This window comes from Amphiura filiformis, chromosome 6, assembly GCF_039555335.1.
Source record: "Amphiura filiformis chromosome 6, Afil_fr2py, whole genome shotgun sequence".
In the NCBI taxonomy this organism is placed as follows: domain Eukaryota; kingdom Metazoa; phylum Echinodermata; class Ophiuroidea; order Amphilepidida; family Amphiuridae; genus Amphiura; species Amphiura filiformis.
Window position 1 is genome coordinate 33,912,469 of NC_092633.1, and position 288,358 is coordinate 34,200,826.

Below are 288,358 nucleotides of genomic sequence, written 5' to 3' on the forward strand. Positions count from 1 at the left end.
CAAATTTGTGTCTCAACCCCATTAGCTCAGTTGGTAAAGTGCCGGACTTTGGTACACTTTCATGTTTTCACAAGCGCTTGATAGCAAGCACATATGCTGATTATTGAGTTTTTACGGTAGCATAATATGGAAGAAATTTAGCATCTTGAAGTGAACCTTTACCCACCGAAGATTGGCATTAAATAGACAATTATGTGATGCTGCATGGGTATAAGAGAAAAGATTGCTGAAACCATACTCATTGCTGGTTTTTGTTTTTGAGTAAATGCTGTATCAAATCAGTCAGCAGTTCTTAAGTTACTGACATTTTCCCATATGGGAAATCAATGCTTTTCTTTAAAAATTGTATTTATTTTTATTTATTGATCCATCCATAGACAAACTTTGATGATTGCAATATGATACTACTATTTATTTATGATATGTATGAGTAGTGCACGGTGTGTGAAAAACTTCATAAGTTAAGATAATTCATTAAGGACTGGTATATAATTTGTCCCCTGCACATGTTAATGGACACTACATTCTATTGGAGTGTACATATTTAGAAGGAATGTTGGATGCATTGCAACACACTCCTAATCTGTGAGGTTTGTCCTTAGTTGGTGTGTATAGATGATTTAAGTGTAATAATATGTATAATTCATTATTTCCTGAGAAAATACACTGGGGTGTGTGTATCTTGTGTGTTTGACAAAAGAGACCCTACATGTGACATAGATAGCTGCAATCATGACCAAATTTTAAACTCTGAATCAGATCAATAGAATCCAGGCATTACCGTTTGAGGAGAGCTAGAGTGATTGCTCCCCATCACTCCCCTCAAATAAAGCTGAGGAGAGCTTTTTTATTGCTCGCCTACCTTTGGTGGAACAAAAATAACTACATATAGGTCTATATACAGTACAGTAAAAATGCTCTCCTAGTGCGCTCCTGTAGCACTCAATGAGCGATTAAAGCTCCCTGCAAATTTCAAATGGCAAAGCCTGAGAATCATACCAATATCTCTAAACATACACACCAATTTATTCCACAAACAATATAAACCATGATCCCAGCAGCTTATTAAATAAACTGCATTATGTCCCAGGATGCTAGTTCAAATCTTTTTTAATCCTTTTCAATTAATATAAACATGCAGGGCCTCTATGTGGTCAAAGCGATATATAAGTGCAATCCCTGTCTGAATCAAAATTGTTTTGGTATAGGCATAATAGATGAGCAAACAGTGCAATATGAAGCAAGTGCAATAAGAAATAGGCATTATTTTATTTTATGCTGTATGTATTGAAATGTCGAAGCCAAAGTGAATACTTTTATGTTGTGATGTTATTTATCTTAGATTTATGATGTAATGAAATAAATTGTTGAGCAACTAATGTAATCAATGTGTGTGTATTATTATTTCATAACAATGTTTATCTGCCATTTACCTTTACTCCACTATAGATCGACTATTTAGAACCTTTTTAAGAGTTATAAATGTTTGTCAAGGGTAGCATTAACTGAAGAAAGATATGTCTGCCACACAAGTTCAAATAAGGAAATGTGTTTAGCATCTTGAATTTGAGAATAAAGCTAGTACCATCAGCCATATTTAATTCATATGTAACCGCTACATGTACGGAGATGGCTCTGTCTCCAGGCTCTGTCACCATTAGACACAATGTTTGTGTGTGCGGTCCTGGTTTGAGAAGAGTGTTGATAAGATCTAAGAGAGATCAGAGATTATTGCTAGGAACAGATTATGAATTAAAATGATGTATATTTGGGAGCAAGTCCTGTTTGACTTTGAAAATAAACAGCATCGGAGATCTTAAACGATGCTTCGGACATTTGTATAAATCTTCCTAATTGTTCTGTTGCTCTGTATATATTTTGCTTGTGTTTATATTTTGGCCTTTTGCCACCTTCAATATTGTGTGTAGCGCTACGCTCTTTAACGTAGCAGCGCTTTATAAATGCTAAATATGTATGTATGTATGTATGTATGTATGACTGGTGTAATGTGATCATGACACTTGGTGAGAGTCAGAAGGCTATCCTTACAGCAAAGCGGAAAGATATGAATGCATAAAAAAACAAGGCACTCACCTAATTAAAGATTTTGAATAATTGGGCATTGAGTAAATGAGATATTATTATGCAATGTTATCAATGCACATAATAATATGCTAGATCTTAATGTGCGCATTGATAACATCACTTAAAGGGCCGGTGTATAACACAAAGGTCCTCTGGAAGACCCTTGCGGAACTCCCCATATCAGTGAAAACTCACTTGAAATAACATTTTCAACAATGACTGCTGAGACATGATTTTCCAGGTAAAAACGTTCTGGGGAGGCACTTAACACATATGACCATACGGGTATGCTCACCTGGAAAGACCCCTATGCAGCTCCAAAAGACGCTTGAATTGAGCACTGAAAGACCCTTGATTTTGATAATTTCAGCTCTACAAAGACCCTAAATTGCTCATTCCTTTTTTAAAGTGATTTTCAGCCATGCAGAAAGCCAAGAAAGAACCTTGATTTTGACTGTCCGAAGCTCCAAAAGACACCCTTAAGACCCCATTTTGATCAACTTAAAATTAATATCAATAGGCTTATACGAAAACATGTAAAAAATCTGAAGATGTTTATGTTTTTTAACACAAGAAAACGTTAAAAAGCACACTTTTAACACTATTTTGTGTTAAAAACATTTTTTAACTCAAGATGGTGTTAAAAGGCACACTTGTAACACTATCTTGTGTTAAAAACATAAACATCTACATATTTTTCATGTGTTTTAGTGTTTATAGATTAACACCCATATATCTTCACTGTAGAAATCTTAGCTATTAAAGTGTTCAAGTGTTTATTAAGTGTTACTCTGCTGTTTTTGTAGTGTAATGTCTGTATGTACAAAACAAGTTAGACCATGTCTAACATTAGACCTGGTGTAACCATGGAGGTTAGAATTAATTTTCCGCCTTTACTCTAGCAAAGCCTTAAAGTTGCTTTCGTCTAATATTAAGCTACATGCATTTGCCCTTAAGGGGTGGGGTATGAACGTTTGGACAGTATTATTTGTGGGACATGAGAGCACATCAGACATATCGAATCGCATTCTGAGTAACGAAGAATGTCCTTCTGATATCAAATAATTTTTATTTTTTGAAATTCGCGATATATTAATACACATTTTATGGCAAATGATTAAAAATTGATATTTTTGATATTTAACAGTGCTCGAAGTAAACTTTAAAAATCCAATGATATGTATTTAAAGTGTATGTAGCTGGAATGAAAAGCCGACGATCAATTGAAAATGTTGACCTTTCGTAAGGGTTCAAATCCATGTATAGGCCTATATTTGTGTATGTTGTTTGCAAGTCAAATCAAATCAAAAACTACATCTTCTGACAGTTTCCCCTCCCACCACGCATACGTTTAGACCATGGGCATTTATCTTTCACTTTCGTAGTCCCCGCTTAGGTATAACATGATAACACAACAAATCAAGAGTAACGATATGTCTGAATTAATATCCAAAAAGTTCCAGCATTTTACGTTGCACATTTAGGGGTTATTTAGGGTTCAAAATGTGTTTTTTGTTAATTTTCTCAATTTTTACCCCAAAATGTCAAATATTAAAATAGCTGTAACTTTAACAATAAATTGAGTAGAACTTTCATTTCTATCTTTACTCTTGATTTGTTGTGTTTTCATGTTATTGATAGGCACTATATAGATCTGGAGTAGAAGCTATCGTATCATGTAAACATTAAGTAATATATAAAACGGAACTACATAATAAGATTCCAGGGTATTTCCTGATATTTTTCTCTGTATAGATTTGCACTCTAACACAACCTGCACTATCGTTTAAGGTGCAAGCATATCATGTTAAAGGTCCGTAACCCGATCGACAGCATCATCCCCCGATTTTTTTCATTGTTGATGAGGTTTTGGTATCACATAATAGATACTATTTTTCTCATTACTATCCTGAAATTTGACGCTCCAAGTCGATGTATTTCCGGAGAAATCATGAATCACAGCGGTTTTTACAGGTATACCAGTTTGTAAACAATGGTAAATACTTTGGAATTCTGGGAGGGATTATGAACGAAATATCAGTCACCGCAACAGCTACTTTGGTTTCGCGTCATACACATTCTGTGAAAAAAGCGAACCACACTAACTGCTGAGGAGACGGTTTGCCGTATATAGTTATTAAGAGGAACTATCTGTTATTTTGGAGAATAGAGTTGCCACGGTCAAAAATGGATTTTCTTTATACTTTCATATTTGATGGACCTTGACCTCAAACTAACACACAAGGGATAAATTTCAAAAAAATATCCCCGTTGCCATGGTAACAGGCAAATTTCAATTTTATGCCTATTTTCACAATTTTGCATTTTCAGCAGTCAAATTGTCAAGTTTTGAAGCCAGTGTTACTAATATACACAATATATATATAATTTTTTTCTTTATAAGGTATGAATAGGTCAAACCTTAGATGCCGCATTGAAAGTATAAAAATAATCACCAGATGTCAGGGTGGGTTATACCATTTATTTGAAATAGGGGTGTTTTTCATTTTTTTCAAAGTATGAAAATATACCAACTTTGTATAGCTCATAAACCATATGGTAGTGCTCCGATTTCAACATCGACCACAGCATGTTGAGATGATACATTGGTCTTATGAAAAAATTACATTTGAGCTTGGGGAAAACACATCTGTTTATACAGTGTTGCCAGACATTTTCCTATTTTTCGAAATTCAACACAAATCTCACCTTAAGTTAAATGATGTGAAAATGAAACATCATCCTTTCAAGGAACATTTATTAGAAAGAGAGTTTTTATTCATATCAAATTTGATCAGTTATAATGGTCAGTGTTGTTCTAAACCACATGGGTGTTGCCATATTTGGGGTTTAATTGTGATTTGTGGATATTTTCAACTTTTTACAAGTCATAAAAATACCAAAATGCATTTCTATAATAAAGAAAGAAACATCGACCTCGTCATGTTGAGATGATATATTGGCCTTATGAAAAAGTTATTTTGATCTGGAGGGGGCGGGGTAAGACATCAGATTATACAGTGTTGCCAGATAAACCACATCGGTGTTGCCATAATTGGGGTTTAATTGTGAGGTGTGGTCATTTTCAACTTTTTACAAGTCATAAAAATACCAAAATGCATTTCTATAATAAAGAAAGGAGCACCAACCTCGTCATGTTGAGATGATACATTGGCCTTATGAAAAAGTTATTTTGATCGGGGGGGTTAAAACATCAGTTTATACAGTGTTGCCAGATATTTTCCTATTTGTTCAAAATTCAACACAAGTCTCGCCATAAGTTAAAAGATATGAAAATGAAACTTCACCTTCATACGGAACATATCTTTTTAGAAAACAAATTAATTTCATATTCAATTTGATCATCTGGGATGGTCAGTGTTATTCTAAGCCAAATGGGTGTTGCCATAGATGGCGTCTAATATGACGATTTAGATATTTCCAGCTTTTTACAAGACTTAAAAATACAGGGTGTCCCAAAAAAAGAGGCCCCTCATTGCGCCCTCTTTTTCTCCTATTTCTGAAAAGTTGATTAAATATATTTTGAGATGTAAAGAAACCTTTAATCGTTAGCTTTAATAAACCAAAACAATTATTTCAATCGGTTCACAACTTTTGAAGATATGCCCTTTTGAATAAAAGTACCCGTTTCACTCTGGCCACGGATAGCAAACAGAGTGGTTGGGATGGCTTATGCGGTGGAGTGGCCTGCACGATCACCAGACCTCACACCACTTGATTTCTTTCCTTTGTGGCAAAATCCAAGATCTTCGCAAACGTATTACTGAATGCATTCGCAAGTATCCTCCGCACAAGGATGGTATGCAACGCAATTGATGCAATGAGGACCAGGGCTGAAACCTGTATTCGCCAAGGAGGCAACCAGGTAGAGGACAGAGCAGCACAGTAAACGCACTTTAGAAGAACCAAAGACAAACCAAACAGCCTTTTAGGGCTACCTTTTATCCTAAAAAGAGAAATGAATTTTGTTGTAAATAAAAAAAGAAAGCAAGAAACAACAAAGTAAGAAACATAATAAAACAAAAAGGCATAAATAAATAACCAAGAAAAAAAAATTGCAAGTAAAGCAAAAGAAGTCCCATTCGGCATCCATTTTACCCACAAATTAATGACACTATTAACAAAATCCATTGCCCATAAACCCACGGTAAAGCCCATTCCATAAATAAAGTTATTTTATAAAGTTATCATTGAGGAATGTTTGATATTCATGCATGGTATGTGTACTCCTTTTCAATCTTTGAAGTAGCCTAACCTTCTCCGTGGACAGAGTGAAAAATTGATACATTTCTTTAAAAGAGCATATCTTCAAAAGTTGTGAGCCGATTGATATAATTGTTTTGGTTTATCAAAGCTAACAACTCAAGGTTTCTTTACATTTCAAAATATATTTGATCAACTTTTCAGAAATAGGAGAAAAAGAGGGCTCAATGAGGGGCCTCGTTTTTGGGGTACACCCTGTAGTACACATCCTTAACATTATTGTGGAATGAACGCAATATTAAGGTTAAAAATTAAAAGTAACTGGACATATTAATTTATCTGGCTGTGAAAAGGTTCTGTGCATTATTGTCTTTGACTATTCTCATATCTTTCGAGACATTTGCTGGATCTAGTTTGTTGCCCATTTCTTCTCCAGATCTGTGTTGCAAGAATAGTTGGGATGTGTGCTTTAATAATATGGGGTAGGCGTAATTTAAATATTATCTTACTCTTATATGCATCATTTTGTAATGTAACAATCTTATGTTATTTTGATTTATTTTAGCCTAGCTAGTATGTGTATATTGGTAAAAAATAGGGCTTTTATGTATATTTTAAACTATACATGTTTGATGTTTTCTGTGTTGTATTTTAAGGGGTTGGTCACCCACATTTGCACAGTATTTTTTGTCGGACCTGAGAGCACATCAGACATACCAAATTGCATTTTGAATACGAGGAATGTCCTTTTGATATAAAATAATTTTGATTTTTTTTTAAAATTCGCGATACAATAAAAATATTTAGGGTAAATTATGTATATTGAATTTTTTTATTTTTTGACATATTACAGTCCTCAAAGTTAACTTAATAAATCTAATGATGTGTACTTAAAGTGTATGTAGCTGGGATGAAAAGCCGACCACTAATCAATTAATTAATGTTAATTGAAAAATGTGACCTTTCATAGTGAAGATATAGATTTTTTCCCAAAAGACCTACATTTTTAGGTGTTTTGGTGAAAAAATCTATATCTTCAATACGAAAGGTCAAATTTTCATATGATGGACGGCTTATCATTCTAGCTACATACACTTTAAGTACATATCACTAGATTTATACAATTTACTTATGAGATCTGTTAAATTTCAAAAATATCAATTTTTAATCATTTGCCATAAAATTTGTATTATATTGCAAATTTCAATATATGTCTGATGTGCTCTCAGGTCCACAAAAAATATGTGAAAACGTCGCTATTTGAACCCTTAAGACTTATAAAAATATGAAACTAGCCACATCTCACTATTAAACCCTAATTATGGCAACACCCATGTGGTTTGGAACAACACTGACCATTTATATACAACTGATCAAATTTAATATGAAAGTAAATTTAATTCTAATAAACTTTCCTTGTGAAGGTGAAGTTTCATTTTCGCATCATTTAACTTAAGGTGAGACTTGTGTTAAATTTCGAAAAAATAGGAAAATATCTGGCAACACTGTATAAACATATGTTTTCCCCAAGCTTAATAAGTTTAAGTTTTTCATAAGACCAAATATGTATCTTTTCAACATGGTGAAGTTGATGTTTCACTTTCACATATTTTTTAAGGAATGCATGCCATGGTATTTTGGTATTTTTGAAACTTGTAAAAAGCTGAAAATAACCACATCTCGCTATTGAACCCTACTTATGGCAACACCCATGTGGTTTGAAACAACACTGACCATTTATACAACTGATCAAATTTAATATGAAAGTAAATATCTTTCTAATAAACTTTCATTTTCAACTTAAGGTGAGACTAGTGCTGAATTTCGAAAAAATAGGAAAATATCTGGCAACACTGTATAAACAGATGTTTTTCCCCAAGCTCAAATGTACATTTTTCATAAGACCGATGTATCATCTCAAGATGATGAGGTCGATGTTTCATTTTCACATCTTTATTTTAGGAATGCATGCCATTGTATTTTAGTATTTTTAAGACTGAAAATAGCTGAAAAAGCTGAAAAATATTCATATCTTACAATTAAACCCCGATTTTGGCAACACCCATGTGGTTTGGAACAACACTGACCTAATAACTGATCAAATTTGATATGAAATTAACTTTCTTTCTAAAAAATGTTCCTTGAAAGGGTGAGGTTTCATTTTCACATCACTTAACTTAAGGTGAGACTTGTGTTTAATTTCGAAAAAATAGGAAAATGTCTGGCAACACTGTATAAACAGATGTTTTTTCCCCAAGCTCAAATGTAAATTTTTCATAAGACCGATGTATCATCTCAACATGATGAGGTCGATGTTTCATTTTCACATCTTTATTTTAGTAATGCATGCCATTGTATTTTGGTATTTTTAAGACTGAAAAATAGCTGAAAAAGCCGAAAAATGTTCATATCTTACAATTAAACCCCGATTTTGGCAACACCCATGTGGTTTGGAACAACACTGACCTAATAACTGATCAAATTTGATATGAAATTAACTTTCTTTCTAAAAAATGTTCCTTGAAAGGGTGAGGTTTCATTTTCACATCATTGAACTTAAGGTAAGGCTTGTGCTGAATTTCGAAAAAATAGGAAAATGTCTGGCAACACTGTATAAACAGATGTTTTTTCCCCAAGCTCAAATGTAAATTTTTCATAAGACAAATGTATCATCTCAACATGCTGTGGTCGTTGTTGAAATCGGAGCACTACCATATGGTTTATGAGCTATACAAAGTTGGTATATTTTCATACTTTGAAAAATTGAAAAACACCCTATTTCAAATAAATGGTATAACCCACCCTGACATCTGGTGATTATTTTTATACTTTCAATGCGGCATCTAAGGTTTGACCTATTCATACCTTATAAAGAAAACAGTATATATATATTGTGTATATTAGTAGCACTGGCTTCAAAACTTGACAAATTGACTGCTGAAAAATGCAAAAATTGTGAAAATAGGCCTAAAATGAAAAGTTGGCTGTTACCATGGCAACGAGGATATTTTTCCCAAATTTATTTCATGTGTGTTTGTTTCAGGTCAAGGTGCATCAAATATGAAAGTATAAAGGAAATCCATTTTTTGACCGTGGCAAACATTTTACAAAAATTCTCCAAAATAACAGATAATGCCTCTTAAAACGGCAAGAGTAAGCGTGGTGTGCTGAATAGCTCAATTGACTTGCGCGTTTGTTTTTTACCCGAGAGTTACCCTGTTCAAAACCCGGTCTCGGAAGGTTTTTTTTCCTCTCCATTTTACCCAAACTTTTTTATATTCATTTGAAATGTACATATTGCAAGGGAAATATATTTTGTTTCCTTTTTTTTTCTGAAACGGTACGAAAAAAAAAACATTTTCCGTTCAATACGGGCCGGGCATTGTACAGCATGTCAGCATTCGTCATTGCCTGCCCAGAATGCAATTCACGTATACCAAGGTATTGGATTGCAAATTTGGCTATTTATTCACATTTACGCTGAAAATGCTCTCGTTTTTTCACAAAGCAGCATAAAGGAGGCGATATTTGATATTATTATGTAATTTTAAAGACAATCCATATCCAAAACCAATAGGGTTACCCCCCTTTAAGAGTGGACTTTGAGTCTGGTGAATATACTCGCGACGCACTGGTGAATGAAACGGTGAACTATTTATAGACAAATAGGAATTCCCCCAAGCAAGAACAGATCGATATGTTGGACCCCACCATAAAAAACCAAAAACCAGTTCATCGGTTAAAAAGTAATTAAATGTGAAACTATCGGCATTATAGTGTAGGATGGTCATGTCCAGATGTGTTTGGTCAGCTCCAGCCTCTCAGTGCAGCAACCGTCATAGGACTGTTGACCCGTCACCATGTTCTGAGTGATACACGCAATAACACGGAAGTGCAATCGTTTATTCAGTGAGGTAATGTAATCATTAAAACACCTTTGTAAAATGAAATGATGTATTGAATTTAAAAGCAAGTTTTGGTTAAAGAGAAACGTCATATTCCACAAAGTTGCGATTTTTTTATATCAAAGCCTAGGACTACACAATGTTTGTCTTCTTGTATATCCGTTTTTGCGATCATATATATATCATATGCAATTATCATTAGGCCTAGGCGTGACTCGCAAATGCAATGCCCGGTTCAATACATATTGGAAATAAACGTTTCAAAGATATCTATTTAACCCTACTATAGAATCACAAAATAGGCATATCCATCTAACCAAAACTTCTAAAGAATGTATTAATTGAAGACTAAAAAGCTGCCAACACGGGGTTGCAAATACCGTACAGAGGATGAGGTTGATAACTCAGTGGCTCCTGAACCGGGTGGAGGCGGGGGGCCAGCCCCTGACGATTTTGGTGGCTCTGGAAAAGTACCATTTCCCCCCAATAATTTTGACCAGGTGCCATTGCCCACCCCCCCCCCCTAAAATCTTCCGGAGCCTTTGCAACTTATTATGTATAGGCAGGGTGTTTTTTAAAATATTTCATGAAGTCATGAAAGAAAAGTAGATAACTTAGGCTTATGCTCAATCACTTTGCAAAAAGAGGAACAAAAAAAACAGAAACCGAAAACATTCTAGTTATTAATACGGATACGAAAAACTAATTCAAACGTCCCATTTGTTTCCTGTCAGTCAGTCTCGTTCATTCTGGTGTCATATCAAGTAGACTCCACATAATAATCATATCTTTTAATTTAATTAATTAGGCTACTTAATTAAAAGTTACTAACTAGGCCTACTTAATTACGCATTAAGTTGCTTCTATGGCACGAAAACATATGAGGAATTAATCAATCAATTAATCAATCAATCAATCAATCAATCAATCAATCAATCAATCAATCAATCAATCAATCAATCAATCAATCAAGCGATCGATCAATCAATCAATCAACCAACCAGTCAATCAATCATTTAATTGATTAATATAAGTAAGTATAATAGGCATAATATACTAAGTGAGGGAAAGGAAAATTCAGAACCAGATGGGTTTCGAACCAAGGCTCTTTAGATTTCCGGTCTTTGAGATTTAACCAACATTTCACTGACTCTTGATTCATACCTCAAAGAATTAAACTTATGTGTCTCAGTGCCCATGTTTGTATAAATTTATATTATTTATATTATATTATTTATTTCTCGGGCTCGCATACTTTGTGAAGATTATCACCACATCGCCACAATCATGACAATCCACCATGTTTCGTTACCATGCATGGTAACACAGCAAAGCAGTTAGACCTACTGCCCTTTGAGTCCCTTTGATGCATGATGTTGACGTACATTTCCTTGCGTTACCTATTAGGAACGAAATGCAGTGAAAGCTTTTCTTTTTCTGATTTATTTATAACGAGACAAACATTTTGAGACCATTTATATCAAAATCTGATATATCTGAATTCTTGTGACCTGAGGAATATGTTGGTATAGTTGGTATAGTTTTTAATTAATTGAGTTATAAACTAAATAGTTCAACACCTATAATATCAAGCTGATTAAGAAAACTACTTCATCGACGCCGTAAAACCTCGTCTACAAGCATATAGAGTGATTTGGATGAAAGCTAAATTAATCCATGCGCCCCCAGAATTATAACATTATGGAACTTGAGCAAATAAATTACTAATACAAGCGTATACAAACAAGAACTATTGAAAGACCGATCTATTGTATTGGCATATTTTACGCTGCTTCGTATTAAATTAGCTTTCATCAAAAACACTCTATATGCTTGTAGACGAAGTTTTATGGTAGTTCATCAAAAACACTCTATAGGGGCCTATGCTTGTATAGACGAGGTTTTATGGTAGTTCGTCAATACCGACATCAGCCTAACTGATTTATCAAATGAAACTATTTCATCAACGCCGATATCAGCAGTAGATATACTTATAATCATTCAAATAGTTCTTCAACAAAAATATCAACTGAAAAAACTTCATCAACGCTGAAATCAGCAGTAGATTGCTTAACTTATAACGAACCAAATAGTTCAATACCGACATCAGCCCACTGATTTATCAAATGAAAACTATTTCATAACGTTAATATCAGTAGCTTACTTATAATCAATCAAATAGTTCTCCAACCGATATCAGCCTAGCTGATTTATGAACTGAAAACTACTTCATCAACGCTGAAATCAGCCCACTGGTTTATCAAATGAAACTATCTCATCAACGTTAATATCAGCAGTAGGCATAACTTACTGATAATTGGCGAAATAGTGCAACATCAACATCAGCGTAGCTGATTTATCAAATAAAACTACTTCATCAACGCCGATATCAGCAGTGATATCAGCAGGAGATAGCTTACATAATCAATCAAATAGTTCTTCAACATCTATATCAGCCTAGCTGATTTATCAAATGAAACTACTTCATCAACGCCGACATCAGCAGTAGGCATGACACCGACGTCAGCCTAGCTGATTTATCAACTGAAACCTATTTCATCAACATTGATATCAGCAGTAGATAGCTTACTCATATTTCTGACACTATATCAAATTTTTACTGCAGTAGGCCTATAGCTTACTTATAATCAACCGAATAGTTCTTCAACACCAACATCAGCTTAGCTGATCTATCAAATGAAACTACTTCATCAACGACGATATCAGCAGTAGCACGACTCCAGCTCTATATACGACGATATCAGCAGTAGGCATATAGCTTACTTTTAATCAACCAAATAGTTTATCAACACCGGCATCAACCTATAGCTGATTTGTTGTCAAATGGAACTATTATATTTCATCAACGCCGATATCAACAGTAGATAGTAATAAATCAAATAGTTCTTCAACACCAATATCAGCCCAGGCACCTGTATCAGCCTAGCTGATTTATCAACTGAAAACTACTTCATCAACGCCGATATCAGTGGTAGATAGCTTACTTATAATTAATCAAATAGTTATTCATCACCGATATCAGCCTAGCTGATTTATCAAATGAAAACTACCGTACTTCGTCAACGCTGAAATCAGTAGTAGATAACTTAAATAATAACGAACCAAATAATTCATGAATACCGACATCAGCCTAGCTGATTAATCAAATGAAAACTACTTCATCAACGCCGATATCAGCATAGGTTACTTTTCTTAACAAATGGTTTTTCTCAACATCAGCCTTACTAGCTGTTAACGCTGATATCTGCATTAGACCTATAGTTTACTTATAATCAACAAAATAGTTTTTCAACACCGATATCAGCCTAGCTGATTTATCAACTGCAAACTACTTCATCAACGCCGATATCAGTGGTAGATAGCTTACTTATAATCAAGTAGTTCTTCAACACCGATATCAGCCTAGCTGAATGAAAACTACTTCGTCAACGCTGAAATCAGAAGTAGATAACTTAAATAATAACGAACCAAATAGTTCATGAATACCGACATAAGCCTAGCTGATTAATCAAATGAAAACTACTTCGTCAACTTTGATATCAGCATAGGTTACTTTTCTTACCAAATGGTTTTTCTCGACATCAGCCTTACTAGCTGTTAACGCGGATATCTGCATTAGACCTATAGGTACTTATAATCAACCAAATATTTTTCAACACCAACATCAGCTTAGCTGATCTATCAAATGAAACTACTTCATCAACGCCGATATCAGCAGTAGCACGACTCCAGCTCTACTCCCCACTCCAGAATAATACAGCACTAATTTTGGGGATTGCATTTTCGGCATGTTTTCTGACAACCGAGTCACAAAAATCACAGACTTGGAACAAATCTAAGCATTCAAAACTTGAGTATAGGCCCTATGCCGAAATATTGCTCTAATTTTCACTTTTTTTTAGTTACTTTAATTAAACGGTTGGTTATAAGAATGAAACATGTCTTTTCCAAAGTTTAGAATGCATAAATGAATGAATGAATGAATTGTTGAATGAATGAATGATTGAATGAATCATTTTACATGTTTTGAGTCGTCTCATTTTGAAATGAAAATTGAAAGCATCGGAGCTTGTAGTTGCATTAAATATTATTATGATGTCGACTTTTCAGCTTACAGTGCTCCGCTCCGCGCACTTGAAAATGATCATATAAACGAAATCAAAGCTCAGTGAGTTTTATGTTCTATGCACAGACTCTGTGTTTATAAAATTAACTTCTTGACCGTCTACACCTCTCGTTTTCTCTTTTCTCTCACATGAAATAAAATTGGTTAGTTAGCGAGAATAAATGAGTAAGCCCTCTCACTTCTATTACTTTATAAATTAAAGGCCCATTCAGTGATTTGCTCATCCGGACGATCGTAAAAATCATCAAAATTCAGATTTTGGTACCTTTGTCATTGTCATCGATGTGCTAACATAGCCTGCGAGTGGTTCAGCCGAAAGCCGTGTATTTAAGACAAAATAAGATATTTTACACGAATCTGTATAATTTAGATACTGACAGTATAGTATCTAAATTAGCTACATGTATTTGAATGGGGCTTCAACTTCGTCAGTACTGCTGTTTTTCTTCGTTTTTTGCCAAATTTTTCATTTCAAAAATACCAAATGACAATTTGAATTACTTATCCTTCACTTTTAAGCAATTTATAAACAATTTTAATTTTTTTACACTTGCGCTGAGATCACTGAATGGGTCTTTAAGTAACCGATTAGTAACCGATTAACAAAGTACTGATTGATTAAGTAGGGCCACTCCTGATGAGAATATTAATTAAATAAAATGCTTTGTCTTTATTTTAACCAGAAAAATCAACCATGTCGGATGTGATAAGTATCAGTCGCCAACACCTGGTCTTCAAAGAGAAGATAGGGGAAGGTGGTTTCAGCACAGTCTATCGTATGATATGGAAGACGGAAGATGGCGATAAGCAAGTTGCAGCCAAAAGACTGAACAAAATCGACAGACGCGAACTGACTATTTTAGCAGCTCTCAATCACAAACATATTGTACAGTTATTAGGCGTTGTTGATGAGCAGATCGATTTCATGTTAGTTTTGGAACTCTGTGAAGGCGGTTCACTTCGGTCGTACCTTGATAGACAAAACAATAAGAAACTCCCTCTGGCGAAGCTACTTGATTGGGCGGAACAGGCCGCTCTACCTATACAATATCTGAAAGAGAAAGGTGTCATTCACAAAGACATCAAAGCTGCTAACTACCTGATTGCAAAGGAGAATGTCTTGAAATTGGCCGATTTTGGATTGGCTAAGAATACCGATAAAACGCAGAGCAACGCGACTGGAAGAGGAACGTGGGGATGGATGGCACCAGAGTTGTTGATAGAGAGTATACTGTCAACGACATTCGATATCTATGCCTACGCTGTCACGTTATGGGAACTGACAACTACCGAGGTCCCATTTAAAGATATGGAATACCAAATGATAGTCTTCCATGTATGTCAGAATGGGATGAGACCAACAATTCCCAATGATTGTCCAAAAGAGCTGCAGGACTTAATGAAGAGATGTTGGCATTCGGATCGTCGTCAAAGACCAAGTATTGACGATGTGCTTGCTGTCATACGGAAAGCAAAACAAGCTGAAATCAGACGGTCACTTGATCATTCATCTCACGAATCTGCTAATACCACCAGAGGTAAAGTGCTAATTTAGCTCTACAAATGTCTTAAATCATGATTCATTTTATAAAGAAGGACACCAATCAAAAAACAAACAAACACAATATCCATTGCTCGCTCCTTAGTCCTTTTGCCTACAATAATCATGATAATATTATTTTCTAAGATGATGTTGTTGGTTCCAATGCATTAGGCTTAAAATGAATAGCAATGCTGTTGTCCATCACAACAAAAATCACCGTGTCCGATGGAGGTAAAACAACATATTGATATAATTCGATCGGTGGCTGAAAACGCGGAAGCATTTTATTAACGTTACTTTCAGTTAGAAGTATTTTCTTCCTCATATCTACCTTTAAAAAGAACATAACTTTTTTTAAACATCTTCGGCGTGATGTTTACTATGAAAACAGATTGCGCATTCTACTTAACTCGTTAGAGAGCTTTCGGGGATATAGTAAACATGGTAAATTAACACAGAGTGGTTCTGGAATTAAAAGACATTGTATATTAAAGAAAGTGTGTGGGAATCTGCAAACACCAAATAGACGATTGAAAGTGTTTTTCTGATCGTTTGAAACATTGAAGCTATCAAAGAATGGGGCCAGATGGTTACCTGTCCAGGACCCCAGGAATTCTAGTTGTAGGTAATGTTAATAAGTCTATGTTATTGTCAAAGAAATTGTGGATTTGAGCTCGTGCTGATTTTGTATTTTTTGCGTGTGTTTGTTCCTGCAGTCGAATTATCCCGCCAACCAAGTATGGGTGTTTGGATTTATGAGTCGCAGTTTGTCAAATGTAGAGACAACAAGCTGTCTGATCCACGCGGTATTGCTGTAGATATCATCCACGCTCGTGTTATCATAGCTGATGGCGGTGCATCCAAAGTCAACGTATACAACATGGAAGGGCATCTCCAGTTTCCAATGAGCACAAAGAATGGGAATAAACCAGGAGAAAGGTCTAAGCCACATCAAGTCGCTGTCAGCTCTGCGGGCGTCCGTTCTGGTGAAGGCAGGTACTTCGTGACAGACGGTACAAGTGTCGTCAAAGAGTTCCATAAGAATGGTAGCTTTAAGGGAACGTTTCCAACCGTTGACCCGTCTACCAGATCAGTTTCCGATAGTACCAACGAGTCAAAGCTAGAAGGTTTGGCCATAGATATGGAAGGTCATCTCTTGGTCGGCGATGTCAGTAAGTTGTGCATCAGCAAGTATGCCACTAATGAGACTCACACTCATGAAGGTCATATCCAAGTCAGTATTCAACCATATGATTTGGCTGTTACGCACCAGAATGACATCGTTGTAAGCTCATACAAGAATCATACAGTACAGGTGGTAAACCAACAGGGTGTTCTGCTTCGATCGATCAAACCTCCAATGGCAGAAGTTCCACAGTGGTGCCCCTACGGAGTAGCCTGCGACCACGCCTTGTTGTTTGTATGCAATTGGGCCACAGATAAGGGCAGAGGGGTCCATTGTTACACCTTATCCAAGTTTGACTATTTGGGTTGCATCATACCTTCCGATGGGTGTCCAAGAGGACTGGCTCTCATAGAGAATGAGAGTAAACTTTTGGTGACACAGCTTGATGCTGGGCTTAGGGTGATAGTGAACGTTTACCGTCGCAGATAACTTGAGTTGATATTGCTTTCAAATTGTTACGCATATTGCTCCTTGCGTTGATATAGTACATTCGTCATCACTAACGTCATCGGCATCTCCGTTACCGTCACAGTGGCGCCGACTTTTGCATTCGCGGGGTTAGCCTGGGTTAAGTCTAACATCTCGGAGGTCGAAATGCTGACCCGTCCTTCATTGAAACATGTACAAACGGTCAACTTATTGTTTTTTGGGGAGGGGCACCCCTCCGCTGCACTGTCATGTCATCATCGTCCGTCGTTTCATCAACATCAAACAACTGCAGGCCTACTAAGGGAACAACCCAAAAGTTCGATGAAGCCCTATAAACGAAAGTCCTTTCGTTAGGGAGGGAGGGAGGGGGTCAAAAAGTACGATTATACATTGGTAAAGAAGTAGTTAAAACATCGGTCAAAGTTGATCTTTTTTTAAGGATTTAATATATAATTGTAAAATTTTCTGAGGTACGATATTTTACAGTGGTTGCTTCAAAATGATTTCAAGTAGGCCTAAATATAGAGTGCAGTACTAGCAACCTGCAACTTGTAAGTTCATTTTTGCTGAACCATGAAATGGTATCAGCCTATATTAGTGTATGTTACTTACTTGCTTACTTACTTACTTCCTTACCAACCATTTGGTCTGAAATGGACATATCTTTAAATGCCACGAAGGTATGAACCCCCAAGTGGTGTCAAATGAAAGAGGAAGGAGTAAAGAATGTAATAAAAATATTTTCTAACGTCTGAGGTCATCCAAGGGGTCACAGGGGTCAAAAAAGGTCATTTTAACCGAAATGCTCCAATTGAGCTGAAATTTATATGCAATGATCCTTATGACATTCTAAACATGTTTAAAATATTTTAAAATTCAGTTAAGGTCATTAAGGGGTCAATAAAGGGGTCAAAGGTCAAGTTTTCAAAATGGTCCAATTAAGCTGAAATTTAAATGCAATGATCCTTATGACATTCTAAACATGTTTAAAATAATTTAATATTCATTTAAGGTCATTAAGGGGTCATAAAGGTCAAAGTTTCCAAAAATGCTCCAATTGAACTGATATTTAAATGCAATGATCCTTATGACATTCTAAACATGTTTAAATATCAAGGTCATTGAGGGTGATCCATGTACCACAATATACTGCCAAAGCCCATGGTTCAGCTATGGTGCGGTAACCGCTCTAGTTTAAAGCAGCTGTACCGCCAGTGGCGTAGCCAGCTGTTTTGGTCGGGGGGGGGGCAAAATAAAATTTTTGGGGCACAGACGAAAAAAATACAGTTTATTTATTTTCTGTACCATATTTCACCAGTTTAGCTTCAATATGGCAAACATTTTCGCGCGCATTTGTAACATTAACTGATTTTGTCGCCAAAAGGTGCCCCCTTAAAATTGGTCTTGCCCCCCCCTCTGAAAAAGTGCTGGCTATGCCACTGCTTGTAGATAGTATGTGTATATGGTAATAATTTAATGCCTTTTAGGCCTATGTGTAAATATACGTTTGTTGTTTTTCTGTGTTGTATCCTGGGCAGCAAAGAAGAACAGTACTGTTCACTGATTGCATTTTCCGGGATAAAGAAGAAATAAACATACATAATTATGTGGGTGAGCAGGTCGAGGTAGGATCCGTGTTTTTTTGAAGAGGTATGTCCTCTCCTGAAACGTTTTCCAGCCTATTGCGCCCAGAATTTACGGCAAAAACAACTCTAGCGATTGTGGAGCAGGGGAGGGTACACTCCCCAAATGTTTCCAAAATGGGGTTCAAAATCAAATTTCACCCTTTTTAAGGGAGCGTACCTGGACCCCATGTGTGTAAGGTGGGTGGGGGTGTGTGTGTGGGGAGTGTGGCATATGCATGCATGCTTGAGCGTGCGTTGTGTCCAAAAGTACGGGCATCGAAAGTATTGAAAAACAATACAACGGTATTGTAAAAACTGGTAAAACTACATTGTTCGGGACGTGAGTGTGTGCGGGGGGTGAACACACGGGGGCCATCGGGCCTCCCCCTGTACGCGTATCATTGGACACCCACACATTGAAACCTTATATATGCGCTCGAACTTGGGAAGGGCTATGTATCCAAACACACACCCACACTTATGATAGCAATACCGTAAAGATTCGCCTAATGGCGCACATGAGCTCCCTTGACAAAACTGGAAAGTGCCCCCTCCTCTACCTCGTAAATGTCCCATCCGCAGATAAGGGCGCGGACCATTGATTCTTGTTGTGATTTTCAAAGAATTTACCTTAAGGCAAAGGAGCCCATGTGCGCCGTTAGGCGAATTTTTACAGTAGTATGCTATGTTAAAGGGGCATTTCGTGATCCACAGCCTCATCCCCCGCTTTTCTAACTAAAAATGTAAGATTTTTAACAGTCGAAACCTGTACATGTTTGTGTGCACAAGTATCTTACAGATTCATTTGTTTGGCAAAAAGTCAAATTTGTATTTCGTCAGCCTGCTACGATAATTGCACATATCATTTTTGTTGTTGTAATTTTGAGAACAAAGTACAAAACATGGTTCAACCATGCATTTAAACATATTTATTCACCAATCTTTGCACAAGAACAAATGATGAGACAAATTAAAGGGAATAACCAGAAATAATTAGGGTGATTACGTAACCGATTCATTTTTGAACCATGTTCTCAAAATGACCAAAAAAATGACTCCATTATCTTAGCAGGGTGACGATTTGTTATAAGGGATCGGATAGCAATGTTTGCACAGGTGAAACCTGAGAGCACATCAGACACACCAAATTGCATTCTGATTACGAGGAATGTCCTTCTGATCAAATAATTTAGATTTGAAATTAGCGATATAATGCAAATTTTATGGCAAATGATTAATAAAATATTTTTAACTAAACCATATTTGGGTAATTTGCACTATCACATCCTAAATTGAATCTAATGAGACCTCTAGAAGCAAAGTAAAAAGCATTTGAATGGGTAAAGGTCCAATTTTAAAAATGACACTTTGGCCTATACAAGGAGAAAAGATTCTAATCGAGAACAAGCGACAGGGGCTGATCCAGGAATTTTCAATAGAGGGGGCGCTGAGCCACCGCTGCTGCACCCACACAAAGTCAGGCGCCGTTCTGCAAAAATACAGTCAGGCGCCGCTCTGCAAAAATTAGAGGGGGCGCGCCCCCCTCTAAATCCGCCCCTGAGCGAGGACGTTGCACAGCTGTTGTAGACAATAACGGTGGTCACACAAAATAGTGATGAAAGCAAAAGAACTGAAACAAAAGGAACATCTAAATGAAACATATTTCAGGTGTCAAATGTTACTGGTGTAATGAGAAAAATATGAGCTTTCTTCCAATGCCAAAATCTTTTGATGCTGAAAAATGGGTCTTTCCTTATACGAAAAATATGTTGTTAGCCTTGGATCTTAAGCTAGTTGAAACTTTGCTTCTCTATTTTAGTAACGGCATTAAGGTCCGATTTCTTGAAGCTTGGCTAGTTGCCAGGCTTCCTAAGTCAGCAGGTTATATATAGCCCACTAATGTGGATTCATTTTATTGATATATCTTTCTAGGTGACGTATGGTATGAAACTGTAAGCACTGGTATATAGGACTAACTGGGCTTAAACCAGATGGCTTAAAAGAAGCCTGGCCACTAGCCATGCTTTGAGAAACCAGCCCTAAGAATTCACACAGATGAAAAAAACAAGTTGTAATTGAAATAACCATTTTATTTGATTTTCACCCTCTCTCTTTTTAAAAAAGGTTTAATTACTTGTATTATTGTAGTCTCTTCAGCCTCTGCACTTATTTAATTGATGCAACTTTTTAATACATATCAAATAAAAGAGAAAACATGTTATATATAGCATAGTTGAATGCACATGTCTTGGCTGTAAGCCTATACAAGTTTGAATATGCTCAAATCTTAATTATTTTGCAATGTAGTTACATTGTGTGTGGGCATCCTTTAAACCAAATACTACTCATTATTTGTCTGCAAAATTGCTCACTAGTATGTACAATATATTGTACATAACTCTAAATTATATTAAAGTAGTTCAGATGGTGTTTACTCTTAAGCTTCGATTTATAAAAATGACAAATTCTGACTTGAAATTCAAACAGTATGTTAATTTAACAGCTAGATGCCATATTTTTGATGTTTAATTCAAAAGTACACCAGCTTATGCATGCTGTTCAAAATGTTATGAAACAAACTTTTGATTTGCATTACATTTACATGATTTGACAAAACTTGCACAGATGCACAAATGTTCATTCATATACCACCTAAAACAGGAATTACATCTAAACGGGTGTCTCTAATGTAAGTGTCAAGTGTTGCTACTTGGAATAAAAAATAATCTAAAATGTGTGGCTAAGATGTAGTGAATCCTTCTTTTAACAATTATTCTACAAACATGATACAATATACACAATGAATTGGACACATGACACGATTCCTGAAACATATTATTATTATAATTTATTTTTGTCATGATTCGGAATTGATTTTAAAAGGGGACATTCTGAACTGAAAAGCTAAATAAGACATGGACTGCTAAACTAAAAATATGTCTAAAATATTTAATTGTCTTAATAAAACATTTATTCACAAGCAGAAAAAAATAAAGCATTATTGTAAAAACCATTACTATCTGCTTTTAAAACACTTCTATGTGTCTTATTATGACTAATTCCTATGAAATCATCAAGCCTATGATTCAAATAAAAACCCCATCTACCATTTTGGCATGAATCGCATGATATTGTGATTCTACTCAGGGAATTCTGAAGCTACAACATAAAAACATTATTTTCTTAACCTTTAAATAATCGCTCTTGTATACACTTATGTACATAACACAATTCTCACTCAGTAATGTGCATACCTACCTATTGGAATTGGAGGGTTGTGTAGTCAATAAGGGATACTGATAATATAGCACACATAAAAATAAGGCAAGAATTCAAATTAAAGGTCTACTTATGCACGGAGCCTACAAGTAGGCATAATTGGCACAAAGTTGCAGCATTATTGTTACAGAGAACATATAATTACATAATACAAATGATAATTAAAAAAAACAGTGCACTATGACATGATTATATAATACTAACCAGATGATGTATAATTATACTACATGATTATCTCTTTCTAATTCCTCTGGTGAAAATTCTTGTATATTTAGAGAGTGCACGCCAGCTAAAAACAGCTTCAGAATGTTTGCAACTTTAGTGACTGGCCTGTAATAAATAAAGACTAAGTATTCAAGTCCTTTTTAAAGAACATGGCATGTATTTATATAGATGGACCAAAAAGCCGATAAACACTGAATTACTGCTGCTGTGATCATGCAACTTACAACAATCTTTAATATCTCCATCAAAATCCACTACAACTGTTATATTAAGATGGTCGAGTTTTATCTCACAACAGCAGCTATCAGAAACAAGATCTCAGAGGCTGCATCAAACTATGAACAGGTCTTAAAATCTCACTGGCCAATTAAATGAATGTATAGAAGTGATTCTATACTGTGGTTCACCTCAAGTTCGGTAGTGACGTCAATGCTTTTTCGCAGTTGCACCGCAAACATGCAGACAAACTACCATTGTACTTGTACGCTCTGCTCGTTTAACTTTATGCGCGCAGTTCACATCGAAATACGCACCAACATCACTACCAGACTTGAGGCGAACCACAGCAGAATAAATATATGCCATCTTCTTTCAAAAAGGCTTGAATGGACTAGCACACATTTAAGCTGAAAATGGATCACAAAGCACCATTGATTTCCAGACATCAATAAAAAATAGAAATGTTCCCTTAATAATTACAACTGTAATCATTAAATGCAGCACCATATTGAAAGTTAGTTTACACTTTTGTAAGTATACATGCTACTTAACTTACAACTAAATGTACAAAATGTATAGGTCGTTTTTTGAGGTTCATGATTGGGTCCCTTCTGTACTTGCTACACACAGATGATATTAATGGCGACTAGTGTTTGTTAAGTGCTTTTACCTTCCTCGAGTTAATGAGATCTGCAAAATTCAGTGGTCGCAGAATTAAATAGCGCACACTGAATCAAAGCCCTGTCGTACAGACACTTATAATGGCAGTGTGCAGATACACATGCGAAACAACCAGACTCAAGAAAGGCAAATACACTATAGAATACTATTTTAATGTTTGCTTATAGATGGTCCATAAACATAGTCTGTGCCACAAACCAAATTAGGAACCTCAAACGTTCAATATTAGAAAAAAATTCCAAATACACTTTAAGCACAGAAAAATACACCCAATATATTTAAAAAAAAATGCTTTAAAAAATGAAAGTAATCAGTAGCAAGTATGAATATGAAGAACCTATAGGTAATAAAAAGCCAGAACAAATAATTGCCATTATGTACATCTTTACATTTATATTAATATGCATTCATTAAACCAGTCCCATTTGGTAAATTATTGTCTTCCTTGAGTTGTATCCCCTCTAAATCTATTAGGTTGTACACTGGTTACTTTTTGACACACCGACATCTACTGACTCGTTCCGTAGACTACCTGCTTTGAGTGTTTGTGCTTGGTACGTCAAATTGGCTAAATTCATTGAGGGTTGTCAGCCAGAAGCTGTATTTATTCCTGAAGAAGAAACAGTTGCCGCGACCATTGCACTCGATGAAAGGTGTTGCACGGAAATCTTCTAGACAAGAACCGGGGCTGGCAAGAGGGGAACCGCCACCATCAGCACCTGCAGCTGTGTACTGTTTTGGAGAGGGAGAGAAAGAGAGTGATGAAATTGATACCGTTGTATTCATGGCACTACTAATACCTATATAGGTTGTTAATTTAGGGATTCAATCATGTTCATCACGGATTCACAACGATGCGTCTGCATGGTTTACTTCGCAAGGGCAGAAGCTGTGTGAGCGAAGTAAACCACGCAGATGCGCCGGATGCCTACCTTTCGTTTTCATTTCAATCATCAATTTATGATAATTGGACTATTTTATCTATTGCTTTCTTTTTAACATTTGTTGGTAAGTCTTATTGGCAGATATAAATAAATAAAGCAGATGATAATGATAATTTTAAAATACTACAAACATGTTAACTGATATTGAAGAATCATCCAAACTATCAACAAGGATAGCTGAGTGTAATCAATATCATAATTATTCTTTCTCGTTTAAGTCAAGCTAAGATGTGGCCTAACATCCACTGATTTATGATCAACTGGATGAGCAGAATCCGTTCCTCAACAATGTGAACTCATTTAAAAAGAGAAAAGATGTTTACCTTTGGTGAAAAGTGTGTTTCTTGTAGTGAAATGTGAGTTTTGACTTTGAACAGCTTGTTACATTAAAAAGTGTCCTTTTATATTTCATACACATAAATAGATTTACTATGTTCTTTGGATTACCAATGAGAAAAAACCCCAATGTGTGTGTAATTTCATTCTAGCCTGTTGGAAATGTTTTCTTACATTATTATGTTGGTGCTGCTTATTATGAAATTTGCATTAGCAAACACACAACACCCTTTTTAGAAACTTAACTAACATATCTTGATTTCAATCAATTTGTTTCAGGTAAATAAATTTCTGAAAAAGAACTAGTATTACCGTAAACGGTCGCCTAATGGCGCTGTGGACTCCCTTGACATAACTGGAATTTTAGACACAAACTAAAAGTGCCCTCACCAAACAATCCCACCAGCAAATAAGGGCACATACCCTTAATTCTTGTTGGGATTTTTAGAGGTGGGAGCTCTCTATCTGAAGAGCTTTGTTTCAAAAACCCGTTACATCCACTTGCCCATTTTTGAGAACACATCAAAATATTATCAAAAAAATCACTGATATATGGGGGTTTGCAACAAAAGCAGTTTTTGGCAGGATGCTTGGGTAGGATGAGCATCCTGCCAAAAACTGCTTTTGTTGAAAAACACCTTATATCAGTGATTATTTTGATTATTTTTTGATGTGGTCTCAAAATTGGGCAAGTGGATGTAAGGGGTTTGAAACAAAGCTCTTCATTTGTACATCAAATTTACCCCAAGGCAAAGGAGCCCAGGTGCACCATTAGGCGAACATTTACGGTATATCACTTTCAACTTACCATTGCAAAACTGTAGCCTATCCAAAGACTCTCCCACCTTGCTGGGCAGTCAGGTAAGCTTGAATCCTGACTATGTACTGCTAATACAACTGATGGCGATTCACACACAGTGCATCGACTGATAAATGGTCTGATGGCTGTACCTTGTACAGGCATCATAGGTATAGCTTCTGTAGTGGACAACCAATATGATTTGTCATTGCGATTGGCATAGTTACACACACTGTTGAAGTTGCAGAATATGTATGGCATAGTGCTGAACCTGGGTAGACAAGAGCCGGCAGCACCTGTTGAAAGAAGTGAAATATCTGTTTCATTTTCTGTTCCTTAAAACAAGTATAAAACCAATGGTTAAGGGCCATGGAGCTACACCATACATTTTGTGATTGATTTTGTAATTGTTTTGAAGTACACTTGCACCACATCTGAGTAACATTAACATTTATATTTGAAGGTGAGCATTACATGAAATTCTTTTTACATGGAAGGATGCCCAATGAGGATGGGTTCAACTGTTTCAACACTCAACAACATTTAGGCTAGATACACTTGCTTCCAATATTGCAAATTAAAGTACATTTACAACAATCCATGAAAAAGGTGGTTTTTTTTTAAACGAAAGAGCGTTTTTACAATACATTTTCCCACTTTAACCAATCAATCCTTTGCGCGGCGAAGAACATAAAAAAAATACTATTACATACATAGAGCAGATTAACTTTGCCATTTGGGGTTTGGGTAGAGATGATTACTGGGATCGTAATTACCATTAATTACTTGTCAAACTTTGGTGCAAAATATATTTGCTTTTACAAACTGACAAGGAAAACAAAGACGATGTCAACATTACTTGTCTAAGGGCCAGTACATAGGTCGATGCTTTGCATGTTTTGTAGTTGCAACAGCAGCAATAGTGCTGCCGCATTTTCTCGCAGCAGCACAATTGCTGCAGCCACAAAAACTTTGCGAGGAAAAACAAATCCCAAAACGAGTTTAGAGGAATATCTCCAATATGAAAAATGCACGTAGCCTTTATGACTTTATACTTGCACTTACACATCACTAAAATATGTGAAAGGTAAAAAAAGTTAACCAGGAGGGTGAGCAGGGGCAGGGTAGAGCCCAAAGGAGGGGCTCAACTTGTGATTTTCCTGCATATTTGTGTGTGGGTGGACTGTATATTCTACTTACCTAAATCTTGATGGTGTGCCCTTTCATTGCCCTCTGTGTACAAAAGACTGTAGCCCTCCCATAATAAATTAGTATTAGCTGGACAGCGTGGTACCCTTGTGCTTTGACTATGGCGTACAATATGGAAACCACGAGGTCTGTAGATGCCTGGACCACCTCCTTGTCCTGGTCCACCATCAAAACCTCTTGGACCTGCACAGAAATAATAAATATTATGTCATTAATGGTCACTTCCCAAATATAAAACACATCAAAAGAACATTTGTGAGCCATCACATCAAAACCGACCACTTTGTGGCTGGCTTCATTAGCGGATAACAATGAAATTTGAGACTGTTTTTCCTCATAAAACATTTTTACTGTAGCTGATTTCAACAAGTAAGGTGTCATTTTAAAGCTAAAAAACAGTAGTGTTTCCTAGTGTTTAAATCTCACATTTTCATTTCTGCCACAAAGTGGTCAGTTTTGATATGATGGGTCACATTTAAACAATGATAATCCAAGGCCCCTGATGTGATCCCAATTGTAATTACAATTGGGATCACATCAGGGGTTTTTGGAAGTTCTAAATTACAAGATGATCTACATAATTCCAATAAAAGTTGTAAAAAAGCTCAAAAATCACAGAACGTCCATTGATAGCAATAAAATATATTTATCATAACATGTCAGCATGATGGAAAAAAGCAACTGACTGTGACATTCTCAGCTCTGTTTCTGGTGAACATATATAATGCAGGCATGAAAACTGGTCTTGGGGAAAAAACCACTGAAAACCATGTTTTTTACCATTTTCTGTGAATTTGATTCAAAAATAGGCTTAAAAACGCTGAAAACAATAACAAAAAATGCTGAAATCAGCTAAAACGCTGAAAATTTTTATGCTTGATAATGGAGAAATAAGGGTCAAATTCTGGCTGGTAAAAATTGACGCTCAATGCAATATTGTATTATCTCCGTTTTATCTTTTTGGCTTCATGTCCTACTTGAGTCACACTGTCAACTTTAATAGACCTGCAATGTTTCACTGGTCTGTGACCTTATAATTGTTTGTTATCACTGAAAAGCCCATTTTTTCTCCTGAAATTTTTGGTACCAAAATCTCATTTCTGTCAAAAAATAGCGATGAAACAGTATTACAAAATCATACAAACGTCCACCCTCCCCTTTAAAATATAATGGTGCATCTAGAAAACAAGGAATATTTCTTACCAGCTAACCCTGGCTCTCCTGTTACACCTCTGAAACCTTTGCCGCCTTCATCTCCTGGTCTTCCTGGACCACCTGGTCTGCCCAAATCCCCAGGATTACCTGGCTCACCATCCCTACCTGTGAAGACATCAAACAAACCCACAATATAAACTAAATGCAAATCACACTCACTTACGAGTCCAAAGCTGTAACCAGGGAGGGTCATTTTTTTCTGTAAAAATGTTGAAAATCAGCCCTTTTTTGAAAGAAAGGTTCACAAAAAGTCCGCTGTTTTTCCTTGAAATTTTGATACTGGCCCCTTTCTAAAGGAAAAATTCACAAAATGTCCGCTGTTTTTGTTTAAAAAAATTTGAAATTAAAGGAAAAATTCACAAAAAATCAGCTGTTTTCCTTTAAATTTGTTTTGAAATCAGCCCTTTCTTAAAGGAAAAATTTACGAAATATCCACTTTTGAGCCTGCCTCACCCCAATAAATCCTGCCTATGGGCCTGCACTTATCAAATCATGTATTTAAGGATTTACCCATTTATTATCACTTTATTTGTACCTAAATAAAAAAGTTCACATAACTGCAATTTGAATATTTGACATTTGTCCTGAAATACAAATTGCCCCAACCATGAGTTACAGTAGTCAATGTGCAGAAATTTAAAATTTCATGCAATAAAATAAAATCCAGCAAATTGTTTCACAATATAAAAAAGCAACAAATTTGCCTTATAATTTACCTTTTTTTTGGAAGTGTAAAATTCCAAAATAAAATGCATAAATGTGAAACAGTGGAAAATGCAGCGAATTGATCTTTTCTGCATTATATTGAACAATTTCAAAGTTTGAAAAAATACAGTGGTTCATACTGCAATACCTCTGGTTTAAAATATACCATTGATGTGTACATTTGGGTAAATTGGTCCATGGAATTGGTAGCATGAAATTAAAAAGAAAAAACTCACAAATGGTATTTCTGTTAATGATATAGAAAGCGCCATTTAATTTCTTCACACCATATTTAACTCTACTATACCTGGTCTTCCTGATGGCCCAGCTCTTCCTTGTGGACCTGGTCTTCCTGGTTCTCCTGGTATACCTATATTGCCTGGTTCTCCTTTGGCTCCTGGGAACATATCTGGCGTTTCTCCCCTTTCTCCCTTGAGTCCATTGTATCCAGGGACACCTACAAACAAAACATGTGCACATCTTTTAAGTCAATTCTGATTGACAAAGAGTCTGCGGTATTGAGATATATTTACAACAATTATATTGAAATACAAAAATAACATTTCCCATTGTAAAGATTTATACCGATCAAAAGAGTGTCCCTTTTAGGAGCTAGTCAATACATTCAGTCTGATGCTCACTGTCCAGTATAAAAACATGCCAATGAAATACATATTACCACTTTAAGTACAGCGTGTTAATACTGAAATTAATTTTAGGCACAATGTTGAGATAATTAAGTCATTAGTCTGTTGTCTTATCATTCACTTTTGTTAGGCCTAAAAAATTGCTTGATTGGTGTAACCCGACCTACCCTAAAAGTAGGCCCGACAGAAATAAATAAATAAATAAATAAAATTTAAAAAAAAGGAAAAAAAACCCAAAGCCTTTATCAAACGCAATTTACAGTTAAAAAAATCCCTACCTACCTACCCTATTGTTTTATCTTACACCAATCAAACAATATTTTTAGGCCTTATACTGTTTTGATCAAGTTTGGTTGTTCATATTTGCAATACTCTTATCAAGAAACCGTAAGTGTGAAACTCATTTTGTAGAAGTTAAATCCAAGGAGTTTCCAAATTAAATAACCTCACCAGACTTCCAACTGTGTGACAATTACTTGCAAATCACAAGTCTGTCATCTTTGCCTTTATAGCAGATGACTGTACATGCGGTTGCAGTCCTAAGCCTGTACATGCGGTTGCAGTCCTAAGACTGTACATGCGTTTGCAGTCGTAATACAATGGTACACCTCTTAACTTAATTACTCCCAGCTTCGCCTGTCAGCATTTTACACTTATAGTAATATTATTCTTCAACAAGCCCTACTAAACACCTGGTAAAATGTTAGTCAAACTTCATGAATGGTTATTAGATTATTAAATAAAAAAAATTAAATATTGTCAAATAAATCACTACGAAGCCAAGTTTAACTTACCCACACGTCCTTTAGGACCTAGAAGACCTTTAAGACCTATGCCACCATCACGGCCTGGTGGTCCTGGGCGACCATTTTCTCCAAAGTCACCTGGTGGACCCTGTTCTCCTGTAATCAAGTAATACATGGAACTATTTAGTGTTTAACTTTCTGTCGTAAGTGAATATATAAGATGATTTCAGAATTTAACCCTATGAGAACTACCTGCCGATTGGCCAAAAAGAAGTTTTCATTATCAATTGGACCACCCGGTTGGACCAATCAGCAACATTGTTAGAATAATTTCACCACACAAAAACATTGGGGTGAATTATTTGCAAAGCTCCATTCTGATTGGTGATTAAAGATCACACAATTGACCAATCAGAAGCAATGTTAGAATGGCAGGTAGTGCTCAGGGGGTTAAAATTGTGTGCAGTGTATACATGCAAAATGTACATTTGTGGGTGGATTATGGCTGAAAGAGAATACGATAAATGGAAATGTAGATGTATGTATGTATACCGTATAGCTATACAGATTTCAACAACACAGAATCCAAAGCAATCTTTGGCCACCAAGTTCTCATTTTAATACATGATGTGTAACTATTGATTATAGTGTATCTCGTCTCAAGGTGAGAGCAACACCATGTCGGGTTTAGCAGAGGCAGATTCGAATATGTGCGTTTACGTGGTTGCATCGCCAGCGTACCGACAAATCGTTCTTCTACATGTGCGTATATGCCTCACAGGATTAGGTTAACATATCTAATATGAATCTGCCACTGTGAAATCCAACATGGCGTTATTCTCAACTTGAGATGAGACACACTATATATGTCCCTTGCTCAGATGGTCATTCAGGTGACTGTTTAAATGATCCACCCATGGATTGTCCACTGCTTTCCTTCTCCTGAATCAAACCCATAAAGCTTCTCTAACAAATTTGGGATATTTTCTCTCTTCTCTGTTGAGGATCGTTTAACCTCAATCACCTTTGTGAACATTTGATTCTGCAACTCTTGAAACGCCACTATAGAGCAACTCTAGAAACATCACTAGAGCAACTCTAAAAACACCACTAGAGCAACTCTAGAAAAACCACTAGAGCAACTCTAGAAATACCACTAGAGTAACTCTAGAAATACCACTAGAGCAACTCTAGAAATACCACTAGAGCAAGAGCAACTCTAGATATACCACCAGTGCATCAGAATCAAGACATCACTCATGATTAAGAGACAGGACCTATTTAAAAATGTTGAGACTCTAACATCTGGATGTTTTTGTAAATTTAACTACGAAAATGAGTCGATTCCAGACTTGTAAAAAGAAGCAGTCAAAGAACCTAATCTGATGATGGTTTCTAATTATGTGATGTAAGGCTTGTTCAGACAATTGCAAATGAAGTTGAGCGCAACTACATTCAAAAATAAACTTATCAGTATAGTGCACATGAAGACATCACAAGTAGCTACTTGCGAGTACTTTCGACAATTTTACATGTAAGATATCTTACATATAACATGCTCAAGGCCCTAGTGAAGACTCACAAGTAACTTGTAAGCATCATGACCTCACGTTTACCAAAACATGAATGAAAGTATAATAGAAGAAAAAAGTAATTAGTAATTCGTAGAGTTGATGTGAGTTTGTTTATTTGTTGGTATGGAAGATAATAATTAAAAGTTTATACCTTGTATTAAACGTTTTCACATTCAACTTAACCGTACATAATTTACATTGGCTCCAACTTCAACTAGTAGGATTTATTTGGGTATGGAATTTTTTGTTATGTTCACCGTATCAGCCTTGAATTTACCAATGAAGGACATCCTTAGTTGTGAGTGAACTTACAAGTAAGCCATGTGTGGACACACACTCGCTAGTAGTGAAATTTATTAATCAATTGCTGGATCGCAAGTTACTTTCAAAAGCATAGGCTACCGTCTAAACACATTCAGATGGCATGCATGCTCTCTTGATTGCTATATGATTGTTGGCCATACTTGTGATAACTAACTTAACAAATTTTTTATATCCTAATGGTTAAGAATGTCACCTATGCAATTAAATACCAAGTCACCCAAGTACTTTTAATACTAAGGCACATGCCAATATACAAACTTAACAATATCCTAATGGTTTAAACCATTAGGATATTATTAAGTTGGTCTATTAAAACAATGTCACCCACACTTTGAATACCAAGTTACGCACCAATATTGTTTAATGTATTCTTACATACCTCTGAAAAATTGTTTTGTTTCGACTGATTTGAAAATAAAACAAATATTCATTTACCAAGACTATCACATGTACCATATTCATTCCATTAACCGCCTATCAACATCATTTTGGTTGGGTGCTTATTTTTGACATTGTTTACATATTGCAAACGTAAACAATTGCCCAAAATATTGATTTTAATTGTATAGATGGTTCCATGTTTAAAATGTAGGTTCCTGCACATAATAATAGGGGATCATGTGTAATAAAGTCGCTTCGTGGCCGCTTATAGGGGCATGGGCGGTTAATGAAACAAATACGGTAGTACAAGCATACATAATTTATGTCAAACAAAATGCCAAGATACATGGTGTGTAGAAATAAAAAAACATGCTACAACATACAATGATCGATATTTGGAGTTCACATGCTACCCACAAAGACAATTTACATGGATAAGTTGTTGAAAAAAATGACTTGTGCAGAAGATGTTTGAATTTGACCATCTTCATTTTATTGTTTATCTCAAAGCCCCAGTGTGCATTAGTAAAATTGCCCGCTTTTTGTGTTATCTCACCTGTATTGAGTAAATTTCACCTTTTCCACTGTTTTTTATTTATTTCTTCTAAATCCTTAACATTTCACTTCTAACATCGTCAGACGTAAAAATAGCATAAGTCGTATATCTCAATACAATTCTTCATCTGAACACAGGGAAACTATATACATACATTTTTGTCAAAAAGCCCCTCCCACATTTTTGAATAAAAAAATTTAAGTAAAAAGAGAAATAAAAAAAATGCATTCTGCATTATGGTTTCAACTTTGAAATGGCTTTGAAACAAACTAATAAATTAAGATGGTCTTATAGAATTGGATAAAATTTTACATTGGTCGATCAATTTCCAGATATCACCTTAACTTAACTGTTGGGCCTACTTTGAACCAAAAATGATGTGTTTGTGAAATGGAATATTGTGCAATGTGTACAATACAAAACATTCAGTGTACAATTTGTGAAATAATGAGTGAATATTCCATCACCTGTGTTGCCCCATGATACAAACGTAATCAAACCACAACCAGACCTTGCAGTTAGGTTTCATTACACTGGTCTGGACATTAATTCTGATGCATGGCAGTCCACGATGCCTCTTCTACATACAGTCATAGTGGGGGTTGATCCTTCATGTAATTATTTCGTGTAATCTAATCCTAACCCTAAGCCTAATCATAACCCTGATCATAATCCTAATGCTAACCCTAACCTTAACTTCATGTAAAATTACATGAAGGAATATCCATAGTGGCACCAATTGGTAAATTCCAAAAGATTTGTTTTACCTCTATTGTTTCACTCAAAGGCTATATAGTATACTTCATTGTGACATTCAATTTTGCTCAATCAATATTTTACAGCTTTTTGCACTGCAATCTGTTTTCCCATCTCTCTTCTTTTAGACATTTCAATCACAATCGGCACCACAGACCCCTACATTTTTAAATGTATTTCAAAATACCTGCAATAGTATTTTTGCTTTCGGTGAGTCGGTGACATCAGTAAGTTGAGGCAGATATTTTGTGCGCGCATTTAAGCGTTGTCGGCAAATGTGTGCATGTGTACCTCAGCACTTTGAGTTGAGCCCAATGAAATGTGCACTGATGTGTCCGACTCGCCAAGAGGATAAATACTACAGAAATATGCGCAACTGTTACTGAAAAAGTAACTAAACCCGATATTTATGAACCATGGCCAGTTCTTAGTTTACTTCTGTATGTATAAATGTGGTGATATACATCCCAGATTTTCTTGGCACAGGATAATCAAGACACAGGTTCAACTCATTTAGTGTCGGATATTATCTTGGATATGACAAATTGTAGTTATGGTCTAGCAGGTACTTCTCAGGATAGCTCTACAATATCTATATAGAATTGAGACCCAGTTGATAATCCCATGCTCAAAGAATATATGTGACAAGATCTGGTCCTCCATAGAGGCCGCCAAAGCGTCAAATTTGAAATTAAGATAAAGGCAAAAATAATGAGTAAAAAACCCTCAAAATACATAAGAAAATAGTCTAAAATAGACATCTCAAAACTTTAGAACCAAGTATGCTAGACATTTGGTGTTTTCAGTATATGGTATCATAATGATTTTATAAGGTAATATTAGTAACTCAATTTTCAAAAAGGCCTTCTTTGGCCTCCATGGACCAGATCATGTCACATATGGACATATTGACATATAATGAAATAAAATGATCCAGTAATATGTGAAAAATACACTTGTCACTTATTGAGGACACCATTATGTTGATGAGATTTGATTGCTAACATGAACATGTAGAGTGATCTGGTGAATGTTGATTTCAGGGTTCCCGCACCTTGAAGCCTTTAAAATTGAAGGACTTTTTGAGGACTTTTGAGAAATTATACTTTAGGTAAAATTCCAATTTTCAAGAACTTTCAAAGACCTTGTGCACATTTCCAGGACTTTCAAGGCCTTGAAAATGTCAAAATCAAGGACTTTCAAGGACAGGAACCCTGTGATTTGTGTGCTATGAATGAAGTAGAATAAGGTTATTTTCTCACCAGTAGGATCACCTACACACAGGAAACAAGATCATAAATAAAACATGTAATGTCAGTTCTTATTTGAACAACAAATATATGCCAAGTACACAGCATGCTCTCAAGCACATAATAACTGCAATAATTTTTATTTAGTTACCCTTTTGTTAATATTATTTGTATGTATAACATTAAGCACAGAAATGAAAATACAGATCAATATTTTGAAACGGCAGACTCTGTTTGTGTTGGTGTGCGTCGGTATTTGCCTGCAAAGCGAGGACACACGCAAGTTTTTTTACTCCAAACTGCTGTCTTACCTGCAACTGAGGACAGTCCTCTGTCTCAAACTGCTGCAATAGATTTGAGCGATACATGCTCAAAAACGCGGACCACGTGTGTAAATAATACAGCCAGCAGTTGGTGGCTAAAATTCCGTTTCATATCATATATACCCCCAAAAAATCTGCCATTTTAGTACACGGTGCGTAGGGGTGTGTGGGGGTACATTAAAATGTGTCAGACTTGATTTTTTTTCATTTACTTTACAGAAACACAAAAGCTGGTAAGGTTGGTATCTCAGGAAGATGCCAAAAAGCCTAAATGTGTTTTGATTGAGTCCCTCATAGATAAGCATAGGACATGTGTACTGTGTGTGAGTGTGAAACCCAATTTTCTTTTGTGGTTTTTAATTGTGTGTCCATGATATGGTTGGTGAATCTTAAAAATAAACTAGAACTTGAACTAAATTCTTATCTCAGTGCACCTGAATCTCAGATTTCTTGAAGAAACTGGTGGAAGTATGTTATCTGTGTTGTCTTGCAGTATGCCTCGACTTGTTTTGGCACTAGCAAGTTGGGGAAAAATAATATATTAACCAGCCTGATAGGGGCTTTCCCTCTCCCTGATACTGGAGTCTTTTAACTGCGCACTAAATTGCGAGCAGCCAGTTAGGCTGCTGATGTTTCAGTTTTACCAGCAGCAAAGTTACTTGCAATTGGCCATCTGACTGGTATGTGTTAAAGCCCCGGGGTTAAAGCACTTTGGTTCACCATAGGTTCGGTAGTGACTTGACGCTCCTCAAGTAACTAATCACACATAAAGTTAATCACACAGAGTATACATGCATACTACAAGAGCGGTTAATTGGAGCCCTTACAGCGGAACAGTAAAAATATCACTGACATCACTATCAAACTTGAGGTGAATCTGACATTTAGCATATATCAGCATATTATGTCGATATGAATTTAAGCTACCTGGCACACCTACCTGGAATTCCTGGCTGACCATTTGCGCCTTTACCACCTTTAGGGCCTGGGAAAATAAATGGAGTTCGACCTGGCCGACCAATGTCACCACGCTCTCCATCGTTACCAGGCTGTCCTATGAATCCTGCTGGACCTGGCTGTCCAGGACGACCTAAAGACAAAACAAGTTGTACAGGGTTACAAAATTAAGGTCAATTATTATAAATTATAATAGTTATATAAAATCATTTGGCTGAATAGTAGGACTTGGCATAGTGTAGAACTATGTGTGATCCATGCATGCAATAATTATAACACATAAATTCGCTATAGAAGTAATGACGTAACAGGAGTAATTACCATAGCAATAGGTTAAAACAATTTTTCAATATATCGCTGCACTACAAGCAGGTTGCACTCATCCGGGGGCACTTGTATTTTAAGGTGGACACCACTCGCTCGTGTAAAAAAACAAGTAAAAAGGGTTGTTTTTCAGCATTGGGCAAGTACAGTGCTGTACCTGTTTAGGGTGTCAAAAACACCACAAATCAGGAAAAAGGGTATAATTTTCCAAGTAAAATACTTACTTAGGGTACCAAAGTTTAATGGCAAAAAAAAAAAAAAAAAAAAAAGGGTGAAATAGGCTTTGTTTGGCTTCTATCAGAACACATCGTAGGGTAAAATATTAAGAAACATCAAACTACTAATATCAAACAAGATCCTGAACATGAATTTTTAATTTCTTAGTGTTAAAAAAATGGCAAAATACTTGTTTAGGGTATGTTTTGCACGCGCTGAGTAATACTCGTTTAGGGTGCGTTTCAAGAGTCCATGTACATGAGCATGGTGTCCATCACATAATGTAAGTGGCCCCCCGGGCACTCATCACCTGTGTATGTCTGCAATTATAGATTGAATACAATATGTGTCTTTTTAAGATACTTATCTTACAGATGCAAGTGATCAGCATGATATGGTCCAATACAGAGGTACTGTGTGAACGTACTAGTGCAGTGCGATATATTCGAAAATTGTTTTAACCTATTGCTATGGTATTTAATCATATTACACCATTGAGCAAGAGATGCCCCATTCCATAGCATGTGGTGTAGTATAGATTTTCACTATGATTTCTCTAGCTTGTCTACTTTAATATTCCATTTGCCTTTTGTGTTAGTTCTATTTTGAACTTAGTATTTCAACATTACACTTTGATGTATTTGTACGATCCCTCAGCTTAACTGGATACGAGTGTTCATACCAAGTTTGGGCATCTGGGAAAAAGACATAAATAAATCTGAAGACTTACCATCCAAGCCTGGAGCTCCTGGGAAACCTGCTTCTCCACGGTCACCTTGTTCTCCTGAACCACTACGGCCTGGATCACCACGTCTACCACGGCCTCCAGTTATACCAGCATTGCCTGAAAAAAGGATGCAAGTTTTTATTTACTTGAGTCGGCAAGGCTAAGATTGTACAGTCCAGTTATCACTTATTGAAAAGAAAATATATATTATTGAAATACATGTTATTAGAAATATCACATTATAGTTTGATGTGATCAAAGAGATTATAACCAGAGAATACTGACTCTAAATCGCTATGTATGTTATGAATTGTGGGATAGGCTTTTTACGACAGGAATTCATAACAATTAGTGGGTTTTTAGCAGGTTTGCCGTCTGTCAAGCTTTCGTCAGGAGTAGCTCTTACTTCTTCGGGACAAAGCACCTAAGAATGAGACATGTAGCCATTTTGGTTTGTCATTCATGGAGGGCAAATCTCCTGCATTTATTTTGACAAGAGCCCAAACTCTTAACAATAATTTGCATAGTGTTACAAAGACTTGAGCATTCAGTGCGCAGTTTTCGCACATCACGTTACATGCATGATGCTAACAACAATACACTTTATATCATAAGTTTGCTCTGCACATAGTAAATTATCCGGATGTACACTAATTGACTTCCATGAGCACCACGCAACCATGGCGGAGTCGGTTCTTGTTGGTTCTATCACATTGGCTGTGATAGAACACATGATATTTAAATCATAAAATTGATTCAAGGTTTAAAATGCATTAAAAAACAATTGACACACATTACGTACCTCTGTCACCCTTTTGACCAGGGCTTCCTGGTCGTCCATCTAAGCCAGGGAATCCTGCATCACCACGTTCACCAAATGGACCGGGAGGACCTGGGAAACCTTGGCGACCTTTGAAACCATCGGTACCTGCAACAAAGAAATGATGTTACAATTGCTATCTCATCTCATATTATATCAGTTCCTTGTGTGATGACATTAAAGCATGACAACTGGGGGAAGGGAAGTAGGAAAAATTATTACATAATCTCTAGTGCTGATAGCGCTTTAGTATGTCATAAGTTTATATCCAGGATCACTATGGACCACAATTGCCTCACCCCAATGCCATAGTTCAATAACCTCAATTTAACAATCACAGAGCAAAATTTGACCTCAAGTTGCGGAGTATGAGTTTGTGTACCCAAATTTTCAAAGGTCATTCAATGAATGTGCAACTGTATTGGGGTTAAAGAAATGTGCCCTGATAGATGAACATGTTGTGGATCCTAGTGGATAATCAGTAGAATTTCATTCCCATATTATCACCACGTTATGACAAAATTGGTTTGATCGTACTGAAAATGTGTACGTCACTTGTTATTACTTAGTTTTTACATTGGGGAACCATGTATAACATAATAGAAAAGTAGGAGTCACTTTTAACTGTGATCCAATGTATTTGAAAAGCAGATAATTCTTGTTTGTTTTGTACATTTCTGGATATTTAAGAGAATAGCCAAGTTTACATCACTTAGCCTTTTACCGTCCCATAGTGTTTCACAAGTTGGTCTGATAATTTATTTTCATTCTATGTGCTCTTCATGCGATGGCAACATTAATATGGTAAATTACTTGTCTGAAACATGTTAATGATAAAGAATGGGGGAGACACATATTTTTTGGGTTTAACCCCATGTGAACTACCTGCCGATTGGACAAAAAGAAGTTTTCATTATCAATTGGTCCAATCAGCAACATTGTTAGAATAATTTCACCATACAAAAAAATTCTGATTGGTGATAAAAGTGCAAATATCATGTAATTGACCAATCAGACGAAATGTTAGATCGGCAGGTAGTTCTGACGGGTTAAACCATGGTCATTCAGAGCTGCTTCCATTCTTGTTCTTCCTTTATTTGATGTGAGTAGTGTTGTTATAACAAGCCCAGGATCTTCTTCCCTATCTATATAATACTACCAGTCTCTGTAGCCACCATCAACTTGAGGAATGAGTGGTGCTAGTGTGTTAAAGCACTTGGGCCCCGGGGACCCATAAGTTATAGCTGCATTGCTGTCAGCATTTCGGGTCTCCTACACATCTTGTTAAGGAAAATATATTACTCAAAGCTTTAAATTTAATTAGAATTAAACTCAGGGGGTGTAAAAGGGTAAATTTTTGAAAATAAATCTGGCCCTTGACCAAGTGTTTGAGGGCTTGTGTGCAGCACTGCACATTTATTAGAGCTCATCTGCGGAATAGGCAACGGAAGGGATTAAAAAATATTATTTTTCCCCCTAAAATAACATCATCCAATTCTGGGAATGTAAAAACAAAACAAAACAAAAAACATTACCAGAATTTCATTTTTCATAACTTTATTACCGGTATTCTGGAAGATATCAAAGCAAACTAACCTCTTCCTCCCTTGCTTCCAGGAGAACCTGGGAATCCATTAACACCTGGTAATCCTCTGTCACCTACTTGACCTGGTGATAAACAAAAAGAAATCTTGATTATTACTGATACAACAAACCTTAAACCACATGTACTATCATTGTGATATCTGACCATGTTAACAGACTATTTTAACTATACACTGTATTGTATAATTAGTACTCTCATTTTCCAAGTGGTATGTATACACAGGAATCTGTATGCAATTACCCATCCTGTTTCAACTGACAGTGGAAAAGCAGAGTACAAATCATACAGCCCACATTTTACTGGGTAAACCAGATATACTGGATGATAATGTGATATAATTAATCAACATACCCTTCAGATTAAGATTTTTTTTCCCCTTTTGACCCAGACAGTAAAATTATTCACCTTTTTTGTTGGGTGTGGCCTTCTTTTCCCTGATCTTTATCTTCAAATATATGTTTCTGCCATACTGGGCAGCATGCTTTTATTTATAGGCTTTTTAACCTGGATTATGTATTTTATTTGAACCTGGTCCCATCAGGACCCAATTGTGTCTTAACAATGGAGCGTCCATTTAAACAAGCTTGCTATATTACACGATTAGTATTGTCATTGCAAAGTTTTTAAACTTACATAAAATACATTGATTTTGCAATTGAGAAAGCAATCTATTGGTAAAAATTAAATCATGCTGTTGTTTTCAAAATCCTACAACCACATGCAATGACCTCCTTGTGACATATCAATGATGATCATGCCAATGTATTACCTGGTAATCCGGGGAATCCAGCTGGACCTGGGAATCCTGGATCTCCATCTATTCCAGGGAAACCTGGTTCTCCTGGCTGTCCATCATCACCAAATGGTCCTCGTAGACCTGTGGAAGGAATAAAACACCACAATTAAAAACACATCATTGGAATGTTTAAACTGATACTGGTTGTTATTGGTATTTAATAGGTTTATATAAAATTGTTGACCACTTTCAGTTGCTTTTTTCTTATTTGTCTGCAGTTCATTTTTAAACAGAAATTGAATCAATAAATTTTTAAACAGAAATTGAATTGAATATGTCAGAAAACTACTCATTTTGTTTCAATTGGCAGCGAAAGGAACATATGGAAAAACATCTTTTAAATCACTAGTTACTCCATACCCTTGTGGTACTGTCAAAATTGAACTTTTTATGCCATTCTTAGGTTTCCTCAAAATTTAAATGCATGAAAATATTTGTGTTATTGTTTAAGTTTCTTTAGATATTAACTTGAAATTAAAAAAAAAATCAGCTGAACAGTGATTTTAGTATTATGCATTACAAAACATATGGATAGCTACATAATTCATGAGCAAATTTAAGTGATATAACTGCACCATCAGGTTAACCCTACATCAATTAATATAACTCTTAACATTTTAGGATGACCATGAGTGCACACTTGGATCATTTTGTTGCATAGAGTGTGTTCATCTGTATTCAGAGGTGTGAGTCACCACATATAAAAAGAGCTGAAAACAGCAAACCAAAATCTGGTAAGATCCTCTACTTTTGTACAGAGCAAGTGTGCAAGAAAAGCTGAAAATCCCCCCAATAAAAAATTGAATATGGACTTAAAATTTTGAGCACGACTCCTGGGAACTTCGTCCCTAACACATCATCATCAGTCGGCTGCGGAGCAGGCGACTACAAGCTTTCTCCAACCATGGAAGAAAGAGATAAGAAGGAACCACAACGAACGCATTCACTTTGTCCACTCCCTTTACCGACATTTAGTTGACATTGTTATTCATGAGGATTTACTTTGATCAATACCCGCGTTAAATAGGTGATTGGTATTGTATTCCATGTATTTGCATGTCTTCTGGAGCGTGTGTGAAGGATGATTTGAACTAATGACCTTCCGTGCAAGCACCCTATAGGATTTTCTTTGGTGGCGTGATCATCGGTCATTGATGGCCTACATCCTTTTCTTCCATTTTGCCCAATTTTTCCGAACTTTGATGACTTTTTTCTCAGAGTTGGCAGTCTTTGGCACTGAAACGAGTTAGCTAGTTACGATTATACACATATAAACTATTAAATTAAACAGGTTTTATGTACCGGACTCAACCGGAACATTGTGCATTATTTAAGAACATTTTACATCTATTTTTCATCGAAAAAGTCACCAAAATCTTACCTTATTTGCTAAAGATGAAACTCAGCAAAAAACGGCCGATTTTGATTACCTTTTCGATGTTTTATAGGACATTTTCTACACAACACGATCAAGAAAACAGTTTGACTGTAGATCCCAAAACAAAGCTACTATACATGTTCAGAGCATCAGTGAAATTCCATAATCTTACTTCTGGGTAGCGTTTGTTTGTTCGTGGATGGGTTTGTTATAAATTTTTGCCAGTAATGATTTTGCCAAGCATCGATCGCGGTAAATGGATCATACATGAAAGTAAGTACCATTGATAGCTTTTCTTTTCATGCGTCAATAGATAAGCGGATTAAAACTTGGCCGATCGAAGTCGTTGTGGTTCCTTCTCATCTCTTTCTTCCATGCTCCAACTAATGCGATCTTGGGCAAGCGAAACAATTTTGTTTGGCTGCAGCATCCCTTCAGTATCTCCCAGGAGGTGCTGGACATACTGTAAGTACAGTGTGCTTGTGGCCGTCCGGTTTCCTCTTCCCATGTGGTGGAATATAAAGCGCATATTCTTTCACAGGCTCGCCATCTCACATGCTCGTCCCTAACACACACTCTCAATAATACTCGCCATGTATTTGCATACATACTTCCATGCCAACACAAAGCACCGCTAATTCCACAGATAGTCGTGCATGCTGTTGTAAGTGGTAATGGCACTTAAATTGAGGATTTGAATCATTACAAGATCTGGGCGACCAATCAAAAGCGAAATCCATTTAAAGATGCATTACATTATTTTAGTAGGCCAGAAAACAGGCCGGGCTTTCCGTAGACGCCTGTGTTAAGCCTTTTAACAGCAATCCAAAGTCAGTAGTCCACTTAGGGAGCTAGCAAACAGGGAGTATGGTCATTGAAAAGATCCGATGTGGAAAATCTATCAAATAAATACAATCAGGTGTTTTATTTATAACTGTAATAGCTCGAGTATATATGTGATGGGCAAGTGGACTATGGGGAAGTCTACCACGTGTCTCGTCTGCTTTTGCGACCGCATTCTCCCACCCCTTACTACTTATTCATTTCACAAACCTGCAAAACCTGGGTCTCCAGGTGCTCCATCAGATCCATCAGGTCCATAAACAGGTTCAGTGACATTTTCTGGTACGAAGATATGTTTTATGCCTTGTGGTCCCTTAGGTCCAGGATTACCCTGTTCACCTTTAGCACCAGGTACACCTGGAACTCCTGGTCGTCCATTCGAACCTTGTATCAAAACAAATTTACAACACTTGGGTTAAGATATGCATGATTTAATGGCACATGTAATGTCACCTTTTATCTGTAGATAAAAGGTGACAAGCGATATGTTACACCAAACAGTTGGTTGGCACTTGTCATGGTTCTTTACCCAGCAGTGTGTGTGTTCATCATGTGTTATTGAGGACCCATACTATGAGCATCAAGCAAACTCATATACTGAGAATATTGAACACCAAGATTTTCATATGTGACACGATCTGGTCCATGGAGGCCAAAGGCAGCAAATTTGAAATTGAGATAAAGGCAAAAATATGGAGTCAAAAAACAAAATAAATAAGAAAAGAGACTTCACAACTCTAGAAGTATGATAGACCTTTGGTGTTTTCAGCATATGATAGGCTTATGTTAGTATATGGTAATAATTATAGTAACTCAATTTTCAAAAATGCCTCCTTTTGGCCTCCATGGAGCAGATTGTGTCACATGTGTTGTTACCTCAAGTACATCAAAAGACACTTGTGACCTTTGTGTGTATTGTTGTAATCTCATCTTTATGGAAAATGTTTGGTAAGAATTCAGAATAAAGCTTTAACGCGTATAAGTCTAGAATTGGGATTAGAGATGGGAGTAGCAGAAATTTATAATCTCATTTAGAGATATTGGAGTTGAAATACGCATTATGGTTAGAGTTCAAATTTGGAATAGATGTGGTCTAATATGTTCAGTAGTGCAACAAGAATACAAGAACAATTTTTCTCTTAAATCATTCAAAGCCGAGGAGGTAGAAAGAGGAAAGTTACTATTATGAATTATGCATCATACCTGGAGTTCCTTGGAAACCTTTAGGACCTGGTTCACCTGGAATACCAATTAGACCTGGTTCACCCTGTAAGAAAGGACAAATATAACAATAAAAACTTGAATTTTGCTGTTCTCCGCTTGTGATGTTGACCACCACGCTTCAACCTTGATGCGTGTTGTAAAAACACCCCCCCCCAAAAAAAAAATTTTAAAGAAAACTTTAGACATTTTTTTTGGTTGAAAATAATTTTTTTAGAAACAATATATACAAATTAGCTCATCATAATAACAAATATTCAAAGTAGACCCAACAAATTGCAGCTGGGGTTTCTGACCATGGCCTCCCTATCCATGAATATCAGAAGTTAATCTGTCTATCCATTCAAAGAGCTACAGCATCAGGACAGACGAACCGAGGTGCAGATAGACAGACAGATGGACATTGCAAAAAACAGTATGCCTCATGGCGGAGGCATAATAATGGAGGTATTGACAGTAGTGAAACTTAAATCTTGCCCCTTGGTCATTAAGAAAGTTACCTTATGAAATTATATATTTTGATTTTAATCATCTCATTATGTAAAACATTACAAAACACAATATTTGACCCATGCCATGCCAGAGAGATGTATCATTGCAAGAGATTGCACAGCGGAGTACTTGGGCATCCCTCTGTGGGATATCATAATTCACATGTGTTGTCCAAGTGCCATACCTATTGGTAGCACGCATTGGGCTATTCAGTTGATATCCACTGTGGAAGAGTTTGGAAATATCTTCCATCTAGAGGGAGTATGTTTTTCAAATGTAATTGGTCAGAGTTAATCATTTTGAAACCCATACTTCCCCTGTATTATGGCTTTACCTATATCTTCCACAACTGGAATGAGTATTTCAAATAGAAGTTACCCAACTGTCTATTCTATTTGAAACTCATACTCCCTCTGTGGAAGACTTTAGCTAAATCTTCCACAGGGGTAGTGTGGATTTAAATGGAATAGCCCATCAGTGAATACAGCTTATCCTCACATGGAATATCCGATCTCTCATTTAGCATGTGTGTGTTTTGTAGTTGAATTGTGTTCTACATTGAGTAGCTGGCACTATCTGTAGAAACCTATTTTTCTACTGATGAGCTGACAGGCAAAACAAAATGATATCAGATGAGTTTACTAATAGAAATAGAAACAGAAATAGAAACATAAATAGAAATAGGAAGAGGAAGAGAAGAAGTGAAATAAAAAGGGAAGGAGAGAGAAAGATAAAAAATAAAGAAAGAAAGAAAGAAAGAGAACAAGAGAAGTGAGAAAGAAAGATAGAGGACTAAGGAAGAGAGAAAGAAGACAAGACAACTTACTGGAATACCAGATTCACCCGGGAAACCAACAACGCCTCGGTCTCCTGGTAATCCATCAAACCCATCAGGCCCTCTAGGTCCAGGTAAACCATTGTCACCTCTTTCGCCTTTGAAGCCAGAACGTCCTGGAAAACCTCTTCTGCCTGCATCACCTGGGTCTCCTTTGTTGCCAGACAGACCTGTAGGGAAAGTAGAGTAAAAATATCAGTCAAGATTAACAAGTTTGTATCCAAAGCTGTACATGCCTAGTTGCTATATAGGGTGGTGCCTTCAAACATGGCCCACCATATTTTATTTTGTGTATTGTAAACAATAATCTATATAATAATACGCTATTCTCTGTTTGTCTGTTTGTCTATTTGTCTATTTGTCTGTTTGTCTGTCTGTGACTGCTAATGTGAGGCCGTCGTAAGTCGTACGGGGCTCAAACTTGGGGAGTGGGTGTAGTTCTGTCCTGGCAAGAAGAAGTTTATGTTCGTTAAGTCATCCGACCTTGGGGCCCCCTCCCAGGGGTCATCTGAGGTCAAATGACTAAAACTGTCGTGTGAGGCCGTCGTAGATCGTACAGGGCCCAAACTCGGTGGGTGGGTGTAGTTCTGTCCTGGCAAGAAGAAGTTTATGTTAGTTAAGTCATCTAACCCAGGGGCCCCCTCCCAGGGGTCATCTGAGGTCAAATTACTAAAAACTGTCGTATGGGCATGAAACTTGGGTAGGTACAGGCAACATAAAGAGCCAAAATTTTGGAAGGTCATTTGGGGTCATCAGAGGTCACCCACAGGTCATCTGAGGTCAAATTGGTAAAAACTGTCGTATGGGCATGCAACTTGGTACGTACAGACAACATTTAAAGCCAAAATTTTGGAAGGTCATTTTGGGGTCATCCGAGGTCACTCACAGGTCATCTGAGGTCAAATTAGTAAAAACTGTCGTATGGGCATGAAACTTGGTGAGTACAGTCAACATTTAGAGCCAAATTTTTGGAAGGTCATTTTGGGGTCACCAGGGGTCATCTGAGGTCAAATGAGTAAAAACTTTCATATGGGCATCAAACTTGGTGGGTACAGTCACCATCAGCCAGGTAATCGTGCCCAGCCGAGAACCGCCAAATATGGGTAACCGCCTAGTAAATAATAATAACCATCAAAACATAATAGTTTCATTTAGTTTTATTTACCTACTTATAAACCTATAAAATTGCTGTGAAATCTGAAAAACTTCACCAATTTTCATGATTCAACTTGCACTGTGGAGGCTGTCATGAATGTTAAAAATCTTGATTTTTTCTTGCGTTTTTATTCTTGAAGTTGGCCAATGTCGCCGTCCAAATGTTCTTTACCCACGATGTTGAGCGATTTTTAGCTCTTGCCACTTCAGTAATACTGTAGCCTTTCATACGTAACTTAATTACCCGATTACGCTCAGCTTGCCAGCCATTGTTTACATAAAATCCTATCCCTATAAAACCCTACAACATGCAGTAGTTACTTCCAGTATCACAATTCACTAAAATTGCTGTAAAATCTGAAAAACTTAACCAATATTCATGATTCAACTTGCACTGTAGAGGCTGTCACTTTGTCTATGCACAAAGTAATTGCCCATAGTCTGTTGCCTTCACGTACCACTCTATATATACTAATGTGACAGAAACCTTGTTCGATATATGACATATCCTTATAATATAAAAACTTTAACATGTCAATTGACTATGCTTGATAATCCTCAAACAACATTATGCTTCCAGCAATATATGCATACATACCTGGATCGCCTCTGAATCCAATACCACCAGGGCGCCACCATCTCCTTCTTCACCTTGCAGGCCAGGGAAGCCAGGCCCACCAACATCACCTGGTGCACCATCATCGCCAGGCAAGCCATCTAATCCTCTATCACCTAAACAAAAGCAAAGTAATGTCATTTATACTATACTTAACATAATATATTAATTGTTTCTCAAAGCAGGAAATTTCCTCGCTAAGGTTATGTTTTCTATTTTTAGATTAGCAAGCAATAGGTGATGTTTTGAAATCAATTAGTGCCCACTATCAGCATGTTTCTACCAAGGGCCGGTTGCCATATACTGTGCCGTGCATTGGCGGGTAACAAACCCATTAGAAGCAGTAGTGGGTAATCGGTTACCGTGTCATGCGGGTCATGTACACTCTTTTCATGATCCAAGTCTTCTAATGGACCATGCCGTGTCAAAGCGTGTGATCCACTCAGTAGAAGATAGTAAAGGGTGGCTTAATCTTAGTGTATGTCATTCTTTATATCAATACAATATGTGAAGTGAGCATGGTGGCTTTACAACAGCTAGAGTGGTTTACTCATGATCCTGAGGTTGTGCATTCGAACCATGTCAAAGCCAACCCATTGTGTCCTTGGGCAAGACGGAAAAATGGAAAGCTATAAAAGCGAGTCATACTTGCACCATTATTGTTGGCTGCCAAATGGTGTGAAATATCCTTCAGGCAGTGGAATAAATGTAAACCACCTTGATTACAGTGCTTTATAAATACCTACATTTATTTATTTTAAAAGTCTCACCCAGTGTTTAGCCATCCACCCACCTGTCATTTTAGACATGCAAATTACTCATGTGACAGGCAACATTAATGTCTTAACCTCAGAAGTTGGTTAAATTCCCTAAGGATTCAGCAAGAAACACCATTTTGAACTCATTGAACCCCAGTAGACTGCAGAAGCATGAGTAATTTCTTAAAGTCAAATTTAGGATTGGCAACTTGATTCAAATGATGGCTAAACCTCAATTTTAAGCTATGACTTGATCTCATCTATTGCATGCCAAAACAATGAGCTTACCAGGTAGTCCTTTGGTGCCATCCAATCCAGGTAGACCGAGTGGCCCACGATCTCCTTTCAAGCCTCTCGTCCTGTAAAACCAGCTGGTCCTGGTTCTCCTATTGGACCAGGAAATCCTGACACACCTGAATCGCCTGGTATACCTGTTGGTAAGAAGAAAATGTACTATTTAGAAATGGTGATTTTAAAAGGGAGAAATCTGCTTATTTTGCATTCAATTATTTTTAGGTGTCTACAGTGAGAATTTAAAATGAATGAACATAATGTACCATTTTTTGACACACGCCTGATTACATGTGTTCCAGTACACATCTTTGTAAAGCTAAGTGTGGGTCTATCGGCATGGTTGAGTGGCGTGAATGCAGTGTTAATTTCTTTTGAAATTATCACTATAGTAGAATGTTTTCAGAAAGCAACAAGCTGACCTAAGGAAAAATTACAGGATTTCAATGTAAATATCCTACACATATGACCTCTTCCAGATTGGTAGTCCTGTCTGGAAAGGAGCAAGCTTATTGGGCTATTTTCCATTTAAAATCCACTACCCCTGTGGAAGATTTTGGAAATATCTTCCACAAGGGGGAGTATGAATTTCAAATGGAATTAACACATTAGCAGCTCCATTTGAAACTCACTCACCCTCACGTTGTGGCAAATACTTGTCCCCACAACTTTATGCAATTAAACAAAAGGTTCATAAATACAAACACTGATGTTTCATCCTTTTTGCCAATTTATTATTGACTTATCCTTCACTTTTCAGCTATTCCAACAAATATAACAATTTTTGAAATCATACGCTGGGATCACTGATAGAGCCTTTTTAAATTCAGTTTTTGGCAGTAAGAGTTGTACTCTTACTGCCAATGGATAAGCACAGTGCCGCACCCACATCTCTTACCTTTAGCTCCAGGGAATCCATTAAACCCTGGACGTCCATCATTTCCTGAGTTGCCATCTTGACCTTGTTCACCTCTCAATCCTTGAATACCAGGTAAACCATTTTCACCTGGTACTCCCTTAGGGCCATTGTCTCCAGGGAAACCTCGTGGTCCATCATCACCTAGTGGTCCTGTTTAAAAAAAACCCATCGGAATACATGTTACAACTTTTTTTTCAAAATTGATGGTCACTAGATGGTGAAAAGTGCCACTTCATTTTCTGTGCTGTACATATTTGGCCTTGTATAGAGTGTCCAAATAAAGTTACATGTGGATTTAAAAAAAATCTATGTTAATGTTAACAAATATGAATGTTCTTATCATGACATAATATACAAACCTTCTACAAGTAACCCTGTGAATGTCAAGTTCAGAACTTGCTTATTAGCCTGCATTCCACACATTCCTGAGCAAGCTGTTTACAAAGTGTAATTTATGCGGGCATTTGAGTAAGCCCAACCATAGCACTATTTATTCAAAGAATAAAACTTACTCCATTTTATTCCATCTTGGGACAGTGCTCTACCAAATATGCCCCTCCCCAAAAAAAATCAAATGAATTATACATTTTAAACATACAAACCAATTTTTAAAATGTACAAAAAATCAACTGATTTTCCAACTTGCAGGAAATGGCATTATGAAAATTATTGCCACAATCATGTCGTCTCAATTCAGAATATATCAAAAAGTTCATCAACTGTGATTGAAAGATGTCTGTGCATATGAAATGGACCTGAAATCAAATACTTATGATGAAGTGCAAAATGAATGACTGTTAATGCTTGTTTTGACCTCTCTGTGCATGTATACATACCACATTCCATGAGTGTATTGCATACTGCTTTTCCAAATCCCCTTAGTTCACCGGCAACCACCATTTTTCTCATTAATAAATCGCATTTACGGAAGCATCAGTTTCCCATTAGGAGATATATATTTTCTTTTTGAAGTGCATAAATATTCCATATTCCACAATTTATTAGGTGAAAAAATAGTGCTTTGTTACCTTGTGATGTAACATAAAAGAATAACATGGGGCTGAGGACTGTCTTTTGGAAAAGCATTAACAGAAAAGCGATTAATTACCCAGTAATTTCTTATAAATTCTGTTTTATAATTTTTATACACTTTAGTTTAATCTTTATAAATGTAATGAAAATAAAATGCAATCTTGGTCTTCCACACAATATGTACATTTCCACCAAAATCATAATAAAATGCCAAGAACAAAAAAAAAAGCTGTAATTAGAATGTCACAGTTAACATTCTCTATACCTTTATGCTCAATCCGATGGTCGCAACACATAGTGGCGTAGAGTGATTTTTCAAAATTTTCCATTTCACATAGTGATGTAGAGGTATAGAGCTAGTGAAATCATATCATATAGGTATGTCTTTTTAACTACTAATGATATCGTTTAATAGTTTGAACCTTCAATTTCAAATGAAATAGGGCCACTGAGGGATAACAGTGGAGGAGTATCGACTCTGTTATTAGTAACATATCCTTAAAGCATGTTTTTCTTGGAATCTTATTTTGTCCTTCACATACGTATACACGCCACTATGTGTTGCGACCGACAAATCAAAGCATGCATAATAAATATAAAGGAAAATCATATCATCGCTGTTCTGTCAATACAAAATTGTATTGTACATATTTAACACCTATAATCAAATTAAGTAATTCTTGGCCAAACTGGAACATGCGCGTTGCGTCCATGTAGTGTACTAAGCGTGTACGCAGTGTAAGGCGCCTGTATACTTTCTTCTGTACAGCGCTATATTCGTGTGTGTTTATCGGCGGAGCCACTAAGCGTTCACAGTGTTCCAGTTTGGCCAAGAATTACTTAATTTGATTATAGCAGCTATTGGAGTTGCGAGGTTTTGACAGAAAATGAGGTGCAAAATGACGTAAGTATGTTTGCAATATAAAATAATACCCTGTGAGACCAATGATGCCATGTTGATTTTGGGCATTCACTGAAAATGAGGTGCAATAACAAATAACGTAAGTATCTTTGCAATATATAATAACACTGTGTGAGACCAATGAGCTGTGCATCTGAAATGGACTGTGCTGTTGATTTCTGATACAGAGAGATATTTAAGGATGATATACTGAGAATTGACACATCAAATGGCCATGTTTACATGAGGAAAAAGTCACAATTCAATTTTGATGTAATTCGCTATCAAATTCAGTTGAATTCACAGCCAAGTAAAGGTACAGTCAAGCTTTGAGTGTAACTTGTATGGGATCATCGTTTGGTCAATTGCTAACAAATTGCGTCCTTTGCTAATGTAAACAGTCAAATTAATTTGTATTTTTTTCATGCGTGTCTGCTGAATAAATGGCGATTCCCTAAAGATGACTTTACTGACTTGAATTTATCTCTGAGATAATCCTGTCTCAATTGTATTCAAAAGGTGGAATGAAATTACAGGGTGTAAGCCAGGTCTTATTCTTATAGTTTAAAGGGCTTCATGATGTTGAAAGTCATGGTATAAACTCAGGTAAATCAAACAGTTATATAAATGTCACTGATAACACAAATTTCACAATACCTGGGATCATATGCTTAAGCACAAGAATGCTTATCTACTAATTATAAAACCCATCTACTTACAGGAAGCCTATCTACATTTTTATTTCAAAAGTTTACAATATTTACTCATTACTATCGAGTCTTGTTCTGAAACATAATCTTAAAGCCACCAAACAAATACACACAAGACAATATGCATTATAGTAACTCAATAAAAAAGGCAAAAAAAAAAGTAAAAAAAAAAAAAAAAAAAACCAAAAAAAAAAAAAGTGAGAGAGAGAGACAAAGAAGGGCAATTGTACTTCCTCATTTAGAATAGAAAACAAATTAAACAGGCAGGCAGGCAGGCACATGCATCTCAGCATAAGTAAAGTTAAATATCATCACATAATCACATTGAAAAAGTAAACTTTAAGCAAAGGTAGGACTTGAATCTAGTTCCAGCATCTGATAAACAAGCAGCGGGTGTTTCATTAAATTTGTTTCCCAATACAGTTTAGTGTGCATTTTTAAAACATTATGGAGGTGTGTGATAATGGAGATGTATCATCATTTTCCATCAGACATGAAATGTGAATTCATCTTGTACATAAAAAAGGGTATATACACCTTTCCTTTTACCTCTATGAGAACTACCTGCCTATTGGTCAAAAAGAAGTTTTCATTATCAATTGGACCAATTAGCAACATTATTAGAATTACACCACCCAAAAAAATTGGGGTGAATTATTTGCAAAGCTCCATTCTGATTGGTGATTAAAATGAAGATATCATGTAATTGACCAATCAGAGGCAATGTTAGATTGGCAGGTAGTGCTCAGGGGGTTAAATAATGAAAATGTCCCACTCTCCTATACGAGTCATAAGGTGCAATGAATTTGGTGATGTGCCCTTTTACAAAATAACATTTCTTAAGTTAAAAATGACAGCAAATGTTTGGTTCCAAATTGGAACATTTTTCAGTGCACAAATGATCAGATGAAAAGAGTGCAACCGTAGTCCAATCACCATGTGGTACACATTCATTATGAAATAGTAACTGGTTTACAGTGAAGGTAGGGTTGCCAAAAAATTCAGCCTAAATTGCGGGTCAGATAATCAAAAAAGTTGCGCAATTTTTCTCTTTAACCATTGGTTTCTATGGGACAGGAAACTACTGAAAGTCGCGGAGCCTATGTTGAAAAGTTGCCCAATTTTGTATTAACCATTGTTTCTATGGGACAGGAAATTGTTAAAAGTCACAGGGAAAATCTTCATAAGTTGCCCAATTGGGCTACCAAATTGTGGAATTGGCAACCCTGAGTGCAGGTGATAAATGACTTGATCCCAAATGATTGACAAGTGGATTGGTTATGATCATGGTTACAGTATCCATACAAATTGTAACCATGGTTATTCATTAATATCTCACCTTGTGGGCCTTGATCACCTTGGTCGCCTAGATACATACACACACAGCATACACACAAGCAAAGCGGGGGTTAAGCACAAGTAGAAAATAATGCGAGGAGCAAGCAAAGAAGCAGAACATAATCAAAAGCAAAGCAGGTTAGACAAAATATAACCACTACACTTCATTTAAAGTTAATTTAGAGAGAAAAAAGGTACATGATAACAATCCAAACCACTACTAAACATGAGTTACAACAAATAACTGGGTATGCTATGAGATAAGATATACCCATTTTACTTGGTACTCAACATAAAATTGACGTCAAAAATAATTATCCTAAGAGTAACTACAATTCAGTCAATAATTTAAAGTAAACTTAGAGAGAAAAAAGGAACATGACAATAATTCAAACCACTACTGAACATGACATACCCATTTTACTTGGTACTCAACATAAAATTGAAGTCAAGAATAATTAGCCTGAAAAGAAATGTGTTGCAATAACATTTTCTCCTGTCCCTAAATATAATAATATCGCTGAATAGAATCGGCGGTAGCTGGAATCAATTGTTATACACCTTCAGCAATGGGCTATTCCAGTTGAAATCCATACACCCACTATAATACTATCACCTTAATCTCCCACAATGGAGTGAAGATTTCAAAATGGAGTCACTCATTCAAGTAACCCCATTTGAAATTCACCCCCTTTGTGGGCAATAAAGGTCATGTCTTCCACAGGGGGTGTATGGATTTCAACTTGAATAGACCAAATAGTTTTGTATTAGTTTGAAAGAATCAGTATTTTATCCAAATAGGTTTATTTTTCCTGATTTTAACATTATATGATGATGATACATCAAGATATATCAACCACAGAAAGTTGAAGCTGTCATTTATTCATCAAGTGGTATATTTGCCAAATGCACCACATATGATCCATTTTGTCTGCCATTTGAACAAACAAACAATACTTGAATTAAAAAACATGAGGTTATTAGAAAACTCTTTAGAACATAGCAAATCAAAGCAAAATACATTAGAAATTGAGCAGTTTTGTCACAGAAATACGTATGCTGTATCACATAATTAATACATTACAAGTACAGATCACCTCACAACAAATTATCTTGCAACATCTTTTTAGCAAAACTGTTGTATTTGTTTTAAATTTTCGGGTGTTCCATATTTTTGACACAAAACACACATAAATTTTAAGAACTAACCTTGTCTTCCATCAAAGCCATTTCTGCCTGGTTCTCCATTTAATCCTGGCTCACCAATCACCATTTCTCCTTTAGCTCCTGGTCTCCCAGGGAAACCAAGTATTCCCATATCACCTGTTTCTCCCTTAGCACCTCCGAATCCATCTCTACCGTTGGTACCTGCATGAGAGTCATTACAGTTTGTGTTTATATAGAATTTTTGGTAAAATCAGAGATTTTAAGAATTAAAATATGCAAGTACTTAACTGCCAATGTTTGCCATTTGCATGCCCTTTATTACCCAATGAATACCTGTTCCAAAACTGCAAAATCTGAATTTGATAATTGTAGGCATTGTGATTAAGCAAATCACTTATTGTAACTTCAAGGAATCGGATAGCAACGTTTCTACCAGTGTTCGAAATATGCCTCAAAAAGTTACAGGCCAGCCGGGCCGGCAACTAGATGCCAGTCAGAAAAGTTACCGGCCAGGCCAAAAAGTTACAGGCCAATGGCCGGCTGACCGGCCTTATTTCGAACGCTTGTTTCTACAGTATTTATTGCGGACATGAGAGTACATCAGACACACCAAATTGCATATGAGGAATGTCCTTCTGATATCAAATAATTTTGATTTTTTGAAATTTGCGATATAAATTGTGAGAGACCAGATATTTATCTGTTTTCAGATATATTTTTTTCCCAACTTCCAGATATTTTTCTACACTTGTTGTGTACAAAATATATAAGGTTTAAATAATTTCAGATTTTTTAAAGCTAAAAACAGATATTATTTCAAAGACACAATCTCAGGCCTGAATAATACAAATTTTATGGCAAATTATTAACAATTTATATTTTTGATTTTTAACAGTCCTCCAAGTAAACTTTATAAATCTAATGATATGTTTGACCCTGCATAAACACCTGATCCTACTGAAGACTACTGTGTGTTCTTTTCTGGAAGCATGAATGGATGCCATAAATATCTCACAAACCTGTCAGTCCTGGTAGACCAGTTTCTCCTTTCGCTCCTGCGGATCCTTGAAATCCTGAGTAACCAATTGGACCTTGTCCACCAGGTCTTCCACCTTCGCCTTGGTCACCAACCATACCTTTAGGACCTGGGTTGCCTCTTGGGCCAGCTTCACCTTGACCACCTTGTCGACCTTTATCTCCTGGAAATCCTGATAAACCTCTGTCTCCTCGTGGACCGGGGAAACCTGTATACAAAGCAATTTAACAAGTAATGTAACAAAATAAATTCAAAATACTTGTTTATGTCTGTTTTTATTACAGAAATTGGTCAACAGAGGTCAGAGGTGGACTAAACACATTATGTTCCTCAGTGCTCCCTCCGTTCTTCTTCTGAAAAACTTCTCAGGACCCCGTGTGTTAATTTATCATCTGCTGGTCAGCGTTCTTTCATTATGCTGCCCCTGTAGCTTGGAATTCCCTTCCCAACACCATCCACAATATCACTTCTCTCGCTCAATTAAAATGTAGTCTGAAAACTCATTTTTTCCAACTTGCTTTCCCTGAATCTTAAGGTTTTTTGTGTTTCACTGTGTCCTTTGCTTTTTTTGTTTTCACGTCCTGAAATCTTTTTGATAATTTTTGCGTGGTATAAATACGCTCCATTATTATTATTATTAAAGATGTGATGGAAGGATCAGAGTTTGAGAGAGCAATCAGTGGGTGGAATTTAGAGATGGTTCAACCAGAGACCTGTGTATTGTTTGTGAAGTATTGCAAAGTCTGACGTTTCAGGGACATGTAGTTGGAAGTGGTTTGTACATGTATTGATCATCTACGCAGAAAGGGTAGCATACACAAATAAATATATCTGTATTGTAATTAATTAGCACTGGGTTAGATCTTATATTTCCCTTATTGCTTTGATAGTGTGGTTAAAATTTATAACCTGAATACATATATCAAAGATAATAATAGGATAAATACTGCATGCTTAAGGGATCTGGAATGAGCGTTTAGACAGTATTTTTTGTGGGACATGAGAGCACATCAGAAATTGCATTCTGAATACGAAGAATATCTATCTGATATCAAATAATTTTCATTTTTTGAAATTCACGATATAATACAAATTTTATGACAAATTATTAAAATTTGATATTTTTCACATTTTTCATATATAACAGTCCTTGAAGTAAATTTTATAAATCTAATGATACATTCTTAAAGTGTATGTAGCTGGGAGAAAAAGCCGACGATCAATTGAAAATTTTGACCTTTCATATTGAAGATATGGATTTTTTTCCCAAAAAGACCTAATTTTTTTGGTGTTTTGGAAAAAAATCCATATCTTCAATATGCAAGGTCAAAATTTTCAATTGATCATCGGCTTTTCATTCCACCTACATACACTTTAAGTATAAATCATCAAATTTATAAAGTTTACGTCAAGTACTGTTAAATATCAAAAATATCAATTTTTAATGATTTGCCATAAAATGTGTATTACATTGCAATTTCAAAAATCAAAATTATTTGATATCAGAAGGACATTCTTCGTATTCAGAATGCAATTCGATATGTCTGATGTGCTCTAATGTCCCACAATAAATACTGTGCAAACGTTCATACCCCACCCCTTAAATGCATTACAAATTTATTACAAGTTAAATATTAAAACTACATTTCCCTGAAATGACAAATAACTTGAAATAAAATTCATGTTTGTATATCATAAATCCCAAGAGTTCAGCAAAATCTTAACTTCCATGTTAGTCACACAAATACAATTTAGATAACATTTCATTTCACCTGCATCTTCCAATTCAGTATCAAAGTTACGTAATGTTACTATGTCAACAGGATCACACCCTTGAGTAATGAACCACGATCGAAACAATCACCACACAAAGTATATGGCACTAGAAGGTATACCAAAATAACGTGATCCGGTAATCAAGAGAATAACGTAACCACTTTGATGCTAAATTCATTTTGCTGATCATATTATGAACAACCCAAACATTAGAACTAACCTTTCAACTCAAGGGGACCAGGTGGGCCATCAAAACCTTGATCTCCTGGTGTTCCTTTTGGTCCAGGCCTTCCAAATCTTCCTGGTGATCCATCTGGTCCTGGTACTCCAGGTGGACCTGGTAATCCTCTTGGACCCCCTGGACCATCATCTCCCTCTGGCCCTATGATAGGTTCTGGACCAACTACAGGTGTTGCTGTAAATAGAAAGGAATGGCATTAATTGTTTAAATGAAGGCTTAGTTAGTTTATTTTTATTGATATTCACATCAATTTGTTTTATTTGTAGAGTGAAAAATTAGGATATGATATCAGGGATTAATTAAATTGGGATATGACAGCTAGTCAAATAATATGTACAGGTATGTAAACAACCATTACCCTGCCATTGCGTATCCTGGAACACTGCCGCGATTTCAACCGGTTGTATCGCGAACGAGCTCCTTGTTTAAGCAATAAAATTGCCTTTAAAGCAAGTTTAGCGCAGCCATGTACTTAATTTATTAAATACAAAAAATCAAACAACAATCCCAGCCAAGAATACAAGAAATTACTCTTTCAGTAGTCAGGATGCTGGGCACGTTCGGGGGTGCTGGCGACCGTCAATCGACAGTCACCAGCACCCCATAACCCCAAGATGGCAGGCTCCATGCATGTACCGGAGGTGCTGGAGTGGAGCCAAAACAAGAGCGGGAATCTCTGGTTAAATCGATCTGGAAAAGTGGGCACGCATAACAGCGAAATTTCCTGTCAGGGGCTTGATGGTATGGGCTGAATATTGGAAATAGTATCCATTGTGAATGTGACAAAGACACAAGGTGTAACAGAGGTGTTGGTAAATTTCCTTAAAATTGAACTGGAAACATTTTGGTCTGAAAGTGCAACTTTCATTTCATTTTAATACTTTTTTATCCCAACACCGTACCCTTAACCACATCCTAAAAAATTCCGTGTAACACCCTAACCTTTTTAAACCTTTGATAAACCCACGAAAGTTGTCATGATATAAGATCAAACCTAGAGAAGAAAGATATTTGTTTCAACAAAGTCAAAATTTTGCAAGGAGCCATGGGAAGGTTGACATGGAAGGAAATGTACATTTTGGGACTAATGATGTGAAGGAATGCATGGTACAACACACTTGGCATCAGATATTATACAAATATTAACTGTCTATGATTCCATTCCACGAGCCGGAACGGCGAGTGGAATGGAACAATCCATCTTTCACCGAGTGATTATATTTCGACCATTACACAAATTTAAGACAGTTAATATTTGTTTTATATTACTCATGCATAAATTCTATTACTAAAATACTATTTAAGGTAGGAAATACATTTTTTCATCAACATAACATGTGATATACTTCACATTTTGGGGTCCACCCATAACTAAATCGGCGAGTCAAGAGTCAGCGCTTACGGCTTGGCATAGGCGCTTTTCGGCAGAAACACTATGATAGTAAAGGCGGAGAGGGTGATGGTAAAAATGGCAAATGGTAATCAACCAATGAACTGTCTAGAATTTATGTATGAGTGATATAAAGCAAGATGGCATACTCTTGTGAAGACCACAGCAGTATAGTGCCACTTGACAGAGAGAAAGATTGAGAGAGGGGGGGAGAGAGAGAGAGAGAGGCGAGAGACAGACAGACAACAAGGGGAAAACATGAACAAAAGTAAGATTACAACTAATATTAGACTGAATTAAAGGTTCTTACCTCGTTCTCCCTTTGACCCTGGTGATCCAAAGAATCCTGGATATCCTTTAGTGCCTTTACCTCCTTTAAAGCCCCTGAATCCTGGCCTGCCATCGCCTGGAAAACCCTGGTCACCATATGGCCCACGGGGACCTTCTGATCCTTGTGGACCTCGCATCCCTTTATCTCCTTGTGCACCCTAAATAATCACAACATAAAATAAACTGCATGAAGCAATAATGGCAAAACTTTTGAAAACTTAATTCTGTCACAGTGAAAAGACTGGTGAAAATAAATGACTTCAATATTGCAGCAAGAAACCAAACTAACAATTGATATATGATGGGGTTCTTGAATCTAGTCCTGTCTGTACATTAAGGTGGTACTACACCGCCTGATAAATTTTGTGACTAATTTTGCATTTTTCTCAAAAAATAACCACACACTAGTAACAAAAGTTATGTATAATAGGACAAGGAATCCAATTACTTCACTGAAATTTCAGTGATTCAAGACAAGTGGTTCATTATAGAAATGAGGTACATTCTAGTGGTACCTCTTTTCTTATCATAAATAATGTACCGCTTGTCTTGAGTTAGTGAAATTCCAGTGTAGTAAATGGATTCCTTGCCCCTATAATAAACATAACTTTTGTTACCAGTGTGATATTATTTTTTTGAGAGAAATGCAAAAAGAGTCACAAATTTATCAAGGGGTGTAGTACCACCTTAAATAGTCAATAATTCCTTATTTATTGACTCGGTATCTTTTCTCAAATTGTTATGATTACAATTCAGTTTTTAAAATATTTTTGTTGTTGTTGTTATTTTTGATCAACCACTTCTTCATATTTCCAGAGGATGATTTAAGCACTTCCCAGCAAGTCTTGCGGTTAGCACAGCTGTGTGCGTAAACATGACACCACTGCCCGCCCACTGCATACACACGTGCATGGTTAAATTTGAATTTGGACAGATATATTTACAATAAAAACACCTTCTAAAAGTTGGTCGATTTCACATTTTATGTTATCTACAGAAGGCGTGAATTATCCTTCATGCATACATCACTTTAGATCTGAAATCGACCAAGTAATAATGACACACGGGCAATTCTAAAACAACATCTTTTGCACAGAGTTCAATGGGATTTGAAAAGTAAAGTGGCAGTTGAAACACTAGTGATAACACTTTTACAGTGCATGATGGGGCTTCCTTAAATCATCCTCTGTCATATTTCTGACAAGTAAAAGAAATATACACAAGGCGGTTCTCGAACCACTAGTCTCTATTGCTTTCGTGATTAGCTTTGGTAACAGCAGTAAAATAATAGGGACAGTGGTCCCAAATAGATTGTCCGAAGCTATGAGTGATCACCGTGCATAGTAAATATTCATTTGAGACATTTATTTTTCATTTTCAGCCTATTTTACAAGTTGACCTTTTGTCCTCAGTGTGTGACCTTGAACACCACCATTACAGGAAAGTTCCCATAGTGCAGCAATGACTCAAGCTTGGTTACAATTGGATTTAAACGGTTCACATGAGACCAGATTTTTCACGTTTGACTGAGAGCATTTAATCAAAAGACATGGGTTTTTTTTGTAAGAAGACACTTCATGTTGGAGGGTTTTTTTGACCTACCCCCCTCTAGGAGTCAAAAATCGCCATTCAAAAGCAACATATGTTAAGTCTACTTCATGGACGAAAGAGATAACACACCGCGTACAAGCAGTCAAAATCTCAGCATCACCCGATAATAAATGGCCTATAATTCCATGAAATGCAACAGGCAAAACTGCTACACACTTACCGCATATTTTTACGGTCTATCCCTATTAGCACGCAAAGCTCTACCACGTATATGCGAAGGCAGGCAGCGCTTGCATGATTGTTAGACTCATCACGATCGAATGATGGGTCCTCATGAATATGCAAGAACTCACAGCATACAATGCACAGGGACTTTGACTGTTGATAAGTCCTCTGTAGTACAGTGTATTCTGTGGTCTACTTAACGTCGAAAAGGACCATAACAACATTTTGTATGTGAATGTAGGCCCTTATCGTCATTTTGGTAAGTGCATCCATACATATAGCCACACGGAAAAGTGATTATATAGTCTCCTGCCTTTCCGGCAAGACAAAAATAGGTTGTTCAAAGATATGGGTAGTGAACACCACAAATAGTGCAGCTTCTGACCAAGTTTGATTGCGATTTGGATTTGAATTGTTCATATTAAGGTTACGGAGGGTGAAAATTCCACTCAACTTGTCTTTTGTTTTTTAATTTTTATTTATGAAGTATATGTATATATTAAACATCTCAGAGATGTAGATTGAAAAAATTGTATCAACAAAGTATTTTTTAAATTATTTTTGTGTATCAATATTTGCTCTAGATATCCCACAGCACTAATTCTTTTTAAAGACAGTTCTTGTTTTAAGGGACACTACACTAAATCCTTCCGCATTTGGTGTAACTCATGGAAGAAAGAGAAGGTGTGAGGGCTATCATTTTTTCTTTGGAAGGGGAATCCCAAATATACATGGGGGCCCGTGGGTTAGATTTTAAAAGGTATGCCAACATTTCCTGTCATCCTCCCCTGGCCCTGCTCTCGGCCAGCCTAACTTTGCCAATGTGGAACCTTTAAATGGCCTAGATATTATGATGCAGATTTGAATGTTTCTGTAGTGTTTCCTAAGCCTTATAAAGATGCACTGTAAATGTTTGCCAAAACCTGCTCCCCCCTCCCCCATTCTACCCTCCCCCAGGACTCATAATTATTATGCACCTAGTTACTTTATTGCATTTTCACATGTATTTCAATGGGACATTTATTTAGTGATGTGCCCCCTTATAGTGATTATTATTCCAGTGCATGAACTGGCAACCCTATCATTTTCATTTGATTGCTAAAATCACTGAAGCATATGCACAGTGGAGCATGAGCATTCAACCAGCACTATACTAGACAAAATCAATAAAATAAGTACTATCACCTTGGCCCTGGCAACACTAACTAGCATTGTAAACAAGTTAGCACATGGTTTGAACATGATAATAGATAGTGTGGAAGTTTTGGCAGAAATTTGTCAATTTCTGCAAGTTTTGTGAAAATCAATTGATACTTCCCATGCAGTAAGGATTATCAGTAGTAATACAGGAGCACTGCACCTGGAATATTATGGGATTGTGAATTGATACTGTGAAATAGCAGAAAATGTGAGTACTTGAAACTAAATGTGTGGATATCTCAGAACTCCATTTTGGACCATTTGGCCTGATATGCTGAGATGAAATAAATTATTTTTAATGATTCCCGTAGCTGATTCATAAAATTTTGATATGCATGTGTTAGCTGATACTTCAAAGAAATAATGTAGGGAATAATTGTGTCAATATATTGACACACTAAATTAATATTGTTGTTGCAAAAAAGACGACATTTACCCCATCATTTTCATTGACATTCTGTGAACATGTAAGCTTACTGTTTTAAATCAGGAGGACCTATCGAAAGAATAAATAGGTACATTATTTCATTGGTTTGTTTGTAACACATATGCTTGAAATCGCAATGAAATCGGACCCTCTCCCCATATTTTCCTGGCCTCTTTCCCAAAAAACCTCATGCTCATGAAATTGAACACAAATTGAAACACTTACAAAGTACATTTGTGTATGAGCTATGACGTTAAAAGTATTACAATAATAATCATTAGAGTGTCAACTTTAAGATGAAGTATGATTTTTAAGCCTGCCATGTTTATTTTTTGAAAAACAAAATATTTTAGGTGGCTACGTGCAGCCAATTTGCCTACACAAAAGTTCAAAATCCTGTATAACCTTAACCTAATTTTTAATCCAAGTCTTACATAATGGTATTTTACAAGTTTACCTCATATGACCTTTCACCTATGTATGTGACCATCAACACCAATAATGCACAAGGGTCCACATATGCAGCTACAACCAAAGTTTAATTGCAATAGGATTGGGACCCCCATCTGGACACACACTGCCATTATAATTTTAAAAAACCCCAAAAAACCAGTAAAATATGAATTTTTTAAACATATGCATACAGGATACATAGACAAACCTTTTTCCCCTTTGGTGTAAGGCACCACTATGCAACTGTTAATTATTATGTTAATACAATTTATTATATCTCCAGGGAGTGATGTTAATTAAGAGTTATTGGTACCTAACCGGGCACCAATAGTTCTATAGGACCAAATTGAACATGGTGCCTAAGTTACCTTTTGATAGAATTCGCTTGGTGGTGGTGGTCCTGGAGGACCAACTATTCCTGGTTCTCCAACATCCCCCTTTCCACCTTGCCGACCTGGTGGACCAGATTCACCTGAAACAAATTGATCAAAAATAGTAATTCAATCTGGCCTTAAAATACTTCACATACCTAGCAAACACAAAATGTTTACAGAAGCGTTCAAATGTCAGGTTATATAATTAAGGGTAGACACGGTATTGTTGGTCGAAACAGCCAAAATATTGATTTTCATTATTTTAATCAATTTATATTGAAAAATTGCGTTGATGCTTTGCAAAAGTTCATTCTACAAATCATATACTTTCAAAATTTGCTTGATTTATTGTTGTTAATGAGTTATGTACGTTTAAAAAAGTGTTGTTGTTTCAGCCCTCTTTACAACATAACTCAAGAATCACAGGACCTACAAAAGTATATCTGTGATATTTGAATCCGTCTACACACTTGCTATGAAATGATCATTGCAATTTTTCCCAAAACTCACTACCATTCGCAAGATGCTGTGAACAACAAAATCACAACAGTTTTAAAATAATTGCTAACCTTAAGGGTTATAAAGTGTTTTAATAACATTTAGGAAACATTTTGAAATATTAATGAAGGGCTTCAACCCAGCCATGGTAAAAATATAGGAATAAAGCCAAGAAAAATGTATGTCTCAGACACCCGCACGCATTGCTATGTGAAATCCAATTTAGCGCTTAGCGCTCTGTGGTGGACATTTTTCTTTCTTTTTTCCCCTATTTTTAATTTTTCAGTATCGTATATAGCGATCTAATTTTGTCTTTTTTGCAGTTTGGTTGTTTTTGTACACATTTCACCATGATTGTAAAAGATATAGCTCATATTCTTAAAAAAATAAAAAAAACGCATAGCACTTAGCTTTTTTACTAAATGAGTCTGAGACATACTTATACTTATTATTTGGCCAAATATGGGAACATTTTGAATTTCAATATATGACAATTATAGGACACATCATTGATTAATAATGAACTAACAGAAGTAAGCAACTGATTAAAGCAGGGATGTATTTTAACAACTGCCCAAAGCCAGGGGCAGGTCACTTTGCTGTCGGGCAGGTAAATTTTCAAAAGTACCTGCCTGCCTGGCGGGTAAGAAATTGAGGATGATAAACTGGCAATATCCCAACCCTGAGCTCAACCACCCAAGCTACTTCTTTATTGCTTAAAATATCGTTGCTGCATGTGGTTCCTTGGCCAGGCCAGCTGGTATATAATGATGGGTAAGAATCGCTCTCAAGCTTTATCTTGGGCCAAATCTTGTACAACAGCATATATAGAAGAACATTTTACAATTGGTTCGAGTATTGTGTTTCTTACCTGGTGTTCCTGGTCTTCTAAATGATTGCTCTCCTTGTTCTCCCTTTATACCCTGGCCACCTGGAGGACCTCTAGGCCCCTGTTGAAGTAACAGAAATGTTTAGTCATATACAAATAATTATAACAACAAAATGTCACTATTCAAGTTTAAGAAATAAAGTACAGTATAACGTATATGGGCGAGGTACTGCAGCCAAACCCATTATTTTAGACTGGTTCTAATTTGAAAATATGCTTATTTAAGCTGCTATCAGCAAGTTTGCATAGATGCTGGCAATCAAGTTTTATTTGTTAATTTGGGTGTCATGAATTCAAATCTGTTGTCTGTTAAGCTGTATTATCTTGAACTCTAATACCCTCAGAAAGGACACAGAAAATACTCCTGTAAGATCATACAGGGGTTAAAAATTTTACACGCTCCAAAATACTTAGTCTGGTTCTAAGGATCACAAAAAAGTATCAGTCATGTGTGCAGGATGCAAGATTCAAGGCCAATTTGCTCTAGTCAAATAGACTAGCCAATAGGCAAAAATAGTAAAAACCCTAGCCAATAGGCAAAACTAGTACAAACATTAGCCAATAGGCAAAATAATTAGTAAAAACCCTAGCTAATAGGTAAAAATAGTAAAAACCCTAGCCAATAGGCAAAATAGTAAAAATCCTAGCCAATAGGCAAAAATAATTAAAACCCTAGCACTTACCTCTCTACCTGCAACACCTGGATCACCATTAAAACCTGGAAATCCTTTAGAACCAGGTGAACCGGACAAGCCAGCGTCACCAGATGGACCAGGTTCTCCTGATAGGCCTCTAAATCCAGGTTCTCCAGGTTCTCCTTTTAGACCACCTGCACACTGGCGACATTGACCACCATCAAAACCTAAAAAGACAATAAATTAAAAATAAGTGTAATTACCTAGATTAGTGCTATTATTATTATTAGCTAATTTTATACAATAATATGTACTTACATGCAAGGGGATAAAATGTACAACACCCACTGGCAAATTGCACATTCCAAATATGGATTTGTAAGTAGTAATTCCCAACAAATGGGAATTTTAGATTTCTTGACAGTCAAATATATTATATACACTACTCCAAAAATCAAAGGATTCAGACTATTTATTAGGATTTTTGAAAAACAGCATTAATATTGCAAATATTTTGGATGAATGCCATTTAATTCCGCACTCAGGCAACAGTACACTTGCACTACCAGGTACTGAAATCGTATGGCATTGAAGAACACTTTGGTCAGCACATGAGAACAGACAAGAAATAATGCAAATCGGGATTGTTATGTTCTGATCCTTTAAATATTTTGATAAGTGTATAACATAAACTATAGGCCTAATTGAAACAAATAATTTTTATGTCAAAGTTTCCTCAAATTTAGCTAGACAAATTGTCATCACAATGCCGTATAAATCAGCTTAATGCCTTTCTCCATTCTATTATTACAGGAAAAATGTACTAAAAATACAATTAAACAAGTATGAAATCAATACAGCACTATGCTTTTAAACTCATAGGTTACACTGGAAAAATGCATTCAATGGTGAATATTGACCTGTAAACATATACAAGTAGCGACATTTTATCTTGCCTCCCCCACACATATTGGTATTCTCCTACTTACCTTTCGTCCATCAAAGCCTGGGTTTCCTGATACACCCTTCAAACCAGGGTATCCCTTGAAACCTTTGGGTCCTGCTGGTCCTGGTGCACCAACCACTTCCTCTCCTTTTACAGATCTACCAGGAAGACCTGTGAAGTGAAAGAAAAAAAAGAAAGAAAGGAAAAATGAGAAGTGAGCAATGAAAAAGGCCAAAGAGAGATTCATTCATCTAATCTAAGAGACTTGCGACCTGGTATGGTTATACAATATCACTGTTTTTGTAATTAAAAATGTCAAAGAACATGCACGTATGTATGCATACATGAGAACATTTAAATGTACCAATCATTACAGGTACATATACTTACTTCTTTTTTTTCTATTTGATAAAATGGGATAAATAGAAGTAAAACAAGGGCAGTTCTCAAACCACAATGCTGGGCTCTTACGGTTTGTAAAAAAACTATTTATGAAAAAATACACCCTTGACCAAACATGACACCACTTGACCTACCCTCACACCACTTCACCCAACATGACACTATTTGACCCACACTGACACCACTTGATCCACCCTGATACCAACTGATCCACCATAACACCACTTGACAGTCCACACCCCTTGACCCACATTGACAACCCTTGACCCACCCCGACACCACTTGACCCAATATGACACAACTTGATCCACCCTGAGCTATTACCATTATACAGTACTACATGTGGACATGGCAGCCTTGATGTGTAATCATTCAGCAATTGTGCTTACGGCTACATCAAGATACCACTTCACTCAGCATAACACCACTTGACCCACCCTGACCCTGTGGCCCACCCGGGCCAGCCTGACACCACTTGACCCACCCTGACACCTCTTGACAAACCCTGACACCACTTGACCCACCCTGACACCATTTGATCCAACATGACACCACTTGATCCACCATGACACCACTTGACTCACCATGAGACCACTTGATCCATCAAGATACCACTTGACCCAGCATAGCACCACTTTACCCCACCCTGACCCTGTAACCCACCCAGTCCACCATGACACCGACACCCCTTGACCCACCCTGACACCACTTGACCCCTGACACCACTTGACCTATGGCGACTCATCCTGACACACCATGACCCACCCTAACAAATACACCAAGACCCATCCTGACACACCTCCACCAGGTTTCATCACCATACGCCTCACAGATCGTCAGATATCTCATCCACAAGTTTTTGTGGAACAACCGCATCAAATTACATTATTTAGTATGCTTGTTCTGAGCCACAAATCTAATCAGCAAGAAAACACAGAGACATGAGCTCCTTCCTTCCACCAAGTTTGACCACTATATACGCCTTACGGATCATAAGATATCTTGTCCGTAAGTTTTTTTGGAACTGCACAAATTATGCAATTAATTATGCTAATTACATATTTAGTATGCATGTTCTGTGCCACAAATTTTAATAAGCAAGAAAACAACCAGGTTTCATCACCATACACCTTTTCAGACAAAAAAGTTTCTTCCTGAACATAGTTCAGTTAAGACAAGAACTCCTGCTCACAAATCACTATAGTAATTCATCTTACCAGGTAATCCTCTTGGTCCAACTTCTCCTTTAACTCCTCTAAACCCGTTTGCTCCAGGGCCACCATCCATTGCTTGGTAGACCGGGTAGACCTCTGCCAGGTTACACATCATCACCACGCTGGCCTTTGCGACCAAAAAAACCTCTGTCACCATCACCACCAGGTTGGCCAGGGAAACCTAAAACATGTCCACAAAGAAAGGATGCATATGAAATAACTTTATAAATAATAAAAATAACTTAAATAATAGCTCATACTATTACAAAATATTTAATTTATTTATTTGCCAGTTCTTGGTCTTTTATTGAAGAATTGAATCACTTGAGTATTTTAAACCCCAATCTGACTTTTCAGCCCTGAATTACTTTACCACACATTTACATCATGTTTGTACCTAAAGAACTTATCTCAAAGTGCACACAAAAAATTGCAAACAATTTGTAAATTAATGTAAATTACTATAAATTTATACACAATGTTATTGCAAACAAATATGAGCCGGGTGGCTATCCAATTACAGCAGAATATGATGATCACAAAAAAAAACCTTACCAGGAAGACCAGGGGCACCACGAGCTCCATCTCTTGAATAGCCTTTAAGGCCAGGTTCACCGACTTCTCCTGGAGATCCTCTTCTACCCCGAAATCCCACTGGACCATCATTACCAGTCATTCCTTGCGTACCCGGAAAACCTTCAGGACCAGGGTTTCCAGGCAGTCCTGGATAACCTTTAGGACCATCGCCACCCTAAAACATAAACATGAGTGACATTCAAAGAGTGTATTTATAACCTTTGACCTCTGTAATCAGTGATGGTGCAGTTCAGGCTGATTGACCTTTTCGGTAAATCCCATAAGCCTTTTCGAGTCCACCTGAGAACTCGTCATTTTACGTCACGCCGCTCTGCGCCGATGCGCACATCGTTTATACATCGTTACTGCGCATAGCAAGTCGGCGTGACATAAAATGACGAGTTCTCAGGTGTACTCGCTAAAGGGTTATGGGATTTACCAAAAAAAGGTCAATTGCATATTCTCAACAATCCCATTAATTGGTGAGAAAATTTAAAAAAAAGTACATGGTACTTAAATATTATCCACCCTATCCCTCTGCTCAACTTAGTTGAATTGAATTAATGGCATAAGCAGCTTTTACAAGGCAAAAAAATAAACATTGTCCTATTTCATACATCTATCTTTGCTAATTACAGCCAAAAAACATTTGAAAAAATCATTTTGTGAATAACAGTATTGAAGAGATATAGGGTGGGCATGGGGAGTTGCACGGTGGGCTGGGTTGGGGTGGGCTAGGGTAAATTCACAAGAGGTCATTGAGCAGTTCTTCATCTGATATTGTGTTCCAGGCTAGCTCATTGGGCCTATTTTCTTTGTTTCCTTTTGTATGTATTGTGAAATTTTGCTTTGCTTTTTGATGTATTTTAGCCGAATTTGTAAAATATATAATGAAGACTACGGTGGTTAATTAGATCATGTTATTGTTAGAAGAGTGGACCAGAATGAGTGAACACCAATAAAGATGATTTTCTGCTCTATGCCTGGCTCATACCCAAAGGGAAGACCAAAAAACATAATCACTATGGACCAAAATAGCCTCATCCCATTGACATCCAGTTGCAGAATATGAGTTTTTGTATCCAAATTTTCAGAGGTCATTCAATGAATGTACGAATGTATTGGGTGTTAAAGAAGTGTGCCACGATAGATGAGCATTTTGATGATCCTAGTGAGTACTAAAGGACTGGAAATTTGCCAAGACTGGTTGAGAAAGAGCAAGAATGGTGATGAATGGAGGAACATCCTATCTTTAAACAGGAAGCCCCGCTTGCCCAGTTCTCCACAGAAGAACTGACAATACACATGTTACTTTGATGACAGACAGAACAGAATTTACTTGGATAAATTTAAACCTTGACTAATTCCCCAAGGAACTTGAACCAAAAGTGGGGCTTTCCCTTTAACTGGAACAAGTCTAGGATTGGACATCCATAAGTTGTACAGAAGCAATAGAAATACTTACCTTGTTGCAGGTAAACCTTTAATACCGGTATCACCATCCATACCTATATTTCCTCTCTCACCCTGTTGGATAAAATAACAGTTCAAATTTTGGGTGAAAATCATATATAAGGGTGCGTTTTTCTTCTTTCTTTTCTCTTCTGTCATAATCAATAGCCTATATATAATCAAATATAAGTCTGAAATACAGCGTGAAAATGATCAAAATGGCTCGAAAACAGGCTGAAAATAAAAGAAATGGTGTAAATCTAGACTACAAAAAAGCCTGAATTAAAACTTACATCCCTGACACAGTAACAAGATTACTACTGTTGGGTTTCTTCACTCTTGGAAGACATTCAAGTTATATATATTATTATTATAGGTTTTCATTTATTTATACAGTCACATTCAAATCATGGTGTTTCTCGCATAAATTAATACCATTTAGAACAAGGGGTCATTTGCAAATTAATGGTGATGGTGATCTTGGGGATTTCACACAATCTATAGACCATTTTGTCACATTCACTTCCTGGGGGATTCCCAAAATGATGTTATATTCACTTTACAATCTTGGGGATTTCACACAATCTATAGACCATTTTGTCACATTCACTTCCTGGGGGATTCCCAAAATGATGTTATATTCACTTTACAATCTTGGGGATTTCACACAATCTATAGACCATTTTGTCACATTCACTTCCTGGGGGATTCCCAAAATGATGTTATATTCACTTTACAATCTTGGGGATTTCTAACAAATTGTAAAAGAGTTCAGTCAAATTTTGAAAATATTTTATTATTTTTTTAACACTTACCTTGATACCCTTTCGTCCTGGGATGCCCGGGTTGCCATTTCTGCCTGTGTCACCACGGAAACCAGGTACACCTTGGGTTCCTGGGAAACCATACTCGCCCTAAAAATTTAACATGAAACAAACATGTCAATATAATACATTGGGCTATTCCAGTTAAAATCCACACTACCCCTGTGGAAGATTTTAGAAATATCTTCCACGTACAGGGGGAGTATATATTTCAAATGTAATTGATCAGGATTAATCATTTTGAAACCCATGCTACCCATGTATTATGGCTTTACCTATTGCACCTAGATAAAGAGCCATCATAGATGGTGCAAACTAATATTAATCAGAATTTTTATGAAGTCCGAGCATTTTTAGGGTTTGCCCCTGTGGAACCCCCAAATGTGACCTTCTTGCCTATACCTTGAGAACCATACATCGCACCTAGGTCAAACTATATTTTTTCTGAGTCGTTATGACCAGAGAAATAAACTGAGCTCAAAAAGAAACTTATAATTTTTCACAAAGTCATATCTTGAAATCCTGTCCATCAAATTGAACCAAAATTACACACATATTTACTTCAATACTCTACTCTTAACACATGTCAGTAACCAAGCAGTTATCCAACTGACACAACAACAAAATGCACTGACATGGGACAGCTTCTTGGACCACATTCACAGCCCAGCCCTGTTTCATGAAAAAAGTGTATGAAAAGCAGAAAGCAGCACCGTTTTATCATATGTGCAAGGATCTTGTGTGCATTCTCACAGAATTTTTGTCCTGGGTGCCAAATGTTGGGCTGTGAAAGTGAAGGAAGTCCAGGAAGCTGTCCCATGACAGTGCATTTTGCTGTTGTGTCAGTTGGACAACTGCTTGGTTACTGACATGTGTTTTGAGTAGAGTATTAAGGTAATCATGTGTGTAATTTTGGTTCATTTTGATTGACAGTATTTTAAGATATGACCTTGTGATTCACAAGTTGTAAAAAATTATAAGTTTCTTTTTGAGCTCAGTTTACTTTGGCACGGTTTTTAACATAATCTGAGCAATTTTGAACACTGTATGAAATTTGACCCCTGTTGACCATGACAATTTTTGAAACTTGTTTTGATAAAACCTATTCGTGGGAGAAATTATTGAAAGCGCAGAGTTTTTTGCACAGACACATCCCGTTACACAAACAGACAATGCAGCTAATGTTATATTCCCTCCTTTTGAACTTGCTCAACAGGGATATATGGGATAATAACAAAATAATATGTTGCTTACCCTTGGTCCAGCATGTCCAGGAACTCCTTTTTCTCCACCCATGCCCCTGTCTCCAACATATCCCTGTATCAAACAAATGTATTGTTGGAACATAAAATATTCTTGGTTTGAAAAATTATTACAAAGCTATTACTTTAAAATAAAAAAATACTTTAAATCATATTTAAAAAGCTGTCGACAATTCTTAATAGTGGAGATGTATATGGAAACTGCAACACACCTATTTGATACATGTATGATATCTTTTTGTCAATTATGAAGACTTAATCAAGGCTACTCCTTGAGATGTATATGGAAACATTAGCAACACACTATGTGATACATGTATGATATCTCATCGATTATCAAGACTTAATCAAGGCTACTCCTTGAGATGTATATGGAAACATTAGCAACACACTATGTGATACATGTATGATATCTCATCGATTACGAAGACTTAATCAAGGCTACTCCTTGAGATGTATATGGAAACATTAGCAATACACCTATGTGATACATGTATGATATCTCATCGATTATGAAGACTTAATCAAGGCTACTCCTTGAGACGTATATGGAAACAGTAGCAACACACCTATACGTCATGTATGATATCAATGCTATGACGCTCAATGCAGTAACATACCTTTGTTCCAGGTTCACCATAGTTTCCTTGCATACCCTTTCTCCCACTTTCTCCCTTAAAAAAAAAAAAAAATATACACAATAAGAGACATTTATTTGATATGCATCAAATGAATGATAAGCAGTGTTCTATTACTATTCTAGTCTACTAATTTGTATTAGTTATTAGGCGAGGTTGGGTGTGATACAAATTATATCTAGTTGAGGAGCCTGATACAAACTCCAAGACTAGATACAATTTGTATCACACCCTAAACCGAACCTAGTAACAATTTTATCATACCAATGAGGTACAAAATAAACACAGATATACCTACTAATGAAACGATTTATAAATTTAAAACTATGAATTCACAAAATGAAAGAACCATCCTGTTGGTAGCAGTCAGTGAATTGAAAATCGCTGTGTAAAAAAGACTACAGGGGTGACAAATTGACAAGAAAAAATCTTGCGATGTCCAATTTAGATAAACTCTAAGGTCCGTATGCACAAAAGAGTTAGACTGGGTCTAAAGTTAGACCTGGTCTAAGTGGAATTTAATACCAGGAGAAAGGACATTTTCCTTTACATTTTCTTTTGTTCTTTTGTATTATTTTTGAACTTTGCATTTAAAATTTGCTAGCTACTTTAGGAAGGAAATAAGAGTCAAGGTCCATTCCTGGTGGAACTAAATTCTGCTTAGACCAGGTCTAACTTTAGACCCGGTCTAACTCTTTTGTGCATATGGACCTTAGTGGAATTTTGTCAGAACTCACTTGAATCTGCACTGTGATTATGTGAAATCATAGACTGATTCTGGGTTTTGTCACTGACCTGATACGAGAAGTGAGACGTGCTCAACTGACATGATACGAAATTGATCTAGTCAGTAAAATACGGTGTCTATCCAATGGTATAATAAAACAATATATTGCACTCAATACAAAAAATCTTGTATCACACTCAAAGCCATACAATATTATATGTGACCATCCACCACAACTGAGCCCGGATGTCTCCAGTGCCACTATTGAGATATGCTCCATTGAACTTAACAATAAAAAAGGATTTATTGACTGTTTTATTATAAATTGATTTTTCACTACTTAAATGTCAAGTACTATAGACATGATATACATCATTTTAAAGCTAATTTCAAGCAGAATATTTTGGTTGAATATCTCAAAAATGATCATTGGTGACTTCAGGGCTCAGTTGTGCTGGATGGTCACATATAATTATGACAAACAATTGGCTTGACAAATGGCTAATTTGCAATGCCATGTCACAATATTAAGTGATTCTATTTGTATTTTCATACTTTACCTTATAGCCTTTAGGACCTGGTTCTCCCTTCAAGAGATCAGTCCCTTTTGACCCAGTTGATTCCTTTCCTGGAGTACCCCTACGACCCGCTGGGCCCTTAGCAAAAGAAGAAAAACATATTGTTAGTATCCAAAAGAAATGCTGGCTACATTTACATACATGGTACTTAGATACAAAATTGAATGCCTGAGCGATCAATGGTAAAAAATCTAGCACAATGTCAAATTTGGACTCTTCCATTTCATGAGGCAAAGCCGGGCGAAATGGAATAGTGTAAATTTTACAGAATTTTTAAATTTTACCATTACACAAACATAGGTAGGCGATATTTGTTTTATATAATGATACGAAACCAATTCTGTGAATAGTAAACAAATACCGTACAACCTCGTCTACAAGCATATAGACTGCTTCTGATGAAAGCAAAATGAATCCAGGCGCTATTATGGAGTTTGAGCAAATAAATTACAGCTCCAAGCATATACAAACAAGTATTATTGTAAGACCAATCTATTGTATTTGTATATTTACACATGTATCATGTTAATGTACCTTTCATCAAAAACACTATATATGCTTGCAGACGAGGTTTGCACAAACACTGCTTAATTATTTGTTTGCTTTAATTTGTATTTTTATAACCTAAGATGGGTTCTTTGTATGTTTTTATGTTTTTTGTGTATAATTAATGTTTTGATTATTTAATATACAATTATTATAATTATATGTTACAAGGTGGTACATCGTTTTCAGGCCTCTTGGCCTTGTGATGTACCTGCCTTCATCAATTCTTGTTAATGTGCAATAATTTAATTTACCTCTGCTGTTATATTGTATGCTTTATGAGATTGATGAAAAATAAAAGATTGATTGATTTACAGAATAAACAATAGGAATTTTTATTTTGCCTATCCTCTACCGTGTGATAGACGACAGGCAGGTCCAATATTTTGAGTAGTGATTGGACCTGCCTGTAATCTATCATAGGTAGAGGATAAACAAAATAAAAAATTCCTATCGCTTATTCTCATTCTTAGTCAGTTAAATATTATTTTAATAACTGTAAACAATTTTTTTAAAAGCAAAAACTAAGTTACCGTCATAAAAACTCCCCTCATTATAAAATGAACGAAACTTGTTTACAACTTTACGTATTCTGCAGTTGCGCGTACTGCTAGCGCGTTCGCGTATTCCGCACTAGTCTACGCATCCAGCGCGATACATACGCGCACCTCTACACGAAAGTGTTACGGATTATCAAGGCGCATGATGGCGTGGGGTGCGTCACGGCCTGATAGACGGCACCCAAAATCATGCGATTGTCCAATCAGAAATGTGTCTACGAACTAGACCACTCCCACTGACTAAGAATGATTGATTGTTTGACGGCATAATAGTAAACAAATATTAACTGTCTATGAGTGTGATGGTCGAAATATAATTAATAATTATGAGGTGAAAGCAAGACTGTTTCATTCCACAAGCCAGAATAGCGAGTGGAATGGAACAACACATCTTTCACCAAAGAATATATTTCGACCATTACACAAATTTAAGCCAGTTAATACTTGTTTTATATCACTCATACATAAATTCTATTATTTCAAAATACTTTTTGCAGTAGGAAATATATTTTTTTATCAACATAACACCACAGGGCCGTAGCAAGCGGGGCGGCCGGGGATGCCCTGGCCGCCCCACATTTTGAGAAATTTGTTATGTTTTTCTTTATATATTTACTTCAATTTGGGCATATATTTGTAATTTGGCCGCCCCATATTTGTGATGGCCGCCCCACATTTTTCAACCTTGCTACGGCCTTGTAACACCATATCATGTTTTGCCATATGACATACTTCACATTTTGATGTCCACCTGGTAACTAAATTGGGGAGTCTAAGAGTCCGATACTGTGCCTAGTGATATACAAACCTACGTCACTACTGAACTTGAGGCAAACCCATGTGTAGAGCATTAATATTGATTCAAAGACAATTGGCTAATTTGTTTCCTTATTTGTGAAGATAACACACATATTCCAAATATGGGCTGCCCTAAGGTATGGTTACTTTGTGCAACAGTCTTCTCAATTGCTACATACGGGTGCGAATCCTGGGCAATGACAAAGAATGACAGGAAGATAGATGCATTTGAGATGTGGTGCTATAGGAGGCTGTTGGGAGTATCTTGAAAAGACAAGAAGACAAATATCTGAATAAGATTCGCACAGACTTAAACATCAGAAAGTCCATCATTGACACAAAATTGCGCTACTTTGGCCACATTGTAAGAAAGGATGGTGGAGTTGAGAAGCAGATTCTTCAGGGAGCCGTGGAAGGCCATCGTGGAAGGGGACGTCCATCAACATCTTGGATAAATGATGTGAAGAACGTTTCATCACACAGAATGTATGGTGCAACACGTTTGGTTTTTGATAGAAGTAGATGGCGTACTCTTTGTGAAAACCGAGAGAGAGAGAGAAATGCATGTAATGTACCAGAATTCAAATTATATTTTGGAACAATCAATGTAGTTGATGTTTGATTTCCGGTGACTTGACTCCCGGCGAAAAAATTAATTGCATCTGCTGGCAATACAGTCCTTAGTAATGTCCTTAGTTTGTTTTGAAAATTTTACATATAAAAAGGTCACTTCTTTTTTTTACTTACCTCATCTCCTTTGACTCCTTTGGGTCCCTGTCCTTTAACTCCTTGGTTACCTGGTGGACCAGAGTTACCTGGAAGACCCTGATAGTAAACAAACAAGTCAAAATATACAGAAGCATTAAAGTCTCTTGGATTCAAATGAAACAAAATGAGCATAAATTTGTGTAAACTTGTAAAGTGTTAAAAATTAGGCATGTGACTGTGTTTAAGCTTAAACTTATTATAACACTGATAACATTTTCCCAAACTTTTCTGAATGTTATTCCTAAACTTTTCTGAAGTAGAACTTGGTGTAGGAACTAGAAACTGAATCTGGTATAAACGCCACACAAAACTGCCATATTGGAATTTTCCTCATAGGATTAAAGGCTAAAATATAGCAAAATGTAATGTTAAAATACGAGCTGTTCTTTGAGCAGTATAAAAATGTTTTTTATGTTTGCGATGTTTAAATGTTTTGCTATTGGAATGTACATGAAAATGACATAAAAAACATCTGTAGCTTATACTTAAGTATAAATTGGTCAGAAAATGGATGATTTCATCCTTTCATTATCATTTGTACCCCTTTAACTCTAATACAATGCGACACAAATTTAAAATAGTTAGACAACTTTAAAATGTTTTTTATGTCAAACTTTAAGCCTGGTAATTCATTCAGCATGAAAAAAAAAAATGCCTTCAAGCTGTGCAGGATCAATATGTTAAGCAAATCTAAAACCGTAGGGTCAGGTACACAAAATATCAGGTCAGTGATTTGAGGTTCTCCATTTCCAAACTCCATTTTATGGTAGACTGGAGTTTATGGTAACAATTTGGAGTGATGGTCTCTGATGATATCATGTAAATGTAAATGTGTGTTCCCTCTATTTCCCCTGGTGTAAAAAGATATCTTTATATGAAGAGCTGAGTTGCAAAAGGGCGTACATCCAATAGCTGCCTTTAATTTATTAGTTGCTATTAGCTGCATTGAGTTGAAATTTGCTATAAAGTGAACTTTAGGATAATTTATTGATAACAGCATCAACATTGTTTGAGGGTGATTCTGTTATCAACAAATTATCCTAAAGTACGCTTTCAACTCAAGGCAGCTAATAGTAACTAATAAATTCAACTCAAGGCAGCTATTGGATGTAAGCCCTTTGCAACTCAGCTCTTCATATAATCCTTCAAGACCTACAAACTAAATTCAAGCGTTGTGAATGCACTTTGAATGAAGTAGTTCATTAAATGTCATGGAAATCATGTCCCTGCCTAGCCTTTGCACTATAAGTCCTCTGGCATGCCTAATGCTGGTTTCATACTTTCTGCCGCTTACTGCTGAGTGGCATGACACTTCATCATGCCGCTTGTACTTTCCTAGAAGCGGAGCAGCAGCAGCATGACCAGGCCCGTCACGCAGGATTTTTTTTTTGGGGGTGCTGATTTTGAAAAAGTGGACTTTTTTCCCAAAGGGGGGGGGGCGATTTTGTGAAAAGTGGACTTTTCCCTCAAAATTTGGACCTTTTTTGACCAAAAAACCGTAAAAAACCTGATTTTTTTGCTCGCTAAGCTCGCAAATTCTTACATTTTGGGACTTTTTGTATACTTTTGCAAATTTGGGGAGGTGCGGTCGCACCCCCCCCTGCGTACGGGCCTGAGCATGACTATGAAAGCCAATGTTGCCGCTTGACACCACCAAAAATTGTTTCCTGTTCTTTTTCATCAGAGCAGCTCCGCTCCAGAGTTGACTTGAATCCTAGCGATCTGCTGGGTTCGGGCAAAGTGGTGGAGTGATCGATATATCGACTTGCTGCTGGTCACGGTAGCTTTTCTGGTGTGACTGCGCAGTGAAGCAATACAGAGTGGCAGGAAAGTATGAAACCAGCATAAATCCTTAGATGGATCGAAACATTTACTGATTTAAAGTTCACTTTAAAAATTGCATAATTTTGGTCAAACCAAGCCTTTTCTCTATAACCAAAGGGTGCAGTAAATAAAACATGTAATGCTATTGGAAGACCACAAAACAAAGATAATAGGCATTTGCATGTATATATCAGACAATATGTTCTATCTCTTAATATTAAATGAACTCACCGCTTCACCTGGTGGACCTATGTAGCCTGTGTATCCTTTTGAGCCATGTCGACCTGGGGTACCCTGCAAAATATCAAAAAGCAGACAGAGACTCCATCACAATGTAAATCAAATACTTAAATTATTTTCATTCTACTGCCTATGAATATATTTTGATTTATTAGTAAATAAACTCAAACTAAATGTTCACATTAATATGATTTCCTTTTAGTGCAGAGTTTGTGCATGGTACATGCATTCCACCCGACACCCCAACTCAACAAAAAAGTTGCCAACCATGAGAGTTACCAAATCTTTCAAAGACCCCCTTTGCAATGATTTTTCATCAAATTTACCCCCCTTTTTCATACAAAATCGAGGACAAAACTTGGCCAAAAACAACCCCTTTTTTGTGGTTTTCTATGACTAGAATTTCAAACACCCCTTTTTTTTTAATTTAATTTCAAACACCCCTTTTCAATGACACTAATTATTGCCATAAAATTACCGCATTTCCTCAAGTACCCCTTTTATCCAAATTTCGCGGACAGTGAAAATTAAATACCCCCTATTTTGCTGATTTCACAGTCAAATTTCGCGGACAGTCCAACTTAAATACCCCTATTTTGCCAATTTAGCGGTCCTTGCTACTGGTAAAAAAAACCCTTTTCTGTGCTATTTGGTAACTCTCATGGTTGCCAATTTGGGGTTGAGTAGGGGGGCCAGGACATTCCATAATCAACTTGTACATCTTTTAAAACTAATGCACTGTAGCAATAAAGTAACTCTAAGACTAAGACTTGGAGAATAAAAGTGTTGTTTTTAGCCGCTGTCGTGCATCTATCGTCTCATATAACATGGGTGACATCATTATTTTAAGTGTTTTAAACCAAAAATAATGATGTCGCCTTTATATTCTCATTCTTAATCATTTCAATTCAAATGAAAAATATTAATCATAAGTAAGTGTTCCAAATTTAATCAAATTAAATCCTACATTTTACAAGGTATGTGTCAAATCTTCAAATGGGCATATCCACTTGCAAGTAACACATTTAGATATTCACTGATCTCCAACTAACACTGCCATTATTACTCTATAAATAATATTGGCTGGAACCAATTTCAGAGGCTCGCCTCACTTACCCGATCTCCATTAAGTCCTGGTAGGCCTGGATCACCTCGATCACCATACTCGCCCCAACAAAAGGAGCAGGTTCACCTTTCTGACCAACTCTGCCAGGTTGACCCTGTGATAAGAAATATAAACAAGTGTGTGATTATTTGGTGACAAAAAAACAGACCATATAAACAGAGTTCTTCCTGACTCGTGACTACTGCTGAACTGGCCATTACATAATATTGGGTATTATTTCTATGATGGCACTTAACTAGGTGAAAACAGCAGGATGAAGGGTAGCCGCAGTCTGTGGCCCTCACGGACTTGGCGAGCGCATAGCGCGAGGTGTTCAAACGAGCGTGTGGCGCTAACGCAACTTCTCTGGATAGTGTACTAATAGCAACAGAGCCAGAACGCAACCTCTCTGGAAAGTATACTAATAGCAACAGAGCCCGAAAGTAGTGCTAGATGAAGGGCAAAAATACTAGCAGCAAAATATCACTTTTGATTATACATTGAGCGTGTTTATACTGAGCATACAGCTTCTTTTACCCATTATTTTCTGGGTACAAAATACCGATCATAATTTGATCCACCATTACCCAGCATGTTCCTACTGATACATGTACCAGAAAGCAGTGTCTCACACGACACACAGCATTTTTTTTGTAAACAAGGTATCCTGGTTCTATCCTAAATTTAAATGTCCAAGCATGGAAGCTCATGGTGAAAGCACAATTTAGTGTTTTCGTCAATCCACGGTCCACATGCACCAATATTGCATTAATTTACCAGTGGATCTAGTAATTGGTTATTTATATGATAATTTACAACCAAAATTCATCAACTACAAGGAAGTACAAAAGTAAAGTAATATCCATTTTATATACTTGCAGTCACACATGCTGCCAGTGTAGTGCAGGATCGACTTTATAATATCAGAAAGAAGGAACCTACTATATTAAGCCTAACTGCTATACAAGTAGAATACACTTTGCATTCTTTAGCCATCACGCATGACCTCTGATCCTAACCCAGTAACAGATCACACCACTTGTTTCTACTGCACGGCATGATCCACCTCAGGAGGTGGATCACAATAAGGCGTGTATGACCCGGCAACAGATTACCCACTCATGTTTCTACTGAGCTTGTTACCCGCCAAGACACAGCACGGCAACCGACCCTCAGTAGAAACATGCAGATTGAGCGAGTGGATATAATTCCTTCTTGTGTTGAGCAAAGATTTATTTATAGAGTCATACTACATACATAATAGTTTGTACAATGTTAAAGGATTCAGCTTCAGATTTTACAAGCGATAAAATAGTATAATGAATGTTATTTATCCCATACCTGTGGTCCGGGATCACCGGGTCTGCCATATCCTGGTTGTCCAGCCTCTCCCTGTCAAAGCGGAATGAAAAAGTGGTGAGATCAATATATAAAATGCAAAAATTGTTTATGTGAAGGTGAATGGCTTGGTTTCACCACTGAATGGTTTCTGTGGCATGAGACAGTAACACTGTCACCAAAATTTATAAAATCACCATGATTTGTAAGGTGCTTTGAGGCCTCAGCATAAGGCGTCAAATAAAAGTTAAAATAGTAACTTCATGCTATGTGAAACATCAGTTTTGTGGATAGGTGTGCACCCATGCATGCATGTTGTATCAAACTATAATTTATCATGAAATAAAATATGGTTTCTATAACTTTACTGTTGTGGTACACACAACACAAATATCCTGCATTTTGTAAAACACAAATATCCTGCATTTTGTAAATATTGTCAAATACAAAATTCATGCCATATTCACTGGTTGTCTTGTCAATATTCTCAGTTATTGCACCAACATGTATGTACATGCCTCTGTGGCAAGGTTCAAAGTTAACTCGCTTGGTTGCAGATTTTACTACCTACCATGCTCCCATTGCATCCTGCAATTCCTGCTGGACCAACGGGTCCAGGTCTTCCCAATAATCCTGGATATCCATCAATACCAGCAAAACCAGGAGCACCATCCATACCCTAGAAAAAATAAGAGAGGAAATTTTGTAATAAGAGATGGTACATTGCTTAATCAGAAAAATAATCTTTGTGTTTGAAGATAAGTACTATGTAGGCTATAATAATTTTTTTTCTCTCCTCCTTCAACCATGAATAGCTGGACATCTTTTTAAATGCTTTTCAATTTCCTACAAAATCAGTGATCTTTGTCAGTGCCTAGGGTCTTGTGTTAAGGCTTGTTGTCTTTAAGATTCTTTGAATATCAGAAAACAGCACAAAGGTGACCAAGTGATGATCTTCTTAAGGGTAAGAGATCCAGGTATTTCCACTGAAGATGACTCATAATTTCAGTGATTAATATATATGTCTATCACCTATACCAATTATGGATGACACTTGTCTTAGTCCTCATTCTAAGTGTATAGGAAGTGTGGACCTGATTCTGTCAGCTAGTATCAATTTTGTGCATGAAGATTCTGGAACCCCTGGAATACCTAAAATTGAAAACACTTGCACCTGAGATGTCCTGTGTTGTGACTATCCCATCTTTGGTGTTTGGTTCTTTATTCAATATCAATGCTTTTTGTACCAGCACACTTGTCATTAGTGGTTAAGTCAGCAGGTATTTTGACCTTTGGATGATCTTCAAGAATGCTCATTCCATCCTTAAACTTGAACGATCCTTTCAATGCTGTTGAATATCAAAGACTTCATCACCATTCACAGCAATTTCATTTTGAGTTTTCACATACGTCAGGAACAAATTCCATGACCCCGTGTTCACTTCTGGTAGTACCTCTGAATTGAAGGAAATAGGCTTACTGTGCAGGGTGTCCTGCCCATAAAATTGACCATTTTTGCAGTAATGTTGTGAAGGAACACACTTTCGAATGAGACTAAATTCATGTCCCTGCGACAAAGTAACATACCATGTTCTACAAATTTCTTGACCGCCCCTCAAACTTAGACCCCCAATAGGATTTGTACACAGACCAAACTGCTTTGAATACATTGCACTTTGCTTACCTGATCTCCTTTCTGTCCTCTTTGCCCAGGATCACCCAGATTACCCCTTTCCCCTGGAAAGCCTTGTACACCTGGCCCTCCTCGAACACCACCCTCTCCCTGTGTCCCGTCTGGTCCATTAACACCTGGTAGGCCCTGTGTGCAACAAAAGATATTGAAAATACAAACAATATATTAGATAAGTTGTGTTGTCAGTCTTGTTGATGTCAAAATATACATCTGACACTGAAGTTAGACACATCTGACGTTGAAGTCAGACACATCTGACGTTGAAGTCAGACACATTTGACGAAAATCTCAACCACTCACAAGGACTGGCTGCTCTTGTAGAAATAAAATATTATAAGTTATTGTGAATTCCTGTTGAGAAAACCTATACTTATTTGTGTTGTGTTCAATCTGCCTACTTTCAGTGGTACTGTTATAGTAGTACATTGACATGTTTGCTGCATTTAAAAGTGAACACAAAATACTGTAATAGAAAATATGGAGTATTCATTCAAGGGGTGTACGTCGTCAACATAACAAAATTTCATCAAAAGGAATGCTAATCTTGACTACAAGTTTTGGGGCAAAATATAATTATTGTGGATTTTTGTCTCAAATGAAATAATTAATATCAATTTGTAAAAGTCGTACCTTTTACCTAGGTAAAGATAATGAATACACTGAAAAAAATTTGTGCTAACTCCCAAGCTAATTCTGAAATATAGCCTGTTGAATCACTTTATTTCTTACATTTTGTGAGGCTCATATCTTGACTTTGAAAAATTATATGAATAGTGCTACCTAGGGTGAATTCAACACAATAAGCAGAATCTGGCCTCTGAAACACAAGTATCTCATCTACTTAGATAATATGGCTCTCCTAAAAGACAACTTTACTTTTGTCAATTTAATTTGATGTTATGTGTCTCAAATTGAGAGCAACACTATGTTGATTTTTGAAGTGTCAGTTCTGAATTGTGCGCACTGACCTAATCCCATGGGGCATACACACATGTATGGGGCAATTTTGACCATACCCTGGGGATGCAACCATGTAAATGCACTAATTGCACTCTTAACAGCTCTCAACTTGAGACTACATGTAGTCAAGACTTCATTAAATAACTTAACATCCAAGGGATTTGAAATGTAAAAATGTATACCTCATCTTATGTTCAGACAATTGTTTCAACACCACAGACACCTACTGTCATATGTAATCATGCTAATTGTCAAAAATTCCAGCCACGGTTGGCATTTTACTGATTTCATTTTACTGATTTCATATTGTCTAACCAGCAGTCTATACGTCTGTCTATGTAACATTATTTCTTCATCCAAGAGTGATTCCTCTATTCTAGCCCAGACTTCTTTGTCCTGTCACACTTGTCTGCAATTGTGACGAGACAATAGGAAGTGCTCAAATACCCCAGCTACGTCACTCATAAAACTAACTTTTAATTCATATTTGTATGAATTTGCAGCCAGTTTTGACTTTTTTGAGATGTCTACTCAGCCATATCCATTACTTGTTGCAACAAAACCATAGACTAAGGGGCTGGATGGGATGTGGAGTAAAATAATATCTTAGATACTCCAAATTGGAATAATGTCCATCATTTTGTTATGCACTTTGCAATATATTCAGATATTTATCAATGAAAATAAAGTTATTTGAAAACTTTCTCAAGAATATGAGACTTCTGTAAACTAAAACTGCCAAGCACTTGGTTGCAGATATGTCTTAAAACTTAAATTTCTATGAGGATGAAAAGGAGGGGGGGGTGGGGGGCACAATATCCCATAGATGAAACCCTTTAGCAAAGGTTTTAACAATTACCTTTTGGGGAACAGTTCCCTAGTCCGAAAAGGTTTAAAGATAGGATTAATGGCATTTGATGTTAAAATTAGGGATAAGGTTAGACTTAACAATATAAGGGATATGTTAGGTTACGGCAAGTGTTAGCATTAGCGTTATGGTTAGAATTTGGGATATAATTAGGGTTAGGACTTAACCAGGGTTAGGGTGAAGTTTAGGGGCAAGATTAGGGTAAGGGTTAGGGTTTATAACTAAGTTATTGGGTTTTGTGACTAATGACCCTTTGTACTATCGACCTGTAACCATCATTTCGCACCTGTCCTGTGGCAGTATTCTTCTCACATGTCATTTGTCTGGAGTGTGAATCATCCTTTCAGGATACCAAACAGGTCTAAAATAAACACAGACTGCAGCTGCATAATGACTGTTTCTCATGATCATGTACAAATCAGATCAATAAATGTTGAAAAATCATGTGGTTTTCTAATATTCAGCACAATATATCCAAATCTCAAGATTTATCATTGGCAATTTGGCATGAAATATCTGTCATTAAAATCAAGTATAGATTTTTCATCATTCTGCTGGTCTTCACAGTTGAATTTCATATACTACCCCCTCTATTGTTTATCCTGGTTGAATGCAACAAGGATTTTAAGATCTTCATCATGTTCATGTAGTCTCATGCAAACTTGTTTCATTTTAATGTGGGCTATATCTTCTTAATCAGTGCATTTATTTATTATCAATCAGTTCATAATACAAGAAAACAAATAAACTAACATTTTAACCAACAAGAATCACATGGCACAAAGTATAAAGCAACACCATTTAAAAGTAGAAAATTAATCAAACAATCCTAAAGTCTGTTGTTACAAGCTTTTCTGTACAAGTCAGAGTTTCCAAAAAAAAAATCAGCCGGATCACTGGTCGAATAAGCGAAAAGTCACCCAATTGTTCTGTTAAACATTGGTTCCTATGGGAGATGAAACTACCTAAGTCACCCAATTTTTTTTCTTAACCATTTGTTTCTATGGGACAGGAAATTGTCACAGCCACAGGGAAAATCTTCAAAAATTGCCCAATTGGGCTTCTGAATCCCGGGTTTTGTAACCCTGTTTCTGCATCTTGCATAGCATACACCCTGGGTATACACCCATGGTTTATCACAATAACCTGAAGGCTGCCCCCAATCTGCTACATTAAGTTTACAACCTATTGTACAGATTGCTTATCTGGTTTCCTGTTAGTATTAGGACTTTGTTAATATAATTAAACTAATTATTCAAGGGTTGGCTAACAGGAAATGGCTCCCTGTCAAGTTTATTTCGCTTGTGTGAACTTCTAAAATCTTAGAAAATGTTGACTTTGCTACTTGGTGTCCCGCTATAAACTGGCATACATGTTTCAACTTTCATGCCCAAGGTTTCATGCTTCAGGGATATATCTTGGTGTTTTTAGGAACTTTGAAACTAAAACAGGGATATGATAAAATAATTTTGAGTTGATTGAGGTCCCGGGGGAGTCACTCGCAAACCCAAGTGGTATGCGTGCTCGTCCCAGCACCTCAAAAATGGACCCTAAATGGCGTAATCTGTGTAGAAAAATTTCACCCCTTATTGGCGTAAGGCTCTGTAAATCTTTCCACTAAAATGTGGCGTAATTCGGCGTAAGAAACTAAAATGGACCCCTAAATGGCGTAAACTCTAAAACAAATCCATTGAAGTTGAAAAAAGATACCCTAAACGTCGAAACTCAACCTGAAAAGCACCCTTTTTTCTAAAAACGTCGACGCTGCCACAAGCCCCAAAATCGACCCTTTTTAGACGTTTTTGGGGTCGAGCATGCATACCACTTTGGTATGCGAGTGACCCCCCCCGGGATTGAGGTATAGCTATGACCGAAGTTTACGATTTGAACTGTTCATATGACACCAAATTTTGTTTTAACCTAGAGTCTGACAATTTTGTTGACACACAGATACAGTTACAATGGCACCCCGAGTTGTGCTACCATATTCGCTGGCGTAGTGCATGTTAGTCTGTTAGGGACGCACCATTAGATTCTCAGGGTGGGGGTAGGAAGTTTTTCAAAAAAAAAAAACTTCACCCACTACATGACCAAAAAAAAAACTTTCCCCACCAACACTAAAAAAAAAAAAAAAACCTTTCCCCACCTAACTGTGTATAATGCATGAAATTAAAAAAAAAAAAAAAATTTGCGCCTTGGTGCAAAAAAAAAAAAAAAATTCGCCGCCTTTGGCGGCGAAAAAAATTTCTTCCCCGACCCTAACTTCCTACCCCCCCCTGAGTATCAAATGGTGCGTCCCTTATAGTCTATACTGGTTCAAACCTGGGCTCATACACCTGTTCCGAATTATGATATGCCAAAATAATGCCATAGGCTTTGTGTTGTGATAATTTTGATCAGTGGGTTCGTAACAAAGAAAGTGTGACCCAGTTGACCTAGCAACGGTTATATTCTAACATGCACTACATGTACTACACCAGCGAATAAAGGTCTCTCCTTCAGACGACCTAAAAATGTTTTAAGGTTAGGAAAACTGAAGAGGGCACTTTTCACTTTTCTTCACCTTTCTTTCACCTGACCTCAATGAATTAAGGTCAACTTTATCTGGGCACAGGAACTCCTGCTTAATACATTACTAATGTATCCTATAATGTGTACCTGCTGTAACCTGCATATGGGGAGCATTGAAAGCAACCCCGTCCTTCCAGGATCTGTGACAAAACACATCTTTACAAACATGATTTATATTAAAGTGGGGGTACGCAACCTTTTAGACCTGTGGGCCACATTGCAAGTTTCAGACAGTATGATGGACCACATACAAGGTTCAGAGATGCTTGTTGAAAAAAATCAGGAAGTTGCAAAGCATAGCCACTCATTTATTGCCAAAAAAATCCTGAATTTATGTCTAAAAATTGCAAAAATCAGGAATTGCTGATAAATCAGGAAAAGTGGCATCTCTGAAGGTTTATTTCTAACATTTGTTTTATAATATCCAATGTCACAATTTTATTTTTTTATATAAACTGCTTTGGGACCTGCATTCGACATCATTGAGGGATTCTGCCTGAATAATGAATCATGAAGCCTTCAGCATGCATTCACATGTAACATCCAAATGACAGCATTATGCTTGGCGTATTTATGGGCCATTTCTGGTGAGTCCAATTTTACATTTGAAGCACTTGCATAGCCTACCCCTATACATGCCCTACATCCATGGGGAGGGGTCACAGATGCTTGATATCGCCATATTTACGGCACCATTTAGGTAACAGGTAATCATGAAATCCTCACAAATAATTCTAAATGTGTAATATGTGTTGTCAAAGCAAAATTCTAAAACCATTTGAGTTCAACAACAAAATCCAATGTTAGTATGTTGTTTTACCATTGCCATCCTTGCCCTTGTGTGTGATCATAGATGCATGTCCTGTACCCCTGTACATTTAGGGATGCACCATTAGACTTCAAGGGGAGGGTTATAATAAGGAAGTTGGGGTCGGGGAAAAAACTTCCTAACTCCCCCTCCCCTTGAAGTCTAATGGTCCGTCCCTTATGTAGGCCTATACACTTCATGGACAAATTTATGTGATAAATTGAAACTCATGCTACATTTTCAAAAAAACCTTGTCTCCAAGGATCACAGGTATTTTGTTGACAAATGTTCGATAAAACATGAAAGTACACATGAGTGAGCAAGCAAGCAACCACCCACCTGGTAATGATGCAGGAATAAGTACCATTGCACTTTACCCAATTTTGCACAACTTATACAGGTGGTACTGTAATCTTTTCACTGAAGGAAGTCAACTTTTATTCATGCATGTTCCATCATAGACCCTGGTAAAACGTTCTAGATGGTTCCACCAGAAACATACCAAGAAATTTGCTTCCCACCTTCACCTTCAAATGACCAAAGACATTGGAATGACCTTCAATCTCCATGATACTCATTTTGTTTTGGATTTAAATGGCTTTATTTTTGGGATTTATAGGCCTATTTTGTCATTGTCAGTGATTATGTGAATGCAATAATTTATTACATTCACATAATCATGACAATGACAAAATAGGCCTACCCATACAACTTGAAATCCCAATAAAGCCATTTAACTTGAAATAGGTCTGCTAACTGCTTCCTGTATTTCCATTATAGTAACAGATACATGTGCAACTATTTTTTCTCCATATAAATTCTTGAGGGTTATAAGCTAATGATATTAAACTTAAAGCATAATAAAAATAAAACCAGATCAAAAATCCATTACAATTTCCATTCAATTTAGAACTACACACCATGGTATTAAAATAAATCTATAGGCAAATAGACAATTAGTTGGATCTGCAATAAGATACTAAGGTCTACAGGCATATGGGGAATGATTTAATGGGATATTTAAAACAATAGGTATTTAATATAAACCCTTCATTTGACCTATTTCTTAGGAAGAGCTAGCCTATTCTTTCAGAATTCAAAGGGAACTGCATTTCTTTTTACACAAAACTGATAAAAACACCTGTCATCCCTAGCCCCAGGTCACATACCTTTGAACTTGCAAATCCTGGCAACCTGCATGACCTTCAAATCTTTCAAAGAGATCATTCAGCCATTGATCTTCAAAGGCCTAGATGAGCAATATCAGGTACCTATAAAACCCCAGGTATACTATAAGGCCCTTTGCACTTGATTCTGAGTTTCCTGTACCCACTGTCCTTTGAAATTCATGCCCTCATTCAAATTAATTACTGCGATTTTTCACAAATTCAAAATAAAAAGTGTGTTTTGGGGTAAAAACAACATGAATTTGCGCAATTTTTACAACTCGGATCCGAATTCGCTTCATATAGGCATACTGCACCTACTGGAGGGTGCCTTTCTTTATTGTATAAATAGGCGTGTATATATAGGGTTACATGTAAAAGACTGCCTTAACTTAAGTCCGATTTTGACTGATTGATAATGAAACTTGGGAAAATACTGAATAATGAAAAAATTACCTTGCTTGATTTCTGAAATTGTGTGATGGGATTATATTCTTTGCTCTTCCTACAACATGTAGGCCTAATGTTGTAAAATAGAGGACCTTTTATTGCTGAGATTCATCTTTCATCTTTTCTATGGTTGAAACACCTTCTGTGAAATCCAACATGGCGTTTCCATGGCAGCAAAGTTGTAAACCAAACTTTTGAAATAATAGATATAGGGCCAACTGGTATGGTTGTAGCAACCTGATGATGACATCCTATCAGTTTTGCGTTACCAGGCGGTCAAAGGTCGAGTAATGTCCCACTTTGTCACCACAGAACACCTGCTGATCTTTACCCAGCACACCTGAAAGTTGACACCAGCCAAATTGCTATCTATGGTTTTTCTTTTGAAGGGCTGCCAGATCATGGCCCATTACCTGGTCTGGGTATCATGTGGTTTTGCTTGGGGAGACTCCCATGTTCAAAATTAGCTAGTGACCTCATACATCAGGACCACAAATTCTCAAATTTCTGTGAGCATTTCGCTGCAGGGGTGCGAAATGCAACGTCATTTCAGTATCATACTATCAGTTCCATGTAGACTGCTTGCTTGCTTCCCCCTTCTCGCTTCGTTTAGATCCAATTACAGATCCAATAGCAATGCATTTTTGCTGAACCATGAGTCTCAGTCTAAAATCTAACTTGCTAATATACTCGCTTAAAAACCTTTTGGTCTTAAAATGTCTAGCTGCTGCATAATTGCATAATTAATGAGCTAATTTGCATAAAGACTAATTATTTATGCAAATAAGAGAGCAGCTTGGCTATATACTACACTATAATATAATTATTAGAAACACTTTGACCAAGTTTCAAGGCAGAAGTATGCAAAATAAAAGTACCCTGAACATGTATGCATGGATTTTTAAGCAAAATATTTGCAAAACTTACATATTAATGGGCTTTTCCAGTCCTTTTAGCTCATTAACTTGATTATTGATAAAAACAAAATGATTCAAAGAAAATGTACTGTAACCACTGGTATAAGCCCACCTTGGTTATAAGCCCACCCCTATTTTTCAAACCATTCTGGGAACAATTCTGGGAAACCATTTCCACTGATCTTCCTGAGTTGTTTAAAAAATTCTCTGCACCCTCCTTATATTCTATCCAATATTTTCATGATTATCCCCTGCCTTTTATCTGTTGATGAAGATACTTCCAATTCTAACATGGGGCTGAATTACATCTGATATGCAAGTCACAAGCAACCACCCACCTGGTAATGATGCAGGAATAAGTACCATTGCACTTTACCCAATTTTGCACAACTTATACAGGTGGTACTGTAATCTTTTCACTGAAGGAAGTCAACTTTTATTCATGCATGTTCCATCATAGACCCTGGTAAAACGTTCTAGATGGTTCCACCAGAAACATACCAAGAAATTTGCTTCCCACCTTCACCTTCAAATGACCAAAGACATTGGAATGACCTTCAATCTCCATGATACTCATTTTGTTTTGGATTTAAATGGCTTTATTTTTGGGATTTATAGGCCTATTTTGTCATTGTCAGTGATTATGTGAATGCAATAATTTATTACATTCACATAATCATGACAATGACAAAATAGGCCTACCCATACAACTTGAAATCCCAATAAAGCCATTTAACTTGAAATAGGTCTGCTAACTGCTTCCTGTATTTCCATTATAGTAACAGATACATGTGCAACTATTTTTTCTCCATATAAATTCTTGAGGGTTATAAGCTAATGATATTAAACTTAAAGCATAATAAAAATAAAACCAGATCAAAAATCCATTACAATTTCCATTCAATTTAGAACTACACACCATGGTATTAAAATAAATCTATAGGCAAATAGACAATTAGTTGGATCTGCAATAAGATACTAAGGTCTACAGGCATATGGGGGAATGATTTAATGGGATATTTAAAACAATAGGTATTTAATATAAACCCTTCATTTGACCTATTTCTTAGGAAGAGCTAGCCTATTCTTTCAGAATTCAAAGGGAACTGCATTTCTTTTTACACAAAACTGATAAAACACCTGTCATCCCTAGCCCCAGGTCACATACCTTTGAACTTGCAAATCCTGGCAACCTGCATGACCTTCAAATCTTTCAAAGAGATCATTCAGCCATTGATCTTCAAAGGCCTAGATGAGCAATATCAGGTACCTATAAAACCCCAGGTATACTATAAGGCCCTTTGCACTTGATTCTGAGTTTCCTGTACCCACTGTCCTTTGAAATTCATGCCCTCATTCAAATTAATTACTGCGATTTTTCACAAATTCAAAATAAAAAGTGTGTTTTGGGGTAAAAACAACATGAATTTGCGCAATTTTTACAACTCGGATCCGAATTCGCTTCATATAGGCATACTGCACCTACTGGAGGGTGCCTTTCTTTATTGTATAAATAGGCGTGTATATATAGGGTTACATGTAAAAGACTGCCTTAACTTAAGTCCGCATTTTGACTGATTGATAATGAAACTTGGGAAAATACTGAATAATGAAAAAATTACCTTGCTTGATTTCTGAAATTGTGTGATGGGATTATATTCTTTGCTCTTCCTACAACATGTAGGCCTAATGTTGTAAAATAGAGGACCTTTTATTGCTGAGATTCATCTTTCATCTTTTCTATGGTTGAAACACCTTCTGTGAAATCCAACATGGCGTTTCCATGGCAGCAAAGTTGTAAACCAAACTTTTGAAATAATAGATATAGGGCCAACTGGTATGGTTGTAGCAACCTGATGATGACATCCTATCAGTTTTGCGTTACCAGGCGGTCAAAGGTCGAGTAATGTCCCACTTTGTCACCACAGAACACCTGCTGATCTTTACCCAGCACACCTGAAAGTTGACACCAGCCAAATTGCTATCTATGGTTTATCTTTTGAAGGGCTGCCAGATCATGGCCCATTACCTGGTCTGGGTATCATGTGGTTTTGCTTGGGGAGACTCCCATGTTCAAAATTAGCTAGTGACCTCATACATCAGGACCACAAATTCTCAAATTTCTGTGAGCATTTCGCTGCAGGGGTGCGAAATGCAACGTCATTTCAGTATCATACTATCAGTTCCATGTAGACTGCTTGCTTGCTTCCCCCTTCTCGCTTCGTTTAGATCCAATTACAGATCCAATAGCAATGCATTTTTGCTGAACCATGAGTCTCAGTCTAAAATCTAACTTGCTAATATACTCGCTTAAAAACCTTTTGGTCTTAAAATGTCTAGCTGCTGCATAATTGCATAATTAATGAGCTAATTTGCATAAAGACTAATTATTTATGCAAATAAGAGAGCAGCTTGGCTATATACTACACTATAATATAATTATTAGAAACACTTTGACCAAGTTTCAAGGCAGAAGTATGCAAAATAAAAGTACCCTGAACATGTATGCATGGATTTTTAAGCAAAATATTTGCAAAACTTACATATTAATGGGCTTTTCCAGTCCTTTTAGCTCATTAACTTGATTATTGATAAAAACAAAATGATTCAAAGAAAATGTACTGTAACCACTCGGGTATAAGCCCACCTTCGGTTATAATATAAGCCCACCCCCTATTTTTCAAACCATTCTGGGAACAATTCTGGGAAACCATTTCCACTGATCTTCCTGAGTTGTTTAAATAATTCTCTGCACCCTCCTTATATTCTATCCAATATTTTCATGATTATCCCCTGCCTTTTATCTGTTGATGAAGATACTTCCAATTCTAACATGGGGCTGAATTACATCTGATATGCAAGTCACAATTTGTATAAACATCATGCAGAATATCTCAGGAGAGTCTTGATTTACAGCTCACTATTACTAAAAACAATGCTCAAAATTGCATTTATGTAAAACAACATGTATGTGAATAATGTGATTCATGTGTTGGAGAACCCATGTGGGAGTGTAAGGTATGTTTAGGATCAATGCTAGTATTATGCTACCAACAGGTGACAAATAGTGCAAGCTGCCTGAATACATTCCATCATGATCAATGAAATATAGTATTGAACTTAGTATTGAACTTGGTTGCACATCAAAATGTTCCACCAAGACAATGCAGTTCTCTTACTATACATGCAAGATTGCTGGGCCATGGGTTTAGTTTGCTATTAGCATAGTAGCTCTGGACTAGCGCCATTCGCAAACCGCAACCGTGACGTACCTTGAATAGCGAGGGAAGCGTGCAGCAAGCTGTTGTTGGAATAGCTCAGATCATCATACAGGTATCAGAATCCCAGCATAGAGCCTGTGCTGAAGTAGCTCTTTTGGGAATCAATCCCCTAGTTCATTCACCTATTGGCCTGATTTCATTCTGTTTACGAAATATTGTAACCAAAATGTTAGCGAGTTATAGGTAGGCCTATATTATTATCCTCTTTTAAATGAGCTGGTCGCCCAGCTAAAAACAAGTGATGCTAAATGATCTTTTTGATATTTAGGCCTACCTAATTAATGCCCCCATCCTCAAGAAAAAGAAAGCTCTGGATTGAGAATGTATACTATCAAAACAGGGATGCGAGCGTAGGACATTCCATCTTCATGGACATCTGCTCTATCTAACATGCCTTTGGTCTTGTCAAAAGCCCACCTCCACAAAGCCACATACATAGGCCCTACACTTTATTGCCAATCCCGTGTGAAAAACATCAATTTTTAGACAGACTCTGGGAAGTATGTGGTTGAGAGTAAAAGTTTTCCATGGTACCACAACCATCACACTACTTCACAGCATTCACAGACTGATGCCTAACCAAACCAACCACACATGCTAAAAGCAGATGTGGTTTATGAATGGTATTCTTTTGGATGCTGTCATAGACTGGAGGGAAAAAATGCCATTTGGGTGTGGGTTGAGATGGTTGAGATCACCTTACTGGAACTCAACGGGACCTTGCAAGTTGTGACGTTGACATCACAGTAGCCAACTCCTGCAAGCCATTCTGACTCATTCATCAAAAAATTCAAAATTTACCAACCAAGTTATGAAACATGATTCAATTATAAATATTTACTTTGTTTATTTTGGTTATTAGTGGGATAAAATTAGAACTTTGTTTACATCACCTAATCGAATAATCTGAAACCACAAAGTTTTGTTTCGATGAATCATACTTTTTTTTAAAACACAGGTAGTTTCTAATATCTACTCAAACACAACTTGAAAGTGAATACACAAGTTTTCATGGTTAGAAAAGTAAGACCCTGGTCAGATGTACATGTTTTTACCAAGTAAAGATGATTGGAATATAGTCGGACCATGGTACGGGTAGCTTATGACTGCAAGTGACCATGGTCTGATTATAGTTGTACCATCTCAAGTTACTAATCACCTGTGTGACCCGCACAATGCGTCATCCGTTTATGCATTTTAGCGCGAAAACAAGCTCTTGGTAACCATTATCTGACTATAATAGTACACTGCCATGTGACAGTACATTGCTTTAGTCAACTCAAAGTATGGTCAACTAGACTCAGGTACCATGATGGATGTAGGCTGTGGATGCATACAAAATAATGATTTCACGCCCTGATTAACCCTTGTCATTATGAGCCACTTTTTGTGACACAAACTACAAGGGCTTGAAATCCCTGAAATTTTCTATAATTATATAAAACGTTATTATACTGTTACATATGGTGGTACCAATGTAACCAATGGGTCTCCTCTATCCAGTGAATGTAATAACAGATCAAAAGGACTAACATCACGCGTCAGTCACATTTAATGGAGTAGCTTGCATTTGTGACACATTCATAACCTCATAATATACGCGAAGCCTGCGATCCAATCAAAAGTAATTGATTGCCTAACCGCACAATGAGTGCGCAGTCATTAAAAACTCACAATGACTCCGGACGCGCAACAATGACTTCTGCGTGCGTGCGTGTATAAGCTAAGCGTTATGGCTTAACGCACACGCCTACGCGATGCTGTCGCGCTTCTGTGATTGGTAGCTCTTGTTGTCAGCGCGAATGTTATATTCGCCTGGTCGATTTTTTGTTGGGTAGGTTACAACAATAATTAAAACTCGTTATATTTAACAGTGTTTTATGGCATAAACTAACATAAAATGCCATTTTGATTTGTTCACAATAAGATACGACGGTAATGAATGACAATAATAACTTTGCACCATCTATTTTGAGGTTATTGTGTGAAATTGTCGGGTTTTGTTTTGGGCCTCGGTATTTTCCGCTCCCTCGAAAAATACCTCAGCCCAAAACAAAACCCTCCGATTTCACACAATGACCTCAAAATAGATGGTGCGCAGTTATTATTGTCTAATCATCACCCTGCTATGATAATTTTTGTAATGAGAACAAATGACAAAATAGGGTCACCTTAAGGGCTGGGGTATGAACGTTTGGACAGTATTTATTTTGGGACATTAGAGCACATCAGACATATCGAATCGCATTCTGAATACGAAGAATGTCATTCTGATATCAAATAATTTTGATTTTCTGAAATTCGCAATTTAATACACATTTTATGGCAAATCATTAAAATTGATATTTTTGATATTTAACAGTACTCGAAAGTAAACTTTATAAATCTGATGATTTATACTTAAAGTGTATGTAGGTGGGATGAAAAGCCGACGATCAATTGAAAATTTTGACCTTCGTATTGAAGATATGGATTTTTTTCCAAGAACATAAAAAAAAAATCGGTCTTTTTGGGAAAAAATCCATATCTTCAATATGAAAGGTCAAAATTTTCAATTGACCGTCGGCTTTTCCTTCCTGCTACATACACTTTAAGAATATATCATTAGATTTATATAATTTACTTCGAGGACTGTTATATATCAAAAATTTGAAAAATATCAAATTTGTATAATTTGTCATAAAATTGTATTATATTGTGATTTTCAAAAAATGAAAATTATTTGATATCAGAAAGACATGCTTCGTATTCATAATGCAATTCGATAGGTCTGAGGTGCTCTCATGTGCCATAAAAAATACTGTCGAAACGCAATAAACGCTCATTTTAGATCCCTTAATTATTTCTGATTATTAATTTGTCTCATTATCATTTGTTCAATTGTGCAAAGATTGGTGAATAAATATGTTTAAAAGCGTGCTTGAACCATATTTTGTACTTTGTTCTCAAAATTGCAAAAAATGACTAGGCAATTATCGTAGCAGGCTGATAATATGTGCTTTTATAAAAATTTGGATTATTTTTCTTTGTATTGCATTTCTGTTCGGGCCAAAATTAAACGGGGACATTTCTGTGGAAAAGAATAATACAAATCTGTTTTTTATGAGCATTTTACAACATGGCTTTAATCATTTGCTGGAATGCTCATGACGATCATCAGCTTAAGATGACTATCAGATACATACCAGAATACCAACATTACAGAGACATAGGTGTCATATCACTGACCCTCTTTCAATGAACTTCTTCAGTCTTGACGTCTGTCAGACCTTTATACTTGAAGACTTTCCTATGTGCATCAAGTCAATACTGTTCAAATGACTAAAGACTAAATAAATAATTTATTTAGCGACAGGAAAAAACTGAATTCTATGGCCAGATGGACTTGCCCGATTTCAAAAACATTTTTATAACAGGCTAAAAAATCACAGGCTTAAAAAATCTGAAATATTTTTGTTTTTGCAAATACCCCTTTGTTTGTATTAAATGCCCCCTCTCCAATTTTTCAATGAAAAATGAACATGAAAATGTCCATGGATACTGTGTAGCTTTCTGTGTTTTGTCCGGCCGTTTTACCATGTTTTGTCTGTTTTACAAGAAGTTTAATCAAACTTAACCACACTTTTTACAAGTTTACTTTATTGAAAACAAAAACAGACACACATTTTTTGAATTTTTCTTTGTATTTAATTTTTATAACTACATGAAATCCTGTTTTCCGTTTTATACCACCAATTCCGTATAATTCATCTGTTTTCCGCATCAGGAAACTTATAGCTCTAATTTCATACATCTAAAAAAACCAAAACTCGAAACATAAAATCTGGGTCAGTCTGGCTCATAGAACAGGGTTTTTTTTTCCTGACTTACATCTATCAAATGCAGACAGATCAGATCTGCAAAGATTGTCATTCAAACCACATTCCCCAGGATAGCATCTTCAACTAAACTATTTTCACAGATCTACCAAACCAGTATCCATCAGCAATGACAAAATGTGCTATTTTTGTACATGGATGACTTCTATGGTCTTCCAACTATGCAATTAAGATGCTTGCACATTGGATGATGTCTTCAATAAGGCCTATCATGATGATCAGACCATACAGAAAACATAGGCCTACATGTACACGAAACTAATATGTTCCATATTTTCTTTCATCTTTGTAGAAATATCATCAAAACTAATAGGCCTAGCCCAACATGCATAAAACTCCTGGGTTCAAATGAACTATGACATGAGCGTCTTTATACTGAGCACCTTGCATTACCGCGCTTCCACCTTCAACCGCATTTTAATCCTCTCACCTTGACCTTCATCGGTCTTTCTACTACCCTGTAAATGCAGGTATAGATAGTGAAGGAGACAATTCACTACCCACATGATATTTAGTGGGGAGGGCGGAAGTCCACAAAAGTTTTTGTGACTTTCAAGGTCAGATTTTGAATGCTCGCACTGTATTGTAGTAGGCCAACTTCCGGTGTCATCCGCAAAATCATCACCCGCACTGTTTCTACTGTGAATGTTACCACAGATTCACTTGCATCACCGCGCATTCACCTTCACCCGCTCTGTTTCTGCTGGGGCAGTTACCACATATTCCTTTCATTACCCCAAATCCACCCGCAACCGTTTGCTCAGTAGAAACACGCTGTATACCTTCAACTTTTTAGTTGTAAAGCCTATCCTTTGCTAAGTAGTGTACTATTATTGAAATTGGCAAAATTATTCATATTTATGCCCCTTCACTACAAGCATCCCATCATCCAAGTTTTGCTTACATGTAGGATTGACCAATTTTAAATTACCAATACTTTTGTTGGTTGAAACTAAAATTCTGGAAAAAATCTGGATTTAATTGAACTCCTGTACGAATGTTCAAAACAAGAAGAAAGAAATTTTACCAGTAGTAATTTCAAAATTCATAACAACTTTTGAAGACTCTGCATTTTAAAGAATACCTTCACGCAAAAAATTGTAATGCCTTGGTGGCAAAATATGTAGAAAATTTGAAGTTAGGCCTAAATTGTATTAGTTTTACAATTATTTATTATTCATGATCCGGATGTTTACAAATCCCATTTATTGCTTTGGAGTGGCAGAAACTCCTATCAGATGTCCTAACTAAATTCCTGAAAGTACCACTTAAAAATTGGCTCTTAATCAGAGCCCTCATGATTTGATTCAATTGCAAGTACAGTAGTTTACAAACCCCTTAGCCCTAACACCCCAGACCTATTTTGGCAAGGGGAAGGAAAGGAAGAAAGAAAGAAGAAGAGAAAAAGGTGCGGTTTTGAACCAGGGGGGTTTCATCGGGTGCCAAACACACGCACAGCAACACCTTTTAATGTATACCTGTATACAGAGTTGGGTGGGAGAAATTTTTTTTTACTCGAATAGCGAGGCAAAATATTTTTTCCTTCTCACTAGTGGGCAAATTTTTTAAAATTTTGGTCTCACTAGCAGGCAAAGGTTTTTTTTCCAAATCAAATGGTGCGCCCCTAATAGACGGGAATTGTCAGGCTTTTACCAATACACGGAAAAGTAGATCCATGTTAAGAGTGATATAGTTGACCTGTCTGGTCACATTGTGCATGTTAAATAAAGTAGGCAAAGTATAGACCACTTGACATCGCTGTTTATCAACAAAGGCGAGGGACTCGTCTATCGATATGCTCGAACGAGCCGCTACACTGTTCAATGGCTTTCCTGTACTATATGAAATGTATAGGCGATTTAAATGCACGTGCCCTTGGCAGACTACGATGCGTACGCACACTGCAGGGCAAAGAACAATTGAAATTGCCATAATGCGCGCGCATACTGCCGGGCAATGACGTCAGATGCTAAGTGGTCTATAGGACTTCAAATTAGTAATTTGCAATGCTTCTGGCGAGATGTCACTAGGCAATTCTCAAAATAAAATATATTGATATTAATCCGCGATGTTATAAGGCCCGCCGAATACGAGCTGACCAAACTATAGGTGGAAAACGTACATGGTCATGTGCCATCTTATACTGAATAGACTATAGCATATAGCAGCAAATCTTTACAATGCCAGAAGTTCAGTGTCACAATAATTGTTCAATATTTGGGTAATAAAATAAATCTTTCAATGCAATGATTCCTCTTATAATTCAATACTAAATTTGGCATGCCCTAAAAGGTCATAGAGCAAAAATAGTTATTTCAGCAGATGTAATAAATTAGTTTTTCTACCTCTGCCTTTTGCTTTGTTTAAATACAGAAGAGTTTCATTTGGGTTCCAAGTGCAAATTGAAATGTCAAAACAACAGCACTGGCTACATTTGACCTACAAATGAACTTCTGATGATTTTCCAGTATTAAAAATTTGAACTTTTTCTCCAAGACAGTATCTAGCCAATAATAAGAGCCTCTGCACCATCCACAAGCAATCTACTACAGTCTATGAGGAGGTGACGATTTTCGGCATGCCCAGTATTGGCACTATGCGTCTCTGCTCGCACTAACACACTTGCTGTTGGACATCCCGATCTGAGGGAACGGATCAAGTTCTCTGCTTCCCTCCCCCCACTAGAAGTGGATAGGGTAAATTGTGCTGTCCCCTTCACACAGGGCTTCACATCCCACCCATGATACGTTAAAGATGGGAAACCACTTAATTTTGACCGGAAGGGCAATGAACTGGAGAACGTTCACATTTCCATTTGACCTTTGACATTTAAAAGCCCCACCAAAAACTTGCAATTTTGTGGCTAAAATTGCCATTGAACAACCCCCTACCGATATCATTACCAAGCTCAAGGAGCTTGGGAAATCCTCCAGATATTAATCAAAGCAATCCAAACTCAGTTGCTGAACCAGCTTTGCTTATTTTCATTCCCATTTTCTCTGCAGGGCTTCTGGGTGGTCAGGTCAAAAGAGAGAAATTCAAATATGCGCGAAATATCTGTTGAATAGTCTATGATATCTGCGATATCATAATATAATAATAAGGCCAAAAAAATAAAATGTTGCGTTGCCGTCAAGTAGGAAAATGAAAAGTTGGGTTGGTTGGTCGATTTATGTTTTTGATTTTTTGATTTTTTTTTTTTACACCTTCAGTTTTTAAAAAATCCCCACAAATATTAAATATTAAATGCCTCCATTATATTAGGGACATTTGTCAACTACTGGATACTTGTTAGATAATCAACTTAAGACTAGTCTTTTAATAAAATAATAATTTCAACTGAAAACCATTGATTTTTTGAACATATCTGTAAAAATGGTCACGAAATAAAAAATTGCGATCCTGATTTTTCAGGATTTAGGGTTGAGTGCTGAGGGCAACACAACTAATTTCTTTTTTGGCCTAATACAAGACCAGACAGACAGTAGGGGTGCATCCAATTTGATTTACAGTTATCGTTTAGACCAGTGAATCTAAATTCACAATAAATTCATTTACCGTTTGATTGAAATCATGCAGATATGTCAACCTTCGTATTAAAGTCCAAAAATCTTTCTCAATTTAAAAGCCAGCTTTTTTGCCAAGATTTTCAAGATTCACAGCTTATTGCTTTTTTTTTATTAGTCATTTTCATATTTGTGCGCACTCTTTCCTCATACGATTTTGCGCCTTATAAGAACCATTCATTTAATATTATTCTGCCTAATTATTATATTTTTTTAAACTTAAAACTATGATACACACTGAGAAAATGTGAATTTCGCAGAAATATAAACTCAAAATTTGATTTGTCTATTTTCAAACCAAACACCAAATTTCCTGGAGTGAGGATTTTAAAGTCCCTACTTTTTCCAGACCTCTTAATGTATAATTATATGTTTCATCATAGCTTGATTTAATATCTCCCGAATAGAATCCATAGCGATAGAGAATAAAGTCTGATTCAGACTCCGCATCCTGGCTGCAATATCCCAGCCGCAATGAAATATGTGCTAGGTTCTTTACAAGCTCGGTGGTAAACACTCACTCTCATCGTGCAGTGGAATTTTCATTGATGATGAGAGTTGAATTTTGATGAATTTTTTCCGCTCTCTCTCTCTCTCTCTCTTGCGATATTGCGCTTGTGATTGACTGCTGGAAAATAAAGGCTGGCATTTTATTCATTATGTAAGAATGAAACGGAAGGGTAACACTTTTATTGTGATCGCAAGATATCATTGCAGTACATTCCTATTTCATTGACTGCTGTGGTGTAAAAAGGCATCACACACTGTTACGATGATGAGTCTGAATTGGACTTCAGTGCAGCTTTCTCAGATTTGCTCTATATTTTCAGCAGGACAGACGGGACTGATTTACGCTACCTCTTCCTGAGAGGCACGACAGACTCTTGATCCCAAAAAGCACACAATTATTTTTATCCAACCTAAAGCATTGCAGGGTATTAATACAGTCTGATGTATACCTTACCACATCATAACCACAAGAAACAAAGCCAGAGATGAAAATTCTCATCACTGGATGGATTTCTCGATGTCACCAAGAGTTGAATTTTGTTCAACTTTTTTCGCCAGCCCATCGGGCTGGTACCTATTTCTGGGATGGTGTTTGTATGCTCAAGAGATTATTTTTTATTGGTATTGGAATGACTTTTGTTTAAAACTTTTTGTGGTTGAATTTTTTTAAAAATATTTTAATTCGATTTGTAAGGAAAAGTAAGTATGTTTTGCCGTTTCAACGAACAAAAACGAGTGAGTATTACCAAAGTTATGTTTGAACTAATTATGACTTTAAAAGTTCTAGGTATAGGCCTAAATGTAACAATATCTATATAAATAAAAGGAAGTCGCTAAATCTTGTCCAGAAGCAGTCTCCGAGATGCTTTCACTTTCAGCTCTGATTTATTCGTACATTGATCGGGTACATATTGCCATTAAACCATCTGACGTTCATTTTTGCAAAACTATTCAGTAACTATGGAAATAACAAAAAAAATGTTCGGTTGCTAGGCCGTTGAGGTCAATAACCTTATGGGTCAGGTCATGATAGCAAACGCGTCAAAATGCATGCGGTGTCCAACACGCAGCGGTAAGTGGCGAGTCACGCACCTGCGCGCATATCGCACCATGGTTTCACGCGCATTGCGGCGCATGGTATGGGACGCATTTAATGTTGGCTTACCGCGCGTAGGGCTCACGATGTTTGTCTGGGTGTGTATGCGTGACTGACTGCTTCTCTGAGACAGTGGCGGATCCAGGAATTTGGAAGGGGGGCACACTCGGAAGTTTTTGTCGCCACCTTTTGAATGGCCACGGCACCATTGTGTCGCGCCGTGCAGCCGGCTGTGTCCCTTCAGAATTGGAAACTGGGTCAAAGCAAAGGCCTTGAAGCCATTTCGGGGATCATTGGGTGTAAGCTGATGAAAGGGGGGGGGGTTATTGAGTGACAGATTTGCAAAAAAGTCCACTTTTCAGATGGAATGTTAAAATATAGCCAACAGAGTCGTTTAACTGTTCAGTATAGCCCGAAAGGATTAAATGATTGGGGGTGGGTGAAAGTCCACATTTTGGAAATTCTGCGACCGCAAATAAATCCTGGCTATAATGTAGGCCTAGCTTTTAACACGGGCTCGCTAAAATGTTTTGCATCAACTTTTAAACATGATGCTTACATGTTTTATACCATTAATAACCCGAAATTGAAACGCGTTTTCTAGCAACCTCTTTAACATTATTGTTTTATGTTTGTTGGGATAAAGTTAAAATCAACCATTTTGTCACGAGCTGTTTCAAAAGAAATATGAGGGATTGAGTGAGTAACAACATTATCACAGGTCTGGATATTCACTTAAAGTTATTTTAGCTTCTTTAATATGACAGGAGCTAACATAATGATTATCAAGCTAACATGGTCATTACTATACATGCTATACTGGATGAATAATCTACACCAAGACACCATGATTATCATCATCACCGTTTACCATGTTTACTAACCACTCCCGTGTACTAACCGCTCCCGTTTACTCAACTAGCGGGGACCCGCGCGAAGCACGGGTCTCCCGCTAGTAGTTAATATAGCATCATATGGTCAGCAGAAGAAAATCTGACATCACCTATGATGTCATATCAGTGTCCTTGACCGGGGTCCTTACTCCTTGACCACTGAACAGCGTGATATCATGTTGATAACAGATCTATAGAATCAAAATCTTCATCATATCCTCGGATCATATCACAGATTCTCAACAATCTGTGATCATATGGACCATATTGATGTGAAAGTAGTTATCTATCATATCCTGTGTCGTTTTATGGATAAAAATGACTCAAAATGTTATTGATGAAATGGTTGCTATCATAAACATCAGTTTTGTCTTTTCAACGGGAAAAATCCGATGCAAAATAAAGTTTTTAGGGCCTAGCTATAATATGGGCATAATTTATGCATGTAGGCCTATAGTATTGAACAATGTACCCCATTTGACATGCACTTATAGATAAATAAATTGTCTTACTTTATTAATTTAATAACTTCTTTATTATAAATAAAATGACACATAACTATTTGATTCATAAAATTACATTCAACAAAATGATTGAAGAGAAAACACACAAGGCACTCGAGGCAGACTGTTATAGAATGGAGTATGTAAGATGCCATGTCCATAGCTTCGCAGGAGTTTCCGACTAGCAATCAACATGATCAGCACATTCAGAAAAACACAGTTTAAGAGTGAAGATTGTAGTGAGTAACCAGTCCTTTATAAATGTGCTGGCCACTATCTATTATAATATAGTAGGCTTAAACTATACATTGCGAATTAATTAAGTTATTTTAAAATAAAATAAACTCAAACCGCAGTGTATATATCGAAAGCAGTGAAATCGGACATTCCTAAGCGAAGATATTGAGTTCGTAAGTTCTGGTATTACAAAATTGGAAATTGAGATATCGTGGGTAAAAAGCTGAAAAGACAAAAAAAACAAAAAACAACAACAACAACAACAAAACAAACAGACCAGAACAATTTGGAGTAATGAATTAAAAGAGTTGACATGAGATTAGGAATTAATGTTTTCTGCTGTTTCAGTGTGCATGTTCTCATCGTTGATGGTTTGGTGGACTGTCATGTAGATGCAAGCGTGATCCTAAAAATGCCTTTCACATTGACCAAAACTAATTACAAGACCTCTTCTACATTGAGGCTGGCTTTCCCTTTTAAAGGGAATTTTTATATAGATTTAGCTCCCTGACATTGCAGACTATCACTGTATGCTTCCGACTGGCTGTCACTTAGGAAATCAAATTCGGGTTATCGGTGTCCTCCCAGATGCATGATGATGCTGTAGGGCCTACAGGAACACCTTCCCACTACTCCTACAGAATTGTATTGCATGAATATCTCAATTTCATCGCACAATGCTGCAATGGAAAGAAGCATTGTGCGATGCTGAGAAAATAGGAGTATACAATGGTCTCTATTTATATGTGACCGGACACATCGAATCAGCCGTAAAGTCAGTCCAGTAAATTTTGTTTTATTTTGTGTTCAGAAAATATATATCATAAGCTTTAAAATGGTATATCATTTGATTTCAAATGATATCCAGAAGCAGGGTTATGGTTTGTTGAACTCTTCTCCTTCAACAAAATGGTACCTTTTTTCGGTTCTACATGTGTCTCTTTTTCCACATTGCTTGTAATAAAGTCATAATTGGAGGTAATTTCAAATCATCCCCAAGTCAACGAGGTTCAGGAATCCTCTCATTGTTAATTGTTGGTTATAATATACATACCTAGACAAAATACAATGCAATTGTATTTGTAACCCACCTCTTGAACAGCATTTAGCCAAAGCAAACAAAGACTAGAGCTATTTTAAAAATGATTCTATAGAAATAGGTAGATTATTATCCTCTTCAGCAATATGATTATTGATTGGTTTAAGGTTATACAGGATTTTGAACTTTTGTGTAGGCAAATTGGCTGCACGTAGCCACCTAAAATATTTTGTTTTTCAAAAAATAAACATGGCAGGCCTAAAAATCATACTTCATCTTAAAGTTGACACTCTAATGATTATTATTGTAATACTTTTAACGTCATAGCTCATACACAAATGTACTTTGTAAGTGTTTCAATTTGTGTTCAATTTCATGAGCATGAGGTTTTTTGGGAAAGAGGCCAGGAAAATATGGGGAGAGGGTCCGATTTCATTGCGATTTAGCATATGTGTTACAAACAAACCAATGAAATAATGTACCTATTTATTCTTTCGATAGGTCCTCCTGATTTAAAACAGTAAGCTTACATGTTCACAGAATGTCAATGAAAATGATGGGGTTAATGTCGTCTTTTTTGCAACAACAATATTAATTTAGTGTGCCAATATATTGACACAATTATTCCCTACATTATTTCTTTGAAGTATCAGCTAACACATGCATATCAAAATTTTATGAATCAGCTACGGAAACATTAAAATAATTTATTTCATCTCAGCATATCAGGCCAAATGGTCCAAAATGGAGTTCTGAGATATCCACACATTTAGTTTCAAGTACTCACATTTTCTGCTATTTCACAGTATCAATTCACAATCCCATAATATTCCAGGTGCAGTGCTCCTGTATTACTACTGATAATCCTTACTGCATGGGAAGTATCAATTGATTTTCACAAAACTTGCAGAAATTGACAAATTTCTGCCAAAACTTCCACACTATCTATTATCATGTTCAAACCATGTGCTAACTTGTTTACAATTCTAGTTAGTGTTGCCAGGGCCAAGGTGATAGTACTTATTTGATTGATTTTGTCTAGTATAGTGCTGGTTGAATACTCATGCTCCACTGTGCATATGCTTCAGTGATTTAAGCAATCAAATGAAAATGATAGGGTTGCCAGTTCATGCACTGGAATAATAATCACTATAAGGGGGCACATCACTAAATAAATGTCCCATTGAAATACATGTGAAAATACAATAAAGTAACTAGGTGCATAATAATTATGAGTCCTGGGGAGGGTAGAATGGGGGAGGGGGAGCAGTTTTTGGCAAACATTTACAGTGCATCTTTATAAGGCTTAGGAAACACTACAGAAACATTCAAATCTGCATCATAATATCTAGGCCATTTAAAGTTTCCACATTGGCAAAGTTAGGCTGGCCGAGAGCAGGGCCAGGGGAGGATGACAGGAAATGTTGGCATACCTTTTAAAATCTAACCCACATGCCCCCCATGTATATTTGGTATTCTCCCTTCCAAAGAAAATGATTGCCCCTCACACCTTCTCTTTCTTCCATGAGTTACACCAAATGCGGAAGGATTTAGTGTAGTGTCCCCTTAAAACAAGAACTGTCTTTTAAAAAGAATTAGTGCTGTGGGATATCTAGAGCAAATATTGATACACAAAAATAATTTAAAAAATACTTTGTTGATACAATTTTTTCAATCTACATCTCTGAGATGTTTAATATATACATATACTTCATAAATAAAAATTAAAAAACAAAAGACAAGTTGAGTGGAATTTTCACCCTCCGTAACCTTAAACGCTATCAAATGAGAAAAATGTCGCGGCTAATTGAAATGCATATGAATACGACCTTCACGCACATTTTACACTGTATCTCAGAATACAATTTGCCAAGTTTATGGCTCTTTCGTAGTGTACGCTCACATATTAACATAACATTAACATAACAGGGCCTCTAGATCTATTTCAATTGAAGTGAAAATATTGGCAATTATCTGATCATTTTCCCCAAAGTTTGAGGATCATATTTACATGTACAGAAAGTTCAGATCATTAATATTACAGGCCTTGTATTTAAATTGATGTGAGAATATTGGCAATCTGATTACACCCAATCTTAGATTATATTCCACCATATAGTAGTAACTTGGCTTTGACATCATATTTACGTAGAGAGAGTACAGACAATTAATATTACAGGCCCTGTATTTCAGATGTGAGAATATTACCAATCATCTAATTATGATACACCCACTGAATCTTTTTTCTCAAATAGCAGTAAGTTCTAACATTAATACAGGTCCTCTATTTAAATTGATGCGAGAATGTTTTCAGTTTCAGTATTCTATTCCTAGATATTTGTTCATATTATTCACTGCGCATCACAGTGATCAATCACAGCCAGATACGCCTTCTTTGCCTATGTGACAGTTACATGTTTGGTCAAGGACCAACCGCAACTGGTTGGGGGCCAGATCTAGTCATCTGCCCCTCCTTGAGAACCCCTGATCATTTTAAACTCACCGTATTTCTCAAAATGACAAAACATTAAAAGCAACTTTTGAATTGTTTTTAAAATGAGAATCAAAATGGTTCTTTCTATTGGGAATAAGAGAAATTAGCAAAGAACATGCAAGTATGCTTAATCTCTGTTCTATGTAATTCTTCTATCACTCAACACTGTATTTTCTAAAGGGTAAATAAGAACAACTTAAGAAAGTGCAATTCACTCAAAAAGACAAAAACATGTTTTTATGGGGGATTGGGGGTGTAAATTGGACAAATGATATCCAATAATAGCTCCACTGCAAAGGCAATAATTAGATGGGTTCATCTTTTAAAAGTGATGACTAAAAGGCTGCCATCATAGACTCTGAACAGAGTCTATGCTGCCATCTTTAAGAAAATTGCAAATTGTGCTTTGTAATGATGAGCACAGGACCACAGGTTGATACCTTTCAGTTTTATTGGAATAGTTGATCCTTCTCAATTATACACCTTACAAAAGTCTGTTTTTAATTAAGAGTCATGTTTAATCATAGACTCTATGGTTTAATTAATTTAAAAGTAATTGTAAGCAATTTAGTCCAGTCAAAGTGGGTTTTGACTCGCCACTAATTGCAACAGAATTTTGTTCACTGCTATGCATTTCAGAGATGTCCCCTGAACAGCATACAAAAATACTAAGTTATGGTGGGAAGGTTTTATCTTTGGGGGGTGGAGGGTGGGGGGTCAAATGATAACCTTATTTCATCACTGAACATCAATCAAAGACACAGATATGGTGGGTATGGTATGGGATATTCTCCAGTACCCAAAAACAACAGAAACATGGTGAGGGGGAAGAAAGATTTTCCATATCGTTCTGTAACTATGATTTTCCATATCGTTCTGTAACTATGAAGTTCATACAATATCAGTATCTTCCACCAGCAGCAATTGACATCAAAATATGAGCAAACGGCAGCTTTCTCAATGAATATTTGGTAGTGACACCTGATGATTAGTTATCCTATAAACAGTCAGCTGTGGGAGAACTGACAAGGAGATCAGACAATGCCTACTTACCCGCATTCCTTTTTGCCCTTTGCAGCCACATTCTGCACACTGTCGCCTACATTCTGGATCTCGATTTTCGTATCTCTGTAAAGACACATAAAAACATACCACAAATATTAGTCATGACGATAAAATGCATCAAACTACGATGCGTCCGCTGTTGAAAACATTTCTAAATAAAAGCACTGGTCTATAGGATGAATTAGTTTTTGTTTTGGACAACAGGACAGCTAAATCAATTCAGTAATGTTTTGTACATTGTAGGCCCTAAATACTCTCTACATCAGGCCTTCTCAACTGGCGGCGCGCGCCACTTGTGGCGCTTGGAGTTAGTCGAAGTGGCGCATGAAGTGATGCACGGTAAATTTACTAGTTTTTTCCTCATAAATTGTTTACAAAAAAGGGGTAAAAATACCACATCTGAGCCTTTAGATAGCCTTAAAATCTCAGAGCTTCCGGGGGCGCTGCCCCCTGGACCCCCCGCGGCTGGGGCTCTCACACTGAAACCCTACAGGGGCCATAAGGCGTGGGCCTCCTGGACCCCATCCGCTATGCGTTCGATCGCGCACACGCTCCCTCACAAAATGCTCCCTAAACATGTTGGCACTTCATTATCACTAAAATTTCCCAGTTGGCACTTCAAATAAACTAGTTGAGAAGGCCTGCTCTACATCATGTTCCTCAATCACAAAGTGCTGAAAAACATTTTCCCCCAAGTCCACTTTGTTACAGGAATTTGCCTGATTAATGTTTTAACTTGCATTTTTACCTAAGGGGCACATCCCCCTCAGTACCAACAGGGATATGATACATACCAATTGACTTATCAACCCCAGGCCTCCCTTGCCAAATTTCCTGCATTTTCTGGGGCTCATAATATTGCACATTTTATAAAAGGAAGGGGTGAATTCCAAGAGTTTCTCTGGACAGACAATTCTTGAGAAAAAATATGAAAACCAATTATTTGCAGCTTATTGTAATTGTTGTACAATCTGGAAGGGGAAAATGAGTTATGGTGTCAAGGCTGAGAATTTATGAGTAGTAAATAACACATTCCTGTCATTGAACTTGAACACAAGCAAGTGTTGACAAACATCAATATTCTGATACTTCCAAGGTCTTCAAATTATTATCAAATGATTATTCCACATGGTAGGCTTTAATAATAATAAAGTGCAACCATGGTGCAAACAGACACCAACTTGTTGATTTGTGAGGTTCATTGGGCTACCCTCTAAAATTGCCCTTTGTAGCTCAAAGTCTATAGATGAAGAGAATAGTAGCCTATACATGTAAATCCAGGGATACAAGAGAAACCTAGCTATGCCTTCAGTATAGCTTTAGCAAAGTAGAAGCATGGTACTACAAAGTTTTGTGCAAATTCAACAATTTTTGTCAATAATTTGACCTAAGACAACGACCCCTGATGACCTTGGGATGATCAACTCTACTCCTTCTCTTACCACACCACAGCCATACCCTTCCCACACCCAGTCCTACCTGACCCTACTCCTATACCAACATACATGCCCCATAAACCCTACCCATACCCAGGGCTGGGAAAAATGAAAATTTCCCTGGAAGATGATCAAAAGTTCCCTTCAAAAAGACAAATTTCCTTCAAATTCTTATGTACATATTTCTTTGTTTAAGGACCTTAATTTCCCTCCAAAGTTCCAAATTTCCCGGGAAGGAGCTTCCCACTTTCCACATTTTTCCAGGCCTGCCCATACCCCACCCCAGGCCTGTAGCCAGGAGGTGCAGCACACACCCCCCCCAAAATGCCAAAAGGCCCAAAAGTCCCCTTTTTTTACCAAAAAAAAACAAAAAAGATCCAAAATAAATCCTGGCTACGGGCCTGTCTACCCCTACCCTACACCACAGAAAGAGAGAGTACATGCCTTTTCTCTAAGATCTAGGTGTGAACCTTTGAGTTCTGATAAGTGCACTCCTATTTAGACCTACTTTCTATATCATGGTAAGCATATTCAGCTGAAGTAAGTTGGTTGGAGTAGCGAGCAGTTGGAGTAGTGCAGTTTGGACACAATTGTCCGAGTAAGGACAAAATATGGGTAATTTCTTATTGCATTAAGTTTAGGTATACATAAACTGAGCTCAAAAAGAAATTTTTCACAACTTGTGAATCACAGGGTCATATCTTAAAATCGTGTCCATCAAAATGTACCAAAATTACACACAGGATTACTTCAATACTCCACTCAAAACACATGTCAGTAACCAAGCAGTTGTCCAACTGACACAACAGCAAAATGCACCGACACGGAACAGCTTCCTGGACCACGGAACAGCTTCCTTTCACAACCTTATATTTGCCACCCAGCACAAGAAATCTGTAAGAATGCATACAAGATCCTTGCATAGATGATAAAATGGTGCTGCGTTCTGCTTTTCACACACTTTCTCCAAGAAACAGGTCTTGTTCCTTACTATTCCCCTTTTCCTTACAATTCTTTGGGAATTATCACCTGTGCAAGGATCTTGTAATCATTCTCACAGATTTCTTGTGCTGGGTGCCAATTATTGGGCTGTGAATGTGTTCTAGGAAGCTATTCCATGTCAGTGCATTTTGCTGTTGTGTCAGTTGGATAACTGCTTGGTTACTGACATGTGTTGAGAGTAGAGTATTGAAGTAAACCTGTGCATAATTTTGGTTCATTTTGATGGACAGGATTGGAAGATATGACCTTGTGAAAAATTATAAGTTCCTTTTTGAGCTCAGTTTTAACAAAAACTTGTAAAATTTCAAAACTACTGTGAGAACACAACTCCTTTCATAACCCTATATGATAGCTGTGGTTTGACCTTCCAGTGTTCATTGGCCTAATTACATAATTACATGTAATTTGGAATATATTTACATTCATTAGAACAATAGGTAGGAGGTTGATTAAATGCAATTTTGACACTACGGCCCGACACAACAGGACATTAGTGGGAGCGAATAACTTTATCAAAGCGATACTAGAGGAAGATTTTAAGCAATTGTTGTCTGAGCCGATAGTTCTTTAGACTGCTTTGCATTCCCTTTTTGATAAGCAATTCATACAAGCTATGCCATTCCATCAAACACAAGACATCTCCAATGACCGCTCTGCCCTGGCCGGGCGCTCTGCCCAGAGAAAAAGGTTTTCTTGGTGTTGCGGTTTTCGGACGGGAGCTGTTCTCGTTCTAAACTTGCAATCATTGTGAGATGAGTTGATATTGAATTTCCAAAAAGGGGCTATGAAGTAGACTAATAGTTATTTTGAAATCAGACAAGAAGTAGTTTGACAGTACACATTTCCTGAATCAAAAGATACCTTCAGTGTTATCAATACTGACCCATTTTTTATGTAAGCTTTATGATCCTAATTAGGTCTAGACTTGATTTCTGAACTTATAGGCCTATAGTGTCGGTTTGGCCAATTAAAAAAATAATGTTTCTTGTTCATGAGGCAGGCCCTTATTATTTGTTATTGGTATGAGGCCTATTTATTTAGAACTTCCTTTCCATAATTTTTACAGTATTTTTGAAAATAACAAATTAACAAAAAAATTGGTGTTGTGTCAAAAATTGGTGCAGGCGAGGATAAGAAACACATTATTTTTTTATTTGCACATTTGTATAATTAGCTAATTAGCATAAATGCCCAGTAATATACAAATTAGAGGGTGGGTAGACAATATATTAAAATACCGGTACATTAGAACACAATCAACACATTAAAAAAAACTTTGACCAAGTTTCATGGAAAAATTCTGTAAAAACATCTAAAAGTACCCTGAACATTTACACATTGATATATTAGATTTACATACATATTCATGAGCACTTCAAGTCATATTAGCTCATTAACAGTGCATTGATTATCAGTTGAAACAAAATTAAAATGCATCATGTAAATTGTAAAACCGCTTTAACTTGTTTTAAACAAAAGGCATGTTGATCATGTACTTTACTTTGCTTTTAAAAATAATCTGTATAAAACTTGTGTGAGAATATTCAAAATGCCTCATGATGACCCACCACAAAAAACCCGGTTTCTGACGTATTAAAACCAAACCACTTTAAGTGCTGCAGAGCCCATCAGACTCATTGGGCAGGTTTCAAAACCTAAACACCAGCTACACAGGTAGTGAACTAAATAAAGGAGTATGGCACGTAAATTACTCAGCAAGGGGTATGACGAGAAATGGCATCGGGCCAGAACATGCTTATATAACATGCAGTGAATGACATAGTTGTCGTCATCGATCCTTAAAACCGATTTGGCAGTGGTCGTGCCGGTTGGGAGTGTACTACACACGTAATATCAATATCATAATGGGCTTTAAAAGATCGCCCACACTACAAGAACTTTGAGCCAATCCAGGAGTTTTTAGATGTTTAATATATTGAGGACATCTTAATTTTAATAGTTCATATCAAAGCCCTTCCCAAGTTGAAAACCTAATGCGGAATGCATTTTTGTTAAGGGTTTTTTTAAAACTTTTTCTGTGGGATGAGCTTTTTGACAACAATTGACCACCTTTTCATCTGTCAAGGAGGTTTCACTGTGGTCCGATTTCCTTAATTTGTTAATTTGTTTGCTGAAATGAATAAAAATTATAAACATTGAAATACAAAAAAAGGTTTCACTGTGGTCAACAATGGTCAAGATGTAGAATTTGATAGAGGTTAACGATTTAGGCTATTTTGATGTCTGACACGATGTCAGACGTGATATTTTTGTGGATGGTGGATTTTTGGGAAAAATAAAAAATAAAACAAGAAAAAAAAACCCTGAAATTTACTCAATCCAGTGGGAATAATGTGCAAAAAGCGGGTGATTTTACTAATGCGTCCAGGGGCTTTGAGACGAACCATTAAATTAAGATGGCCTGACTAATAACTAAAAATGAGCATTATTTGCTTGACTTTGTCCAATCATGGAGGTAGTACCAATAAGTCTGTAACAAAGCAAGTGAAATATAGTGGATGTTTAATTAGTGATAAGCACATCCTAAGAGGAAGTTATTATGTGCATGTAGGCCTATAACTTTTCAAAGTTCAAACAACTCTAAGGCCTAAACTTTTTAGTGGATGTAGAATATTTGATTTAACATGCCTTCGTTATTAAATCTATTCCCATTCTATTACCATGACGGCCCAATTGAAGCCATTTGTGGTAAAGTTTTCACTATTATTGTATACTAGGCGGTTACCCGTATTTGGTGGTTCTCGGCTGTCGCGATTACCTGGCTGATGGTGACTGTACTCACCAAGTTTTATGCCCATAGGACAGTTTTTACTAATTTGACCTCAGATGACCTCGAAATGACCTTCCAAAATTTGGCTCTAAATGTTGACTGTACCCACCACGTTTCATGCCCATACGACAGTTTTAAGTAATTTGACCTTGGATGACCCCAAAATGACCGTCCAAACATTTGACTCTAAAAGTTGACTGTACCCACCAAGTTTCATGCCCATACGACATTTTTTACTAATTTGACCTCAGATGACCCCTAGGTGAGTGACCCGGATGACCCCAAAATGACAGTCCAAACATTTGACTCTAAAAGTTGACTGTACCCACCAAGTTTCATGCCCATACGACAGTTTTTACTAATTTGACCTCAGATGACCCCTGGATGACCTCGAGTGATCTTGGCCCACTTACCGAAACAAACTTGTTCTGTCTGAGGTCCAGATGCACCCACCCACCAAGTTTGAGGAACGTGCGACCCCTAGTCTCCGAGAAAATAGGCGGAAAACAGTTGTTACTAATTTGACCTCAGATGACCCCTGGGTGACCTTGAACCACTAACCAATACAAACTTGTTCCGTCTTAGGTCAAGATGCACCTACCCACCAAGTTGCATGCCCGTATGACAGTTTTTACTAATTTGACCCCTAGATGACCTCTGGTGACCTTGACCCACTAACCAATACAAACTTGTTCTGTCCCGGGTCAAGACGCACCCACTCGTCAAGTTTGAGGAACGTGCGACCCCCAGTCTCCGAGAAAAACAGTTTTTACTAATTTGACCCCTGGATGACCTCGGGTGACCTTGACCCACTAATCAATACAAACTTGTTCTGTGTGGGGTCAAGCTGCACCCACCCACCAAGTTTGAGGAACGTATGCGACCCCTAGTCTCCGAGAAAATAGGCGGTAGGAGACAGACAGACACATAGACACACAGATAGACGATGCGTATTATTATATAGATAAATTACTGCTTTAGTGCCAGGTGTACAAAAAGAAGCAAAAAGGGCAACTTTTTTATGCATACGTAAGGGGGGGGGTATGAGGGAGAGTGTTCCTCTCTAAGAAGTTATTGAGGAATTTTTTCGGGGTGGGTGTGGGGTGGGGGAGGTGGGTGGTGCATTGTGGGGCAAAGTGAATTTGGGGGGCAAAACCAACACATTTTGCGCAAAATTACTGCAAACAGTGAAATTGTTTGTAATTTTGGCTTTTTACTGGGGGAGGCAACAGGGTTTGAAACCAATATTATTGAAATAAGAATGAACATTATTTTCATAACTGGGGAACCCTGCAAATCTGTGGGTTTTGAGTCATAAGCATAACCCCATCTATCACTAAGACAATTAATAACAGAATTGGCTTCTCTTGACTTCATCAGGGACGTAACAGAGAGGCCCATCCATGATCCAGGGAAAGCTACTGGGGAAATGATCTAGTCCTCACACCAATCCAGGATTTGTATAGCAAGCTACAAATGGTTACAGACCAAAATACCAACTAGGGGAAGTCAGTCGAGGATCCATATCTTTATGTATTGTCTAGACTTGTCATATTTGAAAACTGTTCCTTCAGGGTGTGTACAAGTAGAATAAAGAACAAGGCAGTTCTCGAACCACGAGTATCGCCTGCTTTCGCGATCACTTTTGGTAGAAGTAAATGAACCTGCAACAATTTTTGGTGAGTTGACTCTGAATGACCCCAAAATGACCTTGACTTTTTTGTCTCGAAAATTTCATGAACCTGCAACAATCTATGGCCTGCTTTCGCGATCACTTTTGGTAGAAGTAAATGAACCTGCAACAATTTTTGGTGAGTTGACTCCGAATGACCCCAAAATGACCTTGACTTTTTTTGTCTCGAAAATTTCATGAACCTGCAACAATCTATGGCGATTTGACCCCAGATGACCCCGAAATGACCCTAAAATGACCTTAACATTTGTTTGAATTTGAGCTTGATTGGACCAATTTTGAAATTTGATCTGTGACCCCTAAACTTTGACCTTTGGGGTCATAAATATTTTAAACATGTTTAGAATGTTGTAAGGATCATTCCTGTTGAATTTGAGCTCGATTGGACCAATTTTAAAATGGAAGACCACTTTTTAGAATTTATTATACCATTATTACCGTACATACTTTAATCAGGGATACGAGACAAATATCCCTACTTTAATACACATGTATTTAACCACCACTATCAGTGGTCCCCAAGAATGGCTTTGACTTGAAGGAAGGATGTTCATATGAAAAAAAAATTGGCAAAAACTACAAATAGAGTGGGGGGCAGGCACGCTGTGTAAATTTTGACGAAAATAACAATAAATATATACAAATACATTCTTTACATAGGTCAATGGAAGAAAGCTTAGAATCGCAACAAGTTTTAAAATTTGTGATTAGATTGTGATTGGCCTCCGTTCAAGGTAGAAAATAACAGACAAATCGTGCTACTTTTATGGTGTATTCTGGACTTACCGAGTATGCTTTCTCACCCCAGTTTTGAAGCCACTACAACATTTATTTATTTATGAAAATACAGAAACACCTACCTGTGAATTACTTGATTCAAGTACGGCTAGGACTAACACTAATACAGCAAGCCTGAAACAAAATGAGATGAAAGCAAAAAGCAGTTAATACCTATCTTTAAACTAGAATCATGTCGTGCATGCAGTGGTCCATAAATTCTGATGGACACACATAGGCCTATATAGCCATGCGTCTTGAACTCACAGACTTGTAGTCACACCTTGATTTTTCTGTCATGAAATACCAATTTTCGTATAATGGTCATATTGAGGGGTCAGTGATACAATTTTGGCCAATCTGAGAACAAGACGGTTCTCGAACCACGAGTCTCGCCTGCTTTCGCGACCGCCTGCTTTTCGCGATTACTTTTGGTAGAAGTAAGCGAACCTGCAACAACCCACAGTGATTTGCCTGTTCAATTTGAGCTTGATTGGACCAATATTGAAATTTGACCTTTGACCTCTAAATTTTGGTGGTTCACGGCTGGGCACGATTACCTGGCTGATTTCATGCCCATCCAACAGTTTTTACTAATTTGACCTCAGATGACCCCTGGTGACCCCGAAATGACCTTCCAAAAATTTGGCTCTAAATGTTAACTGTACCCACCAAGTTTCATACCCATACGACAGTTTCTAGTAACTTGACCTCAGATGACCCCTGAGTGACCTGATGACCTTGAAATGACCATCCAAAAATTTGGCTCTAAATGATGACTGCACCCATCAAGTTTCATGCCAATTCGATAGTTTTTAGTAATTTGACCTCAGTTGATCCCTGGGTGACCTCGGATGACCCTAAAATGACCTACCAAAAATGTGACTCTAAATGTTGACTTGACCCTCCAAGTTTCATGCCCATATGACAGTTTTTAGTAATTTGACCTCAGATGAGCCCTGGGTGACCTTGGATGACTCCAAAATGACCTTCCAAAAATTTGGCTCTAAATGTTGACTGTACCCACCAAGTTTCATGCCGGTACGACAGTTTTTAGTAATTTGACCTCATATGACCCCTGGGTGGCCTCAGATGACCTCAAAATGACCTTCTGAAAACTTGACTCTAAATGTTGACTGCACCCACCAAGTTTCATGCCCATACGACAGTTATTACTAATTTGACCTCAAATGCCCCTGGGTGACCTTGGATGACCCCGAAATGACCTTCCAAAAATTTGACTTTAAATGTTGACTATACCCACCAAGTTTCATGCCCATATGACAGTTTTTAGTAATTTGACCTCTGATGACCCCTGGGTGACCTTGGATAACCCTGAAATGACCTTCCAAAAATTTGTCTCTAAATGTTGATTGCACCCACCAAGTTTCATGCCCATACGACAGTTTTTAGTAATTTGACCTCAGATGACCCCTGGGTGACCTTGGATGACCCCGAAATGACCTTCTGAAAATTTGACTCTAAATATGGACTATACCTTGATCAGCTCCTAATAGGCGGGAATTGTTTGGTTTTTGTTACTGCGCGAGTCAATAAAGTCCCAACTTACGCCTGCGTAAATTCACAAAAGTGCGCGTCACTTGCGCGTCGTTCATGAGCTGCTCAAGAGTATATACCCACAAAGTTTCATGCCCATATGACAGTTTTTAGTAATTTGACCTCAGATGACCCCTGGGTGACCTCGGATGACACCAAAATGACCTTCCAAAAATTTGACTCTAAATGTTGACTTGACCTGAGTTTCATGCCCATACAAGTTTTTAGTAATTTGACCTCAGATGACCCCTGGGTAACCTTGGATGACCCCAAAATGACCTTCCAAAAATTTGGCTCTAAATGTTGACTGTACCTCATGCCCGTATGACAGTTTTTAGTAATTTGACCTCAGATGACCCCTGGGTGACCTTGGATGACCCTAAAATGACCTTTCACAAATTTGGCTCTAAATGTTGACTGTGCCCACCAAGTTTCATGCCCGTACGATAATTTTGTTCGGAAGTCCCAAATTTACGAAAAGTCCGTGTCAATAAAATTGCAACTCCCCTATTTCGGCAACAAAAATTTTATAACCCCCTGCTACCGATACACCTTACCCCCTAAACAGGCTAAAATTGTATTAAAATCAGTCTTTTTGAATAAAACAAACACTATCTGTGGTCATCTTCCCTACATTTTTTTGGTCATCAAAAATTTTATGACCCCCGTATATTAGGGACCCCACTTCCGAAGAAAATGCATTTAATGCATCAATTAAAAAACAAAACAGCATAGTGTCATATATAAAATTAGATTCGTTAAAACTATTCAACTGTACCAACAGACGGCCTGAAGATGCACCTAGGATAAGGTGTGAAACCATTGCTTCTCAAAACCATGAGTCCAGTTGAATAGTTTTAACGAATCTAATTTTATATTTGATTATACCTGGATGAATGCAACCTTCACAAAAGCATGGTGTCATGATAGTGCAGATTTTCTATGTGGAACTGCTGTCAAAATCCCTCTAAAATTCCATGTGCGATTGTCTCATCACCAAAAAAAATCATATATTTGGGTCAAGTGAAGTATCTACATATTTATGTAGGTTTCCTTGACCAATCTTTTCTTTTAAATTTCTATGTATATGTATTGTGTTTGGGCCCCGGTTTAGGCCAATTTGGCTGACTAGCAATTCAAAATGTGTTAAGGGGGTACTATACCCATTGATTTTTTTTTTTTGCATTTTTTGCATTTTGTGAAGAAATTACAAAAAAAATTGGACAAAGTGGTATGCAAAATGAAGGGCAAATCTTCTCGTTTTATTGGTGGCATCGGTATCAACGTAAAGCTTACATGCTTTTTAAAAGTAGAAGCCAAAGGTGGTACATCACTGATGATTTAAATTCACTTCATTTTGGAAAGCTTACTATCAACGGATGTCGTTAAAATTTTGGATATGTGTTGCTAACACGTTAGGAAATAAAGTTGATATGTAAAATGGGAATAAGTGGTTCCTGATTTCTTTTATGACTTCATGAACTTGGTGCTCACAACTATCAAAAAGGAACTGGTTAAAATGCTTCTATTTTCAATGTTGAGCTATATTTTGTATTTTTAACTTGCGACATTATTTCACTGAAACTTAATTAAGCCATAGGTAACAGGTTACCACAACCATACTACAGCAATGTTGAAAAAATTGTATTTCTTGTCACCTATACCACCATATTGGGTAGTTTTCCGTAAGCGTAACTTTTGTGATTTTGGTAACTATTTTATATTTATTTGTGAAATCCATCTCAACTAGGCATTCTAAATTGTACTCACCATTTACATCCCAAGGTATATTAGTATATCCACCTTACTTCTCGAGATATATCAGTTAAAGACAGAATATCAAAATTATTCCTCAGTATGATACATTTTGTATCACAGACTCTCACATGTGTATTCAAAATTGATGCTTAAATTTGACCTGAACCAATTGACCTATAACCTGACATACGGTGACCTAATAGCCTTTTCTTCTCCTAACAACACATCAATAACAACATCAATATCAAATTGACTAATGACTATGCATCTATTGTGTAAGTGTTTATTTAATTTATTCAGTGTTATATATTTTGCAAGCACCACTAGATTTTCTATAGAAGTATAACAAAGATTTAATGTATTCTATTCATGTACCCTACTTGAACATGTTGAAAAGAATGAATTATGGTTTGTTATGAAACACGCATCTGAGTTACCAGGATACGGTAAACAAAAAATATATAGGGCTAAAATGACTTGCTATACAATGGTTTAAAAGCACCTTTTTATTTATTTTTTAAATTTTTTTATCTCACATGATCCGTGCATATATAAATGCTAAAAATATTTTTTCATTTATAGCGATATAGCAGATCATTTAAATCATCAATGTCCAATTTTTATTTTTTGTAATTTTTCACTGATAAAAAATAAAAAGAAATTTTGCATACCACTTTGTCAATGGTGTAATTTCTTCACAAAATGCAAAAAAATGCAAAAAATCAATGGGTGTAGTACTATAAGGGCTCATATTGAAATACCCTCCCACGTTTTCACACCGAAAGAAGGCAGGCTTCCCCTCGCTAAGCGTGCGCCTTAGGAAAGCTCGGTCAGGAAAGCGCGCTCCTAATTTAAGTCAGTGAAGTGGCTAATTGCAGTGTTATATTATCACACAGGATTTTAACAAAAGGAACGCTGCAGGATGGCGCACACCTTCCTGTGTAAGACATGGTCTCAGATTTGAAGCAGGTTTCACTGCCAAAGTGTGTAAAAATTCACCCCAGAGTGAAAATAGCTATGTTTAATTTCTAAGGTGTCTTTTCTGGGGTAAAATTGTTTGTAGAACATGATTTTTTGGCCAAAACGTGTGTATCGTACATCGTTTTGCTACAAAATGTTGATTTGTGGCCAATTTTGCCTGAAAAACACACTTTTTGGGTGACAAAAATTTTCACATGCCAACTTTGTATACTCATAGAGTCTACAATATACATAGATATGGCCCTTTAAAATGTTAACATATCAGCTGAGGGTACTATTTGATGGATTCAGGTATTTGTTTTGTGATTGACTTAATCATTTATGCGCCAGAATCATTCAAATATGACATGCCTCGTGACAATTGACATGCCAAAATACGCCGTTTTCGGCAAAAAAATTGATTTGAAAAATCGTAACTCGTGATAGGAAGGTGCTACAGTGATGGTTGACCTACCAGTCTATGCAGTATTGAATGGGCTTTCATTTGATACCTAACTCTGTTCATTTTAACTAAGGGAAAGACTTGCAAAATGTAAAAATGTTTTCCCTACCCCTTAAAATTTTGATGTGTGTAAAAATTCCTGCCATTTATAAAAATTGGGATTACAAGAAAACTACAAGAGCTATAGGCTTGAAAAACTAATCAGTTATGCACAGTATAAGTTCCTACTTGGGTATAACATTAATATCTTTTCATTCCTTCTCAATTTTCTTTTCTAATTTTTTTATCAATTTGTGACATCTGTAAATTACGTAAAATTTGGCATTTCGAAAAATCGCAAAAAAAAAATATGAGGGCGACATGTTTAAAAAACTAATCAGTTATTCCCATGATACAGTACTACAGGGATATAGTACCAAACTTGTGCTAAAATGCATATTTTTTGAGTTCTAATTTTTTATCAAATTGATTTCGCCACCCCATTTTGGAGCAAAATCGGGAACAATTAGTACCTGTAATATTGCGCAATCATGTGACCTATATTCAATGTGTGTGCACCAATCAGATGTCAGACTTGCACTACAACATGATGTGAGCCTTGCAGAGCCTTTATAAGTGTGCCAATAGAGTTCAAATATGTTGTGATGATGTTGTCACTTATGGATCTCATATTTTCATTTCCGTCAAAAGCATATGCCTCTACTGTAATGCTCATATCAGGAAAACAATGACAGATTTTGCATTTCTGACTTCAGAAAAACTAATCAGTTATTCCCATGATACAGTACTACAGGGATATAGTATCAAACTTGTGCTAAAATGCATATTTTTTAGTTCTAATTTTTTTATCAAATTGACTCGCCACCCCATTTTTGAGCAAAATCGGGAACAATTAGTACCTGTAATATTGCGCAATCATGTGACCTATATTCAATGTGTGTGCACCAATCAGATGTCAGACTTGCACTACAACATGATGTGAGCCTTGCAGAGCCTTTATAAGTGTGCCAATAGAGTTCAAATATGTTGTGATGATGTTGTCACTTATGGATCTCATATTTTTATTTCCATCAAAAGCATATGCCTCTACTGTAATGCTCATATCAGGAAAACAATGACAGATTGTGCATTTCTGACTTCAGAAATGAATTCTGCACAAAATTTCAGTCTAGAAAACATATTTAAAACAATATTTTTTGAAACTTTATATTTTGCCATTTTTGGCAGTCAAACCTGCTTCAAATCTGAAACCGTGTCGTAAGGAATGTCAAAAAGAGCCCTTAGAGGATTTCGTGATCCTAGCATCCTCTTTTATGACATTTTTCAGTAGATAGCCACGAAAAAAGCTTATTTCCAAAATTTCAGTTGATTCCGATTTTGCGTTTGCGAGTTATGCATGATTATGTGTATTACACTGCTCCATAGACAATGTGTTGTAATTTCGTTCTGGTGCACCAGAACGAAATTCAAATTAGCGATATTTTTTCTAAGCAATTAATCTGCAAGAAATAATTGGTACATAAACATTATGTAGCCAGAGGTATCCAGTGGTGTAAAAATCTCAAAAGTGGGGGATGAGGCTGTGGATCACGAAATGCCCCTTTAACTAAGGTTTGCCTCTCATACCTAGAAATTGAATGAAATATCAAAATGTGCGGACATAAACCACCTGTCTTTCTATGTTTAAAATATTGTAAAATACATAGTTCTGAAGCTAAATAAACGTATTTGTAGTGGCTATGTTACTTTTTGTGAGCCTTTAGGCCTATATTATAATATTATTAGAACATAATTATTTTAAGTACACACCCAAAATGACTTTACTGACCACCCTGGGTGGTTAATAGAATGAATAAAGTGCTACTAGTACAAGTAGTGCATTAAATTAGGTCAGTAGGGCCTGCGCCTGGAAAACCCTGACCAACAAGAGAAAAAATGATAGAAAAAAAAAAAAAAAAAAAAAAAAAAAAAAAAAAAAAAAAGAAAGGAAGAAAGAAAGAATGAATTAGTAGAAAAGAAAGCAAACAAAACCTAAACATTCTCAAACAAATATGTAAATATGAAAATCAAGAACATTTATTCATAATTGACAAACTAACCTCGCATTCAAAAGTAAACACAAATGTAGGCCTATTCATAAGAATCATTGTATAAATGCAGACCACTGTCGTTTTTGTTGTCAATTACCATTTGGGCGCTTTTCACCGAGTTGCCAGTAACCAAAACCGAATATTTACATTTCTGAGACGATCCCTTCTTGAATGACTTGGTTGGCGAACCTCGGAATTGTTAGTACAATTTTACCATTTTATATGCTTTTCAACTTTCTTAAATCACATTAGAAAAATGTTCCTAATAGATCGGCCCTTTCAAAAACATATCGTGTTGTTCTTTTAGATTAGGAACATGCCAAAAAAGCTTTTTAACAGGTTTACGAAGACGCTTTCAACTTTGAAACCGATGTTTCAGTTTCATTGGAGCTGATTTTAACGAGACCGTGAAGTTCAGATATTAGTGTTTATATTTCACTTTCCCGTGCCTAATAAAACTTTTGCAGACATGCCGAGTTAGATTTGATTAAAATATAAAAGTGCTACTTACCTCCTCCACATATTTGGTTTTAATCGTTTAACTGCATTATTTAGATATAAAAATTGTTCCATGATGTTTCTGCCGGCGAGTCTAAATCACTCGCTGGTCGATTTGTATGTACACACACTATCCAAAACTACGTGTCTTGTCCTACCTCGCCATAGGTACCATTTATTCAGCAGTCAAAATTCAGTTTTTTGTTATTCCACAGGCCAAAAATGGCCGCTTCAGTATCCAGACGACAAGTATGTATATTTTGTAGCTCTTTCTAGTGATTATTATGGCGAATACTGAAGGTTTTTCGTTCTGGGCTGGCAAATTCGGCCAGTGGTGTAGTCAAAGTTTGATGGTTTGGTGGCTAGCTCACAAGACACCGTGCAGCCGACGAAATTGCTCTCGCCAAAAAGTGGGCGGAGCCTTGTAAGGAGAATTAAGTTATGAATCAGACTCTTAAAACTTTATGAAACTTTGAGAAAAACTTGAGAATTCGATTAATCAATAAAACAGCAACAATTGATCAATCTTGAGACATGACAATGTTATAAGAGTTATATCCCATTGAACGTAAACAAATCATGCCGGCCACCCGCCGAGTAATAAAATAATAGGCTACACATTTCATTCATAACTCAAAAACATATAACAATTCAAAGTTTTATTCGGGATTTTGAACATGTTCATATAATCAAAGGCCTCATCCCCGGGGTTTCATCCCATACAAGTAGGCCTTCGTTTATAATGGGTTCTTTATAACAATGACATGAAACATTTATAAGCAGTCCATAAATGATGATGTTAATGATGAGTATGATGTGTAGGAAATGCCAAGATGTAAATAAAGGTTTTATTTATCTTATATGGGGCCGGGGTGATGATGAGAATTGTAAGTGTGATGACTGAGGGTGATGAGTTTTGTACGAATGAACCCTTGCTGTCAGACAAATTTGTTTCTACCTTCATATCATCTTTTATATTAAACAATTTTATCATTTTTATGACGTTATTTCACTTTCAGTCGGCTAGTCAATTTCCTACGCAATTTGTGATTCATGTTGTAAAATAAACATTGATTGCAAACATAATTCTCCCAACATACATCTTCTTCACTCATTCACTGGCTTTACGCACAGTCTTCAGCTCTTGAGTCCAATTAATTATGATAATGACCCCCAGAATTGTGAGTAGGCTTCCAAACTTCTCCAGCTGCGTTCGCATTCAATGTAGTGCGGTACTCAATTCATCCACAACTTCGTCTCAGCCACGTATTTTTCCTTCTCTAAAATTATTTTAGCCATTATATATTCAAAGGAATATTCCGAGTAGTTTGGAAATTATTTCATTGAAGTTGCAAAGTTAACCCAAAACTTTTGTGTATAGTTCCGGAAGAAAGTACGGCGTACTGTTTGAGGAGTTCCCGTGATTCGGTCAGAGGAGGATTGCTGAACTGCAAGTATACGGTGTGTGCGAAAAAGCAGCAGAACTGGACAGGAATGGGTGTCAGAACTTCATTTTCATCGTGAACTTCATCAACAATTTTCTTACTTTTTGATCTAAATATTGCCTCCCAGCCTGTCAGATATTGACGGGCGAAGGGTCTTCTCTTCTGCCTTCCGCGAAGGATTTGTATAAACTGTTAAATATGAAATATTGGGAAGAAATGCAGAGGCATGTCCTCGTCTATGTGGTGGTGTTAATGTTAGGATGTGCAGATTTTGCAAGAGCAGCGGTAAGTGTTGTATATTTTATAATTTTCTTGTAGTAAAACAGTAAAATCACTTATGTTAAAGACGGAGAAAACTTTATAAAGTGCATAAAAATGTTGTTTTATATGTTTGCATTGTATTTCATTAACTTGCCTGGGTTCAAGTATGCAGTACACATAAATTAGTGTATTTTAAAAGTGGCACTGGCAGTGGTGGTATTACCTACCAAGAACTTTTGTAGACGAAGTTGCAGCTCACTGGAGCCGGTTGGTCCGGCCCAATAGGCACAGAGAAAGGCACCTAAATTTGATTTCTTGGGATGTAGAGGTTTTAATGCTCACCCATATTTTGTTCTGTATGGTTTATTATCAATTCACCCATTTTTATCATGCAATCACGAAGATTTAAGACCATTTATTATATTTATGGTGAACGTTTTAATGCCGGTACAATTTTTGGGCGCCTTAGTTCATGCAGTGTTGCCGGATAAATTAAGATTTAGTGCAAACTTTTGAGACGGTCCCTGAACGGTATGAGCTGCTCTTGGTGAGTGAAACTTTTTTGTTGAGATCGTATTGGGAGGCTGAACTTTGGTTGGAGAAAGTCTTTTTGACTTAATATTTTGCAACTTTCAAACCATTTTCATCTTATGATCACCAGTTCTTTGTGGATATTTTCAACATTGTAGATACCGGTAGTTATATTTTCAAAATTGTTTCTAATTTTTCCTCATCATTTCAGCCTGATGAAAAAATGAAATATTTTAAAAGGAATTTGTATTGGGGTGGCTAAACTTTTAAACAAAATTTGGCTTCCCACTTAAATTGGGATTTTTGCTACGGAATCAGAACATTTTGCAAATACAGGGTTCAAATTGCTAATTTTACAGTATCTGAACATGTTTTTTTTTTTTAATTTTCAACTTCAAAGCAAGCTCTCCTTTTAATTTTTTTTTTTGGGGGGCTGCGTCCCTGGATGTAGGATCAGTCCGCACTTGAATGTCCACAAAACAACAACAAAAATTTAAATTTTTTTTTAGTTATTTCAAAAAATTTTATAGGGAGGACCTACAGCGTATATGTTTGTTTGGGATTTGGGATCTTATCTGCAGATTATTTCTAAAGTTAATTATTTTGGACTCAAACTCAAAATTACATTTATAGGCCTAAATATTTTAATACTAGTATATTAAAACACCTTCTCTTACTGATTTTCTATTTCTTAATAGCTTGTCACATTTGAGACCTTTTTCTTATTAGCTTGTCACATTTGGGTCAGATTGCAACAAACAATTTTTTGGAATCACCCCCCCCCCCAAAGAATAATTTGACCTTGTTTAAACCCTCCCTATACTCCTGCACTAAAATGTTTTGGCTGAATATTTGGACAATTTATATCTTCAATCTAGCCCATTTTTGTAACCCCAACAAGTAGTATGACATGAATTGTAAAGTTAAGAAATGTGGCCAATTTTGACCCCAGTTGACCCCTCAAATGAAGGGGGTCAAATCGGCCAAAATTTTGAAAACGGTTCCCAAAGACTTATAAACTGCCAACAAGTGAGCCATCTCAAAAATTCTTCCACTGTAGTCAGCAATCTCACAAATTTCTTCCACTTGGGTCTTCAATGTGACAAATGATTTCAAACAAATGACTAGTACATGTAGAGGGCTCAAAATAGACTAGGGTTAAGGGTGATTTGCCCTGCCAACCTCCCCCCCCCCAAACAAAACCAAACCAAACCAGTCCTTGAAAATTTAAAAGAATGTACTGGGGGAGTCTTGGAACGTGTTCATGCGAAAATGTTAAACAAAGTTAACTGCCAGTGCCACATACTAGTCTGGCTGTAATGTTTACGTACATGAGTATGTTTCATTACAGCATAGACATAATAATGTTCACTTAAAATGTAATGGTTGATTGCTTTCTGCTACATTTATAGGCAGTCTGTTTTCCTGTCGTCTGTCCCAAAGATAGCAAGAAAACTAAAACCCTGGTGGCATATGGTTCGTCACCAGCTATGTCTGCCCAACCAAGATGTTGTATTGTGCATCTCTTTTCCTGTATTCATTTCCTGTATAGGCCTACATCTTCCAAGTCTGCTTTGTACGGCCATCAAGTTATTTGAAGAGAATCTAAAAATTGATTATTCGTAAGATCTGTCAGATTTACAGACTTAATTTTCTTTAGACATGACCAGAGGGTGGGTTCACAACCGAGTCTAGACTTCTGACCAGGAATATCGTGATAAATGTCATCTTTGCTTACATCATGAATAGGCTTCTTTATGCCTTGAATCGCTTGATGTTTATGTTTGCTTTTATCATAGAGGTTCATGGGTAACCAAGGCAGCTTGTGTTCCAGTCAGTGGTGTAGGCCCCCCCCTCCCTCGATAAGTCTTCCCTCTCTCTCTCCTTTATAAAATATCTGGGCCTTTTTTGTGCTTTTCACCCATTTTTGACCATTTTCGTCAAATTTTGGCCCCTTCCCGTGAAAGTTGCATTCCCCCCTGTATTTTCCAGCTCCATAATCTCTGATCAGACCTATTTTGGGAAATGATCCGGGGAGGTGGGGGGGGGAAGATTTAAAATATCCATGTAGGCTGCCATTGCAGGTATTGTCCAGCTTTTGTTTGGCCCAATATGGCACTGGATTGTCATATTTAGGGAGTGTTCATAAATGCTTTGGTGGGAGGCCGGGCTGGGCACTCAAATTTTTGGAGGCACCCCCCCCCCCCCCCGAGAATCTGAAACTTTTTTTACCCCCAACAGCTACTTAGACCTACAGTCCTGATTTAGGTATTCCTTGGAAAACGGTATACTATAGTCCAGCAAATTGTAAATTCCACCAGAGCTTGTCATGTATCTAGGCCTTTGTTGTGAAGCAAATAGATATCATCCATGAAATTGAAATTATAGATGTGTCCTGATGTAGCAAAGTGAAATCCCAAATAACCGGTCACCTACTGGGGCTTCATTTGAGATTCATAATATGTGGTTCTATTGTTTTGCAAAGTATAATAGTTTTACTGAAACTGAAAGTAATTTATGTATCTCAAAAAACATCAAAGATGACTACTCTTTTTCAAGAACGTAGGACTAGATCCTGAGTTGCAGAGGGGAAACAGAAATTTTTGTAATTTTGGGTTTTTTACTGGGGGGGGCAAGGAAATATTTGGGAAAATTTAATGCCTCCTCCTCTCCCCCAATGTAGGGTCACAAAACCAAATTTATATGGGAAAAAATAATTTAAAACTCAAAATCTGTTAATGTCCCTTTAAAGCTGATAATAAGATTGAAATCCAGGAGCTTTTAAAGATTCTAAAATCATCAAGAAAAACTAGGTCAATGTTTGCAATCTTGTTTATCTAACTGTCTGAAAATGTCTTTGTAAGCTGAAAAATACCGAAATGACTTTGCAAAGGAAATGACAAGCTACTGCCATCACCTTGTCCCAAATAGTCTTTGATAAAATGATGTGAATTTGCCTTCATGGAGTCCTACTTCCTGATATTTAGGATGCTGCTGATGTACAGGTCAACTCAAATCAACAAGAGCAGTCAGAGAGAAGGACATTTAAAGTCTTCTTTAGTATTGTATTAGATCACAAGTTGGCTGCCATACTGTTTTACATTTTTTCGTGTCGGGCTAGAAACCAGGGGGGCACCTCAATATATAGGTGTAGGGCTGGCACTTTCACAGGAAGAGGCATTCGGTGAGAGTGTGATTTTTGGCATTCCGCAAGGGGGCATTGGGCCCGGCATTGGGTGAGAATATGACCTTTTTTTAATATGACCTTTTTTTAATATGGGGTCTGTGGGTGAGAGTCGAGCCAAAAGAAGCTTCAAAAATTGGCTTCAAATTGCTTTGTTTTTGCAAAAGAAGTAACAAAATCAGTGATAAATGAAATTTGCTGTTAAAATCAAAAAATAATTGTCTTTTACAGATCGAATGGTAAAATAAAGGGTCTTTGGTTGGGTAATACAGCATGTGATCGGGAAAAATTGGAACTTTGGAATGACAGCGATGCTGAAAAGGGGGTCTATATAACTGGCCTAGTATAGCCTACATATGTGTCGCCTCAAAATTGGGAGTGCCCCCCCCCACCAACTAGAAACAATATTAAATCATATAAAGCAGTACAAATTTGACCATCAAGTGAAATGGCTAAAGAATTGACACTACTTTGTTGCAGACCTCACACCAGTAATACAGTTACAAGATACTACAGCCAGACATTCATTTGAGGAAAGAATCTTTACCTCAGTCCATTTACCTGTGTATCTGCTACATATCTGAATCCATATGTGGTTAATGGTAGTCCAACTTACATTGCAAGTCAAAAGGACATTACACAGCAGTAGTAAAATGCAAAATGTTAAGTGAAGGTTATGAACTGGAATCGTTGTAGCAAGTTAGTCAATTATTACAGGGTATGATGCTATTTGACAGGGCAAATTAACCATTGGACCCATGCCCAGACAAGACTTCCAGTACCGGTACATGTTTAATACATTGTGCATGTACGAATGTTAATGTAGGAGCATCTGGAAGAGGTGGCTGTACAGCTACATGTACAGCTACATGTTGAAGATAATACATTTCGTACAAAAATTCCAGACATTTTCACTAAAATGCTTCAAATCTTTTTTCACGCTGCCATAGTGTACCTCAGAGTGAAAATGGATCTAAATTATTAAATTTCACAAAGCTGAATTTATATGGTGGGGGATGAGACTATGCAATTAATTAAGCAAGTTAATTGATCATGACTTATGTTCCGGAAGGGGGGGGGGCAATAATTTGGGTTCAGGGGGGCTCGCTTACCCTTCAGGCCCCGCCTCTCAAAGATTGCATGTGACCAGATGCTGGAAAAATTGCCATTTTTGCCCATTTTTCTGAATCTCAAGCACCCCCAGTGTTGGAAATTTTGCGAATCCACTGCATATTTTTATGTCTCCGTCGCGAGGCATACTGTTTTTTGCACTGTCCGTCCGTCCTTCCGTACGTACCTCCGGATGCTGTATCTTGTGAATGGATAGGCGGATTGACTTAGGTGTGCCATATAGTCAGAAACTCTTTTTTTGGGGTGGTGTTCAAAGGTCATTTGAAGTCAACTCATAAAATTTGAACAGTTTAAATCCTATTGCAACCATACTTGGGTCATAGAGCTGCACTTTGAGAACCCTGGCTCATCTGTTGGTGGTGTTCAATGTCATATACTGAGGTTAGGTCATTTGAGGTCCATTATTTACAACTTTTGGTTAAAATTTGGTTTCATATGAACAATGCAACCAAACTTGGGTCATAGCTGCAGCAGCACTGGAACCCACAGCTATTGGTGCTGCTCAAGGTCATATGCTGAGGTCAAAGGTCATTTGAGGTCAATTTGTAAAATACCAGTATTTTCAACTTCTGGTTAAAATTTGATCTCATTTTAAAAATTCTAATGCATCCATTATTATGTTTTGATGAATCCAAGTGTGAGAAAATGTAGTCATGGTAATGGTAAAATTGGATGCTTTACGCCCAATATTTAGCATATTGGTCTTGCTATGAGTTTTAAAATATTGAACGAGACGTAGTTATGTACTGGCACCCCAATTCTTGCATTTGCACTTGCAAATGTTTATCAAGACTCAGTACACCGGTCGATCTTACCGTTTCCGATGTTGATTAAGATACTTCTTGCATCGATCCCGAGATGCGGAAAAAACCAATAGTCATTTTGTCCCACATAAATGAATAAATAACAAAAAACCCCGATCCCCGAGTGGACTCACCCATTCGGTGACGTCACACGATAATCATCCCTTATCCTCCTTGGTTTCTAGATGAGATAGGCGTGTGGATTTTTCTTTACCAACGCTAAGTATCATTACGAACCAAAGGGCCGAGATATACAGTTTGTTTGTTACACCTGAGGTAAAAACCAACCAGTATAGTGCGCTAGGGAGATAGTTTTGACGACATTTTTCGGCTAGAAAAGGGACAAAAACGATCCAAAGACTTAGCTTGTATGAGTGTTTCCGTTCGTATACGGAACACACGTTTTCAAAATGGCCGCCCTTAGGACGCCATTTTATTTTTTGTTCTCACGTAAAACAACTATAGCAGACTAGTAAGTTACAATAGATGTTTGTACAGTACTGTGTATACATGTATGGTGAGTGATTATCGCTATGTTTATGGTGTGCTCTATCGTTATATCTTTCAGTATGCTGCGTCTGATGACGAGTTACTGCTAAGAGTTCGGTGGGTTTCCGAAGGGACCAGCCTGACAAATCTATACCAAAAGGTTTTCAGTTTTTCATCCCTTTGTACATATATTTTTATATCATACCACTACATCAGCGTCAGCCACTGTGCGTGTGGGTCTGTTTATTGGGCTTGAGCTTGTGTTCGGGGGTAGTGCTATACGCTCCCGATTACTACAATGTCCAGGCCTTGTCAATCATGCCCTTCCCTTGTGGCAGAGTGGGACCCGCATCCACTCTGCTACACCCACAGGGATTGCTCTAAATCAAATAAGTGTGCTTCCTTTTGCATAGGCTTATCGGACATCCACTTCGCGGATTTAGAAAGTAGCGCTCGTTTGGGTCTTCGACACAGACAGAAGGCGAAGACTAAGAAACAGAAGCCTACAGGTAAGATTGATATGGTAGGTACTAGCGCGGCGGCAAGGGCCACGCTAAGGTAACCTCTGGGGCTCCGGTCCCGGGCAAGCAGGCGGACCCTCCGGGACTGCTAGCGAGCCCGAAGGCCTAGCAGCCAGCGAAAGCACTGACTTAACGTCTAAGCTAGTAGCAGGCAGCAGGGCGGTACTTGCCCTAACAGGCGAGTACCAGTCTACCAGTGAGATCTCTAGCGGGGTTGTTGCAGGTGGACACCCGTCTATTGCTGGCGAACAGCGGGTCTAGCACCCATGAAGTAGCGGGCGACGGACAGTATGCCAAGGTACCCGGGCTTGCCTGGGTTGAATCTCAGCATACAGCGTGCGAACGGACCTCCGGGCTTGCCTCGGCCGGTCTGTAGCACGCAGCGTGCCAGTGGAACCCCGGGCTTGCCTGGGTTGATCCACGGCACGCAGCACGCTTTCGTTCCCGCAAGGGTCGAATGGCGTGCATGGGTTTAGCAGAGACGATACCGGGGCTAACGCTTCGGGTGTAGTTTTAGCAGAACCAACTGGGGTTGTCACACGGCAGCGTTCCATGGCGGGACCGCCGAGTGATGCCCTGGGCCTTGGAATGGCTGCCGGCTGTCCTCCGGGACTGGCTAGCGGCTATACCGGGGTTGGGCTCGCGCAGTCTCTCACGGGACAGCGACCCAAGTGCAAACGGTGGCAGCTACCGAGGCGAGCTACGGCTCGACTTCAGTGGTAGCCACTATGCACGCGCCCATAGCTGCCGTGAGTGGTCCGCCACACACAGCGACCTTGGGCGAGGCTCAAGAGGTTAGGGTAGGTAGTTTGAACAGCCTGGCTGATCAACAACCCACTTATGTCCTCGAGAGCCAGCAGAGCGTGGGTGATCCATTACAGTCAATGGGTCGATTACCCTCTTATGATCGATCACTATCTATTCAGCGGAGCATGGCTCCATTGATTGATACTACCTATTCAGGTAGCGAGGTGACTGATCGGGGGTATACACGCTCAGCTACCCGTGATACTAGGCAAGCTCCTTTTAGCCAAGGGACAGCCAGTATAGCGGGGTACCCATACACACGGCTTGATCCTCTAGCGGGGAACGCTGTGAGGCATGGGTACAGTGGTACGCAGCCGGGAGCCCTACCGGGCACCTACGCTACAACCACGCAGGTACCGCAGTACTCGTCCTGGTTACCACAGTCTCTGTGGCAACAGGGGGGGGGAGGCGGTACTGGTACTGCCGTTCCATGGGGTTTCCCTGGTGGCGGATCCTTTCAGGGTCAGCTACCGACAGGGTATACCCCGTGGTATCCGCCGCAGGGTGGTTTCTTCCACGGTCTAGCACCGTGGCAAGTGCCGCCTAGCGATGGGCAAGCAGTACCACCAGCTGTTACCCAGGCTGGGCGGCGAGTGGCTAACCCTGATACAGCTCAGGGTAGGCCGCGCGCTGCTATGGCTAGGGCGACAGCAGCGAGAGCGTGCGGAGAGCGGGGTGCGATAGCTAGCATCTCGGGGTCGAGCGGGAGTACTCCCTCTGCTGCTGGTGTTCAGTTGGCTAGCCACACGGTGGCGACACCTCCTGTCCACCTTCAGATGCCCGTCGTCAGATCTCTTCCTCATCAGAGAGTGAGTCAGAGTCTGAAGGCGAGGGAAAGGAGTCGGAAGATGAAACCAGTAGCGACTCACAGTCTGATGAGGCTGTGCAGGTAGCTTCAGGTATCCTTCCCCGCTGCCCGTGAGGAACTCGCTAGCAATGGTCTGCCTGCGGACACCGCTGAGGTGATGAGCCGTGTGGCCCAAGGTTTGGGCCTGGCTTTCTCTCAGGAGGAGTCCGTTCAGGAGGACCAGGGCATCTTTTTCAGTAGGATGCCCAGCTAGCTGGCGTCCACACAAGGGTCGCCCGCACTTGCATTCCCGGCGGACCTCAAGGGTAGGTTTCGTGGGGCTGTCAGGCTCGCTGGAGCTTCGGCGCGCTGCGTGCTTGCGCTTCCACTGCGTGTTTCGCAGGAGGACTACTGAAACCTACCTCAGGGTCCCTGACATGGATCCAGAGCGTTGCAGCGCCTGCCGCTAGCGGCCAAGGCGCACGGGTCGTTCTCCCCAGTGGGAGGAGGAGCTAAAGCTCATCGATAAGCGAGCACGCCGCTTATCAGAGTCTCTAAGCGTCGCTACCACGCTTGCCGAGCACCTCGGTAGGGAGGTAGCGGACGAGCACGGGGCAGCGTCGGAACTCTTCCGCGAGGTTAATCTGTTAGCGGTGCTAACAGCTAACCTCAACGAGAGTTCTATGGGCCTAGCCCATAGGATGTCATCTCGCCGCCGGGAGAATGCCTGTCTGTCCCTCCAGTCAACTTACGGCTCCGACTTTGCTGAAGCAATGAAGAAGTCAGACTCGGTGGGACAGGGGCTACTCTTTGGACAGGCCTTTTGCGCTACGGTAGAGGACGACCGGGCAAAGAAGGCCACCAATGAGAGCACTCTGAAGAAGTCAGAGGCTGCCCTGACCAAGGGAAGGGCAGTAAAGCGAAGAAGAAGCACAAGAAGAAGAAGTCTTCTAAGCGTTCTTCAGCGCCAGCTCCGGCTTCAGCAGGGCCGCACCACAGACTACACCGAGGCCGAGGCTACTCCAGCACCTCCCAAGAAAACTGGGAAGCGCAAGAGTAGTGCTGGATCGTATGGCAAGCCCCCTAAGAAGAGCCGTTCTTCTAAGGGTGGCAAACCAGATCGGTCCTGAGGGCACGGCGGTCGACAGTCCATGCCGGCAGGCCCTGGACTTCCACAGGGGATTCCCCTGTGGGCGGCCGCTGTGCATTACGCCCAGAGATGGCATGCCATCTCACCGGGCGCCTGGGTATTGTCAGTGGTCAGTGGGGGTTACAGGCTGGAATTTACCAGCCACCCTCGTGCGCCTGCACGATTCAGAGGTCCACGGTAGTGCCGCCAGACGGCCCCCAGCGTCGGGCACTACTGTCAGAGGTCACTCAGCTTCTCACGAAGCAAGCGATTGTCGGTCTACCCCCCTTTCACCAAGGGGTTTTGGAGCACGTTTTTCTGGCTCCAAAGAAGACCGGCGACTGAGGCCCATTCTGAACCTCAAGCCGTTGAGCGAGTTCATCAGGCCCAAGAGGTTCAGAATGGAGACTCTCGCCGGTGCTAGCCTGCCCCATCAAGGGTATGTGGGCGGCATCGCTAGATCTCTCGGACGCATATCTGCATGTTCGATCGCACCTCAAGATCAGAGGTTTCTACGCTTCAAGGTACAGGGTCAAACTTACCAGTTTCGATGCCTGCCATTCGGCTTGTCCACCGCCCCCAGAGTGTTTACACTCCTGGTCAGGGCGGTGGCAGCGTACCTGAAGCGCAGGGGAGTCAACATGTGTTGCTACCTGGACGATTGGTTCATTTACGGACGCACCCCGCTGGGCACACAGTGTCTCGTGGAGTTAGTAGTCCGTGCGGTGCGGGCCCTGGGATTTCTGATCAACGTCAAGAAATCCAATTTGGTCCCGACGCAGACACCACTATTCTTAGGGGCCCAGATCAACCTCAAGGAGGGGATCGCGGCGGCCTCACCCGAGAGGGTGACGAACATGGCGAGGTGTGCCCGACTCTTGGCGAGTCAGAGGGGCACCCGCTGTGGCATGGATGAAGGTTTTGGGCCTTATGGCCAGTATGGTAGACCTCGCACCGTACTGCCGCTTTCACATGGGGCCTATACAACTACACCTTCTAGCCTTTTACAGGCCCAGTCGTCACCCAATATCCCTCGCGGTTCCGATGTCGGAGATCGCGCGAGAGGAACTCTGGTGGTGGACCCATCAGCCCAATTTGACTCAAGGTGTCAGGTTTCCTGCACCAGCGGTGCGTCACGTAGTGACGACCGGCGCGCATCAAAGCTGGGCTGGGGGGCTACATCCACGGGACTCAGTCTCGGGCCTATGGTCGGCCCGCGAGCGGAGTTCCATATCAACCTTCTCGAACTTTGGGCAGTGGAGAGAACTCTCCAGCATTTCGAGAAGGTGATCGTGGATCTCATATCGTTGTCCAAACAGACAACACAACCGTGGTGGCCTACCTCAACAGACAAGGGGGCACCAGGTCACCACGGTTATGCCTGCACGCACTTTACGCCTGATAGGGTGGTGCAAGGCCAGGCAGATTACGTTGAGAGCGATGCACATAGCGGAGTCACCAACATCCTCGCGGACGATCTGTCACGAGGAAAGGTGTCGGGACCTACAGAATGGTCCCTTGCTCCGCAGGTCGCCCAGACGATCTTCGAGGTGATGTACCACCCCTCGATAGATTTGTTCGCATCTCATCGAAATCATCAGCTGCCGTGTACTGCTCAAGGGTCGCAGACCCACAGGCATTCGCCGTGGGCGCTCTGTCCGTGAGACTGGGAGGAATGACTGCTTACGCTTTCCCCGATCTCACTGCTCGCAAGGGTAGTGACCAAGATCGGGAGGGAGGATTGCAACGTCATTCTGATAGCACCGTTCTGGCGAAACACCTGTGGTTTCGACCGATGGTGGATCTACTAGCGGCACAGCCGCGAGTACTCCAGTTACCAAATCTACTCCGGATGCCCGGAGGAGAGGTACCAAGTCTACCACTAGAGCACCTGCAGTTAGCTGCATGGCCCTTATCAGGAAGCGTCTTGGCGGAGGAGGCTTTTCATCAGAAGCTGCTTCTCTCATCGCCGGGGTAGCGAGAGTCTACCCTCCGTCACGTATAGTCAGCGTTTGGCTCCCTACTACGCATGGTGCGATGAGAGAAATACATCTCCCACTAGAGCCCCTGTGCCTCTAGTGGCAGATTTTCTGACAGAAAAGTTCAGGTCAGGACTTCAGCAGCCCACGATAGCCAACTACAAGTCAGCCATCCTCTCGATTCATCGGGGATTTGAGGACGGGTCGACTATCAATTCAGATGGGTCCCTAAGTCTTCTTCTCGACGGTATGTTCAACGAAGCGCCCGCCCGAAAGGAAGGTGGTCCCTCCATGGGACCTCAACACAGTCTTGGAGTATATTAAGGGTACCCCTGTTGAGCCCCTGTCAAAAGCGACCCTTAAATACGTCACTCTTAAGGCGGCCTTTCTTCTGGCGTTGGCTTCGGGACGGCGCTGCTCGGAGTTGCACGCAGTCTCGAAGTCAGCCTCCGTATTTACTAACAACGGAGCGACGCTGTTTCTTCGCCCGGATTTCCTTGCAAAAAATGAGCGAAGTACATTCCGACACTCGCCCTCTTCCTACCCAGTATTGGGCAGGGTTAGTCAATAGCCGAAGACAGGTTGTGGTGCCCGGTGAGGGCGCTACAGCACTACCTTGGCCGAACACAAACCTTAAGAGGGCTCATGACCGCTTATTTATCACCCACGCAGAACCGCACGGTCCAGCCGCTAAACAGACTCTGGCACGGTGGCTGGTCCAGGTGTTGAGTGGACTCGGGCGACAAAAGACGCCGCCCCAAGGCCCACTCAACCAGATCTATCTCATCTTCGTGGGCCTACCATAGGGGGTCCCCATTGAAGAGATTTGTCAGGCTGTGTCCTGGAAGAACCCGTCGTCCTTTTCCACGGTTTACTACAAAAGCGTAAACCAACGACCAGGCGATAAGTTCACCAGGGCTGTTCTGGGGAGATAACATGGTGGTTGGGTATCAGGTGTTTTTGCGGACAATCAGAATTCCAACATGGTAAGAACCAGTGTTTCTATTCTGAACCACTGTACTTTCAGTTCAGGGGTTTTTGTCTGTTCCCGTAGGCTTTCTGTTTCCCGGCCGGCAGGGGGGGGAAATAGTTTGACCTCGCGTTTACCATGCTACCCACTCTCCCGATCCTTATCAGATGCTGGCCAATCTTGTACCTCCATCCGTCGGTTACTTGCTAGATCGATCTTTCAGATGTTGATGCAAGAAGTATCGTAATAAACATCGGAAACGGTAAAATCGACCGGTGTACTGAGTCTAGTCCCAAACAAAAATGTTTGGTAGACTCATAACCGGTGCGATCTTACCTTTCCGATGTTGATTATCTCGGACCCCGCCGCCCCTACAAGTTTGGCGAGTAGGGCTGCCCAAGTCGGATAAGGGATGATTATCGTGTGTGACGTCACCGAATGGGTGAGTCCACTCGGGGGATCGGGGGTTTTTTGTTATTTATTCATTTATGTGGGACAAAATGACTATTGGTTTTTTCCGCATCTCGGGATCGATGCAAGAAGTATCTTAATCAACATCGGAAAGGTAAGATCGCACCGGTTATGAGTCTACCAAACATTTTTGTTTGGGACTATTATTGCTTAGGACATGCAAAGAAGGTTATCTATGTATTAATACCAAGAGTTCATTAGGTACTGTTCCGACCTAGTCTTTGTCAAAGAAGACACGCAATCCTTACCGAAGGGGGGGCAGTGAAGCCGGGACAGCGAGCTGTGGACACTCGCGGCTCCCTGTTGCAGCGCAGTAGCGTAGCCCTGACAAAAAAATGAAAGAAAAAGTGCCCCTCTGACAAAAAATGAAAGAGAAAATCAGGAGGGCAAAGTAAAAGAAAAAGGGCAAGGAGCCCCTTTTCTAGCAAAATTCAGGGCCAAAATAGTGTAAAATACAAATTTTTTCCGCGCTACACGCGCACATTGTAACAATAAAGCCCTTTTTTAGCCGGATAATGGCCGAATATAGTGTAAAATACAATTTTTCTCACGCTACGTGCGCACATCATCACAATAAGGCCCTTTTCGGGAAGCTCGAAGACATACAGTCTCTATGTATTGTATGATGCAACTGCAATTTTTTTCGTCTGTGCCCCAAAATTTTATTTTGCCCCCCCCCTGACCAAGAAAGCTGGCTACGCCCCTGTTGCAGCGGCGCTCTTTAAACTACTGTTTATTTTACTGAAAGTGATACAATATTTTTGGTGGGAAAATAATTAACAGGCCTTTTAGAAAGGCTAGTTCTGACCCCATTAAATAACAAAAATCAAACTTGACCCAATAATACTTTTTTTTAAACCAGAGACTGACCCAAAGGGCATTGAGCGCTGGTCAGCATGCCCCAGAGACCTTATTATTATTTAATTTAGAGGGCCTAAATATTTTAGTTGTTGCAAACTTTATCACAAAAAAATTCTTTAATTTTGGACCTGACTGCCCACATCCAAAGTAGCTGAAGTGGACCTGAAAGCCAAGTTTGTTTGAAAATGAACTGGGCCGGGCTGATAGTCTGATCCAGGAAAGTTGGGGCATTTGGATCGGACTGTCAGGGCCCATTATTCAATGTTGCCAAGCCTACCCAGTGCAAAATAAATGTTCCAATCATTTTTCTGTATGTTTAAAACCAGCAGTATGCCTACCTGTGTGTAAGCAAAGATTCTAAAAATAAAAAGTTCCAACCTGATATGTTTTATGTGTGTTTGTCATTTGACCATGTGAGCATTCAGTCCACCTAGACAAAGTTTATAGGCCTATATCAATTCAAGTTTTATTTCATATGTATTGACAGAAATAGTCTGTAGAAACTAGAAAATCTTTCACAATTTGAGAACAGCCATTTTGCGTAGGAGTCGTGTTTTAGTATAACACCATGCATACCCAAGCCTGTTTATTGGACAAATATTGGGAAACAGCGTGAGCCAATACTGAGCAATGGCTTGGTGAAGAAGACAGGTTATCTGAGCAAGTCAATGGAATTTGAAATATAAACCCCTGGGAATAGAAAAATATTCTGATTGAGGTGATGTTATGTAGCCGGATAAAATATGGTTTGATTGTTGCATTTATTTGTCTGAGTACATCCTATCTGCTTATCCTATTGTCCACCCACATATGTGACCTGCAACAAGTCTTCAAGTGTTCTAGCCCTTTAAAGATGACATTCCCATGATAAAAAATGAAATTTTGGAATTTTTAATTTCATGGTATTTGATTGTGGGACTAAGTACTTATTAAAAAGAGGTTTATTTAATCAATTGTAACAGTTGAACTATGAAATCCCTATTCAATTCTGTGTAAACTAATTGGCCGTTCCCTGCTCAGAATAGCAATTTGGCAGAAATATCAAGGTATCATTTATAAAATTATCCATATCTTGAAAAGTATTTCAGATGCTATTTATATAATTTTGGTATAATTTTGTTAAAAGCCTAAATTGTCTAGTGCTTACATTTTGATTCAAATCATGAAATGTCAAAATGCAACTTGTTCCTAGTTTTGTCGGAGAATTGATTCTCGGTTTCTCCACAAAATTCTAACCCGACCAGATAAGATCCAAAAGATTTGGCAGGTTTCAAAATGATGATTTTCTTTCCAAGGGTCAATGACCTTGTAAGAAATGAAAAATAAGGATATTGATCTTGTTTCACTGGAAATATTTTTTTTGAGGGAACCCATACTTCCTGTGAGTGTGATATGTTAATTCCCATTAATATGTCTACATAGCCAGAGTGCCTAGAGACCCACCCATGTTGTCCAAAATATAGAGCAGTACAGAAGCCACAAAGAACTACATCAAATGTTCAAAGCATGTGTTGCATTTGACAGACTTTACAAAGTTCCAAATGGTACATGTAGGAGTGGAGGAAAATTCATAATTTATGTACAAAAATCGGGACAAAAATGCAAAACTGAAACTGCCTTCAGAATCACATTGTATCTGCACAGGATTTATTTCTATACATTTGGAGATAATAAACTTCAGGTGAACTTTGTGTGTTTGAATAAGAGCCAAGAATCAATTGGCATTCCAACCTAACCTTCTACCATGTACACCATGCCTGGCTTGTTGGTAATTCTAATCAATTGGTGTTTGCTACAATTGGGTGTGGCTTACAGACAAATGATCATTTTATTTCTAGAAGTGTGAAAATGGCGAGTCAAGAAGTCAAATATATCTTGTTTCAGTTAAATTTACCATAGCTTTTGGCATGACTGAATCGAGCGTGTTGTGCATTTGCAAAGTCTGGTTTTCTTAGCTCAACAAATTGGCACTGCATTAATTGAGAAATAAGAGCTGAATTTGCGAAGCAGTAAGAGCGCATGCCATCTCTAACAGGGTCAGGCATTCCTCAAGTATCTGATTTCTCTGAGCATGGCGCTAGGTCTGGTAGACTGTTCAGCTAGCAGTGGCTGTCCTGACTTGTGTTTCTGACTAAACTTGACAGGAACTTTAGGCCCTGCAGATGGGGAATACATTGGGATTGTCCAGATTTGAACTTGGTCATGTTGATGGGCAATTTGATCCAAGTGTGATGGCCATTCAATATTATTAGCTTTAATACTAGAACTTGTTGAAAGACTGCCTTACAGGCAAGCTCATGCCGCCTAGGCCTGCATGGAGGGATCTACTTCGGTTTTTCATCCGATATATTTGTTGACAAAATAGCCTGTATTCCTCATTATTTTTGTTTGTGTGTGTTTTTGTTTTGTTTGTTTTTTGTTAAGGATTTACCCATAAAATTCACAATAGTTATCTGAAGGAATGGCAGCATGTTGGTATACACATGAACAAACATTTAAGTATAGGGCCTGCAGCACTTTATGTACTGGTAGACATATTTAAATAAGGCTTTTGGTTTAAATTTGGCTTCATATGAATAGTTCAAATGCACCACAACCAAACTTGGGTCATAGCACTATGGGAACCTAACTGATGTGAGCGTTGTCCCGATTTTGTTATTAATCCACTTATTTTATCTATGGCAGAGCTGACAGTATGTGTATCACTAGGCCTGTTTTACTGATATTAAAGGCGAAGCCAAAAGTTTTGTCAACTAGCCATGATTTTCTGCACGTAGTATCCCGGAGGTTTTGATCCTGTCTCATTTCTTGGGTTCAAAAATAGTAGTTTTTTTAGATCTATTGTGTTATGACTATGTTTTATATATTGAGCTATTTCCCAATCTCTAGTCCCAGTGGACCTCATCTTCTAAGAAATAGTTAAAACTGATGGTTAATCAGTCTAACATCAGTTTGTTGGTATGTTAATGGTATTTAAATTGTCATTTTCGGCTGTACACTTTCCCTTTTACAGAATAAACTAAAAACAGAGCTAGCTGCAAACATTGTTGTGTCATGTAATCACATAATATTTTGATTGTGATGAGGTTTCCATCATGTACTGCCTGGCATTGCGCCGGGGAACGTCATGAAACCCCTCCTTTGGCTGCGCTTCTTGGCATATTTATCAATCACTTAATAGCACAAGTGCAACCATATGTTAAAATTATCCCACAAGTATCTTGTCATTCCTGGATGCGTTGGTGGAGTCTGTCATCGCAATCTTTTCTGACATTTACACGCACTCATGTCCCTCATCACATTTTGGCTAACTTTTGATCCATCCATGGGAACATTGTATACCAGTACTGACAATACTATTTCTGTTTGTTGATGATTTGATTGATTGGAATTTCCAAATGAAGAATACCTTAATTTTGTAAATCAATCTAAAAATCTAATGTTTAAATCACATGTTCTATGGTTCGGCAAAATATGCCAAAAGATACCGATACATGAACGTGTCTACAGTTTTTTTTTATATTTTGACCCATTTTTTATGAACCCCAAAGAAATGCATTACAAAATTAAAGTTCTTACATTGCAAGGCCTACACAATACATTATTACTTAGTGTAAGTTTGTAAAGTTCTGACTCGGACCATTTTGATGAGAATAAAAATTCCTTTAAAAAAGGAATGGGGCGCCCGATGGGAGCTTTAATGTGATGTGCTGAAATTTGATGAGAAAAAGTCGAATTTTATTGTTGTTATTCTGAATGCATTAATTAATTTTTCTTCTTTTTTCTTTTGTAATTTACAGGCTTGTAATGGATGTACGGGAGGAAAATGTATATGTAACGGAACCGCAGGGGAAAGGGTAAGTATTTGCACTAAGGACCACAATGGCCTCATCCCAATGGCATAGTTCAATAACCTTTATAAAACAATTATATAATAATGCAAATTTTGACCTCAAGTTGCAGAGTATGAGTTTTTGTACCCAAATTTTCAAAGGTCATTCAATGAATGCACAAATGTATTATTGGGGTTAAAGAATTGTGTCTCTGATAGATGAGCATGTTGTGGACCCTAGTGTTGCATGCTAAGGCAATGCAAGAGATCGAGACATATTTGTAGGAGCAGTTACTTTTTGTGCACCTACAATACATTTAGGTACTTGCTGGTGTCATATCATCTACTTCATCCACATCATTATCAGATACTTGAAGTACCATACTCATCTGCCTTCATTATGTACATAAACAAAAATCTTACTGCCGGTCGAGTTCAGTATCAGTAAGATAGTATGAGTGGCAAGTGCTAATGTGTAAAACTAGCTTTCTCTTCAGAGTGGCTTGCTTTATCATCAGATAATCTGGAATGATACACTCATAAAGGCTTATTCAGTGATCCCAGCAAAAGTGTAAAAAAACATGTATTAATTTCTTAAGAGTGAAGGTAATAAAATTGTCATTAGGTGTTTTTGAAATGAAAATATTTGCAAAAAACAAAGAAAATAGCAGTCCCATTCAATCACATAATTTCTCTACTTATGTAGAGAAATTACAGATTCATGTAAAATGTCATATTTTGTCTTTAATGCGCTGCTTTTGGCTTAAAACCACTAGCAGGCTATGTTAGTAAGTACATCTATGACACTAACAAGGGTGCCAAAATCTGAATTTTTGAATCATCTGAATCTGATGATTTTTACAATTCTCCATATGAGCAAATCACTGACTAGGCCTTTAACTTGGCATGATGACGTCCAGATGATGACTTCAGTCTATTTTAATTTGTATCTAAACTTTACCACACGTCTTTGCAATGTGCACAGTAACCCGCCCAGGTGTTAACCGTCCTAGGACTAGCTCAGTTCGCTGACCATGACATCTTCAATCCGCGCTCGCGATGCGTAGCGGCCGCAAGGCTCAGCCGATTTTACCTTGTGTATAAGGGCTAATTATGTAGGCATATATATGGTCCTTGTTGTGATTATAAAGCATGGCGAATGCATATTTGGGACTGTTTAAAGAGATAAATGGAGCGCAACAACTATGCGTACCCTGGGAGTGAATTTATTAAGTTCGATATGTGACTGGCATTTTTTGGCAGTGGCTTTAACTATTGTATAATTTTACAAGTATCAGTGATTAGAATACTTTGTCTCTTTAACACACTTCTGACCACAATGGCCTCATCCCAATGGCATAATTCAATAACCTCAATTAAACACTGGTAGTGTAAAATTTGACCTCAAGTTGCAAATTATGGGTAATGTGCCCAAATTTTCAAAGGTCATTCAATGAATGTAGGCCTACACATGTATTGGAGAACTGCATGGGCCCTGATAGATGAACATGTTGTGGATCCTGGTGACATGTCATTTCAAACCAGAAAGACTGCAAGTAAGAGCCAATGTGCATGTACTATTGTGCTGTCTTTACATATAACCAATTTATTGAAGGGTGGGAAAACTATTCAACCTGATGAAATGCTGACTATAGGTGACAGTAATTGCTGTGGTTTAGCAGTTGGATGTGGAATCTGCCAGCATCATCACTCCATACCATCCCTACGTGATGATCGTAGGAGATAATCAAAATGGTTGGAATTAGTCTACTGTCTACATACATTGTAGGACGGTCGGACCAGTCGATGTTGACCTGTAAAGTTGTGCTGTAATTTGAGGCATTTCCTGCACTGGTAAACTTATGTAAGACACTTTATCATAATCCTGCTTACATCCCTAGAACTGAAAGATCACTGATAAAAAATTCACTGATTTTCATCGAGAGCTGCAGGATAGCGCAATACAATTGCAAGGACTTGCCCCTTCAGCCCCCAGCCAGCTTGTTTGATGTGTCTGGAAATTTAAAATTTGTTAATGACCATTAGTGACTAATAATAGAAAGCAAGAAAGTTCATGGTGAATATTGGAAATTTGTAATTGATGCACTGAAAGATTGATAGAATATCATTGTCTGCCAACATTTCTATTATTAGTTGTTCCAATGTATTTTAAAAATTTGTAGGCCTATCCACAGACCCTTGGAAAAAAGTGTCTTTCTCAAGGCCTATCTGCAGACCCTAGAAAGGTGTCTTCTCTGACAACCCTAGAAAAGTGTTGTTTCCGAGGGTCTGCTGAGGGTCTGTAGCCTATCTGTTAAAATTAGACATCGCTAGCTTCTGTAGATTTGACACATGAATAGCTTGCCATCCCTACGTGCCGTGCGAAGTAGGGATCCAATTGCCACCAATTTGGTTAAAGAAACATGCAAGTGGGTGTGGATTTAAAAACAGTGTGAGTTAAGGGCTGGGGACTGGTTCCAATTATCTATAGCAGGTGATGATTTTCCAACACAGGGTATGAACATCTGTGGTTAGAAGTAGAAATTTGCATATCTCAAGTCTTTTAGGGCTGTGGAAAAATAATGGTAGGGTTCCGACCATAGCTTAGACCCCCTCAAAATATTAGTGGTTTGAGAATCACAACCCTCCCTATGACCGCGATGGTGGGGATCTAGTGGTTCGCGAACTGCTTTGTTATTATTAATTATTTGGTTATCTGCACCCATTTAGGGCATGTTTAGTTGCTAAAATTATACCCTGCCCTCGGCTGTGTCAGATTTATCATCAATGAATACTCGAAAAGGCACTTGAATGAACACAATGTGAAGAACAAAAGTGTTCCCACCACCCAAAAAAATAAGTTATTATATAGCCTAGTAAGTTTATTTTAAGCTTGGTATAAAAGTTGTGAAGCAAAAATATACAACTAGCTGTTATTATATTCAGCTTAAAAAAGACTTCACTGTAAATAACTTGCAGAAAAAATTTGTTCCGACCAACTGATAAAGATTTCAGGTTGGAATTATATCCATATTGTCTGCATCCAATTACTTTGATAGAACTTTAGTGTAGTACTTCCATGTGAACTTGACCTAACCTAGGACTGATGCCAAAAGTTTTGAGTCAAGGCTTTAGAGGATCATGTAACAGACTAAAAATACACAGATCACCTAACTCATCATGCTCATGGATGAAAGTGATAGGAAAGGTCAATTATTGGGTTCACTCCTTAAATACCCACTTTATGCTTTCAGATATACCATACCATACTCTGATGAAAATGTCAATCAACTCTGAGACTAGGTATTTTAGTCTCGGATCATTAACCTTAATTAGCTTTAATTAGTGTATGTTGCATCACATGAAGCTAGATTCCATGGTGTACATAACACAGATTTATCGCGAATATATATGACACGATCTGATCCACTCAGGCCAAAGTCTGACATTTTGACAATTGAGGTCTCTTGCAAAGTTACGAACCTTTTAATTTATACATTGCCTATATCTGTTTCATTATTGCCAACTTAAGCCTGATTGGATCAGATGTGGTCACACTCACATATCCTTTTAGGCTGTGGAAAATTAAATATTTTTGACCAGCCGTAGCTTACAACTACGGAATAGGCTGTCCCAAAAAATTTTGAGGCCTGTTTGAGACAACAGCAAAAAAGTTGCCAATTTGAATACATGAAAAAAGTAAATGCAAACAAGTGGTACTATCGATTCTATTTATTAATTTATCTATAGGCTAGGCCTAAATATTCCCAAAATCAACAAATTTTCACATGCACTTGCTACTTGCAGATAAAAACTGCAATTTCACAGCAATTTTATAAAGGTGTTTGTTTATAAGTACATTTTGGATTTTGAAGAATCAAGGTGCATAATTGTGAGTTTTGCCAGGCCCTAATTTTAGCGATCATGACAGACACTTCTCATTGTAAGGCTACTTCACGCATCTTATATAACCTTATAATTTTGTCTTACATAATTCACTTTGATCACATTGTTGTTTGCTTTATATCATGTTTCATAGCTCATTTAGGGTGCAATAGGGGAAACAACTTTATCTTGGCATTTGTTATGCCACAGCATATATTAGGCCACTAATAATTAGCGGAAACGAGCAAATTGCACCAGGCAAAGCATAATATAAACCAATTAATTACACAAGTCTGGTCAGCCCAAATATGGTGTAACCAAAGAGTAGAAAAGCAGAGTTCACCCTCAAGGTATTTGGTTGTGTGGACTGCATTCAATATAGACCAAAACAGCCTCATCCCAGTGGCATAGTTCAATAACCTTAATTAAACAATAATAGGGCAACATTTGACCTAAGTTACAGAGTATGAGTTTTTGTACCCAAATTTTCCAAGGTCATTCAATGAATGTACAAATGTATTGGGGTTATAGAACTGTGCCCTAAATAGATGAGAATGTTGTGGATCCTAGTGATTGCCTATTATCTCCATATGTTAGAACATACCCCAGTTTGTTATATCAGCTTTGTATTCTTCCGAAAATACTCGTTGTGTGATCATGGTGATAGTTGAAGTAAGCGTTGCTGAAGCCACATAATGATACTGACAGACCAAAGCATGTTATATCAGACCATCGAAACATGGAGTTGTAAAAACAAGGGGTTCATTGTACGAACATGAAATCCATTTGTATCCATCATATCCACAGAGGGATATTAGGTGTTTATTGAGGAACCTAAATGCAACATGTTCTATTTCCTTATTAAACACATCTAGTTAGAATGTGGTTAGAATAAAACAGCAGGGTTATTCCTTCATGTAATTTTACACGAAATTAGGGTTAGGGTTAGTTTAGGGTTAGGATTAGGGTTATGATTAGGATTAGGGTTATGATTAGGATTAGGGTTAGGATTAGAGTTAGAGTTAGGATTAGCTTACACGAAATAATTACATGAAAAAATCGCTTGTGTACATACATGTATGTGCTGGAAATATCCCCTAGTTATTCAACATTAAATATATGAAGGTGCCTAGAATTGGTTATAATTAGAATCATATTGGCGTCATCATATGTGATGCGATCAAGCAAAATCAGTCAGAACTCGGAAATATTGATTTTGAGATATAGCCAAACAAAGGGAATGTTTCCTTTATTTGCTGTTGTTTTGGAAACTCTTTAAGTGTTCATATCTTTGGAACTGGTTGTTCAATTTTTATTGGGTTTTCTGCAAAATACAGCTTTGTAAATGCCTTTTATAATCTGATAAGAAACTGAAAAATTAAATTTCTGAGTTTCGACTGATTTTGCTTGATCGCATCACATAGTAAGATACTCCATTTTAGCATTAGCAGCAGCACTTGACAATACTAGTATCATAATGAGACACCTTCACCACTAAACCTTGTAGGGTACTTAAAAATTCACCAGAAAATCGCGACTTGTAAAAAGTCATAGTGATTTTCAGTCTCAAGAAGTTGAACCATGGTACTGGTAGAAACTTTCATCTACAATAATACACACCCTCTTTTAAAAGCTGGTGGGACCCATGTCACGAAGTTTATTTACTTAGAAAACACACCATGGTTAGCTATGTGAAAGAGCTGCCATCCATGCAATTCCCAAGGTAGCTCTGAACATGGAGTTGAACTAGAAGTTAACTGGCATACCCTGCAACAGAATTGGTAATAAGTAATATACTAACATTGTACAATAATGTACAAAATTTCTGTTGTTGCAAATTAAAATTATAATTTACAAAATTAATAAATGTAGAAACCATCTTCTTTTGACAAAGTTTGAAGGCAAACTTAAGCTTGGAAAAGGGTGGGGTAGTTCATTTGCATGTTTTCATACAAAAACTGTCGGAGCTCTGTACACATTAGCTTATACTTTTGATTAAAATTTAACTTTATCTGTATTTTTGCATTATCTCTTTAGCATTTTGTTATGAATATGAGAGAATCTAGGCAACTTTTTTGTCAATGATCAAAACAAGCCTGACATGAATTTGACAAAACAAAGTATGCTGATTAAAATTTCTAAAACAATTTAGTGCTGCAAAAGTGATGTAAAAATGTTGTAGTGGACTCTGCTATCAAGGAAAGACGTTTTTTTCTTTATATCTTGTTTCAAGTGCCAGTGGGTTGTAAGTCGGGGGGGGGGGGGTAGAATTGTAAAATGTACAATATTATTATATGTAAAACCACATTGCATTGACTATAAGTATAACAGTGCTCTGAGATACATAATACGTAATACCTAATGTTCGCTAGCGCGGCATGATGACTTGCTGATGCTATTCAGGGGGCGCTTTGCGATCTACAAACTGAGCTAGTTCTAAAAGCAGCATGCTGACCTGTTGTCTGAGGGAGGGGATGGATGCCCCAAATCCCCCCAAAAAAGTCCCACTCCGTCATGCAAATTTGTTTGCACCAAGTGGCTTGCATTGCAGGCTTGGTGATTCATTGTGAAACATTCCAACTTAGGAGAGGGACACATCCCCTCACCCACCCTCTCCCCCTATCATGCAAGTATAGTGCTAACCCACCAAAAGCCCACTTTTTCAAGAATCTTCCCTCCTAAAATAATTCCTGGCTTCTGTCTTCTGTCTTATGATGATTCCAAGATGATTTTAGTGCAAGTGCTTTTCAGTAGCAATGGCAGAGGTCAAATTCTGCATAGAGGCATGAAGTCTCAGTTGCCGATTACTACAGCACACAGCAGCCATGTTTATTATGAAATGATACACCCGCCTTGAAGCTGATAATATTGAGACCGCAATTGGTAAATGTTAGAAGCCCCAGTAAGCTTTGTGTATGGTAGCCAGATTATGAAAATATACAACATTGCTCTTTTACCTCATGAACTTATACCACAAGACCACAAATAGTGGTGGTGCTATCTAGTGTTCGAATTAAGGAAAAATAAATGGTTGTCCCACGGACAACCAGGTTACAATTTCTGGTTGTCCGTCTAAGTTTTTGGTTGTCCGTATGTACAAAGGTCCATTTTGGCTACAGATTTATGGTTGTCCGGCGGACAACCGAATCAGTAATGTTGGTTGTCCGGTGACTTTTTTAGTTGTCCCGGATAACCAAAATTTCGAACCCTGGTGCTATCCCAATGTCACTGAGGAAAGAAGAAGTGCACAACAGGTTATAGTTTTGGTCAGTGATTTGAAAAAATTGTCCGTAATTCGTTTAAAATTTATGAATTCATAATCGACAGCCTCATCTCCCCCACTTTACCCATCAACATGCAAAAAAGATGGAAGTTCATATTTTTCTCATAACTCTAGTGAAATTTTATGCCTGCAATATGTCTCGTTAAGATATATATGATTCAAACTTAAATAACATGGTACCCCCCCCCCTGCACATTGATGCCGCCATGCAAATCGCAAAATTGATGCTTGCGTCCTTTACTTTTTTCACCAGAACAATGCATGAGCCCATAGGGGGAGAGTCATTCTTGTTAAAATTGAACCTTCAAATGAATAAGAGCAAGATGATTTTATATAATAATCGGGAGAATGCTTGAAACACTAACATTTCATTTGTAATTTATTTTTTGATGTACAGGGAGATAGAGGTTACTTAGGACTACCCGGCAGACCGGGTTTACCAGGCTACGCAGGTCCAGAAGGGCCACCCGGAATTAAAGGACAAAAAGTAAGTACCGGTTTCCACCCAAGAATAAACTTTAATTGATGTATTATACCACCATATGTATATTTGCATGTATTTGGATCATTAGCGTCAATCCGTATTATGCCAAAAGGTAGGGGAACATGACCCACTGCCCCCCGGATTGACACCCATGGATGCACTCGCATGAGTGCTTCTAAGTGATGTGCCAAGTTGAATATAAAATTGGGTGGATTGTCAGGATTGAGCAACAACAATACACATGTTTGAATGGTGTCATAACGAAACTAGTTACTTTGTGTATTGTCAAAAAAATGCATCCCAATTTGATCATTATTATGTTTTCAGAATAGTTTTCCTGCATAATTATGTAAATGAATACGCTGGCGAAGGGTGAAAACAATTTTCAATATATCGCACTGCACTACAAGCAGGTTGCATTCATCACTTGTGTATGTCTGCAATCATAAATTGAATACAATGCTGGTCTTTTCAAAGATCTTACAGGTGCGAGTGATCAGCATGATATGGTTCAATGCAGAGGTACCGCGTGAACGTACCAGTGCAGCGTGGTATATTCAAAAATTGTTTTCACCTATTGCTGTTAATCCGATTATTACATAACTTCGCCAGCATATATGATGAAAGATTTAGAAAGCATAATAGTGCGGCAAGTTGGTCTACTTTTCGTGACAAAAAGAAATGCTAATTTCTATACTAATTAGACACAAAAATGTAAGAAAATTTATCAAGTGCACAGTCACAGACACATACATATAAACAATAAGCAAGTCACTGAAAATAGTTGACCATTTAGTTCCGTGATCATTTTTAGCCAAAAAGAAGAAAAAACGTCTAGACATTTCCCATCAAAGCAGGAAAAGTGTTGAGTTTCAGGAAAGGAGAGGATTTTGCTTGGAGGTGACTTGGACCTGGAACGTCTTCATTTAGCATGATGGTGATCAGATTTGATCAACCGTGAATTTAACTTATGTGATTCATAGGAAAATTGGGTTATGGCCTTTGGACTCAAAATATTGTCTTGTCTGGATGGATGCAGAGTTTTGATCCATATTATAGTTTTTTCCTTTTCAATATTCATGGAAAGAAATACTTGAAGTTGGCAATAAGCAGAATATACAGAAACTAAGCAACTTTCTCAAACTTACTTTTGTGGTCGATTGGTTTACTTTTCTGGAATTGTGCCCTGTTGAATTCAGAGAGCGGGAGGGTGTGCATGTGCACGATCTATGCATCAAACATGCAAATTCAGCCTATTTTGGGGCTCGTCTTGCCATCCCGCTGCGTACCCCGGGTCTAGGTTTCTGCATACGCCCATTCCTATTTAATAGGGCACAATTTCAGTAAACGGTATCGAACATGCTGTATCTGACAGGCTAGCTGTATTCGTTTAAAAGGTAGTTCCTTCAGTATCTGAAACTGATCTACAAGTGTACTCTGTGTGATATAATTTTCCCTTGCCCCATGTTTTTTTATTTATGTTATTTTAAAATCAACATCATCCCCCCCTAAAAAAAAAAAATCAAAATTTTGCATGAATGTAAAGAATTAAGACATTATCCATGGTTAAGGGATCTAAAATGAGCGTTTATTGCGTTTCGACAGTATTTTTGTGGGACATGAGAGCACCTCAGACCTATCGAATTGCATTCTGAATCTGAAGCATGTCTTTCTGATATCAAATAATTTTCATTTTTGAAAATCACAATATAATACAAATGTTATGACAAATTATAAAAATTTGATATTTTTCAAATTTTGATATATAACAGTCCTCAAGTAAATTATATAAATCTAATGTTATATTCTTAAAGTGTATGTAGCAGGGAGGAAAAGCCGACGGTCAATTGAAAATTTTGACATTTCATATTGAAGATATGGATTTTTTCCCCAAAAGACCTATTTTTTTTTTGGTGTTTTGGGAAAAAAATCCATATCTTCAATACTGTAAAGGTCAAAATTTTCAATTGATCGTCGGGTTTTTCATCCCACCTACATACACTTTAAGTATAAATCATCAGATTTCTAAAGTTTACTTCAAGTACTGTTAAATATCAAAAATATCAATTTTTAATGATTTGCCATAAAATGTGTACTAAATTGCTAATTTCAAAAATCAAAATTATTTGATATCAGAATGACATTCTTCGTATTCAGAATGCAATTCGATATGTCTGATGTGCTCTGATGTCCCAAAATAAATACTGTCCAAACGTTCATACCCCAGCCCTTAAGTAGATGTGAAATAGATGCCAGATTACAATAACCTGTCAATGCTTTATGATGCAGTAAACTGACTGTGTAATTTAATGGAACCGCTATTACTTTGTATTATATCGTTCTCAGGAAATTCAGCACGTGTGATATGTTGCCCTCTCCTCATGCGCCCCTTCCTGTCAAGGAAATCATCCAATTATCCTGGGTATTGTGAGACGCTTGATAACAGTGCTAGAAAATGTTCACGTAATGTACTGAAGACTGATAACAAAATTATGTGGCAAAGGGAAATTATACAATAAAAAGCACAGACTGCATAAAAAGTAACGTGTAATTGGAATTATATGCAAACTTGGTAGATTTGACTTTGATCGAGAGGTTTAACTTTGATTGCTCGAGAAACAGTGAGAGATTTCTGTTTTTATTGTATTTTAAAGCAAATCATGAACACTCCTTTAATTAAGGGGTTGTGTTACACTTAATTTTAAGTGCAGGAAGATTTTCATAACCGAGTAATATTTAATTAATTAATGTTGTGTGAAAATGTTGTATTTTTGTCCAAGTGTTAATTAACTGATACTTATTTGTTTCCTGTGAACAAGGACACTTTATCATGCATTTACATATTCTCAAGTCTAATAATACCCTCTATGTACCATCTTAGAATCTTTTTGTCGGTGGGATTTACAAAAAAGAACAGACAGGGCTGTTTATCCTCAAAACATAGTTTATGGAAAATGAGTCATAGTTGGGAAGAGTGCAAATAAACATTCAAGATATTCAATGTTTTTTTAAATAATTGACACTGCCATATGATCAGTATTGGAAATAAGCCACAATGTTCAAGGCCCAGTTAGGCCTACCGTATTTCCTTGAATAGTCGCCCCCTTCAGATAAACGCCCCCGCCACTTTTTTCAGCCAAGTGTTTAAAAGATGCTGATATTTCCATGCTATCTTGTGTAGTAAGCTTACCAAGGTGCATACATGATCACAATGGCATCGGTAATTGGCGCAAATCTGGTTGTAAACCCGGAAGTTGTCGTTTCTAAGTTCATAGTTCGTCATTTCAGCGTGGGTTTTAAGCTTACCTAATGATTTTAACGGGAATTATCATCCTGAAAATGACCTCTAATAAATGCCCCCCTTTTGGAAAATGCATCGCCCCTCCAGCTGACTATTCGAGGAAATACGGTATAATGTAGGTCAAAAATTCTGCAGGCCCTCGTCAAAATGTACAGGGCAAACTCAAAATTGAAATTTTTACACATGTTTCAAAGTCCACTTTTTAAGATGTCAGACTTGGAGCAATGGCATAATAAGGGCAGCTTTAAATTCGCTGACATTGGTATCTAAATTTCATGGGCCCGTAGGTTTGTTTATTGGCAGGCCTGCAGGGTGGTATATTCACAGGCTTATGCCCCAAGGGCCTGTATTATTTTCAGCACTGCATATGATAATCTATACATTAGAAGAAGGAATTAAAATGGGCAAGAAATAGTGTGTAAACCTACTTGACTAAAGTATTAATATGCAGAAATTTAGATGTTCAATACCTTAATACCTTGTGACACAGTAGACAAAATTCATCGAAAATAAGATAACAAGGTGGTGAGTCTTTTTGTCTTTGTTCTAAAACAAGTCATTGCCGGATGGATGATGTGGTAGCAGTGTCTCGTCAAGTTTGAAAAGAAAACATGAATAGTTTACTAAGGAAGTATTAGTCTGTGTGTTGATAATTGCGGCATTTCCTTACTGGTACACTTTGCCATTCACACACACTCGTGCATACACCCTTTAACACAAACTCACCCACAGAGACAAATTATCCTGTATAAATTAAATCCATACCTTCCCCCATTACAAGTTGCACATGTTTTAAATGTTTAACACTTGTTTTGTTTTCTGTTTTCTCACAGGGTGAAACAGGATTTGAAGGTATAATAGGTCCAAAGGGTTTTAGAGTAAGTATCAAACTTCACCTTATTAAATCTCTGTAATTTCCCATTGAAAGGATTGGAGACGGCCTGAGAATAATAGTATACATGTGTACTAGAAATTTTAATTTTTTTGCAGCCTGTTGGACGAATTCACACGCCTTTTTCAGGCAGTTTTCAAAAAAGCCATTCTCATGCCTGGGTTATGCATTATTAAACAGCATCGCTCAAGTGTAGATTACTGAGAAACTTATATCCCAAAATATTTTTGTGAACAAGTATGTTCCAAAATAAATAAAGAAATAAACATCAAATTCAGTCTTCATATATATGACTGCACAGCTTTTAACATCTTTCCGAGTTCTGAACTTTTGTCATGAAAACAACTTTTAAATCTATTCAAATCCGCAGTAGTCATGAAAACGACCCTGGATTGGAATTGATGATTATAAAGTGATAAAGATATAGGCTGCAAAGATGCCACCTGCACATCTCAGATTCTCTGCATGTCTTATTCCAAATTTAAAAGTAAAAAGCACGATTATACAATCGTGAAAATCGGTCTTGAAGTTGGTAGTAGTTGCCAGAGCAAATGGAGACTCAAGAATTTGAGAATTTAATAAGTAACAACCAATAATATAGTTCATTCTTTAATATGTGTACATTTGTTTCATGTGACAGGGTATTCAAGGAAATCCCGGTTTTCCCGGCACACCCGGTTTGCCCGGTTTACCTGGGGCAGATGGTCCAATCGGAGAAAATGGCCAGCCAGGATGTAATGGAACAAAAGTAAGTGACATTGTGCTGTAATTTAGTTCATTTTAAGCCAAGCATCCATCTTTAATTCTCTCCCTCCTGTAGAATGTGACCTGCTCCCAGAACACTTAGCAACAAGTTGGCTGGCGGAAAATACAGGCCTTTATAGACCTGCATGCCATAGCCATTGGTCAAATTGAACTCTTTTGCCATTCCAGAGACCCCTTTTGAAGCCATATGAAGTTTCCAGGGACTTCATCATTCATGCTAAATTTTCCTCCAAATACCCCGAAATTGGCTTCAAATTTTGAACTTTTTTTGCTTTTGCGTAACCCTGACCTGTATCCTATAAAATTTAACTATAAAAAGAAAGGAAAGTTATCACCATCAAAAGGTCATGGTTTGTTGATGTTGATATTGTCATGAGAATGATTTCCTTTCCATTGCTTTGTTTCCAAACAAATGATAAACCGAAGTGTGCCACTTGTAGCTAGACTCACTATGGACCATAATAGCCTCATCCTAATGGCATCGTCCAATAACCTCAATTATAGACCTACAATCATAGTACAAAAAATTGACCTCAAGTTGCAGAGTATGAGTTTTTGTACCCAAATTTCCAAATGTCATTCAATGATTGTACAAATGTATTGGGGTTAAAGAACTGTGCACTAATAGATGAGAATGATTTGAATCCTAGTGACTAGTAGCTAGACTATTTGGTGATCCCTGATGTCCACTAGGTATTAAAGCCCGATAAAGTGGTCCTTTCATCAAGTCTGATCTCATCTCTGTTAGCAGCTGGTTAGAAAAAGCTGCTCATCCTCTGTTAAACTTAAAAGCATGTTTACATGCTGATAATATGACCCTTTTGAATCATGAAGTAAAAGCCCTAGATTAGTAGCCAGGAAAAGTAGCTAAACCTGCATGTCAGGTGGGTGACCCCACCTCAAAGATGAACAATTTGTTCAGTTTTAACAAAGTCCTGTTCAGAACTAGAGTTGACATTAATTTCTTCGATAATGATATCTTTTAATAACCATACACCTCAAGATCATCCAAACCCATTTTCTGAGGTCTTGTGCAAGCATTCATCTTTAGTCTTCATTCTGAGAGCTTCTGAGCAAGCTACCAAACAATGGCAAAACAAGTCTTATCTCAAACCAAAGTATTCTAGCCATCAAGAATACTTTGCTCCAACCATAATTACAGACTGCCTTGTAAACATTCAGTTAGCCCTAGATGTTCTGCCAGGAAAGTTTCCTGGTTAGGTAGGCCCTATACATAATTTAACAATGATGACAGGAGGAAGTTATTAAAATACAATTTAGAGGATAAAGACTCCTATTACAAGTTCATGTTACATGAAACATTTCAAGGCATGCTCTTGAGATTTAAATGGGCAATATTTTTCCGATCAACCTACCAAAATCAGGGCATTTAGACAATTAACACTGTAATGCATGAGTCGCCCTTCATAGCCTGTAGAGTGTACTCAAATAATGTTTTTGAGTCATTGGACATTATTGACCCTGATTCAACCTGGTTATAATGTTCTTGAGTCATAGGTCAAAGCTTTCTAAGGCAGATCACATCAAATTATTACAAAACAATGTCTGATGCCCATCTGTGAAACTTTGACAAGATACTCAGAAAGGTCAGCTGCAAACGCTATGGAGCACAATGGCCTCATCCCAATGACATAGTTCAATAACTTCAATTAAACAATAATAGTGCACAATTTTACCTCAAGTTGCAGAGTATGGGTTTTTTTTCAAAGGTCATTTAATAAATGTACAAATGTATTGGGGTTAACGAACTGTGCCCCTGGTAGATCAGCATGTTGTAGATCCTAGTGAAATAAAACATACAAAAACTAGATCCAAAGTATTGTCAAACCTAAAATTGAAATGCAAGTTGCTTCAATTGATATAGGGGGAACCATTAAGAATGCTGTTGGGCCTATTTAGCCCATTTCACCCAATTTTGTTTAATGCCCATTAAAAAAAGTCTCCAGAATTCTGCAAGAAACTGAAACTGATATAAGAATACTAGTAAGAAAGTTAACAATTTCTATCACATCTCAAAATCTAATTGCCATGACAAGCAACCCATTTCCCAACACAAATTAGCCCTACACAATATGCAACTCCATTTAATACCAAAAGGCACATGATTATTTGCATTTAATGTCATTGACATGACTTGAATCAAGTCCTCTATAGAGTGAAAACCTGTACAAAACGGTGATCATAGTAGCTAGATCTGTTTGCAATTAAGCCTTCGGATCACAGAGAGGTCATAGGAATACCTACAGCTGCTTTTACCACTCCTCAAATGCCTGCTAGCTAAGATTGGTTTTGAAACGTGCTGTTTGGTTGACCATAACGCATGAAACCATGGTCTTGCCCAATGTAATCTGTATTCTACATGATATTGCAAGCTAGCAGGACAGAGGAAATTGACCCAAACCATTTATACTGCCACAGGTTCAGAACGATAATATTACGTAGGCCTACATCTGAGACAAATATTTAGTTATATTCGTCTCAGACTACATCATGGCAAATATTTGTACATTTCCATATAAATAATGGAGTCAAAAGTTTAATAATTTCAATTTGATTGTCATAAATTTCCCGGTATAATTTATTGGCCAAGTTAATTTATTGGCCTTTTATTATAAATTGATCAGTCTCACAATGGGATTGGTAAAAAATGTAACAAATTGAAGAACAGTGATTGACAACTTGCATAGTTGTTCTGTATTTACTTCACAAAAATAAAATATGATCAATCCAGTATTAAAACTGTTGATGCATAACAACATAGAAGCAAAACTTTTCGAGTCAAATTCAATTGAATCATACCAATGATAAGCCAATTTAAGTTTATCTGTCATTCCTATGAATAATATAGTGTGACAGTTTAAATAAGGAGGTGAAAGAAGACTTAATACTCATAGGAAGTTTATGAAGTGTCAAATGTTAAGACGGGTCAAATTTATAATTATATATCACTTGCTGCAACCTGAAAGACCTGGATTATGTTGTCTTGGTGCAATGTTGTAAATACACAAAAGAAACTTTTAATTTTGTCTATTAAATACCAGGTAACCTAACCAGAATGACCTTTTCTTTATGCAATGTCAAAATACACACTAAATTTTTGTCTTATTTCTTTCAAAATTCAAAAGCTTAAAATTCCTGACCTAAAGATTGACACAGAGATTTATTGTTGCTATAAAATAGTAGAAATTTCTCAAGTTTTTATCTGTAGATGGGTTAACCACCTGTTGTATAAGAGGGCTACAAGAACTTTTGAACTTTTCCACATCAGAAGTAAAATATAGTGTGTGTATGTGTGTGATCATTCTTGGGTACCCTACGGTATTGGCTCTACCACTCCTACAATCAGTCATTTGATGTGACCCATGTCAACTATTTCAAGATGTCATCATGACATCTTGAAATAGTTGACATGGGTCACTAAATGATTTAGTTATGACAAATTAGGCGTACCATTTGTAGAAATGGAAGAGAATTGTCCAGATTTTCTCATAATATAAAGGAGTAGTTGATTCAAAGTGCATTTTGATTGTTGACCTGTATGTGTTAGTGACAGGGTGACAAACAATTTCCCTGCATTTGCTTGTCACAGATAAATGTATGATATATTATCAGGGATTCTGCATGCCACTTCTGGCACATCAGCCCAGTGGCACTTGAGTGCAAGAAAATAAATAATAATAAAGGGGGAAAAAATAGAAAATATTGTAGAGGTATTACATCCAGATAAATGCCCCATCAGAATCACAAAAAAAAAATTTATTATGATGAATCCAGTCACCCTGTCTTAAGCTGACAGTATCTCTCGCATGCAAAATTAGTGCTAAGCAAAAACCCAACATCAATACCAATACAAGAATGCCGGTACAGAATTGTACACATAATGAATTACTTACAGCTCACGGACAGTAATTTACACCCAGATGTTGTCCATGTGTGTGTAGCCACCTAAGATGCAAGGTATTTAATAAAAACCACTGAGTTACAGATGTATATCAGTAAAATAAGCAAAAATATTGCTTACATATTCAACTCGACTTTGTTATCCAGCTGAGCAACTGGCCAAAAGGAACTGTTTAGAAAAATAGCAACTTTTTCTGAGTTTCTGTATGATTCAAGGTCTTGAAAATGAAATTACATACAAGAAATATAAACATAGTTGTGATTTCACAGGTTTTTTTTTTTAATTCATGATATTAATTAACAAAAATATAAAAATAACATGTTAGAAAAAGCAAATTTTGAGGATTTTCCCCAGGTATAATTAAACCCAAATAACTTTGATATGCAATACAAGATATATAACATAGTTGTGATTTCACAGGGTTTTTAAATTCATGATAAGAAAAAAATAAAAATAACCCTCTAGGAAAAGCAAATTTTGAGGATTTTTCCCTGGTATAAGTAAACAAATAAATGCAATTTGAAAAATGTGTCAGCTATAGTATTCCATTTACTGTGAGTTTTTAATGATCTGAACTGATATTAATCTATTTAAATGTTACTTTCAGGGAAATCCAGGCCAACCAGGTTTACCAGGCAGTGGTCCATCAGGCCCAGAAGGAAGACCAGGAAGAAATGGACAAAAGGTAAATGTAGTCAGCCAAACATGCACAGTCTCACAATTACAGTGCTATTCTGTAGCACAGTAGTGGCACCCTGAAAAACCATCTTGATAATTGAATTCAACTTTATGAAACATACACAGGTTTAAACTTTTAGCTATTTCATCTATGTTGGACTTGATCCCTGGTGGCGAGACAAGGAGTCCTTCATTGGGTGGTTACTCAGCCCAGTGATGCCATGCCTGTATTTCCTGTTGGGACTTTATCACTACAGTCATCTTTTTTATTATGACAACAACTGCTACAGTATTGAAGGCTTATAACATATGCTTCAGATCAGACACTTCCATGCCTGGTCAGATAGTGCAACTACATTGAGTCTTGCATTTATAAGTATGAGCTGGTCAGTAGCCCTCCTTTCAGTATAACCTAGTTCAATAACCTCCGTTAAATACTGAAGCAAGCCTTGAAATAAGCAGGCACTGGGAGCAAATTTGCCCTTGCAAAGCCACCAATAGCTCCTGGTCTTTGTAAAATTCACATGAACCATGAGCAATGTTCTAAAACAAATTGCTCCTGGTTTCAGTTTTGCACTTGATGCAGTATAGTAGTGCTGATATATGCTGTATATGCCGAGAAGGATTTACTATTTGAAAATTGCTCCTGTTTCTTCAGAAATTACCCCTGGTGCTTGTAAAGTGAACCAGGAGCAATGTTCAAAATTAATTGCTCCTGGTTACAGTTGGCTTATTTCAAGGCTTGCACTGAAGCACAATAGTGGACTATGTTGTGGATAGGATTAGCAGTTCTTGTACCCACCAAGAACTCAAATATCTGCAAAACATGGCACCTTGTCTTATATAAAAAATATTCCATGTAGGATTTGTATGTGACAATGGACTTGGACTTATTGGGTTAGTACATGTTGCAACTGTTAGTGAAATTGACCCTAGGCACCAATTTTGCAAGGCCAAGAACCGTTTCCCAAAAATTACCTGTGAGTTAACTTCAATGTACATGTGCTAGAAGAGCCTTAAGGTATTCATTTACAGCATTGATCCAGGTGTTAGCAAAACTTGCGCTGTAAAACAAGTCGGCATGGAATTAACAAGATTGCTAGAATATAACTTTGGGCAGAATATAACTTGGGCATGCAAGTTGGTATTTTGTTTGTGTGATCTTTGTAGGCTTAAACAATGAGCTAGCATTGTAGCAGCATTCTGAATATTGCTTGGTGCTGTGCGAGAATTCTGCCTTGACCAAAGAGATTAGACCCAAAGAGGACCTACTCAGAATTGCCCTTTGCATAATGCTTTTGTAAATCCACCAGAGATTAGACCCAAAGAGGACCTACTCAGAATTGCCCTTTGCATAATGCTACTGTAAATCCACCGAAGACATTAGACCCAAAGAGGACCTACTCAGAATTGCCCTTTGCATAATGCTACTGTAAATCCACCAGAGATTAGACCCAAAGAGGACCTACTCAGAATTGCCCTTTGCATAATGCTACTGTAAATCCACCAAAGAGATCAGACCCAAAGAGGACCTACTCAGAATTGCCCTTTGCATAATGCTTTTGTAAATCCACCAGAGATTAGACCCAAGAGGACATACTCAGAATTGCCCTTTGCATAATGCTACTGTAAATCCACCAAAGAGATTAGACCCAAAGAGGACCTACTCAGAATTGCTGTTTGCATAATGCTACTGTAAATCCACCAAAGAGATTAGACCCAAAGAGGACCTACTCAGAATTGCCCTATGCATAATGCTACTGTAAATCCACCAAAGAGATTAGACCCAAAGAGGACCTACTCAGAATTGCCCTATGCATAATGCTATGGTATATCTGCCATATTGGGTTGTTATGCATAGAGATCAAAATATAGTGTTTCTATGGCATTTATCGACAAAATCCAAATATTGCACGATCATTTGCGTCTTTAAGCATTGCATTATGCGTGACTGGGGCATGCGTATGTGAATAAATTTACGCGAGCATGAGTTGGGACTTGATTGAGAGTTGCAGTTACTAAAGCCTTTGAGTAACTGGAAAACCTCCCTGCAAAGTTGTTTCGGGTGGAGCTGGATTCCGGAACACAACTTAATATTAGTATGCAAAAAACTATACCCACATGACCCAAGAGCTTATTACATTGGAAATGATTATGATGCCTTATATAACACCTCAAAGAGAGACAATGCTAAAGGAAAATCAAGTATTTCCTATTCCTTAATGGTTTGATTATCATAATCAAAATAATAACATGCCCCACCTGTGAAATGCAATAAAAGAGCACGATTTAGAACATACAGGATGTGCAAAAGCTGCAATGAAGTGATCTATTGGGGTTGTGTTGAAATATCTCAATTATAGTGACAATTCCAGCTGACGTGTCATCTGCTTAACAGCCATGAGTCTCCACGGAACCGTGCCATCTGTTGACAATGTTGATGTCAATTAAATTGTATTACTAAAGGAAGAGCTTGATGAATGATGTCAATGACATAGTGAAAACATGGCAACATTTTATCAAACAAATTTATCATGTATGATGCCGGCAGGTTCGTTTTGCATACCTGCATACTGCATATTTTTAGAGTTTCTTAGTGGCGAGTATATAAAATATATTAAAGCTACTTTATTTGGAGAGCATGTTTTGGAGATGCTGGTACGAGCTTTGTGGTGGTGGCGTGCATGGAGAGCTAGAGAGGGTGGATGGGTGGATGGGTGTGCACTTCCGTTTAATTTGTTGATATTTTTCATTTTTTTAGGTTAATGAGTGTGTTTTACTTCGTTAAAATAACTTGAAAATAAAAACACCCCAAGATATGTAGTAGATGCACTGTCACCTTAACAGTTTTACTGGACTTCCCCAAGGCTACATAATTATCCAAACAGACTTTAAACACTATCCATACATGTGTATGGTTTATCCAGTACCATTTCCTATTTTTATTAATAAAAATGTATCATTGCAAACAAGCAATGTATTGTATCATTTGTTATCAACCTATAAATTAAACAGGAACTAACTATACTGATGAGTCCCTTAAGAATTGAATAACAAAAAGGGGTCACCAAATGTTTACTATTTATGAATTACATGGCACCATTGTAGGCCGAAAAAAATCAACGTTTTGGTTCTCGTACTCTCCCTCTGAGATTTGTCAGCTTTTTTTAATTTTTAAATTATTTTGGAATGCTTTAGGCCTGCTTTAGGAAGGCTTCGTACATTTTTTTGCAGTACTTTAAGGGATTTATCCCTCATAATCTCGTATTTTGAAAAAGAAAAGAAAAGGGACCTGCTTATACTCCTTTCTGTAGGAAAAGACTGAAACTACTAACAATGCAAATTTTACATTGAAGTAAAAACAAAAACCCTACCTCATTTATAGTTCATGAACACTCATTCATATACATTGTACAAATATTACCATACCACGTTCCTGTGTTCCCTATTAAATAGGCCTATGATACTAACTTTTCCTCTGGTTAATTATACCCCTCTCCCCCTTTACCCCTTCACCAAATGTTAGGGCTCAGGTTTACTGCTAGATTTTGAATACAAACTATATTTCGAATAAATCTGGATTTCATAGTATGTCCCATCATTCAGTGTGACATTCCACCTTATACCTGTACCAGGGTAAAAAGCATAGACCGCCAAAGATAGGCATTATGGGATATGATATCACTAATCTACATAAACAATGCGTATTTTGTTGTATATTTGCCAAGGAGGCAAGGACAGACATGTGCTAAATAAAATAGTTTATGTTAAGGTGATGCTGACTGAATCATTTTAGACTGATCATAATCAGACACCCAGAGAATTAATTCACACTCATGACACAGAGCATTGTACAGTCATGCAATCTAATTAGCATCTCTCACAAATTTTGAGATGTCTGCCCAAGGATCAAACAAAAGTGTTTATATCATGTGTTTATATTTTGTTTACGATATATGCCAATCATGCAACATTTGATGCTTACAACTCGCCACAAAGAAACTCTAAAAATATGCAGTATGCAGGTATGCAAAACGAACCTGCCGTGTATGATGCATTTTATATGCAGATTTTTTTTGTAACAGAATGTGATTGCAAAGCAAATTTCATGAGTGGTTTTTGTGTCATTTGACAGTAATAATCACACTTCCTTAGAGCATGATAGGACACAAATAAAGAATTAAAGAGGGTACAAAAAGTTAAATTATTTCTAATTCTTATATTTTCTTGATTCTTATTAGGGTGAACCAGGAGCAGCATCAGATGCAATAAAAGGTGTAAAAGGACAAGCTGGACAACCAGGACAACCAGGAACTCCAGTAAGTATCTTATAGCAGTTTCATCAACTGTGATTGGTTCAATTACTAACTGTAAATCACACATTGAAGAAAGCTGAATGAACACTGCGATGAATTGCATTTGAAAAGTGATGGACAATCACAAAGTTTTGTGATACAGCGCACTCTTCGCTTTAGCATTTATACTAATTACGGCACTTGCACATGACAGTTAAAATATTCAAAATACCACAAAATATGTTTTTAGGACATCCACTGATGGATTATTAAGAAAAAATGTTAAAATAATGAGCTGGACTGTATCTCACCCCGCGATGTTTCTAGTTATTATTAGGCATCTGTAATGGATACTGCATTACCCTTAATAATATGCCAAGAAATGATATCAGTTAAACTAATAATAAACCAGTTCCAGACATAAAAAGTGCAACTTGGGTACATACAATGTGGCTGCTTGATGATGCGATAACTTGTCTCACAGAAATGAGCTCAATTATTTCATGCGAAAGGAATTCTTACTCCATGCTGCATACGCAATGACTTAAGCATTTGAACCGCGGACTCTGCTGCAGGGACACTGTTAAATGAATTTGGAGTGACAGTGATCAAAATATCTTCATCCAGGGAACGAGTTAATCTCTTCAGATGGACAGATGGCATAGTACTACTACAAACATTTCCATAGATTGAGTGTACACATTCCTTTGCCAGTACGATGTGTGTTGAGTACATCATGTATCTTTATATAATGCTTTGATCTGCCGCCCCAGACACACCAGCAAATTATTTATGCAGTACATCAGCTTTTTCCTGACCGTCTGACTCCATCAGGAGTGTTGGCCAGTATCCGAACAAAGACAAACAAAGCTGTAATGAGTAGCCAATATCGGTAATCTGTCTGCCTGTTTGAGTTTTCTATCCTATCCTATCTCCCTGCCCACCCCAAGGGCCTTGAGGGCCCCGAAGCAGAGAACACACACAAGGCTAATAATTAGGCCTAGATGTTTTAAACCAGTTGCATAAAGGACCCTGTTGGTATAAAAAGATAATTTTGTGTAAGCAGATTTGTACATATCTTCATATTTCAATATTGTATCCAATGTTTCACTTGACCATGCCCTTCTGAATCGCCTTGTGGCAACCCTAGTTTTAGTTTTTAAATATTGGCATACTAAAGTAGTCTACTTCAATGTGATAATAAAATATTTATATTACAAGAAGATTGTCCCAAAAGTTTTCTGGTATATTCCAAAGGTTCTGAAAGATGCAATAAACTTGAGAAATAGTGAGAAAAAACATTTTTGAAGAGATTTTGTTCTTGAAACAGATTTTATTTACCGTGCCCTTGTTTGGAATGTTGATTTTGTTTTATTTTTTTCTCAAGGCACAAAATTTATTATAAAATTTATTTATTACTGGAGGGCAAATATATAAATTCAAGATATTGACATCCAAACTTTTCTCTATCCTGCCAAACAATGGAAAAAAATATTGTGTCTAATTCATGATTTTGAAATGGGGAAACAGACATTCAACTTATCAGGTTATGTTTGACAGTTGCCCTATTGTACATTCCTGGCTAGTGTGTGATGATAATTTGAATTTTATTTGACAAGTGGAACAAGTACTACCCTCTCGGGTAAAAGTGACATTTTGTAGGGAGGATTACTTTACCTTGAAATGTATGATGAACTTGGAGATGATTGAAATGTTGCATTGTCAAGTTGTACAGCTACATACATGGACCACAATGGCCTCATCCCAAAGGCATAGTTCAATAACTCCATTTAAACAATCATAGTGTAAAATATGACCTTAAGTTACAGAGTTTGAGTTTTGTACCCAAATTTTCAAAGGTCATTCAATGAATGTGCAAATGTATTGGGGTTAAAGAGCTGTGCCCTGGTAGATGAGCATGTTCATGTTGTGGATCCTAGTGATACAGCTCCAATATGTATAGCCTGTCCCCCATAAGATGGCACATGACCTTTGGGAAAAGTACACTGATCCCCAGGGGAGACAAAGATCAAATGGTAAGACCCCTATACAAAAGTTTTGGAAAATGTGTGGTAGCTTTAGTGAATGTTGCCACAACTTGAAACATGTTGTTTTCTGAAACAAAATTTTTGACATTAAAGTGAAAAAAAGAACTGGGTCATGTGCCATCTTATACTGATTATAGTACTTGGTGACAAAGATGCAAATTTCACTCATTTGCATAATGGAGCTTTTGAAATGAAATAAAGTTGGAGATTTCTTTGCAGAGAACTTTTTTTTGCATGTTGGGAAGCGATTCCAAGCATCCATTTTGTTCTTCCTTGTGAAATTGACAGTGTGATCTCTGTTGTTCCAGCATTGTTTGGCACAATTTATAGGTTGTGAAAATTTGAACACCCAATTACCTTTCCAATGCCACAAGGATTTCAACTTGTAGGCACCCTTAATATGGATGAATTCCAGTGATGTGGCATTACTAATTACCTGTTCATTATTTGTGATTACAGGGCCAACCAGGTTTGGAAGGTCGACCAGGCCAACAGGGAGATGCAGGTCCACAAGGTCCAGCAGTAAGTACACAGCTATAGATCATGTTGCCAGCCTTGGCCTAGCTGATATTGGGCTATTCCACTTAAATGCACACTACCCCTGTGGAAGATTTTGGAAATATCTTCCACAGGGGGAGTATGGATTTCAAATGGAATTAATGCATTAGCAGCTCCATTTGAAACTCACTCTCCCCCAGGGGAAAATTCTGGTTGAATCTTTCTAAGAGGGTTTATGAGGTCCACCAGTACCTTGCTATAGATCATGTTGCCAGCCTTGGCCTGATTTTGGGCTATTCCACTTAAAATCCACACTACCCCTGTGGAAGATTTGGTAAATATCTTCCACAGGGGGAGTATGGATTTCAAAAGGAATTAACACATTAGCAGCTCCATTTGAAACTCACTCTCCCCCAGGGGAAGATTCTGGTTGAATCTTTCTCAGAGGATTTATGAAATTCAAATAGAGCTTCCTAATGTGCTCATTCCATTTGAAATTTATACTCCCCCTGTGGCAGATATGTCCAAAATCATCCACAGGTATAGTGTGGATTTGAAATGGAATAGGCCATTAGAAGCAATGCCGAGTTGATAATATGGTTAATAATTTGAGAAATCATAAAACAGTATTCTCTAGAATTACAGCGCCCTCTAATAAACGCCCCACCATTTTTTTTTCAACCAAACGGATCCGTAACTGTTTTAATACGTACAGTACAGTACCCATATGTTTGAACATGCGATCGTATATATCATGATACTGATGTGTTGACAGCATTTGTAGAAATTCCTTATTGTATTTGGAGAACTGCAGCACTGCCAATCGGTACTAGGTTTTTAATAACCTCTAATTTGAGAGAGAATGCAGTATATTGTATTGTTCATCAGTTCAAGTGTTCAGATTAATTAATTAGCAGTAACAACCATAACAAATAACACAAATCCAAGTAACTGTATGCTGCCCAAATATATAGAAATGTCAATGTTTGGTTCTTTGACCAAATTTGCAATTTTTCAAGTGGAACTTAAAACCCTGGATCCACCTCACTGAAAGGCTCCGGGCTATTTTGCTGACAGGAACTGTTCCCTTAAATCCGCCTCTGAGGGTCAGGAACCCTTTTTATGTTTTCAGAGTGCAAATTATTTATTACAATGAATTTCTTTCCACAGGGTCCACCAGGACAGGATGGATCAAAGGGTAGCACAGGACAACCAGGAATTGGCTATGTAGGACAACCAGGAGACAGGGTAAATGCTTGTGATTGTTTGTTTACTAATTCCTCTAATAACAGGGCCCAGGAGTAGTATATTCAATCTGATATTTGATGAGTGTGTGCTTATAGGGGTTTACATTCTGTAAGTGAGACCGCACTATGGACCACGATGGCCTCATCCCAATGGCATTGTTCAATAACCTCAATTAAACAATCATAGTGCAAAATTTGACCTCAAGTTGCAGAGTTTGAGTTTTTGTACCCAAATTTTCAACGGTCATTCAATGAATGTGCAAATGTATTGGGGTTAAAGAACTGCGCACTGATGGATGAGCTTGTTGTGGATCCTTTTGCCAGCAGCTCTACTTTAATGCAATAGTTTAGTTGGTTATGCTTTATTGTAAGATGATAATGTTTATAGTAATGGCCTACTTGGGTCATCTTGGGACACAGGTCAAAAGGCACTTATAAATAGACAGTTGGTTTCATTTTCAGAGCAGTTTGTTAGATTAGCCTGTAGGTGTATATTGTTATAAGGAATTGATGCTTTGGTTTAGATTTGTACGTATCAATTGCACGGTGTAGCTGTTTCAAAAAGTAGGGTTCTGTTAATCAACACAAACATTGCATTTGGAAGGTTGCTCCTGCAGATTATTATGGCATAAGTTTGAGGGTGTGGTCCCCCGGGTGTGGTCGGGAGGTGCCCTACTTGTATGTATCAGTCCCTGCCTGCTGAAGGGGAGGCATACAGGATGTAGGATTTTGTAGCATTTAGGGGTTAATTACACTTGGTTTTAGAGAAGAACGTACGGCAGTCCTTTGCTTAGATTGACATGAGCACACTATTAATGAGCGACATACGCAGAGCTTTGTGTTCCCTTCAAGTACGCTGACCAACGTAATCAGCCAATCAGATTTTCGGTTTGTTGTAACGATTGAATCAGCCAATCAGAACCCCACTTTTGTGTTTACGCTGTCCACGCTCTCAAAAGGAAAACAACTGCTGTTCTTCTTTGCTACAAACTGTAATAAAGATGACTGGTTGTGACATGCTGCCTCCTTGCCTGGACACGACCAAAAGGGGAACCTGTGAGCATAGTTTTGTTATGGGGGTGCTCATAGCCCATATGCAACAAGGGTGGGTTGTTGGTTGTCAGTTCCATCATGGATGAGGACCAACACCATGTCAGCCTCTCAAATGCATTCTATGGTGTTTTTTACCAAACCTCTGCTGATCACTTTTTGACTCTATGGGATACTTTTATTTTAGTTTTAACCCTATATGTAACATCCACGTGAGGATGAGGGGCTTTGATCAGAGGGGAGACCCCAGCCTGTATAAGCCGGAAGTTTTAGATGTTATTTTATTTAGACATTTGGCAGAATTTCATTGGGCTGAGGTGCATGGAAAAGGGGAGAGGGTTTAGACAGTTGTCAGTTGAAATATTCAGTTGGGTACTTGTATGGAAAGATGGGACTAATTTGGTAGAAGATGGTTCAGTTGATTGGAGCTAAATATATAGGCCTATATAGCATCTCACAGGAAAGGTATGACTCCATTCACAATTCTAGGGATTCTATACAAAAGGAAAATATTCAACATTGTACAGGTGTAGCTCCTGATCCACTTATTGTGAAAAGAGTGCTGTGACACAGGGAGTGTGAATTTCAAATGGGATGACCTGAATGGGTGATTACATTTGAAATCTATACTCCCTGTGTAAGAGGTTAAGGTCATGTCTTCCATAGGGGTGTATGGATTTCAACCATAATTGCACAAACCACTTTCATGGTTCAAGAGAAATGATTAGATCAGAAGTTAACAAAATACGTACAAGCCAACCAAAATTATTCCACAGACACCATGGACCACAATAGCCTCATCCCAATGGCACAGTTCAATAACCTCAATTATACAATCAAAGTGCAAAATTTGACCTCAAGTTGAACAGTATGAGTTTTTGTACCCAAATTTTCAAAGGTCATTCAATGAATGTACAAATGTATTGGGGTTAAAAAACTGTGCCCTTATAAATGAGCATGTTGTGGATCTTAGTAAGAGGGACCATATTGGGTGGTGTCAGTGTAAGTTTAAGCCAAAATATTTAATATTTTTAGGTCATGCATCACAAATCTAGTCTTGGTAAGGACATCAATGGGATACCACTGTTCCATCAATCTTTTACACTTCCAAATATTTTGTACCATATGAAAACAAAAATGTGACATTGTTTTGGCTATAGAGACTCACTGTTTACATCAGAACCCATGTTAATTGTGTTGAGGTCATCTTTCACAAACCCCCACACCTGTCATCAAATAGCTGATCTGAGATGTCATGTTTTTGCTGGAAGTTCAAAGTTCTATTAGGGACGCATCATTAGATATTATCGGGGAGGCTAGGGGAGTTTTAGGAAAAAAACAACTTTTCCCTTCGACTGATGAGAAAAAATAATTTTACCTCCCTGATGAGTAAAAAAAAAAATTTCCTACCCAGCTTTGTATAAAGATATATATTAAAATTGAAAAGAAATTTACTTCCAAAGGCAGCAAAAAAATAAATTCTGCCTGACCCTAACTCCCTAGCCCCTCACCCTAATGCTCAGCCGCTCAGGATATCTCAGTTTTGTTACATTTTAATTGATTGGCTTTAAAATAATAAATGTCACAAACATCTGTATACTATTTTATGGTGAATACAGAAGTTAGCCAAAATAAATATTCTTTTTTGGGAAAAATATATTTATAAGCAACTATTCGGTATGATAATGCAATACCCAATGTTATTTGATGAAGTGAAAAATAATATATCTATATTTAACTTTGAAACTCTGTTCTATAAGTAATATTATTGTTTTGAATATTTTCTATTCATTTCAGGGTGACCCAGGCCCCGAAGGACCAGCAGGAGAGCCATGTGCACCAGGCGGTGTATCTGGAAACTATACAGATTTCCTAAGAGGACCACCAGGAGAACAAGGACCAAGGGTTTGTTGGTTGCTATGTTATTAATATGCTTAATCATTATAAACATTATGTAGGCAGGACTTAACAAATATTAATGGGCACAGAATTAATCAAAACTAATGTTATCACACATAATGGGTCATTGTATTTGATACAGAGTGGAGACATTTGTTATTAGTTCACTTTGTGTTCAAATATAATTATCGTTAACCAGTTAAACTTAGAAAACATTACCATCATGGTGGATTTCAATGGAAGAACACTGCCAATCTTAATTCATTTTATCTTGTATGTTATTTCCCATCTATGATATTTAACATGACTGAAGTAAATTGGACTTTGAATTAGGTTCTTTTATAAATAGTTAAAACTGTCTTATTACAAAGAGATATGGAACCAAACTTCACCAGTCGTACCGATTCCTGTTTTTGACAAACCACTGAATTTGAAACCAAATCATTTTATATGTTGGATACTTGGTTGGATTCAGTAAAATAAAGGCAGAAGAATGATATTGGTTTATTGATCCATGGTATTATTTATGGAACATTGAGGTTTTGTTAATAAATCATGAAATTGAATTTTATGTCATGTGTAAAGGGACATTTTTTTAAATGTATGACCCATCTTAAAACAGCACTGTTGAGCTAACAATTGTGAAACCATTTGTAGTCTAAGCAATGGTTAAATATTGAATTCTTATCAATCCAACAATTAGCACTTTCTGCACAAAGAAATTGTTTTATTGATGGTATATTTGAATTAAGTCAATCTTCAACAAACATTTTTAAACATTGTAGGTGTACTGATGTTTAACTGTGTTCTTTCTTTCTTTCTTACTTTGACCAAATTTGTTATTAGGGTGATCGTGGTTCTGATGGTATGAAAGGAGATCTTGGCTACCCTGGTCAACCTGTAAGTTAGTGTTTAATCAGTATCATAATCTGCTCTACCTACTAGGTAACTTTGTATGGTCATGCATTAATGCTCTTACAAGTAAAACTGATGTTGTCTACATCATCTATATAAATATCCAAAGTTTTTCGGAACTAGAGATAGATGCCGTTGGTGGCGTCTGGCCAGATGAAGGGGGCTATACCCGGCTACCTGTACATGTATAGACACGTGACGTCACGGGTCTATTAGATCTGTCGATTAAATGCACTTTTTTGGCCCAGATCTATGCTGTTTCATATATTTATCAGCGTTTCTAACCCTTTTGAAACCATTCTAAGGCATTCCATGCGCTACAATGTCAAAATTGTGGCTACATCATAGATATCTCGGGCATCTCAGAGCATTACCTGGTTTTTCCATATGAAAGTAATTAAGGTGTTCCATCAAAGCATTCGTCGTGTGCTGCCACCTAGCGGTGGTTCGGGAACGTTGCGTCAAGTGAAGTACTTGTAAAAACTTCACATGGGATCAATGGTAGGTAATGTTCGGGGTGGGGGGGGGGTCTTGTCAGTATCTCAGAACAAAGGGGGTCTGGACAGATAAGTTGACAGAATAGGGATCATCTGTGTGCAAGTGCTTGCTGCCACCACACTTTTGAGGGAATACCCTATGATAGATGAATTGACTGAATTGTTCTGAACAAGCACACCCAGAAGTGCGTAATATAACGTTGCATGCCAGAGACAAGTGCTCTCACTTGTCATTCGATCAAGTGGTAAGTTCATACAATTTTTATGACAATTGTAAAGAACATTTTATAGATGTGGTGACAGCAATGTTATAAACAAAGGCAAGGGACTGTCTATGGATATGCTGGAGGGAACAGCATTCGACCATTCCACTTTTCAGTAGCATTTTTGCTGTTTGTCTGAATCGGTGCAAGCTTTAAAAATGCACAGGTCCTCTGCAAAATAGGATGTGTATGTGTGCGCGTATACTGCTAGGCAAAGAACAATGATAACTTTCAGACAAATATTTGGTATGACATCATATACCATCATATCTATATTCTGTTGTGAAAAATGCAACATGTTAGCTGGCCTTGCTATTTGAGGGTGACTCCAATTGAAATCTACATCCCCTGTGTATTTATTCCATATATTGTAATAAATTAGCCTTGATTTCTGAAAACCTTCGACAGTCCATAAGTATATATTGGTATGAATGATCTTTCAGACAAAGAGATTGATTCAACCACTACATTCTACTACTAGAGAGTGCTTCGACCACTCACCTAGCATCATGCTAGAGAGCGATTGACCACTCTCTAGACGGCAAGGACTGTGTTAGCTGCCGTTTGATCTTGGATCCAGGAGGAGGTATCCAAGCTGAAACACCTGATGGTGAAACAGCGTAAATGAAGTACATGCATATGACGATGCATTGTGCCATGCTGCATGTGCTATATTGGGAATACATGTAGGTCATTGATTTCAAAGGAGCAGGCTTGCATGTTATCAGGGGTGAAAGGAGGCTTAACAGATAGAGCACAAGTAGAACTTGCAAATGATGAACTTAAGTTTGTTAATGATCTAGATTTACCCCTTACCCCACTGAGTACTAAAGGTTTATGAACCACAAAATTGGGACCTGTGCACAGCTATTATAAATTGGAATTGTTTAGGTGATGATTTTTGCAATTGCTTTGCATACGGGGGCAGGGTTGATCCCTCGTTTGCACAGGATACATCTGAAGTGTCAATATCCAATGATCACACAAACTCAGATGGGTAAGTATAAAATTTTACTTTTGACACACATGACAGAAATCAAAAAGTTGTGCCATTTGCTATTCACAAATATTCCTTTCTATATAATGCTGCAACTATCAATCCGTCAGCAAACTGAACTCCAAATGTCCTCATTATTTAGCCTATTATCTGCGAGATAATAAATACCATTGCATATATTAAACCTAGTTATCTACGTAAACAAATAGTTTAACATAACAAACACGTTTATTTTCCTTACCTGACCCAACTTTCCTTTCCTTTTTCAAAGGGTGAACGAGGCTATAGAGGAGAGAAAGGTGCTAAAGGAATGAACGGGCCAACCGGACCAAGTGTGAGTAAAAATACAGATGTATAACCATTATTCACCTATCTTGACATTTGCTTTATTATTTCTAGGGTATGCAAGGAAATGTTGGTGATAAAGGGGCAAAGGGCATGGTAGGACCAACTGGGAGACCGGTGAGTTATTAGTGTGATCCAGAAGGTAGCCTGATGCTTCCACTATGGATGATGAAGATGATTCGGCATGTGCACAGACATATCACCATTCAATACGTGTAGAGCGCAGCAGTTGCTGGCGTAGTTTTTCCTGTCTGTAATTGTGGTGCAGTAGTGTTTCATCCCATTTTGCTGGAAAATGTAGTTTTCCACTTGGTCTTCACTTTTCACTGTATCTTTCATCAAATGTTCTATCTAAACTGGCGGGATGACATGAGCATATGTTCCTCATCTGTGAGCAGACTCACTCCTGAAAAACAGATAACAAAGATGTGTGAATGAACAGTGAAACGTTGTTGTCCTTTCTAAATCACTTCAGTTTCCTTCTCTTCTTTTCACCCAATTTCATCCATTGGCAACCAAGATCTCATCTCTTTATCATGCATCTTTATACCATCTAATTCTGATCATATTACCACATTTGTTGTCCTTTTTTGCTGATTCAAACTCTTCCTAATCATGACACCCATCTACACCTGTAGAGCTATCGCTTTATTTTCCTTCTTTATCCTTCATCCAATTTCGCCCATTGGCAACCAAGATCTCATGCATCTTTATACCATCCTAATTCTGATCAAATCACCACATTTGTTGTCCTTTTTTGCTGTTTCAAACTCTTCCTAATCATGACATCCATTTACACCTGTAGAGCTATCGCTTCATTTTTTCATCCAATTTCATCCATTGGCAACCAAGATCTCATCACTTGAGATACCATGCATCTTTATACCATCCTAATTCTGATGAAATTACCACATTTGTTGTCCATTTTTTGCTGTTTCAAAATCTTCCTAATCATGACATCCACTTACACCTAATAGAGCTATCACTTCATTTTCTTTCTTTATCCTTCATCCAATTTCATCCATTGGCCAATTCCCTTCATCCAATTTCATCCATTGGCAACCAAGATCTCGTCACTTTATCATGCATCTTTATACCATCCTAATTCTGATCAAATTATCACATTGTTGTCCTTTTTTGCTGTTTCAAACTCTTCCTTATCATGACATCCATCTGCACCTGTTAGCCAATTTTGCTTCTTTTTCCTCCATCCAGTTTCATCCATTGGCTACCACCCAAGCTACCTAATTCTGATCTCATTATCGCATTATCCCTTTTGCTTTAAAACCTATTCATGACATCCGTATCAACATCTGTTGAGCTTCCCGTTTCTTTTCCTTCTTTTTCTTTCACTCTATTACTTCCATCATTTTATCATGTGGTCTATCCATCTATACCTGTGGAGATTTCACTTTTTTTTTGTTCTCTTTCATTCCTTGTATTTTGTCATTGGCAACCAATGAATCGTCAAGTTATCTCTGTACTCTCCGAGTTCTGATTCAATTACCACATTTCTCACTTCACCTGTATTGTCTTTCTATCATGTGATACTATCATCTCAGTCAACATCAGACACTTCAGGTAGTTTATTCCATTGCCATAATCGCTCTATCTTCAAATTGTGAAACTGCACCTGCTGCATCCATCCAAATCACCAAAAAAAGCTCTCTAGATGTTTTGCAGAAAAGGGATGTGCTATTGAAGGAAAAAAATGGCCGTGGCTCCACTACTAACTAAACTTCATCTGCATTAGTGTAGTTTTTATGTATTGTATGGCTTGTCAGTAGAAAGCTAGTGTTTTTATTTGTCAGAGCTCCAGAAAGTATAAATATTTGATAGTAAGTATAATTTTATTAAAATGCCCATATTGATATTGTCATTGTTGCAATTAAGTGTCTTGGGACTTTGGGAGTAAACGGGATGGTCTAATTTCCCAGGACCAGTCCAGACTGGTGTCAGGTTATGATTTTAGTAACTAATTGGAGCAGGTCGGGATACACTCAATACTTGCTTGTATCAAAAGAGGATGATGTGCATTGGTATTTTTGGTAGAAGTACCGTAAAACTTCAGCTACAAACATATGGAGTACTTCTGATGAAGCTAAATTAATCAAGTCACCATTATGGAATTTGAGCAAATAAATTACAGATCCAAGCATATACAAACAAGTACTATTGTAAGATCTATTATATTGACATATTTACGCATGTATCATATTAATTTAGCTTTCATCAAAAACACTATATATGTTTGTAGACAAGGTTTTATGGCATGTTCATATATAGTAATTAGCAGTATTTTTCATCAGTATAATGGAACATAGTCACTCCAAAATTGTATTTGTTAGTACATTTTCATACAAAAGTATTTTTTTAAATAAAAATGCACCATGACAATTTGGCAATGAACTGGATGAAGTTCAGGATTTGTCTATGTAATTTTGCAGTATTGGACATGCAGCAAATACCAGTTTAAGCTTACTTGCATGATATGGCATGGAAATTTCTGCATTTCAGTCATGCACTTATCATTATTATTAGGGGGCATTTTATTAGGAACATTGTGGACTGTTATACTTTCTCAAGAAAGTACCTTATACCGAAACCTTGGGAATGCATGAACTGTCATTCAGTTTTTAGTGCTTTTGTATTATAGGGTAAACGTGGAAAGGATGGTAATCCAGGACTACCAGGTTCAAAGGGTGACACTGGACAGGGAGGTTTACCCGGATCACCCGGTTACAATGGACCAGAGGTAAGTTGTTTTAAATACATGTCATCTTGTACTACTGTAAAGTGTGGACATTTTCGCACAATTAATTTTTGAACGGTTTCCTTGTTTTTAAATTTATTATTCTAAGTTTCCTTGTGCACAAAAGGAATAAATTCGTTCGTTGTTATTTTCGTGGTAGCAGCTAGGAAAGCGTAAAACGCAAAAATAAATGTAGCGCAAAAATGTCCACTTTTACAGTACTCCATATTTGATTTTTGTTAATGTGCATCAGTGTATGCTTACACACTCTGCAAGCACAAGTGGCATAGGTGTAGCACCTATTGGCAAAGCTAGGGGCAAGGAAGGGCACATGCCCTAGGTGCCGTCTTAGGGCCACACCAAATCGACTCGATGCCACCTACATCAATTCTGTAAGTTCTCCAAGCAGTAAAAGTCTTTGGCATGTTTCAAACACATTTCAACGTGAATAGCCATTTGAAAGACCATTTAAAGACCGAAATTCAACTTGATTATAACCCAATGTTTGCACGCACCGCCTGGAGTTGTTTCAGGAATTGGGAGGTGGATGCCTTTCTGTATCCTTAATATCCCTGGTTGCACCCAAATACATATGTACCATTGTATATTTGTCCACAATACTCCGAATGAGACTGAAGCAATAAAAAAAAAACCTCTTCAAATGAGTCTTATATTGTCAGAGAACACAGACAAATTAAGGTTTGAAAGTATTTACTGTCAAAGTGCTCAGTAAATGGCAGAGTTACAGGTTTATTTGAATGTCACAGCGTACATTATATGGCATCAGAATATATGTAGAATTTATTTTACTGTTTTGTTTCCTTTCACAGGGGCAAAAAGGTGAAGGAGGTATCAAAGGAAGAATAGGACTACAAGGACCTCCAGTAAGTTTTTTGTTTTTATCTGGTAGCCTTCTCACCATATCAGAATAGGAATCCTTCTATTCTCCTTTAAAACTACTTATATGAAGAGCTCTATTGCAAAAGCCCTTACATCCACCTCTGGCTAATAATTGAGGTATAACACATTGCCCAGTGGGTATTGTTTTTTATTTTAACAATGTTTCTCAATTTCACTGAATTGTTTACCCAAGTAGTTTTTCATTGGGACGCTCAAGAATCTAAACAGTAGGGGAGGGATGCGGACCAAAAATGTTAGTCATTTTTCCCCTAGCATGGCTAGTAATAATAGTAAACACATCAAAAGAAATAAGTCCCCCTCTGAACATGTCGTCATAACATTGTAAGGTTTCGTTTTGTACCAATAAAACTAACTTTGAAATAATTATATGACTGTTTACTAAGTGCTGTGTGAAAATGAGAGATTTCCATGACTTCAGGGCTGAATGAGCCTAAATTGAAGGCAAAAACTGCCCTTTTCAAAAGTCACAAAGTAGGCCTATGCTTGTCACAAAAGTGGATTCATGGCTTGTCACTAATGGAAAACCCCATGTGTTTGAGTGCAGTTTAAAATCCTCACCAAGTGAACATTTACTGTAATGTGTGTCGATTCTTGATCATTCAGCCATGCAAATCCCCTTGGTGCAGAGTTCAGCACAGTGAGTTGTAAGATGGCCAGTTCCATTCCTGGTCCCAATCGCCTTGCAGTTAACAAGCATAGGCCTACTTTGTGACTTTTGGAAAGGGCAGTTTTTGTCTTCAATTTGGGTTCATTCAGCCATGAAGTCATGGACATCTTTCATTTTCACAAAACACTTAGTAAACAATCATATAATTATTTCTAAGTAACTTTTATTGATACAAAGTTTTACTCTACGATCTTATGGACGAAATTTTCAGAGGGGACTTATTTCTTTTGATGTGTTTATTACTACTGACTCGTGCCCCCAATAGCTATGGCCATAATCCCATGCTTCATTCTATATTTTCGTCATCTATGCTACCATATGAAAATATTGGGGTTTTCACTATCAAATCATTGAATATATGAACGTGCATGTTTTCAAGATTTTGTACTCGTTGGACTTTGCACTTTATAACATGTGCAATTGGCATATGAAAGGGTATGGAAAGTGTGTGAATGCACAAATAAATGATTTGTGCATTAAAGTAAACCTTGGTTGTCGTGCTAGTATTACAAAGCGTTGTGGTAGTAATCTGAAGGTCGCTAGTTCAAATCCGGCCGGATGCACTGTTTTTTTTCAACGTTTATGTGCACTGGCCTACTCTGGGAAAGATTAAAATTTGTTCATTTTAAACCTTGGTTGGTTTATAGGTAATCAAAAACACATTTTCAGATTCAGATTGACCCGATTAGATTGATGTGTTATCCGAACCGAAAGTTCTGATCTTGGTGTGATCTGCCATCCATTATTTAAAGTATATGCAAATATACTATGAGTAGCACTATGCAACACGCACTGTGATATAGTTCAGGTGGTATATACTTTGCCGATCACTTGATCAAATTCAGCCACTATAATTTCTCTTACAGGGGGAAGCAACTGATGTTGACAACAAAGGTGAACGAGGCCCACCAGGTATGCAGGGGCGTGAAGGCAGACCAGGTCCTCAAGGACCAGGTGGAGAAAAAGGAACCACTGGTAAGAAGTTTTTGACTACTTGATGCTTCTTTGACCCATTTCATTTTCCTGAGAAGCTTGAGATTATAAGAACACATTTTAAGGATTTTTAGTGTTGCAGTTGCTGTACAATTTTTTTTTTTTTAAATAAGGACCTCTGCACATGCATTTTGAATGTATCCAGCTAGGGAAGTGTATGTCATTAACCAGCTAGGGATTCCTCTAGGAATAAGGCTCGCTGGTAAATGAGTGTTCTGGCAATGGTACAAATGGTACATGCAATTTCTATCTGTGAGTGGCCACGCAACAGTGACAGTTGGTGTTAAAAAGGATGTGAACAAGTCCATTTGCAATGCGCTACATTATCTCAACTTTTGCCTGGGCTCTTCGTTCCTCCAGAGATACCCATTGCAGTTCTTAATGCATGCTGGATACATTGCTAGTTTGTTTTATAATCGGATAAACCTAGCATATTTTTGTTGAGCAATTTCCAGTCTCCAAAAGTTGTTGATGGTGTAAAGATCCCAGATGATACTGGCATGCATATTCCATCGCTGGACACAGATAATCTTTTGTGAAAGCTGTGCTGGGCATCGGTGAGCTAGGATATGTCGTATTGAGCAATCTAGATAGCTTGTTGATTCTATGATAATCTGTTTTGTTCCTTGTAGGTTTGCCTGGTATGGAAGGTGTACCTGGAACACCAGGTCCAAGAGGACCACCAGGAGCACCAGGTCCTTCTGGTGAAGGAGAGAAGGGAGACGCAGGAAACCCAGGTTAGTAAAAAGTGGCTTAGTCACAACTCGGTTGGAAATTCGTTATCTGCATAAATGGTGAATTTTGTGAGGATAAATGATGTTATTTGTTTTCACCTTGAACTTGTCATTTATACACACTACACTAGGATCCACAACATGCTCATCTATCAGGGCACAGTTCTTTAACCCCAATACATTTGTACATTCATTGAAAGACCTTTGAAAATTTGGGTACAAAAACTCATACTCTGCAACTTGAGGTCAAATTTTGCACTACCAGTGTTTAATTGAGGTTATTGAACTATGCCATTAGGATGCGGCCATTGTGGTCCATAGTGACAGTATTGTATAATGAAAAATGTATAATGAAAATTGTATAATTTTATATTGTATAATGTATAATAAAATTGTATAATGAAAAATTTTCACAACTTCAAAAAATCTTTGGTATTTAAAAAAAATACACTAGTTTGATTACCCAATACCCATCTCATGTCTTTCACTAGAAAATTTGAAAAAATGTTTCAAAATCTAAAAATACAGGGTTTATACTATTTAAAAAAAAAATATTGCGAATATATAATCAACAGGTTTAAATGGTTCGAAATCAATAATTGCAATGTATTTTAGTGTTTTGTATGTAAAAGCTGGGCAGTTTTGAAGATTCAACCTCCTTATATATATTTAACCCACCAGAGTCTGGTCCTAAGTCCAGAGACCTCAGAGAATTGTTTGATGCCTACCCAAGACAAGCAGATATGCAGTTCAAGAAATACTTCCCAAGACACCTTCAAAGAAGCATTATAATGGAGTGCTCATCTGTATAAGGTTGAACTAAGGCTCCGTAGGTGACTGCACTGGTGCTCTACCAATGAATTACTTCTATATCTTTTCCCTTCTCATCAACAGGTCTGCCAGGTGTGCCAGGAGCTAAAGGACAGCCAGGTACTCCAGGTTTTGAGGGCCCTAAAGGTGATCAAGGTAACCAAGGCTTAGGTATCAGAGGACCACCAGGTATGGATGGTTTGCCAGGTCCTTCCGGTGCACCAGGTTTCCCAGGACCACCAGGAGAAAGGGGAAGTACAGGTAAGGTTGACTTTGACTTTGAAAGAATACTCTGCAACTCCTCTGATGAGGTCACCTGCAGAGGGTAGTGGGTGCGCACGAGGGTTTGCTAGTTCTTTTTTGCTGAGGTCTCTCTGAGATATGCTGTAACTTGAGTCTTGAATGTGTCTGGGCTTGCTATGTTGATTATATGTTCAGGAATATAGTTCCATTCAGCAATGGTACGTGGAAAAAAGGACTGATTGAAGCAGTCCTTTTTGGCAAATGGTCTATTAAAGGCTTTTGTATTCTGCAGACGGGTTGGGCGCTGGGCTGGCTGTAAGAACGTCAACGCCGGTATGCCCACCTGATCATTTACAATCTTGAACGAGTTGGTTTTTAATTCAGGATTTTGTGCTGCCATGAGATGTCAATATTTCAACTTTCTCCTGGCATAGAAATTTTATTTTTATAAAAGTGTAACAATTGGCAAATAGTCTTGTGGTTGAATACTTTATATTAGTTTTGATTTATTAAGTGAATTACTATCTGCTTATTAGATTTTGCTTATTACATATTGTCTTCATAATAGCTTTATTGCTAGTCATTTTATCAGTGTTTAAAGTCATTTCTGACATATGAATGTAACACTGACTGTAGCTGTAAGTTAAGTGGACGTTAGGAACACAATTTTCCACCCTACAATAATGTTCAATTCCTTTGATATTTATGTGATTAGGAGCTCCAGGTATACCAGGAGAAACAAAGGGTACAATAGGCCCACGTGGACCTCCAGGACCCCCAGGAGCTACTGGACAACGTGGTGATCTTGGAGAAAAAGGAGATCGAGGATTCGATGGAAGACCAGGTAAAAAATTATTCTGAGGTTATTTAGAATAAGGGTGTGTCACTCGATTGACAGCCTCATCCCCCCTTTTACACCATCAAAATAGCGATATGAACAAATACCGTAGAATTCCGTCTAGAAGCATATATGCCTCTAAACGAGGGTTTTTTTTAACGAAAGATATGAAAGGCCAATACCCTTCTCAAAAACATTGCAATAGATTGGTCTTACAAATATTCATGTTTGTACAGCCGCCGTTATCAGTAATATAGTTGTTCAAACTCCAAATAACGTTTCTGTTGAGAGTGTCTGCCTCTTGTCTCTTGTGTCAAAAAACCTCGTTTAGAGGCATATATATGCTTGTAGACGGAATTTTACGGTAGTGTAAATGCAACGTTAAGGATCATGGAAAAGTACAACATATATATGCTTGTAGACGGAATTTTACGGTAGTGTAAATGCAACGTTAAGGATCATGGAAAAGTACAACATATATATGCTTGTAGACGGAATTTTACGGTATGTGGTAGTTGCTGGTTACCACCCTGTAACTCATAGTAAGTCATGTACTGTTTTAATGAAATGGGCTATTCCATTTAAAATCCACACTACCCCTGTGGAAGATTTTTCATACACCTGCTGAGAAAGATTCATTATGAATCCACATATGGAGGGCAAGTTTCAAATAGAGTCGGTTACTGTGCTAATTCCATTTGAAATTTGCACGCCACCTGTTGGAGATGTTTCCAAAATCTTCCACAGGGGTAGTGTGGATTTTAAATGGAATAGCCCAATAGATTGTTATATAATTAGTGCAAAATCATAACATCAGCTTTGAATTGGCCCAAAGACATTTCTTTGCAAATTTGTGAAGACGTTATTCCAAAAATGGGCTGCCCTGACATGTAATAAGGTAAACCAGAATTTGAATTACATTACGATTTCTAGTTCCATGAGCATGGGGATTGTGTGAGCATATTAAAATTGTGAGGATAGATATGAAGGACTAAGATTATTTCTTAAACATTTGAATACTACAAGTATCAGTAAGTTATTTACCCATTGAAGAGAATGCGTCATGTCATTTATTTATATCAGCAGACAACATAGTTGTTGCCAGATTATCATGAAGTATGGAGCTTATTTTGAGAATCAAGGTAAAAAATTAAAAATTAGATCATACAGAGCTATCATCAAATTGGGGTATGTCAAGATGTTATGCGAGGTGCACCGATGTGACTCCTAGTAATTTTTGAAGAGGATAATTAAAACATTCTAAACGTCTCTGGTGTTTTTAAGTGATAATCTTGAAGGTGGTTGTATTTTATAATGCTCATTAAGTCTGATTTTGTGTTGCACTTGTAGGTCCAGCTGGAGAACCATGTGGTTCATGCCCACCAGGAATACCAGGCCAGAAAGGTGACCTAGGTCCATCTGGACCAAATGGGTTCCCAGGACGCCAAGGATTTGATGGACCACCAGGAATCCCTGGTCTTTCAGGAGAAAGAGGACTAAAAGGACAACCTGGTCTTAATGGTCAAAATGTAAGTGAATATATTGCCAACTGGTTGAAAACCGGTAACATTGCATTTTAGAGGTGTATTTTCAATTTGTGAGAAGTCAAATATATATCTTAACCCCATGAGAACTACCTGCCGATTGGCCCAAAAGAAGTTTTCATTTTCAATTGGACTGTTGGACCAATCAGCAACATTGTTAGAATAATTTCGCCACACAAAAAATTGTGGTGAATTATTTGTAAAGCTCCATTCTGATTGGTGATTAAAGTGAAAATATCATGTAATTGACTAATCAGAGACAATGTTAGATTGGCAGGTAGTGCTCAGGGGGTTAAGAATTTCAAGGAGCTAATGTGTAAGAAACATTGCTCAAACATGAATCTCAAATGAATCACAACATACAAACCAAATGAATCTCAACACAAGCCAGATCTTTGAAAAAGTAACCGTTTTAGTTACATCGGTCTAAAACCCTTTCCTTACTAAGGTATATTTGGTTGCATAAGTTATACATTTTGTATCCAAACCTCCCTTTTGGATCTATATATCAAACCAACCTGGACTAGGAGCCTTTTCACAAATGATGAATGTAATGCTTGATATTGGTTGGAGCTTGTGAAACATTATTTCGATCAACTTGCAGCTTAACTGCCTCAACTATTACTAGGACCTTATTATGCCTCCAGTTGGTCATGCCACTTGCAAGAGCAGGTGCACATGCACTCAGTTTATGTGCATAGTTAACTGTGCACATAAAGCATGTGCATTGCAATAAATATTCGACGGTACAGCAAGTATATAAGAAGATCATTGAGAGGTCAATTTCCAAAATCAATTGACCAAAAAAAGATTTCCACTTTGTTTTACCTTCAATTTGCTGCTTTTTTTTTCATATTAAAGGGTATACCTGGAGAGCAAGGTCCATTTGGTGTAAAAGGAGACAAAGGTGAACGTGGTTTCTCACTCCCAGGTATTAAAGGTCAACCTGGTCCAGAAGGTCTTTCTGGGGAACCAGGATTTAAAGGCAATAAGGGAACTCCAGGCTTTCCAGGAGCACCATGTGACATACGAGGACAATTGAAGGTAAGAAAAACGACTATGTTTTATGTTTAACAATTGTACTAATAAAAACTATAATTTACAATATCTTAATGCTTTGTGCATATCAATACATTTGTTATGCATATATATTGGATTGAAAAATAAATACCATTGAGAAAATGATAGTTTGCATTTTTCATTCATTAGTAATTAAACACTTTGTTAAAATACAATCATTTTATGAAATAATGAGTGTATAGTATAGTTATTTCTGAGTGTATAACATGTTATGTAAAAAAAACTGACTTGTAGGAAGCATGAAAAAGGAAATTACTACACTGACAGATTTGAATCAAATGTGGTATTTTTACTGTAGGGTACTAAGGGTGCACAGGGTATTCCTGGCGATCCTGGTCCAGCAGGAGCACCTGGTCAACCAGGTATAAGAGGTGCTAAGGGTGAACCAAGCATTGGCCCACCAGGTGTACCAGGAGAGGATGGAGAGAGAGGAGACCCAGGAAATTTTGGACCACAAGGACAAAAGGGTAGGTTTAGAATTGTATCCAAAATGAACTCATTTTAATGGACATTAGGATATATAATTAGTCACGGTTGTTTGATGGCATGTAGACCTAGTTCATTTTTAAGCAAAGTTGAACACTGATGGTGCTATTTATCTTCAATTTTGTTTACATCATAAAAATGAGTAACATAAAGCAAGGAAAAATTTCAAACTACTTTTTATCATGAAATGATAGGAATACTAGTAACTCATATCATTGGGCTAAAGTTGATTTAAAATATGTAAATAGCACCCTCAATTTGCACTCAAATATACAGTTTATAGAATAAAAAATACTATAAAAAGGCATTAAAAGATGAAAAATTTGATAAAGAAAAGAACTTAAAAATAGCTAAAAATATATATAAAATTATGTATATTAGTGTGATAGCTGTTGGTACTGTACTAAAATTGAAAATTAATGTTTGATAGAAACATTAACAAACAATCACATCAAACAACATAGTGTTTGTATCAGACCGGCAAAATCACTGTTTTGAGAAATTCGCCTGTTTATGATAACATTTAAATGCTGCATGAAGACAATTGGTCGATGATTTTAATGTATTCTGTATTGTACCGCATTTCCATTGTGGCTTTAAGAAGATTTTGAATTTAAGCAAGTGTTTGAAGAAAACCCAGATTTTTCAGGGTCTGGCAGTATAGAATTGACATAAGACTAACATTAAATTTGGTTTGCTTTTGCTTTTGCAGGACAGAAAGGTGAAAACATTATGAGGGAAGGACCTGGCACCGTAGGACCCAAAGGAGATCGAGGTCCTATGGGACCAATGGGACCACCGGAGAACCAGGTTTTCCAGGTAAACATACTACCATCAATTTTCCCCATAAATGCGTCATATCATTCCAAAATCATTTTAAATTTGTGAGGACCAAATGAACAATTATTTGCCAAAAGTAAACTTGTGTAATGTTTTATGAAGAGTAGTTGCATCACATATGCAACATTTCTAGTCTCAAGCCCAAACTGCATGTGGCTTAATTGCGAACATGCCAACAGAAACGAGCTGTGAAGGAGGCTACATAGTGATGTTGTTCACTCCAATTTGGAGTAACCGGTCGGAAAAAACAACAGTTGGCCGTGGAATTTAATTTTTAAGTTTGACAGTATAATGAATGGTAAATCAAGTAAGTAACTTCCACTCTGCAGACCTTAAAACTTGTTTGATTCTACTGACTTTTTGTGATCTAAATGTACACCAATGAGCAATCATCAACAACAACATTCGAATTGATGACTTGTTTTCACTCGACCGTGAGTTGCATCATCAACCGGAAGTGACGTGGTACGGACCCACAGAATATGCCATATTACTTTTTGCTGAACCATGAAATGGTATCAGCCTATATTTGTGTAGGTTACTTACTAATTTACTGACTCGCCTTTTTTCCTTTTTTGCATGCAGGCCCCAAAGGCTTCGGACGGACCTTCTGGCGTACCAGGATTTGCGGGTGAGAAGGGTGATCGAGGTGATCGTGGTTTCCCTGGTGCCTCTACTCCAGGCCTTCCTGGTGAGAAAGGTTACCCTGGTATTCCTGGAGACAAAGGCAGTCCTGGCAGTCCCGGTGATTCAGGTATCCCTGGACCAGTTGGCTTTCCTGGACCTACCGGACCGAAAGTAAGTTTATGCTCAAGACCATAATGCATCTCATTGAGATCCTGAATTTACTGACCCTCATGTATGCCCAGTTTTGGACACACATCAAAGATACTGCCAACCATGTCTACTAGTAGAACATGTACACTGTTATACTAGGTCAGTGACTGCAAATCTTTTGTGTGAAATAAGGCCAATAGGATCAGGCGCAAAACATGAATTTTATTTTATTTACTTCAACACGATATAAGTGTCTTAAAAGGGCATTTCGTGATCCACAGCCTCATCCCCCCACTTTTTTCAAAAAAAGTTGAGATTTTTATACCACTGGAAACCTCTGGCTACATAATGTTTATGTACCAAAAATGTCTTGCAGATTAATTCGTTTAGCAAAAATATTGTCAAATTTGAATTACAAATTACAACAGTGGCATATGGAGCAGTGTAATACACATAATCATGCATAACTCACAAACACAAAATCGGAATCAACTGAAATTTTGTGAATAAGCTTTTTTGCGTGGATATCTACTGAAAAAAGTCATAAAAAGAGGATGCTAGGATCACGAAATCCTCCTTTAAATTATTATTTTTTACCAATGGAATTATATACTCAAGTGCAATATAAATTCAGGGGTTCAGTATCGATATGGTATAGGGAATACCATGTGCTCTAGTCTGACACTTGTCGCAGGGTTATTTGTTATCCCTGATAACTAATAATATTGACGATGAAGTTGCTTAATACTTAATATAATAAAATGAACATTAGCCTCTATAAAACCATCGCAAGCCAAGTTGAAGTCTTTGAATTATGTAGCCTAAAATTGCTCATGCATAAAATGTATTTTTATTTGATGAGTCATTTGCATAATTATATAAAATGTATTGTTTTACTTCTTTCTTGTTTGCCAATTTCAAAGGGAGAATCAGGGTTCCCTGGTACACCAGGAGGACAAGGACTACGTGGTCTCCCTGGACCCCCTGGCCCAGGTGGTATGAATGGAGACCGAGGTAACACTGGTGACCCTGGTCGCCCAGGACTTCCTGGTACTCCAGGTTTGTCTGGAGAGAAAGGTAAGTTATATTTGTATTAGGCTAAAAAATGTTTGTCTCAAAGCCCATGGCAGTTTCAAAAATGAACGTGGAATGCATTTTGGGGGGTTTACAGATTTTTTAAAAATTCATCACAAAAATTTGCGAGTATTGAATTGAGTAAATTATCTCAGAATTTCATGATTTTGCAGCAAAAAACAAAAACAAACAAAGGAAATACAAAATTAATTTGCTGTTTCAACTGAAATGAACACGATAAGAAAAACAAACACACACACCTTGAAACGTTTTGTGTTTGCTGGGTAGTAAAGTTAGTCTTGCACATTTAAATGTATTAAGTCCAATAGTTAATGAATGTAATCATGCCCACATATTTTACTATGTTGATAACTTAATTCAATAGGTGACATGGGTCCACGAGGTTTCGCAGGTAATCCAGGACTTGATGGTGAGAAAGGTGAATCTATCCCAGGAAGAGATGGTCCTCCAGGTAGACCAGGATTCCCAGGACAAGATGGTAGGTATATCATAGTTTGCAGTGCAGTTCTTCAGCGTTCTGCCAATTTGGCGCAGTTTATGGCGTATACGGAAGTGGGGTTCTGATGGGCTAATTGAATCATATCATCATCACATCGGCACCTCATTCGCTGGTCAACCTTTACTTTTTGTAGAGTCGTTTTGTAAAGCTTTAAAAGGATGAATTCAAATTACACAGTGATAATGACATGTATTGATAGCATTATATTGATAATTTGAAAATAATTATATTCCAAACATTATAGTTCAGTATACTCGAGTCATTAAACTGATATATAGCCTGTATATAAAGTGGAGACACTAACCTAACCATGAGATTTGAAGTAAAATGTTTGTAATTTTCAGTTATTATATTTTATCAGTCGTTAATATATCTACAGCAATTAATCGACAATAATGCATTTGTAACAATACTGGAATCTCCTTGACTCTAAAATAAAACCATTTTAGAAGTTTAGTTACCACATTGTTGATACTAGTCGACACATTAATGACGCCCTCAAATGAAGTGATATATATATGATCAGAGTTCATCTGAAAAATAAATCTAGTTAGCCCCCCAATAAGTTTGTTTCTGGTCTCACAGGAGATTGGAAATGGAATGCAGTATGATCTTTTGCTAAAAAAACCTAAAGAAGTACATATAGAAGCTTTAATCAATAGTTATTCAACTCTTAATTACATGATGTCAGGGGTGTCCAAGCAGGCTACGTTGGACATATACAATAATATAATGTATAATTTTTAAACCTTTCTCGCATGTCTGTCTGTCTTATATATACAGGTTCAAAGGGAGAACCTGGCCTTCGAGGAGAAAAGGGTTTACCAGGATTTGCAGCAGGTAAAGGAGAGCCTGGAGTCCCTGGCTTCCCAGGAGCAAAGGGAGACCCAGGATTGCCTGGCCTCAATGGTCCACCCGGATTACCTGGACGACAAGGAATAGATGGAAATCCAGGTAAGTATTGTCTACAATATAGTTCAATATTTTACATACATCGGACTATTACATTTAAAATCCACACTGCCCCTGTGGAAGTTTTTGGAATTATGTTGCACAGAGGGATAATGAATTTCAAATGAAATGAACACATTGGGCAGCTTCATTTGAATTTCATACACCCTCTGAGGAAGATTCAACCTGAATGTTTCACAGAGTGATGGTGAGTTTCAAATGTAGCTGCCTATGTGCTCATTTCATTTGAAAATCATACTCCCCTGTGGAAGATATTTCCCAAATCTTCCACAGGGGCAGTATGGATTTTAAATGTAATAGCCCATTTTGTTGTTCAACAAGGTAGAAGAATAACACCCAAAACAAAAGTAATCCTTTGGCGAATCCAAAAATGTAGACAACCAAAAAATGCAGCATATGTGGCAATGGACAGTTAAGACACTATAACTAAATTACAAAATAAAGTTGTCGATAGACAGAATTTTATTCAGCGTATTTTGATCATCATCCTGTACAATGCAACTTTATTGAAGCTACACATTTTTTCCAAATGAATATTTTTAAAGTCAAAATTTTCAAATGATCATCGGCTTTTCTTCCCAGCTACATACACTATCATTAGATTTATAAATTTTACTTCGAGGACTGTTAATTGTCAAATTATCCATTTTTAATAATTTGCCATAAAATTTGTATTAAATCACAAATTTAAATCAGAATTATTTGATATCAGAAGGACATTATTCGTATTCAGAATGCAATTTGATATATCTGATGTGCTCTTAGGCCCCACAAAAATACTGTGCAAAGGTGGGTGACCGACCCCTTAAATATGCTACTTCAAATTGTCCTGTTAATATCACATTGATGTAATTAATATTGATTTTTTTAGGCGATAAAGGAGAACCTGGCATTGCTGGACTACCAGGCCCACAAGGACCAGATGGACCCAGAGGACCAGCAGGCTTTCAAGGAGCAGATGGTAAGTATAAACAAATCAAAGTTATGCTTTGAAGTTTAGACACATTCTAACTTTTTAGTAGTAGAGGGTGACAATATCAAATATTGTGCAGTGGTAGCATAAAGAGAAACTACATGATCTTGTATTAGCAAAGCATGAAAACCCGCATTGTGTTCCCTTTGAACATTCGTTATGGCTGATCAATTTCTATTGTTATTATCATTTTGTTAATTTCTATTGTTATTGTTAGGAATTCTCCTGAACATCCAGTTTTGGTGTTATTTATTATTGTTTTTGACCAAAAAGTGTTTGCTCCCCACTAATAAACATGAATTTTATACCATCATAATGAATATTTTTTCTACTTATTATTGCAATGCGAAGAAAGTTCGTAGCATGTTACAATGAAATGTTCAGAAATTATGACCATAGTTAGCCTACAATCCTGCACGAAAATGTCAGGATGCGTTTATTTTACACATCCCAGCTCCCTTATTCAATGTCAAATGCTGAAAATAGTAGAAGGTGGTTGCGCTAAATGTCATCTCCAACATTGTTTCCAGGGGTAGAGGGGAGTAAGCGAGTATATAACATTAGCTATAGAAGTCACAGAAATTTGATCTTCAAAACATCAAGTGTCCCAACGATTTTTCTCACAAGATTGTAGCTTGTAAATGAAGTAGCAACTTGGGACGAGGTTGATGACCTAATAACGCATGTGTTGCACTTAAAATTCATAAATTCATTAAATTTATTAGCCATACCTTGTTGCAATTTAGATATTCCACTGTATTCATCTCAATATATTCTATCATACAGGTACACCAGGTGAGCTAGGCCTTCCAGGTCCACCAGGATTCCCAGGTATCAAGGGTGAATCAGGCCAATCAGGTTTCCCAGGAAGAGGAGGAGAGAAGGGAGACAGAGGATTCCCAGGTGTAAATGGAGCAGGTGGAGAAAAAGGACGACCTGGCCGACCAGGTATGTAACATTGTGAAGTTTGATATGGGTTATTATAAGGCAATGCATAGGCAATCTAAGTTTGTGTCTGAGTCCAGTGCAGGCATGAAAATTGTCAGCATTTTAGCTGATTTCAGTGTTTTTTGTTATTGTTTTCAGTGTTTTTCAGCCTATTTTTGAATCAAATTCACAGAAAATGGTAAAAAACATGGTTTTCAGTGTTTTTTCCAAGACCAGTTTTCATGCCTGCCAATGGTGGGCTGATAACACCAGGATTTTTTCGGTGGCATGGGGGGGTGAATTTCAGGGGGAATCAACCAATTTTTGCCACAAAAAGTGGACATTTTGGTAATTTTTAGGTTTTAATGCAGGTGGGGGGGGGGGTGAAATCCCCCTCTTGATCCCCAAAGAGAACTGACTCCAGGTCCGGCTAATTTGCTCACATGGAGAAAAACGACCAGTTATTGTGAAATTACATGTTTGACATGGGTTATTATAAGGGCTACACATTTAAACCTTGTGATCAAATAATTAGTGATGTACTTGTGTGATATTAATTTTTGTGTGTCATAGGTACACAAGTAGAAATTATTATTAGTGTTTTCAAATTCCATTTATATAATTTATGTGGATCGCTGCAAATGAGCAATCCATTTATATTTATATAAATCTGAAATTTATTAATTAATTATTTTATTTAGTGCAAGAAATGGTTCATATTTTGTTGGTTTGATTTATTCAACAGGCCCACCCGGCCCACAAGGCCCTAATGGTCCACCAGGTCCTGATGGCTTTAAGGGAGAACCAGGCTTTTCAGGTGTCAATGGAGTACCAGGTGATCAAGGAGAGAAGGGTGATTCTGGACAACCAGGTTTCCCTGGATCACCAGGAATACCAGGATCAAAGGGAGAACGCGGTGGCATGGGAGCACCAGGTGAGTTGTATACATATTAGTTGCTTTCTTTTGTCTACAAATTTGTAACAAACCCTGTCATTTAAAGGACAAGTCTTTGACACAATATAGACCACTTGACATCATTGTTTATCAACAAAGGCGAGGGATCGGTCTATCGATATGCTCGAACGAACTGCTTCACTGTTCAATGGCTTTCTTGTACTATATGAAATGTGGTGGGAGATTGAAAATGCAAGTGCCCCGGGCGAACTACGATGCGTACGCACACTGCAGTGCAAAGAACAATGGAAAGTACCATAATTCGCGCGCATACTGCCGGGCAATGACGTCACATGTCAAGTGGTCTATATTTCATGTTATAATGCTGCAAAGTAACATAAATTAAGCCTTTGATTAAAAATTCGAGGGTGTGGTCAATTTTAAACTCGGTTCTTGATGCGATGCAATATTACCACAAAATACACCAAACCCTGTCGTAGTCAAATTCCTAATGGGCTATTCCATTTAAAATCCACACTACCCCTGTGGAAGATTTTAGATATATTCCACAAGGGGAGTATGTTTTTCAGGTGTAATTAGTCGTGGTTAATCATTTTGAAACCCATACTCCCCCTGTATTATGGCTTTACCTGTTTCTTCCACAACTGGAGTATTTCAAATGGAAGTTACTAAACTGTCTATTAATCTATTTGAAACTCATACTCCCTCTGTGGAAGGTATTTAAAATATCTTCCACAGGGGTAGTGTGAATTTTAAATGGAACAGCCCAATAGACCATTTCCACAAAATCTAGCCATGCATATCAAGTGGAATGCACTATTTAATATACATATGAGTAGTTGCTTCTAATGATATGAAGCCGATTGGTGTTCAAGGATCGTAAGCTGGATTTGGGTTATTCCTTCATGTAATTTTACACGAAATTAGGGTTAGGGTTAGGATTGGGTTAGGATTAGGGTTAGGGTTAGGATTAGGGTTAGAGTTAGGATTAGATTAAACGAAATAATTACATGAAGGATCGACCTGGATTTGTGTGTGCCATGTCTGGCGTTGTATAAATATTTATCCTAAAACAGAGTTACTCCAAATTTGGCTTTACATCAAGATAGAGATGTAAATGTGGTTTCATTGCCAAATTTTGGAGCTGAAAATTATGATATGTTTATAGGCGATATTAAAGCAGAAAGAATGGGTGCAGTTCCGTGATTGATGATTAGCAGGCATGAGAATTTCCAGTCAAAACTCTGGAACCAGTCTTTTTTGATGTCAAAATTCCCGCAGTTTTATTTATTTTCAGCCCATTTTCAGGTGTTTTTGTCCAATTTTACGCGCTTTCCCAGACTTTTTCATAAATGCGTAGTCCCATGCCTGATTAGGATAAAATGAATCTTATCAATTAGAAGTGGGTGGGTTGGTAGAGGATGAAGATTTCAACAAGAAGGTAAGGTGTGAAAAGTGAGGTGATTATTGGCGATGATAAATGATTGCCATTGGTTCATTTTCTCTTGTACTATTTCACCCAGCTTATGCACTTTACTTTTTCTCTCTCATTCTTGTAATACAGGTGCCGCTGGACCAAAGGGAGACAGTGGCAGAGAAGGTTTTAGAGGTGGTCCTGGAGAGAGAGGTCTTTTAGGTGACAAGGGTAATTCAGGTCAAGATGGACGTCCTGGACAACCTGGTTTTATTGGACCTAAGGTATGGACTGTAACATTATGTTGTGTTTTTAAGATATCATGAAAGAAAAGTTTATATCGCTAAACTTATCAGGTTGTCAATAATGCTTTTGACCCATTTTTGTGTGTGTGGTATATGCGTCCATGACCGGAATAGCACTTATACAACTTAACCTCATAGATTTCACACTAGATATGGACCATTTATCTTAGGCCAAAAAAATTGTTGTATTGGAGAGACTCTGTCTTAATATAATTGAATCCCTGAGAGGGGCTTGAAATCTCTCTTACAAACTCACATTGAGCTTGTAGGGATTACAGATCTAAAACATGCCTTAAACATGTCTGCAATATGGATGAAATATACATATGTATTGGCACATTTCCCACTGAAATTTTCACAATAAATGATATTCTCCTTCACATGCATGTATGGCATATGCTAGTACAAGTGGTTGTTGTTTATAACTGTTACTTTTAGAATCTGTGGAATTTTTGTCATGACCCTGCTCACTCTGGCTTCCTGGATACTTTCTGTATACAAACAGTCCCCTTGGAGACTTTTTTTACAGGATACGTTGTCTCCCAAAACCATATGTTATTGCTGGAGACTTTTGGGATGCTAATTTTTGAATACTTAGTCTCCCCATCATGACTTTTGTGGGATACCACTGGGGGTCTCCTGGAGATCTCCGGTAAATGGGCATAGTAACCCAGCAGTATCCTGGTAGCGGGAGACTTTGGGATACTTCAAAAGATAGGCTGAAAAGGTTTCCGGAGGTCTCCCGAGAGATCTCCGGAAACCTATTCTTTTTGCTATGGGTAGTGGTCCACTACCAGGGTTCGAATTCGGCTGTATCGCATAGCAGTTTGCTCCTTATTTTGAAGTAACTGCTACCCAATTTTACATTTGTATAGCACTTTTTATAGTGCTTTAGTATATGGAAGTATCCTGATTTTGATGAATTAGCCAAAAACTGCTACGCAAAATTTTTAAACGAATTTCGAACCCTGGACTAGTGGTCTCATTTAGCGTTTCAGACCATTTCCAGGATCTGTGTTTTTAAATCAACTATAGTCAAAATAATGCAATTTGATTACTTAATTGTTATCTGTTGGTCACATACATATTCAATATTCAGTAACATTTGTCTTTATTTGTTTCTGCAGGGAGAAGAAGGTTTCCCAGGCTCACGTGGTGATAAAGGATCAAAGGGAGAACCTTATAGAGTACCATGTCAAATCAATGTCAAAGGTCAGGCAGGAGAAAAGGGTGACATTGGACCCACAGGTAAGAAAACCACCCTTAAATGTATCTTTATATGGTTGATTGCAAATGTATTTTAGGTTATCAGCAATCCATTGCAGTTATAAAGAGTGTGTCCGTGTTTGATAGTTAAGAATCAGGTGTGTGTCCTTGTTTTGCACCGTAAACAATCGCACAAACATTGGCACCTGTGAACGTGGACACACTAGCTAGTAGATCCAACTGTGGACACGCTAATGAGGTTTTCTTACAGCATTATGGACTACTCAAGTGCAGTGCTAACCCTACACAGGAAATATGGACAATGGCTATAATGTGTTATGTTGTGTTGGATCTAAAAACACCATCTAGAAACCACAGATGTCCACGGTTCCTGTGCATTTACAATTTCGGATGTGTCCTAGTTTACCTGTGTTTACAAAAGCACACACATAGAGATACTAGTATATAATGTATGGACACAGTTTTCTGAACTATGAAACAATGGTCAGAATTTAATTGCTGAACCCTGGGCCCTTCCAGTAAACACTCAACAACTGTGAACACACCAACACATATGGGGACCCACTACTGCACTAACTCAAGTTGGAATTTGCATGTTGTTGGAAGTTGAACATTATAGGCCTATACTATAATAAATTCCATAATACATTGGAGCGTTGAGAAAAGGTTAAAGGTCATTGAACCTCGACTACTGTCCGAACTATGTAATGCAATTAAGTATTATCGGTCTATAACTAACTGCATAGTGAGTCAATGAGCCCATCAATTGATAATAATATCTGTACAAACATAAAGGTTCCAAACAGTTGTAAAGGAGAGCCTGGAGTCCCTGGCTTCCCAGGAGCAAAGGGAGATCAAGGATTGCCTGGCCTCAATGGTCCACCCGGACTGTGGGCGTGGTAGAGAAGGAACTTTGGTAACTTTTTTATGCATAGTAGAACTTGGTTTTGGTGAACTTGGTAAAATTATGCCATATATTTTTATCTTTTAACAGGCCCATCAGGACCAAAAGGATTTTCAGGTGACAAGGGCGAACCAGGTTTCCCAGGAGCAAAGGGTAATATTGGCCCAAGTGGTAGACCTGGTCCAACAGGACCAGAGGGACCCAAGGGTGATCTTGGAGCTACAGGTCAGAATGGAAGACCAGGATTCCCTGGATCTGAAGGAGAGAAAGGTCAGTATGCAATAGATATTTGTGATGCTATACCGTAAAAACTCGATAGTTAGCATATTTGCTTACTATCGAGCGCTTTTGAAAACATGAAATTGTACCAAAGTACAGTGCTTTACCAAGTGAGCTAATGGGGTTGAGACACATTTGCAGATTTACTTGTTCGTATATAACGATGTGTATCGATGATTTGCTCAAAACCCTTTACATTTTTGTGGATGGGGCTCTTCATGTTTGCATGTTTTAAAAGCGCTTGATAGTAAGTACATATGCTAACTATCATGGCCAAAGCAAGGCAATAGAGCCCAATTTATTTCATTTTTGTCTGGCTGTATGTATGTGTATGTTAATTGTTATCAATTTGGTTTAAAGTTCAGTAAAATAGATGCCATTCCAAGATTATCATTACTAGGAAACTCAAACTTGGTAGCAATGATCATTCGATGAGGGCCTTATGATACCCCAACAGATGTTGAGGTCAAAGGACATTTATGAGTCAAATTCCAAACAGCTGTGATTGGGCTCCCAATTGGTGGATATAAACCCAAAGATAAGGGGAACATGTTGTAAAGCAAAGCAAAGGTCATTCATTTTGAGGTCAAAGTTTTTACCCTTAATTCTGATTAATTAACAACATTTTTTGATGCAGCATCCATCAACAGTCGGTCCCAAAATTGAGCTAATTTGGCTGCAATATCAAAGTATGCAGTTTATGCAACATCAATATGTTCATATCTCAGAAAGAAATCAATTGATTACAGACTCTGAAAAATATAGCATTTACAATATTAGAGAGTTAAAATTGAAATTTCTTGCTCAAGCACATTATAATCATGATAGCATGATGTAAGAAACTACTGGTGGTATAATTCTGTATTTGCAAGTAAAAGGCCATTATTGGAGGAAATATTCTAAGACCACTACATTTCACACCTTGCAATTTTTCCAGTGTTGTTAAAGTATCTGTAAATTACTGGTGGACCCTTCCAAGGTGAACCCCACGTAAATGGTTTTCATGTTTTAAAGGCCCCGCAACAGGGGAAAGAGGGGAACACATACAAAAGTTGTTGGTTTGGGTGCTATTTTTGACCTAACTTTTGCGTCTTCCTGGCCTTGTGACACAGTTGCATCTCCATAGTACAGTACTCATCTTTGTTACCTTGAATGGAAATATTATTTCGTATTGAAAATATCCAGTTTTATTTCATATTTATTTTAATTAATTTTTCAGAAATGACTGCAAGTACCCATGGTGCTAATTCTGTGTAGTACAAGATTAAACAAATCCAAACGGAAATTAACAAAAATGTTTAATGTTTTTTTGATACAGGTGATTCTGGCTTTCCTGGATTGAATGGTGACGTCGGATTACCTGGAGTGCCTGGTAAGAATCCAACAAATATGTACAGTTACAACTCTAGATAGTTTTAATTTTTTTGGTTTATTGTGCCTCAAAATTGATGGATCCATTGATTTAGATTTGTAAGAAAAATGCATATATCATACCTGGGCAGAATCAACTTATGTTTCTTTGTTTGTTTTTTTAAATCAATGGAACATTTAAAAGTAACAGTGACAAAACTGCCTACGAGTTAAAAGTTTGTCATTTCACAGGAATTAAAATCTATTCTTTATTGGAAATTCAGTGGATTTCTGGTGAATCTTGACCGCTTTACCTCTCAAGTGTCTCGGTATCCGAGTCCAAAATTTGTTAAATTAAGGGAAGGGGTATGAACGTTTGGACAGTATTTATTGTGGGACATTAGCGCACATCAGACATATCAAATTGCATTCTGAATACGAAGAATGGCCTTCTGATATCAAATAATTTTGATTTTTTGAAATTCGCAATGTAATACACATTTTGTGGCAATTCATTAAAAATTGATATTTTTGATATTTAACAGTACTTGAAGTAAAGTTTATAAATCTGATGATTTCTACCTAAAGTGTATGTAGGTGGGATGAAAAGCAGACGATCAATTGAAAATTTTGACCTTTCGTATTGAAGATATGGATTTTTTTCCCCAAAACACACACAAAATTTAGGTCTTTTTGGGAAAAAAATCCATATCTTCAATATGAAAGGTCAAAATTTTCAATTGATCGTCGGCTTTTCCTCCCAGCTACATACACTTTAAGACTATATCATTAAATTTATAAAATTTACTTCGAGGACTGTTATATCTCCAAAATGTGAAAAATATCAAATTTTTGTAAAATTTGTATATCGTGAATTTCATAAAATGAAAATTATTTGATATCAGAAAGACATTCTTTGTATTCAGAATGCAATTCGATAGGTCTGATGTGCTCTCATGTCCCACAAAAAATGCTGTCGAAATGCTCAAAACGCTCATTCCAGTTCCCTTAAGATGACCCTAAATATTTCTTCAAATTGGGATGCGAGACACAAATGATTCATTCAAGGATCACAAATAAAGGACGTAGACTGACAGAATTATATTTGAACAGATCATGGTGCTGCGGTGAAAAGAGGAACTGACTAACCTTCTTTTACAAAAAATACTGTTAACAATTTGACTTTGCCTCTCTTTGTAGGCGCAAAGGGTGATTCCGGTCCAGCAGGTCGACCAGGTCAAGACGGTACTCCAGGCTTCCCTGGTCCAAAAGGAGAGACAGGATTCCCTGGTATCAGAGGAGAGAAAGGAAATGAAGGAATACCTGGCTCTGGTTTCGCAGGGTCTAAAGGTGAACCAGGTATACCAGGACCTTCAGGACCGTCAGGTGAGTTTGAAAAATGAACAGCAAAACATTGAAAATATAAATACATGGATGTAGTTGGTTTATGAATAGCCATGTCTGTGCTTGGTGTGCTTTGTGATCTGAACACTATATCCTCTATCATAAGTGAACAGGATTATTAACTGTTGTTTGAATGTATCATGCATGTACACAATCATATTCGACGTGTTGACCATTTGTACAATAACAGGAATTTTTATGAGTCTTGTACAAGTTATGTGCAAGTACATCGCGATTGGTGATTAAATTGTGTACTGGAAAATGATAGAAAATATTTTTTTTTTCTTTTTGTCTGTGAAGATTGGAAAGGAGAATATATTGACATTGCCTTCCATTACATTATCTGTGTGTTTTGTGTGATTTCGACCACACACCTATATGTGACCATCCTACCACGAAATCGGCGTAAAGTCGCCGCGACTTTATACTCATTTCGTTGAGTTGGTAGATTTGAGACATTTGATCTGACTTATTAAACTTGATGTTCTTTGTTTGCCGGGCACCTGTACAAGCCAGTAGTATTATCCTTTGTGAATCGCCCATTGTGCCCCAATTCACAACGGACATACAGACATACTTAGTGGCTTTAACAGGTGAGTGAACACGAACGCAGTAGCCAGGGTGTTTTAACACCTTGCGACTTTTACGCTGATTTCGTGGTAGCAAGTCACATATGTCAATGAGACATTGATAATAAAAGATCAATTGACTGACTGCATGCTGTTTCTTTAATATTGATAGGAAGCCCTGGTAGAGATGGTGAACCAGGTCCAGCAGGAAGACCAGGCTTCCCAGGAGCGAAAGGTGAACAAGGACCCTCAGGTCCCATCGGTCCAAGACCAGATCCTGTGCCAGGATTGCCTGGAGACAAGGTTAGTCTTCAAAGCATGTTTGTGATTTGGTTAATAGCATAAGAATATGTAGGTAATTGGTGATTGGTCATAGAGCATCAGACTTGTTGGGGGGGGGGGTGTAGTTCATTTAGTAAGGGGATGTCTGATGATGATTGTGATCTTTGAGTGTGCACCATCAGATAGCCCCTTACTAAAATAGATACTACATGTTAAAGGGGCATTTCGTGATCCACATCCTCATCCCCCACTTTTCCCAAAAAAGTTGAGATTTTACACCACTGGATACCTCTGGCTACATAATGTTTATGTACCAAATATTTCTTGCAGATTAATTCGTTTAGCAAAAATATCGCTAAATTTGAATTTCGTTCTGGTGCACCAGAACGAAATTACAACACATTGTCTATGGAGCAGTGTAATACACATAATCATGCATAACTCGCAAACGCAAAATCGGAATCAACTGAAATTTTGGAAATAAGCTTTTTTCGTGGATATCTACTGAAAAATGTCATAAAAAGAGGATGCTAGGATCACGAAATCCTCCTTTAAAGGTGAAGGAAACCATTGTGGTTTATTATTTTCGTAGGGACTTAATCATTATCAGATCATGAACCTAAAAACTTAATTAATTAATGATTCTCATTTTGATTTTGCCTATTTTAATTTGTTCTTCTCATTCGTTTTAGGGAGAACCAGGCTTCCCAGGATTGTCAGGTGCAAAGGGTGATAGAGGATTGCCAGGTACACCAGGTTTCCCAGGTGCTAAAGGAGGTTCAGGTATCCCTGGGCCCAATGGAGATCAAGGTGACTTAGGTGATCGAGGGCTTCCAGGTCTTAAAGGACAAAAAGGAGAAGCAGGTAAGGTGGTAATTTCATCAAAATACTTTGGCAATAAATGTAGGCTGTCCTGTGAAGGGTTGTAATTTTCAGTTTGATACCTTATTGAAGATACTAATTTATAACATCACCTCAATGAAGCTCAGATACAGTTTATTTACAATTTGTTGTGATGATTGTAATTTCAGAATGCATTAGAAAAAGCATTTTTCACAATTAAACATACAAGGTCGTCTCAAATTTAGGTTGCCGTTGTAGTAATAAGAAAATTCCTATGCTGAACAATGCCTAGAAAACTTGCTTTCAGCATTGTAAAAGCACCGACATGTATACCATTTTTTGCAATTCCTTTTTCTCTGATGAAGAACCAGATAAATCAACCTCCTTTTATGGGCTACTAATCAATCATTAGACTATGGACTTTCAATTTTAAACGGGATTTTGAACGGGCAAAGTCCCTAACACTGTCATCATACTTGTTTATACTTGTTTATCAATCAAATTTAACCGCTAGCAAATACAAGACCCGTTCATGCACTTATTGACGCGTTCATGCAATTACACAACACAAAGGCGGGGTAGGCCACCTACTTGTGTACCATGTAGTTATTAATGGTAATGACAGGTACCCAGAGGATTTAAACCATAACGAGATCGGGGCGACCAATCACAAGCCAGATCCATTTAAAGATGCATTACATAATGGCCAATTTTAGTAGGCCAGATTTCCGACAATCTCATCCATAGAAGCTCATAGACAGCCGTGTTAAGCATCTCTGACCGCAATCCAAAGTCAGTAGTCCACTTGGGAAGCTAACAAACAGAGGGAGTAGGGTGACTGAAAAGAACAGATGTGAAAATCTATCAATTGTGCACATATTAATTAAATCAAGAGTTTTAAGCTTAAATACAATATCCAGAGTATGCACAATGGGCAAGTGGACTACGGGGTAGTCTAATCAATCATTAGATGGGGAGAGTTTTATTGGCAGGATGTGAACTAGTTGCTTTATTTGAGACCTTTATTACTATAGAGAGATGATGTGCAATATATCGGAGGTTTAATTGTTTAACAACAAACCAAATATAATTATGCATCATATTTAGAATATGTCAAAAAAAGACATTTTTTGCAAGTAGGAGGGGAAGAATTCAGTAGACTTAGAATCATATGTATATAAAGTTCACAAATATTTGCGTTGCATAAATTTTTAATTCACTCTTTATCTTTTGTGTACAATAGGTCCATTTATACAACCAGAGAGAGGCTCCAAAGGAGAGCCTGGTCCATCTGGTTTCCCTGGCAGCCCTGGGGAAATTGGCCCAGTTGGTATACCAGGACAACCAGGATTCCCTGGTGGTAATGGTGCTAAGGGTGATACAGGACCTAGTGGTGGACCTGGATTCAACGGAAGACCAGGAGAGCCAGGACCTGAAGGAGAGAAAGGTATATGGAGCTAAAATGTTGATAAATTATTTTCATATAAAGAATTTCTGGAACGGTACTCCTGAACTTGTAATATATAGCATATTTCATTATTTCAAAAAGCAAGCTTTTGTAGTTCTTATATTACCTGTGTTTAATAATTGGGGGTTTGTAAAATGTGCACAAGCAAGGATTTCAAAAGGAATGCCCCAAAAGAATGGCTGAGAGAAACTGTGCAGGTAAATAATTAGATTCCCGGACTATTCCAAATATGTGGTGTGATCAAGCAAATTCAGTCTTAAGTTGGGCATATTCATTTTTCAGGTTTCCATGTTTGTATATTAAAAACACATGCAAAGCTGCATTTTGCAGAAAGCCCCATTGAAATTGAACATTTCCAAAGATATCATCAGCTGAAGTTTTTCCAAAGCAGTATGCAACAAAAGAAATTATTGTTTTGTTTGGCTATATCTGAAAATCAATCCAACTTCCGACTGATTTTGCTTGATCACATCACATATTACTTTATGATGCGAAGGAGAGTGTATTAGGGTGGAAAGACACATTAGATGAATACAAATTTCCGCCCATTTGGGAGTGGTAACTTCTCTTATCTAGTAACAAAACTCTTTGGATTGACCATGCCACTCTCTGTTGAAGTTTTTAGTTGGGCCAATCAGAGCACGATACAACTAGAATAGTAACTTAAACCTACAGCAAACAAAGCATCTTCATCATGCCTCGAACCAAGATGTGTGTTATTTAAATCATTGATATACAGTTTAAGCCAGAGTGCTGTGCTTATATACCTGGGTGCATCCTTGTTTCTAGAATACATTGAAAAATAGAGGGTGGACTTCTAGCCACAGGTGGGCTTATAGTTACAGTAATTCCCTGTTCTCTAACATTTGTCACTTGTGTTATTTCTCAGGTTACCCTGGCCCATCAGGACAGACAGGTCCGCCAGGTCTACCAGGCCGTGATGGCAACCCTGGTTCACCAGCACCAGATCCAGGTTTCTACATCACTAAACATAGTCAGACGTCAACTGTGCCCGAGTGTCCACTAGGCACATTTAAGATGTGGGATGGTTACAGTTTACTATATGTACAAGGAAATGAAAGAGCTCATGGACAAGATCTTGGTAAGATGATTTGTGGTGGTGTTCAAATAATCAGTCATGTTAGTTATTTGTTTTTGTTTTTATATACTTTTGTAATAAAGCCAAAGATGCACTGAAAAGATTTGCTATGTATTTTAAAGGACACATGCACTATTAAAAGTTTTGCAGTGGCGCAGTCATAGGGGCACAAGGGGGGGGTGGCATTCCCCATCAATCTGAAAATCCAGAAAAATTGCCGAAAAATGGCTTGTACCCCCAATCATGGTCGGTGCCCCCCACCCAATAATGATGACCCGCGCTATGCCACTGAAGCTATGTAATTCAGAATTGCTTCTATGGATCAGTGACTCCGTGGTGACTGTATGTCGCAACAATGGCCAAAGGGAGATATAATGACAAACCAACATTTTGAACATTGTTTTCCATTTGATTGAAGTAAACTTGCAATAAGTTGCTAATTGGTCCATATCTTTGTTTCATCTTCTTAACGTTGCAGGTAGTGCCGGTAGTTGCCTACGTCGGTTCAGCACAATGCCATTCATGTTCTGCAATATCAACAATGTATGCCATGTAGCATCTCGTAATGACTATTCATACTGGCTATCCACGCCAGAGCCAATGCCAATGAGCATGGCACCCATTACGGGTAGAGCATTACAACCATTTATCAGTAGATGTGCTGTGTGTGAAGCACCAACATATGTGATGGCCGTACATAGTCAGTCAATAAATTACCCAGACTGCCCTGATGGTTGGACAGGTCTATGGATAGGCTACAGCTTTATGATGGTAAGTTATCGTGCAATTTTTATTTCCAACTACTTGAACAGTCAAATGCCAAAGTTTCAGTGAATGACCCTGAAGGGGCAAGACCATTAGCCTTTTCTGAGATATGGCGGACACAATAGGATGGCGCTGCACGAAATGGGTATAGTCTTCTGAATTTGGTGGGTTTTATCCATATTGAAGACTGCCCTGCTATTGTGTACACCATATCTCGAAAAGGCTAATTGTGATGAAAATAAGTGAATTTGCAAGTGCATTGATATTTGTCACTATGAACGTCAATAATATCATATCCAGTTATTAACATTCTTCATAAGCTTTTAAAGATAAAAAATTAAATTTAAATCCCAAAATCAAAGGCATATAAAACAGCTCTTATTTGTTGCAAAAACAAAACTGTAACCTTCAGTTCAAATTTTTTTTTTGGCCTTTCTGCATGGATATAGACCTTCCTGGCACATACAATATCATGGGCACCATATTATTTGAGTAGGAATGTTTATCTATTATGTTTCTGAAAGTTTAAACTGACATTCCGCACAACAAATTCAACTAACCTTGGATTTTCGATGTGTAACACACATCTTCATCAGAAGAAGTCCTATTGAATGAATTGCCATCCTTAGACAATGCCCTCAATCGACCAAAAGTCGCAAAAAAGGGCAAGTCCAGAACAACATCATAGGACTTCTCCTGATGAATTTGTTGTGCTGAAAGTCAGTTTGTTAATCAGCAGCATGTATGATCTTACATTTGATTATCTATTATGTTGTTATCACAATATAAAGATGTATATACTTCATTGTTCTTTACCACTTTCTTTTGTGACACAGCACACCGGAGCAGGTGCAGAAGGCTCGGGTCAGTCATTGTCCTCACCTGGTTCATGTTTGGAAGATTTCCGCTCATCACCTTTCATTGAGTGTCACGGCGACGGCAAGTGTAATTATTACGCAACAACATACAGCTTCTGGCTTAGCACAATAGACGTAGGCACCGAATTCAGACAACCAGATGGTGAAACACTAAAGGCAGGCACACTCCGTAATCGTATCAGTAGATGCCAAGTTTGTATGAAACAATCATAGGGGTCAAACTTCTACTTTTTTTCAAAATTCCCCGAAGCAAAAAATAATAATGAATATGTATAGGCACACATTAACTTAATAAAAATGAAAATATTTTTAAAAAAACAGGATTTTTTTTCAGGATTTGGCAAAGATAGTGACTTAATTGTAGTTACTCAAAATAAGCATACAAATGTCAGTCACTGAACATGTAAAATTATGTTATATGATTTCTCTGTTTTTATATTCTAACAATAACTACAGCTCAAATGCACTTGTTGTAGTATGATTTTTACTCTTTTTACTTTATCCTGAACAATATAATATGCACAAGAAGGAAACTTTAATATCCAGTAGATCTACCCATTGGTGTCAATTCTGGCTGGAGACAAAGTTCCCTTCTATGTATGTTTTTATTGCTTGCAATATGTTTTAGCTATAAAAAAAGGAGATTTCTGATTGTGGTCTTCAAAATAAGGATTTTACATAGATCTGCAGATAACCAGTCTCATGATTTTAGTTATTTAAATATTAGTCGTCGCCATGTACGATAGTATTCACTTGTGATGGGAGTAATGAAAATCCATTGTTCACAAGACTAAAATCAGAAATTGCCTAAAAATATGCCCCGAGTTTACTTGCCATTTTGCTGCGATAATACTGTAAAATAATATTAATAAGTGCACAAGTGGCAAAGTGTGTATAAAAAGAAAAATGACAATTGAAAAATTAAGTAAAATAAAAAATGTAAGTTTTGTACAGTATCTGTAAGTAGTCGCTAGATATCACCACCCATAGGTTAATGATTTTTGCCACTTTTTTTAGTTTTGTCAATGGTCTGCCATAATTAGTGCCTTACAAGCAACTCAAGATGTTTTATTTCTTATCCTTTTCAGCGAGTCCTTTAGATATTTGTAATCATTATATAAGTTGTTCCTGTAGGGTTGTTTTTATACATTGGTGGGTCATTATTTTTTAATATGGGTATTTGTTTTAGTAAAGAAAATGTAACAAGTTAGGCATTTTGATCATGTAAATGTGCACTGAGACTTAGTGTAGGTCTAATTTGGACACATTTAATAGACCCCTATGAATTGTGGTAGACTGCAAGCAAGACTTGAATTGCTTGACTTTCATGTATGTAGCTTCTTTTTCATCATGGTGCTCTAATTTGGCTCTTTCATGGCTTTTCAAGTTGCTGAAACAAATAGTATTTGTTGAGTACCAACATGTGTGTTACTACGTAATGAATCTACACTCATCATGACATGTATTATTTCATTAAGAATTTTATACCATATACTGCCAAAGTTAACTTGCTTAACCATAAAGAGTCAAAACTTATTTATTAGCAGCAGAGAGGAGTGAACTGTATCGTGTTCTGCATATCATTTCTGTATGGTTCAAGTCGGTAGAGTACGCTACATGTACATACTTACAATTTGATGTTGCAATGCAATACAGTATTGCACTGATAAATTAGTACATAAATACTAATATAATGAACAAGTTGATCATGTTTTTAAATTTCAAACAATGCAGTCTCAATCCTCTCTGCTGCGAGTTCTAGTTTTTTTCCCAATTGATATTACGCATTAGTCGGAAATACTTCTAGCAAATCATGTTTAGTAATTGATTCAAGTATGTGAATGTCTTATTTTTTTTTATAAAACAATCTCATATATGCTGCAAAATATAATAATAATAAGGGAGGGCATTGATTTCTTGTAATTATTTTTTATTACTATATAGTTATTATAAATCTGTATAGCACATTATGCTTTGTATAAGATACTTGATAGTTAAGTTTCCCAATTTTCTCTATTGTGTTAATACCAACTGCTGCATATAATAGGTCTTTGTTTTATGCATTGATGTCTGTCAATAGATTTCAAACAGTGATGCCTTATATTGAAATAATAACGAGGACCTTTCACCTTGAATATGCTGCCAACAAACGGGGTGTGTATGAGGTCCACAAACATTGACAGAAATTTGAATTTTAAAGAAATCTTTTGTAATTCAAACTATGTTCGGTAGGCCTATCAACGAGAGCGAGTAAGTTGTTGGCAACATTGCATGTAATGGTGCTACCAAGTTTGATATGACCTTGCATAAACTAATACCTGAAACAATACCTCCACCCTGTGGACAAGTTGTATTATGTGTGTTCCCTCTCGTTACTGGTATACATCAAATGAAGTTTATTCTAGACTGCACTTTTAACCCCCTGGACACTACTGGTCATCTAACAGTATTTCTGATTGGTTGATAACTTGAAATTCTTATTTCAAGTGCAAATTATGATTAAGCTATAAACAATTTATAGTCAAACTTGCATTTGCAGATAATCTTATTAACACCCTCCTTGATTGGTTCAAAACTGGACACAATATTCAATTTGGCCAATCGGCAGGTAGTTCTCATGGGGTTAAGCAGAGTGCTTGTAATCATTGAGCATCTTGCTCAGTCATGTGCTTTCATCACTTAATAACTGCTATTTTTACCTCCTGGAAACAGCACAAATCTGTGAAATCATGTCATATCAGTAGAATATGTAGATTAAACACAATCAAGTTACCATGGTAATTATAATATATTTGATATAATATACAATTACATGACTATTAATGGGCAAATTCTGCAGCAAATTGTGATTTATTCTTTTTGTAGATGTTTTTTTGAAACTAAAAACTAAAATAAAAATGATGCATTGTTTTAATTTTTTTTTAATGTGTGCTTTTAATTTAAGATAGGCTCTTAAGAATGTGTGCTAAAATTTCAAATTAAAAAAATTGTATGGTCTATTTTTCTGCATAATTAATCTGGAAGCGAATTTGTATTTATGCAATTAAATGTGTGGGACCAGTTCAATACACCTGTTCCCAATTTATTTTACTAACTAAAAGTAGGTTTTATGTTGTGATATTGTTATCAACAGTATTTTATTTTGAAATCAATTTTTACCTACAGTCTTCCAATTGACCACAAGTGCTCATTTAGTTACAGCAGAATTAATATATCAAATAACTTAAGTTACAATATCCAGAATTGATGTTCATATTGCTGGCAATTATACGCAGACGCAGTCCTAATACACTGCTTTCCAGTGTGGAATCATGCTACAAAATGAAACAAATCACTTCCGAGTCCTTTGCACATTTGTCAAGATCATGACAGATTGGTTCATGTACAAAAGATTAAGAATCATGATGTGCTGTGATATTTATTTGATAACTTGACTTAATTGATTATTAATCTGATTTAACTCATCCAATTCTGATAGAACAATATCAAAGCCAACTATGGGTATGTATACTTAAAATTTTGTGTACTGTACCTTGGCATGTGTGTGTGCCATCAATTTTGGTGCTATTAAAATTTTGCGTCACCGGTACTCAAATTATAGCGTTGTTTGTGTGTTATTTCTTATGGTAGTGGTTCACAAATGTGTTCTTTTTTTGCTGAGGCCATTCTCTAGGATGTCATTAATGAAACGAAATTTTATTTGAACGCTTTTGTATATTAATTATGAATTTAAAAAATGTATAGATTGTTACCAAACTATTAACAGCTATTAACTGTGACTTGATTTATTGATAAACATTTATAATTTTTAAAACTTCCAAACATGTTTATTTTCAATTTTCAATAAAAATGTTCAATGACATCCCAATTAATGGCAAGGCATTATTTATAATTTTTTATAAAAATTTATAAATCCATGAAAAACATCTGAAAATCCCAGACTCCTAAGGGATGCACCATTAGATTCTGGGGGGGGTTCCCGACCCCAGCTTCCAACCCCTGAGATTCTAATGGTGGCCCCTAATTGGACATAATTATTGACAGATAGATGGCTGGATCGACTTGGAACTCTTTACTGGGGTACATGCTAGTATTGTGCTGAAATATCAGTAAGATGGAAGCATGTTTCACCCAGGCAGTAGATTTTCACAAAATACCTACTTTTTTGCTATTTCTTACTGTATAACTCTATATAGAGAAATCAGTAGAAACAATCTGTGAAAAGTAGGTATTCAGATGCCATCCTAACTTTGGGTAGTTTATTTGGACCCTCTAGAACATCGCCATTATTTTGGCTAAAGACACATATTTAAGTTAAATATTTAATGATATTTGAGTTGCTATATTAAGGGGTAGGGGTAGCATTATGGAGTATTTCCCCAGTTCTACTCAGTCAAATTTACCAAATGTGGTATTATTGGGTCAGTCCATATCAAAACAGACTGAGTGTACACCCACCCTCTTGGATTTTGCTCTCCTTTGGCTCAGGGGTACCTTTCATGGACCCCTAGGTGAGGTCACAAGAAAAAAATTCAAATTCAATTTCGTTTCGAATGGCGGGCCATCTAAGTTTGGCGACCTTGACCAAAATTGGGAATTTAAGGTGTCCAAATGACAAAGCGCTCTCTTTGAGAGGCATTTTCTTCTTAATTAAATCAGTTGTGACCCTCTTTTTGGATGTGGTCACTCACTGGCTGTGTCTGAAATGCCTAATGCCAAAAAAGATTGATTTCGGAATTTCGTTGGGATTTCAGAGCGGGTCAAAATCAGCACTTCATACTGTTCAATCAAATTATCTTTGATTTGAAGGACCCATGATAATGCCACATTGCACTTATAGGTCCTAATTATGTTCAGAATGGATTAACCATGTGCCAATGTCTATGAGCAATTCAAAAAAAGAGAAATTTCTAGACCCCCTACAGAATTTTAGGCCCCCTAAAGTGGTTCAGCCACAAATGGTGCTTAAAATTGGCAAATTTTGACACCTAATAACTTTAGGTGTACACCAGATATGAATTTCTAGTCTTTTGCATCTGAAAGAATGTAGTCTAATGTTACTAGGAACATAAGATTTGTTTTGTATTTTTGTGTTTTGATACTTTCAAAAGGTCGTTGACCTATGAACATTTTTCGTCATAGCGCCCTCCTGAAAGGTCTGACACATAACAAACTATACATTTTTGGAATCCTCATGACCATACGAGTAATTTGATATATTACTTGACATAATTGGGAGCATTCTGAAAATTTGACCCCCATAACCTGTACTTTGCATGTGCATCGTTGCCAGGAAGTGCATTTTGACCCCTTAAAAATCCATACAGAGGATTAGAAAGTAGTTTTTTTCTTATTACTTGACTCAAGAGCAACTTGAAATATCAGGATAAATAATACAAATGGCTATAAAGTGATCAAAAATATAAAAAAACATCATACTAAAATTGGCATTTTGTACCGTATCCTGTATGCATGGTATGTTAGGCAAAAATGACTATTTTTGAAAGCGTCAACTTAATACTAAAACACAAAAATACAAAACAAATCTTATGTTCCTAGTAACATTAAACTACATTCTTTCAGATGCAAAAGACTAGAAATTCATATCTGGTGTACACCTAAAGTTATTAGGGGTCAAAATTTGCCGACTTTAAGTGCCATTTGTGGCTGAACCACTTTAGGGGTGGCCTAAAAATTCTGTAGGGGTCTAGAAATTTCTCTTTTTTTAATTGCTCATAGACATTGGCATATGGTTAATCCATTCTGAACATAATTAGGACCTATAAGTGCGCTGTGACATTATCATGGGTCCTTCAAAATCAAGATAATTTGATTGAACAGTACGAAGTGCTGATTTTGACCCCCTCTGAAATCCCAACGAAATTCCGAAATCTATCTTTTTGGCATTAGGTATTTCAGACACAGCCAGTGAGTGACCACATTCAAAAAGAGGATCACAACTGATTCAATTAAGAAGAAAGTGCCCCTCAAAGAGAGCACTTTGTCATTTAGACCCCTTAAATTCACAATTTTGGTCGAGGTCGCCAAACTTTGATTGCCCGCCATTCGCAAACGAAATGGAATTTAAATTTTTTTCTTGTGACCTCACCTAGGGATCCATGAAAGGTACCCCTGAGCCAAAGGAGAGCAAAATCCAAGAGGGTGGGTGTACACTCAATCTGTTTCGACATGGACTGACCCTATTGCATAGATATGAACTGCAGCATTGCCAAAAATAAATGATATATGATTTTCGGCTATCCATGTTTTGACCAGAGGTCAAAAGGTCACACAGCCTTAAAAATTACTGCAAATCAGGCATCACATGACCCTTTAAGCCCAAGTCAGAGCTGCTCTAAAATCATATCTCATGTATTGTTTGTACTTTTGAAGTTCATATCTACCCAACAAGACCAAGATTGTGAAATTGACTCAGAACCGGGAAATGCTTAATACACACTGTACAGTGCATAACATGTAATCAGGGATAGATAGCAACACACACTATACCATAGACCTACATACTTTGCTATCAAGTGTAGATACCAATACACACTGTACAGTGTATACTGTGTTATCAGAGGAAGCAGAGAAGATGTAAAGAAAGGAGATAGATCCAGCTATCCTCAAACAAAATATGTGTGTTGCCGCTCATTCAAAAGCAATCACGCTATTTAGGTTTAACAATAAAATACAACAAAAGGGTTCGAACCCATGACGGGTGTGATACACAAGTTGCTGCTTACTAGTTTTAGGGAAAGGTCAGTGTCTGTATACCATCAATACTATGCATACCATGCATGCAGATCCTAACATCCAGTTTATTTAAATAAAATATGACCGAAGTTCCATGGCAAATAATAATTTTGCACGCTTGGTTACGCTTTCAACCTCTACGATTTATGATACAGCCTATTTTCAATTATCAAAATATCTTTATTAGGTTTGCAGGAAATGACAGGAAAATACATAAAACAATAAAATATAGATGATCAAAAATCATCCCTTTTCTAACAAAATCCTAAAACACTCTCCTAAATAATTAATATATGTTCCAAAATGGGCGGATTTTTTTGGAATCTTTACAAAACTACAGTTCTTTCTTATAGTATCCACGTGTGGCATCCCTTCAGAGCAACATCAGGTACTTAACACACACGTGTCATACTTTCAAGGGATTCTCTATAGAAACATTGGATATGGTTTCAATTCTGGAGTGAAAATTAATCAACCGTAGTCGGCAACCCACATCACATCAAAGGCTACTTTCAAGTAGATGTGTATATAAACTACTTGAGAATAAAGGACTATGAATAGGTGCGACAGGATTACCTACGGGATTATCTCAAGGATATAATTCCGTTCTCCCTCCTTCTTTTTCAACTTTCCTGGAGGGAGATAGCAACACACACTATACCATACATACTGTGATATCAGGTGTAGATACCAATACACACTGTACAGTGTATACCGTGTTATCAGGGATAGATAGCAACACACACTATACCATACATACTGTGCTATATTAGGTGTAGATACCAATACACACTGTACAGTGCATACCGTGTTATCGGGGATAGATAGCAACACACACTATACCATACAGACTCCATACATACTGTGCTATCAGGTGTAGATACCAATACACACTGTGTTATCAGGGGTAGATAGCAACACACTCTGTACCATACATGCTGTGCTATGAGGTGTAGTGCATAACATGTAATCAGGGATAGATAGCAACATACACTATACCATAGACTTACATAATTTGCTATCAAGTGTAGATAATACACACTGTACAGTGTATACTGTGTTATCAGAGGGAGATAGCAGCACACTATACCATACATACTGTGATATCAGGTGTAGATAACAATACACACTGTACAGTGTATACCGTGTTATCAGGGATTGATAGCAACACACACTGTACTATACCATACATACTATGCTATTTTAGGTGCAGATACCAATACACACTGTACAGTGCATACCGTGTTATCGGGGATAGATAGCAACACACTATACCATACATACTGTGCTATCAGGTGTAGATACCAATACACACTGTGTTATCAGGGGTAGATAGCAACACACACTGTACCATACATACTGTGCTATGAGGTGCAGATACCAATAGGCCTATACACTATACAGTGCATACCGTGTTATCAGGGGTAGATAGCAATACACACTATACCATACATACTGTGCTATCAGGTGTAGATACCAATGTACAGTGCATACCGTGTTATCAGGGGTAGATAGCAATACACATACCATGCATAATGTGCTATCAGATGTTGATTCCAATACACACTGTACAGTGTTATCAGGGGTAGATAGCAACACACACTGTACCATACATACTGTGCTATGAAGTGTAGATACCAATAGGCCTACACACTGTACAGTGCATACCGTGTTATCGGGGATAGATAGCAACACACACTATACCATACATACTGTGCTATCAGGTGTAGATACCACTACACACTGTACAGTGTATGCTGTGTTATCAGGGGTAGATAGCAACACATACTATACCATACATACTGTGCTATCAGGTGTAGGTACCAATACACACTGTATAGTGCATACCGTGTTATCGGGGATAGATAGCAACACACACTATACCATACATACTGTGCTATCAGGTGTAGATACCACTACACACTGTACAGTGCATACTGTGTTATCAGGGGTAGATAGCAATACACACTATACCATACATAATGTGCTATCAGATGTTGATTCCAATACACTGTACAGTGTATACTGTGTTATCAGGGGTAGATAGCAACACACACTATACCATACGGCGTGTGCTATAAAGTGTAGATACCAATACACACTGAACAGTGTATACTGTGTTATCAGGGGTAGATAGCAACACACACTGTACCATACATACTGTGCTATGAGGTGTAGATACCAATTGGCCTATACACTATACAGTGCATACCGTGTTATCAGGGGTAGATAGCAATACACACTATACCATACATAATGTGCTAGCTCAGATGTTGATTCCAATACACACTGTACAGTGTATACTGTGTTATCAGGGATAGATAGCAACACACACTGTACCATACATACATACTGTGCTATCAGGTGTAGATACCAATACACACTGTACACTGTAGGGTGGGGTGAAAAACACTTTTTTTCTCAGATCGAAGCAGTAGATTTTCACAAAATCCCTACTTTTTTGCTATTTCTTACTGTATAACTCTATATAGAGAAATCACATGACCCTTTAAGCCCTGGTCAAGTCAGAGCTGCTCTAAAATCATATCTCATGTATTGTTCATATCTACCCAACAAGACCAAGATCGTGAAATTTGACTCGGTAGTACTGGGGAAATGCTCCATAATGCTACCCCTATACCCCTTAATTTAGCAACTCAAATATCACCAATATTTAACTAAATACATGTCTATAGCAAAAAATAATGGTTATCAATCTGAGACTGCTTGCTACTTGGTGATGTTCTGGAAGGTCTATACAAACTACCCAAATTGTTTAATATTGGCTATGATGTAATTTCAATACCTACTTTTCCCAGGTTGTTTCTACTGATTTCATATAGTTATACAGTAAGATAGAGTTATGTATAGGATAATGGCCAAGGATTAGAACGTGAGTGGCTAAGAATGGCCATGGGCCGAAGGCCCCAGGCCATTCTTAGCCACTCACGTTCTAATCCGCGGCCATTAACCGACTTAATACACACCTATGACGTCGCGCTATTGTTTTATCGCTCCATTATTTTCAACGAATGGAGTGTTATATAGAAATAGGTTGCTCATTTACAAATTGATCAATTGCTGATTGATACCGTAATAATAACAATGGTTTTGCAGGTGCGATTGAAAAATACATTGACTAGTCAGCTTTACGTAAAATTTCTATAGAATTACTCATCACGATCCAGGTGTTTAGTACAAATCATCCGTAACCACCTTCTTGACTTATAAAGATTTAAAATGTTTGTTACATGAATTGAATAAACGTAGATCATTCAAGTGATTAGACCAACAATTAGTTCTTTATGCCCACTTCTTTAACTATTGAAGTAGTTGCGTTTAGGTTTCTATTTTGCATAATAAGGAAAATTGGCAAAGTGGTCATAGGTTCATATGAAAGGTTCAATTGCGGATCATTACAGCAGGGTACGTCAATAAAGCTAGACCTGCGCTATATATCTGAGCAATGATACTCTTCTCTGTGAATCGAGCGTTCGATTTTGGAACAACCATGCAGTTATGGACAATATTTTTATCTTCGTTGGATTTGGATAATTGTTCCGAGGATATATATATCGTTGATTCGCAGCATTTCTTTGGAACGGAGGACTTAAATCAGGCATGATTCTACGATTAGCCGAAGAAAGGTACGAGAATTGTAAATGTGCAAACTTTTATTTGTTTTATTTGGTTGGCCTTATTACAACCCATTTTACCTAGGCCTACATGTCACTAAACTTCGGCGGCAAAAACAAAATAAAAATAAAAATAAAAAAACTTCGCCGCCCTCGCCGCGAAATAAAAGCCCTGACCTCAACTTCCAGTCCCCCTCCCGAAATCAAATGGAGCGTCCCTTACATTTATCGGATAGGCCTACTGATCGATGTAAGTAAATATCCAAGCATCACCAAAATACCATCAGATTAAACATCAGATGTATTAAAGACATATCAAAATTAAACAAAAAATAGACATAGTCTTACTTTTATCATCAGTATTAAACATGTGCAAATCAAACTATAAAATAAGCAAATGTATAGGCCTAAATGCATTGATACAGAATGTATATATGTAGCAATGTTTCACAAATAACAAATTATACGTAGGGTCTAATCGACTGAAAACGCATACAAAATATAAAGAAGAAGAAAAAAAAAAAACTAAACAAAGTTTAATAGAAAAAGAACAGAAAAAAACCGAATGTAAATATTCAAATACTAAAATTATGTTATAATAAACATTCTACTTGTTTAACTTAATTGAGCGTCGAAAGTAAGGTCGATAATTTTAAGTATACACTGAAAATAAAAATGTTTAGGTTTCTGTAACCCTTTTTAAACACGCCAATGTTATTAAAAACCTGAAATAGTTGGTATCCACATTTTCAAGAAATTACTGGTATTTTCAGACTCCTGCATTATTACAAATCCAAAATAAAACCTAACACTTTCCATTTTCAAATAATCGCACTCTAAAGTTTAAACTTAAACACGTCAAAGTGTTATAAACACTAACGATATAACATCTTTTAAACCCCCTGTTTAAATTTTAAACAATGTTAGTGTTTAGAGTTTAATAGTCCTCAAACGTTCGAAATTTGTAGTTACAACAACTGGGTTGGCCCTATTATATGTATTACAAACCATTTTACCTTCATGTCTATGAGGGCAACAAAAAACCACCAACAACCCCCCCCCCCCCAAAAAAAGATAACTTCGGCGCGAAATAAAAGCTCCGACCTAAACTTCCAGCCCCATGGAGTATCCGTAACATTATAAGATTTAATTATCGGATAGGCCTACTGATTAGAAGTAATATTCAAACATGCCAAAATACCGTCATATGAAACAAAAAATATACGAAAGACAAATAAAAATCATACAGAAAATACATGTGTGGCTCACGCATGCAATATGAATTTAAAAAAATAGACCTACTGTGGCTTTTATCATTATTAAACATGCCCAAAAGCAAACAATTAAAAATAAACAGATGCATAGGCCTAAATGCATTAATTTGATACAGAATGTAGAATGTGTATTATGTATAGCAATGTTGCCCAAATAACAAATTATATGTAGGGCCTAAACCACTGAAAACGTATAAAAATATAAAGAAGAAAAAATGTTATGAAAAACAGTAACATGTTTAACTTCTCTTTTTAACCTAAATTGAGCGTGGAAAGAAATGTCCCAAATAATACCAAATGAAGCCTAAAATAAGCATTTTCCAAAGTGAGGGTAAAAATACATCTTGCATAATAAGTATAACTTGGCCAACAGTTTAACCTGCCCGTTTTGATCTTGCCTTGCTTTTCACAGATTGCATTGTAAATTTATGTTTAAGGGCTCGGATAGCGACGTTTTCACGTATCTTTGTGGCATCTGAGAGCACATCAGACACATCGAATTGCATTTTGAATACGAGGAATGTCCTTCTGATATCAAATAATTTTGATTTTTTTTTTAATTTGCGATGTAATTTTAATACACATTTTATGGCAAATTATTAAAATATTTAATTAAATTTTTGAAATTTAACAGTCCTCAAAGTAAATTGTATAAAGCTAACGATGTGCACTTAAAAAGAGTATGAAGTTTGGGTGAACAGCATACGTCCATCATGTGAAAAATTTGACCTTCATTATTGAAGATAATAGCTCAAAACACTAAAAAAATGTATAGGTCTTTTTGGAACAAAATATGTTTATGTTCAATATGAAAGGTCAAAATTGTCAATTGATGGTTGGCTTTTCATCCCAGCTACATACAGTGTAATTACATGTCATTAGATTTATAAAGTTTACTTCGAGGACTGTTAAATTTCAAAAATATGAAATTTTAATAATTTGCAATACAATTTGTAGTATCGCGAATTTCACAAATTAAATCAAAATTATTTGATATCAGAAAGACATCGTATTCAGCATGAAATTCGATGTCTGATGTGAGGTCCCATAACAATACCATGCAAATGTTGCAACCCGCTTCCTTAATAATGTATTAATCAAAATCATTGTCTTGTTGTTTTTCGTATCATTGTTTTATATGAATGAAGTGATGATAACAATATACTGCACTTTTCCCAAATACTTGCTTTTCGAAAGTGCAATTATTGTTATTAACACTACATTCGTAAATGCCAGTACTTTTCCCTGAAAAGTATTTGCTTTTCAGAGAAAAGAGAAAGGCATTTACGAATGGCGTGTTATTGTGATCATCGCTCCATTCGTGGAAAATAATGGAGCGGTAAAACAATAGCGCGACGTCATAGGTGTGTATTAAACAGTAAGAAATAGCAAATAAGTTAAAGATTTTGAGAAAATCTACTGCCTGGGTGAAACATGCTCCGATCTTACTGATATTTTAGCACAATAGTATTAAAATTCTCTGAGAGTTCCAAGTCGATCCGAGAAAAAAAGTGTTTTTCGCCCCACCCTACTGTGTATCAATTCATGAATAAGCAAAGAGGGGATTTGCCATGTAGTGCTGCTCAAATCATGTATGCTGCCCTGTTTCACTCACTTATCACACTGGGTAAATTATTGATATGCTGCCCTCAGGATCTAAAAGCGCTGATCCCCTGTTCGCTAATTCATGGAAGGTCTCTGTCAGAACGGTAAACTGCATATATCCGTCTTTACACGCTTTTCAATGGGAAATGAACTTTGCTGCTTGGATGATGTCACGAGAGGTTAGCCTTTATTCCGTATTGAAAAGGGTGTAAAGACGGATATGCAGTCGACTGGCCTGAGTGGCCTCCTGTACAGCTCTTTGTTATGGACCATGCCATGTGGGGAAATTGCCTCTGGAACGTGTGCCCTGTCAGTGAAACAAGGAAGTTTCAAACCACATCTCACCTGGCTTCGCAATGACACCTCTTTATCCACCCTGAAATCCCATTACCCAACATGTACCCCTTGACCCGATATAACATCCTAGGATCCACCATGACACCCCTTTACCCACCATGACAATCTTTGATCCACCATAACACTCCTTTACCCACCAAGACATTCCTTGGCCACCATAAAAAAAAGTGCAGTGATTTATAGTTCGCTACACACAATCTACAAGCCTCCGCGCACTTTACAGGTTGTCACTGACTACTACTGCCCCACATCATTCCATAAACCAATTAATACCAACACATGGACTTTGCAGATTCAAGAGTGCACACCCTAGACATTCCACAAATGGTGTCAGGACGTTTCGCCCCACACCAGTACATACCACTACCAGTTCGCCCCAATACACGTACATACCGCGACCAGTTCGCCCCAATACACGTACATACCACGACAAGTTCGCCCCAATTGACTCACTGTGTAAACTGTAAAGTGCCGTGAATGCAGTGCATGCGGTCATATGGCCAATCAATACAACTTCCAATTGTTTGCATTTATATTCATGTATTATGGAATAATGAATACGACCTATTCATATAATAATAATTAATATTATAGCAAATATTATAGTATTATTATTATTTTCTTATGATAACAATAAAAATAACTATCATTATTATTAATAGTACTAGTATATATATTAATCATATCTTAATTATTATTATATTATTGAATCACTTTACATTGTGTTGTTTAATTTGTTTATTTACTGTAGGCCTATATCTTTGTAAAACAAATTTGACGGTGTTCTTTGAATGATCGGTCACCCATATACTCAAACATTAGGCCTACTCATGATAATGGTGTCTTCCAGTGCATGCAGCATGTATGATACATTAATCAGTATATCTTCATGCATGATAATGTATCCGGTAATGTATACTTTTCATGCAAGAATGGAATTTCTGACGTTGTAGGCATACTAAACCTTTTAAAAACAACTATTTTTTTAAATAATATACACCCCTCCACCCCCAAGTTACACAACGCACACCTTCATGAACAGTATTGAACAGAATAAAAGAATTGAGCGCGGAATTGGAAAATGTTACTTTAGCGCGCATAAATCCGAATTGTGTTTTTTTTTACCGCTATAATTCGAAATGCAAAATATTTCCCATTTAATTCTTTTACAACATAGGAATTATAAGCCTAATACAATGTTTCACACGAGAGATATTCAATTTATTTATTCTCTGAGAACAAACTTTTTCTTCTTCAATTTTGTTTTTACTTTAAAAATGTAAAAAAAAAGTGGCGATAGCCTATTTAATGTTTAAAACTGTCCAAGCTTACATTGAACTCGGCCAAATTCATTATGTTTTTAAGATATTGGAGCTACCATGGGTAAAAAAATTATTAATGGAACAATTTTGTGTAACGTGTTTAGGGGCTTTGATTTGATATAATTTGAAACGTTATTTTCCCAGTTCACGCGCACAAGTATTTGGAACTATAGCCTACATGTATGTTTCTCTCTTAGGCTTTCTGCATGTTATACTATGCAGTATGCAAATCACATTTCTTTACTGATTTCTAACAAACACCACCGTGAAACACCAAACCTATATATTATATTAATCATAGGCCTACTTATTTATGAAGGGTGCAATCTGACTATTTTGATTTGTATATAATTGACAGTTATTTCATCATGCCGATAGATTATGCTACCGTGCAGCAGTGCGCTGTAATGCGCCGGTGCTCCTTTGTTAAAATGGAAATCCCTGATGGGACACAGTCAAAGAGCTTTTAAAATCCCCTATAAATTCTTTGTTGAATAGTAGCATTTCCATTATTGCAACATATAGCCTATATATAATAACTTTAGAATGTATATTTGATAATGATTATTATCAGTAACAACCGGAGGGGGCCTTAAATCAAATTTAAATAATCAAATTTAAATAATAAATAATGTGCACACCCGCCTTCCAAATCTAGGTATATCAAACACCCAGATTTGGAAGTTAGGCCTATACTGAAGTGGTCCTTTGTTACCAAAAATAAATAGATGTTTGAATTGGTGAATTGGCGCAATATGGTACCTTTGTTGTCTGTGTCATGTGTTTTCTCATATTTTAGTATGAATTCAATAAAATAAGTAACCACTCGATGAACAATTATTACGGGTATACTCGACTGACAAGTTACATTGATTAACAGTTTGAGCAAGTTTGAATGGGATGAAACTGAGTTCGTCTTACTTTCAGAAAATTAATCTAGAAAATTAAATTAGAGGAATCAATTATTTGCGGTCATGGATATTTCGGGGACAAAATTGTGATATAAAGTGAAATAAATATTAAAATATTGGTATAGCGAGAGCAATAAATATTTTACGTAAATCATCCAATTTTATCATTATTAGGCTATGTTTTGGATCCAATATTATCACACATTTGGACTCATCAAAACATAATAATGAGAAAAAAAATAGGAGTATGACCCCAAAATGGGGTAGATGCTAACAAATAGGGCGTTTTGAGGGAAGGCCCTAAAAATGAGTTCTTTCTGGGCCATATTCTAAACTTTATTTTATTTATTTATTTATTATTTAACCTGGGTGACCGATCAATGCACTGGCACACAGTGTCTTCGACCCTATATCTTCATGGCAGGAATCGCCATGGTAGGTTAAATCCACAGCCACGATTAGCCATTTGGTTCAAACCTTTAAAGCTCTTTTAAACTAATAATTAGTCGAGTGACATAACTAAGGCTACTCACAATAGCCGGGTAATCGATCTTGGTTGTGCGTGATTAAGCTTGTATACCCCATTGAGGTCAATGGTCATCGACTTTTATACTGCCTACAGTGAGTGCAGCTGTACTACACGCTGCACGCTGTAATCCATAACAGGACCAACGCAATATAAAATGGTCAAATTTTGAGTTCAAAGCGCACGGCCAATTTTCAAAGCGCATTCTAGCGACTATCATATCTGTTCAACACGTATTTCCAAGTTTATGAGACCAAATCTGGTTTCTTGAGAAAAAAATCATGACGGGAGATATTCATCATTTTCTAACCCGGTATCAGAAGATTTTCGTCTGATATCAAAATCGTGCATAGCAATATTCATTTTAGTGTCCCTTCTGCACCAAATAATTATTAGCCAGGCGGTGTCGGTGTGTGGCACTGTTCTCCCTTGGTTCCCGGGTAAACTTTGGTCTTTTGGTTGCAGAATGAGATCAAACAAGAAAACTAAATGTGTAAAAAACAGGGACATATATCCCACCTATCCCTTTGAGCAAGAGGATTTATAAATCATGATAGTCCAGGAAGAATTAATCCCTTTACCGTCTCTTTACTGGTAAATGGTCCCAATAGAAACATGCCAGGCTATTGACCGGCAAGTTGCAGAAATTAAGAAAAACAAAATGAATCATAATAACTGTCAATCACAATTATCAAAATTGTAAAAATACATTTATATTAGAGAAGTATGTCCTTTATAAATGTATCTGATATAAAGTACAAAATTATATAATCAAAATAATAGTGTTTTAATTAAAGATATATAATTAATTTAGATTTATATCTTTGACTAACCAGTTTTGCAAACAAAATAAATGGATTTTTCTTCTTCGCGGCACTGCCTCCCACGCCTTCGTCGCAAACACAAAACACGGCCCGTAATTCTCAGGTCTTAATCAAATTGAGAGCAGACTACTTGACCCGGGGACTTGTCAAGCAATCGATCGTACATCAGTGTGTAAAGCACGCGGACGCAGGCCCGGGGACTTGTCAAGCAAGGTACGCCGTTGTGTGTTCTGGCACTTTTGCGTGCTTGGTGCACGGAACCGTTGATTGAACACATATCACACCCGGCGTTTTCGTGTAAGTGGCAGCAAATAATCCGCCGCTAACACGCGGGGCGAAAAGTCAGTGCACAGCACGGAACCCATAAAATATCTCAAAGCTGCTGCTGGCGTTTGTTTTGCTAGTTGTCCTCATTTGTCTTTGAAAAATTTGCCAAATATTTTCAGTATTAATAGTGTCATTATTTAATATGTTTCTGAAAGTTTTGAACATCACAAACTTATTTTAACTGAGTTAATTGAGTCGGTAAAATAAAAATACACAAAACTCGCAAAAGTTTTTTTTATTTTTTTTTTTTTATATATATTGTTTTGTTTTGCCACATTATGTAAATTATTACATAGCCATACTGGCGATAAGTAATTTACATGTTTACACTACTTATTATATTATACAAAATATGAAGTTAACACGATTTGTAAAATGAGATAAATCCTTTGTCCGTGAAAGCATAACTGTTTATAATACTTAAAATAAAGAGTCTAAAAGTACACGAGGATTTAATATTATATAAAAATTAATTATTGTTAATGAAAATATAAGCTAATATAGTGTGACATCAAAAATTTATTTTGCAACACGGGCGTATCATCTAGCCCTACCACAGGGCCTTTTTTTATATTACACATTATATACACCATGCTATATACTGAGAACTGCTAAAAACCCAGTGACAGCTCACAACCCACTAACCGGTGTCCCCGAGATTCTGGGGAATTAGCAGTCACTGGCAGCAGCTCTCTAAACATAGCCAGGTTTTATGCATGCATGGTTTTGGATCACCACAGTCAAAAGGCCCTATACTAGTAGGGCTAGTATCATCGTGCATTATATTTTTGTTATGAGTACCAATCTTCAGTCCGTCAGCAATCAGCATACCATTTGCTTTAAATACACGCCGGGCTTCAAGCAATTGACCAGGAAACAGTCAACAACAGCCCCAATACCCGCGGTATAAAAAGGGGACGAAAGTGGTGGGAGTAGATTTCCGTGGTTGAAAATTAGCGAGAAAAGCACTAAAAAGCGAGTTTCACAGCGAGAAATTGCGTATTCTATTTGAGCTTACAATAATGCTACAATGATCTCCGTGACGGAACGGTTATGATTGATCGTATTGATTGGCATTGGTCGCATGCAAGCTCATGCACACTTCGGCAACGTTACACAGTGAGTCAATTGGGGCGAACTGGTCGTGGGATGTATTGTGTATTGGGTGAACCTTTTTGGGGCGAATGTGTTTTGGGGTGAGACGTCTCCCACAAATGGCCATTGCAACCAGGATCAGCTCCCTGAGCAACAAGTTCCTTGTCCATGAGAATTTCAAGCTTACTCAATTTTCCACAAGAGCATACTAAACCACCACCAGGGTTCAAACCCACAACCTCTTGCACCTTATCGATTGAGCTAACATGACTGCTATGGTGCTCAAGGGGTGTCAGGGTGGGTCAAGGGGTATGGTACCTATTGATCAACCCTGATGCCATTTGACTTATTCTGACACCCCTTTACACACCGCTTGACCCAACAAGACACCCAGGAACCACCCTGATATCCATTGCCCCACCCTGACACCACTTGATCAAAGTGCCTGCCTGATAAACTAGCTGAGCTACTCCTTTTTGTAACCAAAAATCGGCAAAAGCGCACTTTTCATTCCACATTTTGGAAGGCCCGCACCCTCCAAATAATTGCGTACAGGCCTGATGATTGAAAGTGCTTGTGAATCGTCGTGGATAGTGAAAATAATATAATATGAATAGGTTCCTTTTCCCGTGCATCAATAAATAAATATACATGCAAAGCAACACTGTCAGTAAGTCAGACAGGGGCTATTTTAACGTGCCTCACTGTCACGTACGTGACGAGATAAAATATTTGTGCAGTGACAATTAACCATCCGTGTAGATATGCTTTAATAGTAGACAATGGTAGAGCCTTTCTTACGGTCACATTCAGGTAAAAATGTCAATTTTTGTATTTTTGAAACGCACTCTACTTCATCAACACTTTTATCTCATTGCACGAATAGCCCCTGAAGTCAGATGTTTGCAAATTGTGGCTCTGGTTCTGTAAGTATAGACTTATGATGGCTATGTACAATTTCTGGCCAGTGGCCAAAACAGTTAAGAGTACACCCTGCACACCGACATCGCCTGGCTAATAATTATTTGGTGCAGCAGTGACATTAAAATGAATACACAGGATCGATACACGTGAATTGCTATGCACGATTTTGATATCAGACGAAAATCTTCGGATACTGAGTTAGAAAATGATGAATATCTCCCGTAAATGAATTTTCTCAAGAAACCAGATGTGGTCTCATACACTTGAAAATACGTGTTGAACAGATATTATAGTCGTTAGCGTGCGCTTTGAAAATTGGCCGTGCGCTTTGAACTCAAAATTTGACCAAGACTCTCAATTTTATATTGCGTTGGTCTTGTATGGACTACAGCGCGTAGCAGGCTATAGCGGCACTCACTCAAGTGGAGAGAGTATAACCACTGACCGCAATGTCGTATACAAGCTTGCTCATAGAGCGAGAAATCAATTACCCCGTCTATGTCAGTAGCCTTAGTCAGGTCACTTCGCTAATAATATGCATCTCATAAGGTCCGAATAAAATGGTCATGGGTGGCTGTGGATTCAACCTACCATGGCGATTTCTACTATGAAGATATCGGGGCGATGTCACTGTGCCCTGCTTGACCCATCATGATAATATTGTTATTATTATTTACCCACCATGACACCCACTCCATGGCATGATTGATCCACCATGACACCCCTTGACCCACCATGATTCCTCTTCAACCACCTCTTTAACCACCATGTCACCTACCATGACACCTTTTTGACACCACAACATCCCTTTACCCACATTGATACCCCTTGACCTACCATGACACCTGATACCCTTAACATGACATGACTTGACCTACCATGACACCCCTTGACTCACTGACATGTACCCCTTGACCCACTGTGATATCCCTTAACTGCCATGACACCTCTTGACCCACAATGACCCCCCAAGAACCACTATGACACCCATTGACCCCCATGACACTCCTTGATCCACTCTGACATCCTCAACCTACCATGACACCTATTCTGACCCACCGTGACACCTGGTAATATTGGACAAATGTGGTACCAAATTGAATTCTTTATGTTATACCCCTTGGCCTACAATTTTTTTGTTTTTTTTGATTTGTGAAATCTTTATTGAGGGATTTAAACTACTTCAGTGGCAAGCACTGCTTTCCAAGCAGGCCCTCAGACAATGATATTTACAACATTATTACAGAATATTTACAAAATAACATGATATTTAAAATGTATACAAAAACATCAATAATAAGTATGAAAGAGAATAAATGCATCCGCAGTACATGAACGATATAAATCTAAAAATACATACAATATAAAAATAAATGATTATGATTTAGCAGAAATACTTAATTAAATGCATGTCTTGAATTGATGCAAAGACAGAGTTTCAAGGTTTACACGATATGATGATGATAAGTTATTCCATAAGTTTGCAGCTCTTACAATAAATGTACGTTTACCACTATTAGAATTGTATTTAGGCACGATCAATGTGTTAGAAGAATGACTCCTTGTATTGTGATCATGAGCATTATGAACAAATTCAAATTGATTACATAAATATTCAGGCCAAATATTTTTGATACATTTAAAGGTAAGAATAATCATATGATTAGACCATCTATCACAAAGTTTAATCCAATTTAAAGAATTTAACATATCATCTACTGGTGTTCTGATATCAGCAAAGAGAATTGTTCTAGCTAATCTGTTGTGAAGTACTTGAAGCTGATATTGATTGGTTGCAGAACAGTTAGACCAAACACTGCTGGCATAATCGAAATGTGACACCCCTTGATCAACCCTGACACTCCTTGAACCACCTGCACACCTCCTCTTGATCCAGCATTACAACCCTTGAACCACCATCATGACACCCCTTGCCCCACGCTGACACAACTTGATCCACCATGACACCCCTTGATATGTCATGGCACTTCACTGACCCACATGACACCTCTTGACTTGGGTAATAATGGCCCTCAATTTCATGAAAATTTGGTTTAAGAAATGGTGTTTTCTCAAAATGTTCTCAAAAAAGTGCAATATAATTGACAAAATTGACCCGCATAACACTCCTTGATCATGACACCTCTTGACTACTATGACATCCCTTAACCCACCATGACACCATGACTCATCCTGACACCTCTTGCCACACCCAACCGGACACCCCTTGACCAACATGACACCTCTGGACACACAATCATGACACCCCTTGACCTGCCATAACACTCCTTAACTCACAATGACACCCCTTGACCTACAATGACACCCCTTGACCCACCCTGACACTCCTTGAACCACCTGGACACCTCTTGACCCAGCATGACACCCATGGAACCACCATCATGACACCCCTTGACCCACACTGACACAACTTGACCCACCATGACACCCCTTGATATGTCATGGCACCTCATTGACCCACATGACACCTCTTGACTTTGTTGTATATTCATTCATTTTAGTTTATTGATAGCCCTCAATTTCATGAAAATGTGGTTTAAGAAAGGGTGGTTTTTTTTTCAAAATGTTCTCAAAAAAGTGCAATTTAATTGACAAAATTGACCCACCATGACACTCCTTGATCAATCATGACACCTCTTGACTACCTTGACATCCCTTAACCCACCATGACATCATCTGAATCATCCTGACACCTCTTGACCCACCCACCTGGACACCACTTGACCCAACATGACACCTCTGCATGCACAATCATGACACCCCTTGTCTCACCATGACACTCCTTGACCCACAATGACACCCCTTGACCCACAATGACACCTCTTGACCTACAATGACACCCCTTGACCCACTCTGACTCTCCTTTAACCATGTTGACACCTCTTGACCCAGCATGACACCCATGTAAACCCTATTGTGCATATACAATACAGCATACCAGCACTACTGCATCAAGTGCAAAACTGGAACCAAGAGCAATTTGTTTTAGAAAATTGCTCCTGGTCCATGTGAATTTAACAAGAACCAGGAGCCAGGAGGCTTGCCCTTGACCCACCCTGACACTCCTTGAACCACACCTTTTGACCCATCATGGACCCAACTATCTTGACACCCCTCGACCCACGCTGACACAACTTGACCCACCATGACACCCCTTAATATGTCATGGCACCCCACTGACCCACATCTTGACTTGGGTGTATTTTCAGTCATTTTGGTTTATTGATGGCCCTCAATTTCATGAAAATTTGGATAAAGGGTGCATTTTTTTCAAAATCTATCTATCTATACTAATAAGATAATAAGCGGTCTCTCTCTGTCTGTCTGTCTGTCTGTCCGGCTATGCGTTTCGTCGTGCTTCGACGCATCGAGCCGACATTTCGGATATGGATAGGTAACGGGAAAAGCATGTTGACCGGGTGGTTTTCGAAGGGCCCCCTCGAGGTCAAAGGTCATCTAGGGGGGAAAATACCCCAACTGGATAGCAAAAGCAGCAGCAAGTGGATACAAATATGTGTACTGGGCAGCTCTGGACATGTTTCATCCAGCCCATCCAGCCTTTGGCTATCTGCCCAATTTGAAATGCACTGTAATGTCTACCCAGAATGCATTGCTGCAACATAATAAGCGGTCTCTCTCTATCTGTCTGTCCGTCTATGCGTTTCGCAGCGGTTTGACGCATCGCGCTGAAATTTCGGATATAGATAGGTATTGGAAAAAGCATGTTGGCCATGTGGTTTTGAAGGTCATCGGAGGTCAAGGTCAAAGGTCAAAATTTCAAACTTTGTCCGATCGGGCCCAAACTTGGTGGGTGGGATCCTTGATAGGAGGGGAATATAATGCGCGAAATAAAATCGAGGTCAACCAAGGTCAAAGGTCATTACGGAGGGTCAAATTTCAAACTTTGTCCGATCGGGCTCAAACTTGGTGGGTCGAAACCTTCGTATGAGGGGAGCATGAAAAACATTATATGGAGGTCATCCGAGGTCAAAGGTCAAAGGTCATGAATTTCAAACTTTGTCCTATCGGGCTCATACTTGGTGGGTGCAATCCTTGATACGAGGGAATATATCATAAAACAAAATTGAGGTCAACCGAGGTCAAAGGTCATGTAGGGGCTAAATTTAAACTTTGCCCTATTGGGCTTAAACTTGATAGGTGGAATTCTTTGTATGACTGAAAAAAGAAAAAAAAAAATTGCACCAAGGTCATCCGAGTTCAAAGGTCATCTGGGGTCAAACAGTATCGCTATCATGCCAGTGCTCTCACAGCATCTGGGCTCTCACAGCCGCAGGTGCACTATAGTACTATAATAATCATAAGCTCTGTCTGTCCGTCTGTGTGTCTGTCCGGCTATACGTTTCGCCGCGCTTCGACGCATCGTTCTGATATTTCACACATAGATGGGAACCGGGCGTGCGCTGTTTACCGGGTAGTTTCGAAGGTCATCGGAGGTCAAGGTCAAAGGTCAAAATTTCAATAGGATAGGAGGGGAATATAATGCGCCAAATAAAATCGAGGTCAACCGAGGTCAAAGGTCATTACGGAGGGGGTCAAATTTCAAACTTTGCCCGATCGGGCTCAAACTTGGCGGGTCGAAACCCGTATGAGGGGAGCATGAAAAACATTGTATGGAGGTCATCCGAGGTCAAAGGTCAAAGGTCATGGATTTCAAACTTTGTCCTATCGGGCTCAAACTTGGTGGGTGGAATCCTTGATACGAGGGGAATATATGCACCAAACAAAATTGAGGTCAACCAGTGCTCTCACAGCATCAGGGCTCTCACAGCTGCAGGTGCACTAGTACTAATAAAATCGTAAGCTCTGTCTGTCCGTCTGTCCGGCTATGCGTTTCGCCGCGCTTCGACGCATCGTTCCGATATTTTGGATATAGATAGGTATCGGGCATTCCACGTTTATGGGGTAGTTTTAAAGGTCATCGGAGGTCAAGGTCAAAGGTCAAAATTTCAACTTTGTCCGATCGGGCCCAAACTTGGTAGGTGGAATCCTTGATACAAGGCGAGTATATGCCCGAAATAAAATTGAGGTCAACCGAGGTCAAAGGTCATTACGGAGGGTCAAATTTCAAACTTTGTCCGATCGGGCTCAAACTTGGTGGGTGGAATCCTTGATACAAGGGGAATATATGCCCGAAATAAAATTGAGGTCAACCGAGGTCAAAGGTCATTACGGAGGGGTCAAATTTCAAACTTTGTCCGATCGGGCTCAAACTTGGTGGGTGGAATCCTTCATACGAGGGGAATATATGCCCGAAATGAAATTGAGGTCAACCGAGGTCAAAGGTCATTATGGAGGGGTTAAATTTCAACTTTGTCCGATCGGGCTCAAAGTTGGTGGGTGGAATCCTTGCTACCAGGGGAATATATGCCCGAAATAAAATTGAGGTCAACCGAGGTCAAAGGTCATTACGGAGGGTCAAATTTCAAACTTTGTCCGATCGGGCTCAAACTTGGTGGGTGGAATCCTTGATACAAGGGGAATATATGCCCGAAATAAAATTGAGGTCAACCGAGGTCAAAGGTCATTACGGAGGGTCAAATTTCAAACTTTGTCCGATCGGGCTCAAACTTGGTGGGTGGAATCCTTCATACGAGGGGAATATATGCCCAAAATGAAATTGAGGTCAACCGAGGTCAAAGGTCATTACGGAGGGGGTCAAATTTCAAACTTTGTCCGATCGGGCACAGACTTGGTGGGTGGAGTCCTTGCTACGAGGGCTTAAACATGGTATAACGAATTCTCAATATGACAGGAACAGGAAGATTTCACCACTCCCTGTGAGGACTGCAATGTCTTCTCAGCATTCATAGCTTCTAAATTTCAAACGGATGTATCAAATAAAACTGAGGTCATCAAAGGTCAGAGGGGATCAAGCCAAGGTCATCTAGGGTCAGAGGTCATATGGGGTCATTGGGGGTCAAACAGCATCATTATCTGATGCTGGTGGTGCTCTCACGTACAGCTACAGTGCCCTCACAGCCGCAGGTACTCTAGTGTTCTCAAAAAAGTACAATTTAATTAACATAATTTACCCACCATGACACTCCTTGATCCACCATGGCACCTCTTGAATACCATGATATCACTTAACCCACCATGATACCATTTGACACATCCTGACACCTCTTGACCCATCCACCCGGACACCTCTTGACCAACATGACACCTCTGGACACAATCATGACACCCCTTGACCTGCCATGACACTCCTTGACCCACAATGCCACCCCTTGATCCACACGGTCAAATTTCAAACTTTGTCCGATCGGGCTCAAACTTGGTGGGTGGAATCCTTCATACGAGGGGAATATATGCCCGAAATGAAATTGAGGTCAACCGAGGTCAAAGGTCATTATGGAGGGGTTAAATTTCAACTTTGTCCGATCGGGCTCAAAGTTGGTGGGTGGAATCCTTGCTACCAGGGGAATATATGCCCGAAATAAAATTGAGGTCAACCGAGGTCAAAGGTCATTACGGAGGGTCAAATTTCAAACTTTGTCCGATCGGGCTCAAACTTGGTGGGTGGAATCCTTGATACAAGGGGAATATATGCCCGAAATAAAATTGAGGTCAACCGAGGTCAAAGGTCATTACGGAGGGGTCAAATTTCAAACTTTGTCCGATCGGGCTCAAACTTGGTGGGTGGAATCCTTCATACGAGGGGAATATATGCCCAAAATGAAATTGAGGTCAACCGAGGTCAAAGGTCATTACGGAGGGGGTCAAATTTCAAACTTTGTCCGATCGGGCACAGACTTGGTGGGTGGAGTCCTTGCTACGAGGGCTTAAACATGGTATAACGAATTCTCAATATGACAGGAACAGGAAGATTTCACCACTCCCTGTGAGGACTGCAATGTCTTCTCAGCATTCATAGCTTCTAAATTTCAAACGGATGTATCAAATAAAACTGAGGTCATCAAAGGTCAAAGGGGATCAAGCCAAGGTCATCTAGGGTCAGAGGTCATATGGGGTCATTGGGGGGTCAAACAGCATCATTATCTGATGCTGGTGGTGCTCTCACGTACAGCTACAGTGCCCTCACAGCCGCAGGTACTCTAGTGTTCTCAAAAAAGTACAATTTAATTAACATAATTTACCCACCATGACACTCCTTGATCCACCATGGCACCTCTTGAATACCATGATATCACTTAACCCACCATGATACCATTTGACACATCCTGACACCTCTTGACCCATCCACCCGGACACCTCTTGACCAACATGACACCTCTGGACACAATCATGACACCCCTTGACCTGCCATGACACTCCTTGACCCACAATGCCACCCCTTGATCCACAATGACACCCTTTGACCCACCACCCCTTGACCTACAATGGCACCCCTTGACCCACCCTGACACTCCTTGAACCACCTGGACAACTCTTGACCCAGCATGACACCCATGAAACCACCATCATGACACCCCTTGACCCACACTGACACAACTTGACCCACCATGACACCCCTTGATATGTCATGGCACCTCATTGACCCACATGACACCTCTTGACTTTGTTGTATATTCATTCATTTTGGTTATTGATATCCCTCAATTTCATGAAAATGTGGTTTAAGAAAGGGCGTTTTTTTTCAATATGTTCTCAAACGAGTGCAATTTAATTGACAAAATTGACCCACCATGACACTCCTTGATCAAGACACCTCTTGACTACCATGACATCCCTTAACCCACCATGACACCATCTGAATCATCCTGACACCTCTTGACCCAACATGACACCTCTGGATGCACCCCTTCACTCACCATGACACTCCTTGACCCACACTGGCACCCTTGCCCCACCATGACACCCCTTGACCCACAATGATGCCCCTTGGCCCACCATAACACCTCTTGACCTACAATGACACCCCTTGACCCACTCTGACTCTCCTTGAACCATGTTGACACCTCTTGACCTAGCATGACACCCCTGGAACCACCATCATGACACCCCTTGACCCATGCTGACACAACTTGACCCATCATGACACCCCTTAATATGTCATGGCACCCCACTGACCCACACGGACACATCTTGACTTGGGTGTATTTTCAGTCATTTTGGTTTATTGATGGCCCTCAATTTCATGAAAATTTGGTTAAAGGGTGGTTTTTTTTAATGTTCTCAAAAAAGTGCAATTTAATTGACATAATTTACCCACCATAACACTCCTTGATCCACCATGACACCTCTTGACTACCATGACATCACTTAACCCACCATGATACCATTTGACTCATCCTGCCCGGGTCATCCTGACACCTCTTGACCCATCCACCCATACCTTGACCCAACATGACACCTCTGGAAGCACCATCATGACACCCCTTGACCCACACTGACACAATTTTACCCACTTAGAAACCCCTTGATATGTCATGGCACCCCTTGACCCACTATGATACCCCTTGAACCAGCATGAAACCCCTTGACCCACCATGACACTCCAAGATCCATGACACCCTTGTCCCACCATGACACCCCTTGACCCACAACATCCCTTGACCCATCATAGCACCCCTTGACCAAAAATAACACCCCTTGACCTACAACAACATCCCTTGACCATCATAGCACCCCTTGACCTGACCAAAAATAACACCCCTCAGACCACCCTGACACCCTTTGAACCATCCGGACATCTTGACCCAGCATGACACCCCTGGACCCACTATCATGATACCCCTTGATCCACACTGACACAACTTGACCCACCATGACACCCCTTGACCCACCATGACACCCCATAATATGTCATGGCACTCCAGTGACCCACATGATACATTTTCACTTACAATGACATCCTGTGGCTCCCAATGACATCCCTTGACTCACATCAGGGGCGGATTTAGAGGGGGGCGCACCTGGCGCGCACCCCCTCTAATTTTTACAGAGCGGCGCCCGACTTTGTGTGGGCGCCTCGGCGCCTCTATTGAAAATTCCTGGATCCGCCCTGCACATGGCACCCCTTGACCCAATATGATGTCCCTTGGTGTTCAAGGTCACACACTGAGGTCAAAAGTCATTTGAGGTCAACTTGTATAATAGGCTGAACATTAAAAAAAAATGAATATTACTATGCATGGTGTTGACCCATATTTTATGACGACCCATTTGGGACCACAGTCCCTATTATTTTACTTCTATATATTACCAAAATCATTGCGGAAGTAGGCGATGCTAGAACTAACTATAAGGATTTAGTTATGTTTCATTTGGCAAAATGGGATAATTAAGTGCTGTTTTTTTGGGGGGGGGGATCAGAGTAGGGTCAGTGATATATGTATAGTCTCAGAAGCAGCATACCTTTGTACAACAAAATCAAAATGCATCTTTGCTAATGAAATTGTATAATGGACAATGTTTTAATATGGGAACCAGCAAATTCACAGATAAACCCGATCTACAAAGTCCTCAAAATGTGAGGCATACAAATACTCTGTTTATTTTGTAATAATAATAATAAAAACACATGCACATGGCATATGGTGATTATACATAATCAGTTGCAGTATTGGCAGTATTGTGGACACATGCCACAACTGAAATATTTATAGTGCTACTATATTGCAACAAAGACATCCAACTTCCAGCCCTCACCATTACAAAGGCTTGCTTCATTTTTATCTAATATAAAGTCCCTTGTATCAGTCATGTTCAACTATTTCAATCCGTTTTGTTACTCTATAAAGTTGTTGCCCATTTTAATTCCAGTGACACCATTAAACAAACAAAAAAATAAATATGGCCCTCCACACAAGAGCTGATATGTCAACTGTCAACTTCATATCGTCGTAGGGCAGGAAAAACCTCCTATGTCATTGGCCCCTGAACATGTTTAAAGCAAAACATCCTATATAACCTGTTGGCAGTTTTGTTTTAAACATGTTCAGGGGCCAAAAGTCCATAGGAGGTTTTTCCTGCCCAACGACAATATTCAAATCAGATTCAACAGTTCAATTATGACAATGATACTTAAGGGGGTACTACACCCCTGGCCAATTTTTTGGCCTATTTTTTCATTTTTCTCAAAAAATATAGCACATTGGTGACAAGTAAGATATGTATATTATAGGGGCAAGGACTACAACTACTGCACTGAAAATTCACCAACTCAAAGCAAGTAGTTATTGATTTATTGATCAAATACTGGTTTTCCCTCATTTTTGACTGTAACCCCACAACTGTTGTCTGTGCTGAAATAAAATTTCCAGTGCAGTAGTTGTAGTCCTTGCCCCTATAATATACATATCTTACTTGTCACCAATGCGCTATGATTTTTGAGAAAAATGCAAAAATAGGCAAAAAATTGGACAGGGGTGTAGTACCCCCTTAAAACACACAAAGTTCACTTGAAAATTGGCTTTAAAATTATTTGTCTACATTAAGGAAAGCATAATTATCACCTCTGATCAATTGAATAAACGATGCACACTTAAATACATGACTGCTATTTTATCATTTCTGTCAAGTCTCTTTCAACAATTTTGGAACAATTTGTATGGGTAGTTGGATAATTAAATGTTAATAACTATGCATTATGTGAAAGTGCATTATTTTGTTCCCAAGCACCAGTTTTTGACCCATTTCATACTTAAGAAAAAATCCTGTGATATAAAAAAAATCACTTAAACATTGGATCTTATGAACAAAAATAAATGCATCTACCTCCAAAGAAAATGATTGATCCTACACACCGCTAACACATTTAAAAGCACTGCACGTACTCTGTGACTATGCTCAGTGCGATTAGCCAACTCTTATACACTCCGCATATTTGTCTAATGTTTTTTGATTGGCTATGTGATTCTAAGAGTGTATGAAGTTGGATCAAACCTGTGTTCCACACTTTACTTGCGGAAATCCATGTTTTGGCAAGTTGACACTTTGCTGCATAATATTAAGATGGCGAGTTGTCTAAACTCGGGGAAGTCAACGATTTGCTGTATAATGCTGAAATTATGAGTTGCAAGCAACTTGAAAAAAAATTGCGGCTAGATGTCAAGTTCCCAACTCAGCAAGTTGTCATTTTGTTACAACTAAACATGATGCACATCCTTTATATGTGATGTGTCATGTCAAAAGGAGACACTTTTGGGCAGGATCATAAATGGAGAAATAGGCAAAAATCTGCCCGGGGGTGATTTTTTCACAATTTGTGTTTGTTGGGAAATTGTAATGTTATTAATGTTTAAAATATTGTCTGATAGTTTCAGACTGGAATATAACTGGCATCTTGTATTTTTTGAGACATTTTTCAAGGTAATCCCTACTCTCAACATTGTCAATAATATTTTTAAAGGCCGATATCTCAATTTCCAATTTTATAATACCATAACTTACGAACTCAATATCTTCGCTTAGGAATGTCCGATTTCATTGGGGAAAGCAGCGTTGTGGAGCAAAATATCTCTATATTTAAGATATGTAAAAACCTCCAAATTGATAACCTGCCCAAAAGTGTCTCCTTTTGACATGACACGTCACATATGCTTCCGTACTGACTAAACTTCTGAATTACCATAAAGATGGGTTTGCTTAAAGATGATGTTTTACTACTTTTTTAAAGCTCCAACACTTACAGGGGCAAAGTGGAAATACAGTATTTTGCTGTAAACCTTTGACGAGAGCGCACTTTACGTGATGTTGACAAGCACCTACAACATGTAGTATGTGTGCTTTATGCGTTAATTCCCCCATACACGAGTTGTGGGTTCCGTTTTGTCAACATCGTGAAAGTACGCTCTTGTCACAGGTTTACAGTAATTTACAATAACCCTATAAATTCTGACATTTTTTTCTTTGTTCTCTGATCTTACATATTAAAATATGAGACAAATGTACATTTTCTTTAACATTAACTCCCTTCCTTGCTTCTAGCGGAGCTCCCAGCAAACACAAACATTTGTGCACACATAGGTTGCCTAAAAACATTTAAATGTCCAGTAATATAAAAGTTATAAAAACTGTTTTAATAACATTTTCAAAATAGTTTTAATGTTGCTACAAAACATTGTAATATTATGTTAATAAAATGTTAACAGAAAAGATTTTTTTTGTAATTTGCAAAAAATACTTTACAATAACATTTTACTTTTTTTCATAGAATCATTAGGATGTTTCAAAACATTTTCATAATTTTAAAATAACTTGACATTTTAAAACCTTTTCAAATATTTTTGTGTTTGCTGGGCTGGGCCTTACAGACAGGCAGTCGCTTTTACAAGTTTGTAATATAGTCAAAACTAGTAGTAGTGAAACATGGATGTTTGCCACCATTCTAAAGCTGAATTTATACTCGATCAATGAGCAATTGCATTGCACCGCTTTTGGAAAGCGATGGGCAATCGCTGAATTTTGCTGTGCATATACTAATCACATCGAAAGCGACTGCGACTGTAGATGACAAGTAAAATATTCAGAATGCCAAAAAATACATTTTTAGACTTCCATTGCTGTCAATAATTATTGTTTTGAATTAAACCATCTCTGAAAGTTAATGATCAAGGAAGGGAAAATTATTAGTTAACTAATAGATCCAATAGGTACAAAATGATTGGTTGATGCATTCACGTGTCAAGTGACATCGCTCGGGAGTTGAGTTTTCTTCAACTCGTCAAAGTGACATAATTTTTGCCTCAGCAATTAGTATTGATTGAGCGACTTGATGCTCAGAAAACGGAAACAGTGAGCATATGTGAGAATTGCTCTTCTGCAAAAGCGATCCAAGTATAAATTCAGCTTAAAGAATTTAAATTATTGCACTCTTATTCCAGGTTGTATACTGTGGATTTTGATATACTGAATGGGTCAAAATATTAAGTGGAAACCTTGGTTTTCAAAAACATTTTTGCTTTCATTCAAGATGCACACAAGCTCTTTCAGGTAGCTCAAGACCTATTTCGATTAAACAATATGTCCTTGACTAACTTTGACTAGTCATATGATGTAGAAAATTGGGACATAGAGAAACAATCTAATAATATGCACCAATAATCCCTCCCGATCTTCTATTGTATTTGAGAATTCAGAATCACCTGTGGCCATATATAGATATATAATTGAATCAAGTAAAACCATGCTTTCAGAATTTAAGAAGAATTTGCGCATCATCATGATTTTTACATAATGCCAAATAACATCAAGTCATCAACCAACCATCCCCTACCTAAATGTACTTGAAGAAAAGGGCTTTGTGAAAAAAAATTGGTAATATCGTCTTCAGCAGACAAAGGTAAGTCTGTAAGTGGATAGTTTATGACTTAGTATTGTGGTGTCAGTGTATAAAGTTTGATTTGAATTTGAATTCAGCACTAAGATAATGGCGGATAAATTGGAGGTTTTTTCTTTAAAAACACTGCTGTGTTAATATTCAATGAAACTGGGTGAATGGGGTATCAAAATGTGCGTTTACAATCTTTCTATGTTTGTTAAATTATTGTGAGTTCAATTGATAGTTCTGAAGCTATATTTATAATGGCCATTGGCCAAGTTACTTTTTGTGAGGTTCATTAAGTTAAATGCTATTTAGCAATATGCCGTGATCACAACGTCTGTAATCAGCTTGATGGGTAGCCGTAAGTGACAGTGCAATCCAGACTGGAACTCTTAGAATTTGTACAATAGATGATAAATGTGTTCACTCATTCAAGGTGATGTCCCGTCCTTACACACAATTTTACATTTTGCCCGAAAATATTACTTTTACATCCTCTCATAAGATATTGTGACTCTTGAAGAGATAGCACACAAAGCTATCATTAATCTATTGTGGAAAACAGCCTTGGCAGAATTGACAAATATTGGCATTAAAGTGTGAAATAGCACTTAGAACTGCGAGGGAAGCTGAGCAAATTTCCATAGAATTCTTGGTATAAAAACTTTACATCCCATGTAAAAAACACCCTAACCCTGTGAATCTGCCAATGATTTTTCATCCCGTTTCACTAGGATCTTTCACAGAAAGAATTGAATAACCCAGATGGTGGTAGTGGTTTGGCAGGGAAGCAACGTTTTGACAAGTCTTTTACTGACAGGACAACAAGACTCCAATGTGCTGATGATGAGAGGTGGATTATGAAAAATGTCCCATCCTCACCAAAGAGATAAAGACGTTAGAAACCTGGACTGGGAATTGCCCTGTGTGTAATACTGCCACTATACTGGATTGTTATGTTTGGAGACCAATGTACCTCAATCATGTGTGACCTGCTACCACAAAATGAGCGTAAAATTGCAAGTTGGTAGAGTTGAGTTGGTGTTCCTTGTTTCACAAACACCTGTTCAAGCCAATAGTATATCTGTATGCCCTTTGTGAATGGGGCACAATAGGCCATTCACGAAGGACATACTTTTGGCTTTAAAGGTGCGCAGCAAACAAAGACATCACCAGAATGTCTCAAAACCACCAACTTGCGACTTTGCGCTCATTCCGTGGTAGCAGGTAACATTAATTGGCAAAAGCCTGAAATGGTGGGTTATCAGCATAACATATTACATGCAGAATGCAAGCAAGCATTAACCCAGTAGTAGGTTTTGCCCTGGAGTGACACCGACATGCAAACATGGTGGAGTGTGGATGATTCAAGTCTATGTCATGAATGGATAAAATACTTTGATGCTTGTTGACATATGATGTCAAGTCCACAAATGAACAATCATTGGCATAATCAAACTCACTTTTATTCAATGAAATCAGATTATGAAGGTTTAATAGTATACAAATATTAAATGTTTATGAGTGCAATGTCAATGGTAAAAATATTTTCATGAGGTGAAATAAAGGCTGTTCCATTCAACAAGGCTTGCCAAATTTAATGCAACAGTTCATATTTCACCTTATGAAAATATTCTTTCTATTGAACAATTAAAAACATTCAATGTTTGTTTATATAACTCATATTTAAATTCTTTGCCTTCATAAATCACCAGGACAACAAAATAAATTTAAAATAATCAACTTTTAGTATATTTATTCTAGAAGCATCACCCACACCTGTAATTGGTGAGTCAAGGTGGACACTGTGTGAAAAATTTAACCCCATACACTGTTTATTTAGTGTTGCCATGGTAGGGCCATGTGAGTGCAATGGAAAAAGGACTATTGCACGTGTGTGGAGTGCAATAGTCTATTTGCAGCCGACATTCAAATCAGCAAAAATAGTCAATAGTAATTGGCCAATCAAGTGACAAGAATCTTTGTATGAGTTATATAAATAATATGCTTATCCCTGAAGCACGTGTATTGTGTTTTATTATTATATACATATATATTAACTTATCAGCCTGGTACTGGTATTCCTGGGCGGGCCTAGAAATCAGTTAGCTAATTACACACACTGCATCTACAGCAATGGGTAAATCAACTGAGCTCCTTCTTCACATATCACACTAGGTAAGCATACCTTTCCACGGTGCTATCAACACTGTCATTTCTGATGTAATGGCCTGTAATATGTTATGCTTTGAATCTAGTTGGAGAAATCCAGATATTATAAAGAAACGGACAAAACAATCCATCTATATGGTCAGGATCTAAATACAATAGTTGTACATCCCTGAATCGATCCCACAAAGCCATCAGCATGACAACAACGCCATCCTTGCATCGTTAGTAAACACTCGCATGCAAACATTGTATAACATGATCTCCAGTGTGTTTCTGTTCTAGTAGCTGTATACAAATCCTCACTGTGGTTATTGCAACCATGAGGTCTATGCAGGCAGGGGTTTACGTTGCACTAGTTGGATGATCCGTATACCATACGAGACAGATCAATTGAAAGGTGACACGTAGACCGTCTAGCAGTGCCATGGTGGGCTAGAAGTTTGGTTGCTATGAAGAGTCAGGCAACACAGAATGATAAGCAAAAAAACCAAAAACAAAACAAACTAAAAAATGTCTTTTTGTCCTGTGATGTTCATCAGACAGTTGTGCTTTTTCCTTGCTGCACAGATGGTTTGGCATATTCTACAAAGTCATCTATAAGGACCGGCCATGCACCTGCAAAAGAGAACAATGGAAAAATACACAATAGGTAAATGTACTGTTATGGTGTGAAATTGGAATTTTCGGACTAAGTAGTACTACAACAATATTCTCTCAGCTGATAAAGATTGATTTGGGGACCTGTTCCCACAAAATGAGTGTGATGTCGCCAGTTGGTGTTTTCGACACCTTCCTATTGTTGAGTTGCTTTTCTATGATTGAGGACACCTACCGGTATAGTCAGTGGTATGTCCTTTGTGAATGGGGACATAATAAACTACTCTGTATTCCATGCTGTCTCCATTCACAAAGGACATACCACTGCCAATACAGGTGTCTTCAAACAAAGAACATCAACTCAACAATTGGAATGTCTCGAACTCCAAACTTGAAGCTCAATTCGTGGGAGCAGGGGTCCATTTCACTAAACTTTTAATCCTTCGTAACTCAACAGTAACCGTTCGTAAAGTTACGAATACCCAATACTAGATGTAACTTTACAAAGGGAACCTGTAGTAAATCCCTATTACTTATGAAGGGTACTGTTCGTAAGTTAGTTGAGTGAAATTGAACAATTTTTCAACTTACAAAGCTTCTTAAAGTTTAGTGAAATAGACCCAGGTCACATAATTATTATCTCTCACTATTGTACCTATTTCTTGGCCTTAACACACAATTGCTATTGTTAGGCATGGTCTTTGTCCCTACATTTTATCTTTTTTAAACTCCTAACAGTACCCAGTACTGCAAAATACTATTCCACAAAGCGCCTGCAACACAAAGCATTCCACATGATGCAATTGAGTAATGATCCAAAATCAAATATATGCATGAAACATTGGCCAGGCAAGGGTCACATCTGTGGCTTGCTATTGCCGGTCAGCTGCTCCATATCCAAGAGTTCAGTGGTTCAAAATTTAGCTGAGAGTTTTACAACCATAGTCACACATTAACACCCAATCTGTAGCATATCAGACAATTTTAAAGATTGCCCATGAGTTCATAATATCGCAAGCTTATCTTTTGTTTATACTATCTCTGGATGGTACTATAAGTGTGCATTTGTAATTTTATGTCTCATACAAACCTTCTTCATCATAATTGCTCATATCATCTGCTATCATGTTGCTGAAGTCCAGCAGAAGATTCCACGTATCCCTTGGTATTGATTTCTTGTGATGTTCCTAAAAGAAATTAAATAAATTAGGTTTTTTTTATCATTTTGTGATTAAGGGGATTTGCAACTCTCTAGTACATGTACTTGTGTATTTGTGATGCTTTATAATGCAAAATATTTTGGAATAGGCCTACTATGGGCCAAAGGCCTGAATGTATTTAATAAATAAAATTGATTGATTGATTGTACTACCGTCATTGGTGCATTAATTACTTTCTCCAGATTTGCTGGTTTCCCCATTCCCACTTCCACTCAGGTTTTTAACCAAAAGATCTTTCCGATCTGCTTCACCCCATCTTACAGCACACCGATTGGTTTTGCATACAAATGAAAAACACAGAATTCTGCAGAAACAGGCAAAGTTTCTGGTCCGTAGATGCAAATAGTGATGTTTTTACCTTTGAACTGCTTATTGGATCATTCTTCTCATTTGAATAAGTAATGTATAACAGCGTTCGAAATAAGCCCTATCGCAGTGCAATTTGCACCCCGAAATTTGCCTGTTGCGATGCAACTTTAAAAGTGTGGCTGATCAACTACCATAGCAATAGGTGAAAACAATTTTTGAAAACATTGCGCTGCACTACAAACAGGTTGCACTCATCACCTGTGTATGTCTGCAATCATAGATTGAATACAATACCGGTCTTTTCAAAGATACTAATCTTATATGTACCCCACATTGAAGCCTGTAGCAAAATAATTCCCAAGTTTTGAGGTAAACCGTACTAGCCGTTTTGATATTATTTTAAGTAAAAATGTGTTTCACAACGGCCTATAGAATGGTATACCACAACTGGGGATGAGGCTATTACTTTTTCAATCATAACATCTAAACGGAACATGTTTTAGAACTAGAAAATTCCACTAATGCCAAAACCTCCCATTTTGTTAGGAAAAAGTAGGGATGAGGCTATCGATCAGGTCACCCATCTTTAATACTGTAGTGATATACATGACAACTCATAGCTTTTGTATGCACTCTGTATATAACAATTTTAAGTATTTTTTTTTCATTCCATATTTTTCTTATCTGTCCGTTGACTGCTGTCCTGTGGTGCAAATGACACGTAGCACAAGTGCATTGTGTGTTGCTTTAATTACATTATTCACAAGTACATATGTGTTAGCAACATGACTGTTCATGTTCTGCGACTGTCATTGGACATGTCCATGTTTTGCTTATGATCTTTGGTGTATGTAATTGTTGTCTTGTTGTGTCCTTCGTTTTGTTCTGTGGGTTTTTTTTGGTATTGATCCAGAATAACTATGTAAAAATCAAGCCATGACATTCTCATGTACCATACCCTTTTTTATGCTATATAGAAAGACAAACATTTTTTTCTTAAGTGTGTACTTACTGATCTTTGGTGTATGTAATTGTTGTCTTGTTGTGTCCTTCATTTTGTTCTGTGGGTTTTTTTTGGTATTGATCCAGAATAACTATGTAAAAATCAAGCCATGACATTCTCATGTACCATACCCTTTGTTATGCTATATAGAGAGACAAACATTTTTTTCTTAAGTGTGTACTTACTGATCTTTGGTGTATGTAATTGTTGTCTTGTTGTGTCCTTCATTTTGTTCTGTGGGTTTTTTTTGGTATTGATCCAGAATAACTATGTAAAAATCAAGCCATGACATTCTCATGTACCATACCCTTTTTTATGCTATATAGAAAGACAAACATTTTTTTTTTCTTAAGTGTGTACTTACTGTGAGAAAGTTGCACCAGAGGTCTAAAAATTTGAACCGCCCTGCCAATACTATGTTCCAATATGCTATAGCCATATCCAGATCTGAAATGAGAAAGATACAAGCCAAATAAAGATAACAAATAAATAGTTACGATATATGTAAAAATAATAAAAACAGATCCTTTTTAAACCTTGTTCAGTTTATAGTAATCAGCAGCCAATTATAAACCCATTCAAAGCCAACAGAATCCTTTTGGTTCTTTGAGAGAAATCTTTTGTACCGTGTCCGTAAGTAAAAAATAGGAACTGCAGCTTACCAAACACTTGTGCGCCCTATCTTATATACAAATTTAATAATGGGATCAATGCCTTGTAAATCACTTATGAACATGTGATAGCTACCCACACAAGCTACAGAGAGCAGCCATCACTAATATAACTTATAAGAACATGTACCAGTAAACATTTTTCCCAAGAACTGTGAGCACTACAATGGAATTAGTCTCGATCCAAGAGTCAGACCCAGATTTGTAGCTAAACTGAAAACCGCAAGCGGCAAAGTGTACAACAGAATGATAGGACTATAATCAATTGCAGTAAATCTTTGACGAGCGCGTATTTTAAGCATACAGTACCTGACACGTGTAAGTGACCGCGTGCCACGCTTTTTTTGCCGTGTTATTTGCGTGTTGAAAATCCTTATTATAACACGCGTGTTGACAATAAGTGGTCTCAAACGCGTCTGTCCCGAGAATTCTCGGATGTTTGGCATCTGGCCCAAAGTTATCGCGATCTCCGCAATCTCACGGTAGAACACGCGATCTCACGGTAGAACACGCTTTAGTGATAATGTAGCTTCTGACGAAATTACCCAGTATGAAGTGCTAATTTGCTATGTCAATAAACACTTAAAAAGTTGTTGAGTTTTCGATAACATGATTTACCCGCTTATATGTTTATCATCGCCGGTCACCGCCCATTGAAATGCACCAACCAAATCTTCCATTCATCAAAAAGGCATACGCCGCCGGTAATTTTTAGTGCCGATTCATATGCATGTATAAATGTTCAGTTTTTCACGCAGGGTATTGAATTATGATATTTAATTTCAATCATGTTCACTCGCTACCTTGGAGAAATTCATGTTATCTATATCTGAGTATAGCCAGCGCTGAGTGTAGGGTGCAGCGCTTCCCGGCGGGGAGCGCTCACAGAGCATTGTGATCTCAATGCTGTGCAAAACACGGACCGAAAGTCATACACATTATTTTCGTATTTCACTCTTTTTAGTTTTAAATGATAGTTTAAAACAGTCAATTTAACCATATTATGAACATGATTCTGCGAAATTTAATATTTTTTCGTTATATAAAAAAGTATTTAAAATGACACGGGCAGTACGCATGCATGGACACCGTCAGTTCGGACTGATAGGAAGGGGAGATCCCCATACACGCAATAATCAAAGCGGAAAAGGCCATGTAAACCCGCATGAAAGTTCCTTTCAAACTATGATAACCAGTGCCAATGTAGAAAGCAAATAAGGAGCCTTTTTAAGACATGTAGTCCCGCCTTTTTGAGGCGAGAAATTACCGAGAATGGAGGGGGGATTTATGTGACACGAGGATTTGTAGAAACGAAATGACGATGACGGTTTTTGTGTTTGTTTATGATTTATGCATCTGACCCTGGATGGAAGATAAGTCGAAAGACTAGATGGGAGGGGGTGTGCCTATTTCCCGCACGTGGTCGCTGCAATAATCAACATTAGGGCATACGTCATCCGAGAATCAAGAGATGTAATTGGTTGGATCACTAGATGGAGCCTCTTACCTGCACGTGATCATTACATAGATGAGACTAGTAAACCAAAGTGGTTTGTATAGGCTACATCCAGTTCCGATAGTCTCGATGTTGGGTCAGTTGAAGGGTAATCGGGGTGTCCGTAGGGTCGACTCTTAGCCAGGATATCAAAGTTATCCGTCCATTTTTCCCCGCATAGATCAAGGTCTGATCTGATTTCCGCTTGAACAACTGCGATGTAGCCATTGCGGTCGTTAGTGACCCCCCCCCCTCCCACACACACCCGTGATTTTCCATGCTCTATCTATCTAGCTCTTGAATTCGATGTTGAAACGAAATCTTGGGCCAGATAAACTGCGTATTATGAGATCATCATGTTACCTTTTACGATATAGGTTTATTTAAATTTTATTTATTTATTCCAAAATGCATTTTTATTTTATATTGAACAGAGGAACGAGTAATACTAGCACTAGCCTATATTTGACTGTGCATGCTTTTGTCGCTGCTTCATCATTTACAGGAGCAAAACGCAATCGCATCGGTGGTGTTAAAAATAGCTCACAACTTCCGTGGGAACTTCCAACTTCAAGTTGCTATAAAGACATAGGCCTTCAAAACATTCACGTAAGATTTTGCTGCATGCGCCCAAACTGGGCGTAAACATAACGTACTGCAAAAAAGCCTTCGTGGAAGGGGCGGATTTTTGGGTGTTTTTGTGCCACACTCTGGAATGTCTAATGTTGCCGTTTCTGTGCCCTTCATCCCCGCCCAATGCACGAATGACGCTAATAATTTGGGCGTGATATGTAGTTACATATACAGTCATGGCAGCACACACATGAATCGCAGACCCCTGGGCCGACCCCTGGTAAAAATAATTTTCACAGGAATCCCAGGGTCTATTTCATCAACGTTCGCGAAAACAAAACAAAAAAACAAACAAAACAGGACTGCATTGATAACGATGTTTGGGGGTTGGTTGACAAGGAGATTTTTGAGAAGCAGAGACACAACAATTTGTTGCATCATTTGTGAAAGCCTTTTTTTCTTTGGTTGTGAAACTGCTCTCTTTTAGACGGCTTTAAAATTTTTGTATCCCGGGTTTTGTATCCGTCCACTTTTTTAATTACCCGTCTTGGGAAGTACTAGTAAGTCTCCAAAGCAGCCAGTTTGGTTCCGCTCCCCCACCCCCACGTGGAGGGAGTGTAACCAATAAACCATACTGGCTGCGGAGGAGACCGATGGACGATCGCAGGCTAAGACCTTGGGTGTGTGTGGGGGGGTAATTATGATGGGGAATTAATAAGCAGGGATTAAAAATAAAAGAAATTGGACATAAAGCCGTGTAAAATTAATATTTTGGTTCTCGCCCCTCCCTCCTCAATTTCTGGGATTTGTCAGATTTTTTTTTTTTTTTTTTTTTAGATTTTTCAATTTTTTAGACTTTGGAATGATTTATGAAATCTTCATACATATAAATAAGTTTATTAGAGAACAAGCATCACTTCCAATCTTTTTGTGGTACTCTAGGGGTTTATCCTCAGAATCTCACATTTGAAAAAAAAAAAAAAAGGGCCTCATCGTTTCCTCGAGCACTGTTGGAGAAGACCGAAAACTACTGACAATGCTAATTTTACATTGGAAAAAAAAAAAAAAAAAAAACACCTCCCTCCCTCATCAATTAATGAAAATCCTCTGGAAGAGAACCAAAACATTATATAGGCCTAGACCTCAAAAGTTAGATTTTTTTTTTTTTTGCATAGGCCTACTCGATTTCATAAGACCTCAAAGTCAAAACGTGAAAATTGTTTTTGTTTCACCCCCTCCAACCCTCCCCCAATGGGGCAGGCTACACCTCAAAAGACGAAGACTGTGCAGAGTATAACGGCCTGCTTCCTCCTTCTTTTGGCAAAGAAAAAAGGGGCAGGTCATTAGACCTCAAACGTAAATGGCCTGCCCCATGGGGGTGTTTGTTAATTGTTGTTGTTTTAATCCACGTAAGAAAAACTTCGAACAAGTAAATAAACAAATACTCAAACGTAAATGGCCTGTCCAATGGGGGGGGTGTTTGTTAATTGTTGTTGTTTTAATCCACGAAAGAAAAACTCGAACAAGTAAATAAACAAATACCGGGAGGAGGGTCTTAAACATGGTGTATGGGATGTGCCACGCAGACTTTCGGATGCTGACTTGATCTGTACTATTACTGTGCCAAAATGCGCCCATTTGGCGCATTGGTCTTCGCTGAAAACCCAGCCATCGATATACCAACATCGCTGTAAAGGTAGTTACCCAAACCCGTGGCACATGTATTCCCGTATACCTTCAACCAGGAAGAGACCCCTAGCCCTCCCTCTGGAGGGGTATTATGATTATCTAGCTTTCTTTTAAATGTTATATTTAAAAAAAAATGAAGCCTGGCCACTTGAAATATTCTTTGAAACATTTTTACAATTTTACAAATGGGTTGTTGACTATACCCAATTGTAAAATTGTAAAAATGTTTCAAAGAATATTTCAAGTGGCCAGGCTTCATTTTTTTTTTAAGGGCTGCTACCCAATGACCCCTCTTTTTGGTCGCTGCTACCCAATGACCCAAGTAAAGTGTTTGGATGCGAGCCGTTAGACCAATAGTAAAAATTAGAAATACTCGGAGACTCGCTTCTGATTAGAAAACATTAGCACAAACTTGCATATCTAACCACTGGGGCCCGAGCACTGATGAAGACCTCAGCATCGCTGGATTTAGATGTTTTTGCTGACTTCGAACTTTTGCCATGTTCAAAGACTTTTGTCTGACACGGCGTTTATTTTATAGGCCTATTGGTCTAACGGCTCGCATCCAAACACTTTACTGGAACCACTTTTAGAAATGCATCATCAAAATGCCGCCACAAAATTCAAAATGCCGCCACAAAATAATGCGGAAACTTTCAAATTATCTTATTTTAGCAAATTTGTATTGGAAATTTGAAACCAGAAATAGAATTTTGCTGCATTTTTTCAAAATTTTCTACCCAATGACCCTTTTTTGAAAAGTTATAGGCCTACGTGCAATGACCCTTAATACTAGTATTCAAAATGTTATAGTACCCAATGATCCCTTTCTCATTTTGTTTGTACCCAATGACCCCCAAACAACGTTTACCCTACTTGACGGAATATCGATTTAGTTGCCATGGTTGCAATGACAACAAGTGCATGAATGCGTGTGTTATGTCGGCAACCACAAAGCCCCTTGCAATGTTTTTATCATGTTGATGGTCTACTTTGGCTTTTATAGATTGACACGTGTTGCGTGCTCAGATCAAGACGGGTTTTTTTGTTGTTGTGGATTTGATAAACAATTTTCTTTCATCAGAAGTGAACTATCCAAAACCAAACCATTTTCAAACAAAATACAAACAAAATCAAACTATATTTGATAAATCAAAACCAGAGGATGAGTTAAGGAAACCCCCATCATACACTGCGAAAGTGTTATCACTAGAGTTTCAACTGTCACTTTACTTTTCAAATCCCATTGAACTCTCAGTGTGCAAAAGATGTTGTTTTAGAATTGTGCGTGTGTCATTATTACTTGGTCGATTTCAGAACAAAAGTGATGTGTGTTTAAAGGATAATTCACACCTTCTGTAGATAACATAAAATGTGAAATCGACCAGCATCTTCACAGCGTTTTTTATGTAAATATAACTGAACAAATTCAAATTAAACCATGCACGTGCAGTACGCCTATATGCAGTGGGCGAGTAGTAGTGGTGTCATGTTCGCTCACACAGCTATGCTAACCGCAAGTAACACAGTGGAATGTTGAGAAGTGCTTAAATCATCCTCTGAATCAAAACAAAACACAGTGATAAAACCCCGGGGGGGGGGGGGGGGGCTTCGAAAAATTTTGTAGGGGGGGGTGCCACGCAGACTTTCAGATGCTGACTTTCTCTATACCTACTTTTTGCTGTTTTTGCTACCCATCAGTATACCAATTTTCAAAACAAAGCACCCAAAAAGCACCCAAATTTGCCATAATTGGGCGCTTTAAAGGCACTTTTGCCAAAATGCGCCCAATTGGGCGCATTGGTCTCCACTGAAAACCCACCCATCGATATACCAAAATCGCTGAAAAGGTACCCCAAAACCGTGGCACATCCCCGTATACCTTCAACCAGTAAGAACCCCTCCGGGATAAAACAAAATCAAACCCGAATCAAACATTTCACAAAACAATCATCTATCTGAGATGACTTTTAACCAAAATAAAATAAAATAAAATAAAATGGTAATCTTTCTTTGATGAGTTTAAATTGAACGAAAAGCAAACGAAATAGTCTTCTTTCTTTGATAAGTATATGAAGAGCTTTGTTTCAAAACCCTTACATCCACTTGCCCAATTTGAGAACACATCAAAAATCATCAAAATAATCACTGATATAAGGTGTTTTTCAACAAAAGCCGTTTTTGGCGGGATGCTCATCCTACCCAAGCATCCCGCCAAAAACTGCTTTTGTTGCAAACCCCATATATCAGTGATTTTTTGATGATTTTTGATGTGTTCTCAAAATGGGCAAGTGGATGTAAGGGTTTTGAAACAAAGCTCTTCATATATAGAATCAAACCCTGTTTTTCTTTGGACCAGAAAAATAATTTAGTAAAGGTAAAGCTAAAAACAATTTCATAAATATCGTATTTTAAACAAATCTTTCTTTGATGAGTTTGAAGAGCATAAGAAAATATGAAATCGTTCATCTATCTTTGATGAGTTGCAACAAATATGAAACAGTTTACCTTTTGTACATTTATCTTTCACAGGCCTTCATTTTTGAGAATTGCAGGAGCTCTGTTAATCTTTTAATATCTGTATTATTAGAACGCACTCCTGAAATGTTGTTAGGAGCTCTCTGGTGCAATCGAGCCCCTCAAAAATTAAGGTCCGCTTTCTTCGCTGATTTAAAACAAACTATATAACACTATATTTTTTATTAAATTTTGAGTTGAACTTAGAAACAGAACATTCATCTTTCTTTGATGATTTTAAAACAAACTACAAGTTTCATAATGAGTTTACTAAAAACAAGCGAATCATTCATCTTTCTTTTGACGAAAAGAAAGATGAATGATTCGCTTGTTTGTTTGTTTGATTCGCTCGCTTGTTTGTTTAAAAACACTTTATGCCATTTATTGGAATAAAACAATGTTTTAAGTTATTGCACCTTTTCACTTTGATTTTATCGTTTGTCTAAACGATCAGGTACGGTGAAATCAATGTATTTCAAGATTAACACTCGTATAATGGTTGATACTACCCCCCCCTTAAAAGAAAAGAGGCATGTTACCAGCTAACTTTTCAAAAATTAGAACTAGGACAATAAAATCTGAGCTAAACTGAAGAGATGTTGTAAAATTTCCTTTATAATTTTGACATTTTAACGAAGAACCATGTTGTAATTTATCTTCTAATTAGCCTTGTACTTTTGCTATTCATAAACACGTGCATGTGCATGTCTTATATCACAGAGAACTTTCAAACTAAATAATTTCTTGATGTTGATATTGTATTGAAGAACCTGTCATTTCCTCTGTAGCCTCATATTATTCTGTTATGATCTCAGAAGTAAACACGCAAGTCTTATAGGAATTTTGATGACAAGCTGTTGAATGGAGATAACAAGAGTTTGTCCCAGACTGGGCCATTTTGACCTCTGGATAATGCACGCAAATAAGGTCTTTACCCGTGTTCTTTACTAGCAAATGGGGGGGGTCGGACATAACCCCCTCTTGATATTTTTAAAAGGGATGATACATGTAGACCATACCATCACCCCCCATGATGAGGTCTGTTTATGGGTTTCTGACCAACTCAATCCCATATTTGGTCATTTAGTTACTCTAAAAAACATGCTAGGACCTGGTAGCTGCGTACCAAACAAATCTACTCATTAGCACAGCTAGAAAATGCTGCCATTTTACCGCTTTTACCAGGTTTAGAGAATACGAAAAGCACGCAAATCAATGTGGTTTCTTGTAGGAAATTCCTTCTATCGACGGGCACCATCAAAGGGTACTAGTTGTATCGGCGGATGTTAACAGTGGCGTAACCCTGCCGTCACTTTTTAGGGGAGGGGCAGGACTACGTGTGTATTATATCACAGTGAACTTTCAACAAAGATGAATTATTACCATGTTGACATGTTGTAAAATTTCCTTTATAATTTTGACATTTTAACGAAGAACCATGTTGTAATTTATCTTCTAATTAGCCTTGTACTTTTGCTATTCATAAACACGCGCATGTGCATGTCTTATATCACAGAGAACTTTCAAACTAAATAATTTCTTGATGTTGACATTGTATTGAAGAACCTGTCATTTCCTCTGTAGCCTCATATTATTCTGTTATGATCTCAGAGAAGTAAACACGCAAGTCTTATAGGAATTTTGATGACAAGCTGTTGAATGGAGATAACAAGAGTTTGTCCCAGACTGGGCCATTTTGACCTCTGGAAAACGCACGCAAATAAGGTCTTTACCCGTGTTCTTTACTAGCAAATGGGGGGGTCGGACATAACCCCCTCTTGATATTTTGAAAAGGGATGATACATGTAGACCATACCATCATCCCCCCCATGATGAGGTCTGTTTATGGGTTTCTGACCAACTCAATCCCATATTTGGTCATTTCGTTACTCTAAAAAACATGCTAGGACCTGGTAGCTGCCTGCCACACATCTCTGCTCATTGGCACCGTAGCTAATGCTGCCATTTTACCGCTTTTACCATGTTTATAGAATACTAAAGCACGCAAATCAATGAGGTTTCTTGTAGGAAATTCCTTCTATCGACGGGCACCATCAAAGGGTACTAGTTGTATCGGCGGATGTTAACAGTGGCGAACCCTGCCGTCACTTTTTAGGGGGGAGGGGCAGGACTACGTGTGTATTAGGGTAAAGTGGGGCATTAGGGTCCCCCATTTTGATGCGGGCTTTGATGATCGACATTTTTACAGAATGTCCACTCAAACGCAGTAGGATGATAATAAACACATTACACGTATGTACACATTACATGCATAAACAACAAGTTTCTGAACGCTTTCAAGTCGCCAAAAAGTGTCAAAAGTATGCACCAAATCGCGCCATTTACAGTCTCATATGTCAAAATCTTCAGCTTCTGAGGGGCCACATCATCCCCCTCAGACACCCCCTGGCGCCGCTAACGCTGTGCGGATGGCTGCTTTGCAGCCATATGCTTCAAGGGAAGTCGGACCTTCCTTGCCGGGAAAAAAAGATTTTCAGGCCGGACCGTGAGTCGATGGCTTTTTGATAGACGTAGCCTACCGGGTACTGTTTACTCATTTTATCAACTCATTACTGTATTAAGCTACTTGCAGTTCCGCCATTATGCACTATGTGCGGGAGAGCCTCGAACTGGCAGCATACATGAATGGGAATTGAACTAGTCATAACGTTCTGTGTAAGGTTACATAATTCTTCCTTTCATGTATGCTGCCAGTTCGAGGCTCTCCCGCACATAGTGCATAATGGCGGAACTGCAAGTAGCGAATGGCATACAGCATATAGGCCCGAATATTTATTTCCCCTCCCCCAATTCTCTGTTTTTCCAATTATTCTTATTTTTACCGTTTATCCGCGGAATCAGGAATTCACGGGGGGGGCAGAGAGAGGGGGAAGGGGATATATTGGTATACCAATATACCAGTATACCTCTGCACCAACAACCCCCCTCACTAGTTAGCTTCTTGAGCGCTCTGGAATAAAAATCGGGGTCAACAATTCACAACTTCCGTCACCAAATTACAAGTTGTGCCCCCCCCCTCTGTCCCGAAAACCTTGCTACGCCACTGTGTAGTAGACAAATTAACTAGACATTACATATTATTAGCCAGCAATATTGTTGGGAAACTGTGACAACGTGACTGCCTCAACCCCCGTCATTAATATCATAAATCTGATACCCCAATAACAATCTGACAAATTAGGGCGAAGTATATGAATCGTGTAACACGTTTTAATGAAATAAAAATGATGAGGGGCTGTGCAATAATTTTGAGCGGGGGAGGGGGTAAAAGTTTTCAAAAATGCCCCCCTGCGCCTGCCAACAAATCTTTTCCCCCTCCTTAAACATGCCAAAAATGTCGGGGTCCCAATTTGCAAAAAAAACCCCAACTTTTTAGAGCATTTTATTTTATTTAAAAGGCGCCCACTATTAATGTGTGTCAACCCCCCGGCTTGCCAAAAATCGCCCCACCCGGGTTTTCCCTTCTTCTTCGGCTGGCCAAAAAATTCTTACCCCTCCCCCCGGGCTCATTATTATTGCACAGTCCCGTTATGTGAACTCGCTTCTCACAGGGTTGTCCCGAACGGCTGTACACATTGACCACCGCCCGGCGTTACCATGGTTACAACTCGATGCATGGTACCAGGGATGTGAGAGTAGACTCACATCCCTGATGTAAATAACATACTTGACCCGTTGATGACCTATCATCATGATCATAATTAATGAGGAGCGGTTGGGGGACCATGTGCATGTAACCATGGTAACCAGACGGAACGGCGACAACAAAGGTGTGCGTGTAAACATAATTTTGATATTGACTTTTTAAAATTCAATATCAAAATGTTTATCCGCATGCCGCAGTGACGGTATCGGGAATTGGGAGGGGGAGCAGCGAGAGGGAGGGGAAACAGATATTGGTATATAGGGGCTGGCATTTTCTTCGGAAGAGGGTAGGCCCCATATACTGGGGCTCATAAACTTTTGAAAAAAGGGGGGGGGGAGTCATAAATTGTTGATGGCCAAAATGTATAGGGAGTCACAAGATGACAATAGATAGTGTGTTTTAAGCATGTTTAGGGGGGTGGGGGGGGGGAGGTCATAAAATATTTGTTGTCAAATAGGGGGGCGCAATTTTATTGGCGCCCACTTTTTTTAAATTTGGACCCCCCGCCCTTCCGATGAAAATGCCAGCCCCATAAACGTGCGGTGAAAAATTGTTGGAAAAGTTTCCTCTGCACCCCAATCCCCCCCTTTTTTTAGATTCTTGAGCTCTGCCCCCCCCCCCCCAAAAAAAATCGGGTTCTGTTGGCAAAAAATATAGCAAGTCTGTGGCCAATCCCCCTCCGTCTGTTCCGATAAACTGGCTACACACCACTGTGTAGTACAACTAGATATTTTAATATTTAAAAATATTGGCCAGCATTATTGTTGGGAAACAACGCGCTGGCGCCTGCCTCCCCCCCCGTCATTATTAATAGCCTATTTAAGCTCGACACTCCAGTAATAATTTAACAGCGCAGTGAGTATGAATTGAGTATAAAGCATCAGGGAAGATGTAAGGAAGGAAACATGGAAGGCTAGTACTTCCATGGTATAGTAACATGCAGTGGCATAGATTTGTTTTTTACATGGGGGATGGGGTTGGAAAAAGTATAGTGAATCAGGCACCTTTTGGCAACAGAATAAGTTAAATGGTACAAATGAAAAACTGTGCCCTATTAAAGCTAAACTGGTGAAAATACCCGTAAAAATATGGTGCAAAACTGTGGAATAATTTCAATCAATTGGGGGGGGGAGGACACGTGCCCCTATGACGCGACGCCACTGGGAGGATGTATGGACCATCCTAGTCTCCACAGCAGCCAGTTTGGTTCCGCTCCCTCCACACAAACAGTCTGCCAATGGCCACTTATAACGCCGTTTCTGATTGGCTACACGTATATAGCCGTAGAGCTGTGCATACGGGAACTTGATTGACCTCAGTCTAGCTGGCGAGATGGCGGGTCAAACTTGCTCATGAATAATAAAGTAGCCGTGTAGCCGATCGACCAATTGAAAGCTTTGTTTGACGTCAAGCTGGATGACGTCGGCAGAAAACCGTTAGCGAATCAAAAGGACCAGTTCGTGACCATTGGCAGACTGTTTGTGTGGAGGGAGCGTAACCAAACTGGCTGCGGAGGAGACTAGGACCATCCCCCATGGCAAAATATTGGGAGGAGGACATATCCCCACCCCGGGATCTACGCCTATGGTGGCATAGATTTCTAATGGGGAAAAAATTCTTGGAAGTAAAGTGAATCCGAAAAATTCTTATCCCACCCCTCCCCGGCTCATAATTATTGCACAGCCCCTGCTAATAGTGATATGAACTCGTTTCCCACACTGTGATTGGTTGAACGCCCGGGTTGTAATGTATACCCATGATATACCAGACATCGAACACATCACCACAAAGACCACCGCCCGGCGTTACCATGGTTACAACTCCATGCATGGTACATACGTGTACCAATGGTATGGACATGGACCACAAAGACCACCGCCCGGCGTTACCATGGTTACAACTCCATGCATGGTACATACATGCCCGCATACATGTACCAATGGTATGGACATGGACCACAAAGACCACCCCGGCGTTACCATGGTTACAACTCGATGCATATGGTAATGTACCAATGGTAATATTCCAGAGAAAAGCAGCTCAGTGTTGCCATGTCATGGTGTGCTAAATACTAAATTGTACAAGTGAGGCCTGGTGTACTGGTTCCCGGGCATATTTCAAAATTCAAGCCATTTTTGCGATGGATGTTAAATCCGATGATGTACCGGCTGAACCCTGTGAATGATAGTGAACTGGGATTCCATGCGGGATCTATGTCAAGGCTGTGTTCATTGAATTGAATTTTCTAGTGTGGTCAGCCAGAATATTAGAGATGCGAACTTTTGAAACAATATCAGCTCGAAAGGCTGCCTTCACCCTGATTTTCACAGATATCTCCGATAGGCTTCGAGTGAGGTTGAGAGAGATGGTGTTTCGGCTCATGGTAGGCATCAGGCAGGCGAGCTGCAGTGCAGGGCAATGTCCATGGATCCCGCAAGGGATCACTGAGCGTCCATGCATGGTCCATCCATCCATTTTTGGACAGGATATATATAATACCAAAGATAAAACTATGACTCGCCTACGTTTTAAAATGGAAATACGATGCAACATTCACTCTAGGGGCTATGCAAAATGGAAAAAATAAATTAATGACCCTATACCATCGGTGCGCATGTGTTGTCATGATGAGATGGAGAACAAGCATGACAAGTATCTGACAAGAAAATGCCGTCACGCGTCATCGGACGCTTGTAAAAAAAAATGTAGTGGGAACCCTAATGTGCCAAAAGTACTGAAAAACACTGCTGAAATGTACAAAATTATGTCTTGAAATGATTTAAAGCAATACAAGCAATATAAATCAGGTAAGAAATGTGCAAGATAGGCCTATAAAATTTACAAGTCTTGTGATAATATCTTGCACATGAAGTATGCATATATATCAAAATAAATTTACCTTCAACTTGATTCCCTTGATGTTTCAAGTTGAACTTCTTGTTGATTTTTAAAGCGGGAAGACCTACACGATGTGTCAATCGAATATACAAATTACTTGTTCAACCTTCAAGGATCGAATCATCAATTGGACCTTTTAAGAAACTACTTTCATTTTTATTTAATTTTAGCATTCCTAGAGTGCAACGACTGAGTGGATATTCAACACGGCGAAAACCCAGGGCGAAAATATATCTAACGACCTGAAGAGTTTGGCTACCTGGCCCGGTAGCATCGGGCCCCGGGCATCGGGCCGCTATCTAGGCTCGCTATAATAGCTCATCAGCTGGCCGGGGTTTGGCGGCTGGACTGGGTAGTGTCGTATTGCCCATTTTTTCCACTATGCCTGATCTGGCTTATAATATAATTATTTCAGTATTATGTCGAAAAGGGGAACACTTGTGGTTTAAAAACAAAATTGGATAATTGCCCGCGTACCATTTATTTTTTGACGAGGGGTTTTGAAGATCAAAACATGCATTGTGCATTTCACGTGAAATATGATATCTGGGGCGTCGCGTCGCCGACTACTATACACCCTGGCTATGCACGGTGTCAGGGGAGCTGAACTGGCGTAAAGCAAGCTTGACTTTGCAAGGCCGTCAACGCAAAAAATAAAAGTTAAAATACACTTCATGATGATTGGTTGTTTATTTCATCTATGGTGAGGGTTTTAGTCAATTTTAGAGCTATACTTTAAATTTGAAATAAATAGGAGCGATTTTAAAATGCCGAGTTTTGGGGTATTTTCGGCCCGCTGGCGTGTGTGTGTGTATCTGTATCCCTGTAACGTAAGTGAGTGTAAACACAAAGGGCAAGCAGTCGTTCAGTCCCAGTGTACTAGAGGCTTAGTTGAGTCTGTCTATCCCTGGTTGAGTTTACCATAATTACATTAATTACACAACAATTACGTTAATCGTCATCTTGTTTGGTTTTGAGTACATGCACTTAACAGAACAAACACAACGATATTGATTTTGAGACAAGAATTCACAACACGCTTCAACACGATACACGACGCGATCTCACGCGATCACACGGAAGACCACGGGTAATTTGCCGAGTTGTATCTCCTCGACCGACATCATGCCTCCCAGGCGGATTACAACACGCATTCAACCGCGATCAGTAATTCCCACGCGGGAGTTTTGCGTGGAAAAATTCGCGGGGCACGCGTGTTTTGGTCACTTACACGCGTCAGGTACTGTACATCACGTATTTACTGCGTTGGCCCCACTTGTCTCTAATTGGCTGCTGAAGCGATCTGCTGTTGCCAAGTGGAAATTTATGAATGAACTGTGCGCTGTACGCATTGTTTAGCTCAGAATTTGCAACATCACTGTAGTCGCGCTCGTCAAAGGTTTACTGCAAAATACTACAGACTAGGGATGGCAGCCATGGAGGCATCAATCGTCTGATATCGCCTATCATGACAGAAAAACCACAGCGGGTATTGCGTATATTTGTGGATTTATATCATCACAATGCTGCTGATAGGTTTGTGCCAATCAGAAAGGACGTTTTCAAGAGGTTGTCGTCAGGCGTTTTGCCGGTTGGGACAGAGACTACAGTGGAATAGCCCATCAAAGCAGACTGCATATAATTATAGTACTTTGCACCCACACTGGACTGACTGGAGACTTTCAAGACCCACAAAAATAACATGCAATTTCTTCAACATAAGCTGCATTTGTCATGACCAGCTTAGCTTTACATGAGCGATCCATCATATAAAATCTTGGCGGAATGCAGACTTAACAAGCTGTCATGTCGACCAATAAAGTTTGTTCGGTTTATTATAAGGCGGAAAAAAAAGACTCATAACAGCGTGCATTGATATAGAATGACATGCACACAGTTGGGCTCAATGCTTACTCTAGTTGTGTGTTGCGTAATGCGTGATTGGCACATGCTAATGTGAATTTAACAAAAGCCAAATAATTTCCTCCATATATAAGCCGAACAAAATATTGCTTGTAACAGGTATTAATATACCCAGGCAAGGATACATACCAGATCTTCTATTCAAGGTGGGTAAATCATGTATTCATTTCTTACTTAAGATGAATTCAGCAACAACAGAGATACACCTCTGTACAGGTTCTACATCTAGAATATAGCACCAAGAACGTTACGGATCGAGTGAACTTGAAATGTGGGTATATTAATTTTTCCATAGTGTACCTTATATAATTTCCTCCTTATACTTACCCAAACTTTTCTGTCCTGGATTCTTGGCAAAGTTAAATGTAAATTGATAGAAATCCTTAAATTTAGTAGGGTCCCGGAGTTCACTCTCCCTGCACGGTAATTTGCTTTTCAATTTGTCTAGTGAATCACACCTGTAATAAAAAACATAACATAATTAACATTAATGCTATCTGCATGCTGGCCACTGGCTTCAACATAAAAAGTACCAAGTTTTGAAACATTTTCTCAAAATATTATACAAATATTGACTGCTTTCAAGAGGGGCATGGTTAAAATTATAGGCCCAAGGTGATCTCAAAACCATGACTATGCACCGAGGCGTAGCCGAGGGGCATAGTCATGGTTTTGGCCTATAATGTTAACCATGCCCCGAATAAAAAGCAGTCAATATTTGTTTTATATACCAAATCTTAAGAATCTTGTCATCTGTTTGGTTAAAAACATCGATTTTGGGAAGAGAAATTAATAGTTTCAATGCGAAAGGCACAGACTATGTAATCTGCAATTTTGTTGCAAGAGTAAATAAAAGCCCTGTTTGGGGCATGAGAAACAAAACCTACAGCCTTGATTTTTGCACTTTAGTTCTTAGTATAATACTGTATGATTCTGTAAGATTTCTTTTGGCTTTATCTTGCCTGAAGGTCACTCTTTTCTCTTATCTTACATCCTGCCTGTTATACTCTCACAATTTAATCAAATGTGTAAATGAGCTTTAACTTAACGCTAATGTATATATTTCCTGTATGACCACAAAACAATGTACCATAAGGCGACGGACAAAACCCTCTACTGGCCTGACCGACCCAGAATTGGCATTTTTTAATTTTGCTAAAATCATGTAAAATCAGCTGTTTTGGGGCTACAATTTATTAATTTTGACTGAACATTTTTAGAAAATGAGTTTGGAAAAATCTTCTGATTTTTTTTCTTCAAATTTTGCCATTTTTTGTAATTTCAGCCTCCAGAAAAAAACTCACTTGACTGACCCTACTTGACAAGTTCATCCGCCCATAGAACAGAGGTGTTTTTTTGGCGCCTAACAGTAAAATACATAGGAATACAACACATATTTGATTAGGGAGGCCAAAAAATGCACCCAAATTTTGAAAAAAAGAAGCAAAAATCTTTAGAAAAATTGGGAAAAGAGATCAACTATTGCATCCAAAAAGCAAAGTGGTAATTTGTGTTCACTTCATAACAAACCAATGTTTTTTAAATCTTAAATACATTATAGTGTGAACACAAATTACAAAAAAATATTTTTGCCAGTTTTTAAAACAACCACAAATGATCCTAGCATTTGTGTCTGATTTGCAATGATGTTTGCATCATGATAAAAACTATTTTATTCAGGTTACCAATATATGCGTATCACTTGTTGTCTTGATGCAAGTGAAATTGTACAAAATAATGCACACATACTGAGATTAAGGCTGGCATTTTGGCGGGGTAGCGGGTACCGCCGAGATTACATTACCGGGTAGGAAATACCCTGCTCGGGTACCCGAAATTAAAAAAATAAATAAAAATCATTAATAGAGTATGAGATGAATACAAAGTATCAATTTTCATATTAAAAATACAAAATATCTTGAATTTTTATTTTTTTTTAAAATTTTTAGGTCAACCATGAATGATCCTAGCATTTAGGTCTAGGTCCAGGGACACTACAAAACCGAAAAAAAAATTTTTTTTTTTTTTTTGCAATTTGGTACCAGTTACCCGCCTGAAAAATGCGCTGGTACCCGGGTACAAAATTACCGAAAATGCCAGGCCTAACTGAGATGCTGATGCATCTAATGCACACGCCCGCAGAGGGAGTGCATCAGACACATCAACATTTTTCAGTACAGGAGCATTATTTCCTACAATTTCTCAAGCAACAAGTGAACACATTTATTAACCTATTTCATGTAAAAAATCTCATGATTTTTGCTATTTTTATTACAAATTTGTCATTACAATGTTGCACAATACAAGCAAATATAAATGCATCAACCTGCAAGAAAAATAAGTCCAAAAGCCACATTGGGTCACTATTGTTCTTGCCAATTAGGAACATACCCTAATTCTGTCATGCCTTCTATAAACTCCTTTCTTGTGAATTCGCATTGTGTTGCTGCCTTGAATTTCCATGCCACAACTAAAACTGTTCTACTTGTTGGATCCAAACTTAGATCATCACAAAATTTTGCAACTCCCTCAGCCAAGATTTTATCTTCTTCATGTGGATCTGAAAAGAAATTAAATTTGCAATGTAAAACTGATACGGTATAACACTGACCCACAGACATTATGACCCAAGACCTGATGATTCCTTCTATCATTATATTCTGACCGAAGAGCTTACAATGTATAATAAGCCAACTAGTACATGTTCATGTAACCTCCTTCAACTCATTTAGATAATTTGGGAATACCAGGATTGTATATCGATTAGGGGCGGATCCAGGAATTTTCAATAGGGGGGGGGGGGCACCATTATATTATTGAAAAATAACACTTTGGTGTTTTGCAATTTAAGTTCATTCTACAAATCATATACTTTGAAAACTTGCTTTTTTTCTTGTTGATGAGTTATGTACGTTTTACAAAAATGTTGCTGTTTCAGCCCTCTTTACAACATAACCACAGGACCTACAATTTAGTACAAAAGTATATCTGGTCGTGCGTTTTAAGCTCGCCTCCTTTCGCGTTACATGGTGGTTTTTGCTTTCGCGACATGATTTTATTTTTGCATATTCATATTTGCTAAAGTATACCCCCTATGGTAGTAAAAGTATACATTTTCTGAAAGGAAATTACACAAGGAATCCAAATATGCACTCAGATTTGACACTGGGTGTAAGATAAAAAGGGAACATTGACTGAAATGTGAGAATTTTTGTATTTTTAGTCATTCAATGGTTTTTACAAGAACCTTTTCTGTGGTAACCCTATAGCAAAAACAATGCTATTTTCTTGCAAAGCACACTTGGACCCTTACACCAATATAAAATTGAATGGGGTTCATGAATGATAAACTCAAAATAAATATTTCCATCCCAATTTGGTGCAAAAATATAATCGGAAATTCCATCTTCTCAAAGAGTACATGTATGCAAGTGTCACAATTGCCCTTTATCACCCCCATAACCAATCTATAGTTAACTTCTGATATCAGACTAACTATTACACATTCCAACATAATTAACTGACTAAAATAAACAAAAAAGTGCACTCTTAATTTCTAAAATATGTATATACCGTAAGCCCAACCAACAGTTTACATTATTTTAATGGAATTTCAAATAAATCAATGGATGTGAAATTACTATTTTAAAAATGATTTTTGGTCGCATGTCACAAGTTCGTACTCTAAAAAGGTGGAGGTGTTACATTTTTCTAAATGGGGCGGAATGAAAAATGTTATACTGCAACAACCCCTTGTCCTATTGAGCTAGATGAGGTCTCATTTTAAAGCTGAAGGATGGGGTAAAAATTGTGGAAAATGTCAAGGAAACAGAAGTTTAAACAAAAAAAATGGCAGCAGTCTACATTTGAAATTGCGGGGGTGGAGGAGCAGGTGGGTCAGGAGCAGGTGGGTCAGGAGGAGGTTGAGTGTGCTGAGTGAATGGGAATATTGTTTTTTGTCATACCCAGACATGTTTTGCAATGAATATCTTTTAAACAATACATAATAAGGAGCTGTTTTAAGTATTTAATTGTGAGTAACACATCAGAGTATTGTTCTGAAATATGTAAACATTTTCAGTATCAGTACTTGTAAAGTGGTACGCTCATTTGCATGGAATGCACTTGTAATTCCTTATGTATTCTATTGTTTTCTAATATCGAAGCAGCATTTTGCCACAGCATACTTATTAGTCACCCTACTATGCTAAAAGTATACATTTTCTGGGGTGAAATTTGCTGACAAATTCAAAATTTGCATTCAAAATTGAGTAGGTTGAAGTGTTAACAAGTTGTCCTAAAAAATTGAAAAATATAATAAATTAATTTTACGTACTTTTTACACACCCTGTATACAAGACACCTTTTATTGAAAGAGTCATTTATTGACTCCAAGATGTTCACAATCATGTTTGGAACATATTCTGATACAAAATATTCCAAACACTCTATTTCAATGATGTGCAATGTAAATTGCTCCGATAATAGTCGAAAAGGAGACAAATGCATTTAAAGTACCAAATTTACATTGAATCCTGTACATTAATTAGCCGGAAACTGTCCGTTTTCGCAAAAACGGAACATATTTTTTCTTCAAAAGTCATGTTGATTTTAAAATAAAAGGGTCAAAACCTCCAAAAATCTAAAATTTTTTGTTAAGTTTTTGGCCTGTAACGCAAAATGGACCACCTTCTGACATGCGACCTTTTCCTACTGATTTCCAAGTTTATAATTGTCACTAAATCACTATGTTATCATTATTTTCTTTATTATCACCCAGTTCTTCCATACTTTACATTCATTTACCTACTTGTCAATAAAACAATAAAATAAATTATGTTAGCTTTCATTTGGTACCAAATTTGTAGTCATACACAAAGATTTGACCAAAATATGAACGTTTTTGCAAAAGTTTTACTAAAAATGTCAATTTCCCATATAGTTTGTGCAGGCGGCGCCGCTTCCACCGGGAGCCACCCCTGTACTTGAAGCTTCAAACAGGTATATATTGACTTCTAGATGAACTATGCCAATGCCACTTTGCAGGAATATGACATAATAATACAGCTTTCAAATGAGACCACAGGCATTGATCTAGCTTGTGTAATTACAAAAATATATGAGATTTACTGCAGCTTGATACCAAAAGCGTAACATCTCCACCCTTTTTGGGTGGCGAGCTTAAAACGATGTGACCATCTGTGATATTTGAATTCTTCTACATGCTCGCTATGAATTGAGCAATGCAATTTTTGCTAAAGCTCACTACCATTCGCAAGATGCTACGTAACTACTTTTATTTCTGCTGCTTCTACCAACAATACATCGTATAACCTTAAAGGGGGGGCAAAGGTTTTTTGGCACGGCCAAAGGGGTGGGCAAGCAATTTTTGACAGTCCATTTTGAGAATTGACCACCTAGGGGCAGTTGTACATGTAGAACTACAAAACTACGTTTGTGGACTTGTTCCAGTGGCCTGGGGTACACATGATTTAATATAATTACACAGCAGCCCCTAATATGCGTTGCAAAAAATTGCAATGCTGAGTGATACCAAAAAACAACAACTTTCAACTCTAGACTAGCCTTGACTGCGCAACTATCATATATATATATAATGCAAATTCAAAGCTAGACTCAGTAAGATTTATAAACATGTTTAACAATAACAACATTCAGAAATGTGATGTTTACACCTGTAGATTGTGTAAAATATAATAATGTCATGCTCAGTCATGATGACTCATGTCATGACCAGGTATGACAGTGTTCTGTGTCACTGCCTTTTTGAAGTTTTTCACTTTCAACAATCATGACAAGGTGAATGTTCGTTCAATTGCATGATTGTAGTCGGAATAATCAATCCCAGAACAACAAAATATTCATTTACGGTACTAACATGATCATGTTCTGGGTCTGAACCCAGGGGGGCCACTCATATAAAAAGTTGTAAGCATGCGTGTGAACAAAAACGCAGAATATGGGCGTTTTTTTTTTCTACTGCAACACGGGCCCGTATTAAGGGTCTCAAAATCATTGATTATAGCAAATAAGGGTGTCATTTTTGACACCATGTGTCCGTGCTAAGGGTAGTTAAATCTAATCACATTCCTATGTATACCCCTACAATCGTCATAATAAAATATACTGCCCTAATAATGCAGGCGATAATTATGTTGAATAATGATAACTGAGTAGGCCTAAAGCCTACCAAATCCAGTTAGGAAGTATCCAATTAGAGTATAATAATAAAGGAAATAAGAAACCTTGAAAGTTGATGCCTTTTACTTTTTTCTTCAAAATTGATCAAGCATCCTTGCTAAAGGTTGGATTTAATCTACTTGTAACTTTGTCCTTGTTAAGGGTATGGTTGACAAACCATAATCCTTGTTAAGGGTCATTTCGAAGACACAATGGTTGTCCTTGTTAAGGGTGCTTTTCTGAAGTGCATTCACACGCATGCTTACAACTTTTATATATGAGTGGCCCCCCTGGGGGTCTGAACTGTTTCCATTTTCATATTTAATCAGCGGCGCTGTTTTAGTGGTCAGTCGTCAAAACAACTTTGATCAAGCAAGGTTGCAGAATTAAACGGACTCATAATATGGTCGGAATTTAAAAAAAAAAAAAAAGCGAGTGTGTTTCCGGTTAAAAGTAAGCAAAACCTTCAGATAAAGTATACATAAATGTTAGTCCAGCAAAATTGTAGCTAAATTGGACAATCTAAAAAATTGTTTTAATGCGTTTCAATTCATAACTGACGACGCTTTGATGACTGAACGTCTATCGGTGTTATTATACTATAGCTAAAATAATAGATTCTCGATCATGAGAGCTCAATAGGCACGCAATGACAATTGCGTCGGCGTACAGCGCCTATCTCACATGCTTTGGGTCGTGCTGCATTTCCTGTGTGCGTGCACAATCGATCGCGCTATCGTGTCATTCCACTAAACTTGCGACATTACGCAGTGCACGCAGTACATTCATACTGTCATGATCGGGAAATTATTATTTTAGCTATAGCACCCTCTATCTTCTATCCACAGTCACAGTAACTATATTGTATTGTGTCGTCGTGGATAGTACATGTAGATCATGAGATAGATTTCTCAATCAACGTCATTGAGTGTTTGGACGACCGGAGGTCTTTTGTCTACCTCTGCTCTGTTTGTAAACAAAACCGACGTCAGACGAGGATGTCAAAATTGTCATCTTCGCCGAATAGGAAAGTAAACACTAACAGGGGTTGTACACCCATTTAAATAATAGCATGATTGTATGGCAATGCTTTTCACTTCAGTTTTTTGACATGTCATCATCATTCATGACTGACATATTATGATATTAAACTGAGAAGACTCTAGTTCTGACTTCATTCAATATGATCATTTACCTTTATATCGATTATATAGTCTTTCTAGTGTCTTCTTATCGACGGAAGCCTTGGGTTCTCTATAATAAACATCTGGTTGTTGAAAATAACTGTCTGAAGCAACATCTAATCTCCAGTCGTGTTGTTGTAGGCAGTAGATGGCAGTTTTCTCGCCTGTATTTGTGAACGCGATAAACTGCCTTACTTTCTCTCTCTGTGCTGATTTTAACTTATGCTGTGGACACAATAAGAAAGATAAGGAGTTAAGCTACTTGAGTTCTGATTATGATTGGAAAAATATTACTTTAAAGGTATTTTATACCCAATGTTTTGGTTTTTTACCTACCATTTCGCGAATGAAGTTGCGGGCGTCAAAAGGCGAAAATGCGCATGCGTGATATTGTAACCTCGATCGCTTAGCTAAATATTTTGTAATAAATTTTCAATATATTTTATAACTTTTAGTACCATTTAATAATACAAATTAACACATAGCTTGACAATCAGGGCAGAAATGATTTTTATTTGAGTATACGCTGTAAATTTGAACACTTTTTATTAGAATGAAATGAAAAGATTTTGATCGAGGATTCCACCTTGACCTTTGACTTGTTGCAGAAAAAAATTCTTCAGCTTTTTGTCGTATTTTTTAGCTTTGTAAATACAGAATTGAATGAGAAAATGTGGTGGACGGAAGTACTCACTCCCGCAGTACTTATGGGTGCTTGCATAGGAGTTATTGGTTTTGTCAATGTTGGTTTCCAAAAGCTTCAAAATGGAGGAAAGGTAATGACCTAAATAAAATTACATGTAGGCTGTGAGGCAGCTCCATGGCTCGGCAGCAGAATTTTGCACCACTACTGCCGGCACTGGCACTATGCAATGCATGACATTCATTAAGGGGCTGTGCACTAATTATGAGCCCTGGGGGGATTGGGGGGCAAGACATTTTTGGCGAGCCGAAAGGGGGGGCAAGACATTTTTGGCAAGCCGAGAGTGGCTAGTGGTAGTAGCTAGTGGGGGGGGCAAGCGATTTTGGCACACACCGACGCCAGCACCGTCGGCACCGACATCGCCTGGCTAATAATTACTTTGTCAGCAGAGATACTAAAATAAAATACCCGGGATAGGGTATATTGCTGATCCACTGATTATCCTTTTCTGGTGCATTGTGGGATAGAAAAGCACAATCAAACTTGCCCCATTGCCACTGCAGGATTTTGCAATAGAAGCTACCGGGAACCAAATTACATGGACCGGCAATGGCGCCACTGCACGACCCCAATTGAAACCAGCCAGTCCACCTAATTAATTATTCATAAGCCCAGCACATGACCAGATTCGGCAGCCATCGGAAAAAGCCGAGGTGGATTATGAATGAAAACAAGCTTTTATGAAGATCCGGAAAGTACCGATTGATGATTTTCGGAAAATTAAAGATGGCGGGCTGTCACTACAGTTTTCAGAATGGGAAAACATGCTACCGAACGGAAGTTATAGCTGTTTGAAAAATGACTTTTTACCAGCATGAAAAACCACAAAATTTGTGAGTGTCATAGAAGCTTAAATTTCATCCTTTCAGTAACTTGATTAAAAATTTGTTATGGTAAAGAAGGAATTAGTTTAGCGTAAATAGAAGTTTGTTTCATGCAGTCATGCTCTTGTTTACATTGCTCGGTCGTGCATTTCCTTGTTAGCAAGCAATATTCATGATGGTTTTTCTCATGAAATTCTACCAAAAAGAAACCAATCTCACGCACATGATTGGCTGGTTTTGAGCATGTGATAGTCATTAGTTATTTAGTAGTAGCGCTTTTGCTCATTTGCATAGATGAAATTCGGTTGGCAAGTTTGATTGTGAAAAGGGGGCAAATCGATCGCTAATTTGCTCCCTTTTCTATCCCACAATGCACCAGAAAAGGATAATTACTGGATCAGCAATATACCCTATCGATACACGTGAATTTGCTGTGCACGAGTTTGATATGAGAAGAAAATCTTTGGATACCGGGGACAGGGTAGAAAATGATGAATATCTCCCATAAATGATTTCGTATATTCAAAGAAACCAGGTGTGGTTCCTTGCACTTGAATATATATTTTGAACAGATATGATAGTCGTTAGCTTGCGTCTTGAGAGAGTAGCTTGCGTCTTGAGTCAAAGTGACAATAATTCTGATTTATGTGCCGAATTATATGGCGCAGTGTATAGGCCAATCGTGGAGGTAATCTAAAAGCATATGACCTATGGGGTACCATGCTTGACTAATACACAGCGAGGTCAGTCACTGAGCTAATCTGGGCTATTGTCAGTAGCCTTAGTCAGATGTCCTTCAGCCCAATATGCGACTCAAAACTATTAAACAGGTTGATACAAAATGGCCATGCGTTGTTCGAAATATTTACTAACGGTCAAAGCTTGCTTTGACCGTTAGAATCCGTTCGTACTGAATATCGGTCGGAACCCGGTGTATAAAAATGCATCGGGATATAAACACTGACATGACTGATAAAAATGCTATGACTCAGTACACCGGTCGATCTTACCGTTTCCGATGTTGATTAAGATACTTCTTGCATCGATCCCGAGATGCGGAAAAACCAATAGTCATTTTGTCCCACATAAATGAATAAATAACAAAAACCCCGATCCCCGAGTGGACTCACCCATTCGGTGACGTCACACACGATAACCATCCCTTATCCTCGTTGGTTTCTAGATGAGATAGACGTGTGGATTTTTCTTTACCAACGCTAAGTATCATTACGAACCAAAGGGCCGAGATATACAGTTTGTTTGTTACACTGAGGTAAAAACCAACCAGTATAGTCGCTAGGGAGATAGTTTTGACGACATTTTTCGGCTAGAAAGGTGACAAAAACGATCCAAAAACTTAGCTTGTATGTGTGTTTCCGTTCATATACGGGACACGTTTTAAAATGGCCGCCTTAGGACGCCATTTTATTTTTGTTCTCACGTAAAACAACTATAACAGACTAGTAAGTTACAATAGATGTTTGTACAGTACTGTGTATACATGTATGGTGAGTGATTATCGCTATGTTTATGGTGTGCTCTATCGTTATATCTTTCAGTACGCGTCTGATGACGCCGAGTTACTGCTAAGAGTTCGGTGGGTTTCCGAAGGGACCAGCCTGACAAATCTTCCCCAAAAGGTTTTCAGTTTTCATGCCTTTGTATATATATTTTTATATCATACCACTACATCAGCGCCAGCCACGGTGCGTGGGGGTCGGTTTATTGGGCTTGAGCTTGTGTTCGGGGGTAGTGCTGTACGCTCCCGATTACTACAATGTCTAGGCCTTGTCAATCATGCCCTTCCCTTGTACCAGAGTGGGACCCGCATCCACTCTGCTACTCCCACAGGGATTGCTCTAAATCAACTAAGTGTGCTTCCTTTTGCATAGGCTTATCGGACATCCACTTGAGGATTTAGAAAGTAGCGCTCGTTTAGGTCTTCGACACAGACAGAAGAGGCGAAGACTAAGAAACAGAAGCCTACAGGTAAGATTGATATGGTAGGTACTAGCGAGGCCGGCAAGGGCCACGCTAAGGTAACCTCTGGGGCTCCGGTCCCGGCAAGCAGGCGGACCCTCCGGGACTGCTAGCGAGCCCGAAGGCCTAGCAGCCAGCGAAGGCACTGACTTTACGTCTAAGCTAGTAGCAGGCAGCAGGGCGGTACTTGCCCTAACAGGCGAGTACCAGTCTACCAGTGAGATCTCTAGCGAGCTTCTTGCAGGTGGACACCCGTCTATTGTTGGCTTAACAGCGGGTCTAGCACCCTTGAAGTAGCCGGGCGACGGACAGTATGCCAAGGGTACCCGGCTTGCCTGGGTTGAATCCTAGCATACAGCGTGCAGCGGACTTGCCTCGGCGGTCTGTAGCACGCAGCGTGCCAGTGGAACCCGGGCTTGCCTGGGTTGATCTGACGGCACGCAGCACGCTCTTCGTTCCCGCAAGGGTCGTAATGAAAACGATGCATGGGTTTAGCAGAGACGATACCGGGGCTAACGCTTCAGGTGTAGTCTTAGCAGAACCAACTGGGGTTGTCACACGGCGGCGTTCCATGGTGGGACCGCCGAGTGATTCCCTGGGCCTTGGAATGGCTGCCGGCTGTCCTCCGGGACTGGCTAGCGGTTATACGGGTTGGGCTCGCAGTCTCTCACGGGACAGCGACCCAAGTGCAAACAGTGGCAGCTACCAAGACGAAGCTACGGCTTGACTTCAGTGGTAGCCACTATGCACGCGCCCATAGCTGCCGTGAGTGGTCCGCCACACACAGCGACCTTGGGCGAGGCTCAAGAGGTTAGGGTAGGTAGTTTGAACAGCCTGGCTGATCAACAACCCACTTATGTCCTCGAGAGCCAGCAGAGCGTGGGTGATCCATTACAGTCAATGGGTCAATTACCCTCTTATGATCGATCACTATCTATTCAGCGGAGCATGGCTCCATTGATTGATACTGCCTATTCAGGTAGCGAGGTGACTGATCGAGGGTATACACGCTCAGCTACCCGTGATACTAGGCAAGCTCCTTTTAGCCAAGGGACAGCCAGTATAGCGGGGTACCCATACACACGGCTTGATCCTCTAGCGGGGGACGCTGGGAGGGATGGGTACAGTGGTGCGCAGCCGGGAGCCCTACCGGGCACCTACGCTACAACCACGCAGGTACCGCATTACTCGTCGTGGTTACCACAGTCTCTGTGGCAACAGGGGGAGGCGGTACTGGTACTGCCGTTCCATGGGGTTTCCTGGTGGCGGATCCTTTCAGGGTCAGCTACCAACAGGGTATGCCCGTGGTATCCGCCGCAGGGTGGTTTCTTCCACGGTCTTCCACCGTGGCAAGTGCCGCCTAGCGTTGGGCAAGCAGTACCACCAGTTGTTACCCAACCGGCGGCGAGTGGCTAACCCTGATACAGCTCAGGGTAGGCCGCACACTGCTATGGCTAGGGCGACAGCAGCGAGAGCGTCGCGGATCCCGGGTGCTATAGCTAGCATCTCGGGTCTAGCGGAGTACTCCCTCTTCTGCTGGTGTTCAGTTGGCTAGCCACACGGTGGCGACACCGCCCTGTCCACCTTCAGATGCCCGTCGTCAGATCTCTTCCTCATCAGAGAGTGAGTCAGAGTCTGAAGGCGAGGGAAAGGAGTCGGAAGATGAAACCAGTAGCGACTCACAGTCTGTTGAGACTGTGCAGCTAGCTTCAGGTATCCTTCCCCCGCTGCCCCGTGAGGAACTCGCTAGCAATGGTCTGCCTGCGGACACCGCTGAGGTGATGAGCCGTGTGGCCCAAGGTTTGGGCCTGGCTTTCTCTCAGGAGGAGTCCGTTCAGGAGGACCAGGGCATCTTTTCAGTAGGATGCCCAGCTAGCGCGTCCACACAAGGGTCGCCCGCACTTGCATTCCCGGCGGACCTCAAGGGTAGGCTTCGTAGGGCTGTCAGGCTCGCTGGAGCTTCGACGCCGCGTGCTTGCACGCTTCACCGCGTGTTTCGCAGGAGGACTACGAAACCTACCTCAGGGTCCCTGACATGGATCCAGACGCGTTGCCAAGCGCCTGCCGCTAGCGGCCAAGGCGCGGGTCGTTTCTCCCCAGTGGGAGGAGGAGCTAAAGCTCATCGATAAGCGAGCACGCCGCTTATCAGAGTCTCTAAGCGTCGCTACCACGCTTGCCGAGCACCTCGGTAGGAAGGTAGCGAACGACCACGGGCAACGCGGAACTCTTCCGCGAGGTTAATCTGTTAGCGGTGCTAACAGCTAACCTCAACGAGAGTTCTATGGGCCTAGCCCATAGGATGTCATCTCGCCGCCGGGAGAATGCCTGTCTGTCCCTCCAGTCAACTTACGGCTCCGACTTTGCTGATGCAATGAAGAAGTCAGACTCGGTGGGACAGGGGCTACTCTTTGGACAGGCCTTTTGCGCACGGTTGAGGACCGGGCAAAGAAGGCCACCAATGAGAGCACTCTGAAGAAGTCGGAGGCTGCCCTGACCAAGGGGAAGGGCAGTAAGGCGAAGAAGAAGCACAAGAAGAAGAAGTCTTCTAAGCGTTCTTCAGCGCCAGCTCCGGCTTCAGCAGGACGCGCACCACAGACTACACCCGAGCCCGAGGCTACTCCAGCACCTCCCCAAAAAACTGGGAAGCGCAAGAGTAGTGCTGGACCGTATGGCAAGCCCCCTAAGAAGAGCCGTTCTTCCAAGGGTGGCAAACCAGATGGGTCCTGAGGGCACGGCGGTCGACAGTCCATGCCGGCAGGTTGGACTTCCACAGGGATTCCCCTGTGGGCGGCCGCTGTGCATTACGCCCAGAGATGGCATGCCATCTCACCGGGCGCCTGGGTATTGTCAGTGGTCAGCGGGGGTGACAGACTGCAAGCTACCAGCCACCCCGCGTGCGCCTGCACGATTCAGAGGTCCACGGTAGTGCCGCCAGACGGCCCCCAGCGTCGGGCACTACTGTCAGAGGTCACTCAGCTTCTCACGAAGCAAGCGATTGTCCCGGTCTACCCCCCTTTCACCAAGGGTTTTTGGAGCACGTTTTTTCTGGCTCCAAAGAAGACCGGCGACTGGAGGCCTATTCTGAACCTCAAGCCGTTGAACGAGTTCATCAGGCCCAAGAGGTTCAGAATGGAGACTCTCGCTTCGGTGCTAGCCTGCCCCATCAAGGGTATGTGGGCGGCATCGCTAGATCTCTCGGACGCATATCTGCATGTTCGATCGCACCTCAAGATCAGAGGTTTCTACGCTTCAAGGTACAGGGTCAAACTTACCAGTTTCGATGCCTGCCATTCGCTTGTCCACCTCCCCAGAGTGTTTACACTCCTGGTCAGGGCGGTGGCGGCGTACCCTGAAGCGCAGGGGAGTCAACATGTGTTGCTACCTGGACGATTGGTTCATTTACGGACGCACCCACTGGAGACACAGTGTCTCGTGGAGTTAGTAGTCCGTGACGGTGCGGGACCTGGGATTTCTGATCAACGCCAAGAAATCCAATTTGGTCCCGACAGACACCACTATTCTTAGGGGCCCAGATCAACCTCAAGGAGGGATGGCGCCCTCACCCGAGAGGGTGACGAACATGGCGAGGTGTGCCCGACTCTTGGCCGAGTCAGAGGGAGCACCCGCTGTGGCATGGATGAAGGTTTTGGGGCTTATGGCGGGGATGGTAGAGGTCGTAGTGTACTGCCGCGTTCACATGAGGCCTATACAACTACACCTTCTAGCCTTTTACAGGCCCAGTCGTCACCCAATATCCCTCGCGGTTCCGATGTCGGAGATCGCGCGAGAGAACTCTGGTGGTGGACCCATCAGCCCAATTTGACTCAAGGTGTCAGGTTCCCTGCACCAGCGGTAAGGCCACGTAGTGACGACCGACGCGTCAAAACTGGGCTGGGGGCCACATCCACGGGACTCAGTCTCGGGCCTATGGTCGGCCACGGAGACGGAGTTCCATATCAACCTTCTCGAACCTTGGGCAGTGGAGAGAACTCTCCAGCATTTCGAGAAGGTAATCGTGGGATCTCATATCGTTGTCCAAACGGACAACACAACCGTGGTAGCCTACCTCAACAGACAAAGGGGCACAAGGTCACCACGGTTGTGCCTGCACGCACACGCCTGATAGGGTGGTGCAAGGCCAGGCAGATTACGTTGAGAGCGATGCACATAGCGGAGTCACCAACATCCTCGCGGACGATCTGTCACGAGGAAAGGTGTCGGGACCTACAGAATGGTCCCTTGCTCCGCAGGTCGCCCAGGCGATCTTCGAGGTGATGTACCACCCCTCGATAGATTTGTTCGCATCTCATCGCAATCATCAGCTGCCGGTGTACTGCTCGAGGGTCGCAGACCCACAGGCATTCGCCGTGGACGCGCTGTCCGTTCTCTGGGGAGGAATGGCTGCTTAGGTCTGGTCCTCCGAGCTAACGCTACTCGCAAGGGTGGTGACCAAGATCGGGAGGGAGGATTGCAACGTCATTCTGATGGCACCGTTCTGGCCGAACCACCTGTGGTTTCGACCGATGGTGGATCTACTAGCGGCACAGCCGCGAGTACTCCCCGAGTTACCAAATCTACTCCGGATGCCCGGAGGAGAGGTACCAAGTCTACCACTAGAGCACCTGCAGTTAGCTGCATGGCCCTTATCAGGAACGATGCGCGGAGGGAGGCTTTTCATCAGAAGCTGCTTCTCTCATCGCCGGGGTAGACGAGTCTACCCTCCGCACGTATAGTCAGCGTTTGGCTCCCTACTACGCATGGTGCGATGAGAGAAATACATCTCCCACTAGAGCCTCTGTGCCTCTAGTGGCAGATTTTCTGACAGAAAAGTTCAGGTCAGGACTTCAGCAGGCAACGATAGCCAACTATAAGTCAGCCATTCTCTCGATTCATCGAGGATTCAAGACGGTCGACTATCAATTCAGATGGGTCCCTAAGTCTTCTTCTCGACGGTATGTTCAACGGCGCCCGCCGAAAGGAAGGTGGTCCTCCATGGGACCTCAACACAGTCTTGGAGTATATTAAGGGTCCCCTTTTGAGCCCCTGTCAAAAGCGACCCTTAAATACGTCACTCTTAAAGCGGCCTTTCTTCTGGCGTTGGCTTGGGACGGCGCTGCTCAGAGTTGCACGCAGTCTCTCAAGTCAGCCTCCGTGATTTACTAACAACGGGCGACGCTGTTTCTTCGCCCGGATTTCCTTGCAAAAATGAGCGAAGTACATTCCGACACTCGCCCCTCTTCCTCCCCAGTATTGGGCAGGGTTAAATCAATAGCCGAAGACAGGTTGTGGTGCCCGGTGAGGGCGCTTACAGCACTACCTTGGCGAACACAAACCTTAAGAGGGGCTCATGACCGCTTATTTATCACTCACGCAGAACCGCACGCGGTCCAGCCGCTAAACAGACTCTGGCACGGTGGCTGGTCCAGGTGTTAGTGGACTCGGGCGGCAAAAGACGCCGCCCAAGGCCCACTCAACCAGATCTATCTCATCTTCGTGGGCCTACCATAGGGGGGTCCCCATAGAAGAGATTTGTCAGGCTGTGTCTTGGAAGAACCCGTCGTCCTTTTCCACGGTTTACTACCAAAACGTAAACCAACGACCAGGCGCTAAGTTCTCCAGGGCTATTCTGCGATGGAGATAATATGGTGGTTGGGTATCAGGGGTTTGGCGGACAATCAGACTTCCAACATGGTAAGAACCAGTGTTTCTATTCTTAACCACTGAACTTTCAGTTCAGGGGTTTTTGTCTGTTCACGTAGTCTTTCTGTTTCCGGCCGTGAGGGGGGAAATAGTTTGACCTCGCGATTACCATGCTACCCACTCTCCCGATCCTTATCAGATGCTGGCCAATCTTGTACCTCCATCCGTCGGTTACTTGCTAGATCGATCTTTCAGATGTTGATGCAAGAAGTATCTTAATCAACATCGGAAGCGGTAAGATCGACCGGTGTACTGAGTCTAGTCCCAAACAAAATGTTTGGTAGACTCATAACCGTGCGATCTTACCTTTCCGATGTTGATTATCCGGACCCCGCCCCCCTACAAGTTTGGCGAGTAGGGGCTGCCCAAGTCGGATAAGGGGTGATTATCGTGTGTGACGTCACCGAATGGGTGAGTCCACTCGGGGATCGGGTTTTTGTTATTTATTCATTTATGTGGGACAAAATGACTATTGGTTTTTCCGCATCTCGGGATCGATGCAAGAAGTATCTTAATCAACATCGGAAAGGTAAGATCGCACCGGTTATGAGTCTACCAAACATTTTTGTTTGGGACTAGTATTGGCTTACTTAACCAGCACATATTAATAAGCGTGTCATTATATAAGTTTTATTGTACTATCTACCTATTTGCACTTTCGATTCATACGATCCTAACATTATAAAGGAAATATCAGCTAAATATTCGGCAAGTTTTTCAGAGCTGGATCCGGCCTGCACATGCTATTATTATTGTAGCTGTTTGCGCCATGCTGATGGTGAAACAGTCTCAACCTACGAGGGCATTTCACACACGTAAATAATTGTGCTTATTAATGACTGAATAACGTTTTGTGGGGTTGAGAATATTATCGACGTAACAGGCTCACGTGATAAGCAATGTTATGGTTGTGTTTTTAGTACAAACATAATTTAACAATACAAAATATTGATATAGTGTTATAAAATAGTCCAAAAACAAATCAGCAGTTAATGAAGAAGTAATTTCCGATATACAGTCAGTAGCAATTAGAAAAATTTATTATTTTAAGAGTTTTGTTTATTAATACACATGTCTAGGGAAATTGAAATTACAAACTAGAAACAACAGTAAATTTTACTTCGTGAACTGACAGTTGAATCATCGCCGATCAATGGAAAAATGGGAGCAATTTTAGTGATGAAATATTCACGCAATTGCACTTGAAATGCGAAGTATTACTGAGAATTATGTTGGGAACGTGTATAGTAACAAATTAGTAGGTCATGTTATGTGGAAAGTGGTACTGTAAAAGTAGAAATTTTCGCGAGGTTTTTATTTTCGCGAATTTCGCGAGTGGACATAAAATCGCGAAAATAAAAACTGGCGAAAATAACCTTTTGCATTAGGTTTCTATTGTATCAATATCAAAACCGTGAAATTTAATTCTCACGCAATTGACAAAATCTTCAAAATCGCGAAAATATCTTCTCGCGAAAATATTGACTTTTACAGTATTTGAGGGTATGCTTATTGAAGCAGTCAGTGGCCTATTGTATAAAGTATACGGTGTTATTTACATGTTTATTCCCGCACTGCATTCAGTTACGAAAGGACGCTAGCTACGAATGCGAGGGCATCCGTGAGCAAATTCGTAGCTAGTGTTTCTCGAGCAAGCCATGCGTGGCGGTGGATTCAACCTACCATGGCGTTTTCTGCCATGAAGATATCGGGGCGATGACACTGTGCGACGCCAGCCCTACAAGTACGGTACAAGCGATGCACCCTTTGCCGTCGGTGCCATTAGCTCTGTTTTTATATCAAACAGGCCTTGTCTTTTGAAAATTACTTGTCAGGTGAGCTGTAGGCAAGTGATTATAATCACTTGTATTATTATTACACCAAATGTAGGCGAATGATAAAAGCTCTCCTCAGCTTCATTTTAGGTGAGTGATGGTGAGTGATCACTCTCTCGCCTCAAAAGGCAAGGCCTGATCAAATTTGGTGACAATCATGCATAAACTAGATATCATTCAGAAATTTCATTGTAATTACCTAACCTCAGTGTCATCAGGGCCTACATGTTAAAATCCCAAAGTTGCAGGAGAGCATTTATAAATAGCTCTTCTGGAGCTCTCCTTGAACGAACGAAAAAGCTCCTCTCGGATGAGTAAGTGGAGTGGTTTGTGATCGTAAGAACAAATATCATGATGTCAAAATATCCAGTGTTTGTTTTAATTAAATTATTTTTCACTCATGCTTCTATCTACTCACACCCACTTCCTTATTGTATACAACCATTATTATGTTTTGATGAATCCATGTGTGTGAAAATTGGATCTAAAACATAATAATGATAAAATTGGATTCATTATGCCCAGAATTTATTGGTCTCGAACTCTCAATATGAGTTTTAAAATATTGAACTTGAAGGAAGTGTCCGGTAATCACAACATTAAGCCTTAAATGTTAGAAAAATAATTATCAAGCACGAATCACATGGTTTTATTTCAAACAAACTCATATTAACCATAAAAACGAATAAAAACAGCCATCTCTCAACACGCAATATTCAAAATTCCCGCGCCGAAATTGTCTAGAGCAGTGACGTCCCAATAGTTCAATGAAGCCTGTCGACAAATGAGCACAAATAACCATGACGTCACTGCTCTAGAACATTTCGGCGCGGGAATTTTGAATATCGCGTGTTGAGAGACGGCTGTTTTTATTCGTTTTTATGGTTAACATGAGTTTGATTGAAATAAAACCATGTGATTCGTGCTTGATCATTATTTTTCTACGTCTCGTTCAATATTTTAAAGCTAGTGCCGCTGACTGGAGATAGACTATAGTCAAACAGTAAGATCTTGAGCCCTGTCTTAATAGAATATTGCTAATCTGCATTGTGTTTCAGATGAGAAGAAAGTGCGATAACCCATTTGACTGGTATCTTCTAAATAGGGATAGACGTCTGACAGGTCGTGAATACCGAACAACGGTTAGTAGATCAAATAGATCATTTGACATTAATTTCAGGCATGCACAGTCTAACTGTCAGGTTTTTGCCTTAAAGGCCCATTCAGTGATTTGCTCATCCGGACGATCGTAAAAATCATCAAAATTCAGATTTTGGTACCTTTGTAATTGGCATAGATGTGCTAACATAGCCTGCTAGTGGTTCGGTCGAAAGCCGTGTATTTTAGACAAAATAAAGCATTTGCATGATTCTGGACTTTTGATACTGACAGTACAAAAGTCCGACTCGAGATCGAGAAGCTCACTCTCCACTGCACTAACACGCGCTATGCGTATTGTTTCTACTACTTATTACATCAGTAGCTACTATTTTAAACAAAATACACAATTTTAACTGTTTTTCATATTTGAATTGACCGTTAGTTTGCCTCGGTGACCTTTAATTGCTTATTTTGTTTTCTACTACAAAAATTAAGCGCCTGTTTTAAATCAATTTAGACTCTACTTCCCCCGTGTTAGAAACACTGGACTAGGAACTTTTTCCAGTCGATTGGTGGCGACTGTACGACAATCTCGATTTTCTCGAAGTCGATCTGAGTTGAAGTAGAAAACCTTTCTAAAACTTCTGTTTTTTACTAATTTGTCGATGTATTCAGGGGAAAAGTGGTTTAATGAAATTCTGTAGACTTATTCTTTATTTCTAAGCAACTCTGACAAATTTCCATTTTTTTTAATGTTCCTGTGAAATCACTGAAAGGGCCTTTAATGCAATGTAATTAGAGCGTATGCAGTGGACCAATGAAGTGCTAAAGAAAGATAATGTTACAATGAAAAATTTAAAATAACACAACTACAGGCTTGAGTTTAAGTTCTATGGAGAGTGATTGCTGCCATAGCTCTCCTTGAACTAACATAGTCTGAGCAATTTCTAACACATTCTATACCTATATTATAATAGCTCTCGAAAGCTTTCTTATAAGTGGTGTGCAGCTTGCCTGCAAGTTGTTTTAAAACTGGAGGCCTACAAGCATTAGAATTTAGAATGACCCTATTGAATGGCATATCTTCTAGTATTAGAAGACTAATTACGCAGTAGAAGACCTATTAGTAGGGATAACCATCAAAATTTCATGTTGCCCCTATTGCTACAAAATATTGTTTTCTGGATAGAACTCATCAATAGAAGTATTTTGGTGGTTAAATTGTCAAAATCGGTCAAAAACTTTTCGAATTATGAATTTTCAAAGTTTCCCATTCTGACCGGTCATTGGAACAAAATAAAATGACAAGGTCCAAAAATATCAATTGGGAGCAAAATTGGCATAAGCATATATTTACCTTTATATATTTCTTTATTTTAACATATATGCAAACATGAAACAAGCATATTGTGAAAGTATCAAAGGGTTTCTTATGAAATGGCACTTTACTAGTCAATGGCATAAATTATTTTTTCAAACCGAGGCATTGAAATCATGCATTTAGAGAACATTTTGCCAAAAATCATCCAAGATGGCCGATATGGCACAAAATCAAAATTGCAAAATCAAAGTCCACTTTTTTTTTCACAACCAAAAATTTCAATGTTATTGGGTTTAATATGACCAATTAGTAGGTGTATGCAAATTAAATCTTAAGTGTCATTGAAGGTCATTGACTCATTCACAACAATAGAGGTTATCCACTTCACTCATCATGCTCATGTGTGACTTCTAACAAAATGTGCTGGTTCCCGTAGTATTCCTCATTCAAAACAATTCAATACATGACCTTGGAGTTACCTGCATGACTTCCGCTGGCTATTTTGAAACAGTTATGGTTGCACATTCAGGTACTTCTTTTGAAAGTTCTAAACAAGGTATAGCCAGCAGCAAGTTGTATATGGTATAGGCCTAAATATAAGAAAACGTTTAGGGTTGAAATCAGGTGAAAAATACATCGAATGGGCACGAAACTTCACATTTATGTTAAGAAAGGTGTCTTCTTAGCATGATTCGAAAGGAGTATGGAAATTCCAAAGGGAAGCTGGTGATTTAATTTGTAACTCGAGATCTACTTGTTCAATTTTTTAACCTTTTTACAGAGGGTAAAAATCAGGGTATGATAGAGGTATTACTGGCAACTCTGCCAAATTACAGCTCAGTAGGCCACGTTTTTCACCTGAAATTATTGACATGAATATTTTGTGCCATTCTTGAGCAGTGCTGAACTCAGCCACTGGCAATTAAGCGCACTGTGGCGATGGACCAATTTTGACTCACACTTACAGGGAAATGAAATAAGTTCTGTTGCTGTAATTTGCAAGATAGTTACAAAATATAATTGGCATTAACTTCCCCAATTTTTACAGGAAAATATTTAAAAAAAAAGAATGAGATCAATTTAGAAATGTATGTGCAAGCAGTGCACAGTTGAGCTCCCTGCATGTCTATGGGAGTGTTCTAATCAAGTTGATGGTTCATTGGTCATCCCTACTATTAGTACAGGCCAACAGCTATAGATAAAATTTGATGAATTGCTTGAATGTATATCAAATTCAACTCTAGATGTATTCTCCGTGAATAGACTCAAGTGAGTCTTGTCATTAGACTTACATACGTGTTCATACCCTTCACTGACAAATCCTTATCTAATGTGAGATTTGTGTTACATAATTTCTTTCTTTCAGGGTCTTGAAGGTCTGGACACACAGAAGAGCTAAACACACAGTAAAGCAATTGATGTGAATTATTACAAATGCACTTCCCCCTGAACTGTGAACAGTCAAACCCAACAAGTAGTGCAATGTAAATATAGAACAAAACTTTACAAGAACAGATTGATATATTATAAAAGCATGCCTTTTCCTTGGAACTGGATGTGACACACCTTACGTACTGTGCAAACCAAACATGGATGAACTGCTGTGGCTACATATCGCTTTGTGTGTGAAGCAGGGTCTTAGCTAGCCACCCGTCTGGCCGTCATTTTAGACGGGGCATTTTCTCCTGGGACGGGCAAAATTAATGCCTTTGACAGATCCTATATTATAAATTGTATGTCTTGAGAAGCTAATTGACCTTTTTAGTAGACCCAATTTGTAGAACAAGGCCATATCAGCACATATTTGAACTCATTGAACCCCCAATGGGCTATAGACGTCTGGTAAATGTTTTAAAGGTCAAATTAGGACGGGCAATTTTATTCATATGACGGGCAACCTTCAATTTCTAGCTAAGACCCTGGTGTGAAGGGTAAAAAATGGTTTTGTGATCAGCAGTGACAAGTGTAACATAAAAAAGCCATCTTTGGTCATGCTGGAGAAATTATTTGAGCTCTTCAAGTATTCAAGTTTTTTACATTACATGATTTGAAATATATATGAAGCCCAAAATATTTCTCCATGGAAAAAAATATATTGGTATGGTCTATATTTGAGAACTTAATAAGAAAAAATTGTTTTGAATGTTTTGAAATTAACACCTTATTTGTTGCTCATATTTGTTAAATCAAACAACTTGCTCAGTCCTGTTATGGATGATTACACTCATGAGTGCTATTGACTAATTTCAATCTTATGAAGGTATTTAAGCACCAAGTCTGTACCTTAGTTATAAGAGAGAGTGGTTAATTCGCACATTGATAATCAAATGGTTTATACAATTTTAAATTTTGACTTACACTAAAGAGGAATTTAGTTATCCATCATTATGGACTGTGCTAGAAATGTCTGTGTCCAAATTTGTGTTTATGAAATTAGGAGTTTTAAATGGTTGACTCTTTCTGAAAAGATCAAGAACTCCTGAAAAATCAATGATCCTTCAATTCTTTTTGAGATCATTTTGAAATATTTCATCACAAAAACTATTGACGTAACAATTTTCAAGTACATGCTAAAGTGGTTGGCTTTAACGGACAAACACTTTAATGAGCATATCCCGTAACTGCCTCGATATGCAAGTCCATTATGTATGAATATGATAAAAAGACACCATAAGAGAACTTGTACTGTTGTAAATTTAATTAAGATTTTGTTAAAAATTTGCTTTGCAAGAAATGATAGTTCACACGTTTTACGGATTTTTCTCAAGTTGGAATACATGGTGTTATCTCCTATGGTGTTCATAAAGATTTGCAGTAATCCTTTAACAAGTGCGTACTATCGTGATGTTGCATTCATAAATTTCCTCTTGGCAACAGCAGGTCGCCTCAGCAGCCAATCAGAGGCAAATGCATTTCAATCCAGTAGATGTACACTTAAAATACACTCTCGTCAAAGGTTTACTGCAAAATATTATATATTGCATTATCACAATGGAAAGACCAAATTTGGTTCCCATTGCCATTTGTGAAACCATCCTGCCAGATGTGGACTGTTCGTACTTTCAAGGTAAATTTGGAACAAAAATCTTCAATAATAAGGTTCACCAACAAACTTTACTGTGAGTGGTTTAAAAAAAACATTTACTAGGAAATTTGTGTAAGGCTGATTCTATTTTTAGTGGTATTTGTTAAAATTTGAATCCCTATGTTTTCTACCGAGTCCTCACTTTATGCATAGCACATGTTTTAAACGGGGCTGGTCTGATAGTTGGAAAAAGGTGGGGGTTTACAATGTGTCAGTATAAAGGGTGGGTTGATAAAAAAAATAAAAAAAGGGTGGGAGTTCAACTAAAAATTAATTATTTTTGACAAGAAAACTCGCCAAACTTACTGACATATCGCAAAGAAATTCCATTCAACAGCATGTTTTATATAATGCAGTGCAACATATCACCCATTCAGACATTAATAGTCAGTGACACAAAAACATCAGTATTGGGATTTGAATTATTCTGGCATGTCGTCATAGGAAAGCTTTTAAAGGTGCATTTCCTGAATGGGATGATGAAAAAGAGCCCCAAAAACTTTTTTTCAGGAGGGGGTGATACCCTGCAGCTTATTACTGGGACAACCCCCCTAAATGTTCAAAAAGGATGCCTTGGTAAAAAGGTGCCATAAAAATGAAAAGGGTGGGGTCTAACCCCTCACATATTGATAAATTACTCTTCACAGATTAATCTCTCTGGACTTACTGTGTATGGCAAACGAAAAATTGTTTTGAAGTGCCGTCCTTGAAACTCTTAACATGCAAACTTTAATAAACAGGGATGAGATTCTTCCTCTGATTTATAGAGGTATTAGTTTTTTCCCCTATACAAAAGTATAGGAGATCCATTAATTTTCCTCTTTTTGGTGATTTTCTGCTCTTTTTTATTGAACTTTTGTCCCATTTACATGCCTGTTACAGGAGCATGCATATGAATATACATGTAGTATGCATACTCCAAATTGCTATTTGAACAAGCATTACAGGGTCTTAGCCAGACAACATAACATGCCCATACATGCCCATAAAGAAGAACTTCCCCTGGTACCAACTCAAACTGTGCTTAATGGAAATGCTTCAACAGACTTAGAACTGGTATCGGTGGAAATTAAGTGACTCTCAAAAAGTGGGGTTATCTAAACATCGAAGATGTGACCTGCATATGTGGAACTGAACCACAAACCATGGAGCACCCATTGCGATGTCCTCTATTGGAGTAAGAATGCAAAGCTGAGGATCTTGCAGAGAACAATGATATTGCTATTAGAGTTCTGTCCAGCTTACCAAAACTCCCTGCCCTGAAAACGTAAACCAGACCTTCCGGGGGGCTCAGTTCATATAGCAAGGCTAGCAGGCTTGATTTGTTGGTCTGTTTTCCACTTCTTCAATAGTGCCAGATGTGACCTTAAAACATGCAAGAATCATTCAAAACTTTCTGCTTATAATGGTAGCCTTTGAAAATAAAATTAATATACACTTTGATGTTTCGTACAATATATGCGAGTTCAACTTTTTCAGTTATATAGACATGATGGAAAAGCTCCAAACTAAATGGAAACTATGTACACATGGAATGGTACAATAATGTTCAATTTGTACACAAAACTTATGATTCTACTTCGAGATTAGCTGCATTTTCTTGGGTTTGGGGTGGTTTTTTTATATTTTTAAACACTAGCACTAGTCTTGTTCTTTGTCTAAATACAAGAACTAGGTTGTTCATTTGTCTAGAGATAAAAAAAATTTATCAAATGTACTGTGTACAAAAGCTGTAATATTAATTTTATCTTATTTTAATTCGATTGTGACAGTTTAATTTAGTGAACTGGGTTGTACAATTATCTAGAGATAAGAATTATCAAATTTACTGTGTACATAAGCTATAATACTTTTAATTTTATCTTATTTTAATTTGATTATGCCATCGTCTGCCACGAATGAAGAAGACAACTCCAGTATTCCCAGAATGCACGGATAAATGAAAAACATGCATGAACAACTAGAACAAAAACTTGCATGTGAAAAACAAAAGCTTTTTTTCTTATTTCTACTCTTGTTAAAAACAATGTTTAAAGTGATATTTTTGCAGAGCCATGTGGTTTATAGTAAACGCGTTATACTGTGCTAATGATAGCTCAAGGAAATTAAGATATCACATGCATTTATCTAAATATATGGAATATAAAAGTTGAAAAGCATTGTGGGCAAATGACTAAATCCAACTTTCTATGTTATCGCAACACATGTTACAATTTTGTCTCTGATCAAGACAAAGATGTAAAACTTGCTCCCCGGTCAATGTTCAACTAGGGGACAAGACACTCGCATACTGTAGGTTAAAAAAATTTTTTACTAGCTCTATCATCAGCATATGATCGAGGTCTGATACTCGCTTAGTTGTAGCATATTTCTTGAAAGTCGTCTTTACAACGAATTGTCTTTAGTGACTTCCTTTAGCCTCTGAGCATGCTGAGTGACTTCCTTTGGCCTCATGGCTGTGACAAAATCACAGTGGATCAATGACGCCTTTTGGTGAATGCGGATGTCAACGCCTGGTGTCAACGTCAACATCCTTTATATCAACGTGATAAAAACTTTTACAAAATGGTCCGGGTAAACAATGTGCTTTACATCATAATATATACTCTCATTGCTGTTGCAACAGTATGGCTCTTCACGTTCCTTAAAAACCAAAAGCTTGCCATAGTCGCATATGATCAAAAATGGCATGGTTTGTCGCGGCAAAATCAATTTGGTCCCATCATTCAAAAAACTCAATTGCGGACTTTACAGGAAAGCACACCACCAAGCACGAATAACTCAGTTGTTATAGTTCTGGCGCACTTTCGAACTGGCTCAACATTTTTAGGACAACTCTTTAATGTGAATCCGGATACATTTTACATCTTCGAACCGTTACGAGTTTTTGGAACTTTAAAGCAAATCGGTGGACAACTTCCTGATTTTGAAAATACAACTGTAAAGCTGCTGAACCGGATTCGTCGATGTGAATTTTCTGAGCAGTTTGCTGCAGATTATCTACACTGGCCAGTTGGGGTTTATTATACTAAAACCTGACGTTTGTTCTCAGTAGGTCTACTGAGAGCAAATTGGAAAGCCCTGCACAGCTTCTGAGGAAAATGTGTCTAAGTTACAAGGGCAATGTTGCCATGAAAACAATTCGAGCGTCTATAGAAGATATCAAAGAGCTTCTGGAGGAAAATCAGCAGGAAAATATCAAGATTATTCATATTGTTAGAGACCCTCGAGGTGTGGCCAACTCGCGCAAATTATTAAAAATTCCTGCTAGTGATAAAAAAGCACTAGAATCGTACTTGCATCGTAATGCATCGAGAGCCAAGCCATCCATTAGAAACTTGATCCAAAGTGGTTTGCTTGTACCAAAAAGTCCTTCTCCTAGACCCACTGTAGCAAACCAAATGGAGACTGTTAATGACTACTGTGATCACTTACATCACGATCTCCAACTTGCAATACATCAACATCACGTTCTAAGAAATCGATATAAAATAATCAGATATGAAGATCTTGCTGCGAACCCAGAAATTATGACTCGCAAAATCTACTCGTTTCTTGGACAGTCGATTATTCCAGGAGCTGTCACTGAATGGCTGAGTGATAACACGAATGTGCCATACTGGCAAAGTAGGAACGAAAATAGTATGGGACTTCATAAAAATTCCATAGAAACATCATCAAGATGGCGTCGTTGTTTGAGCGGAGAGGAGTTGCAGCAGGTACAAGCCGTATGTGCGGATGTTATGGAGTTACTTGGTTACAAACTGTTTGCTACAGAAAAATCTTTGCTTGATTTGACTGTGCCGTCTACTGGTTTCAATACTTTGGGAACAGATATTTCAATAACCTAAATACATGAAATAAATGGCGGCTGTTGAAATATGACCTCATTACGGGTTTAACGGATAGCGACATTTTGCACAGTATTCTTGTGGGACCTGAGATCGAGAGCACATCAGATGATTGTAGTGTCTTACACCCCCTCTGATATACATGTATCAGGATGTCAACCGTATGTATCTAACTTATCTAAGATAGAATGTCAACACTGTGTGTAACGGCACTCAAGAACAAGAACATGTATGAAATCAATACATTTAATGATCGGACACACCAAATTGCATTCTGAATACGACGGTTTTAGGTCTTTGTTTCAGAAAAATCTAATGAAAATAGCTTATTCCCGAAATTTCAGTTGAATCCGATTTGAGTTGTCAAGTTATACATGATTATGTGCATGCCTATACTAGGCTCCAACTTCAACTTGATTTTCCATAATAAAAAAGAACCAGACAAATAATATTACGACAAAGAAAGATTTTAATAATTCCCTCCATAATCGTTTCGCTTAAAAACGAAACGATTATGGAGGGAATGCTCGAAAGGCCAGCATTTCTATGATCCTCTACTGCATTGTTTTATCAACAAGATGCACGATCGCCATATTGAGTGTAATGATTGGGTCTAAAACCAAACTGTTTTTCAGTTAAAATATGGCTTTGTCAATAAATTCAATCGATAGGCCACTCAACATAGGCCACTGTGTTATAATTTCATTCTGTTAACATAACTTGAATACAAATTCGACGATAATTTTGTCAAGCGAATGAATCTGCACGAAATTTTATATCTTATTACTTAGCCAGAGATTTCTGATGGAATAAAAATCTCAATTACTTTTTTTTACAAAGTAGGGGAATGAGCCTGCGGATCACGAAATGCCCCTTTAATGTATGTAGACATTAATATCACATGGTGATGTAGCTTTACGTGATGGGTACGTCAACCATAATTATGCCTAATGTGTGAAAAAATTAAATAAAACCCATTAAGTTGCTATAAATAGGTTGCGCACCTGACTTAGAGCGTGTTTCTACAGAGCCAAATACCGCTTTGGAAACGGTATGGAACCGTTAATCACTCCTGTGGAAACAGCCTCCAACGCCTTTTTGCAACGCCTTTTCATCGCCAACGGAAACCTCGTTGGAGTAGGTTTTGCCGTTGACGAAGCGGGTAGATTTTCTGTGGAAACAGACCGAAGCGGTAACTTGCCGATTATTGAGCAAAATCAAACAAAATGGCTGTTAATCAACATGTTAATTGGACAGACGACATGACAAAACGTTAATAACAGCCTGGGCAACATAACAAGTCCAAACTGTTATGTAAAGCCACAATTTATCCGTGATACGGAAAAACAGAAAAACTCACGGAATTCGGGGTTTGCTCACGGAAATTTGTAAATGCTACAAAATAGTGAAAAACTGTGTAAAATGTAAAACTT

At 38.1% G+C, this 288,358-nt stretch overlaps 5 protein-coding genes and 1 long non-coding RNA gene across 7 annotated transcripts; 4 read left to right on the plus strand and 2 right to left on the minus strand.

Annotated features, from left to right (window-relative positions):
* Positions 1–9,930: 9,930 nt before the first annotated feature.
* Positions 9,931–17,883, plus strand: LOC140155320 (uncharacterized). Its single transcript, XM_072178111.1, has 3 exons — positions 9,931–10,223; positions 15,045–15,899; positions 16,621–17,883. The coding sequence occupies exons 2-3, from the start codon at positions 15,056–15,058 to the stop codon at positions 17,517–17,519; spliced, it is 1,743 nt and encodes a 580-aa protein (XP_072034212.1). The 5' UTR covers positions 9,931–10,223; positions 15,045–15,055; the 3' UTR covers positions 17,520–17,883.
* A 3,330-nt stretch (positions 17,884–21,213) lies between these two features.
* LOC140154477 (uncharacterized) lies at positions 21,214–124,639 on the minus strand. The gene is made up of 42 exons (XM_072177044.1): positions 124,272–124,639; positions 117,016–117,067; positions 109,222–109,296; positions 82,923–83,057; positions 81,810–81,917; positions 81,242–81,292; positions 79,912–80,015; positions 78,813–78,849; positions 76,711–76,788; positions 74,042–74,137; positions 72,737–72,790; positions 72,109–72,171; positions 70,846–70,944; positions 68,553–68,753; positions 68,006–68,183; positions 66,426–66,557; positions 65,489–65,667; positions 64,788–64,866; positions 63,413–63,516; positions 59,169–59,346; positions 57,448–57,642; positions 55,435–55,659; positions 54,458–54,616; positions 53,250–53,276; positions 49,207–49,417; positions 48,346–48,488; positions 47,278–47,415; positions 45,520–45,698; positions 44,184–44,247; positions 43,191–43,364; positions 40,733–40,840; positions 39,954–40,025; positions 38,340–38,465; positions 37,541–37,654; positions 36,254–36,403; positions 35,003–35,014; positions 30,198–30,305; positions 29,064–29,213; positions 28,040–28,156; positions 26,828–27,019; positions 25,637–25,923; positions 21,214–24,280 (listed from the first exon to the last, which is right to left on the minus strand). The coding sequence occupies exons 1-42, from the start codon at positions 124,331–124,333 to the stop codon at positions 24,077–24,079; spliced, it is 5,220 nt and encodes a 1,739-aa protein (XP_072033145.1). The 5' UTR covers positions 124,334–124,639; the 3' UTR covers positions 21,214–24,076.
* Positions 124,640–125,681: 1,042 nt separating this feature from the next.
* Positions 125,682–209,172, plus strand: LOC140155326 (uncharacterized). 2 transcript variants are annotated; one of them, XM_072178118.1, is made up of 40 exons: positions 125,682–125,988; positions 143,428–143,484; positions 151,025–151,114; positions 155,246–155,290; positions 155,945–156,052; positions 160,599–160,676; positions 164,911–164,988; positions 167,472–167,534; positions 168,681–168,758; positions 171,605–171,712; positions 172,553–172,606; positions 174,650–174,712; positions 177,380–177,478; positions 178,306–178,359; positions 179,930–180,038; positions 180,689–180,793; positions 181,685–181,861; positions 182,559–182,687; positions 184,032–184,210; positions 185,087–185,269; positions 185,604–185,772; positions 186,504–186,610; positions 187,217–187,429; positions 188,332–188,485; positions 188,868–188,981; positions 189,786–189,956; positions 190,846–190,935; positions 191,734–191,895; positions 192,620–192,808; positions 194,355–194,488; positions 195,637–195,757; positions 196,731–196,910; positions 198,238–198,291; positions 199,470–199,655; positions 200,415–200,545; positions 201,217–201,388; positions 202,611–202,814; positions 203,725–203,937; positions 204,413–204,705; positions 205,536–209,172. In XM_072178118.1, exons 1-40 carry the CDS (start codon positions 125,902–125,904, stop codon positions 205,788–205,790), a joined length of 5,256 nt encoding a protein of 1,751 aa, XP_072034219.1. In that variant the 5' UTR covers positions 125,682–125,901; the 3' UTR covers positions 205,791–209,172. The 2 variants fall into 2 exon arrangements, with proteins under 2 accessions (XP_072034219.1, XP_072034218.1); XM_072178117.1 differs by lacking the exon at positions 174,650–174,712 and adding an exon at positions 174,778–174,840 and having other exon boundaries at positions 125,683–125,988.
* A 30,678-nt stretch (positions 209,173–239,850) lies between these two features.
* LOC140155321 (DCN1-like protein 1) lies at positions 239,851–266,916 on the minus strand. Its single transcript, XM_072178112.1, has 7 exons — positions 266,862–266,916; positions 266,537–266,750; positions 261,532–261,700; positions 259,468–259,598; positions 244,072–244,154; positions 242,266–242,362; positions 239,851–241,193 (listed from the first exon to the last, which is right to left on the minus strand). The coding sequence occupies exons 1-7, from the start codon at positions 266,862–266,864 to the stop codon at positions 241,114–241,116; spliced, it is 777 nt and encodes a 258-aa protein (XP_072034213.1). The 5' UTR covers positions 266,865–266,916; the 3' UTR covers positions 239,851–241,113.
* A 189-nt stretch (positions 266,917–267,105) lies between these two features.
* On the plus strand, positions 267,106–282,360 carry LOC140155322 (uncharacterized). Its single transcript, XR_011859374.1, has 3 exons — positions 267,106–267,301; positions 278,626–278,709; positions 281,356–282,360. It is a non-coding gene; the product is annotated as an uncharacterized lncRNA (long non-coding RNA).
* Positions 282,361–286,175: 3,815 nt separating this feature from the next.
* Positions 286,176–286,925, plus strand: LOC140154478 (carbohydrate sulfotransferase 1-like). The gene has a single exon (XM_072177045.1). It carries the CDS (start codon positions 286,176–286,178, stop codon positions 286,923–286,925), a length of 750 nt encoding a protein of 249 aa, XP_072033146.1.
* The last annotated feature ends 1,433 nt before the right edge of the window (positions 286,926–288,358 follow it).

Coding starts and splice junctions, on each gene's coding strand:
- LOC140155320 (XM_072178111.1), top strand. CDS start 15,056: ATGTCGGATGTGATAAGTATCAGTCGCCAACACCTGGTCTTCAAAGAG. Junction 15,900..16,620: donor ATCTGCTAATACCACCAGAG/GTAAAGTGCTAA, acceptor TTGTTCCTGCAG/TCGAATTATCCCGCCAACCA.
- LOC140154477 (XM_072177044.1), bottom strand. CDS start 124,333: ATGGAACAATTTTTATATCTAAATAATGCAGTTAAACGATTAAAACCA. Junction 68,184..68,552: donor CCCCTGGTCTTCCTGGTAAG/GTTTTTTTTTGT, acceptor GACATGTTTTAG/GTTTCCCTGGCCAACCTGGT. Junction 43,365..44,183: donor AGGTTTCCAAGGAACTCCAG/GTATGATGCATA, acceptor TTTTGATACAAG/GTTCGAATGGACGACCAGGA.
- LOC140155326 (XM_072178118.1), top strand. CDS start 125,902: ATGAAATATTGGGAAGAAATGCAGAGGCATGTCCTCGTCTATGTGGTG. Junction 155,291..155,944: donor TAGGTCCAAAGGGTTTTAGA/GTAAGTATCAAA, acceptor TTCATGTGACAG/GGTATTCAAGGAAATCCCGG. Junction 191,896..192,619: donor AGGACGACCTGGCCGACCAG/GTATGTAACATT, acceptor TTTATTCAACAG/GCCCACCCGGCCCACAAGGC.
- LOC140155321 (XM_072178112.1), bottom strand. Junction 259,599..261,531: donor GAAGGCATGACAGAATTAGG/GTATGTTCCTAA, acceptor TTTTTATTACAG/GTGTGATTCACTAGACAAAT. Junction 244,155..259,467: donor TCCAGGACAGAAAAGTTTGG/GTAAGTATAAGG, acceptor TTCTCATTTCAG/ATCTGGATATGGCTATAGCA.
- LOC140154478 (XM_072177045.1), top strand. CDS start 286,176: ATGTGTCTAAGTTACAAGGGCAATGTTGCCATGAAAACAATTCGAGCG.